Here is a 203,893-nt window from a genome sequence, read left to right as displayed (position 1 = left end):
GTGCCTTTATCTGTGTAGACTTGGATCCCCCTTGGAACCAACAGTATCATAACGGGCAGCTTAAAAAGTGATGGAATATGAGACCCAGGGTTGCACCTCATTGGGGGGGGGTCCTGGTTTGCAAATATGGCCAGCGAATGGCTTTCTTCTGTTAGCAATGGTGGAGCGGAGGACTTGAATTGAAATCAAGAGCAAACACGCTGCCAAAAACAAAACAAAGCAAGGTTAGAAATGGACCACCAGTTCTGGAGCATGATGGAGGCAGGGACCCAATTAGGTAAACTGGAGTTTCGCTGTTGTTGGTCAGTCTCCTTGCTGGGCTTCCTGCAAAAGTCTTGGAAAGGAAGGAAGAGGATCACCCAGCTTCTTGGGGAAGATACTTGGCGAGCTCAGGAGGGGGTACTGAAGTTCCCACCAAGCAATCCAGAGAAAATGGTGAAGGAAATTGTGTTTTGTTCAATGGCACTCTGAGAACAGGGATGGGGAACCTGTCTCATTCCACCTGTAGTTGGACTCCATCTCCCATCAGTGCCAGACAGCATGGCCAATGTCACGGGTGCTTCCCAGCCAACGAATGCGCATGGTAGAGAGCTATCTCTTTATCATCAGAGATAACAGTTACAGTCGCTTCCACAGCTCTGGAGACCATCACACACTAATCTGGCATCTAGGCATCTATTCCCAGGTCTGCACTCTATAGAGCAGTTGCAACAACTGGGGACCACTCCCCCTCCACCAGCTTATGTACCTTCCCCCGACGGGTTGTCCAAACATAGCTGGGGACTGCACCTGTATGAAAGATGCTGTTTCTGCTCTACCTGCTTCAATTCTGTCCTGGTTCTGGGAGTGGTGTGGGAGAGGTGGGGAAGCACCCAGTCCATTTGCCTGGGCTGCCTTGTCATCCTCTTCTTCCAGCTCTAAAGCTCCCCCCCTGCCTCTGATTCTTGCCTCCTGGCTGGTACAGGTCCCCACAGGCCACTGCCCTCCTCTCCTGAGCCAATAGTCAGGGATGATGGGAGTTGTGGTCCATCAACAACTAGAGGGCCACACATTCCCCAACCTTGCCTTAGAAGAACCTGGAAAATGATGGAGAAGTTCCAGAAACAGTTCCTATAATGGTGCAAAACACCTTCCATCTTTCTAAAGAAACATCCAGTTGTTAATCTGAAAAAACGGATAGGAAACTTCCTAAGAAAATAGGGAACAAGCACCATTATCTGATCACAACAAGTGATGAATTTTGGCACTCTGGAAAATTGTTCTGCATTAAGTGCACCAGGTTAATTCTTTTTCTATTCCCCTGTGCAACAACCATCAGACCTGACCAATTTAAAACCTGTTTGTTGTATCTAGGTTTGGAGTTGGTTGTGTTCAGTGATTTGGTTTGAAATCAATTTGTTGGATTATGGTTTTTTTAAATATAAAATAATCCTTAAGCTAATGTGGGGAGGATTGAACCAGAAAACACACACACACACACACACACACACACACACACACATGTGTGTCTCAGTCTGCTAGTTCTGTGAGGATTTATTAGAAACACTTCTCATTCAAATTGGTGCCACCACTGTTTATGGTGTGAGGAGAGGAGGGGCAGCACCTGAAGCAGTCTAATGCAAAATGCCAATGCAGAGATGAAGAATGATGCTTGCAAATTTGCAAGTCAAATTAGAGGGTTTCTTGCCTTGGACAAAGACTCATATTTGACTTTGTATCTTTCTCATCCCTGTGCACTTTGGCTGTACACACAGAAGAGCTTCTCTGCTGTGAGGCATGCTAATGGCACGCATGCACGTACGCATGTGCGCACGCATGCACATGTCATCTCCGCAGTCCCTCAAAATCAACAGAAGGAAAGAAGCATCCATTAGTCCTCCTCTGGACAAAAGCACTCCAACCCTACTACCTCGTCTGAAGTATCAACTAGGTTGCAGCAGCAAAGGCCCCAGACTCACATGCAACCTGGAGAGGGAAGCCAAATGAGCCAAAGACTTTACCATGCACCTTATGTTCCTTGAAAATAAGTAATTCTTTCTCATATATAGAGATATATAGGCAGTCCACATACAGATGTTTAAAAATAAATACAGCCGTGAACTGACTCACTGTGGAGCAGCAAGCAGCAGGTGCAAGCTATCTGAGCAGTGAGCACTTGAGATTGCAGCAGCAGCAGCAGCACAATTCATTAGCTGGGACCCAGTTCTGCCTCCCCTTTGGAGCTTCATCCCAGTGCATATCAGACAAGTATCTTCTCTCTTGCCATTTGAGCCAAAGACGTCGCTTTTTCAGCAAGCCTTCAGAAAACTTTATCACAGTTTGTGTCTATTCTACGATGGATTCTAATTTTTTTCATGGATGTTCTGCTTTTGTTTTAAACTGTTTTTTATATTTATGACTTTTACAATTATATATATATATATATATATATATATATATATATATATATATATATATATTTACAATTATATATATATATACAATGCATATATATATATATGCAGTTGTTTTTATTGTTTTTTTTTGACATATGTACCTGTTTACTATGTGAGGAAGTGAGGTCAGGGAAAGAAAGTCAGCACAGGTCAGCACAAGGGCAGGAGGTTTGGTGGTCCTTCTCTCTAGATTGCCTTTCTTTCTTAAATAGATTTTATTAAAGATTTCCTTGGTTTACAAAAGTATGTGCATTGCCTCTTTTTTCAGGTTGTAAAGTCTTTTCTACTGATCGGTTGCATTTGAAATGAGACATTAGTGTTGTATACAGTGGTACCTTGGGTTACATACGCTTCAGGTTACAGACTCCACTAACCCAGAAATATTACCTCGGCTTAAGAACTTTGCTTCAGGATGAGAACAGAAATCGTGCTCCAGCGGTGCAGCGGCAGCGGAAGGCCCCATTAGCTAAAGTGGTGCTTCAGGTTAAGAACAGTTTCAGGTTAAGAACGGACCTCTGGAACGAATTAAGTACTTAACCCGAGGTACCACTGTACAGTATAAGGGTGGGGAAGAAGAGGGGGGGAAGGTGGTGTTGGTGAGACTCATATTCTCTTATGTAGTGTACATGTGGGGTTTTGCATCAGTGCCTACTTGTTAGGTCCTCTTCCTATTCACTTATTTCATTTCCTTGGTAGGGAGAGGGATTGGGGGGACAGTGTGTAGTTGGTTGTCTGTTGTTGGCTGCAGTGTGGTTTGTTTGCATTTGGGGGGGGGAGGGATTGTTGGGGCAGCTTTAGGCACAGTGGCTTATCCAACTCTGTAGCCTCCCACTCTATATCTGGAAAGCTGTTGGATTCAGGGCTTGTCACAGTTTGAGACCTGAAAGAGCACCCATTACCATCTTAGTCTCAGACCCATGAGGTTCTTCTTCAGGTGCTCCCCCCCCGCCCCCCACCACCCGAGTGAAATAGCATCATCATCATCATCATCATCATCATCATCATCATTATTATTATTATTAAATTTGTACCACCCTATTGCCATAGGTCTCAGGGGGCTACCCAACATAAAATTACACTATAAAATATGAATGGGGAGAGCAGGGCCAGATTTAGATGAAGAGAGGCCCTAGGCTACCCCCACCCTCACGTCTAGAAGAAAATGGAAGAGTGTTATAAACAAAACTGAGTGAAGCCAAAGATGATGACGGGTATTTAAAATTCTACAATTCACAATTTCTCCTCTAAAGGACCTAAGATGTTATTGTTAAATACCTGGTGATTTTTAAAAATGCGTAAAATTAACACTGAGAAACCTTTGCAATAACTGAACTTTGTAAACCTTTTGTGGAATAAGCGTTATTTTTTAGGAAAATAAAGTTGTAATGTTATTATTAAAAAAACCACCTTGAGTTTACAATTTATATTGCCTGGGAAGTGTAAACAATATGATCATGATCACCTGACAGTGTGGCACTTTTAGAATCTACTTCATGTTGCCATTAAAATAATAATTAAAATAAAATGTCAGTTTTAAAATACGGTACATATTAAGAAGTAAACTACAACCATCAAATACAGTAAGGCTAAAATGTATATTTTCTAGCCTTCCTCATAGCAAAATCATCCAAAACTTCATCAAAACTTGTTTGTCTAAGTTTGTCACTTTCAAAGTACAGACACAGGACTACTACTCCTTTCACAGATATTTTGTGGCCATTTGCAACTGTAGCTGCTTCTGATGAGTTATCATTTAACTCTTTGGGGGGGAAATTAGCATCACACATCATGTGCATGGAAGTTGCCGAATCAATTAATCAACTAGTAGGTTTGCTCAAGTGTGTTGCAGGTAGAAATACTGTTTGTAATGAAGTGAGAGCAGTAGTTTACTTGCTCGAATTAACAGATAAGAAAGTTTTGAGAATTTACATGCTAGATTAAAATTGATTAATTCATTGAGAAGGGGCTTGTAAGAAAAACACTGGGGCCTAATTTGAATAGTAGAGTGTCTGGTATCTGGTGGGCCAAATCACTCATCAGGAGAGCTATGAGATTCAGGTGAGGGTCAGATGCCTTGCCAATCCCAGCAGGTATATAACAGGAAGACTGCCTGGCCAGCCCTGGCCGCCAGAAGGGATACAATTTACGAGCTTTCTCCGTTATCTGCACAGCAGAGCATGTTCAGTCAACAGTGCAAAGGCTGAGCTGAAGTGTTCCCTGCTGGTTACCTGTTTCAGCAATAGGGGTTGCTATTTGGTAGTACCCAATTGGTTAGCTGTCAGATTCTAGAGTTCCCTATTGGTGGCTCTCAGGTTATTCACAAAATACAGAGTCTATTCATAAAACACAGTGTTCATTCATAAAGCAGTAACATAAATCTCCATTGGTACATATTGAGTGTATATTTCAGCGGTCGAACGTACAGGTTTATGGCCATGCTGTAGTGAAGAAGAAGAGTTTGGATTTGATATCCCACTATATCACTACCCTAAGGAGTCTCAAAGCGGCTAACAATTTCCTTTCCCTTCCTCCCCACAACAAACGCACTGTGAGGTGACTGAGGCTGAGACTTCAAAGAAGTGTGACTAGCCCAAGGTCACCCAGCAGCTGCATGTGGAGGAGCAGGGACGTGAACCCGGTTCACCAGATTACGAGTCCACTGCTCTTAACCACTACACTACAGTGGTTATGTGACTGTGAATAAAAGGTGACTGGGCTCATCGTCTTGGGGTTTGGGGGGGGGAGGTGACAAAACTGATTTCCAATAAGTGACATCCCCCTTTATTTCCATAACAAGTCATTGAGTCTGTACTCTGAATAGTGACACCAGGGACCTAGAAGATGCAGGGCTTGTCAGTCCAACCCCAGCACAGTCTCATCAGGGCTGACCTTAAGGCAATTGGAGCAATTTGGCCAAATTGGACCCCGTGGGCCACTCCTAATGGGGCCCCTGCACCAGGGCAATCTAGATGGATTTTATTTATATCTATAAGGTTTTGCAGACTTTGGCTGTGAACTGGGGCCCTACACACACACACACACACACACAAAATCAGGTTGGGCCCCACTGCTTCCAGTTGGGCCCCACTGGCTAACCTGAGTCTCATAGTTGCTGTGCCCGAGTTGCCCTGCCCTTGCATGAAGTCTTGAGTTTGCAATTTTGGGAGAGAGGAGATTGCCTGCTGGGGAATGGGCAGGCTGACGAGGCCCACAAGATTTAGAGGCCCAAGTTGCCCTTCTCTTTCATGAAGTCTTGGGTTTGCAGTTTTGGGAGAGGGGAGACTGCCCACTAGGGAGCGGGTGGGCTGGCAAAGCCCCCTAGATTTACAGTCCCTAAGCTTTTGCCTATACATAAATCCAGCACTTGGGGAGAGAGCCTTTGTGGCGTTGCGCCCTGCCCTGTTTTTATGGAATTCCATCCCAAGAGAGGCTGGCCTGGGCACCTGCAGTGCTATCCCTTCAGCCTCGGGCAACAATATTTGGATTCTCCCAGACTTTTGAGTTTTAACTCTGCTGTCTTTAATTTCTTGCTTATTTGGTGGCTGATGTTATTTCTTTATTGTGTTATGCACTGCCTTGGGAATCATTGGCTGAAGGGTAGTTTACAAATATATAAAAACAAACCAAAATTAAAATTTACATGCACATAGCAAATTATTGGCATTGCTACACTGGTGCAAATAGCTGAATAACATGGGATGCTCGCTGGATATTGAATTATGAACCACGGATATCAGTAAATGTCTGGGGGGGGGGAAATATATTCTTTTTCAGTTCTTTGTGAAATTACATCTCTCTGGAATTCTCCTATTTGAATCCAGATTTTCATCAATTTAGTCAGCTTCCTTCAGCGTTGGGAATTTCAGTTTGGGTTACAAAACCATAGCATTTGTAGACACCCAAAATCATAGCCTTGGAAAGATTATTGTCCAGTTGTCCCTTCCTTAGTATCAGGTATCATTATCCACCATGCTACCCCAGAACAACGTATGCAGTTCAGATCACAGCCTGTCATAAGCAGAGAGCAGATGCTTGTGCCGCCCATAAGGTGCCTGCAGAGCAAAGGTGTCATGAACTGGCAGGATGATGGGGGTGAGGAGGAAGAGGTTTGTGGCAAGGGGCGTGGCCAGGACTGGGACAAGGAGTACAGGGTGACAGAGGGTGGCAAAGGGATGGGGGTCAGTGCACAGGAACCAGAGCAACAGGACCCATCACCAGAGCCAGAGGAACCCCTGTCCCCATGAACACGGTGGGCTCTGAGGTGTAGGGAGCAATTCCAGGAGGCAGAGGCAGGCAAGGGCCCACAGCCCAGCTCCCTGGGTGGCCAGGTGGGACTCATTAGCTCTGAGTTGTGATTCCTCAACTGGAGTAGGCTTGGAGCAGGTGAGGGTCACCTGCCTCGTCAAGCCCGGATGCTGCAATCAGCAGGCAAAGTACAAAAGGGAAGCAGAGCTGAGGTGCTGTGTCTGCTCAGCTGCCCATGATTGGGCCATGGCTGGGATCCTGCAGGATCTCTGTGGGACTGGTCTTTGGTTTTTGACTCTGGACGTGTGGATTGGCCCTGGACTGGGAACTTGGCATACTGACTTGCCGCCAGGTAGGCCAGGGGTTCAGGGCATTGTGTGTGTGTTTGCAAAGAGGGCTGCAAAATAAAGGAGGGGGAAGATATAGAAATAGGGATGATTCATGTGCAACAGAGAGTTGAGAAAAGTAAGGAGAAGGGGGAAAGAAAAAGGGATTGAAGGTTGTCCACAAAAGAATGTGAGTCTTGCGCTGAAAAAGGTTATCTATCCCTGATGTATTTATGGGATTGTGCTGCATGGCACCAGTCCACAAATGATTTCCTCTGTCACCTTGCTGTTATGTCAGGGGCACTGACTATAGGGACTCAGCCAGACTGGTAAAGAAAAAGCGATTTATATGTGTTGTATATGCAATATAACATTGTGCCACCAGATGGCAATATGGAGTCCCATTTTTCTCTACAATGGTACCTCAGGTTAAGAACTTAATTTGTTCCAGAGGTCCGTTCTTAACCTGAAACTGTTCTTAACCTGAGGTACCACTTTAGCTAATGGGGTCTCCTGCTGCCGCTGCGCCTCCAGAGCACGATTTCTGTTCTCATCCTGAAGCAAAGTTCTTAACCCGAGGTACTATTTCTGGGTTAGCAGAGTCTGTAACCTGAAACATCTGTAACCTGAAGTGTCTGTAACCCGAGGTACCACTGTGCTTGTTTTCCCTGTTTAAATTTACAATGCTTTAAACTGAAACACTTCTTTGTGTTTAGATCCAGCCTTGGAAAATATTTTTCAGCTGAGGGCCACATTGTCTCATGAGCAACCTTCCAGGGGTTGCTTGTCAGTGGTGGGCGGGGAAAGAGGCAAAAGTGGGAGGAGCAACAGGTGTGATGCTTTCCTGTCTACAATAGGCAACATTCCAGCCACACAAAGCTGTACATTCCTCTCTCTATCCATGCAAACAAGGGACATTGTTACAGTTTGGGAACACTTCCAGTAGGCCAAGGCACTCAAGGGTGCATGGAGCAGAACCAGGGAGCTCTGGAGCCTGGGAAGAAGGGCTGTGGCTTGGGAAAAGTCCAGAGAGGCCTTCAGAGCCGTATTTGGCCCTCTGGCTGAGGTACCCCACCCCTATGAGATAGTACAAGTGGCTGAGGTGCTGCAGATGCAACACCTGTTAATCATCCCATAAACAGTACATCTGAATAACTGTTCATGCGCATTTGCTGAAGGTGTCCTGTATTGACATTCAGCAGGTCACCCTTGGTGACCTCAGGGGTGGAGAACCTGTGGACCTCCACAAATATGGTTGGATTACTACTGAGCCCAACCCAAAGCATTTTGCTCCAAAAGGTGGAATGTCCCCCGCTTCATGTACAGAAGATGGCTAGACAGCACTTGACTCCTATTTCAATACTGGCAGTGAGAATCTTCCACTGCAATTGAGGGCAGCAGGCTCATTCAGGGAGGGACATAAAGCAGGCTGCAGGGCACAAAACAGCTCTGTCTACTCTGCACCCCTCAGCGTTTGCTGCCTGAGGCAGCTGCCTCATGGTAGGGCTGTCTCGGGCTCCTCTCCCCAAGTTGAGGTTTATAGCACCCAAAGCCTGTTGAGGTTTTTTTCCCCCAGCAGCTCAGGTATAATATCCCACATGCCTATTTTCGCTCCCTGACATTAAAAAAAATCAGTAACAAAACATTAAATGCCCAAACATTTGGTGCCTACTGTGGCGCTGTGGGTTAAACCACAGAGCCTAGGACTTGCCAATCAGAAGATTGGTGGTTCGAATCCCCGCAACAGGGTGAGCTCCCGTTGCTCGGTCCCTGCTCCTGCCAACCTAGCAGTTTGAAAGCACATCAAAGTGCAAGTAGATAAATAGGTACCACTCTGGCGGGAAGGTAAACGGTGTTTCTGTGCACTGCTCTGGTTCGCCAGAAGCGGCTTAGTCATGCTGGCCACATAACTCGGAAGCTGTACGCCGGCTCCCTCGGCCAATAAAGCGAGATGAGCGCCGCAACCCCAGAGTCTGCCACGACTGGACCTAATGGTCAGGGGTCCCTTTACCTTTACCTACCCCAGGATCAACTTCCTGAGGCTGTTGCTTCATGAGAGAGCTAACCCAAGACTCAACTCCCATCACTTAAGATTACTGGCCATGCTGGCTGGGGCTGATAGTAGAGTCCAACGACATTTGGAAAGTCACAGGCTCTCCACCCCAGCTCTAGAAGCACCTCAGTGGGAACTGCTGCACAGAAGATGTGAAATTTATCCAATGCAGAGAGACAATCGTATCCACAAGTTAAGTTTAGGTAGAAGATCAGTGGCAAGATCAACCCATTCATACAGAAATGATCATTAATCAAAAGAGAAGTGGCCTATTTGTTTCCAATGTAACCAATGGAGAGAGAGGTGAGATATGCAAAGCTCCCCTTTTTGTCTCAGTTGCTTGCCACAAGCTGAAACAATGTGGTTTGCCTCCAAAAAGCGGGTTTAAAATATGTCCTTTCCTTACCCGACTCTTTCTCTCTCCATCTCCCACTTTGTGTACACACACACACACACACACACACACACACAGTTAGAAAGATCTATGGTGTTTTTAAAAAGGGAAATAATTAATTACTCAGCTAACTTGAAAATGCTTTGGAATAATCAGTCACTAATTCACTGAATAGGAAAAGCTGCAAAGGATTGTTATAAAAACGCCGCCAGTTGCATTCTGGCACAGTAAATCTTCGACCCTTTTTTAAGAGTGCCCTTTGTGTGTACAGCCCAAAGAAAGCGTAGGAGAAAACAGTGCCGTCTACAGAGAGAAAGGTCTCTGGGGTCTTCCTGGGCAACCCACACACATGCCTGGGGGTTAGCTAGCAACTGGGCCTGCACATAACCACCCTGTAATAAAGCATCAACAGAATAAATGCTCAAAAAAAAAGACCGGCCGTAGCCCGACTAGCATGCAACTTTTGTGCAAGCAAATCAGGATGGATGTTGAACAAACAGGTCATTTGGAGTCTGTCTAAAGTAGGAGTAAGGGACCTGTAGCACAGATTTTGCTGGACTGCAACTCGAATCATCCCTGACCATTGGCTATGCTGTCTGGTGCTGATAGGAGTCGCAGTGCAAAAACATCTGGAGTGTACAGATTCCCTATCCGTGGTCTAAAGGAAGAAGAAAAGAACAGGATGTGCAAAGTGACCTGGGGAAAGTGGGGATCTAGAAGGAACTGTAGATGAAACTGTGATAATGCAGACGGAAGACAGTATCAGCATGTGGTTTGTAGAGAGGATAGGATGGATTGTAGAGACCTGTGCAGTAGGCAAATGGGAAATAAGTGCCGTGACTGAAGAGTGTCAAATAGCCCGGCGGTGGTACAGAGAAAGATAGTGCCACAGAGTGCAGGGGGTGAAAAAGTTACTAAATTACTACTGCCTGTAAAGGTAAAGGTAAAGGGACCCCTGACCATGAGGTCCAGTCGTAGCCGACTCTGGGGTTGCGGAGCTCATTTCGCTTTATTGGCCGAGGGAGCCGGTGTACAGCTTCCGGGTCATGTGGCCAGCAAGACTAAGCCGTTTCTGGCAAATCAGAGCAGCATATGAAAACACTGTTTATCTTCCCGCCAGAGCAGTACCTATTTATCTACTTGCACTTTGACATGCTTTCGAACTGCTAGGTTGGCAGGAGCTGGGACCGAGCAGCGGGAGCTCACCCCATGGCGGGGATTCCGATCGGCAAGTCCTAGGCTCTGTGGTTTAACCCACAGCGCCACCCGCATCCCTACTACTGCCCATGAGCAAGTGTAAATCAGCTACTTTGTAGGCCAGCTAGTGGTTTTGTTGGTGTCCAGAAGTCATAAACACGTCTAGGGATTTTGGTTTCTACATTTCTCAAGTGACAAAAATGGATATGAACAGGCTGATAATGGAAATCTCCAGTGATTTGGAAAGATGGGCACTACCCAGACTTGGTATTCGGGGGTAAGGTTAGTGCACTTAAAATGAATATTCTGCCATGAATAATATGTGTGCTGCATGATAATTTCCTACCTGTTCCTTAAGCATATCTTCAAAAGATCAGTGTGCTATTTCATGACTTGTTTATATGATAGAGTTTAAGGCACAGAATGCGGCCTGTGAGGGAATGGACCATGTAGCAAGACATTGGAATGGCGATGCAGTCAGGGAGCACAATACAGAAAGGCAACTATGCTACATAGACTATTACCCCCACCAGTTGCATCATTGGTGCTTCACTGGTCCATATTGGATAGGCTAGTGCTGCAATTGCATTTAAGTCAGGGGTGGGGAGAGAGAGAGAGATAAAGATGGGTAAGCAACTTGGAATAATAATATCATGTTGTTGTTGTTGTTGTTGTTTATACCCCGCCCATCTGGCTGGGTTTCCCCTGCCACTTCTAGGCGGCTCCCAACAGAATATTAAAAACACAATAAAACATCAAACATTAAAAACTTCCTTAAACAGGGCTGCCTTCAGATGTCTTCTAAAAGTCAGATAGTTGTTTATTTCCTTGACATCTTGTGGGAGGATGTTCCACAGGGCGGGCACCAGTACCGAGAAGGCCCTCTGCCTGGTTCCCTGTAACCTCACTTCTCGCAGCGAGGGAACCACCAGAAGGCCCCCGGAGCTGGACCTCAATGTCCGGGCTGAATGATGGGGGTGGAGATGCTCCTTCAGGAAGACAGGTGCATGCAGCAGTTTGGCAGTGATGTGCTCTGGATTTTCCAGAATAAAAGAGACATGAGTCCTGTTCAGTTATTTGGTATGCATGAGTACTAAATGTTTCAAGGAGCTTCTGAGAATGCTCCTGGCTTGACCCAGCCCCTAGATACAGACATGCATTCACTCACACTCCTGGATAATGCATCACTAGTCTTGGCCTAAAAAGTGAACATGAAGCTCCCTCCAAGGAGTTGCAAACAAAGGTTGACTGCGGTTTGCATCCCTGCAAAGGGACCGTATGTAGCCCCACCCCACCCCCTGAGAAAAATATGCCACTGCAAGGAAGGAGTTTTATGCTGCAGTTCTCCCAGATCACCACACGAGGCAGCTGAACATAACACTTGTTCACAAACAACTCCTGGGGAGGATTAATTCACTTCATGCGACAGATGTTGGCTCACATGAGTACCCAAAAAATCCCTGTACACAGAAGATTGGGAGTCAAGCGGAAAGGCTCTAATGTACTCTTCTCCCTGACTGGTAGGCTAGTTCTCTAAGTGGATGGATTTTATTTTACTCTTATCATGCAAACTCCCACTTGCAGTCAGAAGAGTAGCAGCTCAGACACAAGTTTATCCCCTCATCTGCTGTTTAAGAGAGCAAGGCCTAATAGATGAGAGGGGTTTCCAGTGAAATTAAGGGACTTGCATAGCTCTAGCTCGGGGGTCGGCAAAGTTTACCGGCCATGGGCCGGATCATTCTCACGGAGATCGTCTGTGGGCCAGACTGGTGCAGCGCAATGCCGGAAATTGTGTCTACACATGTCCGCAGCACTGGAAATCGCTTATGCACATGCCCAGACGCTGAAAATCATGCCTGTGCAGAAGCAATTTTTGGCGTCTGGACATGCGCAGATGCAATTTCTGGTATCTGCACGTGCACGGATGCCATTTGTGGCGCCACTCGGTGAGGGCACACGCCACGCTGGTTTAGCGCAGCATGCAGGCGTCTCAGTTTGGGGGTGGTTCGTGGGCCAGTAAGACGGTCTTCATGGGCCGCACGTTGCCGACCCCTGCTCTAGCTTAACAGTCTTGGAATTTGAATGGTCTTCCAGTGTGCATATCCTAGAATACAGGTGTTCAGGTGCTCTTTGCGACTCAACCCTCTGTAACGGATTTTTAAAAAAATATTCTGTACTAGCTGCATGTTTCAGAGGTTCCACACTGAAGGTGTTAGAGAATATTAGGCAAGATACCTGTGCTTGTGCCACACCATAAGCAACATAGCTTTGTGGCACGTTAAAGGCAGATTTATTAAGGCATAAGATTTCATGGTTTCGTTTCAGCTGGAAGAAGAGCATTCTAGTTCACAAAAGCTTATGTCATAGTAAGTCTGCTATTCTTTAAGGTGCCACAAGATTCTTGGTTGTTCTTATCGATCAAAGCTCTAAATTGGTCTGCTGCTTGTCAGAGCTTGCACAGCTGAAGTTTCGGAACTGTTTTCAGAGGCAGCCCCACATATAACCCATTGCAGTAATCTTACCCTAAGACTCAGCTATAGAGCTGCAAATATGTTTTAAGTGCATTATACAAGTGTGACACTAGATGGCGATGGTGAGCTCATGGCAAATTCAATATATATTTCAAAACGCTAAAAAAACAAACAAAAAAACATTTTCACAGCGTTTTTGTGTGTGTCTAGAATAGATCATGGGTAGGCAAACTAAGGCCCGGGGGCTGGATCCGGCTCAATTGCCTTCTAAATCCGGCCTGCAGATGGTCCGGAAATCAGCTTGTTTTTACATGAGTAGAATGTGTCCTTTTATTTAAAACGCATCTCTGGGGTATTTGTGGGGCATAGGAATTCGTTCACCCCCCCCAAAAAAAAAAATATAGTCCGCCCCCCCCCAAGGTCTGAGGGACAGTGGACCAGCCCCCTGCTGAAAAAGTTTGCTGACCCCTGGTCTAGATTCCACCCCAGAGGTTACCAGAGCATAGATGGCAGAAGTTAGGCTATCCCTGTTTCCCTGTCCAGAGAGGGGCGCCACTGAGTCCACCTGAGCCTCAAGCGACAGCAAAAAGGATCCAAAAGTACCCCAAAAGTTGCGTACCTGCTCCTTCAGGGGGACTGCAACCCCATCCAGAGCAGGCAACCTCCCATATTGTTAGAGCTTACCGGGGCCTTTTTCAGGCTGGGAAAACATGCTTTAAATATTATAAGTAAAACATTAAAGTTTGCTTAGCACAAATCACAAGAGACCAAAGGCTCGACTAGTCCAGCATCCTGTCCCGCACTTGCAAAGTCTTTGCTCCGTTTTGCAAGTTTTTTTGTAGCCTATAACTTTGGCCCAGTGCAGTCATGAGGCAGAGATAACCCAAGTGCTGGCGGGATCTTTTTCGGCATTTGTTTCACATGCGTCCTCTTCCGCAGCTGCTATTCCGAGCCTTTCACGAGGCCTCTACGCAACCCAGACGCTTCGCCCCTCTATTATAGATCGGCGTCCGGTGTCAACAACCCGAAAGCGGACACGTGAGGGGAAACCAAGTCGTGTGGTAGGAGAGGGCGGGTTGCAAGAGCTCGTATTACAGCCGAGGGGAGGAAAGGCTTCTTTCCCGCGAAGCCAGGGGCTTGGGGCGGAGCAGGTGGGCCCGTCGAGACAGGAACCCGGGAAGCGAGAGGAGCCGCAGCCCAGCCGGGAGAGGCGTCTTTCAGGCCCGAGGGGAGCTCGGCCGCGCCCCGGACCCGCCTGGCCATGGACCCCGAGCGCGGTGAGTCACGTCGAAACCCTCCGCGGCGAGCTGCCTTCCCCTCTCCCCGCCCGACGTGCGCGCACCCCAGGCCTGAGCTGCTTTCAGGCTGCAGTCCTAGCGAGGGCGCACCGCTGAAGACCGGGGAGCTTGCTTAGGAGAGGAAACGAGTTCCACTTCAAGGCTTCCTTTCTGCATTGTCTTATGCTACATGGGAATCTGCCCCCGTGTTTCATCCCCACTGTTAAAATTAGGTGCAGTCTGGGGGCGCAGGTGTTGCTGGATTGCAGCACCCCTGAGCACTGGTTAGGTTGGAGGGGAGTTGCAGTCCAATTGGAACTGCAGAACCACAGGTTCCCCACTTCCTAAAATGTGATCTCCCCACTGTCCTTTTCTCTTTCCCCAATTCTCTTCCCCTTCCTTAACTCACCTGCATAAGAGCATCTTCATAAAATCATAGGATTGTATGGTTGGAAGGGGCCAGCAGGGTCATCGAGTTCTTCTTCTTTGGCGATCACTCGTAGCCGAGTAAGATTGTCTTCCATGAACCCGGTCTTAGCAGTGAGTCCGTAAGTGACTGTGGAGGCCAGTTCTGTATCCACATGTCCTTCAACAGTGGGGACATAGGTTTCTGGGTGAGAGTTGATCACGGTGAGGGTTTGCCAAAGGTTCTTTCCTCTTAGCATGTTTCTCCCTTTCGTCCTGAGTTTGAGCATCTTCAAAGTCCATGACACCTTTGGTAAAGGCTGTTCCCCAGTTGGAGCCCTCACAGGTTCCCCAATTGTCTGTGTTTATACTACATTTTTTTAGATTTGTCTGGGGAGAGTCTTTAACCCTCTTTAAACCAGCATTACTTTCCATTTTTAAGTTCGGAATAGAGTAGTTGCTTTGATAGACAACAATCAGGCATCCAAACAACATGACCAGTCCAACAAAGTTGATGTTAAAGAATCATTGCTTTGACACTGGAGATCTTTGTTTCTTCCAGTACACTGGCACCAGTTCACCTATCTTCCCAAGTGATATGTAAATTTTTTGGAGACACCATTGATGGAATCTTTTGAGGAGCTGGAGATGGTGTTTATAAGTGGTCCATGTTTCACAAGCATACAGTAAAGTTGGTAGTACAATAGCTTTGTAAACAAGCATTTTGGTGTCCCTGAGAATGTCCCGGTCCTCAAACACTCTGAACTTCAATTGGGAGAAAGCTGCACTCACAGAACTCGTGCGATGCTGGATGTTGGCATCAGTGTCGGCCCTTGTGGAAAGATAACTTCCCAGGTAGGAGAAGTGATTGACATTTTCCAACGTTACACCATTGAGTTGGATTTGTGGTGCTGCAGAGGGGTTGTTTTGTGCTTGTTAGTGCAGCACTTGTGTTTTTTGGATGTTGAACAATAGGCCAAGCTTTCTGTAAGCTTCTGTGAAGATATTTAGGATGGTTTGGTCATCCTCTGAGTGTGCACACACCACGTCGTCATCAGCACACTGAAGCTCTGACGGAAGTTATGGTAACCTTGCTCTTTGCTTTCAGCCGACTCAAGTTAAAGAGCTTTCCATCTGTTTGATAATTATTTCTACTCCAGTGGGGAGTTTCCCTTCAACAAAGTGTAGGATCATGGTGATGAAAATAATAGATTCGGGGTGATAACAAAACCCTGTTTAACACCTGATGCCACTGTGAATGGTTCATTTTGAGAGCCATTGTTATTTGCAATTGTTGCTCTCATGTTATGGAAGAGCCGAGGGATGTTCACAAATTTATCTGGGCAGCCAGTTTTCAGAAGGACAGTCCACAGGGCATTATGATTTCATGTCAAAGGCCTTAGTCAGGTCAATACAGGGGTTGGTTTTGCTCTCTGCATTTTTCTTGAAGCTGTCGAGCAGCGAAAATCATGTCCACTGTCCCCCTAGAAGGTCGAAAACCATTTTGGGATTCAGGAACAGTAGCCTCAGATACTGTTAGGAGATGGTTTGCTAAGATCCTTGCAAGAATTTTGCCAGCCGCAGCTAATAGAGATGCCATGAAAGTTTTTGCAATCCATTCTATCACCTTTTTTTAAAGAGTGGTAATTTTGGCATCCCTAAAGTCTGCTGGGATCTCCACTCTCGCTGAGATTTTTTTGATGAGATTGTGAAGTTGTTGTGTAAGTTCAATTCTGCCTACTTTGAAGACCTTGGCAGGTATCCCATTAGGTCCGCTGGCTTGGTTGTTTTTCATTTGGTTAATAGCTGTACACAACTCTCCCAGATTTGGAGATACTGCAAGCTCATCTTGCACCAGCATAAGAGCATCTTCGTGGAATCATAGGATTGTATGGTTGGAAGGGATCTGCAGGGTCATCTAGTCCAACCCCCTGCAAGACAGGAATCTTTTGCCCAACGTGTGACTCTACCGACTGAGCTATGAAGAACACCATAGTTTTTGCCTGTTGTCAAACCCAGTAAATGATTTAGTTTATTGTGTGTAACCTCTAAGATTTAAGCCATTAAAAAACACCCTACACTAAAAGATGTAACATGTAAATATGAAATTGTCTTTGCAGTTACACAAATATCCTAACCCAGTGGTTCCCAGACCTTTCACCCACACAGCAACTTCTTGAAAATTGCATAACAAATTTTCTGCCTGCTGTTGCAACTGTATTGCTCTGTACTAGATGCTGTCTGGTTTCTAATTGTATTTTTATTGCTTCTTTTGTTTCAATTATTCGTACTTTATCATATTACCATTTGGATTCTACAGAATACGATACAAAATACAACAATAATAAAGATGCAATATAAGGAATAAAAGAAGCAATAAAAACAGTTAAAATCAATATGAACATCTAATGCTCTGTGGCCACTGTTCTTCACAGACCACCTGAATAAATGGTGGTCTGTGCACCATAGTTTGGAAACTCCAATCCTAACCCTTTTGGTGATACTCTTTCAATTGATTGCAGCAGGACTGGGAAACATGCGCCTCTCTAGATATCACTGGACCACAATGCTCAGCATCCTTGGCCATTGACCATGCTGCCTGGGGATGAGGGAAGTCCAACAACTGGAAAGGCCAGAGTCTCCCTACCCTGTGCTAAGTTACAGCCACACACATGAGGCATGGGGGCATATCAGAAGTGTGCATGGCGTGGTTCTCCTGTTACAGCAGCCTAACCTGGGACCCTGCAGTTGCTTTGGGTTGCAATTCACAGCAGCAGCAATCGACCTGCAGTGTCACAGCAGTTGTTTGTGGGTGCAATGAATCCATGTAGAAATATGGGGGTCATCCACACATGTGTGCCACAGCAGTGCATGAGGGGCTGCTACTGGAACCGAAAGGTCAACCTCTCCCAAGGTGCATGCAGGCAGATTTTGCATGCCTGCAGATGCCTCTCTTGACCCAGTTCCCAGCCTGTGCAGAGTAGTGAGGTAATTTGGAACAAGCAGCTGACAGAGATGATGGTTGTTTGGAAGCCACCTTTGATATCAGCAGATGTGTGCGAAGCCTCAAGCAGGCACAAGTATTGGGATGTCAGATGCACATCCGTAAAACAAGTACCTTTTTATGTGCCGAGGCTCTGAATGAGCCACTGTGCCTCTGGCTCCATTGGTTTCCTGCATTCCATTAGCTGTCCAAAGTCATTTTGCCCCACAGCAGGTTGAGGAGGAGACTAGTGGAAGTACACGAGCTGCGTACACCCCATACATTCAAAGCACATGTAAAGCCCATGACTTCCCCCCAAAGAATCCTGGGAACTATAGTTTGCCCTCCTCACAGAACTGCAGTTCCCAGCACCCTTAACAAACTACCGTTCCTGGGATTCTTTGTGGAACTCGGGTGCTTTAAATGCATGGGGTGCATGCAGCCCTTATTTAAGTGGTGAAATATTTTGCTTCTGAATATAATACAGACATAGACTAGAGCATGACTTAGGCATTAATGTGTGTGCATTTATATTTGGTAGGTGGAACTGCTTGGTGCTGATAGACCATTCTGCTGAGGTCCTGGGAGAAGCACAGTTTTGAAAGAGGCTGTACATGGGGCTAACTCTTCAGGTAAGAGCATGCATCGGGCTACTTCAGGTGGTGGCTTGTGTGTCTTCCATTAGAGGCAGGCTTTGAAAAAACACTTCAATAGAATCTCGTAGAATTGTAGAGTTGGAAGGGACCCGGGGGTCATCTAGTCCAACCCCCTGCAATGCAGGAATCTCAACTAAAGCCTCTATGACAGGTGGCCATGCTAGGTCTACAGAGCTTGCCTGGCCTGAGAGTCAGCCCCCGTGTGCCCCCTTCCGAGGCAGCCGTGGAGGGTTTTAACCCAAGAACAGACTCCTCGGGGGTGACTCCCCACTTGCGGAATGCTCTCCCCAGGGAGGCATGCCTGGCAAAGGCATTTTTATTCGCTCAAGCCTTTTGGACCTTAATTTTCTGCTTCTCTTTTAATGGGGTGGTGTTGAATTGGATCTGCTCTTTTATGCGTATAATTGGTGAGGATTTTAGGCTTGGCTTTTGCCGGGTAATCTCATTTACATTAGGTCTTATTTGATACAAACGAACTCTCATATCCTAGTCAACATAAAGAAGCCTTTCTCTTTCCTGATTTTTCCTATTGGACACGGTTGAGAATCCTTGTTCACCACACCATGTTGTGGAGAGCTGTAGAAGAGTAGTTCATGCTCTTGAAGAGAGGCATGGATACTGTTTCTGCTTTTATATATAAAAACTATTTTGATACTATCTTATACTACACTGAAATGTTTAAATGTTTCTTTAATTGTCCCTGAATCTTCCTGCCACACTTGCCATCGTCTCCTGCCACCCCAGTGTGGCGCACCACACCCTTTGAGAACCACTGGCTCAGAGGAACGACCTCATTTTTCTCCCTCTCTTCCCCCACCCTCAGGAAACCAGTCACACTCGTTCAGACCAATCCTGTGTGAGCTTATTAGGAAGCAAGCCCCTCTTTGTTCAGCGGGGTGTAAAGGTAAAGGGACCCCTGACGTTTAAGTCCAGTCGCGAATGACTCTGGGGCTGCAGCGCTCATCTTGCTTTACAGGCTGAGGGAGCCGGCGTTTGTCCGCAGACAGTTTTTCTGGGTCATGTGGCCAGCATGACTAAGCTGCTTCTGGCGCAACGGAACACCAAAACCAGAGCAGCGCACGGAAATGCCATTTACCTTCCCGCCATAGCGGTACATATTTATCTGCTTGCACTTTTTGGCATGCTTTTGAACTGCTAGGTTGGCAGGAGCAGGGACCGAGCAACGGGAGCTCACCCCGTCGTGGGGATTCAAACTGCTGACCTTCTGATTGACAAGCCCAAGAGGCTCAGTGGTTTAGACCACAGTGCCACCTCAGCAGGGCTTACTACCCAGTAAACGTGCATAGAATTCTAGCCTCAATATATTTGGGACAGGAGGGACAAAAACTTCCAAACAGACTTTAGCTCGATTGTGGCATTTCCTTTTCTTAAAATCAGCTGTTCCAGGCGACAGACATGCAAATAAATTTGTTGGGCTACTGCTATGTTCTTTTTTGGTTCCCTCATGTAGTTTCCCCTCCCCCCTAGTTTTTGAGTGACTATTGGTGCTGGAGGAAGAAGAAATGGCTAAGGTGTTGCAGTTACTGTTCCTTCTCACCACCCACTAGCATCTGCTGCCTGAGGCAGATGCCTCATATTGCCTAACAGTAGAGCCAGTCCTGTGCGCAGAAGATGATAGCCTTTTTCTCCATGTTGTGAAAACCTTCACCCATTGACTTCTGCAGCTGAAGCCGCTGTGGAACGCACAAAACTAGCCAGTTTTTTTTCTGGCCTACGCTGCATCCCCATGAGGAACAATCCAAAGGCATTGCATCATTTCACCTCTGCCCCTTCTCATGTGTTTGCAGACAGAACGAAGCAGAAATGGAGTTGCATGCTCCTCTAAAAAACATTAAGTCTTGCGTCACCTTAAAGACAACAGATTTATTAGTTGTTATGGTGTCACGATACACTTTGCCTCCTGCAACAGGCGGAAACACCTGTAGAAGTTGTTACACTGGAATTCCTGAATACTCTCTGTGAGGAGGTCTGCCACTCCTTTGCTCCTCCTTCATATGAACTCTGCCAAAGATGAAGTGTGCCGAACTTATTTTAATCTTAGCAGAACCAAACAGTTTGAGCATGAGTGCTGGCTTAAACAAATGGTGGGGTTCCACTGTCTGAAATTCCAACCTGTTCCATGGCTTGGCCTGGCTCCTCATTTGTTCACCTCATGCCAGTATAGCTATTTGGAGTAGAAGCACCAGTGTACTCCATAAGCAAAAACACAGCAGAAATGGAGGGTTCTGTTCACAGGTCCACCTGGGAGCTGCTCCTGTCATTGCTTCAAAAGGTCTGGCTGCGAGGACAGGACATTCCCCCAGAAGTGACCTGCTTAGGAAGCAAGCAAGCGAATCCGGTCATGTGCGGTGGGAGCAACGCCTTCAAAACAAACCCTAGCCCAGCTGATTCGTGCGGTACTTGCATCCTGAGCGTGCCGCCTCCCCCTTCACAATCCCTTTAAAGCAATTTCGACTATTTTCCCAACATCATTTAAGTTTCTAAAGTATTTTTGTTTTCTTTCTTAAGCAAACCATCTACCATATGTTCCACCCTGAAAGGAGTAATTGTTGACTGATAATTAAGACACTGCAGTTCGCACTCGGGGATTCCTTGCCTGAGCCAGGCACACATTATCCTGCCTTGCTTTCAATGTTGCTTTGAGGACTCTGCTTTTCTAACTTCCTTCTCAGTGGGAGGGGGTGGCAGTGAAAGAGCTTCTAAAATGACCTCTTCACAACTCTCCCTCTTTCTTTCCATTTATTCTCGCCAACACCTAACAACAATCGTGACTTGGTCCTGGCCTGCTGTTCTCTTCTGTTGCTTCAGATGGGGCGGGGGAGAAGGGACAGGAAAGAGGAAGAGCAGGGACATTGCAGTTTTTCAGATGACTTGAATGGTAAGGGCCCATTCACCATTATGTTTCAGGGGGTTTCACACGCCTAAAAAGCGTAATGTGACATCATGTTTGCAAACATCTGCAATCATGTGGATATACTTGTCAGGGCAGAGGATTGGCCACAACTCCTTGATAAGTAAGCCCTCGATGGCAAAGCTGGGTTTGCTTCTGTGTAATGTGCCGTAAGATGGGGTGAGGGCTAATTGGTGCTGATGTTGGTGAATGATGAGATGAGTTCGCTGAGCTGAAATGCAGCCCAATACCTAGACAATTTGTCTTGGGGAAACTTAATAATTCTAAGGGGGCATTAGACACTGGGACACCTGGAAAGAGTACTGATCTCCAACGTGCCAGATGTTATACTACTTGTGATCCATTGCTTTCTAGCTTCATTAGAATCCCTAAATCATACTGGGCTACGGTGATGGTGATGGGCTTTTATGGCTATATTTGATGTTTGGAAGACAATGCAAGTCAACTTTTCCAGGTTGCCCCAAGTCCAGAGACTGAAAATTAATATATGTATGCTGAAAAAGGGGAAGTTGAACCATTTTAAGTGAAACTGAACCGTTTTGGAACACATACACACCTATAAGAGATTCAGCATTTTTCTTAAATCGTGATTAGAACATGCATTGAAAATCAGAAGATGTCAGACTATGGCTGCATACACGCTATCGTACGTTTAAAGCACCTAACCCCTGCAACAAGAATCTTGGAAACTGTAGTTACCCCTTCACAGAGCTATGATTCCCAGCACCCATAAGAAACTACATGTCCTGTGATTTGGGGGGGGGGAGGGGAATGCATTCACTTTAAAGGCATGTTGTGTAAGCAGCTTATTTGACAGTGCAGTAGATGGCAGCAGTTTCCCAGGGTCTTGAGCAGAGTGTTTTTCACCCGACCTGCTGTTTGAGCCATCCCTGAGGACTGGAGAAGCCTGTGACTCAGCAGGAAACCTTTTGCAAGCAAATCATGCTCTCTGCCACGAGAAATGGCTCCTTTCTGATTTGCAAGGAGCTTCTACGTAGGCTCAATATACACATGTACATTATTTATCGCATTTGTAAACCATTAAATTTTTATTTTAGATCTCAAAACAGATTAAAAACATGAAAACAGTCTTCACTATTATTGAAACAAAAGGTAAAAGCAATAAAGCAGTAGTATGAAAGCAGGAATTCAGGAAATCCATACAAATAAAATCAAGAGTCCAATCCTATGGATCAGGGAACACCTGGACAAAAAGACAAGTCTTTACAAGATGTCCCAAAGCAACTGATGATTGCTGCTTCACCTATGGCAAGAGGGTAGGGCATTCCATCACATAGGGACCCATTGCAGGATCACCCTTGTACGGTATTCTGTAGGGTGCAATACCATGAATAGTATTTCCCAAGATGATGTCAGTCATTATTCACCACCCTGGAAACCTCCAGATGTTTAGAACCACAACTTTCATCATCCCTGATGACTGGCAGCGCTGGCTGATAGGAGACAGCAGGTTCTCAGAGGCTGATCCAAGTGATCTTAGAGTAGTGCAGGGGCAGGTGGTCTTTCAGGTAACATTTGTGAGCACTGAGCCATTCACGAGGCAGCTTCTACACATTCAGAGCGCTGAATAAAGTCTGCCTTTGAAAGAAGTGGACATTTGTGGTCACTCTGCGAACTACGAGTTGTTCTAGTTAGGAAGCAGTTAAACCTCTGGGGAAAGCAGCTGCACAGAGTAATTGAAGAACCAGGATCCGGGTGACAGCTGAAACTAATTAATGCGGGCTCAAAGAAAGGTGTCTTCCCTCCCCCCAAAAATAGTAGCACTAGAAGGCTTAATGAGAAAAAATAGTCAAAGGGAAAAGTAGCAACAGAGGCTTGAAAAGGCACCCAAGACACTCTGCCCTCACAGTCAAGTCAGCTTGCAGAAGAGACGGTCACTCCAGGCACACCTCTGTCCAAGTCAGAAACTGGTAGCCAGCAGAGTGTAGTGGCAAGAATGTTAGATTGGGGCCCTGGAAAACCAGGGTTCACTTGGCCATGACACTCGCTGGGAGATCTTGGGCCAGTTAGTCTCTCAGCCTAACTACAGGGTTGTGGTAAAGGTAAAGTGGAAGGGTGGGGTGGGGAATCCATTCATGCCACCTTGGAGAAGTGGGATGTACAGAAGAAAGAAAAAAGTAATCCTGCAGGGGAAAGCGAGTGGGAGGACTCCTCCCTAATCTCCATCCCTGGTGGAATAAGACATTGTTCTGGGTCTGATCAGAACCCCTTAATGTAACTCCCCACTCCCCATGTGCCACAGTTCCAATGAAAATGGGGGCCACTATTGACTTTTCTTTTTCAACTGAAGTGGAACAGAATGGAGTCTCCTGGACATGGCTGGCTGGCTTGGAATTTGAGAATGTGGGAGCACTTAGTCACTGCAGCATTTTGCCACAGCTCCCACTTATGCCTTCCGTTACTCATCCCCTCAAGAGAAGGAGAATTGCTTTGCTAGAAAGTGGTAGATGTAGATTTGTGCTGGTTTGCTGTCTTTTCTCTCCTGCCATGGTAGTAAGAAATGGCAACTTCTGCAGCTGCTTTTCACCTGTTGAATTTATACACTTGGGCGCCCACATCTCTGACGCCTGGCCTGGCCAGGTTTCTCAGACTTGTACACGCAGGTGTTTAAACAGACGCACACTGCTTGCAGACTGGACAGATTTGCTGCAAAAGACATCAACGTCCCGTCCCCCATTGTTATAACTGCATGTGAGTTATAACAACTTAGGGCAAAGCAAGCCATGGTGTTCATGTGGTGCAGGGATGGTTAAACTGTGGTTCTCCAGGTGTTGCTGGAAACTCCAGCTTCCATTGGCCATGCTAGTAAGTTCTCCATCCCTGCTTTAGAGTTTTGTAAGTGTAAAGAAAAAAACGAATCTCTGCTTACTGTCCTGGAGGAGTGGGGAAAGCAAAAGCTAGAGGGGAAGAAGAGAACAGAGAAGCAAGGGACAAACATGAACAAATGTGTGTATGTTTGAGCTTGCCTCCAGCTGGAAATAATGATGGGAGAAGGTCCCTCCCTCTGCAGAGGGATATGGAGTTCCCTTCCTTCCAACCAGGTACCTTGTTTTTTCACCTCTACCCTTAATGCCACCTTTGTGCTAACCCTCCCTTCTCCTAGGCTGGAGGGAAGCACATGGCCTCCAAAACCACAAGTATCTTATTTGGATGGTAGAATACCAGCTTTGGTACCTTAAGGTTTGAAATTCAGAAAACTATTTTTAAATGTATTCCTTTCCTGCTCCGACTATGTAAGATGCTTTTCTCCAAAGCTGACTGCTGATTTGAGAAGTTTCCTGTAGAATGGTAATTGTGAACAAACACCGCCACCTGCTGTCCAAGTATAATAATGGCATACCTTCGTTTTCTTCTGGAGATTTAGGGTTGTTGTTGTTTAGTCGTTTAGTCGTGTCCGACTCTTCGTGACCCCATGGACCAGAGCACGCCAGGCACTTCTGTCTTCCACTGCCTCCCGCAGTTTGATCAAACTCATGCTGGTAGCTTCAAGAACATCATCCAACCATCTCATCCTCTGACATCCCCTTCTCCTTGTGCCCTCCATCTTTCCCAACATCAGGGTCTTTTCCAGGGAGTCTTCTCTTCTCATGAGGTGGCCAAAGTATTGGACAGCTTCAGGATCTGTCCTTCCAGTGAGTGCTCAGGGCTGATTTCCTTAAGAATGGATACGTTTGATCTTCTTGCCGTCCATGGGACTCTCAAGAGTCTGCTCCAGCACCAAAATTCAAAAGCATCAATTCTTCAGCCATCAGCCTTCTTTATGGCCCAGCTCTCACTTCCATACATCACTACTGGGAAAACCATAGCTTTTACTATACGGACCTTTGTTGGCAAGGTGATGTCTCTGCTTTTTAAGATGTTGTCTAGGTTTGCCATCGCCTTTCTCCCAAGGAGCAGGTGTCTTTTAATTTCGTGACTGCTGTCACCATCTGCAGTGATCATGGAGCCCAAGAAAGTAAAATCTCTTACTGCCTCCATTTCTTCCCCTTCTATTTGCCAGGAGGTGATGGGACCAGTGGCCATGATCTTTGTTTTTTTTTATGTTGAGCTTCAGACCATATTTTGCGCTCTCCTCTTTCACCCTCAATAAAAGGTTCTTTAATTCCTCCTCACTTTCTGCCATCAAGGTTGTGTCATCTGCATATCTGAGGTTATTGATATTTCTTCCGGCTTAATTCCGGCTTCGGATTCATCCAGCCTATCCTTTTCGCATGATTTAGGGTTACTAACCCCTAAAAAAACCCAAAAAAACTACATGGGCAGTAAGCTGCATTGAACATGTTGAGAACTGAGTAAAATGCCTAATATTGTGCTGCAAGGCACTTTGGCTCAGGAAATGAAGCATCCAATTTTGAACGGGAAGTTCAAATCCCAAGTTTAATTTTTTATTTATTCCCCACTGAAACCCAAAGTTTTAGTTGCTTCCTATTTCCTGAATCTGCTGTGATATTAAAGGCACTGTTTTGTGATTCTTATAGGATTTTTGATTTGAGTTTCTACTTATTGCTGTCATTTTAATGTACCATTATTTTAACGCGATATTTACAACAGCAGCTAGAATACTCATTGCGAAGTACTGGAAGACGCAAGACTTACCCACACTGGAAGAATGGCAGATGAAGGTGATAGACTACATGGGCTTGGCAGAAATGACGAGCAGAATCCGAAAACAGGGAAGAGAAGCAGCGCAAGAAGATTGGAAAAAGTTCAAGGACTATTTAAAGAAATACTACAAAATTAATGAGAGTTAGAATGATGTTGGATTGGAAAGTAAATGGTTACTATTAGTAATGGTTAAGACAAGGAGAATAAGGAAGATTAGTTTGAATTTTTATTAAAATAAGGGAAGATTTGCTGAGTAATTGATAAGAACTGGGAATACAGAGAAGGAAGGCATGAGGAAGTCGGGGAAGAAAGGTGTAAGAAACTAAGATATGAAATGGTACATGTTTTTTGTTTTGATTGTGTTTTTTGTTTGTTTATGTATTTGTTATATGTTTGTGTTGTTATAAAAATTTGTAATAAAAAATTATTATAAAAATATATATATATATATTTTAACGCGATATTTTGCTTTTTATTGTTAGCTGCTTCGAGTATTTTATCAAGTTGCAACTTTAAATAGTATTGGAAAAGAAAAATAAGGAATTAAAGTTCAGCAATAGATCATCTCATTGCAGATGGCCACTCAAAAATCTTTAATGCAGGAGTTGGGAACCTGCATAATAACTTTTTTAAAGACCCTTCATGAAAATCCACCAACACTTGAGTGCATTTTTTCTCTAATGCACACATTTCTGCAAAGTAATTTTTCATAACAATGCATTTTCATATGTTCACTAACACGTGTACTTTTAGGTCCGTTGCCCCCTAATATATGTGTTATTTGATCAGAGAAGTGTTTGCGTTCATATAGTGTTTGGGGAGGTGTGAATTACGTAGGTTTTCATTTGGACAGGGGCTGAAATGAATTTCTCCTACACTCCTAACGTATACAGAGATCTTGGGCTCATCTTGCTGGCTGCCATTAGAGCCATACTCATGTTGAATGTTTCACATGAAAGGGAAAAGTGAGTTGGGAGTCACTCCACAGGTGACTTTTGCTCCAGGACCACATCTTCTGCGATACCTGCAGTGGAAAGACCCAGCATTCCATGTAGATTCCCATCGTTGCTGGGGTTTTTAAAAAAATAGCAACATGTCAAAGAGTAAACGTTTCTGCATGACTCACTTCCTGATGTCATTTCACTATTTGCATAATGATATCCACACTTCAGGAAAAGCGACCTGCAGGTGTCTAATAGCCATGAAAGTGCACCTCTAGTGCTCAAATATAGTGCAAATCTAGGTCGCAGATGCAAAGGACTCAGAACAGGAAGTGGATCTGCTGCCTTCATACCCTAGGCAAGAGATAGACTGCTGAGTTGTATGGCTCATTGATCAGCTATGGCATGTTCTATTATTGTTCCTTCATGAATGTACGTTTCCTCAAGGGGCAACAGAGATCTATTTTATCTGGAGCTTTTTCCCCAGCCGGAACTCAGTTCTGGCACCTCTCAGGTGGGTGCCAGCGCCATTACGAGAGAACAAGGAAGACGTTCATGGTGAGTTCCAGCGCCTCCTTTTCTAGGAAAAATAGCACTGGATCATTATTCATAAAACTCTGCTTGCACAAGGCCTGAGTGAGAAGGACTTTGTCTGAATTATGACTTTCGAGCCTGTGTAATAGATAAAAGTAAGATTGCTTTTGAGATAGCAAAGGTGCGTGAGCTGAGGCAAAGCGAGACAGTGAAAAGAGTAAAGCATTGCATGTCCTGTTCCCTTCAGGTGACTGACTAAAAGGGAAGCCTTTGGGTCTTCTCCCAGCATTCTGACGCGAAGGGGCTGCCTGGAATGGAGCTTGCAAATATTCAGGATGCTGTTACTCAGCTGAATATCCATGGCCCAACATTGGCTTTCCAGAACATTAGTTACTTGGTCACCACATGCTGGACCTTACCTTTCAAAGGAAAAGAAGAAAAGGAAGTTCTCAGGGATGTCAGGTGAGTCAGTTGCCATTTCAAACAGCAGTTACATGTGTACTTGGACACTGGGGTTAGATCTGGACTAAATTGGTTGCATTCAGTTCCCTTGGAAATCAACGGGAACTGCTTTCCCAGCCTCGGTGCCACATCTGCAATATGGGGATAGCATTGGCCTACCTTGTAAAGTTGTTTTAAGACAGACTGAGATAAGGGGGAGGGGGCTACCCGTGAGGTTGGTCTGGAAGCTGCAGCTGGTGTCTCCTGACTTGAGCAGCCTATCACTGGCCTAGAGCCCTGTGGCTGGAAAAAAATTGCATTGGCTGCCAGCATGCTACAAGACCAGGCCTTGGGAATTGTATGTAAACTCTAATTAGAATGAAGCCAGCCTATTTGAAGAGCCACTGCCAGGTCCCTGCAGTCCACAGGAGACGCGCTTTTGACCCTGCTCCAACACACACTCCATGACCACCCGGAGCAGAACTTTTAGCACTGCTTCATGTATTTTGGAAGTCCAACAAGTGGAGCTACGCTTATACCGGGGCAGGGGGAGAGAGCCTGTGACCCTCCAGACATTGCTGAACTAGAAGTCTCATCCTCCTTGACCATTGGCCATGCTGTCTAGGGCTGATGGGAGATGGAGTCCAGAAACATTTGAAGGACCAGAGGTTCCCCATCATTGCGCCAAGGATAACACCGTACATATTTGTTGGGTGTCCTGTTCTGGGTCGTCATGGTGCTTAGATACTGAGTTAAAACTTCGTTATCCACACAGGCTTTCCCTGTAGTGTGACCCAGTCATGTCGATACTACTGAAGATGCTTTACTGTTTATCCTTATTTTGTTTTGTATATTCTTTTCAAGTTTTAAAATGCACACCCCTCTGGTATTTTTTATATCTTGAGTCGTTTATAACGTCTTACAAGGAAGACATAAATGAATAAAGTTATGTGGAATGCTTTTAACACTCTAAAGCCCTATATAAATGCTGAATATTCATAGAATTATAGAGGTAGAAGGGACCCTGAGAGTCATCTAGTCCAACCCCCTGCAATGCAAGAATCTCAATTAAAGCACCCATGACAGATGACCATCCAACCACTGCTGAAAATCCCCCAAGAACGGAGAATCTACCACAAGCATCCCCAACCCGCGGCCCTCCAGATGTTTTGGCCTACAACTCCCATGATCCCTAGCTAACAGGACCAGTGGTCAGGGATGATGGGACTTGTAGTCCAAAACATCTGGAGGGCCGAAGGTTGGGGATGCCTGGTCTACCACCTTCCAAGGAAGACTGTTCCACTGTCAAACAGCTCTTACTGTCAGAAAGTTCTTCCTAGTGTTTAGTCGGAATCTCCTTTCTTGTATCTTGAATCCATTGCTTCAGGTCCTAGTCTCCAGAGCAGGAGAAAACAGGCTGGCTCCATCCTCTATGTGATAGCTCTTTAGATATTTGAATAGGGTTATCATATCTCCTCTTAGTCTGCTCTTATCCATGCTAAACATCCCCAGCTCCCTCGACTGTTCCTCATAGGCTTGGTTTATTGGGAATCTGAGTGAAATATAAAAGGGCACTTATCCACAATCAAAATATTGTGGATGTACCACAGATTGGATGCTGCACCTTTCACATGCAGGCGGGACTGGTTGTTGGGTTTCTGTTTATTTCTTTCCCCTCTCCACCACTGTTTTGTGAGCATGCAATAGCACAACTCTTGTCAGCAATCTGATAAAATGATAGTAAAAGTTGATTGCAGGATGGGGCTGGAGACCGGGCCTCAAGCCAGTCAAAGAGGTGAAACAGGCAACTGGAGACAGAAATTCAATAAGCAAATTTGTACCAGCAAATTAATCTTGTACCACTTTGTTACAGTGCAATGTATCGACAAACGTTTTTGCACATACAATAAGCAAAATTGGCTTCTGGGATGTTTCTTTTTCGAATAACATTATGCACTTTTCTTAATAACAAAAACAAGAAAACGGACTGATGTTTTTCACTTGCTGCAGAAGATAACGTAGCCTCCTCAGAGAGCACAAATCCCATGCTACTTTGCTGTGCTAGAAATCATGCAACTATGCAAACATAATTTGCCAACAGCAACCAAGATGACCTTTGGTAGTGACAAACTGTCCTTTTCACAAATGATTAGGCTGCATATCCACCATACATTTAAAGCACACACACACACCAAAGAATTTTGGAAGTTGTAGTTTAAGGTTGCTTGGAATTGTACGGGTTAAACTACATTCCCAGGATTCTTTAGAAGGAGGGATGAATTTTAAATATATGGTGTATACGCAGCCTCAGGGACATTGGGTGATATCCAGTATTAAAGAGCAGGCTCATTAAAATCAGTGATCCATTAGTTTCAATGGGTTTACTCCATGGAATCATAGATAATAGAATCATAGATCTGTAGAGTTGGAAGGGACCCTGAGGGTCATCTAGTCCAACCCCCCTGCAATGCAGGAATATGCAACTGTCCCATACAGGAATCAAACCTGGAACCTTGGTGTTATCAGACCATGTTCTAATCAACTGAGCTATCCAGCCATGTATGACTTTGTCGGATATCACCCACTGTTTCTATCTAATTCAAGTTAAGATCCTTTCCACATTTACCTGGGAGAAAGTGCCATTGGACTCAGCGAGACTATGCATGTCTGCTCAGAAAGAATTGTGCTATTGCTGGCCTATTGCAAGGATGGGGAAAGTGTGGCCTGCCAGATGTTGTTGGACGGCAACCCCCACCCCCAGTCACTGGCCACTCTGATCAGGGCTGAAGGGAATTATAGTCCAGCATCATCAGGCGTTCCACAAGTTTCCCAGCACTGGGCTTTTAGATGCGTTCAGTGGTGATTAGGGGTTAGTGGGAGCGGGCAAACTAGTGCCCAAATCATCCTTGCTGATTTATCTTTCCAGCCACTAATTGTAAGATGAAATCGATTGTGTGTATATCACAAAAGCTGGAAGGATAGGTCTTCTGAGGGGAAAGGTAATATTGGCATGGCAGTAAAATAAAAACTGCCACAACAACATGGTACTTTTCACACTGTTGCTGACACATGGCAGATCTTCAGTGCTTAAAAAAAAAATCCCATGGCAATTTGTAACTTTAGAAAATAATAATAATAATAATAATAATAATAATAATAATAATAATAATAATATATTTGGTATAAATAAATAAAATTATTTATTTATACCCCGTCCATCTGGCTGGGTTTCCCCAGCCACTCTGGGCGGCTTCCAACAAAGGATTAAAAATACATTAAAACATCAGTCATTAAAAACTTCCCTAAACATGGCTGCCTTCACATGTCTTCTAAACATCAAATAGTTGTTTTTTCCCTTGACATCTGATGGGAGGGCATTCCACAGGGCGGGCGCCACTACCGAGAAGGCCCTCTGCCTGGTTCCCTGTAACTTTGCTTCTTGCAGTGAGGGAACCAGCAGAAGGACCTTGACGCTGAACCTCAGTGTATGGGCTGAACGATGGGGGTGGAGACGCTCCTTCCATGCAAAATACAGTTCAGAAATGTCTGGTCTGGGAACTGGCACCAACCCATTTCTATTTCTGCAGTGGTATTATGAAGCCTGGGATGAATGCCATCTTGGGGCCAACCGGAAGTGGGAAAACTTCGTAAGTTTTGTCCTTCATACCTGTGTTTTGCATGTCCTGGGGGTGACTCATTCCCCAGTTGCACTTTTCCCTCTGTATGCAATAGTTTCCTGCCTCCAGCCCACCTACTCTTCTCTCTTGGCAGCTCTTCCACCCACAGACAATGGTGCTTGCACATTCCCAGTGGAAGGTGCTCAGCCATCCACTTCTGCAACCAGCCACAGTTCTTGCTGGTCGCTGTTTGCATTTGGGTGCAGCCGATGCGTTTTCTGCAACTGGGTGGGACGCTTATTAAAATGGAGGCTCCACACTGCGGGATCATGTGTGTTGAGTGCAGTTCCCCACATTGAACTCAGTGGGACTTGCATCTCTACATAGACATGTAGTCTTACACTAGACCACTGTAGTCTCTTCATTCCATTGTCTTTCTTTCCTTGGATGTTATAAGAATGGGAAGTTTGAATATTAATTCTGGGGAGGGGGTTGTAAGAGAAAGCAGCCAGATAAGCAGAACATGGATAAACAAGTCCTTCAAAATTTACTCTTCTCTGTGATTTGTCTTGTTTTTCTTCTGCTGCTTCTCTATATATTTTTAAACATTTATTCACATCATGCCCTGCTCTTCCTCCTTTTATTTCCATTTCAACTCTTCAATCAGGATTGCAATACCTTTACTTGGCATCATTTTTCTACAGTATCTTTCCCCTTATCTCCTCTACAATTCTTTTTTTTGGGGGGGTCCTTCTTTTTATTTTTAGACCCAAACCCTTCTTTTCCCCTTGTCTTCCTTTATTCTCGACTTTTCCCATTCAAAACCTTCTTCCCTGTTTTTTCCTTCTCCTCCTTTATTTTGTCGGCTTTTCACACCCTCCTTTTCTTTTTTATTCTCCTTCCTCTTTATTCCAAGAGCCCCTGGGAACAGAGTGATGAGCTGCCCGTGACTTGTTTCCTTCCCCTCCACCCCATCTCTAGGCTCCTCGATGTCCTAGCAGGATGGAAAGACCCCAAAGGGCTTACAGGTGGGCAGATCTTTATGGATGGAAAGTTGGTAGACTCCAATTTTCATCAGTGTTCTGCCTATGTAGTCCAGGTAAACTCTTCTTTATGTGCAACTTTTTTGGTATCTGTTCACATATTTTATAGTTAATTGAAGTTAACCAATAATCTGAACAAGTGTACTCTGGATATGGATATACTAACCCCTTGGATTTACTGGAACATAATTTCAGGAAACTGAAAAAGAAATGAGTTGCAGCCTCATGAAATCACAGTGGTATTATTGCCCACCTCAGGCATCCCCTTTATATACAGAAATGTCTTTAAGGAGTTTGCATGGAAAGACCATGCAGAAGAAGCTAGACACTCACTTTCTTCTGACCAGCCACTTTTCCATTTGAAATCTCTGCTTTCAGAGCAGAGAAGCAGAGGTCAAGGAAGAGTCAATTCCCTTCTTGTTGCTTCCCTAGAGCAAGCCCCACCCCCCACCCCCACCCCGCTCCTTCTTTGGAGGGGGGAGGAGAAAAGGAGATGGTGTCAGGGCCATGTTATATGTATGTAATGTCCAGTTAACATCTCAATGATGGTCAGGGACAGAATTTATATTCTAGATGCATCTTGGTACAGTAAAAATGCCTCTAGGGATACTGGCGCAATTCACACTAAACCATATGGGGGATAAGCCACAGGAAGATTCAGGATCCTGCACTTCTTCCCCCTTCCTAATGCATGTCTGCAAGGCAGATTTTAGAAGCTTTTATTTCTGCTTTTGCATAGGCACAGCTGGTTGTGTCATCAGAACCCAATAAACGAAGCTTAGTATTCACTACGGCTTGTCTGAAACCAGTCAACTTCAGGGTTATGAAGCTGGCTTGTTTAAACCAACAATGCTTAACATCAGCCACAGTTTAGGGGTCAAGCATAATGCTAAACCAGGGATTAATGGAAATTGAATCTCCTGCACAGCTGCATCAAAGAAAAGGAAGGGGGCAGAGGAAGCAGACAACATTGGTTATTGTAGCTCGTTGGTTATTTTATTTTGCAATTGGTTATTGTAATTGAATTAAATGTTAATCAATTTGCATATATTATGTTGCATTTCAGTGTATAGTAATGTGAACACTGCTTATTGCAGTGCAGTGCAGTGCAACTTATTGCACAGTATGGTTCACAATCTTTGCTCCCTTATGTCAACCAGCTCAAACAAAGAGGCTCTGCTTGAATCCTATTGGCCAGTGGTTGTAAGCATGTTAGAAGGGTGGGATTTGGTGCCTTGGTTCTGTTACACTGAAGAGATCCACCATGCAAACAAAGGCATTGGATGTGTAATCCTGCCTGATACCCAGCAAGTGCTTGCCCCAAGAAAAGCTGCTGTTGCTCAGCATGGTGTCAGTGCTCTTATCCAATGTGTCCTCCTTCCCCTGTGGGAATCCTTTCGCTTCCTAAGGCATCTAAATTTCCCTGGCCTGCAGGAGGACATTCTGACAGGAACCCTCAGCATCCGGGAGAACCTCCAGTTCTCCGCCAACCTGCGGCTGCCACAGAACAGGAACAGCAACACAGAGAAGAAGGTCAAGGTTGATGCTGTGATACAGGAGCTGGGCCTACAGGACTGTGCAGACACCAAGGTAAGCCACAGAGCTACTTGTGGCCCTCCAGATCTGGTTGGAGTTCAGTTACCATCAGCCGCAGCCATCATGGTCCTTGTTCAGCGATTACGGGACATCTGGAGTTGTACATCTTAGAGAAGGCCTAGTTCTTACGAACATTCAGGAAAGCCTGTTTGGGGGCTCCAGGCTGCAGGTGGGAGTTTGCATGATAAAACACTCTCCTGTATATGGAAGACTGGCGCATTGGAGAGAAGGGTCCCAGCCTATTCTTCTCCTTAACTTGCTACATTTTTTTGTGCCAGAGTCTCCCTCTTTGGAGGCTATTCAGCCCCATGAGCCCCTGCTCCACACTTACCTTGTGAAGAGGAGACGCTACATATTCCCTGACACAGGTTGACTTCCTCCTCTGCTCTTGCATAAGGGCTGTGCTTGTATGAGGACCCTTTACATAGGAAGGTAATAGAAGAAGCCCATCCCCTTGTCTTGTCCCTGATTTCCATAGAGAACCAAGCTTCTCAGCATCTACTTTAGAATGGTGAATGTTAATGAAACAGGAAATGGTAGAATGGCTGGGTTACGGTTTGTCTTTGGTGGAAAGTAAATTCAATGGATTTTTTTTAAGCCTTTGTATCCTTTTATCTTCCCATGCTCCCTGCTTCTTTCCGTGGCGTCAGATTGGGACTGAATTCCTGCGTGGCGTTTCAGGGGGTGAGAAGAAACGCTGCAGCATTGGTATGGAACTGATTACTTCACCTTCCCTGATCTTTCTGGATGAGCCAACCACAGGGCTGGATGCCAACACAGCTAACGCCATCATGCAGCTTTTGCACCAGTGAGTTTCTGTGCATTCTGTCTCTGCTAAAAATAAAAACGCCTTAACCCAAATAGGTCTTCAGAGATCTCTCACACACTCACTCAACCCCCCCCCCAAAAATGCTAATGAGGCAACAGAGTGATACGCATGAATGGGAAACTAGTGTTCATACAGCCAGAGCTTAACATGCAGCTTCTACTGCAGTCGTCCCCATTGCTAAAGAGACAAGCCACCATCTAGTTTAAGAAGCAGCTTGCCTCTATGGCAGAGAAATCTGCTGCAGGTGAAGCAACATCTGCATACGATTTTTTCTTTTATGAATGCACATTATTTATTTGCATTTAACACACCACCAGAAATAATACCTATCTGCATAGCAGCAGTCGCACATCATCCTCGGAACACACTGCCAGGGCTAGAACTCAGCAATTGCTGAGCGCTTTCTGGTGGCAGCCATGTGCTAAGGACCTCTTTCACTCCAACAACTAAGCATTATCTGCTTTGCAGACTTTCCAGGAAAGGGAGAACGGTGATCTTCTCAATTCATCAGCCGCGCTACTCCATCTTCAGGCTGTTTGACCATCTGACCTTGATGAGCAAGGGAGAAATAATATTTGCAGGAGCAGCAGATGAAGCCACAACTTATTTCAGTAGCATTGGTAAGGAAGAAAAGTGTCTCTCCCAGAAAAGAAACAAAAAGCACCTATGACTTCTGGAGGAAGACAGGGTGGAACTTCTAAAGCCAGCACGTAAAAATATTCTGATTTCTTCTCTGTGTCCAGTAAATCATCATGAACTGTGGCAGGAAATGCCCTGAACTGAAGCTGATGTTAGGCCTCTCTTTGTGTGTCTCCCTCTCACATGAATTTCAATTTCAGGCTATCAGTGTGAGCAGTTTAACAATCCCTTGGACTTCTTTCTGGATGTAATCAGTGGGGAGGTGATACAGTCCCAGCCTCAACAACACTTGGGTGAGTGCTTTCCCCCCTCCAGTAATTGATTTAGTTTGAGAAACTGAGTCGGGGGGTGGTAATAATCTTCCCAAACTATAATGGTTGTAGTTGTGGTTATGGAAGCCTGACTTTCAGACAGCAGGGCCTGCCTTCCCAAGGACAGAGACCATCCATTAGATATGGCAATATTTAAATTCTCACAAGTACCTCTGCTGCTCTACCTTTGCTTGGAGGTAAGCCTGAGAACAACAGTAGGAGAGGGACTGAAAGAGTAAGCTGTGAATCTGATTCAAATCAAATCTCCCCTCATTTTGAAAGGTACTTGTTGGCTGCAGACTAGCCACATGCTCTTGGCCTCAGGCCTCCATCTGCAATATGGATATATTAATACTGACCTGCCATACAGGAGTGGTGTAACAATTAATGAGATAAATGAAACTATTTGAGCACCCTTGTTGAGAATTATAATTATCCCACCATTAACAGAATGGTGGGATTAGTAGACTCTACATATTATCAGGGACAAGAACAGAAAACGCCCATCGCTGAGCCCAGGAACCAGCCACCCAACAAATATTTAACAGTGCCAAATTATCATCAGCTCCCATCCCTTCTGTGTACTCTGTCCTGTGCCTTTTATGTTCAGCCTTTAATAAATGGAGACGGAAGCAATGCAGCCCACAGTGAAACTAATGTGTCTGCATCAGGCTTGAAGTAGGAGATGGCATACAGCCATTCGGGAAATTTAATTTTCCACTAACACCATAATAGCACTGAGATCAGCCTTTGCTGGTCTCCCGCAAGCCAGAACTATACAGGCGCATGAAAACGAGCCATAATGAGAGCTTTGTACACTGAAATGATGGGTAATTCTGAAGATCATTGGATACTCCTTCCCAGTGTATAATGAAGATTAGACTAGCCCTATACAATGCTATTTTTAGGGCACCCTGGTCAAATTGCCCTGAGTCTGGCTGCAGTCATGTCTTGTCAAAAACAAAAAGTTTCGGGCCAAAGCAATTGTAATTTGCCATTGCCGCCGCTGAGGTTCTGAAGAGCAGTGGATTTTCTGCCACACCTGCAGTCTAGCTAGCCACAGTGGCACCCGTGAAAAGTGGTGGTTCAGAAGCAAATTTGGCCCAATCCCTGTGTCCGTTTCAGGCTGATGCAGCATTTGGGCCTGACTCAGACCCTTTGCCAGCCAGCGCTGACTTAAGAATAGCTTGGGATCCAGACCTGCTTTGCCCTTGGAACAATTGGAAGCCTTCTGCAAGGTTCCACCAAGAGACGTCCTGCTGGTGAACCTGCCACCTGCATGCTTGGCGGGTGGGTGAGGGGGGTCTGCACTGGCAGAGTGTTGCAAGTGTCGCTCTGTTGGTAGCTGGCATGGGTGGCTGATGTGTCCAAACGGATTGCGACCTGATGCCAGGATAGCTAAGAGAAATCACATTCATTTTTAGCTGGGATTGATCAGGCAAAGTGCCACCATTAGACAAATTGAGATGGCCACCTCAAACAGCAGATATCTGGGGCTGGGTGAGGAGGAAGCAGTCTGCCAGAAATGTCCCTTACTAAGCGAGCAGGCCGGAGGTGGTGGTTATCCCACCTGGCCATGCCCTCCAGCTGGCATTACACATGCGCTTATGTTGCTCAGCTCATGGGATGCATGCTGGCACCATGGCTGACTAGGTGCCAAGTGGACCGGTGTGCAAGTGGTGGCAAGGTATCGAAGGGCCGAAGGTATGATGTGGCCTGGTCTGCACCCCACCCCCAGGGCCTTGTGCAGAGTGGGGTGCTGCCCCATCACTGTTGTTGCAGGAAGATTCCACTGCCAGTCCAGTCCTTTTTTTGCATGTAGAATGTGGAGCTGCCATCTTGTCCTTCGCCTCAGGCAACATATAATGCCTTGGGCTGGTAGGAACTGGGTCATACCGCTTGTATCTTAAGATGAATAAACTGTCTATTTTTTAAAAAAATCTACCTTTTGTTTGAAGCATGCAACAAGAAGGATGGCCTTTTCTCCAGCAATTGTTCCCTTGACAAGAACGCGCTTTCCAGTTATTACCATCAGTCCTCCTACTATGAGCAGCTGCAAGAAGATCTGAAAAACCTACAGTCATTCCCGAACCAAGGCTGCGATGCTACCACATCAAAAGCCACTTATGCCACCTCATTCGCCCAGCAGGTGAAGGGGAAAGGGCTGGGAACAGGGGCAGGAACAGAGAAAGGGTGACGGATCCGCAAATAAGCACAACATTTGCCTTGATCCATTCAAATAAACCTGTAATAAAACTGGGCTACAATCTGCATAGATCAGTTTTGTTTTCTCTACCTATTTAACCAAATGTGGGGACATTAAAAATCTTTTTTCTTCTTAAGATGGCCATTTCTCAGTTGAGATTCCTGCATTGCAGGGGGCTGGACTGCAGGACCCTTCCCACTCCGTGATTCTGTACAGTAATCTCCATACAACTACCAAGGAAGGGCTATCCTCCTTTTCCTAAATCATTGACCAAAACACCCCCAACTCTCGTTAGCTGGAGCTCTGTGTCCAATATTGTATTTAGAACTCACATCAGCATCAACAGCTACTATAGTTTTGCCTTCTGCTGCTTGCAACCAACTCTGTGACTGTACGTATTGCCATATGGGCAGCGGCAGTGCTTCTGATTTGCGTTCTACTGCTAAGAGTGATGTCTGCCACTTTGAATGAAGAATGTGATACATCATTAAGCTCGTTGTAGGTGGTGACACGCCTGCCCTGAGCAACGAGGCTGTGTGTGCAGCACAATCACAGGATGGTACCCGACAAAGTCCTCCTTGGGGCAGACCCATAACAATTAATGGACTGAACTAACTAATGTCTGTCCATTTCAGTGGATCTAGTATGTTTATGACTTAAAAGGTTTCTTTTTGTTTTGGTTTGGTTTTTCCAGATAATTGTCCCAAACATGGGACGCCACTTTGCTGGGAAGGTGGACATTTTCACAATAGCAACATCTTTAGGGGGGGAATTGTCAAGAAGTAGGGAGAGAGATCCCTCATGTCAAGCTATTAATGCCACACTGTTCTCTAGTTGTATGTTGTGAGCTGCCGTAATGTGAAGCATCTGCTGAGGAATCCTCAGACCTCCATTGGCCAGATCCTTTTGGGCATGGTCTTCTCCTTGTTGGTGGGGCTCATTTACTACCAAATCCCGGACACTCTGCCGGAAGCCCTACAGAACAGGTAAGGTGCTCATTCCTACTCAGGTGGCCCTAGAGCACAGCATTTCACCATCTTTCTTTCTCCCATGTTCCCATGTTCTAGCATGTCCAATGGGAATGTTTTTGAGCATCCCGATGGGCCTCCTCAGCAATTGTAGCTTGGGTGAATCCAGAAGCTATTTATGGTTCCAGACTGACTCCTGGCAGTTTCCTCTGGATGCAATCCTCTGAGAATAGAGTATCTCATCAGGATTAGAGATGGGGGCAAAATCAGGGTCAGTTTGCATTTTGATGTACAACTGCATAATTTGCACTTCTCGGAACAATTTGCAAACCAAAACACAGCTATCCTTTGACATTCACATCTGCAGTGATGTGTACATAAATGTGTGTATATTGGGGGACAGTTGTATGTAAAAATGCAAATATTAGTGAAAATAACATGCAAGATGTATTATAATAAAGAAAATGCATGCAAAAATGTTGGAAGAATGTGAATTAAAATGCTGACAAATTCTTATGAGCATTTGAGTGAGGGGTGGGGAGTAATCACAAACTGATGTGGAAATGTGCAGGATTGCAGACTGGAAAAATGAGATACAGAGAGAACCCAAAGTAGACACCCCCTAATTGATATAAAATCCATACAGTATGTGAGTGCAGTAAATGAAGGGAGGGAATTGAAATGAAATGGCATAATTTTTATTAATGAAGAAGAATTATGCTGTTACTGCTAATTTGCACAGTTGCAGTTTTAACTTGACTTGTGGAAAGGGACCCTTCTAACCACTGGACGTCTTACTCAACTGCCTCTCTGACATTTCCAGTATCAGTAGGCATTTCTCATGCATTTTCAAGCTGTTACTTTCATACTGGCTAGAAACCTGCCCTTTTAAAATGAAAGCCAAGTGTGTAAGTGGGTGGGTGTCTGGCAGTGGAATTCTGCACTAAATACCGCAGTCTGCACTCCTGCATAATTGCAGCATGCAGAGTTATATGTAATTCCTCTTTCGTACATCTGTTCTTTTTTTGCTGCAGGCTAGGAGCTTTCTTTTTCATGGTTCTCACTCAGATCTTTGGGAACTTGTCAGCTGTGGAGCTCTTCATCTACGACAGAAAGCTCTTCATGTGAGCAGCAGTCCTGCTTCCGAGAAAACTCATTCTGTAATAGACATGCCCAGTGCCATGGCCTTTCCAGAAAACTGTGCCTGCAGAGTCTCAAATTGAATTAGATGTGTAATGGTGTAATTATAGCATCAAGGAGCTAGCCAATGCAGGTTTTCCTCTCCAAACTTTGCTTGCAGGATTAGAAGGGGGAGCAAGGTTGAAATCATCAGCTGTAAAAACAACTCCCCCTCTTTTTTCCTTCCATGCCCCAGCCTTGCACCTCGAGATAGGATTGTAGAACTGGAAAGGCCATCCGTCCAACCACTGGCCCCGAGAATATTTGGACCCTGAATATGTATGTCTCCAAGAGAGATGATTCCACTTTCTTGCTTCAGGGGGAACTTTGGTTCCATTGTGAAACTGTTCTTTATAGGTGGGAATGGAAATCCATCCAGTGGTGGACTTGGGGCTCTCAAATTTCAGCACCTCTCCCATTCCATTCTTCAGCAATGTTTTGGCTCCCCCGGCAGCATGGCACACTACCCTAAAACAGTCTCTGATCCACCTTCCTAAAAACCTTGTTCACCTGTTGAATCCCGTGTTGGTGGCACAGCTTTTTAAATACATTAATGTAGAGGTGTTGTATCTTTGTGTCCCTCTGCTGATCGAAGGCTCTGATGGGTTCCAGGAAAGTGGATGGTGTTGAAAAATATTATCCATTTTTTTACCTCTTGCGGCCCTCCCTCCCTGCATTTTTCCTCCCATGCTGTCCTAGAGGGTTCTCTGCAGATTTTTCATGCAGCTGCATGAAAGAGGGAAGGTGGAATTGGCTAGAATAGCCTCTCCCTGCTTTCAACGTCAACTGGACCAAAAAGCTTTCTGTCAGTATGGAGACACAACCAGATACAACCCTGAGTTTCCTCCTCCTCCTTTTTCTAGCCATGAGAGTGCCAGAGGTTACTATAGGACATCTGCATACTTTCTAGCCAAAGTGTTTGCTGATCTCGTTCCCAATCGAATCCTGCCTGTCCTGCTGTTCTCTTCCATTTCCTATTTCATGATGGGTGAGTAAAGTGTTACGTTATTTGATCTGATCCATCAACTGGTGGCAGCAGTTGTGACATAAGGGGTGGGGAGTGTGACATTTCTTCCAGTCCAAATCTTTTTGGGGGGTGGAAATAAGACACAAATTAAGGATTTTTAAACACACACACACAGACACACTTAATTTAAAAGGTCAGCAAACATATCAAGGACAGTGTGAGCAGAGAGTAGGCCATGTTTCACTGTTAGACCAATTTCCAATAGGTCATCTAGGAGTGGACTGTGATTTGCTGGTTGCTGGGATTCTTGCAGAGAATGATGGACTTCATGAATCCAGCCGGCTACTGTTCTCTTTCTTCCTTTGTGAGCCTTTTGTTCTTTGCCAAACATGAACAAAGCTTGGAAATCTCTCTTCAGCAGGAGTCTCTGTACACAAATATGTCTCTGATCTGTTCCCCACCCCCTCACAACCTTGAATAGCCCATCATCAGCTATGCTTTTTTGTTCTCTTAGGAGTGTCAGCCCTGCAGTCAGTAACACATAAATATTTGCCCAAAGTAAGACACAAATCCATTTCCTCAAGCAGGAAACTTACGAAGGGAAACAACCAACCAAAGGCCACTTAGGAGAACCCGAATGGATGCAGGGATAGAAGCACTAAATGAGCTAGGACAGTGATGGTGAACTTGTGGCCCACCCAATGCTCTTGGACTCCCAACTCCCATCAACCCTAGCCAAAGTGACCAGGAATGATGGGAGCTGGAGTCCCAGCAGTTTCTGGAGGACCAAGGGTTCCCCATCCCTAAGCTAAGGGTTTGAAGGGTGCCATGCAACTTTTTCTCTTTCTGCCCACCTCCAGGTCTCAAAAACGATGCAGAATCTTTCTTCCTGCACGTTTTGTCTCTTAGCCTGACTAACCTTGCAGCAGTGAGCATGGCTTTCCTAGTGAGCGCCAGTGTCAATGCATTTGCCATTGCCAACCTCTTGATTGCCCTTCCATACGTCTTCATGATGGTAAGCTGTTCTGTTTTTCAGTTCTTCAAAACATTCATACGGATGGTGCACCCTTTTTTAATAACGTGCATGGCTACTTAGAAAACAGTTTCTGCTGGAGTTTAAGCTCTGCATATGAAATTTCTAGGGTACAGTTAGACGTTACAGCAAAAGACAAAACTAAGATACTGAAATCAGATACAAACAGTAGCCCCAAAAGCACCAAGTATTTGTCTCTCATTGCTTTGCTCGCTTCTGTGACTTCGAGCCAAACTATAGATCGAAATGTCACATCAAACTATGGTTAACCGAGATGTGAATGAGCCGAGTCCCCTAAAGAGCTCTTTTGCTCCCCACTCCCTCCTAAGGAGGAGTTTGGAAGCTTTAGCTTACACTAATTGCAGCATACCATACAGTCTGGAGCTGTGGTTAATGTTGGTCATGGTTAGTCAAGCCAATTTCAGAAACCGTGGTTTGAAGTTCGGCTTGTTGAAAATTAATCCATTTGTTACTCCTAATGTCACCACAATTGGTGGCTAACCAAAAGTGAAAGCTAATGCTTCCAAACTTGGAGCATGACTCAAAGTGCCTGTCACTGTTTAATGAACCCCTTGGGACTTGTTAAGTTCTTACTGTGGTCTTTAATTATTTGCTTGTTTGTTTGGGCATCCTATATCCTGCAGGTCTTTGGTGGATTTCTTGTCAACCTCAATTCCATGTTGAGCTGGCTGTCCTGGATCAAATGGATTAGTATCTACAGATATGGCATGAATGTGAGTCACAGGGACTGACTTTTTTCCAACTGCAGCTCCCTCCCCAAGATGTTTTAAAGGTTATTTCCCCAGCTGGCCTACAAGTGTGGAAAGAAGTCTGCTGGGAAGGGGTTGGTGAGAGTCTCACAGGAGGGGAATCAGTGGGTAGGTTAATGATAAAATCAGTGTTTATCAAACTGGGGTTTTCAGCTTCTGCTGAACCACAGCATCATCATCCCTACCTAGCAGGACCACTGGTCAGGGATGATGGAGTCCAACAACAGCTGGAGACCCAAGTTTGAGAAACACTGGGTTAAATGCTCAGACACTTCCCATCTGCCAACAAACACTGGTTTGTACACCTAGCTCCAGTTATCTTTTCTTTCCCTTTTGCAAATAGTAACAATGACAAAAATGCACTTGGGGAGAAAAGTGTCACAAATGGGTGATTCTGGAACTGGTTCAGATGCTCATGCAAGTTTATTGTACCATCCACTCTAGCCTGAGCTGTGGCATCAGCATCAAAATGTCTAACCCACCCCAATTTAAACCAGATTTACTTTCTGCAGAAAATCTACCCAAATTTAAAAAAAAAAAAACATGATGCAAACAAACTGATACCTGAACTTGTTTGCAATATGAAAGCACCCAGAAACTGGGTGACCTGACAGTCAAAAATGTCTCCCCCACCCCAATAATTTGCGTTTGTAAAATGCATGTTTCAATTTCAGGCTCTGACCATCAATGAACTTAAAGGAAGAGTCTTCTACTTGAACTCTACCAGGTAAAAACCATCCTGTTGGGGAGAGCACTCTAATGGGGGATGGGAAACAGAGAACCCTTGCAGAAAAGCTGGCAAATCCAGAGCTCTGCTGGTCTCACACCAGCCAGGACCAAAAGTTGGGGCTGGGGCAGCTGGATGGGAAAGTAAGTGTTCCACTTCCAGGGCTTGCATTTCCCCTCCCTTGTCAGTGGTGTGTTGGAGAAACATGAGGCCATGAGATACTGCGGAGCCCAAGGGGCTTTCCATCCACCCTGGCATTCCCCTCTCCGTTCTGCCATTGGAAGGGTAGAGAAGGAGGGATGGCTCCAAGAGAAATCCAATGGCCCTGGCCACATCCATTGCACTCATTAAGAACCACAAGCATCCCATGGCTGAGAGCAAGAAATAGTGAATCAACACTGATACCAACCTCTCTTCCTGCAGTTGAGTGGGAAGGTGAATTCTGCCTCTGAAGTTGCGCCTATCACAGCTGATAGGTCTCATTACAAGCTATTTTCCATTAATTTAATTTTTATAAAAAGACAATTCAGTGGGTTTTTTGTTGTTGGTTTTTTTTTTGAAAAATGACATGCAGGTTTGCAAAGTAAGAGTTACGGTATATTCTGGAATATTCCAGAAGCTTTTCTCAACAATGTTTGCCTGCTTGTTAGCGATGGGTGTACTGTGCAATGCTCAGAAGGTCTGGGGCTTTTACCAGCAGCCTGCTTCCCATATTCTTCCTTCAGGGTCCCTGGAGAGCATTACATGAAGGACCAAGAAATTGACTACAGCACGTGGGGTTTCTGGGAGAATGAGCTGGCCCTCTTCTGCTTGACATGCACCTTCCTCTTTTTGGCTTACATGCAGCTCTTGAGAGTAAACCGTTGGAAATAGACTACCGCATTAATGAGCCATTAGGAGCACAGCTACCCTGCTGGAGTCTCTCCTCTATCTTATGAAATTAGAACTTGTTTTTTTTTAAATTGGTGATAGCCTGCCAAATTAAGATGTTTTTATGGATGAACAATTGGGATTGTGAAATAGGTGCTGTCACGCTCCTCTTGAAGAGTAAGAGAGCAGGAATATACCTCCTCTTTGTACATTTTTTTAAAATAAAATTTGAAAGTGCCACGCTGCCTGTTGATTGAAAAACCATTCAGTGGTACTAAAAAATGCATGTCTTGGTTTGCATTTGGTTCCTCACCTTAGCAGCAATGATTATGAAAATAACTTATTTTGTTCAGTTATGAGGTGAAAAAAAGTTTTCCTTTTTCTTTTTTTACAAAATCATTAAATTTATTTTCTATATAAAGAATTGCATCTCTGTACACACCAGAATTCCAGTCAATAGGCAGGAAAAATACAGTACATCACAATACATACAGGATTCAAATTAATCAGGGATACCAAATATCATACAAAAATATATAAATTAGGAAATTAAATTGGCATCAAAGCAAGCTGCCATTATCTGACTTAATCCAGATAGTGGTTTATAGTAGAAAGGCACAAAAGATTAATCAAGGCCTCCAGAGTGCTTTCCCTAACCCATAAGAAGCAGCATCAAAACATGATTGCACAGTATTTTAAACGACACAATTTGGACAGGTAAGTATTACTTACACAGGCTTCCACCCAAAACTGAACATGCCCACAAAATAGTATGATCTGCAGTTGGCGTGAATAAATCTGCCTAGTGGTAGGACCCAAGTCTTGAAAATAAAAAGAACCTACGCGAAATTTTCAAGTTTTTAAAAAGCCTGAATTCAGTCAGCTAATAAAAAACAAAGTAGCAAATATCCTTTGGAAAAAATTAGGAAATGGCTACTTCAAGCTAACCATCGTTCTGAGGTGGGAAAGTCACCAAAATATCCTTTTAGAGTGAACTTGAGATTGTGCCCCCTGCATTGGTAATCTTACCATGTTCTGAAAATGACTAGAAAAATAGAAAGAAGAAAAGATGATTTTATGTTGTTAGTGACATCCTTGCATAGGGAATGTGGACAGCCCTTGTACATAGTCAGTTTGGCTACAATAATTATTGTATTAATTTTCACAACCATTTCCCTCCCAGATTAGCTATACTGTTTACTGTAAAGCAGGAAACTGGCTAGATTTTTAGATGCCACAAGAGACAACACATTTCAAGCTCAAAGCCAGTGAAACTGTAAAGAACGCTCAGAGCAAAACATTAATTAATCAAGGTCTGGAAAGAATTGGGAGGTTTGTTTCCTAAGGACTATTGTTTGCAAATCACATTAAGTTCTGACTACAGTCAAGGCACAATGCAAAGGGATGTTAGTCATTTGTCTTAAAGGAATACCTGGGGATCACTCAGGATAACACATACAGCACCCAGCGCTAGTAAATTCAATGTCCACCTTCCGTCTCCCTCCATCAAGCAGAGTCTCGTTAAGCTTGTGTTCTGCAATTATATCTTCTACTCGGGTGATGTAAAGCAAAGACAGCAAAACCCCAAGGAACTGCAAAATAAAGTGACGAGGATGATCAGAATAGCACCATTCACTAACAGTTTACAATTCCTGCTCATTTGGGGGAAACAATTCTCATTTTAAAGTTTGTACTCAGATAGATATCAAAGGACACAAGTTGAGATTCCTGCACTGCAGGGGGTTGGACTAGTTGGCCCTCAAGGTCCCTTCTGATTCTATAACAACTTTGCTTCTATAATGTGCACCTAGCAACAAGTGTGGATAACTCAGGCATATTGAAATTTGGCACTTGTCCTCTTAAAAACCTTCAGAAAAGGCAGGTGTGGACCCATACCTCTGAATGTGCAGAAATTTGCACTTTGGTGCACTTCACACATGATTTGCACAGTGCCCAAAGTACTAAAAACATGAGAAATGGATCTCAGACTATTGCTGCTTGAGCTAAGGAATTTCACACAGAAAAACAAAGTGTTTTCGGAAAAGCAAGACTTGACAGCAATGAATCGCTACACCATCCAAAGGATGGATGCTTGAATATAATTCCCCAGGAAGTCAATCACTGAGATTCTTGACAAAGGTTAGACAAGAGCAAGCCTTCCCCAAACCAAAATGGAACGGCTTTGAAGTAAGCCAAGGCATTTCCCAAAAGGTCAAAAACAGCCTGACATTTTCCAAGCTCCTTTGAGAAATCTCCCTCCCTCCTAGCCACTCCGATCCTCAAAACATTATTGGTGCCAGGATCACAATCCTCCTAAGCCCTCCTCCCCTCCTCTTTAATTTAGACTTCTTCGATGGCACAGAGGAAGTGGGAGTGGTGCTCCAAATGCCACAAGAAGAGAAAGATTGGGGTTGCTTCCAGAAGACATTATGCCAAAGCAAGCATTACTTTATACTTCCCAGTGCATCTTCTCATCACTTTAAAAGTCTGGTTCTGGGGGAAATGAGTTTGTTGCACAAAACCTCCCAATCAACTGCAGTTGTACAACCCAAATTACTCGTTTGAGTATTTTCAGGTGGGATTCAATCGCAGTCTGGAATCACCCTAGATTTCTCCCTTCCCTCTCTGGTGTGCTGCAAGCATGCCATGGGGAAAACCCCAGAAATCTCATGGGAGTTATACTTTCTCAGAGGACATATGCAATAGCATTTTAATAAGGAAGGAGAGGAAAACAGAAGGGCTTGTAAACCCTTTCCCTCCCAATTTGTTTAAATGAGGTAATGTTTGTGTAACATATGTAGTTTGATGTGCAATGTTTGCCATTTCTACAAATATTTTATTCAGAAACACTAATTCAACAGGACACGATCACCCTTGCCAACTGCAATCTTTCAACATATTGTACCATTGATATTAGTTATTCTTGCCAGGGCTACTTATTTCCAAGACCAGCAGCATAGGAATCATCCAGGCAGTCATCAGAATCATTAACACCAAGGCTGGTCAACAGACAGCCTGATTATCCAATCTGGTTCATGAAGCAATTTAGTCAGTTGTAAAAATGTTTTCCACGGTATCATTCATAAAGGATTTTCAAAAGTTGTAAGAGCAATATATAATTTTATATTATATATATATATATATATATATATATATATATATATATATATATATATATATGTCTTTTAAATATTTGCCCAAGCACTTAAGTTTCACAGGTCTTACTGCCTGTCTTTACGGACCACACTGAAAGGGATCCAGCTCTACTGCAAACTGACCGATGAATAACAGAGAAGTTTGCCACCCTCTCTGACAGCCCAAAACACATATAGGAAACAACTGACCCCCATGTCACGCATCAAAGCTACAAACTGTGGCTCACAAACCAACAAGGAAGGAAGGAGCCAAGGCCTTGTCCTGAATATTTCCTTTTACAGTCTTGCCAGCCTTACCTGTGGCAGCAATATACCAAGCAGAATGCCAGCCATGATGGCATAGTTGTCCAAAAACCAAATCAGTACAGCGCTTGTGCATCCTCTCACATATATCACGTGTTGAACACTTAAGCGCTGTAAAGTAACAACAGAGATTTTTAAGTAAACAGCCTGATTTGTCTTACTGAGACAATATGTGCCCTGTATTCAATGCTAACAGCCCCACTGAAATTCACACACAGATTTTACTGCTGGGATCTCAGTGGGTTTTATGTGGCAGGTTGAAAATGTCTACTTCATATACTACGCCTCCCCAGATACTAGGACTGAGATCGTCTGAGTGGGTGTTGCTTCCAATTCCCTCTTTGTCAAAGTCCAGACTAATGCCAAAGAGCAGGGATTTTTCTGCAGCGCCTCTCAAAAGAGACTGCCCCTCCAGCCAGGGCAGTTTACTGCCGATGATTTGTTTATAAGATGACACTGGTTGCGTTATGATTTAATTGGATTTTTAAAATGATTTTTTATATAATGTTAGGTGCCCTGAGAGATCCCTAGAGCCTTGTTTGAAAGAGTACATATTTTTTAATAAATTACTTTCGAGTTCAAGCTGCCATTCCAGTTCCATTTGTTACATCTTATTCCCAATCTTAAGCTGCAAAGGGATGGGAGAGATGGCAAGCAATTCATTCCTATTTTCAGGCCAACATTACCAGACCAACCACATGAGACACAGGTCTGCGTTTAAGTCAGTTGTTTGCACTAGTGGGAGCCAACACAACTAGTCTTCCTAGCCCAATGGCACTGTCCCCTGAGTGATCCCTACAGCATCCTCAGATTTGCTTGGGTCAAGAGAACCCCCAAAACAGGGGAGGAAAGGGGGGCGGGAACAATTTCATCTGGCAAGCAGAAATGCACACTGCAAATGCAACAGCCGCCTTAGCGGAACATTTAATTCCGCCTAAAATGCTTTCTTGCATTGCAAGAAACTTCAACAACAGACTGGTATTTCTGTGCCAGCTGTTACTCACATGCTAGGTCTAAAGAACAGCCAATTCATCTTGCTCCCCGCATCCATGTTTTGTTCCAGTGAAGTCAGCACAATATACAATACAATTACCCACAATATACAAAAATCACAGAAAATGTGTTTATTAAAAAGAACACAACCCTTTTGCTTGGGCATTTACTCAGAAGTAGATCTGTTTACCTCAGCCTTAAACAGCAGATTGTGGTGTGCCCACAAACAGATCTATTTGAGATTAAGATAACTGCAGCCTTACAAATCATACACATGCTCTTCTTGGCATGTGTGGGTTGCAAAGGCATAAAAAACAGCACAGGAACAAATAAGACATGGAGAGTTTTCCTTTTCTGGTCTGCAACAGAAATGCTTGATGGTGCAGACACAAGACTGCAAATTGTAACCTCAAAACAGTAGATCATTTCAAATGGCTTAAAGCTAACTGTATATGGGGGAAAATATATGTTCCTACCTCTTCATTCATAGTTTTATATCCACACATGGTATTGATAACTGCTGTCTGGGGGGAAAACATATTTCACAATATGAGTACAGTGCAACATGAATATATTTATATAGCTTATTTTCGATTTTTGGATAATGCAAACTATGAAATAATCAGTATATATTTGGATGTCTTCATTTTATCAGGCCTGAAACAGTACAGTGAGTAAACTGGAAAACAACAGTGACTGTAAGCATTAAGAGCCCCTGCTACGCTTCTTGTGAAAGTATTTTCAATGCTATTTGGAAGGTACTTTCACATAAAAGTGTGAAGTTGGCACAAATGAGTTGCCTACCGCCACAATTATTACTACAATCTCCCAAATTTCAAAAGCTCAAAGACTTACACCAAGCTTCACAATTCAGTTTGCAGTTACACAGCCCTTGATAATATCCCAATTTATTCAGCGTTCACATTTCACAAGGCCACAGTTTCTCTTGTGAACAAGAATGGTCAACCTTGAGGGCTGTTAAGGCGCTTGAGCTTTGAATCTTGCCCATGAATGCCACTTATAAATCATTACTCTCCTTACTATGAAACCAAGGCATGAACAAGGATATCCACACGATACTGCTGCTACTGTCGACCAAGTCCACTGGGAACATCTCTTGCACAAATGAATAAATCACTTAAGAACAAATTTGTGCGACTGCTGCTTTTTTAAACAATTTTTAATTGAGTTTTATAAACAATGATCATTTGGATATTTAATGATACAAATAAATAAGCCAAGTCTTCTCATGTCAAAAAAATAGCACAATAATTTTGCAGCAATATCTGCAATATATGGTTCATTATTAGTGGTCAATATATAAGTTCTTGGTTTGTGAATTGGTTTAAATACAAAGGGGAAACAGAATAGAACACAACAAATCTGTGCTTCTTTTCAATTAATTTCCAGTCATCTCTGCTGAACAACATCCTATATTCTCCTGTAGGAAGTTTCATATGCACAGCAATTGTACTTTCCAAGTGCCTATACTTGCAACAAAATGTGTGTGTGTGCAGTTGTCAAGTTTAGCTCTCTAAACACAGTTTGCGTGGAATTCACTTCTTCCATTGAAAAGGTGGTATCTGAATAGAAATTAGTCACATGTGAGGCATATTTCAGTGTGGCTTACAGAGAAGTTCCCAGCACCTTGTGCCCTTAGTTACTATTCACAATACATAACACATAAATGCACTGACTACTTGTGAGGTGTGTCCTGGGATGCTCCAGAAATCTGCAAAGGGTCAACAAGCAAGATGAAGGACCTCCGGTAAAGAGAGAAAGTCATCGGAAGCTATGACAGGAATCGTTAAATTGTTTTTTAATTTCTATCATCTAAACCAACTGGCAATGCCAAAGTTGAAAACCTTTGAATAAAACTGTCATGATTTAAGTTATAGGTAGTTTTATTTTTTTTAAAGATCTCCAGCTTTGCCAAGCCACTTCAGAGTGCAAACAGTTTACATTTGCATGTTACTGAGCATACTGGGGGGGAAAGCACCTTTTGTTTTATAGGTAGTGCCAAACCGAAGGTCTCACCTCAGGTAGCAAATATGAGGTGCATTTTAAGGGCAACAAAATAGGCTGCCTCAGATGCTTCATTGATGGCAGGAGTGGCAGCGGAGAAAGTGCTTTCTCAGCAACAAAGATGGCAGCTCAGTGATGGAGTTTGTGCTTTGTCCCAGAAGGTCCCAGCCTTAATCCCCAAGATCTTCAGGAAGGGCAAGGAAAGACTTCTGTCAGAAACCCTGGAAACATTGCATTTAGCTAGATGAACATATATATGGCCTGACTCGGTAGAAGGTGGCTTCCTAGGTACTATGTCCTAAAACTGGGAATGATGCTGCATACAGGCTTCCTTCAGCATTGGCTCTTGGTGGCTGTCATCTTTCTAAAGATGGTGCTGCCCTAGGGCCACTGCTCTAAAGCATCCTCCAGGCGTGAGACTGAGCGTCGTGACGGATGTTCCACGCAAACAGCAGTGTCTGTTCTTCAACTGCAGCTGAGCCCAGCTCATGCCCAGCCAGTACAATTTCCACAAGTATGCAAATGTACACAGAACACAGCTGAATACTGTGTACCACCAATTCTTGTCTTTCCCATCATGAGTCAAGTGGGTTGCCACCTTTTGGGGGTTTGTTCAAAGTGGCAACACACACACACACACACACACATGTATAAAGTATATTTAACTTGCCTCCTAAAGCAAAAAAATAATAATCACAAATTGCAAAGGAAGCCATAAAACTGCTCTAGAGTTTGGACATCAAAGCTGCCAGCCAGCTAGGATCTTCCACAGGCAGATCTTCTCCTTTCAGGATCTACCACACTGAAGAACTAGGCAAAAGGGTTGGAGGGAAAGTTATGCATGTTCATTCGCAGAGCAGCAAAACAGCCACCGCCATTCTGGCAATGGTAAGACTGTGTGCTCTTTAATCAGGGTCAGTCTGTCTGCAGAATCACTCTAAGCTATTACAGGATATGGGAGTAGCACATAGGGCTGCCAACTTTTCATTTTAAGATCCTTGGCTCTGTTCTGCTAAGATGTGGGAGGAGGCCACTGGACTGAGTCAGGTCATTCCTAATTCTGCCTTCCCATCAGGTGGGAGTTAGTCCTGTCAAGCTCTGATAGCCTGTGGAAGGAGAAATTACGCAGACTCTGCCCAGGCATCCCCTCCTAGGCTCTATGAGCAGTGCCATGCCAGAGGTGGCAGAACATAAACACGCTTGGGCCCAAAAAGTTCCTTGGCAAGCACATTTGTGGGCTACCCCCAAGCTTAGCTGTGATAGGAAGCTGCTTACACCTAGGTATCAGTATCTGAATCTTACGTACTGCATGAAATTTGTCCAAAGATAGAGACGCTGCCCTCACATATTAACAGTACTTTTCCATGACCAGAGAGTAAATGACTAATTACTGCTCACATCTGTACATTTCCAGTGCAAAAGCCAAGTTGGTTTTGGAAACATGTCAAGCGGCTAAGATTTATTCATCTTGATTTATTTTTTAAAGACTGCCGGTGTGGCATCCTCCAGACAAATGAGTGTTAACAAGACGGTGCTGCAAGATTTCAAGGACTGTTCTGTGATATACGTGGTAACATGTTCTCTTATAACCTAAAAAGGGCAATACTATTTATAGCAACATTACTGGTTTCATTTGGTAATAATGAAAAAAGAGATGCAAAAATATTTTGCTAAACAACGTTCTATTATCACCCTCTCTGTCACAAACTCTCAATGGAGCGTCCATTTTTAATTTACCCAAATGTGGTTGAGCTTTGTATTCTATCATACTGATATGATGTTATTACTAGGCTTTCTTTGGAAACATTTCTTAATGGTTATTTTTGATTGGTCAGGAAAAGGTAACATGGTATAATTAATCTTTCATTCCATAAACAGCCTAGAAGAAAATGGATATAATTCTTCATTTGCTTCAAAAAATATTAGGGGGGGAGGGGAATCCAGCACTTAAAATATCTGTAGAAAACCAGCACAAATAAACCAATTTATTTTAAAAAGGATTCCTAGAACTTTTCCTTTTAGGAAATTGTACTGAAAGAGCCTGTTATCCTTACCAAGGTTGTTTCTGGGTGATCTGCTTTTGTGTGGAAAATGTACACTTGCTTACCATTTGTTACACATAGTCTAAGTGTGCACAGATCATATCAAGCAAGATGAATCACATAACGAACCCTTCCGTGTACAGATCTCCATTCTTGGTGGCAATTTTAGCTTGCCAGACTGATTTTCTTTCATGGAAAAAAAAATCATTTGGTGAACTGTGCGGAACAAACAGGTAACTGCAAAATTAATCCAGAATAATAACTAACGTTTACCTTGTTTGTGACACAACAAGAGTAAGGAACTCCACAAGCTAGTGGTCCTGGGGCACTGCAGTCATGGTACTGGTTTTCTGACCAGTCTTTAAAATCTTCACCGCCACAGCACTTGAACTTTGAAGAGGGGGGAAAAGGTGTTACACAAAGACAAATCCTTGCTGCAGAAATTTAGAACCTTATTATCAGTAAGAAAGAAAAAAACCTCGTGATTATTATAGAGGCTTCATGTCCTAATTTCTCATTATTATTATTATAGGCATGTGTGGAGGTGCCTAACATTATTTACAAATCACAAATTTAAATGTATGGAACACAAAACCACAAAAATGTATACTGCTTGCAGCTCTATTCAGGGGCAGGAAGAGCCTGTAAAGAACTCTGTGAGGAAGTCTCAAGGCTTGATCCTACCAGATTCCAAAGCAATCCCTATTCACTTTAGAACCCCAAATTATAGGTATAAGGGAGCCTTCCCCAACCTGGTGCTCCCTGATGTGAGTTAATAGTCCAAAACATCCAGAAGACACCAAGTTGGGAAAGGCTGACCTAAGCAATATGTTAATTTAAATTTATGCTATATGATGTCTAGTCTGACTGCAAAAAAGGAAAGAAAAACACTAAAGCAAAGAATGTGTAGGGTTGCAATAGGAACAAAAAGGGCAGCAGCTATCTAGCCAAAGATCTGAATACTGTGTAATTTATTTGTGTGTGTGTGTGTGTGTGTGTGTGTGTGTGTGTTTAATTTAATGGCTAAAATATCATGAAATCCCCATACATTTTGAACGTAGCATCTTCCTTCAAGCAAAACAGCCAAAGCCAAAAGCGGAGATCTGCTGATGACTACACTCCTGAAGGTCAAACTCAAAAAACATTTGGATTTTGATGAGCTATTTACAATAAGCATCATAAAATGATTGATTAAACTTTCCTTTGCATCATTTGTGACCTTCAGCTTCTATTTGCTGCATCTAAATTTTCTCAGCTTTGACTACGCACCACAGAATCGTCCCAGGTTTTATGAGTATCATTACAGAGTAAAAGAGAATAGCTAATGTAATTTCATTTATAAAACAAGAACTAGAAAACTAAACACTGTTAATCAATCATTAACTCATTAACTAAACATCTCATTGGCAGGGACCTAAACAAGGATAAACCAGATACTTACGAGAACTCTAAAAACTTTGTGTATACATTTAACAAAAGGGCGACTTGGAAAGCTATGAATTAGTACACGCCTAAAACAATTTGTTCCTGACCTTTTTTTAAAAGAAGGCTGTCCCCTTTAAAAAATATCTTATAAGGAACACAATTCACCACCATGGTCTTCTGAGCAAGCCTCATTGAAATGAGCATTAATGTTTATGCACACCTCCCTTCATTTCAATTTAGTTTGCCCAAAAGAACCTCTCTTCTGGGTTGTGTCCAAAATCTTCACCATAAAGTCAAAGTTGTCTTTTAAATGATGGGAGTTTTCATCTATATATCTATACACATGCTGTTCTCTGTATGTTAAAAAATATCCAACTTTTCCGTTTCATTTAACATCTCTGTAGCTCAAGGCAAAAGCAACCCAGTAAGTATTTCAACACAAACCAATGAGTCAATTAAGCATGCTATGGAATAACACACAGCCGTGGTTCAAAACAATTTCTAACTCTCAATGGCCTATTACCCTCAGAAAGGGTTTCAAGTTCCGACAAACACCTTAGTGCCTGAAAAATGTTTGCATGGAAACTAAATCATCAAATTTGTAAGCAATTAACAGAGCCATCCAAACCCCCAACTCACCATGCTGGAAAGGGTCTGAATGGAGCAGAGATGCCCCTGCCCAGCTCTGCCAGCCTCCACCAGTGGGCAGGGGTCCACTGTCAGCAAGGAAGCCACCCCAGCACTGAGCACCCCAACACATCCACCTGAACAGCAAATAGCTGGAAGCTACTGCTATATTGTAGCACATGGGATCAATGAATAGCTTACTACTGTTTGATTAATTTGACATCCAAAAACCAACCTCCTTTTGAACAAAATCCATTATGTTTTTGAAGTCCAAGTCATCGTAGTAATTCACAATACCTCTTCGGATGTTCTCATTTACAAAGTCAATTGTCTAAAGGGAAAAAAGACTAATGAAATCAAGCACACATAATTTGAAAAGAAAAAAGTATAAGCATGCACTCATACCATCCATAACTGGCAACAAGTTTTAACAAGTCTATTCAGCAGTGGAACTGAGAATGATTGTAATGCTTTTTAGACTCTTAGTTCTGATAAGCTGCTACAAAAGCAAATGAAAGAGAAAATTTTAACATGCTGCAAGTTCTCACACTTCCTTTGGTATCTTAGAAAGATGATGATGATATCTACAATTTAATGTAAGAATCAAAAGCAGATTATGGGTCAAGAATGTGTAACTGATTGACAGCCCTAAAAATAAGCAATATGCAAGAACTAGTCTGGTATTAGGCCCTGTCAATATATAAAATTGTAGGAAAACAAGAACCTACTCCTGCAAATGTTTGCTTATGGTTTGATAGTTGTTTTCATGCAATAAATGTCAAACATCTTACTTAGACCATTATGTAGGATCCACAGAACTAACTTAATGAAAAAGTGGCTTTGTTACAGGATTTTTGCATTTTCCCAGCATACCAACTGGAGTATTTTGTAAATGGGAAAATGTGATTTTTCCTCTCATTCACATTGCTGCGTGGAATACGGTTATTAACTGTTGGACAATGCCTGCGATGTATCATAAGTAACAAATAATACATCCTTCCAATGTCCATTTTGTAGCATTGGGGGTTTTTTCTTTATTTTTACTGCTTTAGAAGTTAAAAACTCTCCCACTATACCATTCCAATCTGGAGTGTAATCTCTCCCTTCAACAAATGGTGGGTACCAGCAAGCTCTTCTCTCCTCCAATTTGTCCACACACAGAAAATTATTTGAAGATTGCCTACGCCCCTACCATAGGCACTATCTCCCCGGGGCCCTGCGTGCCCAAGCACCCAGATAATTTCCCATATAGGGGCTGGGCACCAGCAAAATGCAGGAGCTGGCACGCAGGCTCCATACCGCATGGAAAGAGCACCGAGTTCAGGCGGGGGGTGGGAGAGAGAGTGTGGAGTTCAGGCAGGAGGGGAAGAGAGTGTGTGGAGTTAGGGGATGAAAGAGTGTAGAGTTGGGGTGGAAGAGAGCACAGAGTGTGGGCGGGGTGGGAGAAAGAGCAAGGAGATCAAGCATGGGGTGGAAGAGAGAGCGTGGAATTGGAGAGAGAGAGAGAGCGCTGGAGGGAGGAGTCCTGTCACTGTGCTGCTGGAGCTTGTGTCCCGCCCCACGCTATGACATCATGACACCACAGCATGCATCATGATGTCATGGCATGTGCATCATAATGTCACAGTGTGGGCAGGGGGCAAGTCGTGCTGGGCACCCACAGTGTGGGGCCCAAATCAGCACTGTTGTCCCCAACATCTAATGCTGGAGTATAAAATGGTTCTTTAAAACAAACAAACCAACCAGAAAATACCTATCTCCCACATGAGTATCATTCTAATAGCAGGATACACCCCGTAATGGCTAAGTTCTTCCAAAAAAAATCAACTTGCGAGGCCCAAGATCTCTATCTGCTCAGGCCGAATCCTGTCTCCATTGGTGCACCATTCCTTTTCACATAGATACAATATTCAGTTTGAATGGTGGGAAAATGCAACATTCACACTACAGAAATACTACTTTGAGGCAAAGCATCTGAAGGTACAACATCATAACTGAAAATTTATTATGTGTGTGAGGGGGTCCCTATTATCTCAAACTTTTATTCACTTCACTATTATTAGCAAGCAATCAGTTTCCCTGAGTTAGACATTCAAGGTAGACAAGCGTTTGCAAATCAGAGGACTGGTACGTCAACTTTAGAGACAAAACAGGCTTGTCAGGCCAGCTTGTGCTGCAAGAGGAAACACCAAGCTCCACGTTTCTCCAAAACACTAATGGCTCAGAATTGCTTACTAGCACTTGGAACAGGCTGACTGAAACCTACCTGTAAAATGAGAAGCTTGGGGGAAGGAAGTAATTTACATCTCCACCCTTTGGGCCTAGCCAGAATGAGTGTATGCCTCATTATTTCAAGTTAAGAAGGGACATTACAGTGCTGCGGGTAGGAATTTCTATGCCTGGGCAGGCTCTCAAGTCTTTATCCATGCCTTGTGGAACTGATGCTCAAGAAAGTTAAAAATAGTTGTGGACTTTTAAGGATGCTGCTGCTGAAATTCCAAGTTCTCACTACGCAGAATGAATTGCTCTTGCTCTTCGCAAAAAACCTGCTGTCCAATTAACAAGTCTGCTCTATCCCTCTCACTTTGGAAGTTGGGTTCTCCCACGTGGTCAAGCAGTTTCTCTTGGGTTTTTTGGGGGGGCTATATTCCACACCCCAGAATCAGTTATGATATTCCTGCCCCTCACTGGGTCAATGGGGTCCATCTGCCAGTGCCGAGAGCTATTTTCAAGCTGTTGTGTGCGAGTGGGTGGACGCAAACAAGCAGAAACCGATCGCCTCTGAAGCATTCTGTGCAGGCTGATGAAGGAAATTAAAACAACAGTTGGCTGGTACCATGAGGCATTTTTAGGCAGGGAACAACCACAAGTTATCACCCAAATAAAGATGCTTTAGGGGTGCTGCTGAGTGCTCTCTGGACTAGAGATGCATGCCTGGATGAAAGCTTCTGAACACTGGGGCTTGAGGCACATCTACAGCTCATGATTCACCTAGCAAGGAGGGGTGGATATTCCAATCTTTGGCTGGGGAGCCACATAATGTGAGAAGGGAGGTTGCCCTCCAACACCCGAGCTAACTTCCTCTGCTCACATTTGTTTGATTTGGCTATTATTCCGCAGTTCTTCTGATTGTTATATTTTAACATATACAACCTTTTCACCAACTTACTGTGTTTGAAGTCTTTTCCCAAGGCATGGGAGCAATGTGATACATGTCTTCTAAGAAGAAAGTAGGCCCTCCTGACTTACTCCCAGGTGAGTGTGTGCAGGATTACAGCCTAAATGTCCTGTATCGCGTTAGGCCACAGGCAGAGAGCCAGTGTGAAGCTGCGGTGGTACCACACTGCCTGATTTGAAAATCTCCGAACAAGGTAATCTGACATCTTGAAAATGTTATTGCATTTCTCCATACTGAAAAGTAACTTCACATAACATAATCTAAGCAATAATGTATTGAGTGATATTTGATGCCTATATATTGTGCTCGTATCCAGGCTGCACAGAGGCAAGTTGTCTCATTCTATCGTATTTATGCTACTGCACACATGCAAGGCCAGCAGGCAGGTTGGAAGCTTCAGAGGGGTAGCGGACTGCCAAAGACAACTTGTCAATCCTTATCTTCCTAAAGCACTATGAAGTTATATTCTGGCAACACTCAAAGCTATTCCCAGTTTATGACAAAATGTTAGAACAGTTACAACCATACAGTTACAGAATCTTTAGTTTATTAGCTACCAGGCTTTTAGCCTCAGTTAATGTTCATTTTGCCAATACTCAATTATGGGTGTCTTTTGAAAATACTGAAGGAAGTGCAAGGCATCATATACGTATTTCCTTCTTTTTGGAAATAAAGACCATCTTTCTTTCTTTCTTTCTCTCTTTTTTTCATTTCCTACTACAGTAACACACAAGATTCTTTAAAGCCTGAAAAATCCAACAAATTGGCCCTTAACAGGAACTTCCCTTTTGCTGCTGTCAAAGTCTCCTCTGGAAGACAGAAAGGGGAGGCCATTGTGAACCATCTAGCCTGGTGATGAGCAGCCCCCAACCCCCTCTGAAATGTATTTAGACCAGTGTGGGCTCTTGGAGTGCTGTAAGAGCAGCACTTGAAGTGTGTTATTAGCTTCATTCATACATATTAAGTCTAACTGTTGTAGTCTAATTCTTTCTTTGTAATACTGAATTTATCCTATTCTGGTTGAAAAGTTTTTGCCTTACTTGAATTCACTGACATTGATATTTGGTTACAAACTGGATTTTCCCCAAATGTTGTATTTTTGATAACTTAATGAGTTGCTTTGGGCACAGCTGACTACGGAAAAACAACATACATACAAATAAGCTAAACTCACAGCCTACTGAACATATAGTGTGGTATTAGGCACTGAATCTAAGTTCCTAAGAATCTCATATTTCATTTTTTTAAATGGTAATAGTTTTAGCCTTTAAGGTAAAAACATACACTTTGAACTGTGGAAAACACCTGCTGAAAAGCCAGAAGGATAAAAAGAGTTTCTATGAATATTGCAGAATAAATTACACAAAGTAAGAAATTATGAAAATTTGCTTGATTTCTGTAAGTTACATAGTTGTTTAGGGCACAGAATCAGGAGTGCCAGAATGCAATTTTAATTTTACAGTAGTGTTTGCAAGCCCTGACTTTGTTGCAATCTTGCTACTCAAATACATGATCTTCTGTGACTCTTCCATAATAGTCAGTAATTTTGCTTTGAGATAAGTGAGTACTGGTTCCATTTTTCCATAACAAATAGGGAGAAGTTTTTTTAAAGGTACCTTTTCTTGAATATTTCAGTTTTCTTACCTGATTCCTGAACATTAAGGCCATAACTCCACCAATTAATTCAATGAGCAAACAAATACCCAAGATGTACATGAACTGCAAAAGAAGTTCAAAAATATTACGTAAACATACAAAATCTAAAATCTTCAGCACTGAAATCATGACTCATGACTTCCAGTGAAATTAAGCAACTTTTAGAACTGCTGTAGATGAGGCAGTGCCACTGGAGCACTTGCCACTGCTACTCTGCAAAGACCCATGTGCCTCGGGGGGTGATCTTGCCTCTCAACTACTGAGGATGAGCAGCAGACGGCGGCAGCAGCACAGGAGATGAAGGCAGACCTGTGGCAACAGTCAGATTCCCAAGCCACCTTCATCCTCCTCTCTTGTGTTCTGTGCAGCACTCATGTTTTAGACTCTATTATACAATGGACCGAAGACCTTAATGCCCTTGCTACATTCGAACATACTTTTTTTTCTTTCTTTTTTCTTTCTTTTTCTTTCTTCCCCCTTTTTTCTTTATAAATTTACACGGCTTTGAAATCGAAACATGCAGCACTGGCTGGTGAGGGCAACTCACTAGAAGGGAAACACAAATCATCGCAATCTGGCAAACGGAAAGGGGAGGGGCCTTCTCCCTGTTACATTTGGTCATCAAGGAGACACTTGTGGCATGGGGACGCTGCAGCAAGCACCATGCAAGCACATACAGTGGAACCTTGGGTAACATACACTTCAGGTTACATACGCTTCAGGTTACAGACTCTACTAACCCAGAAATAGTACCTCAGGTTAAGAACTTTGCTTCAGGATGAGAACAGAAATTGTGCGGCGGCAGCGGGAGGCCCCATTAGCGAAAGTGGTGCTTCAGGCTAAGAACAGTTTCAGGTTAAGAACGGACTCCCGGAACAAATTAAGTACGTAACCAGAGGTACCACTGTAGTTGCTAGGTGCCAAAGTACAGAACAGCTATTTGATTTGCCCATCTTAATGTTTCACTTCAAAACTTAGTTCCCTTTAGTTAGGCAGATGCTTTCTGTATGACCTCTCAGAGGTCAAAAGGGTCAGTTCTTTTTCTGTCGTTTTATCAGAAGATTGCACACAATATATTCACTTACGAAACAGTTTCCTAACTGATCTTCAGAGAACTTTCCCAGTTTCTTCCTTGAGGGGATCAATACGTTTATTATTAAGCAGGTGGCAAGACTTCCGAATGTTGTAATGTTTCATAGGCCTGCTATGATTCTTAGTTCTGAGCTTGTCATTTTAAAATCATTGGTTTCATGGAGGCTGTGGTTTTGTATTTTATACTTTGCATTTCGTCTCCTTGGTCAGCTTACTCTAATAAACATCTGACTGAGTGTTGCAGAGCGAGTGGGCTGCTCTAATATTGTAATAATCAATTCACGTGCATACATGAGATTGGCAGTGGAACACCCCACCAGAGGCCAATACCTCAGGTTACATACGCTTCAAGTTATATACGCTTCAGGTTACACACTCCGTTAACCCAGAAATATTACCTCAGGTTAATAACTTTGCTTCAGGGTGAAAAAAGAAATTGTGCAGCAGCAGCATGGCGGCAGCGGGAGGCTTCAGGTTAAGAACAGACCTCCAGGACGAATTAAGTTCTTAACCCGAGGTACCACTGTAGTGTTAATGAATTCTTGCTGTTTACTTTTCATTCTCAACATTGCTCTAAATTTAATTTGCATATTGTTTTACGCATATTGATTGTTTTATTGTTGATGTGAAAATGTCGATCACTGGTTCTACCCCAAAAGGAATCATGGTGCTACTTTAGATCAAAGGGCTCTTTTCATTAATAAATACGTTATATAAAAATATGACACATTAAAAAAAACCATATAGATGGATAAAGTTCAAGCATACATGCTGTGAAAGAAACCTGCTCTGCTAACCTGGAGGCAGTAAATCAATGGACTTCAGTTTAAATAATAAGTAAATACATTTTGTGAATGAAAATATTTTATCCTGATTCCACTTTTAACATCAAGCTACGGTATGTAAACACGTTAAATATTTGTTAAATATAAAAACATTTTATATGCCTGAATTTACATTGCATTTTTCTTACATAAATCTTACTTTTGTTTAAGCAGGCTTTTTCAGTTACACCCACATTTTCTCTAAAACCATGATTAAGTGCCACTAAAGTAAAGCATTTGCCTTTGACAACTTCATTTATGCTGGTTAAATTAGAATCCATCTTGCACTTTCCTTTCTCTCTGCTGTTTATCCAAAAAAGGAAGCTATTAGCTAAGCTGTCTTAAAGCTGTTTACAGAATAGAGATCAAAGTAAGTTTTCATAAACATCAAGTTCAGGTTACAAGTAGACTCCTACTTATATAAAAGTACTTACAGCTTGAAGAAGGTGTAAGTTGTCCCTTAAGGAAGCCAACACACCCACGAAGGAAACGAGGAACATTATAATACCTAGGAGTATTAGAAGAATGGCTGGAGCTAAAAAGGCACTTTCAAGGGTTTTATATTTCTGTCTTTCAACTTCTGCATAAATGCCAACTGCTAAGACAAACCCTCCTAGCAACTGTAACAGAAAGAAAGAGAAAGTGTTTGTTATTGTTGTTTTCCAAACAAAACCAATGGCTGTATTTTAAACTGACTTATTAAAAAGAGAAAATCAAATTACTGCTTATTTCAAAAAAGTACAAACTAGCAGAAATCTTGAAAGGTGGAATTGATTTAAAAAACAAACAACCCAAAAACCCTTAAACCAGGTACAGCAAACTGGAAGCATCAAGGACACAGCATTATTTTGTCTGGTCCCTAAATCAGGGGCAGATTGTATTTCCAACAGGCCATGTCACAACCAAAACATTATTGAACTGTTCTGTAACCGAACTGATAACATGTTTAGTCTTCTGGAAATGTATCGGTGGTAAGTCCACTTCAGCCAAGAGTCTTGTGCCACTTTCATAAAAGATTCATACTAATAAAACAATATCATTTTATTTAAAGGATAATTGTGTTAATCTTTAAAGTGCCACAATACTCAATGTTTGTTTTTATTGATAATAGTGGTGCACAAGGTAGTCTTACACTCTGGTCTTAATGGCCTTATAGGGACACCCAAGCATACAGTAAAGTTGGTAGTACAATAGCTTTGTAAACAAGCATTTTGGTTTCCCTGTGAATGTCCCAGTCCTCAAACACTCTGCGCTTCAATCGGGATCAGGTGAACTAATGCCAGTGTACTAGAAGAAGCAAAGATCACCAGTGTCTAAGCAATGATTCTTCAACATCAACTTCGTTGGAGTGATCATGTTGTTTGGAAGCCTGATGATCGTCTTCCAAAGCAACTACTCTATTCTGAACTTAAAAATGGAAAGTGTAATGCTGCTGGTCAACAAAAGAGGTTTAAAGACTATTTAGATGCAGTGGTTTGGTCCAGGGTAATATTTCTTCTGTTCTTGTTCTACCTGAATCAAGCTAACGAAAATAATCTTTAAAACCGTGTGTCTACTTATTTTCAGCAGCCTTCTTATCCAACATTTTAGAAGAGAGAAAATCAGTTTATCCTGCTACATGATCATCCAACGCAAAATGAATATGACTTAATAAATATTAATACAGTATCTAAATTTGTCACATGGGGATGTTTAAGCCTTCCCTCCCCTCAACCATGATCGTGGTGGAAATATTCCCTACAGTGCTATTAGCTCTGGGGTGAAAGGTCCTGTCTCCATATGGCCCGAGTGACCAATCCTGAATTGTATTTTTAGAGCTCCCATACCTCAACACACTCACAGCTTCAAAATTTCTCCCATCAATAACCAAGAGAGCCAGGGAACTAAGGGGAAATCCTTTTTATATATATATAAAAGCAGTGCCAAAATATACTTCTAAGAAATATAAACCATTTCATTTATCAAAGTTAAAAATAAGCATAGCTTTAAAAAGGTCTCTTTTCCCCTCAATAAAAATTCCTCTGAGGAAGAAAAACTGCCAAAGAAGGCAGTTTAAAATAAACTGAGAAAGGAGTGATCCTCTCACCAATCTTTTATGACAAAAGTGTATTGGCTGGAGAGGCCTCTCCATTTGAGGTTCTTAAGTCGCTTCTTTCTAGAAAAGTCTGACTTTTGGTTGTAGGAATGTGTGCATCATTATACAAAGAAGTGCCAGCCTTCCTGGGCATATGTGAGCTGGTTAGAACATAAGGCTTGACACTGTGACACTGAATGACCAGGGTGGAATCGTGTGTTGTGCAAAAGCAAAGCTTTTGATGGAGAGAATAAGGAGGCATGTTTGTACATTTCTCAGAATATGCAAACGCTGTATCTGTGGATGGGAGGCGGGGTGCACAAACAAGACCCACTTCAAAAGCCTCATGCATGTCATCCTGAGAAGCATCAGGGGTTCAAACATTTGTCCCTGCCCCCACCCACACTTAGGTATTTGCACGTTCAGGGAAATGCCCCTACATGTCTCTGCTGTATCTTGAAGGAAACAGCCTCCCAGTCATGGAGATGTAAGGTATGTAAAGGTAAAGGTACCCCTGCCCGTACAGGCCAGTCGTGACCGACTCTAGGGTTGCACACTCATCTCGCTCAAGAGGCCAGGAGTCGGCGCCGTCCGAAGACACTTCCGGGTCACGTGGCCAGCGTGACGAAGCTGCTCTGGCGAGCCAGCACCAGTGCCGCACACGGAAACGCCGTTTACCTTCCCGCTATAAAGCGGTACCTATTTATCTACTTGCACTTAGGGGTGCTTTCGAACTGCTAGGTGGGCAGGAGCTGGGACCGAACGACGGGAGCTCACCCCGCCGCAGGGATTCGAACCGCCGACCTTGCAATCAGCAAGTCCTAGGCACTGAGGTTTTACCCACAGCGCCACCCACATCCCGTAAGGTATGAGGTAGCCCCAAATCTCATTTTGGGGTGCCAAGATGTTATGAAATTCAGTTCCTCGTTTAGGCTGCTCATGCAGCTCTCTGTTGAACTAGGAACTAATAATAAGGAACTGGGAACTGGGAACCTACATCCTAGCCGCCTGGAATACAGATAACTTTAACTGTAAATAGGAAATTTAGCTAGCGTCACACGAAAGTAAGGAATTTCCCCATAAGGATAAAGAACAGCATGAACCTTCAGTGGTATTTCAGTCAAGGATCTATTAGCTGTGATCCCTAAATAGAGTGAAGAAAGTGAGTAATCCTTCAGATGATATCAGCCCGGGATCTGAAGATCCAAACAGTTCCAGCTAAACTTGAGCCATAAAAAAAATAGCCAAAATATTTCTAAAATGATTTTTGGCATTATTAATAAAACAGATCGGCAAGTTCCGTTCCCCAATGTAGGTAGAATTATGCTAATGAAAACTGAATTATCTGGCAGTAATTTCTAGAACTAATACACAGAAAGCTACAATGCAAGCACAAACACAATTATAAGGCCTCTACATTCACACTTTTAACTGGATCTTAAGTTTAGTTCCATGACCCCAATGACCTCTTCAACTCACTTCAGTGAAACAGAACAATATTTTGACAGAGCAACTGCTACCTAACCTTTCATCTCATTCAGCTTACTCACTGTTGAGGCAGCCATTATTGCCCAATGAAAGACTCTAACGATACCCACAAGACATATCTTGTTTTATTTTTCTTAAGAAGCCCAGGGGTCCACCAAAATATTTCATATTTACAAAGCAAGAGATCATATCCAGAATGCAAGTCCTCTAAACAATGAAAGCACAACAAACAGGTGTTAACCGATTCAAAATGTGCACTCTTTTCTTAAGAGATCAAGATGCATTTAGTCAAGCATTTTTTGCAAGAAACCCAACAACACAACTTAAAGGAGGTAAGATCAGGGGTTGCTAACCTCTGAGCTACCACATGTGGTTGAACTCCAATGGCAAGCATGATGGGAATGGAGTGCAGCAACACCTGCAGGGACAAATGTTACCCACACCTGAACTAGGTTGTTCACCCAAAATTGGCCAATAGTTCACCAACAGACCACAATCTACCCTCTTCCATCTACTTCCTGATGTTTACTAACCATAGTTTGCCATGATGTTAAACAGAATTTGAAACGTTGGTTTGAAGATGGTTTGCAAACCATGACTCAGAGGTTAGCACAAATCATAAGGTGCCAATTTGGACACCACAGCAATGTGAGCTAGAAAAACTCAGGAAGTAGAGGAGGGGAGGGAATAAGAGCATGTGCAAACTCGCAAAGGTACTCCCAGCCACAAAATCATGGTTGGGCATTGTGTGTTAACTGAGCTACATGTTAGTTAAGTGGTGTTGTGTATTGATTGAGCGATAGTCACAGATCTGAAGATACAATAATGAACAAAGTAAGGGTCAGTTCAGACTTAATTATTCCTAGCTTCATAAACCATGAAGCAAAGAACGAGTGTCAAAACCTTTTGCTCCTCTTTTGCCCCTCCCATTGCAAGTCCTCTTCAGTGCAGATATCTTGGTTTGTTTAAACTAAAGCCCCTCTTTTCATCTTTAGCTTTAGGTTAATTCCTGGCCCTGGAATAATGTACTGATTAGTACGCAAACATTAAGCCACAGTCTCTTATTTCATCTAAACAGGGAACTCTAGTTTAAACAAACCAGGCTCTCCAGACCAAAGCAAGGCAGAAGAAGAGAGAAGTGTGTGTGGATCTAACACTCCGCATAAACTATTATTCATAGTAACAGGGAACATTATGTCCAGTCCAGATCCTCATGTGTTAATGGTTAATTAATCCAATATAAGTATGAATACAATCCAAAGTGACAGCTGAACTGTCTTTCAAATAGCATGAAAGCTTGGGGCTTTTACTGGAATCAGTCTTATTGGGAGCAATATTCTTCAGTCAGTCAGTCAGTCATATTACACTGTCACTGTGTAATAAGTATTTTACAAAGAACAAGCACACACAGATCCCTGTCACAAGGTGTTTAGTCTATATTCAACACAGCAGAGAGAGAAAAGGGAAGGGATGGAAATGGTGGCGATTGTAAACAAAACAGGCTGTTTGAATTAAACCTGCAAGCTCTTATCAATTCATCCACGTGACTAATTCATTAAATATTTCCTTATAGGTTAAAATTTGCCTCCCTACTAATGTGGGGTGTGCCACAAGCAAAAATTGAGACTTTGAACTCAGAACTATGCAGGCCACATAAATGCATGGTTTTTATCTTCTTCTGCACTTCTTAACAAACCTGTGTGTTTGCAATGTTGGTTGCAGAATGATGGGTGCATGACAACACAAAAAAATTAAGCATATGTACAATTTTCAGAGACTATTTCTATTTAAACAATGTTTGCTGCAAAAATGAATTATTTTATTAGTTTGACAGAACCAGAAGAAAATTTCAGAGCAGGAGGAGATGGCAAGGAAATATGACCCTGCCTTTTCTAATAGTCACTGCTAGCATATGATCGCTTTAGAGAAAGGCAGCAGGTGTCACAACCACTTTAATGCATTTTTTTTTTCTTCCTCGACTGAGTCAGGGCACTAGTTTGCCAAGTTAAAAGCCTACAGCTAAATTCACCGCACAAGTCAAGCTACAGCTATTCTGACCGCACCCCTGAAGGGTCTCCTCCGTTACATACTTTGAAATCGGCGTTATTTTAAACCACGGAATAGCCTCCCACTGACAAAAAAATAAATAAATAAAAGCACGTGCTTATCGAGCGAGCTGTTTGCTTTCCCGACACTGGGTGGGATTGGAAACCTTTGCAACTGGACGGACCGCCCCGGCGTGTTAGGAGGAGGCGGCGGCATGTGTGTGTGTGTGGTTTCTGTGCGCAACTCCCTGAACAACAACAACAAAACCCCCCTCAGATTCCCAAACGCTGCGGCCGGCCGGCGCGTTTCCTGGTGCTTCTTTCCAGCAGCCTTACCCACATCGCACCACACCTGTTGCTAACAGGTCGCCCCGGTTCTGTGAGAAAAAGCACAAAAGGCAGCAGGAGGGCATCCCCGGGGCAACCCCGCGCGGGCGCGGAGGGACATTTCTCCTCTCCCCACCCCCCATGGCAGCTCCTCGCTCGTCGCCCCGCTTTCCTTCTTTCTTGCCTGCCCCAGCTCGGCGACTACACCCTACTACAGGGGAGCTGCTGCCGCCTGACGGAGGTCCGGCCCGCCCGCCCCTCGCACTCACCCAAAACACCGTGGAGTAGGTGATGAGCGTGAACTTGAGGCACAGGTAGTTGAAGCGCGCGCAGTAGCGGACCTGCTCCGAGTCTCCCGTCGACCGCGCCATCCTCCTCCCTCGGCCTGCTTCTGCCGCGGCCCCGGCACCTCCCCTCCGCCAATAATCCCTCCGCCGCCGCCGCGCTTCCTGCTCCTCCCGCCCGCCAGCCACCTGCGGAGCCCCAGGCCGCTAGCTACGCCGGCGGCGGCGCCTGCTCTGCTCTTCCCTGGAAGCGGCTCGCCTGCGCCAGACGGCGGGAGGAGCCTGCCTGTGTCCCCGAGGGCAGCCGGGAAGGGAGAGGCGAGAAAGCGACGGCGCCCCGGCTTCCTGGAGCGGCAGCTAGTCGGAGACTGCGCCGCTTTCGCACCTCAAAACGAGTCGCAGCCCCGGGGATTTTTCGCGCCCTCGGAGGGGCTCCCGCTGCGCTTGTTTAAGCTCTGATTGAATCGCCGCAGGCTGCGCGTTCTCATCGAGCTCCAGCGTCTACACGTGTGTGTGTGTTTCTGACACTTGATTACTATGCTCCATTGCATCGGATGAAGCAGACGTTTAATTCACAAGCGCTGATGTCATAATAAATTTGTCTTTCACGTGCGGTGGCAGCCTTAACACAACAAGTAGCCTTCTAGATATCATATTAGATGAAGGATGCAATCGTGCCCCCACTTACTTGGGAATAAGCCTCATTTCAACTAATGAAGGCAGCCCTGTTTAGGGAAGTTTTTAATGTTTGATGTTTTACCGTGCTATTAATATTCTTTTGGGAGCTGCTCAGAGTGACTGGGGAAACCCAGTGAAATGGGTGGGATATAAAATAATTATAATTATTATTATAATTATTATTATTATTATTATTATTATTATTATTATTATTATTATTATTATTTCCGAATAAGCATGTGTGGAAATGTGCTGTAAAAGCCCCACCCCACTTGTCTTGTTGTTTTTTAAATAATATTTTATTAAAGTTTTCTTGGTTTACAAAGGTATGTGCAATGTCTCTTTTTTCAAGTTACATTTTCCATAGGTCTGTTTCATTTGTTGAGACATTAGGGTTACATTAGGAAGAAAAAAGAGGAGAACAGGTGGAGGGGCCCCCACTTGTCTTGTTTACTGGAGAATTGGTGTGACTGTGATCAGTGGGTGTTCCTTCAAAGGTGCCACTCTTTCTCTTGACAAACGCAATGGACGATTGTCAAGAGTCAAATAAGCTGAAAACCATTCACACCAACAACAGAAAAAATATTCCATTGTAGTACAGTGGTACCTCAGTTTAAGAACAGCCCTGTTTACAAACGATTCAGTTTACAAACTCCGCAAAACCAGAAGTAGTGTCCCAGTTTGCAAACTTTACCTCGGTCTAAGAATGGAAGCCAGAACAGTGGAAGTGCACCGGCTGCGGAAGGCCTCACTAGGGAAAGCGTGTCTCAGTTTAAGAACTGTTTCAGTTTAAGAACAGACTTCCAGAACGGATTAAGTTCGTAAACCGAGGTACCACTGTATACAGATGTCCCGGTTTTGTACCTAGCATTGTGAATCTAACATTGGCATATTAGATTAAGATGCTATAGGACTCACAAAGTGAGTTCAAGCACTCTCCCAATGGCAACTAGCAAGAAAAAAAAATGTGAATTGTTTTGCTGTATTATTGAGCAAACATGAAGAGAATATGTGATTGATATTAAGCTAGCTGAGAAAAAGAAAGAAATGCCTCACTCTAAGCCCTGCACAAGAAAGCTATTTTCTTGAGGAAGAATAGCTCATTGACACTGCTAACAACTGCTGAATTTGTTCTTGCCCACTTGCCAACAAGCAAGCGAATGAATGAAGGAATTGAGGAGAAATGATTTGCATTATAGAAGCTGTGAAATCTGAAAGTGTCTGATATGAAAACATTTCAATGGTTTTTCAGGTTTTCTTGCTTTCTGCAACAAGCATTCAATGTAATCTTACGCTTGGTCTTCGATAAAGCCCTATGTTTTCTAATAAAAAAAATAGGTTTTGCTCTTTGTTATATCTCTCTTATGAAGAGTATCTTAAAACTGTTAAGATCACTAGCTAAATTATGCTGTGTTTTCCACTGTGTAAAGTCATAGTGATTTCCCTGGAAGTCTATTGGGCTTTCTACAAGTGACCTTTCAGCATTTTTTTCTTTTGGAACCGAACAGAACCTTTCCGCTAGCCAGAGAGAAGTATATCCCCTTATAAGGATCTAACAGTAAAATGGAACAGATCTCTTTCATATATATACTCGGTGTAAATATTTATTCATCTTCTAGAGAATCAAACTCCCATTGTGAAACTAACACAGAAAGAATGTAATTGCACATATTCAGCGAATGTAATTGCACATATTCAGCTTGTCAGAGTACTCTTGGAAATGCTATATGGTTGTTTTATACAAAACAATAATTTAAATAAAGTACAGTATAACATTAAATTGACTGGTCACTGGTAATGTTGGGTCTAATGAAGTACTGTCCTTGTCCACATAGACAATGTCCAATAGTTTCAGCCTTCTCCTTTTTCATGTGCTGGAATTTTAATGCAACTATGCAGGAATATGTGAGGATACATTAAAAAGTTCAAAGATGGCTTACATGCTTATTTTCCACATGAATATTCCAGGCATTAACATTTAAATACTGCATTCTTAAAATGATTTATCCATTAAGGACTTGTTTACACATGTCAGTTCTGAGTTGATGCTCTTTTAAACCTCTTCAATTTAAATGTGTTTTGCAAGCTATCCAAGGTTTAAAGCGCATCTTCAATAAAGCTGGGACATCTCAAATAGTCCGGTACTTTTTTCACCTCATCCCAGAGTAACGGTATATAATGTCCCTGTTAATAATTGCACATTTGGCAGACAGGACATTTTGTAGAGAGCACTAACTAAATTGCCTCTGTTCTACAATATACAGAGTGGCCCTTTTTCTATAAGTAGCGTCTAGAGAGATGTTCAAGTGTCTCTAGCAGAAAGTATTTGATGATAAGAAACATGAGAACAGAACTTGAATCAAATCCAGCCTTGTATTTAACCATTTGCCTGGTTGCCATAGGCCACCAGGAATTCCATGCAGCTGAGTGAACAAACTATTAGAACAAACTATTCTGTACCTACGCAAGACCCCTTGGTAGAAGGCAATTGACTGTTGTGGTTGGTTGGTTGGTTCTAGCCTACATGGCTTAGTAGTAGCCTACATTTCCATACTGGTTGAAGAAGAACTTTCCTTTCCTCTGTGGCCAGCATAGAAACTAAGGCTACGTAACGTCTTCATGTGCTAGTAAAATGTTTGCAGGCCAGGAATTTTTATAGGTACACTTGCACAGGTGAACTGATATATGGAAATGTACCGATATGAATAAGTAGCTGGGGAAGTTGGGGTGAAACAATGTTGACTCAAGGTTGGACACTGTTTGGTTTAAAACAAAGTCTTGTGCTACAGGTTACATTAGACGTAGTCTTCTGGCAATGGTGCACACTAGTCAGAGCTTGGATTCATAACTTTGGCTTTCAAGTAGTAGACTACATGATTTTAGATGCTGAACAAAACATTCTTGAAATAGTGCTTATACACCTATGGCATGCTAGCTATTTCATTACCGGAGGTTTTCCCTGTGTTGCTTTTTTTTAAAAATGGGATAAGCTACTGTTCTGCAGAAATTTCTCAACAGACTTGAATAATCCAGTTTATAGTGGAAATCTAACTACATTTTAAGGGTAGTCTCAGAGCAATGGGATAATCTCAAAATTTCCACTGAAGATTTAAATACACAGTAAAAGAGATGGTTCTCTGTGTGGTGCAATTACTTAAAAGTTTGAAAAACATAAATGGGCACATCTCAGGAAACTGTTTTAGACTATACAGGCCTAGTAATAAGAATAAATAGTAGTCATAGATAAGTTAGGCATATTTTAAGACACTTTGAAGGCAACTCACTGCATCAATAAAATACTATTTTATTAGGAGAAAATAATGTATGGGATCCAAGCAACCAACTCCTGGGCATAGGCAGAAAGCCCTTATGCTTACATGGGTGGGGGGGAACAGTATTTCCTTCCTGTGACATTCCCTTGTGCTTCACAGAGCCTTCTCAGGAAGGCTGTTCTTGAGATTGGGATCTTTTCATAGGATGAAAATGACTACCTCTGAGCAGAATATGGTTCACAGCAGTTGAGCTCCCAGCCACTGTTCACAGTCCAATGTGTAAGCTTCTGTGAAGCTCTCACAGCAGTCAGGAGGAGATGGATTTCACAATCCTGAATACATTTTTACTGTCTTCTGTATAGTTGCTTTGGAACTGTTCTCGCAAACCCTTCTACTAATATTTATGGCACACTGCAGGCCAAGTTCTTAGTGAAACTCTCACCAAATTAAATGTGAGTTGTGGATATGCAAAGGATAAATGTATTGGCCCTAATAGGGTAAAATCTCTGACGTTCTTCGCTTTAAACCTGAGAGGAACAGAGCTATGAAGATTACTACAAAAACGTGGGGCAAGGGGTGGAACTCCAGCCTCACGAAATTGGATTTCGTTAGCTATTGTATATTCTAGCCTCTCCGCCTCTTTTCAATTCTCGTTAAGCCTGTAGAATTTTTTTTGCCTGTTTGACTGCTTCCAAAATGTTTCAGTGTTACAAAGGAAGGGAGAATTAAAGTCCAGCAACTCCATGCTGCGATATCTTTTGAACTCTTCTTTTTTAAAAAACAACACATTCTAATAGAGTTACCATAACCTGACACTTTGATTCTTAAGAAGATTCTTCTTATCACAGATCTTCTGCATATTTCTGTTGGCCATTAACACCAGCAGATATTCAAATGGATTTGTGGTGGATATGAGCGTAGAAGAGCTGTAATCGCTTCCTGTGGAAAACCATTGTGTGGTGCATGGAAGATCTCTAAACTGAATGTGGGATGCACATAAAAGTCAGTGTGTTCTGAAGATCTCCAAACTGCGAGTTCACAGCAACAATGCTAGGACTGCTGTAAGAAAGTAATCCCATTTCACACAGTTTTCAACAGTGAACTGAAGAAAGTTATGAAGACAATTTCCTCCTCAAACATAAGCAACATTTCAGTGGATGACATTTCCATAGACCATGTCAACCAGACCGCGTTTTCTCAGCCTGGCTGGCAAATAGCACTTTGGGCTATCACCTATTTATTCATAGTCATCGTATCGGTTGTGGGCAATGGCACTGTCATTTGGATTATCTTGTCTCACCAACGGATGAGGACTGTTACCAACTATTTTATTGTTAACTTGGCTTTTTCTGACCTGCTAATGACTGCCTTGAACACAGTGTTCAATTTTATTTATGCCAGCCACAACGTCTGGTATTTCGGTGAGGGATTCTGTCGGTTTCTTAACTTTATTCCTGTTACGGCAATGTTTGTGAGCATTTATTCTATGACTGCTCTTGCTGCTGAGAGGTAAGAGTTTTGAAGTTGAACTAAATTTTGTTATCCTATTTTATTTGTTTTTAAAGGGTTAACTTGTAAAAGCTGGGTTGAAAGAAGTTATACTAACCAAACTGGAAAAGCAGCTCAATTTTTACAAATCTAGGCATATTTACTTAAAAGTAGATCTCACTGAGTTCTACAGCACAATCCTATGCATGTTTACTCAAAAGTAGGCCCCTTTGTGTTCACGGTGGCTTATTCCCAAGTAAGCGTGCATAGAATTGCATCCTTACTCTCTAGTAAGTATGTTTAAGATTGTAGTGAAGGGGAACAGTCGTATACCTGGGAACGAACACACACACACACACACACACACACAGCACTTCTAAATAAGCCAGAATCAAGTTGCCATACTATGACTTGGAACTTGCATTTGGAACATGGGATAATGAACAAAGGGGACATTATATTCTGATCCTGAATTATTATTTTGCACTGAAAGATGTAATATTTAAAGGGTTCACTGGTAAAACACTTCCCTTTCCTTGCTCATATGCACACCACCAGCTCCCAAACAGCTCCATCTGGTTCCTTTAAGATGCCTACATCAGGGGCTACACTCTGAAGCTGCTGAAATCTGCACAGCCTGGTACCCAGTAGACCCAGGTACCGCCCCTTCTTGCTATCAAAGAGCTTATATAACAGAGTAAAAGCAGATCCCTAAGTCAAAGGTTAAATGTGGTTTTCAACCATAGCAGAGTCTGGCTGAGTCTTATAATTCAGCAGGGAAGCACTCTGCAGGACACAAAAAGGCCGTCCATTCCTATTACGGTAAATTAAACTTTATGGAAATTGTTTATCACTACCAAATCAAAAAGGTGATATTACAGAAGTTTCAGCGGGCTGCTACATAGCTTCTACTATCTTGATCATTTTCTGAAAGTCCCATTCTGTTCCCTAGGTTTTTTTTAGTCTCCAGCAAGACTTACAAATATACTTGATCTTCTTATTTATCTGTTTTTGTTTTAGTGTTTAGTGTTACACTGAGTCCTTGTTCACACATCATTTACAGACAGTGACTCATAACCTACAATACAGGAAATATCTGAATGCCTTATTTCTAAGGAGGACAATGCAAATTAGGTTCCGTTTCCTCTTGTCAAAAAGAGGACAAGTTAACAAGATCCTGCCAGTTCAGAAACATCTTTCACTTAGAGTCAACAGGACAAAAGTCACCTCTGGGAAACACCCAACGTACTAGTCATCAAATATTTATTTAATAATAAAATACAAATAATACAAAATTATGTCAGTGTAGCTCCTGTGTTCAAATTAATTTAGAATTCATAAACTCCCAAGTTTTAACCAGATGTAAAACACTGTATTTCCCCATTATGTTCAGTGTCTACGTGGTTCCTATATTCCTAGTAACAATAAAGTCTAAGGGTGTGAGACAATTCTCATATTGTCGATATGGCATACAGTGGTACCTCGGGTTACAGACGCTTCAGGTTACAGACTCCGCTAACCCAGAAATAGTACCTCGGGTTAAGAATTTTGCTTCAGGATGAGAACAGAAATCGCGTGGCGGCAGCAGGAGGCCCCATTAGCTAAAGTGGTACCTTAGGTTAAGAACAGTTTCAGGTTAAGAACAGACCTCCAGAACAAATTAAGTTCTTAACCCGAGGTACCACTGTATAAGGAGGTCTCTGTGTGCTTTGGTGAACCCTTGGATTTGCACAAGTGGAAAGAAATGGAGGGAAGGACCAATACAAGGGTGCCAGCCTGTATAGACTTACTTGGGAGTACCGTAAGTCCCACTAAACTCAACTGGGGCTTACTTCAGAGTGGGTATATATTCATAGGGCTGCACTGTCAGCCACAGAAAGAAAAACCCAAACAGGAAGGAAATAGAACTGTGCAGACATTTCCTTTCAGGAGGCAGAGGTGAGTGAGGAATAAGCAAATATCAAATGTGGAATCAGCCAGGCATAGCATTGTTCAGAAAGCAAGCCAAACTGCTCATGGGGCAAAATGCAGGCTTGTAGGGGTTCCCTTTTCACAAACCTGAATCAGCCAGTACAACGCAAATATAGCCACACTTGCAGAATGCAAGCAATATGTGGCATTAAGCAGATAAGCCCACTCCTCGGTGGGGTAGACAGTAGTAGTCGATCATGAAAACAGAAATAAATCAGTTTCTGGGAAAGATTAATGACTTTAATAGAAGTAGCTTTTTCCGGCTCAAAGTCAAGGGCTGCTGGTAACAGATACATTGTGTAATCTGGAGCTTACCAAAAATTTATTTTAAAAAACACTCCTCCAGATCAGTTTATTTTCTCTACATCTCCCACTTCGGGATTCTTGGGAAGAACTTATAAAACTAATGCCTTTTTTATTTTTAATTAGTTATGTGGGAAAAGTTGAACTTCCATTTTTATAAAGCACAAGGTTTGTGCCATAACTATACTGCACCACTCTTTAGGGAGCTACCCTAAGTGCAAGAAGCTAGTGTAAAGAAAGCCAGTCGAAATAAAGCTGGCATAAAGTTACACCTGATCCAAATCCCATTCAGCAGCTAGGCGGATGCTGCTGCCCTGCCTAAGTCTGGCAGAGGAAAAACAAGTCTTTAAAACAGTGTTCTGTGCTGGGTTGCCAAGTCACGTGTAACTAGGCTGAATCTACTTAGGATCTAGCCTAAGGCCCACTCTCCCAGTCCTGCCCCACCATGCCCCAGAATGCTCCCTTTCGGAGACTTACACCAGCCTTGGCTCAGCCTTTTTGGACTGCCACCTTTTCCTGCCTTGGAGGGTGCCTCTTCTGTTTTTCTTCCCTTCACACTACTGCTAGTCATAAAAGATTTCTCAGGAAAACAGGTAGGCTGCATTTATCTTCCTTGGAAAAGTTTACAAAAACAAGCCATCATTTCTTGCTGTTTGGATTAGGGGTGCCAGATTTTCCTGCGCCATGTGTGACAAATGGATGAAGTTATCTTCCTCCCCACACGGCTAAGATGTGGGGAAGCTTTGCCTGCTAAACTTCTGCTTGTCATGTGGCTTTTTAAGACACAGGAGCCATGCCAGAAAAAGTTGGCACCCCTAAAATTAATTTTATACATTCTGCAAAAGCTCCGGACAGATCTTCCAAGCAAAGAGGCTGTCGTAACTTGGCAGTAAGTAATTGGAAGCTAATATTTTTTGTTTGGGTTTTGATTTACTCAAAAGTGCAAAAGTTAAGGATCGACAAGACAATATATCAATTGAACAGGACAAGTACTGTTGCACAAGTTGTATTAGGAACATAGGAAGCTGCATTGTACCAAATCAGATTGTTGGTCTATCTCACACACTACTGACCCAGTACGATAGTGGGGCACAAAGAAGAAAGTACATAAATGTAATGATGGTCACCAGCTTAAGGTAAAGGTAAAGGGACCCCTGACCATTAGGTTCAGTCGTGACCGACTCTGAGGTTGTGGCACTGATCTCACTTTATTGGCCATTGGAGCCGGCGTACAGCTTCTGGGTCATGTGGCCAGCATGACTAAGCCGCTTGTGGCGAACCAGAGCAGCGCACAGAAACGCCGTTTACCTTCCTGCCGGAGCAGTACCTATTTATCTACTTGCACTTTGACGTGCTTTCAAACTGCTAGGTTGGCAGGAGCAGGGACTGAACAACGGGAGCTCACCCCGTCACAGGGACTCGAACCGCTGACCTTCTGATTGGCAAGTCCTAGGCTCTGTGGTTTAACCCACAGCGCCACCCGCATCCCGGTCACCAGCTTGGATGGCCCCAAAAGAGTGTTAGGAAAATGGAGGCTAGCGATGGCTACTAACCACAGCAGCCATGTTCTCCCTCAGCTGTTGGAGGCAGTATGTCTCTGAATACCAATTGCCAGGAAAAGCTCTGTTGCACTCACGCCCTGCTTGCAGGCTTCCCATAGGCATCTGGTTGGCCATTGTGAGAACAGGATCCTGGGTTAGATGGGCCTGGGGCCTGATCCAGCAGGACTGCTCTTGTGTTCTATTGTCTATACGTACTGACTAGCAGTTGCTCTCTTCCCTTGCACTGTCTGAAGTTGTCAGGCATTGAACCTGGAACCTTCAAGTGAGTGGCTGGGGCAATCCAGTCAGATGGGTGGGGTACAAAAAATTAAATTCTTATTAATATTCAAAGCAGGTGCCCTATCACTAAGCTATGGGGGAGAAAGTTTGTTTGCTTTTTAATGAGAAACATTATTGAACCAATACGTAAACTGAAGCACTTCAAAAGCAGCACTTGACTGAATTTTGCAATGCTATTCTCCAAGCAGCGTGTTCAAAAATGGGTATATTAGGGGGAAAGTGTGCATTAAAGTGCTTGTTAGTGAAAATAACATACAAAATGCATTATACTGGGGAGGTATATTTTTAAAATGTGGATATTGGTTAAGACAACATGGACAAAGGTGTATATTAGGAGAAATTTGCACCAAAGTTCTGACAAATTTGCATGAGGTATTAAAAAGATTAAATCACAAATTGCTGTGGAAATATGGAGAGATGAATTTAAGAATGGGGGAAAAATAGAAACCTGGAGAAACCAAAACTGAGACATTAATTCATCCATAGCTATGGCACTTCCATGGAACAACTTGCCCTGAATTACTGTACTTCCTGCAATCTCAGAGTAAACAAACTACAAGAAGGAGGCAGGAATTAATCATTGTACAAATAACTCTTCCCAGCAGAGCCACTTACTTAGGTATACAAAACCCTGGGATCATAAATCCTATCCTTGGCATTAGAAAAAGCTACCAATTTTGGAAAAACTCAGCCACACTGGCCATGCAACATCAATTATTGTTGAAAATGTCGTTTTCTGTGTGTCCTACAGTACATGTGTACTACAATCACAGAGCACATTTATCAAGCAGGCCACGCTGGCTTCCTGGTCATGTGTCAGTCAGCAACCCGAGATGAGTGTTCAGAACAGGTGTGAGATAAAATGCACAACATGTCATTTACACTGGAAGGCGCAAGGGTTGGAGAGAGGCTGAGGGGAAAACATTTCCACTGCTCAGTGAACAAATCAGGCCTGTGGCAGCAGGATGACTTTTTCTTATAAAAATAAATGATTGCCCCTCACAAAGCTCATACAAATCACTAAGTCTGGCCTTATTTACACCAATCTATGCATACGTGTATGCATTCTTCAACTAGAGAACTCCATTATAAAATTTGGAGGCATGCAAATATTGAAATAGAGCTGTATATTCCCCTCGCCACAGCTTTTTATTAGAGGTCACTCCAGAAGTTCCCCAAGTTTCAGAATCGGCTTTGGAGTGAATGCTCAGAAGACTCATTTGTACACACCAAGCATTTCCCAGAGTCCTTTGGATCTGTAGATTTCTTTCCACATAAATGTACACAGTAGAGTAGGGTGGAGGGGATAATGCTTTGCCTCTTCTACAATATTTGACTTGTTTATTGTGAATATGGCTGTGTACACACTATACCTTCAAAGCACAGAGCACAGTCTTCCCCTCAAAGAATTCTGGGTGCTGCTGTTTGCAAATGGTTGCTAGGAATTGCAATTTTGTGCAGGGTGAACTGCGGCCTAATTCTCTCTCTCTTCCTTTCAGGTATATGGCTATAGTTTACCCTTTCAGGCAAAAGCTCTCTGCTGGGTACACCAAAGTGGTCATAGGAATAATCTGGTTGGTGGCTTTTGGACTTGCTTTCCCACAGTTCTTTTATGCACAAATTCGTGTCGACTACGGAATGACCAAATGTGTTGTTGCCTGGCCAGATGATGTTCATCGTAAAAATCTCATCACGTAAGAACACCCCAAATCTTGAACCCCAAAATACATGTTGGCAGTTGAGAACTCTTGATTTAAGGGGAAAAGAGAGAACGCGAATGATGTTGCTGAAAATCTTGCCTTAACCATCTGTTTTCAGCCAGAATCTATGTTACTACTATGTCTTCTTTACACTTGATGGAGGAGAGTGGAGGCAAACAGGTGACCACGTTAATATTCATGCAGTAATCAGGGATACTGCCAATTTAGGGTGTTTCATCCACAGATTTCAATGAAGTTGCAGTTTTCTAAAGTGAAAGAAGGCTGTGACATTCTGTGATGGGGGAACGAGGGTTGGAACCAGGAACTCTAGACCAAGGTGATCAAATTTAATTCAAACAGGGCTTCATACGTCAATTAAAAATCCTTCAGACTTATCCGAGTTAACTGAATGGCAGGACCATCCCAAAACTTTTAAATCCTTGGGGGAAAAGGGATGCCAGTATTCCTTCCATACTAGTAATTTAGTCTGGGATCCCATCTATCAGTTTAGATGCCTTTGCTGGACAACTCTGGCAATGTCATAGCATTGGAGTGCTATGGGATGGCTGTGTTACCCTCTCATCTTGTCTTTAAAAGTCAATTGCAACATTAGCTTTCATGAATTTTCTAGCCAAATATTCCTGAGGCTTTTCAGAACTACTGTATCTTTACCTAAAAGCTTCCTCTTTGCAGCTGCCAACTTTAATTGCTTTAGCCTGTAATTGTCCTTTAATTAGTCCTTCCTGCTCTACACTTTCATTACTAGATTTCTTTTTTCTTTTAACTGAAAAATAGCATAGTGTCACAAATATGGGGCAATTCATTCCTAATGAAACATCATATTGAACAGAAAATGCTTAGCGGAAGGGATCACAGGGAGCAAGCTTCTAATTAAAGTTGCAGGTGGGTTGCCTTTGTCCCAGCACAAAAAGTGAAGAACTTACCTCAGCGGCAGCACTCTCCCTGTTGCAAGAAATTGATGAGAAAGGCACAAGTATGTAATCTTCAACCCCAATTGAGATTCACACAGAAACAAGGATCAACAAGAAACGTCTGTTTGAACAATTGCCATGCTTCCTGTTTGAGAAATATCAAAACAAAATCTGGCACTGAATGGGATGCCCTCACTGTGATATGAAGCAACACTTCTATAGAGTAAAAGTCCCATTAAATCTGTCAGAGAAATTTTGACAGTTGATTATCGGTAGTGAAAAAAATGTTTAGTCAAAACATGGCAATGTGGTGGACGCAAAAAGAAGGGGGAAGCAGTGTGACCTCAAAAAGCAGGCCTTGGGTCCAGTAGATAAAAGGACTGAGGGGAAAATGGAGAGATATCTTGAGACCTTGCAGTGATCAGCCTTGCAGTGATTAGTCCTGCTATTTGTGGCAAAGGGAAGGATTTCCCCCATGTGTTCTTATCTCTTCCTCTGTCTGGCTCACCTCTTCCCCTTTTAGTCCGGGGAAAACCACACTCAAGGCTAAAACATAGAGTCCTTTGTTCTGTTTATGAGGTTCTGGAGGCCAAACATTTATGGAGCTTTGGGCACAATTCTCATCTCCCTCCAGAAAGGAGGCATGGTTATTTAAGCATTGCGTTAACATCACTCCTTGAACGTTTATCATCAGCCATCTTCTACAAATAGTAGCCTTCTGACAAGCTGTCTTCATGCCACTGGTTTACTGTGGCCACTGTCACATCACCAAAAAAAGTGGGGGGGGGGCACACAAAATTTTACACAAATTCACACTGTATACATGATATGCTAATTTATACGTATGGTTGCAAATTTAGAAACAATCACTATAATTCAAATATAAATTAACTATCATTTTGTCATAGTGGAGAAGACTGTGACCAGGTGATCTGTAGGTTTGCTCGGTCTGTTGTCCCCATGTTAACTGTTGATGGGCAACTTCAAGGCTTTTACTCTCCCTTCATAAGTATCTGGTCAGGCCTTCTGACAGAGGTCACTTTCAAAACAGCGGAAATTATAGAACCTTAAGAGTTAGAAGGGACCCCAAGGGTCATCTAGTCCAACCCCATGCAAGTCCTTGGTAAAGTAGGGCAGATGGTCACCCTAAACAGCAGTTTATAATTTTGAGAGTATCACTTTTGAAAGACCATTAATGGTACATTGTGTTTTGATAGCTTCCCCTCACCGGCCTTGCTTCACATCCTCCTTGAGTGTTTTTGCCTGATTGGAACATGACATTGAACTCTGAAAATGACTTGTTGCTTGCCTGGATGGAGAATAGAGAGGGTGTGTGTGTGTGTGTGTTTGTGTAGAAACTACCCCAGTGTACAAAGATACCATTTACATTCACTGCTCTGGCCACTCTTGCCCTGGAAACCACTGGCCCCGGAAAGTTTTGGAAACTCAGGCAGAAAAGCATTTATTGATCTTCCCAATACAGAGGTTCTTTTTGGACTGGGAAACAAGCTCTATCCATGCTCAGCTCTTTCTCTCTCTTTTTCAGGTACCACATTACAGTCATTGTTTTGGTGTACCTCCTGCCTCTCCTAGTGATGTTTATCACATACAGTGCAATAGGAAAGGCTCTGTGGAATAATGCTGTTCCTGGAGATCACACTAATGTGCTCAGCTACCAGCATATGATTACAGCCAAAAAAAAGGTTAGTTGTCATGAGCTAATAATTGATGCTTATAGCGCAGTGGTAACATGAACCCAGGGGTAAATCTCACTGCTGCATAGTTTCGTTATCAGCAAGAACAACAGACCAGACAAACCTCCGGCTAAGACTCGGACTGTGTATGCAATATTTCTTAAAAAACAACAGAATAGGTACAGATCATGACAAATACCTGTTCCCAAACCAATGGTAGGAGCGCATTAGGTGCAGAGTTTGTGGGAATGTGTACAGTCTCGATTTTTCAAATTGCCACGTAAGTTTCAGCAAATGCCCTCTGCTGTCCTGGATAGGTACTACAGCATGATGCCTCTAACCAGCATTATAAAAGGTAAAGGTAAAGGACCCCTGAACGGTTAAGTCCAGTCAAAAGTGACTATGGGCCACAGTGCTCATCTCGCTTCAGGTTGAGGGAGCCGATGTTTATCCCCAGACAGCTTTCTGTGTCATGCGGCCAACATGACTAAACCGCTTCTGGTGCAACAGAGCACCATGACGAAAGCCAGAGCACACAGAAATGCCATTTACCTTCCCACCACAGCGGTACCTATTTATCTACTTGCACTGGCGTGCTTTCAAACTGCTAGGTTGGCAGAAGCTGGGACAGAGCAATGGAAGCTCACCACAGTCACACGGATTCAAACAGCTGACCTTCCGATCAGCAAGCCCAAGAGGCTCAGTGGTTTAGACCACAGTGCCACCTGCGTTCCAGTAACCAACATTATATACATTGGCAGCAAACAAGTAGGGCAAGATACTGCTAGCTAAGGGGGTTCAACTTGAATAGTCACCACCTGTCACTTCCCAATCCTAATAAGTGCATGTTTCTGGGATTTGCGGCAACATTATCACAGCAGCATTCTGCACAGCCACAGTTGCCTTTATAAACAAGTTACTACTATATATTGCAGGGATGAGGAAACTGTCATTAATACAACTATGCATTTAACATATTGTCTGGTTTGGTTCATAAGAAACTCCAGGCACAAATTGCTGCACAGCCATGCATCACAGACTTTCTGAGTACCCACCCTAAGCCTGTATTTCACGAGAAATGGGTAGCAGCCTCTTTGACACCACAGGCACAAATCTAGGACCAGAAGAATGACAAAGCATTCAAAGAGTTCTCTTTCCTTTTTCTAGTTCGTCAGGACAATGGTTGCAGTCGTGATCACATTTGCCATCTGCTGGTTCCCTTATCATCTCTACTTCGTCTTGGGGAACATCCGGAAAGACATTTACAGGCAGAAGTACATTCAACAAGTATACCTGGCGGTGTTTTTGCTTGCCATGAGCTCTGCGATGTATAGTCCAATTATTTATTGCTGCCTTAATCAAAAGTGAGTAGTCCATGTGTTAAGTGGATGCAAGCAACTTGGGAGTATCACTGAAGTGTAGGATAAAAATGCTCATATATAAATATAGGAACCTAGGAAGCTGTCTTATACCAGTTCAGATCACTGGCCCATTTTGCTCAGTGTGGCCTACGCTCAGGGCTTATCCTTATATCATATTTAGCTTGACCTCTAACATTTACAATGCAATCATTTACATTCCCGCTCTGAAGCAAATACCACCGAGTTCAATGGTGCTTACTCTCAGGCACAGTATTAACAAATTCCACAAAAAACAGCGGTTTTCTCTAAATGTGCATCACATTCCTTTGATAGCCTCTGTATTCCATCAGGGAAACAGTCCATTTTTCTTTGGAGAGAAAATTTCCTTTGGGGGTTCAATACAGAGGCTCACACAAAATTCCTCATTCATCAGACTTTATTCAATAATGTGTTACGGGACAGAGTACAAAAGCGTTTGTGAGAGCACACACCCTATATAAGGAAATATACGTCATCTTGACCATTCATTCTCTAGCCAACCACCTTCTGCCACCTCAGCACCTCACCTTCTCTCATCCAACCATAGTCCTTGGAAGCACTTACTCAACCCAAGTTTTTTGCTGTACATGAGACTTCCTTGTGCCTTTGTCAAGCAATCGGCCATTAGGTTCCTCCTAAACTGATTCTTACCAGTTTGGGGGCGAGGCTGCACTCTTGCATACGTGATGCAAGATCCTCGTGAATAATGGGTTTTGTAGAATTTCTACCTTCTCAGTCTGTACAAGGGATGGGAAGCTTTTTCTGACTACATTCTGGGGCGGTCACATGCTTGTGGTTGCTGGGTCAGAGGCAAAAGTAGACAGAACAGCCAATATGACTTATGCTTTGGTATCGGGGTCACACACAAGTCAGGTTTTTCTATACAGATTTATCTCTCCACCCTGTCAGGTAAGAGCTGTGATCACCCTACAAATACACAGTCCACCCAGACAAAACACTTGAGGAATCCCTCAAGTCTGAGGTTCTCCATCCCTCATCTATACCATGTAACACTTGGCTTGTGTTTGCACCCATTTACAGGTTCCGCTCTGGTTTCAAGATAGCTTTCCAGTGCTGCCCTTGCATCAAAGCAACGGAAAGAGACAGACTTAACCTTACTCCCCGATTGCCTTTAAAGAAGACCTGGAGAGATCACGCATCTAACAACCTGACAAGCACAGGAACACAGACAACCAATACAGACAATGTACCATTAAGTACTATGTATTTGGTCGTTTGACTGTTATGCCAATAGCTTGATTAACGGCTTCTTGTCATGTTTCTTCATTGCAGATTAAAAATATTACCACAGAGGCTTGTGACAGATTTGGGAGTATTCTTTGCAGTGTTTCACACCAGCAACACAACCAATCAATTCCTCCATCAGTGTTATTGCTTGAATGTCTTAGTGTCTGAAAATAATCTCAATGCCATACGCTCATACTATTATGGAAAGCCACAGGGCCGACCCAAGACATTTTACTGCCTGAGGCAAAGGACAAGGTAGCTCACCTCCCTATTCCATGTACAGAAGCCAACTGGACTAGCTGTTGAATCTTATTTCAATGCTGGCAATGGGACAGCATCCATCATGGTACCTGATAGCAGCAGACTAGTTTAGGGGTCCAGGATGGACTGTGGCACACACAGAGCAGATTGCATACTTCAGAACAAATAGAAAAAAGGCATTTTTTTCCCCAGTCCATCAGCTGGCATTAAAAATTCAAATACAGTGGTACTTGGGTTCACAAATGTAACCCGTTCCGGAAGTCTGTTCCAAAACCAAGACACACTTTTCCATAGAAATACAAAATGGATTAATCCGTTCCAGACTTTTAAAAAACAATACCTAAAACAGCAATTTAACATGAATTTTACTATCTAACGAGACCATTGACTCATAAAATGAAAGCAAAATCAATGTACTGTACTATAAAATAAACAAGACAGTATTGTAGATGATAAAAATTAAAATTATTATTTTTCCCTTACCTGCACTGATACTGTTTGGATGGGGGGCTTTTATCCATTTCCTCAGTCACACCATCAATCAATCAGTGGCTGAACTGGGTTCCAGTGTTACAAAAACAAATAAACCGAAAAAGCCTCAAAAACAAAAAGGCAAAATAAATAGCAAAAAAGAAGTACCAAACAATCTGCTCCAGAAGTCTGTTTGACTTCTGTAATGTTCAAAAACCAAGGCACAGTTTCTGATTGGTGCAGGCGCCCTGGAAACAATAGCTGACAGCTGCATTGGATGATCTGCTTCCGAAAAACGATCGAAAACCGGAACACTTACTTCCAGCATTTGGGAACCAAAGCGTTTGAGAACCAAGGTACCACTGTACCAAAATCTGTAGTGTATACTTTAACAGTAGTAGCAGTTTTTAGAGTATCACTTGGATTGCCTTTTAGAACACAGGAAACTACGTTCTCCCATTAAGCTCTACATTGTCTATATAATGACTGACAGCTGCCCTCCAGGATTTGAGTGGAGTCTTTGAAACCTAGAACTCTTCCATGCAACACATGTGCTCTACCCATTCAATGCTGAAGGGAAAAGCTACACAAACACCATCAGATTATACATTATGCTATAACTGGTGAACCTGCAAGGGGGTGGGGTGGAAGTAAAGCCTGGTCCTAGAATATTAACCATCAGCCAGCACTGATTCAACTCAAGGACACAACACGTAGCAGTTCTTGTGTCAAAGAGGTGTGCAAGTGTGTTCAACCCAAGGCTGAAATCTGGTGGGACATTTTAACACTGTTTTGTAAAGATACATTTGCAAGAGGCACACATTTCTCAGGAAATATCTGGAATCTAGAATTGAATAAAGGAGTTTTTATTTTAAATATTCCCAGTTTCCATTGCTTTTAAAACACACAGGGATCTTCCCCACCCTTCTCCAAAGCATCAATCATTCCTTTGCCAGAAAGAATCACCAAACACCAACACACGTCAAAAAAAGTTTAATATTGTCACAAATATTCACTTTGCACTAGTAAGTACTGCTGCTACTAGTGGTGCAATGTAAAAAGACTTTCTAGCATTGCAAATCCAGGGAATCATGCAGATCTTCAGGAAGACACACACGCACACACGCACACATAAAGCTGAGCTTACTGCTTGTGACTCGTGTTACCACACAACATTCGATCACAGTGCACCAAAATGCATACTGAAATGTTTATTAGCATGGGGAATCCAAATCTTGAGGAGCAGAGAAGAAAAATAAGTCTGCAAATCTCTTTTCTTCTGGCCAATGGTGGTATTTAGTTGAACAAACAACAATTCATACTTCGGAGAACAAAAAGATCTAAAATGGTAGTGGGTCGCTTCTGCGGCAGCTGTTCAGAAAACTAACTGCAGGCTAACCAAACTTAAAAGACAAGCTAGCTAATTTTGTATTTGTGCAATTCCAAATAGGAAGGGAAAGGTGATGTGGGTGGTCTGCGTGCGACAGCGAATTTTTTCTGTGCAAATTAGGCAAGTTTGCATAAATTAATTTGCACCAGAAAGCGACACGTTATAATCTGGCATGCTTATTTTACTTGCTTTTTTTAAAAAAAAAGCTAAAAGATTTGAATCTGCTAAGCTTGGCTGATTTACAATGGGCAAATGCTTTGCTACTAAGAATCTTAACAAACCAGGGAGGTGGGGATCCATGGAAAGGTAAATAACCGGGGACTGGGGGGGCAGGATGCATCCCACATCACTATTTGCCAGCCCTTTCTATTTGCTGAGTGGCAGGCTGGCTTGACTTGCAAGTCTAGCTGAATCTAGTCCCAATGCTGGAAATTTCCTTGCTTTAGGCACCTTTGGAGCAGGCTGGTTTGGTGTTACTTGCCTGCAATGCTTTCCCAAGCACCCTGGAATTCCTTGCCCCACACCCTATGTGGATTGACACAAGAACAGTTCCTTGAAACTTTACTCATCTAATTGTTAGATGCTGCTGCTATCTATATATCTAAAAGCAGGGCTTTTGGGGCGCCATTGCTATTCCAAGAGAACAAGGGACACGTTCATGGTGAGTTCCAGCACCTCTTTTTCTAGAAAAACAACACTGTTTAAAAGCCTGGTTCTGAAGTTAATGTCACTTTTAAAACCACATGGAAAGGTATATACTTCCAAACATCAGGGGGCTTTATTCAGCTCCATTAAAAATCAGTGTGATTTTGGCCTCCATAGGACCCACTGTTAATGGCGATTAGGATGCATTTCATTCCACCCCTTCCCCTACTATTTATCTAGACTCAGATTGTAATTTTTTTAAGCACTCGTGTGAGTGCTGCCATGTGGGAACTAGCTGTTAATGCAGATTAGAGGGCTCCCTAGCAAAGCACCCAAACACCACTTTGCTCACTCAGGTCTGGTCATCCATTCGCTCCCATACATATGGACACACCAGGAGGCAGCGGCTGTGTCTGGGAAGCTGCCTGCTATTTTAATTTGTCCACCACTTTCCGGGGCAATGTTACATTGGGTGCACAAGGGCATTGTGGGGAAATTAAAATGGCAGCTTCCCAGTGACAGCTGCCAAAGGCTCACAGCCAAAGGCCTGGGCAGGCAAAAAAGCCAGGTTAACTCCAGCTTTGGCAGGTGGACAAAGATGTTGGGAATGGTGTTGGCCTTGCAGTGCGGCACAACGTTTCCAGAAGCGAATACATGCCGTGGACTTGCCAGAACTCCCCTAGATAACCTGCAGCCATGTCACTCCCACATTGCAAGCACTCATACAATTGCTACACAAAGGCAGACCGTAAACTCGGCTCATTGCACTGGAAGTGGCTCTCAGAGCAGGAAGGGAGACCAAGATGCCCCTTTTAAAAATTAACATCCTCAACTCACCAGAATCTAGCCAAACCACAGGAAGGGTACATGGAAAGCTATGGATATCTCTACAGTCAGAGGGATGGATTATCTCTGGGGTCAATCCTTCTCTTGATTTTTTTTTACTACCACAGACTTGCCTTTTGGAACAGCACAAATCTTACTTGGAAACACGACATCATTCACCAGAGCAGTGGGAAAAGCCAGTGATATTAAGACATGTCAGGAGAGCCCCTTATTTCTTTCCTAGTGACTGAATACAGTGAGCAGAAGACAATTCTGGCCGCTAAAGGAGACCTTGCTACAGGAGCACAGAGTGCAGCTCAGCAGATGTGAAAACTTCCAAGTTGTCTGAAAGGAAAAGGGTGCGGGGAATCAAACATTTGGCTAGAAATTCGGAAAAGAACTGCTAAGCCCTCTTAGCATAAGCATTTGTCTCCTACTCAGCACTGTTGATGGTATATGTATTTAACATGGATGTAGTAGCAGCTGGAAATAATACACTTGACACACAGAACCACCTGCTCTTATCCTTGGACATCGTTTGGCTGTAATTTTAGACCTCGAATAATAAACCTATTTTTGACATTTGTTTAAATTATAGATTCTCCTTTTTTCCTCCTTTGAATGATTTACACACGGGGAATGTGCCAAATAGGGCAGAAAAAGACACATGCAGACAAGGGCTTCAGAGGAGGGAAATATTATCAGCAACAGCAGCACACGCTATTCAGTATCCTATTTTTATTTTTTAACTCCAACGCTTCCATAAAGCAGCAGTGGGACTCTGGGCTTCCCCTCTTGCCAGTTCAGACTACGGAACCGCTGCTTTTCGCAAGGAAGTGCTCGGAAGGCAGAATGAGCCAGTGGTGCAGAGTTCAGTTATGCTCAGCCTCACGCAGTCTACATCCCACAGCAGTGATGAGGGCAGCCCCTTTGCCACTGCCATCTTCCGAGAGAAGGAATGTCACATCGCACTTGGGGGCCAGGTCCTTTACAGTTTGGTGCATGACCCTCGAAAAACTGTGGAAAAAACAAACAAAAAGAGGGAAATGTGAGGGAGGGCTTCTCTCTGCCAGTCCATAATCACGATAAGGTCTCAAGATTACCAAGCAGGTTTCATTCTCTTTTCAGCAGCTACGCTTCTGAATACCAGTTGCTGGAAAACGGATAGCTCAGTTGGTTAGAAAGTGGTGCTGATAACGCCAAGGTTGCAGGTTCAATCCCCGTGCATCTTCCTGCGTTACAGGGGGTTGGACTAGATGATCCTCAGGGTCCCTTCCAACTCTACGATTCTATGAAATTGCAGGAAAGGAGAGAGCTTGTGTGCTCATGTCCTGCCTGCAGGCTTCCCACAGGCATCTGGTTGGACACTGTGAGAACAGGATGCTGAACCAAATAGGCCACTGGCCTGATCCAGCAGGCTCTTCTAATGCTCCTCCATGTTAAACCGGAAGCCTTCCTTATGTCAGTGAATGGAGCCAGACACTCAACATGCAGACTTTACAGAAGAAACTGGCAGGAGATCACAGAAGGAAGCAAGGAGCAGCTGTGGTATAAAGGGAATTCCTTCTCACTGTTTTCACACACCCATTCGCAGTGATTTCTATAAGGCATGCACCTGAAATATGCATCCGAGTCCATTCATTTTTATGGAAATGAGAATTAGAAACCCCTTATCCTTAACCTATGCCTATGGAGTCTGCAGTGAAACATAAGCTCAAGCCCAAAAGAGTGGTGGAGTACACAGTGACTACTCATTAAGCAAGCACACAGTAAGCCACAAAACATGCAGGCTAGAAGAAAAGGCTCCCTTGGCTATTTCGTCAGAGCATCCCCAATCTCTCACAAGCCAAGCACTGCTTTTCACAAAGCTTTAAGACACTTCCCGGAGCACAGACAGCAAAAGCACATAATTTCCCAGTACTTACTGTGGGTGAAGCTTATATAGTGTACCATCAACGCCCACCGTTACATCCAGGTGGTCCAAGCCTCTGTTCTCCCTTATTTTGTCTACGACGGCAGCCATCCCGGCTCCACACAGCTGAGCCGCCCTCCTTGATACTGCGCCACACACCGTCTTGACGATGATACTGTCATCACAGGTGCTGTTCAGACCAAGCTGCTGGAGGATTGTACGGACCTGAAGCAGCGCTAACCTGTCACTGTTGAGAAGACCCAAGGGGAGAAGGGAGAAGAGAGAGAAAACAGAGGCTTGAACTCGTTTCCAAAATCCTCTGCTTCGGTGGACACCAGGGATAGGGGCATCAGATGTTGTTGGACTGCAACTCCCATCAGCCCAGCAAACATTGCCAATGGAATGTGGCTAACAACATCTGGAGGGCCACAGGTGTATGTATGCAGTCAAAGACTCCCGTTGGCCTGGGTACCATGTGCATCACTGAGTGTAAAACTGAAGCCCTATTCTGGCATTTAGGCTAAAGATACATTGGCTGTAAATGGAGGAGCAGGCACCCAACATCCCCCTCCCTGCTGGAATGCCAGCTCAACCTCAAACCAGTCCACATTAAGTGCAAAGGTCCTCCCCACAGAAAAACCCTCTTTGATGCTGTATGCAGGAAAGTCTCAAATGGAGCCAAGGAAACTTTCCTGTGCACTCCTGCCCTTTCCCTATTTAAGACCACTTATGTCATCTCCAGACACCTAAATACAACACTGGTATTGAAATCCACATGGCTAAAAATGCCTCCCATCACACTCTGAGCAGCCCCTTTTCACTGCATTCAAACAATCCTCACTTTCTCAGGGTTTGTAATAGGTTTTTGTCCCAGAGAACAGGAGAGAGTTGTCCAGCTGCACTAGAAATAATTAATGAACCATCAGCTGTTCTGGAAGCCATTCTTTGCCCAGTTGATCTGTCTCTGCTCTTCGCAGTGGTATGCCGCTCTAGGGCCATTTCTGTCTCCATCTATACCGATGCAAAAAAACAGCACTATAGCGGCAGCTGGTGTCAGACTGTGGTATTACAGCACCGTTACAGTATTACAGCAACGTTAGGAGGCAGACCCCATGATGAAGCACCAAGGAGAACCATCCACACATCCAGGAGGGAATGCAGAAAGTCAGATTTGGAAAAATGTTAAATTTGTTCAGATTTGGGAAAATGTTGATTTGTTTTAATTTAATTTAATTTGCTTTAATTAGTGACCAATTTGGGGAAAACAAATGAAAATCAATAAAAATAAGATTTGCCCAAGTCTGCTACTCAAAAAATGCAGAAGTAAAAACCAAACCAAACCATGAAAAAGAGCCACAAATATGGACTCAGTAAAAACTCACAGTAGATTGTAGAGCATTATTGTAATGCTGATATCATTACCTAAGATTTCTGAGAAAAAGTAATTGTTAGCAATAGCTTGACAATGACATATACATCTAAGCTCACTTACCTCTCTATCTGTGAAAGGAACTTTGTTTCAAAAATGCCCCTCGTTTTCAGTGTCTCTGAAATTTGACCTCTGAAGAGGAATCCTCTTTTCGTGAAGTCAATCAAAATGTTCCGGACGATTTCCCCCAAGTACATTCCACTGATCATCTTCTCATACCTGCAAATCATAGACAGATGAGGGGTTCAGAATGAAATGTGTGTGTGTTAAGGTCAACTGAGAAAAGTTTTGCTGGTGATTAATCCTTAATCAGGAAAAGCATGATTACGTTATTCCACCCCATTCATTTCAATGCAAAGGGAACATAATGCATATTTGGGGTGGGGCAGGGATACAAATACATTTTATTTGCAGGCTGAAAGCAACAGCAGGTGCTAATACGCAGCTATGTTTGCTGAATTGATTTCTGTTCTGGGCACAGCAGAAACACACAATTTCCTCTCTTGTTTATGTTGGGAGTTTTCAGACACCCACCAGCCTTGCTGCCTCTGTGCACCCAGGCTCCCAGAAGAAAGCATGCCCAAAGGCTGTGTGTTTGTCTTGAAGTCCAATCAGGTGATCACAGTAGTGCATGTGACGAAAACCATCTCTGCTGAGTCACCGCAGCACAAGCCTTCACCCAACAACATTTCACCCGGAAATACCTTTGCTTGCCGCTGTTTAATGAGTAGTCATCAACAGCTTTGTCATAGATTGTCCTGATGTCATCTAGGCATCCGTTGTCTCCAAACGCGCCCCATTCCATGTTCACACACATTCTTCCTTGTTCTCCTTCTACCATCTCTATGTTTCTTGTTTCTTCCATGTAACATGCATTGCTGCCAGTTCCTGGAACAGTGAAAGAATCAGATTCAATACCAGAATAGACCAAAAAAAGGATACACAAAATCATCCGGTAGTTATAGGACCTGCTGCAATGGGTCTTAGAATAACGAGGCACCCAATGAACCAAACTAAATAGCAAGTCCCATTCTTACCCACAATGAGTCCAATTTCACAATTGGGATCTTCATAGGCACAAGTCATCATAGTCCCGACTGTATCATTCACCACGGCCACAACATCCAAGTCAAATTCCTTGGAAGAAGTAACAAAATTATATACTACAATTGCTTCTCTTGAAACACGGCGGAGTAGTATTCACCAATGGTTACAAGTTCAGGGAAACAAGCCCATGCCTGTCATTTGCAAATTTTTTAATAATCAGGAAAACACAGGTCTGTTTTAAATAATAGCAATTTAATTTTCATTCCGATGTCCGGAGGGCTGGATTCAACTAAGTTGTTGCACTGGCAGAAGCCAGAGCAACGAGTTCTGCCAGCAGAACGTGAAAACCACCCTTTCCTTCCCCAACACCACACCCTCCACAGATCTGCTCAGGAAGGTTAGGAGAACCCCGAGAACAGGGGATCTTAAGCAGTCCAGAGGACGAATAAGAACACACAACAGTGACTCATAAAACAAACAATACATGATTTTTAAGAAGATCAACACCATCTGCTAATTTTAAGAAATCACAGGGGGGGGGGGACTCACTTCTCTTCTTTTTATTCCTTCCCGTAGCAAATTAACAACATCCTCCCCTTCGCAGTCAGTAGCCTTAAAGCCCTTGGTCCAGTTCAGAAGGATGCCCTAAGAAAAGGAACAAGAAATTCAGTTCATTGCAATATCAGAACAAACCAGAAATAATCACCACCTGGGCATCCAGGTGCAGTAGCAGACCCAACCACCTAATGAACCCATGATGGCATCAAGAGCTCCTCATATGAATACATATGCAGCTGTTGTTCCAAACTGTGGGGTGGTATTTACCACTTGTCCACATTATCCAAGTAACATCTTCTGAAAGATGATGCACGGTGTGATGTCATTGGGTTCAGTTTCCAGCCGAGCACAAATGGCAGCCAATGAAGTGGAGCAGGGGGAATATCCAAACTACAAGTGAGATGACACCATGCATCTCCTTTCATTAGCTGTTACCATGGGAACATGGGTTAACAACAAAGATTGATAGCAACCAGCCATGCCCCTGCAGTATCTTGTTCGGCATCACTTTTAAAGGCATGCTGCAGTTAAGTCTAGAATCTGCAGGTACGGTGGGGCTTAACTCAGTGATAACAGCCCATGCCTTGCAGGCAAGAACTCCCAGGTTCAACCCTCAACATCTCCATTAAGGCCTTGGAGAGACTGGAGAGGTGGCTCCCATTCTGTGTAGATTATCCTGAGCCAGATGGACCACTGGTCTTAACTCAGTATAAGGAATACTGACTGTGTCAATATTATTTGCATGTGCAAAGCTCACACTCATGCTTGTCTGCCTGCATACCTCTTCTCAACCGCTAAACTGCAGCTGAAAATCCACTCTTAAAAAACACATATGGAAAAGTTTCATTACAGAAATAAGAACAATAACTTACAGCATCTAAGCTTGTCTGTTTGCAAGGGAAAGAAAACGTAAAGCCCAGGGGGAGTCGTGCACCTTTTATTCCCATGTAGTCCAGGAAATCCGAGATGCAGGAAACAATGTGATCAAACAGCTGGAAAAAGCAAAATAAAGTAGTGTGTATCACAAGCACTGTGCAGTCTCTGAAAGATAGCAACAACACAACATCCTCTGCACTACATGCTCACCTCCTCTCCAGTACCTTGCATGACCTCTATAGGAATGGCATAGATTTTATTGTGCATCTCCACCATTCGCCTTTTACCGCTTCGGATCTTCACAAGCAAAACTCGGAAGTTTGTTCCTCCAAGATCCAGGGCCAGGAAGTCTCCGTTCTCTGCAATGAAATAATTTTGAACAAGTAGGAAGTGAGGAACAACGCCTCTAAATTTTCCGAACTTTTAGTCCCCAGCACTTTTACAGGAGGAAAAGGCTCTGTCATCTACTGTGAACTCATTGTGTTTCCAGTGCTGGGTTTTTAATCAAGAGTTTACACAACTTTATCCAAAATGCATATGCATCCTGTACAAATGTGTGCGTATATACATATCCATGTGGTACATTGTTCCTCACCCCAGCTTCACATCAATAGGAGTCCCTAAGCGAGAGCTTTCCCAACTTTTTATGTTGGTGACACACTTTTTATACAGTGGTACCTCGGGTTAAGTACTTAATTTGTTCTGGAGGTCCGTTCTTAACCTGAATCTGTTCTTAACCTGAAGCACCACTTTAGCTAATGGGGCCTCCTGCTGCTGCCGCGCCACCGGAGCATAATTTCTGTTCTCATCCTGAAGCAAAGTTCTTAACCTGAAGCACTGTTTTTGGGTTAGCGGAGTCTGTAACTTGAAGCGTATGTAACCTGAAGTGTATGTAACCCAATGTACCACTGTACTTAACCCGAGGTACCACTGTACGTGCATCATTTTGCAACACAGTAATTCAAGGTTTGCATCATTTTGCAACACAGTAATTCAGTTTTACTAGCAAACAGGAAGTTAAACCTTTCCAGCCCCGGGAGGAGCGCGGGCGGAGCGTTCGTGTGACACGCCAACACACTAACGTGCACCTTTGCATAGTGTAAACACATCCCTGCCTCGGCAGTACCCTCTGGTGTGTACACAAACAGAAACCCACCTGACACTAATGAAGCCATGCCGAAGGCAATGTGAAACTGGTGGGTGGGGCTTCAGGGCACTCTGAGGCGGCAACGAGAACGCATCCTTACACTGAGCTCAAGTTATTCATGCATTTAAACAAACACGCATAACCTGGCTACTTTTATTTTGGTGAAAAAGCGGCCTAATGCAATTTAATGCCCAATGCTGGTTTACTGCTGAAAACCGCCCCATATTCTACTTACCCCCAAAGGGGCACTTTCAGAATCAAGCAACAAAAAACAGGACGGGACTCTAATCTGGACACACAAACATGAATGTTTTTACTACAAAATAGAAGCAGCCAGGTGAGAACATACTTCTTCAAAATACATGACTTCTAGCATATGTGGTTAACTGAAGGAGAGCAGAAAGGAGGCCTGAAAGAGGAGTCTTCCCCCTTTTTGGCTCATTTTTAAATGGCTTGCTGCTCAGGATTCTGAGAACCGTCTTACTGAGGGGAGAAGTCCCGTTTAATTAGTCCATCTTGCCTGATGCAAGATCACATCAAGGTTGCAATGACTGTGCAAAAATCCTCTTGACTCGCTACATGGTCTTTCAGCATATACACCCCCTGGTGCTGGGCAAAGATGCTCCTAGGCCCTGATTGGTTAATGGAAAAAGCTACCCTTCTGCCTTTCTGATAAAAACTGGTCTTTGGCCTGGGTCTAATAGCCCCCATTCGGATGTTGATTGTGAATCACAACAACCACATATGCCTGGGTTCAGCTTGTTGGTGGGGTCTGCGACCCTAACAGAGGATGAGACAAGCTAGCTTCGTTATTTTTTATCTGTACTTGAATTCCCAATGGTATCTTTACATTCTAAGTCTTTTATTAACCACCTTCTATGGTATTGGGTTCTCGTGTTTATTTTTACAAACATTTGTGCATTTAACCTTGGGTGGCTTCTTAGAGTAAGCTCGGCTCGGGATCTTGTACCTGGCTGAGTGATTTGTAAGTTGGAGGCTCAAAAGACAGTGAATAAACTGTTTGGCTCTTGTCTGTGTGAATCCCAAGGACACCCAGAAAAAAATTGAATTTCCCTTGGCTAAGGATGGGGGCGAGGAAGCAACAGGGGTGGTGGCAGTACTAGTGGGCAGGCTTTGTTTTTTCACTAGTCTCTCTCTCACGCTGACAACTTGGAATAACAAAACATTACATGATGGCAGAAGAAGAAGAAGAGTTTGTATTTGCTATCCCCCTTTATCACTACCCGAAGGAGTCTCAAAGTGGCTAACATTCTCCTTTCCCTTCCTCCCCCACAACAAACACTCTGTGAGGTGAGTGGGGCTGAGAGTCTTCAAAGAAGTGTGACTGGCCCAAGGTCACCCAGCAGCAGGGAAGCGAACCCGGTTCATCAGATTACGAGTCTACCGCTCTTAACCACCACACCACAAAGGAAAGCCCTATACATAGGAAACTTATTTATATGGTGACAGTGTTGGGGGAAACCCTTGGTTGAACAAGTAGGATTTCTCTACAGGGTGGAGACACACTGCAATGCAATTATTCTATTCAAAAAAGCGAGAGAAGTTGGCTCGCTGGGAATGGATGAATTACTATACATACATGGAACATTAGCCAGCAGATGGCGATGTTTCTCCATCTTCATTTAAAAGGTGTGCTCTTTCAAAGAAACGCAAGCTTTTGTTTTACAGAGCCATCAGGAAGAGAGACAAGGAAATGCAAGAACCAATTGAGTGCCACATCAAAAAACCACTGGAAGTCTAAAGGACCACTCAGTTAATGAGTAAGTGACAAAGCAAGGACTCCTGTCCGTTGCTAATGGCATTTTTTATGTGGTGAAATGAGGCTGAACTGATTTCATCTCGATTCTGGAATACTGAACCTGACCAGAACCTGTATGTGATGTGATGGGTTTCAAACTGTAATTCTCCACATCCTAAGAAACCTTCCGAAAGCACATCTACAATCTGAGCAAAGACGGGTCTTGAACATTCACTGGACTTACTTGACATACCAAAAATCAAATCAGGCAGGTGTCCGCAAACTAAGAAAAAATTGGTCCCTAGGAATTGTGAATCTTAGCTCATCATGGAGCAGGGATATCTTTTTATTGCCATCCTTGTAGAAGAAAGGCATGGGAAATTTTAGTTGGACCACAATTGTGATATTCTGTTTCTGATGAATCGAGATGACTAGAGCATATGAATACCTCATCAGCTGAAAAGTGGTACATTAAGGCTAAAATCCTAAATACACTTACTGGGGAGTAAGCCCAATTGAGCACAGTAGGCGTTACTTCCAAGTAAACATGCATAAGACTGCACTGTAAACATACTAAATAAATCTGCAGGACTGATATTAAGGATCAATATGGCATGGCACATCTTTATTAGATCTAATGCATTCAAAATCTGTTCAACTTTTAGATACAGGCCAAGATCTAAACAGGCATCTACACCCTCTGCACCCCACTGCCTCCTCAGAAAATGCTTCCACCAGGTTCTCCAAACTGCTCTTCAACATCAACTGGTTCTACAAAGCAGTTTGGAGCTTTCCAAAGTGGGGAGGGAGACATCAGTCTAAGGACATAATCTATTTTATTTCCATTTCCCCAATGAAAAGTGATAGCACCCTGAAACTGCCTTTTGTGTTCAGTTTGCTGAACACAAAATTCTACAAGAACTAAGGGGGGGGGAGGCAGTTATGGAGGAATGTCTCCTTAGCTGCATTTGGGGGTAGGGCTGTAAAACGTTCCTTTTTTCATTTGAAATGTCCCCCTAGCACAACTTTTCTCACTGGTCCATATGCTTTTATTGCATTCCACTCTTTAATTCTGTGAACTTGATATGTTTGTACCTCTATTTTTCTCTCTGTGTTCTTAAGTCACTTTGAACTGATGCTGGGAAAGCAGCACCTCAGTATTTTAAAAACAAGCAAACCAGAAATGCATGGAAAGAATGCACCCCCTCTATCTGGGGACTCCCAGCCTTAGATTATTAGCTGCCTCACTCTGCAATGAGGAAACTAGGCTGCCTCTTCCAAAGGTCCCTTCCCAAGAACTAAAGACCTACCTGTCCCATCAGGTGTGCTGCGGACAAAGGTGGGCAGCATTTTGACTTTGGCATGATCGTGTGATTTCTTCTTGAGGCCTGCTTCTATTTCCATCCGCATCCTCTTCTTCACCTGCAGCAGCTGCTCGTGAGTGAGCTTGAATTCAGCCAGGGTCTCGTCTATCAGGCGGTGCTGCTCTGACAGCCGGTATGCTACCGCTGTCACCATCGCAGCACCCTTGCCGCTGCCACTCTCAGACAGCAAAAAGCGCACGTCTGAGTCGGGCACTAAGCGGCGCACGGTTTTGTGCAGCCGTCGGGAATACCTGCAGGGGGGGGGGGGAACAGTAGGTTCAGCAATAGGATTTTTTCCTCAATTAAAGGGGGGGGGAGAATCACTGGGTCAGGCCAAGGAGCTATCTAGACAGTGGATAAATAGGAAACATGTGTCCCTCCTAAGTTTGTTGGACTACAACTCCCATCAGACCCAGCCAGTGGTCAGGATGATGGCAGCTGTAGTCCAGCAACATCAGGAAGGCTACAGGTTCCCCATCCTGATCTAGTGTAATAGCAGTTTGCCCAACACTTTCTTCCAGCTTATATTTTTCTAACGCCCTTCTCTTCTCCTGCAGAGCACCTAATGACACACAAAAACAGCACATATAACCGCAATCCAGACACTAACTGAGAGTCAATGCCATTTGAGAGATGCAAGGAACTTTCCCGTGTCATAGTCCCACACCTGGCCAGAAATATCCATACAGGAGAATGCTGTGGGAAGACTGAAGGACATGGTTCTTTCTAAAACTGGCAATGCCACCACCAGGAGAGTGACAAAGCCAGCATGGGAAGGAGCCACATCATTCAGCTCTTGCACACGGTTCCTCTCTGCAGACGTCACAGGAGCAGAGTAAGAAATAATCGCAGGAAGTAGTTACCACTCTGCTCCAGCACTGCAGGCCTAATGGACAGGGCACTGGGAATGGTGTGCCTGCCTTGGGCACAGATACTGATCCACACCCACTCTGCTTATTTGCATGCACACACTGCCAACACCAGAGGTGGGTAGGAGAAATGGCCATTGGGGGCTACTGGCAAATCTCAGGGTGATTTCGTAGAATCATGGAATTGTAGAGTTGGAAGGGTCCACAAGGGTCATCTAGTCCAACCCCCCTTGAGATTAAGAGCCTCATACTCTACCAACTGAGCTAGGCAACGAAAAATTGCTTAAATCAGCCTGCTGAAGAAAAGCTAGCTATGAGCGACTTTTGTGAAAAAGAGATGGTGAGCTCAGCTCAGTTCTGCTACTGAAAACAAACTCCTAGGCTCAGAATGTGCTTTGAAACATATAGAGAGGCTTGGAGGGCCACATTTTGCCCCTGGGAGCCACAGGTTCCCCAGCCCCAGCAATATAAACCTTTGTTGCTCTGTTTCTCCAAGACAAGTTATCTTCCACATACAGGCAGATATGTTAAGAGTAATATCCAGGCAACACCAAAAAAAACAAAACCCCCGAGCCTCCACAGCTGCTTTTCCAATGGTGTGGCATCACTTGTTTATTTTCTTTATTAAATTTCTATACCACCCAAGGATCACAGGGTGGTTTGGAGTGTGTAACTGCAAAGTACTCCCTTGCATCTGTACAAGTTAACATGGGGGGGGGGGAATAAACTACAGGCTATTGCATGTTATGGGCACATCACTGCAATGTGCAGAAAACTAGTTGCAAAGATTGTCTGCTGCAAGCAGCTACCTGGTATTAGCCCTGAGGGATGGTAGAGCTGGTAGAGCCTGAGACTCTCAATCTCAGCGCTGTGGGTTCAAGCCCACGTTGGGTGAGATTCCTGCATTGCAGGGGGTTGGACTACATGATCCCTGTGGTCCCTTCCAACTTCTATTATTCCATGTGCATTGTAAGTACTGCCTCCTGCCTAACTTACTGAGCTGCCTTTGGACTGTGATATTTACAGCCCACTTTCACCTCCTTTGAGAGCTCTGTTTACTTAGCCCAAGTCCAGAGCACACAGCCAAATGTCAGCTGGATGTGCTACATCTCTGACCTTTTGCAAGAGACAGTCCCTAACAGGTGCCAAGATGTAATTATGGAAACCTGGCAGGCTCTTACTGCGGATGCATCTTGTAAAGGGAGCCATCAACCCCCACGGTGGTGCGCAGGCGGCCCACTCCCTTGTTGTCCCGCAGCTGGTTAAGGATGGCACCCAGAGTGGCAGCCACCAGGTTGGCAGAGCGGAAGGAGACGATTGTGCACACGTGGTGGACGGCGACGCAGTCTTCGTGGGAGGGCTCAACCCCAAGACGGGTAAGTATCTCCTTGGCCTTTTGCAAACCTTCCTTGCTCCTAAAAACAGAAGCCGCAAAAAAGTTACGATAAGGTAACGAGAGTCTGAGAATGGGTGCAGCAGAGTCCCATGGAAATCTTGCGAGGAAAGGAAGGGGAAGGGAGGCTGAGATTAAAATCTGCAATATTAAGAGCCTACAGAGCACAAAGAGGTTTTCAGTTCCACTGTGCTGGATTTGGGTGGTGGGTTCTCTATATTGTGCACCATTTGCAATCAGCGGGACCAGTTAAGGGAAAAATTCTGGAAGCCATTGTTTTAAAATAGGCCACATGGTGCAAAGCCAGAAAATGTCAGATCAAAAGGCTGCAGCTTCAGAAGACATGCATACACTGTTGTCATTTGAAAGCTGGAAAGTGCTGCCTATTAAGCTAATGACAAAACTCTATTTTCAAAAGCCCATCCAGGAGTTGCTCTTAGAATCCAATTGCATATATTCCACTACATTTCATTACACAAGTATTCTAGGTTGCAAGCGTAGGAGGAAAGCTTCAAAAGTTACTTACTTCTCCATGGCAGAAACGTGCTTTGTTTCTAGCTTCCCTTTGGTTAAAAGTTCGGGAGTGATTCTCCCCTCGAAAAGAAGACCTTCTTTGGCCATTTTGACAAGGATCAGCCTGACAAGCTCACCCATGTACATGCCACTGACCATCTTCTCAAACCTGGAAAGATATTACGGCAGAAACACAAATCAGGCACACTCACGAGTAGTTTATAGGCGTGTGGCCTGCTCCTGCATATAGTTACCCAAGATCAATTCCCAGTAGGTGCCGATGGGAGGCATCCTTAGGGTTCAAATCCTTCTTTAGCCATCATGCTTACAGTGTGGAAATCCTGAGCAAATCACTCTCCCTCTCAGCTGAACTCAACCAAGACCACCCACGCTAACACACACACACACACTTGCCACCAGAATAAAATTAGGAAAGAATGATGGGTGGCAAAAATGAAGGGAACTTCCACTCACTCAAGGGGGGGGTTCCCCAATTTCTGACAATTATTCACCCAGCTGCAAGAACCCCTCTGCCATGCTAGTTCCCCAGGTCATTCTAGAAAGTCCTGAAACCATCCACAAGTCTTCTTGGAGAATGTTGAGCAAAAGGGAAGGAGGCAAGAATGGAAGGAGGCTCTGCTCATGGATCTTTGGATCCAAGCCTTAAGGTGTAACTCCCCACCACAAACCTTTGGGACAGGCATGAAAGTCTAAAACAAGAACAGTAGAAGAAAGGAAGCTCAATTACAATTGCTTCCCAGGGTTAACGGAACCCCGATCAATCTCCCTGTCAAATTCAGTCCGGATGTCTTCTAACAAGCCATCGTCTCCAAACGCTCCCCATTCGGTATTGATGCACATCCGCCCTTCGTCGCCTTCCACCAGATCAATGTGTCTCATTTCTTCCATATAGCAGGCGTTAGTGCCAGTACCTTAAAAGAAGGCAATGGGATTAGTCAACAGGCTATATATATATATATATATATATATATATATATGTAAAAGAGCAAACCAAAAATGTCAACATGCATTATGTTTGGCAAAGGAATCAAATGTCAATACCAATGATCAAGCCAACTTCGCAACGCTGGTCATCAAATCCACAGGTCATCATGGTCCCTACGGTGTCATTGACAACTGCCATGATGTCTGCATCGTAGTCCTTCAAAATGAAAGGGATTATTTCTCATATGCAATTTTACCAACACTTTTTGATAGGCATATTCTACTTGCTACTGTGACTGAGAATCTCGGTAAATGTTATTTTCTGGGCACACTGTTTAGGTCTGCAGGCTGTTCGTGGTCTTATATTTTGTCCCCTTATTACTACTGACCCAGGGTCTCAAGATCCTTTTCTTCTCAAAAACTCCATCAGCCAAAAAAAAGACTCATTGACTTCTGGACCACTGAAAGACCTATCCTATCCATGTCAAATGCAGCTACATACACAGAACTTTCCACTACTTGAAACTATATTAGGTTTCTCTTCTAGGTCCATTGACTTGGCTGCAAGTCCCATTCAATGGGGGATTCATCTGGACGAACTTCCAAGTTAACATGCATAAAACTTCACTGTGATATTGAGAGGGGATTGTTTGAATCTAAGGCCGTTGAGTCTATGGAAGTTTGTTTGGTATAATATTATCTAGAACAAGAAATGCTATATAGCCCCCTCCCCAAGAAATTGGTTTCTTAGTCTGAACATCTTCTTGGCTCAATACTTTTACTAGGAGTTAAAAGCACCGTGAAATTAGCGACCATCTAATCATTCTACAATGACACTGAAAAAGATTGACACAATTCCTGACACCTGCAAGCAACAAAAGGTGTTCCATTATCAGCCAAGTTCATGTATCAATGCTAGCTATACATGTATATAAAAAGATAATCTTACCCCACGCTTCTTGATGGCTTTGTTTAGCAACTTCACTACATCTGCTCCCTCGACACCACTGGCTTTGAAACGTTTTGTCCAGGTTATTAGAACACCCTAATGAAATGAAAAATAAAATAAAATAAAATTATGGCCTAAAGATATTAGGACCAATTAGGACTCACTTTTTCAGTTGAAGATCAGTTTTCATATGTGGTGACACTGCTGAATTTCCTATGCATCAATTTGCTCACGTTCTCATGGAGGACATAATACAGGTGAACCAATCTACTCACATACTCCATTACCCACCCTTGCTACAATTATACATCTCCATTTTGGAGGTACCACAATCAGGGAATCATGCTTAACAGTATGCATATACAGTTCACATGCTAAATTCTTCCATACGATGGATTTATATGGGGCTCTCAGTGGTCTTCTTCATAACATTAAACAGGTCCATACTTCCAAAATCCAAAAACACTGCATGCTTCCTGGCCATGTGCTGGGAGTGATGAAGTTCTAATTCAAGTGTCTTCCAACGGTTTCCACACACAATATTGCAACAAGAACAATATTCCAAGCACGTTCAGTCGAACCAAGTCATATCAGCTAAAGGGCACTTTAGTACCATCTAGCTGGGGGAAATTCACAGTACATGTTCTTTCTGCCTGCCAGAAGTCCCTGGTTCAATCTCTGCCACCTCCACATGCTCCACATGGGGCTGGGGAAGTTGAAACCATGGAGCACTGCTTCCAGTCAGCATAGACAGAGTACTGAGCTAAATGGTCTAGCATTCTGCTTTGGGGTAAGGCAGGTTCCTATGTTTCTTCTGCACAGTAATAAAGTTGTGCAGTGCTGTTTGTGTATTTATGGATCACTTCCCATGAAGCATCCCAAAGTCATTCCACAATACTGTAAAAACACATATATATATATATATATATACATATATATACATATACATACATACATATATATATATATATATATATAAAACAAGTGCATTTATAAAAACAATTTAAAACCGTTACATATATAAAAACAGATTCAGACAATTACATATCTAAAAGCAATTTCAGATGCAACACAGATGCCGCCTGCATTCTTACCTCATCTAACTTGGTTTGCCTACATGGAAAAGAAAATGTGAACCCAACAGGCAACTTCTTGTTCTTGATTTCCTGCTTCTCCATGAAATCGCCTAAACATTCAGCAACGTGGTCAAAGAGCTGAGGAGAAAGGAAGGACAATAAGACAACATTTTAAAACTCAGATAAAAATAATAATTGCATCTTCATCCCCATAACCACTACTGGAAAAATCATTAGGTGATCCCATACCAATAAATACTATTTTGGTGGTAGCCCTATAAAACTGGAACATTTGAAAAGTAAGGCTTTGGGGTGGAATTCAACGTAGTGTTAAGCAGATCACTCAGTCAGTGCAAGCATTTTTGCTTGCCTGAAGGAATGATCTGCTCTCTCCTCCCACTTGGGGAGGTTCTGGGGGTTTTCTGAACCTCCCCAGGCCAATTTCAGGGTGTGCAGGGGGACCAGAGAGAACCCCTGCTGCACCAGCAGAACACCTTGTGCAAGCATCCTCTGGCAGGACTACACTGTTGAATCCGGTCCTTTGGTATGCATTTCATACATGAGGGCAGAATTCTCCGTTGAAGCCATAATGCTCAGCAGACTTCTCTGCGAACAACTCTCACTGGTTGTCACTGCAACTGTAAACACACTTCCTTAGAAGCAGGTCAGAGTGAAATCCATGGTACGGAAAATGTTGTCACACTAGGAAGGCATACATCTTCCTGATCTTCTAGTCACTGCTAGGTCATTGTCAGGGACTGGGCAGATGAAGAGGAGTGGTGGAGACCACCTCCCCAGGAGCATCCCAGAGGAGGAAAGGGCAGATAGCATAGATCTACAGGACTGGTTTGACACAGGGCACACCCCAGAGGAAGAAGAGGGAAGAAGTTGAGAAATAATGGGAGATGAAGAGCTAAGTAGTACTGAGCAGACAGGGCCCAAGCAGCAGCTGACTGATATGCTGTCGCTGGAGAGTCTCCCAGAACCCGTCCTGTGCCCCAAAACCAGGTGTTCACTGAGAATAGCAGAGCAAAGGGCTCAAAGGCGGGGGACCCTTAACAGCCACCGTAGAAGAGGGGATGAGTCTGATGAATAGGGAAGTACGGAGGAGGGGAGGCGTGGAGCTTCACTCACAGCAATGTTAGATACTGAAAGGTGCTTGGCTGACTTGCCTTGGCATCTGGAATAATAATAAAAAGGACTACAGTGGTGCCTCGCAAGACGAAAATAATCCGTTCCGCGAGTCTCTTCATCTAGCGGTTTTTTCGTCTTGCGAAGCAACCCTATTAGCGGCTTAGCGGATTAGCGCTATTAGCGGTTTAGCGGCTATTAAAGGCTTAGCGGCTAAAAGGCTATTAGCGGCTTAGCGGCTTAGAAAAGGGGGTGGGGAAGCAAAAAAAATCGCAAGACTCACAAGACGTTTTCGTCTTGCGAAGCAAGCCCATAGGGAAATTCGTCTTGCGAAGCGCATTGAAAAACGGAAAACCCTTTCGTCTAGCGGGTTTTTCGTCTTGCGAGGCATTCGTCTTGCGGGGCACCACTGTATAAAGCCTGTGTCTTCTCTGTCTCTCTGCTTTCCTGGGCAATCAGCCAGGAGCCATCGACAGCACCCTGACAGTTATGGCTTATGCCATAATAATAATAAAAAACCCAATAGCCTGTTCCATAAAGCTCTCTTTCCCCAATTCTTTGTCATTTTAACTCTGTGAAACACCCTGATAGCTACGATGTGCATGTTCTGCCTCCACTGTCAGAGTCAGTATTCCTCTCAATGGCAGTTACTGGGGAAAACAAGCGGGAAGAGCACGGTTGGGTTCAAGTCTCTTGCGGGTTCCCCATAGGCTTCTGGTTGGCCACTGTGAAGACAGGATACTGGACCAGATGGGCCACTGACCTGATCCAGAAGTGCTCTTTTGATGGCCTTAGTGTTAACTTCACTTGTGCTTATAACACAATCTGGTTTGAATTAACCAAGGTTTGCTACACATTATACTAACCATGGTCAACTCTGAAAAGGGAAGGCAGGGAGGAACTCATGCAGGGAGAGGGAAGGACGAAACATGAGCCTGCAGCACATTTCTGATCTCCTAACCATAGTTACAAAATTAGAAATATTACCTCTGCACTGGGTAATAAAGTTTAGACTGGCACTCTCGACAGACATTATCCAATGCATTTCATGTCACAGTTTAGCAACTGGGTTTAGAGTAGGAATGCCCATTTGGCAGGTTAAAAACCTCTACGAGCAAGTATATTATTATTTACAAGGCTAAACAACACTCATACACCACAAATAAAAATAATGATCTAAATCAAATATTCCTGATTTAAATCTGGGGTGATTTTGTAATGCTAGAAGAATCTTCCTCCTTAATTCCCCACCCCCCGAGGAGCCCAACACCCAACTGCCCCTTTTTAAACAATTGCTTTTAAAAGTTACAGAACTACGGGTGTCACAGACCTACTGAGTTGTATTCAATGGTGTCATTCAGCTAACTTTAAAGAAAAATCACCCGCCCCATTCCACTGATGGACATTTTACCATCAGTTGAGTGGCAAATCTGAATATAGCCCATTGCTTTCTGGAACGAAATGTTTGCAACACTGGAAAATAACTTTCGGTTTGGGGCTAGTCACGATTTGCCTCTTCCACTCAGTCCTCCTTCCCCAGCTGAACTATCCCAAGCAAGCATTTTCAATTGGCAGCTCCTAAATGCATTGATGAATCATAACCAGAATGCCGATTCCATGCAGAGCGAAAATGTCTTCTCTCATTCTTTAAAAGCATATGCCTGGAACTGGTTTCATATTTAATTTATGTAGAGCTTTTTATTTTTATTTTTTTAACGTAGCACTATGCAGGCAAACGATGCAGAACTCGTGAGCTCCAATTACAGTTTCGGTGCTGCAGCTCTTTCCATGCCATGGAACAGGTGTGACAAGTGCTGCAATGGGGAAGCTGGAAATGGTGGCACAGCACAAATACGGCTAGATACAGAACAAGAGAATTGGCTCCTCTGATGCTTGAGCCTTTACTTCAAGTAAAATCCCAAAATCTTCCATGTTGTTGTTTTTTAACATAAAGCCATTTGCTTTTACATTATACCCTCCCCATTTATCTTCCTTGCAAAGTCACAGAAAATGCCCTATCATTTATCTCCAAAATCTTTTGGGGGCAAGCCTAAAGCTTGGTGAGCCTTAAAGCTGTTGTTGGCATCCATTTGACTTTTACAGCCTGGCAACAACATGCATGTTCCAAAACTGAACAGGCCAATGCATCCCTTCCTGCACTGCAGGGGGGTGGGCCAGATGATCCTCGGGATCCCTTCTAGGAAGAGGCGTAGGGCTCAAATCACCAAGCTGCCAGTGAATAGTGACAAAAGCACTGCAGCTTTAGGGCCCAACCTCTACGCTTTATTTTACTTGTTGCGGTGGAAACAGCAGCTTGTGTTATCTTTTTAAGCCAGAGGAAGTTCCTAAGCTCTTCAGATGCTGGACTACAACTCCCAGCATCCCTAGCCATTTGATATGCTGGCTGGGGCTCATGGGAGTTGGAGTCCAATAACAAGTTACTTAACATGCCATCAGAAATCCAAACACCTGACAAAATTATGTAAGGTTTGCCCCCATCCCTGGCACCTTAGCATTTTGATACTGGTTCATTAAAAAAAATCGATTCTAGTGCCTAAGAAACTGAAATGTCATGGAGCTGGGATATTGGAAGGATCCTAAAAAACATACAAATACATTTTAAATAACTATGAAAGAGTATTTGCACTGTCATCGTTATTGAACCACAGGCAGAATAAGGTGTCGGCTGCAGAAACGCAACAGACTTTCCCCAAAACATAAAACGGAAGAAATTTGGTTCTTTGACTACTGTATGACTGATGCTGACCTCTCTCATTCAGTAATGACCAACAAGACCATTTGGGACATTTAGGAGAGCCACTTTCGCATGCTGATGTGACTGCGCAGATGTTTTCAAGAGCCAAATAGCAAGAACAGCACAGGCGAGCCTGGAATCTACTGGCTCAAAGTGGGAATTTCTGCAACAGCAAGAAGATGCCCAGAGTGCCTCTGCCTAACCGGCCAAATTACTGACATTCAGGCTTAACGGCCATGCTGCCAGCATACAGGAAATCAGGCATTAAGGCTCATCCTAGGGGAAGCAAGATAAATAAATGGCAATGGATTGGGTAAGGTAGGCTTTTTAAAAAATGGCAGCATTGGTGACAGCAGATTCCAATACCTGTAACTTACACAGGAGCTTTTTCTGGGGGAAATAGGAGAAACTCCTCCAGCCTTTCTTGGTCTCACCAACCATCCATGTAGCTTCTACAGCCTGAGTTGCTGGCTGCAAAATGTATACTTGGACCAATTTGCATATGCAAGGGCAAGAGAAAGAAAGATAACAGCAAGTTGTTTGTGACTGTAGCTGAACTGCTGTATTATGAATCTTGGGTCACAAAGTTAGAGGGGTATAATAAGTGTACAAATAAACCAAAAAAACAGCAATACATGTTTTAGCTCACAACTGGGTCATCATTTTCATGCCTATGGATCAGGATTCTAAGCTGCCTTCCAATTTAACAAGTCATCATTGTATAGGAAACACTGGTTTGCAATGAATAAACTGGAAGAAATTATCACAAGAATCCAATTTCCTAATATTACAAAAACCTAGCATTTTGCATCATTCTCAACAGAGAAGTTGGCCTCAAAATAAACATCCTAACTTTCCACCAAATGATTTTGAAGGTAAGTCTTTTACTTCCTTTAAAAATTAAAATTACAAGGTAGTAGTTTTTATTTTATCCTTCAAGACTATCAGAAAATCCAAACAATACCATGTGGAAGCTTTTTCAAAAAATGTTTTACAACCCTCATATATTGCAAGAACATTCCTAGGAAGCAATCTTACCCGTGTTCCACTGCCATGCATAATATCCTCGGGAGTGTTATAAATCTCCGTTTCCATTTGCACCGTCTGCTTTTTCTCATGAGACACTTTCACTCGCAAAATACGAAAGTAAGATCCACCAAGATCCAGGGCAATGAAATCTCCTTTCTCTGTTTTGGATGAAACAGAACATCAACACCTAAGCATCAAGTCACTCTGGGTGCACAACGAATCTTTGCCATCTATTACATAAAATAATGCATTGGGTACTGAAAGTTAAACTATCAGCATTCACCTTTTAACACTGCAAATATATCTGATCAACCCAAGAGATTAGCCTCATCCTATCTAATCAGACAAGCAAAGACCACAATCCTTTATTTGTTTGGCGACTAAGATTACCAATTAAAACAACCTATGGAACGAGATTAAAGAAAAACCCAGTGTGTGTAAACAGAGCACAGGCAAACACTGAAGTTCAGGTACATGGATGCAGATGCAAATCCACACACTCACACACACCCTCTACTCTATTTTAAAAGGATGTTCAAACCCTCAAAACAGGCTCTGCATCAGCCTACAAGAGACTTGGAGTTGCCCTCAGAATAGCAAACTGATTATTTCCTGGCCTAATTTCAATTCTTCATTGATTTCTGAATTTTCATTAAGCTTTAAAAGTGGCAAAAAGCAGGAAGGGTAATAAGCAAAATGCAATGTTGGATCATTTATGACACTGGCTGGCTTACCATTCACTTTCAGTTTGAGACTCACTAAATACATCATTCTTACCAACGCATTCTTGGCCACCTGGACACAATCAATTTCGCCCATAGAAATAAGCCTTGGACATCATACCCATCCAACAATCTTGCAACACAGCTGTAACTTCCCACTAAAGCAGCCTTGTTTCCGTCTTCAGCACTAACATCACACCCACATAAAATGTCAAGCATGGATTTTCCCTTTTTAGGTGTTCTATTACTCTTTCCAAAGAAGGTATTCTTCCAACAATGTTCTCATCTCAGCAAAAATAGCAACAAATTCCTTACTCTCACCTGCCTCTCTTTGGGCCTGTCCACTCATGTGGGTAAGAAATCAATGAACAACTGAAATTAGGCCAGGAGGTAAATCAGTTTGCTATACTTAGGACAACTCTGAGTCTCTTGCAAGCTGATGTTACAGCAGTGTTTTTGCCCAAAGTTATGCAAATCGTAACGGGTATACAAATTGACTCATCTTGTTTGCCACCAAAAAAGGGAGACCCAAATCTGTCAGTTTGGGAAAACACATTTCTAAATAGCAGAGTAAACTACACAAGCATCCAAGAGGCAATAATTTCAGGGCTGCCAATGAAGAAGCGTGAGATCTGGGAGCTGCATCCCAGAATCCCTTGCACCGCCATGGCTCTTTGATTATGCTCCATTGTGCATCATTACCAGCACCCATGATACTCTGTTTGCAGCAAAGCTCTCCAAATTGTGTATTATAATTTTATTTATTTAGCAAGCAGCTCTGCACTCCATTTTTCATTAAATATATATATAATCTCAATGACTTAGGGCAACATAATATCCAGGACCGCGGCATCATTTTGAAGCTAATGTAATTTTTAAACCATTCTGTCGATAAAACCAATTAAATATCACTGTTCTGTACAAGTACTGAGCATTAAGCAAAATGTGCAAACAGACTTTTATCACTGTAGTCCATCACTAGTTTAGACTGAGCCCCATTAGCTTTTTAAAAAAAAAGGAAAAAGGAAAAACACACACTAGAACAGATGGCCTTTTCTCCCTAAAGTAATTGAACGATGGAATACACTTCAGACAAATGCAGCACTTCAGAAACGTCCACCCTGGGATATGTTGCAAATTAACACCCTGTCTGCACACTCATATCCAAGTCAACAACTGTAAAACTGTAACTTGTATGATCAGTTTTACACTATTATGCAAACCTGCTTAATATTTGACTGAATACTTTATACCGCATATGTATGGAATGTTTTGGCAGCTGGGGGTATACAGGAATTCTTTGTTCTAAGCTTTTCAGAAACTGAATTTAAGATTAACCACAGTTTAGGGTTTGGATAGCTAACTAAACTGTGTTTAATCAAAGGCAGAAGCAGAAGCTTCTTAGCTCCTCAGGGCAGCACCAAAGAAGGAAGGGCCTGTGTTATATCTGAATGCAGCCACTGTGTCTAGGTATTGAGCATAGACTGCAACTTGTTGTTTGATTTGGGTTTCAAACACACTGTCTTCTTCTTAAGTTTGTACAAGCAACACACCCTGACCCCAAGACAACAGGAGCCAAAGCTACTGGCCATAGGGAAATAGGCTGAGGTTTGTTTCTTTTTAAAAACACTGTTTCTCTTTGGTATAAACATTGCTGAGAGTTTCTTTTAGTTTTACATACTTGGACCACTTTATGCATACATGTGTAGCTAAAGGCTCTCATTGCGCTCGTAATAGTCACAAAAGATTGTTCTGGTTTTGTTTCAGAAAACTGTTTGTTAAAGAAGCACAACTGCACATAATCCTTACCTGAGCCATCAGGAATAGACCGTACAAATGTAGGAAGCATCTTTACAGAGGCTGTTGGGTTAAAGTCCCTGGAAAGTCCATTCTGCATCTCTCTCCTGAAGCGTCCCATAATATCCAGCAGAGTTTCATCAGAGAGCCGCATGGCGTACAGATATTTATCGATCTGGAGGGGACATAAGAGAAAAGCTCACAACATTCAGACCTTGCACCATTTTGTGTTAACTACATTCTTAATTTGTGTCATTTGATTTCCATCTGGCTCCATCCCAAGTGCTTAGGGCAGGTAACAATATTTTAGCTGCAAAGCTCCCAATTACAAAATAATTAACCACCATCTTTCCCTGCCCCCAACCCTATCCCTGGCACCAAAAGCCAATTAAAAGGTCTTACACTGCTTCCAAAAGACCCCTAGGCTTCGGCCTCCGTGGAAGACAATTCTCGAGTCGAGAGGCAGCAACCAAAAAGTATTTGTGGTCCTGGTGGTGCATAAATGGCAAGGTTAAGAGGTGTTTCCAGCTGATCTTAAAGGTCATGATGAAACACAGGGATGGAAGCCATTACTGAGATAGAATGACTCCAAGTCTCTTAGGGTTCGGTGAACCAGCACCTTGAATGGAGCCCAGAAAGCAATAGGCAGAAATTGTGCACAAAGAAATTATTTTGTCATCAACGTTATCATCATCCTCTTGTCCTTCTCTATTTAAAAGCCCACTTAGCATTTGATTCAGTTAGCATTAAAAGGTGAACCTATCTAGTCTACACTTTCCAACACAACAGGTGAACTAAAATATAGCCATCTTCTGAAATTCATGCTTCTCCAAATTTTGAAATCATGTTCTCCAGCCAAGTTATGTGTACAAAAATGCATACACATGGCTAAGGTTTGCATAAAATGCATGCATTTGTGAAAACAACATAGAAAAATGCATTAGATTAGGGAAAATATAACACAGGGAAAAATGCATAGGGAAAATACACTGTCCTCGGGGTTCTGCTGACCCTCCAGAGTGGATCTGGGAGAGGCACAGGGGGCATGCAGGGGAGGGAGGAGAAAACCCCATTGTGCTAGCTAGGGTCTTTGTGCTGGCTTCTGCTAACGCAACAATGGATTGATTTCTGGTGGGTCACAGTTGGGGATATACTCTACCAATAGAGCAGTAGATTGTGACATTCTGTGCGGCTCAGCTGCTGAAGGCGATGAGAGACAGGGCTCTCCAAGTGGGTATTATTAAATGCTATTTGCGACCAGCAGCAGAGCTGCAAATGGAGAAGTCATGGGTTCCGTTTCAAGTTTTGGAAAAGAATGTTCTCCGACAGGCACAGGCTCTCCTGCCTGAAGCACAGACAGCTTGTTCAGATTGCTTTCTGCTATGCCTAGCCTCTTCACTACAGTGGTACCTCGGGTTACATACTATTCAGGTTACAGACGCTTCAGGTTACAGACTCCGCTAACCCAGAAATAGTACCTCGGGTTAAGAACTTTGCTTCAGGATGAGAACAGAAATTGTGCTCTGGCGGCGCGGCGGCAGAAGGCCCCATTAGCTAAAGTGGTGCTTCAGGTTAAGAACAGTTTCAGGTTATGAGCGGACCTCCGGAACGAATTAAATACTCAACCTGCGGTACCACTGTATTCTGCTCTAGCAAAAGCTATCCATGGCCTTGATCCAAAGGAGCGCAGGTGGTCCTCAAATGGTGTGACCAACACAGCATCCCCCAAAGCTTCATCCCAACCCACTCTGGGAACTGCCCTATATGTGTGTGGACAGACATGCTCACAACCACAAAACTACAAACATAGATCCCAAAATGCCCTATTGCCTAGTCCCCCCGCCCCCCACCTATCATTCATCCAATGGAGGAGGGAAGGGACTCCAAGAATAGCTCTGGAAATGGATCTTTCCTTTTTTTTCTTTTTGACAAAGTAATAATAATAAATAAATAAAAATGTGCATTCCATTTGTATTGTATTGCACCATTCCATTGTAACTATCCAACCTCCCAAAAACCTCTTGTAATGGTTTGGCCCCTTTCTGTTTTAACAGGACAAATTCTGCAAATACCTTCCATATCTCCTCAAAATCATTTCTCCTGCATATTCCCCATTTTACCTTAATAGCGCTTTGGAAATGGATCTAAATGCATAGGCAGGCTTATATGAGAGAAGCCGGTCCTTGATATATTTGAATCATAAGTTATTTAGGGCTTTTAAAGATTAACGGCAACCCCTTGAATTGTGCTCGGAAGTAGACAAGGAGCCAATGAAACCATTTAAAAAATGAGGATATGCATTCCATTTGCTTCCATTTGAGAAGTAAAGAGGAGAAACATTCTCAATCTTAAAACCTGAAGAGTTGCTAGATGGACCAATGGTTTGATCTAGGATGTAGCAGCTTCCTATGGTCCTCAAAAAGGGAAACATTTTTTACATTTTAAATTTTGCAGCATCTTTAGAAAGTGCAGAAACTGTTATGGCTGTTATCTGCATTGCAAGCAACTTCTAGTCTCCCCATGTCATTAATTCAACTCCATGTCATTAATTCAACTTCTAGTCTCTCCATATCAATAAACATTTTTGGAGATGGAAAACCACTCTGCCTAAAGCATAACTTTCCACGACTGTCCCTTTTGATATGATATGAGGTACAGCTTAATCTTCTGATATGATAAAACACAGCATAATCCTAATAAACCAAGGCTCATGGCCTCCTACTGCTTTCTGCAGTACACATGACCATCAGTCCCAGACTCTGTAGCTGTATATCAGGGGTCACCAACACAGTGCCCATGAGTGTCTATGCACCCACAAGGCCTTTCCTGGCACCCACAGGGTCACCTCCACTTGTTGGAATTAAGAGTTGAAAGAAGCATTCTATTGTGGTGTATATGTACTACCAACAACAGTTTATCTGATATGCAAATGTGCCCATTGGCGACCCCTGCAAAGTTCATGTCCCCAATCCTCAACATTTGGCATCATGAAACATTCCAACAAATTCGAAAGGATGTGGTTTGTTACTGCCTTGCATGCAATACACACATTATGATCTTACTAAATATTACATTCAGCAAGAGTTGTAAAGCAAACAAATAGAAGTTGCCGGTGGGGGGGGGGCAATATTCTACTAAAAGTGCAGCCATGTTTTATTACCAAAGGCCTGACATGGTCACAGTGACATCCTTCCAACATGATAAAAGATAATCTTTCTTTCCTCCTTCTAACCACCTACTCCTAGTGCTATAAAACTTTATAGAAGAAAATTGGAAAGCTACTCAAGCACAGATTAGAAGAGTTTTCAGGCAAATTACTGATCATTACAAGAAACCACTCCGTACATTAGCACTCTAAGGACTTTTACAATGCACTGATTGCAGTGTCCTAATATCACATAAAAGCAGGTAACCTCCCAAGGATAATATATAGCAGGTGGAATCCAAATGTGCATCTCAATCATATCCACGGGTTTAGCCCAGGCTTGTGCCACAATACTCAAATCAAATCAAATCAGGCATGTCCTGCAAAAGACATACAAGGACTATTTGCAACCTGACATAAAGAGAGAAATATCCTTGCTACTGTTTCAGACTCACCCAGGCATTAGGAGATTGGGATCTGGGCTTTTAGAATGGAACACAGAAGACAGGTTGTTGCCCTAGCTCTCTCCAGCACAAACACACACAAAAGCTGCACAGGCTTTTCATCTTTGCTCTGGCTTCTAGTCATTAAGGCCCAAGCACATGCACACATGGATGTAAGGCAAATGTAAAGGACCCCTGGACAATTAAATCCAGTCAAAGGCGACTATGGGGTGCGACGCTCATCTCGCTTCAGGTCAAGGGATCTGGCGTTTGTCCACAGACAGCTTTCTGGGTCATGTGGAAAGCATGATTAAACTGCTACTGGCACACAGAGGACCGTGATGAGTGCCAGAATGCATGGAAACGCCATTTACCTTCCCACTACAGTGGTACCTATTTGTCTACTTGCACTGGTGTGCTTTCGAACTGCTAAGTTGGCAGGAGCAACACATGGATGTACACAAGCTACAGCAAAACTTGGGCTCGTGTGCTCCTTCCACACCCTGCATGACTAGGAAAACAACTCCAGAAGGTTTTATGTCCACTTTCACTAACTGAATCAGAAGTCATAACTTAGCACTAACTCTGCTTAGTTGAAACAAGCCAGCATCATAACCCATAGTTTGGAGTTGGCTTATTTTGAAGCTGACCATCGCTAGCATGAACCACAACCCCCAGTTCAGACTGACTGAGAAGCCGCAGTTAACTAAATGTTTTGAGGATAAAAATTACAGAAGCTAACTCTCTATTTTCCTTCCTTATTTTGACAAAACAACATCCCTGGGCTTGCCCCTAGACTCAGATACCACAGGCCAGATAAAGCAATACTTTGGCAGCTTCTATGCATGAGGATTGCTGACAGCTTGAAGGGTATAATGTTACCAACTGTGTCTCTGTCATGTGATGCTAAGCAGCCTGAATGCAAGGAGAAATCTAACACTAGGCAAGTTGCAACTGGGTGCATACAGCAGAGCAAGCATAAGCAGCCAACTACAACTTTTGGCATCATAAATTCACATGGAATCAAGCTTTTTCAGTTCCCAAAAAGGGACAAGTCCCCCAATTTGAAAAGGTTCACCCACAAGGCAGAAATTGCACAAAAGCACTAGGGGAAAGGGGACGCGGGTGGCACTGTGGGTTAAACCACAGAGCCTAGGACTTGCTGATCAGGTCGGCGGTTCGAATCCCCGCGACAAGGTGAGCTCCCGTTGCTCGATCCCTGCTCCTGCCAACCTAGCAGTTCAAAAGCACGTCAAAGTGCAAGTAGATAAATAGGCACCGCTCTGGCGGGAAGGTAAACGGCGTTTCCGTGCGCTGCTCTGGTCCGCCAGAAGCGGCTTAGTCATGCTGGCCACATGACCCGGAAGCTGTACGCCGGCTCCCTCGGCCAATAAAGCGAGATGAGCGCCGCAACCCCAGAGTCGGCCACGACTGGACCTAATGGTCAGGGGTCCCTTTACCTTTACCTTTACCTTTACTAGGGGAAAGGAGAAGTAGTGCTGGAATTCTGCGCTTGCAATCTCAAGCATATGTCTCCTGGAGTAAGTCCACTGAACACCTTGAAATTTACTTCTGAGTAAACACACATATAGCTGTTGTACACAGCAACCACCCTGAATGGACTAGGCTGCCTAAGTATGAACTGAGAAGTTCTCCACTTTTAAGAACTCAAATTCACCAAGCAGTTCCAGGCAAGCTACCATCTTCCTACTTTGGCCCCCACCTGCAATAAGGACAACAACACTGGCCTACCGCACGGGGCTGTTGTAAAAATCTATGAGATAATGCAAAGCACTCAGAAGTGCTGTGTATTCTTGAAGTTCCAAATGAACAGGATGCTGCTCTGTTTTGAGGTGTTTTTAAACCAAAGCTCAGACTCAGCTTCCTTGCTCAAGTCCTCTAGAACCATTTTGTCCTGTGTCATCTCATTTCTGCTTTGGTCTGGGATGTCTATACAGTAATCACCTCTAGGAGCTATGGGGAATGGGTGAGCTCAGAAGGGGATGAATTAGATGGCCTTCCCATGCTGTGATTCTATTATTATTTACAGCCATTTCTGAAACACGCCCTGCAACATTCTTCCCTAGCATTCCCCTGACAAATAATCCAAAAATGATAAACTTTGCCTTTGACAAATTCAAATAATTTAGAAATCAAACAGGCTTTAAAAATGTAGTTTAACAAGCATTGAAGGATACAACATCCTTGAGCTTGTAACATCCTCCTTGTGTGATGTTAGGTCAAGAACAAGTTTGTAGAAGAAGCAGCCATTTTGCATGGACACCCACCTTTCCCACAGTCTGAGACAGCGCATCAACAAAACGAAAATGAAGATATTACACAGACAAATGGTGTGGGAAGAGCTTAATGCCTTAAATGCCTACGAGCCAGCTTCACCCCTGAACTACAACACTTTGTGCAATCCCTACTCAGCCATGAAACTCCTTGAGAGAGTCACAGTCTCTCAGCCTAACCTACCTCACAGAGTTGTTCTGAGGATAAAAGGAAGACAGGGTGGGGGGTGGGAAACTATGTATCCCACTTTCAGTTCTTCAGAGGAAAGGTGGAATATAAATGTAATAATTTAATAATCTCACAGATCAACATGTGGAGGGCTAATACCACCAGACCTGCTCTCCACAGCAGCAACCCATGCACTAGGAATGGCTCATGTCAGTCACAATCATACTGTTTCCCACAGCAGAGCTGGTAACGCCAAGGTTGCAAGTTCAACCCCCGTACGGCACAGTTGCATATTCCTGCATCACAGGGGGCTGGACCAGATGATCCTCAGGGTCCCTTCCATAGAGTTGTACTCTATGATTCTATGACGTTGGCACACATGCTCCTTGTGGGCTGGCTGGGATCATTGGCCTATCAAAACTTAAAACTTTCAGCAGGCAAGCTAACACAATTGTTTCTCTTTCTGGAGAAATCTAAAGGTTTTACACAAAAAGGTGCCTTATAAATGGGTTGTGTCTTTCAGTTTCTTAGTTAAATATGCCCTTATCATGCTCGGTTGGTACAGCAAGAGACTCTTAATCTCACGGTTGTAGGTTCGAGTCCCACGCTGCGCAAAAGATTCCTGCATTGCAGGGCATAATAATAATAATAATAATAATAATAATAATAATAAATCATTTATTATTTATACCCCGCCCATCTGGCTGAGTTTCCCAAGCCACTCTGGGTGGCTCCCAATCAACTGTTAAAAACAATACAGCATTAAATATTAAAAACTCCCCTAAACAGGGCTGCCTTCAGATGTCTTTTAAAAATAGGATAGCTGCTTATTTCCTTGACATCTGATGGGAGGGCGTTCCACAGGGCAGGTGCCACTACTGAGAAAGCCCTCTGTCAGCTTCCCTGTAACCTCACTTCTCGCTATGAGGGAAACAGCCAGAGGGCCCTCGGCGCTGGATCTGTGTCTGGACTGAACGATGGGGGTGGAGAATAGATGAGTCTTCGTTGTGCCTTCCAACTCTGCAATTCTAAGATTCTATGATCTAAGGAGTTTGTGGGTGCCAGACTCCCATGTGTTACGAGTTTCTGGAGAAGGCCACCTTGGCTACAACTGAGCTACACCATGCTGGATCTCTTTAATGTACCAGTGGAATGTTGTGAGACCACACCCCCGTGCCTAGAATAATACCATACGAGATGTTCACAAGGTGAGTGATCACATCATATCACATACCAAGATGCAAAACATGCCTTGCAGGGTTTTATTTTACCCAAGGGAATCACAAAGCCATTCTAGATGTAGCACCTTGAAATCTGTACCAGTTAGGTGAACATACCACTAGCTGCTACAAGAATTGAGGAATAAAGCCAGACATTAACAATATGTATTGGTCTTTACATAATTTCCATTATTTCCCAGCAGCACTCATTTGACCCACACATGTCAATCGTTTTATTTTAGTTCCCTTCTCTAAATCTTGTAAGAATTCCTAAACCTTAAGTATCTAAGCGGTGTACAAAAAAGGTAAGCAACAACAGACAACTTTTAAAAAAATATTACAAAAAGACAAGCTACATATAAAAATGCTACATCCATACAAAGTTACTGAGACAAAGAAAGAAAAGTTTTCAGGCTAATCAAAAACAAAAATGTATGGTTTTAAAGTGGCAGGTAACATTTTTTGACCTTCGAATCCCTACGACTGGGTGAGCTCCCATTGCTCGGTCCCTGCTCCTGCCAACCTAGCAGTTCGAAAGCACATCAAAGTGCAAGTAGATAAATAGGCCTTCAGCGGGAAGGTAAACAGCGTTTCCGTGCGCTGCTCTGGTTCGCCAGAAGTGGCTTAGTCATGCTGGCCACATGACCCGGAAAGCTGTACGCCAACTCCCTCGGCCAATAAAGCGAGATGAGCGCCGCAACCCCAGAGTCGGTCATGACTGGACCTAATGGTCAGGGGTCCCTTTACCTTTACCTTAACATTTTTTGAAGTTAGCATTTACTTATTGGCAGGGGTGGGAAAATTCCAAACCCCCAAAACTAAGCCATAGCTAACAGTTCTTGTGCCTTACTCAAACCCAAACTTTTTCCTATAAACTTTTTCCTATAAACTGTTTCCTATAATCATTTGAAGTGGGCAGTGCCCCAGTCCCATCTTGCCTGGCACTCTGCATGGCTGTAAGAGTCCATACTGGCACACCCTAATTGTGCTACTGACCCCAAGTGGCTTATCTAAGAAGCTAGGAGTCATTTGTTTGCTGAACACACCAGAGTACATATTTTTTATGTTTCTGTAAGGCGGATGAATGTAGATGCCTATCCGTAAGATTCTGAATACAAGGAGAAACATATAAGGGTGGCTTGAACAGCAACTCTCACCAAGACTGCTGGAGCATTAAAGGCAGTGCTTCAGCATCACCATCCAAGATAAGCAAGAGGCCTCCAGGGCTATCCTCACTCCACTAAATTGGCTTCCTTCCTTCTCTCTCTCTTTATACACACCACACCCAAAACAATGAGTGAGCCACTTCCTTCAGGTATGCAAGTCTACACTATTGGGGAATATGTGTATCACAATCAAGAGATTAGGGCTAATCACATGGCCCTTCCCCATCTGCTAGTATTCTCCTTTCCAGTACAGGGTGGCAAAAGATCACTGGGATCTAATGAATGAACATCCTACCCAGAAAACCCCAATAGCCTTTTCTGCACAATAAGCTTGATACTAGTAGATATGTTCGTTTTTGCACAAAATAAAATCCCGAATAACTCAGTGAAACAAAGATTTGTCCACATACTACTTCCTATTTTGAATGGTTAGTTTTAGCCCCTTTGGACTGTTTTGCAAAATTTTAGTTTTTGACAGGTTGTAAGTGATTGCAGATGCAAAAGAGAAGAGGAATAGAGACCATGAAGCGGATTCATACAGGCCATAGTAGCTCCACAGTCTGGCTATAATATATCTTAGCTATTATTATTATTTTACTGCTTTTGCAAAAAATGACCAGCATATTTTCAAGTGTGCCTTCAGTACTATGAGCTTGATGATGATATCTGCATTATTTTTAAAACCTCATCAATCTAAACAGGCCAAATATCAGTTTCCCAGAAAAATTCCACATGCTGCAAAAGTGATAAAATACCAACACATGGAAAGGTGATGGTAAGTAATGAAGCTTGTTTTGAGTTCACAGTTTTGTTTAACATGCAAGCAACAATAGAGTCATCATGGCAGGCCTCCATAGGAAAACACCGATGATAGGATAGAAAACTACATTTCTGAAGCAAAGTAGAAAATGTCTATGATGATTTCTTTCTTGTAATTTTATATTGGATTATTTATTATTTCCTCTCCATGATAATCAGATCCCTCCCTTATCAGCAACGCATTTCTGAAACACAGAAACACTAACATCTGCCTAATAAAATATTATTGCTGCAAAACATGCTCATTAGCTCAACTTACAGCACTGGGCAAGTTAACAGGTTAAAATATTGGCCCAGTGCCCAGGTAGAGGCCTACTATACATCTCTCCTGAAAAGGAGATATTTCCCCCATATTTCTGGGATAGTGTCCTTAAGAGACCTCCTGGGCAATATGGGACCAAAGTGAATATAATAAATCCAGCTCAGCAAAATGCCCAATTTTACTTTTTTACCTATCAAACCATTTACATCTTTGGAATCTAATTAACAAGCTTAGCCTCATCAGTCCCTTTTGTGGGGTCCTGCTATCTCCTTATGATTGCTACCAATCCCAGAAGAGCAACCTACAGGTAAATCCAGCACCTGTCTTGGTAACAAATTCCAGAGGGAAGATTCAAGACGCAGATTATGCTCTAGTCCACAAAAAACCCCTGCCACAAAAGAAACCTGTTAGTCATTCAGGTAACCCAAGGCTCTCTTTTGTGTCTAGAGGCTTATCATTGCGAGTTACAAAGAATGCACCTGTTTTTACCCGGCCCTAAACACGCATCTGTATACACGATTTCAGTAGGCCCTGAATGCTCACATTCATAAAAGACCTAGTCCACAATTCCCCCAGTCACTTAGCGGATGACCAGCCGTTTTTAGTAATAAACTCATGATAGACGGATCCAACTCAGACGGGGGGGGGGGAGAGAGAAGGGGAGTAAACCATGATTGTTGCGTTAGTCATCGCTGCTCTGACATCTACATCCTGCTTCAAGGACACTGCAGCCCGTTCGGAAACCTTGCAATGGGCCGGATCTTTCAAGCTTTTTAAAAAAAACAACAACCCAAAAAACCTATATGATCAAGGCAGAGGTTAAAAGATAAAATAAATGATGCCAGTTTAATATTCTGGATGCTAAGAAACGCATGTACATGCGTATATATAAACACAAATTATGCACCCCGTAGGTTTTTTAATAAATAAATAAATATCCCTCCCACCCCCATCAAGACTGAAGAACTTGAACCTGCAGGTTTTTAAGGACGTTCGCTTTGTACCTTACCTTTTTGACCTGATCATCCTTTAATTCTGTGAAGTAATAGGCCAGAAGCTGAGCAGCTATCATTCTGTCTGGTTAAATAAGAGCTTTTTCCCAGGGTGGTTTTGCTAACCAGCACAATTGGGGCGGGGGAGGGCAGCTGAAATTTGCAAGGATGCAAAGCGATCCGTTTCTCTCCTCCCCTTTCTTCTTACAAGCGAAAGATTCTAGAGGTCCTTGGTTCAGCCTCACAGGGTAAAATATATAAATATAAAATGCAACGCTCTCTCTCTTTTTCCCTCCTCCTTTCCCTCCACGCGATAGCGACCGACTATAAACCTGCCCACTTCCTGCCTTGCGATTGGCTGTTCAAGGAGCGGTCGCGAAAGAAGCGATTTCCACACCCTCCTCCTCCCGCCGCTGCCGGTTTGATGGACAACCTCCGCTGCCTTCTATGTGCAGGAAGGGGAGGATGCATGGCCATGGTCACCCCGGACGGGCATGCATCCGTGCACGTTCCTCACGTCCCTACACATCCTCAAGACGTGTTTTAATGGCCTATACCCGCTCTCAACACCTTCCGGGAGAAAGAGATCCAGACCACCGCCAGGCTCGGGTCAGCTCCCTATAGATGGGCCATGCATTTTCATTGCTTTCCTAAGGCAGAACATCTCTGCGCCGAAAAGCGCAACTCCTTGAGCACGCAAGGGCGGAACTGTGAAAGCACGCAGCAAACAGGCTTTAAATAAATTATACCCCCCAAAAAGACAGCGGAACTGCTGTGTCACTGCAAAAGAAATGCATGTATTTTGAAAGCAGCGCGCAATATTTGACCCAAGAGCTTGCTAAGGCTCTGGCTGGTGCATTTTGCCTTCTGCTATTATTAGCGAAAGGAAAACAGGCAGCGGAACGGATAAGACAGACACGCGCACGCTACTTCTAGACACTCCACCGTCTGCTGAGCAATGTGGGCGTTGCCCAAGTCGCTGTCATGTGACCTGCTGACGAGGACGCCGATGATGCTGCATCCTCTCGGCTTTTTCTTTCTCGGCTCTCTCCCACCCTTCGGAATAGTATTTGCAACAAGGGCTGTTCGACCTGCTTTGTTTGCAAGCTGGTAAATCAAAGAGCGTTATGTGTCCTGACCTTGCTGCATTAGGCAAGCATAATGTGTCTGAGATATAATAAGCACCTTTAAAACAAAACAAACAAAAAAAGACTTTTTACGATAATATATTACTGTAAGCGTAAGATTTACCCTACCAGCAGATTTTACAGCGGTACCCAAAGGATTAGAACTATATGCATTTTTTAAGTCACGTATAGGATCCGGCTGTAAGAGTGGGATAGGTAATTGGGAGCTGTACATTTCTATATACTCTCGTTATAAAATCCTGACTCCAAATCTGCAAGATCATGGAAGCAAGTCCCAAGAATATGCCAGTTTTTCCAAGGAGCAGCAGGTCTTGGCAGGTTTGTAGGACATTTTTACTAGTTAATGCTAAATAGTTGCCTGGCCACATTCCTTTGCTGTCCCTCATATATCAAGGGCACGCTAGCTGCCAGTTCCTCCATAGCCTCAGCATCAGAGAACAGGCTAGTTGTCATATTTGTCCTGTAAAGCAAGGCATAAAGCCTAGGAACTATAGTTTACCTCTCACAGAGCTACCATCTCCAGTGCTCTCAACAAACTACAGTTCCCAGGAGGATTTGGGGGGAATCATGTGCTTTAAATGTGCATTGGATGTACTCTAAACATGGGTTTGTGGTTCTGCCAGTACCCCTTCATATTACAAGACAAAGCTCAAGCGATGGAATGTTACTCCATCCCAAAATAGAAAAACATCATTCCACCTCAAAGACTTGATGTCAGAGGGCATGCTAAAAGGCTTTTCCTGGACCTCTGGTTTTATGTGTGTACAAGCCAGGATTCTTCTCCGTCCCTCCATTCATTCTTTCATGTGATCCCTCATCTGAAGTTTGACAGGGTACATCCCAGACACAGGATTATGACCTTAGGAAGGGCCCATGGCATCAGAAATCTTCTGATCCAACGATAATATGACTTGGAAAGATAGAGGGGGAAATCAACTCAGGACCATAGTATTGGAGGATGGAGAGATCAATCCTTCCCCCTGCACTATTTTCCGGATACAGTAGAACCTCAGTTTTCGAACGTAATCTATTCCAGAAGACCGTTCAACTTTCGAAGCATTTGAAAACTCAGGATCAACGGGCTGGCTGCAAAATCACCTTCAAAAGGCACCTTCGAAAACGGAAGCAATTACTTCCAGGTTTTCAGCATTTCGGTTCCAAATTGTTCAGCTTCCGTGGTTCCACTGTAATTTTAAATCCCACCTCCCAAGCTGTTTCTTGCCTTATGGAAAGAAACATACAGGTATATATAACATATTACTGGTTACTTTTTAACTAATATTACGAGGAACTTTAATTGGCAAGAGCCCAATTCACCAGGTACATGAAATAAACAGAGAAGATGGTCATTTTAATGTTGATTATATTTAAATGTCTTTCTTGCTATGTCCTGTCCTGGTTCATTTCCCAAATGTTAAAGGAACCAAGCTACACTTGGCCTGGCCAAACCCATGAAATTAACAGGATTTCCTGAGCAGATAAACAAGGGGCTGGGGAAAATGCATGCCTGTATTTGCAGCTGCAGTTTTCAGTGTAGTTGAGATAAGTGTACGCTGTGTAGAAGTGAGGACACCACAGAGCAATTAAGTACCGTATTTTTCGCCCTATAGGGCACACCGGCCCATAGGGCGCACTTATTTGAGGGGGGGAAATAAAGGGGGGAATCCCCCCCCGAGCCCCAAAGAGCAAAGAAGCCACGACAGCGTGCGGGATGGATCCCGCTAGCTGTCCTGGCTTCGTTTTTAGCCTGGGGCTGGGGGTCCGGGAGCGATGGCGAGATTGCGCAACCTCGCCATCGCTCCCAGAGCTTGCTTGCGGGGCTGGGGGCGGGGGAAGCCCGAGCTGCCCCCGACCACAGCCCCCAGAACGGGTCCGGGAGCGATGGCGAGGTTGCGCAACCTCACCATCGCTCCCGGAGCTTGCGGGGCTGGGGGCAGTCCTTTACAGCATACTTTGCAGTCCTGTGCCAAACAAAGCTCTTTGATGCTTCATCAGTGTTCACATCGAAATTTCCACTAAAGTGCTCACCTTGAATTGCTCCTCTTTGCCTGCAGGCCTTACCCTGCATCCTGAGTACAGTGTGCAGAAACCAATGCACACACACATACAATTTATGATCAACATAGCTTTGCCTTAGCACTGTTCTTCAGGTATATCTGCCAAAAAGGTTATCTGGTCAATCTATAATAAATTCTGAAAATCTATAGGTGGTATGCAGAAAGTTTTGTACTCTCTTCTTATCCAAATTCACTGGAAATTTAAGAATTCCCCTTTTCTATCTGTAGCTCTTTATGTGGCTCTTTTAGATCCCAGTCTTGGTTGGGAAGGCCGAGACATACAGTACATTTTGAGTACAAACTACATGTGACATCAAAGATCCTTGATCAGATCAAACTCAACTGTTGTTGTTATTTAAAAGTAGCTGCAGAGTGCTCTCAGTTGAATTGGGAGCAGTGGCACAGGGCAAGGGTTTCTTTTTTATTTCATTGCCTTTTTGGTCCATTTCCTTCCCATGTTGGCTTCACAATCTAAACCCACCCTCCTGAAACTTCTATTGGCCTACACATATACCTATTCTGCTGCCACTCTAGGGTTAATGAGCTTTGTGGAGCAATTTAGATCAGAGAAAGGGTTAAAAGAAATCCTCTCCCAGTGCTAATGCTTCAACCCTTTAAAAATATCCCCATTATATTGCTTTTTAAAAAATAAAATGGTTGTGAGAAAGGGAGTTGGGACTGAAGCTCAAAAAATCCAAAAAACACTGGCTTAAGCCATTCTCAATTTCTTGGTTCACCAGACCTCACAAGCTACGTGCACATTCACACATATACACTTAAGTGGATGACAAAAGGTCTTACTAAATATGGGAATACACTGCAAGCTTAAATATAGCTTGGGCAGTGATGCTGATATCTTACTTGAAGTATCTTGCTAAGCGTGAGGGGGTGGGGGAATCTACAACCAACACCTCAGCTAACTTCCCTTTACATTAGACAAACTGATACACCTAGGCCGTGATACAGTACCCACTTACTTGGTAGTAAGTTCCTTTGACCTCAGTAGGAATTACTTCTGAGTAGACCTGCACAGGATTGCACTGCCCACATTATTTTCCAGAAAATCTTGAGACAGGAATACAAGGCCATAACCACACCATACATTTAACACACTTTAACAGTCATGGCTACCCCCAAAGAATTCTGGGAACTGTCGTTTGTTAAGGGTGGTTTGTTAAGTTATTAAGGAACTCCTATTCCTCTCAGAGAGTTACAATTCCCAAAGTGCTTTAACAACCAATCCCTCTTCCTAGAGAATCCAGTCCGAATTTTATTTGGGACCACCTAGACCCATGTGAACCTGACAGGCAATAGAAACAGGCCTTTTTCAGTAGCGGCCCTAAAATTTGGAGCTCCCTCTCATGAAATATCTCCTGCCAACCTAGCAGTTCGAAAGCACGTCAAAGTGCAAGTAGATTAATAGGTACCGCTCCGGCAGGAAGGTAAACGGCGTTTCCGTGCGCTGCTCTGGTTCGCCAGAAGCGGCTTAGTCACGCTGGCCACATGACCCGGAAGCTGTATGCCAGCTCCCTCGGCCAATAAAGCGAGATGAGCGCCGCAACCCCAGAATCGGTCACAACTGGACCTAATGGTCAGGGGTCCCTTTACCTTAACCTCATGAAATATACACATGGCCCATTCTTATTATCCTTTAAACTGGCTTGGAATCTTTTCTATTGCAATCCACTTTTAATTAACATGCTCAGCTGGGTTTTTACTCGCTTACAGTACTGCTGGTTTTATCTTAATTTAGTTTTGCTTTTTTAATTAAAGTGTTGCTAAGTTTTATTTTTAACTGCTGCTGCTTGGCTTCTGTAATTATAGTTAGACTACTTTTACTAAATTGTTTTTTAATGGTTGTTATTTTTAAAACAGTATTCATTACAGTACTGTAAGCCATTTTGTGAACTCACCTTAAAAAGCTGGGTATAAATGTGTAAATAGCCTGCAGTTCCAAATGTGGAAAGCTAGTGAAATAAAACACGATTATATAATAAAGCACATCATCATAGTGTGTGGTGTTAAAAAATATTAATGTTCCATTGTAATGAAGAAGGAGAAGCTTAAGTTTAGGAAAACCTCATTCTTCTAATAATAGTAGTGAGTAAAAAAAACAAAAAACATTCTTGGAAAGGATGAACAGGCCTATTGAGAGAACCTTTCATTTTGTCAAAGGCTAACTCTGCCTTGTCATGTGTGCCTTGCTCCCGTTGAATCAGAAGACAGAATGATGACAGGTTGCAATTATGGCAGCCAAAAGCCAGCAATGAACAGAAGAAGCAGAAGGGAAATCCTTATAATTGATGCTACAGGACAGATTAGTTTTAAAATGTGAGACTCAAGTTATAACTCACTGCAACATCATTTTTTAAAATATGTTACAGTGGTACCTTGGGTTACAGACGCTTCAGGTTACGCGATTTCAGGTTGCACACCGTGCTGAACCTAGAAGTACCGGAATGGGTTACTTCCGGGTTAACGGCGCTTGCGCATGCGCGGAAGCATCGAATCACAACCCACGCGTGCGCACAGGCGGCACTGCAGATTGTGAACGTGCCTCCCGCCCGGATCACGTTTGCAACCAGAGGTTCCACTGTATTTCATGTTGCTTAAGTGCTATTTTTCTAAACAAAGTGGCGCTGGAACTCACCATGAATGCCTTCCTTGTTCTCTTAGAGTGGCAATGGCGCCCACCTGAGAGGTCCTGCCAGAACAGAGTTCTAGAAAGTTCCGGCTGAAAAAAAGCCCTGACTACAACATATGTATTCCCCTTGATTCCATTCCACACATCTTGAATTCTAGAATAAGAAAACTATCCTCTGCACCATACACACAGCCATATTCTTTACTCAGTTCTGGCCTAAATATGTCAGAAAGCAGAGAAAAGATGGGTATATAGTATCAGTGGAACGTTTGAATAAATAGCTCCAGATGATGACCCAAATCACAACAATACGATGAATGGTCCTAGATAATGCCAAACGTAAGGGTAAAATAGGGTTGCTACATTACCAGAGAGACTATACAGCTACAAAAGAGGCAGATCTCAACAGATTTTCTTATTACTTGTTCACTATGCCATCAAAAAAACACGGGTGGCGCAGGGACGCGGGTGGCACTGTGGTCTAAACCACAGAGCCTAGGGCTTGCCGATCAGAAGGTCGGCAGTTTGAATTCCTGCAACGGGATGAGCGCCTGTTGTTAGGTCCCAGCTCCTGCCCACCTAGCAATTTGAAAGCACGTCAAGTGCAAGTAGATAAATAGGTACCGCTCCAGTGGGAAGGTAAACGGTGTCGCCAGAAGCGGCTTAGTCATGCTGGCCACATGACCCAGAAGCTGTGTGCAGACAAACGCCAGCTCCCTTGGCCTATAGAGTGAGATGAGTGTGCAACCCCAAAGTCGTCCGCGACTGGACCTAACAATGGTCAGGGATACCTTTACCTTTATGCCATCAAAAGCTCTACTACCCAAGAGCTACTAAGATACCATCATAGAGGATTAGTGCAAATTAGGTAGTTCCTCAGTAGCCTGCAAACAATATAACATTTATCTCCCCACCCTACACTCTGTTTGCCATAACATTAATCTTTGAGCAACAAAGTGAGTGATTTCTTATTTTCCACCATCAAATTACAGAAAGGTCTTTGTGGGCTACCCACAAAAGGCTCCGAAGGGTCAACAGGTTTAAGGCTTATCAGTACATAATTATACAATCATAATATTGGTAGGATTCCTCTTCGGAGTCACTGTGTATTCCTTGCTTGGCGTGTTTAATCATTCCCTCTGCCATGAAGCTCACTGGGTGACTTAACTCTCAGCCGAACCTACCTCAGAGGGTTGTTCTAAGGATAACATGGGGAGGAGGAAAGCTATGTACACCACCTTGGACTCCTTGAAGGAAAGGTGGGATATAAGCCCAATAAACAAATAAATAAAAATAAAAACTAAATTGTTGGTTAATCCTTTCTTTTGGGGGGGGGGTTCTGTCTTTGCTTTTCACCCTGCTTCGGTATCTTTAGCAGCGGCATGGCCAGCAGAAAGATTACACTGATGAATTTTCTCCTAGTGTGAAGGAAAGCTGTGGTAAATTTATTTGCATCGGGCTACTAGTAAAGCCCAAGGACTGAGGCAGTCAGATGCTAAGAGCCAGATTTATGACTCTCTCTCGCCTTTACCTCTTTGTAATATATGTCAATGAACTCAGAACAACTCAGGAAATGGCAGGAAAATACTGGTTTGAATTTAGACAAAATTTTCACCTTACTGAAGGGCAGAGGGGAGAAAAAACAGACACCACTGTGCGGCAAGACCTTGGTGCCTATACTCATATTCCCTACTAGGAGATTTTATCAGGGGTAAATGCCCTGAGGGGATTCTCTGAACGCATACAAAGGTCACACACTAGCCAGTTTAAAACAGCGCTCGCTGGAGGAACTATTTTTGTGGCATATAACACACCAGGAGTGTGCATTTGTGAAGGGCAAGTAGGTCTCCTGAGAAACGTGACACCAGCAAAGATGGAGAGGATCGTGCCAGCTGGTGGTCACGCAAGAGCTTTTAAGGTAAAAGTGAACAGCAAACTGAGGAAATAATATTAAGGAGAGGCCAACAGACATGTCGCTAAAACATCAAGCTGATCTAAAAATAAATAAAGCTTAATTTTCAAAAACAAACTAGGGGCTAAGATGGGTTAGTTGGGTGCTGTAGACGCAGAGAGATTGCACTCGGGCTTTACTCTAGAAGCAGACTGGATTTATGAAGGCAACACACAGTCGACATCAGACATCGCAGTGTCAGCTGCAGAACCCACTGCTGCCTAATATTGAAGCAGCACCTGCATCACCACTTGAGGGAATGAGGCTGATGCATGTCAGGATGAAAAAAATGACTGCACTAAAATGGCCTAGATACCACGATTATCGCTAAAGCAGGCTGCAGTGTATTCTGCTCAGTCTCCCCAAATATACAACTCTCAATTTTACTGCTGTGCTTGAAAACTAGAAGCAAATAAATGTTAACAGTTCGCACCATACTTTCTGCTATAAATCACTTTCTTATTATTTACTTTACCTCAGAAAATTATCAGAAAGTTTAAGAGCATGTCTATACAGTAATGAAGCAGTGCATATTTACCGGCCACCCCCAACTCTAGTAACTGCTCCCCAGTGGTGTGGCATGGGTTCCCAGCACCCAGGACCGCATGGAGGGGTAGGTGGGAGGGAAAGAAGGAAATAGATGGAATACGCATGTGCATTCAACTGCCTAATGGTGACCGAGTCACCCAGGAGACTGCAGCTGCAAAAGAAAGAAAGTAAGAGTCATTCAATTGTCTGGAGAGGTCACGTCCTGGTTTACATGGAGAAACCGTTTTCAACAGAGTCCAGTGACAGAAGCACGCAGCTGTATTGAGGCCGCACCAGGTGTTGAAATTTTGCGACCTTAACAATTTTGTACCCAGGGCAACTGCCCCTTTGCCCCCCGCCCCATGCTACACCACTGCTTCTCCCCCAAAAACTGTACAACTCCCTGTTAGGAAAAAAACATTGAAAAACCCTCCAGAAAACAATTCCTAAAATTCTGTGAAAGGAAGGTGTGACCATTAAAAGTTCATAGGAAAGACAAACACTGAGAGCCTTTTGCACACATTACACTTAAAACAACTTTGAGTGTTCTGTGCATGGTTACCTAGAGGCAAGCCTCATTCAATAGAATATATCTCTGAATTTGCATGGTATTTACCTGGGATGTGTTTGCATTTATGTATGCATGTGAGAGATAGCGCAGTATAATCACACAGAAGGTTGGGCTTGGATTGGGAACACTTGGTTTCAAATTTTGACTCAGCTAGAAAGTGTGCCAGGTAATTCTGGGTCATTCATTATATTTCAACAATCCTGTGAGGTACCATATTGTATTCCTGGCCTCCTTGAAAGAACGAATACATGTGTAATAAAATGCACATTCTTCCATATGTTTGCATTACAGATTAAGGAAACTATTTAAAATTCAAATTAGCAGCACCCTGAATTTTAAACGCAGGTGACCCCTTCTTAGAAGGAGACCCCTGCTGGTGAAGTTTAGTATAAATAAATAAAAATAGCTTTAGCCTTAGCTTGTTAATTACATGAATTTTAATTGATTGATTGATCAATGAATTTATTCCATCTGAATAAATCTGCATGTAAGAATTATAGTTCTGAAGCTAAAAGTATAACTTTATTTGTGCATGATGCACAGATGTTTCGTGGTTGGCTCCATCTTACAAGAGGCATTTGTTCCTGTGCTACAAAGTGAGAGGAAGCTGGATAGCTTTTCTGTGGGGGTTTTTAAGTACATACTCTTTTTTATTTTTTTAATGCTTCCCAATTAATCGAGGGCACATTTTAATCAATTAAAAGTGTCTTAACTGATTACTTTATTCATCAGTGAAATGTTGCATCCATAAAAAATAGCCTTTGAACTTGGTGTCAGCACATCTGTCATTAGTAAAATACAATTAAAAGTACCCCACAGTGTAATCCTATGGGTGCCTACTCAGAAGAAAGGAGATTAAGTTTATGGATCGTGCTCCCACACAGGTATGTATGGGAAGGATTGTAGGCAGGTCTGTATTGGCTTTGTTCTGTGGTTAAGAGTTTTTCTGGTTACCATAAGTAAATAAGAGAACTTCTGTGTTGGTTAGTGTAACAGCAGGAAAGGAAAAGCAGAAGAACTATCAGTGTGAAATGCAGGTAAAATGGTCAGAACTCTTTGCTTTGTCTGACCTTGGCCAAACCACTTTCTCATTCTAGCTTAATGTATCAGTAAGACACTCCCTTCTTATCTTTCAGGGTGTGAAGTTTGCATTTGTATATAGGCCACAGTTTAAGCCCTTCATATGAAAGTATTACATTACTAAGTAAGCCATGGAAAAGAGGTAGGAGACTGAGAGAAGAAAAAAAAAGTATATTCATGAAAGCTTAAAGACAAGTAGGTACTATACAGTGGAACTGCCAAGCTGTTTTTTGCCCACTTGTAGTGAAGAATCCAACAGCTGTATTTATGCACTAGCACCCTCTAGTGATCATGGGGGAATATCATTAGGTCACACTTCATAATTTTAAGACAGAATACATTGGAGGAAAACTTGAAGAAAATACAAATTTGTTTTGCAGAAAAAGGGACCATGAAGTGTACACCCCCCCATCCCAATAGCTTCTGCATCCAATTTTCTTAAAAGCCAATCTTAAAACTTTCACTGGTTTGAGCCAATTGTTCTTCCAAATAAGTGGATTCTGAATTACCGTCTGTCCCAGCCTCCTGTGACGCACTGCGAGGCCCCACCTCTTCCGTACCGGCACAGCGCATGTTCATTGGCCACCGCATGCATTCTGGGCAGAGCATCCCCACAGGTGAGGGTGGCGGAGGCCGAGGCAGCCGTTCAGGGCCTTTTCCCGGAGGAAGGGAGGGAGCTGGGCCTGGCCTCCCTCCCTCCGGGTGGTAGGTTTCGGTTTCGTTCCCCCCACCAAATGCTGATTCTGCCGCAGCTTCAAAGACTTTTAAATGACCACAGTCCTTGCATATGATGTGTCCCAGACTTGAAACCAAACTGAAAAAAAAAAACCCTTGGGAAGTCAGCTGGGCCACCCACAGCTGGGCCACCCTGCAGCCAGAACTACCAGCCGGTGAGCGCAGCCCGCCACTTTGCTGGACGACTGATCGGGGCTCGCTCACCTTGCCTCGGGCTGCTGTGGCAGCGGCGGCGGCAGAGGGGTGCACACTCTGCCCCTGGCAGCGCTTGCTGCAGGCGGGGGTAGTCTTATACGGCCAGTATATCCCAAACTCTATATTTTAACAGGAAAAGTTGGAGGTCGTCTTATACGCCCAGTCATCTTATACGCCGGAAAATACGGTATATGCTGTTCTGTGGGTTCATAAAAATTATGTGTGTGAATTACCACACACTTCCTGTAGAAAGCTAATCTCTTAAGGAGAAAGCCAAGCACATGCCACAGAAATCCTCCAAAGAGGGAGATTCTTTTCTCCATTTGCACTTTCATACAAGCCTACCTAATTTGCAGTTCCCAAACCAATATTTGAACTAAAACACAGCGTCTCCAAATTTTGTGAAGCACTTCCTCAACCAAAAATGCATACAAAAAGAGAAGGATAAATTAGGGCAGCCTTCCTTTGTATTATATAAACATGGTTCCAAACATGGTTGGCAAGCCCTAATAAAAGCAGAAGCACCATGGTCAACTTGTGCATTTGGCAACGTAGTAAATTAATTGGTGCTTGTTGTTGTTGTTTAGTCCTTTAGTCATGTCTGACTCTTTGTGACCCCATGGACCAGAGCACGCCAGGCTTTATATTATATTATATTATATTATATTATATTATATTATATTATATTATATTAATTATATGATGATGATGATGATGATGATTGGTGCTTATTATATGTTAATTCTTTATTACACATAAGGCTTTAAAAATATCTCTCATTCCTCTTAATTCAACCCTTGTCCTTTCATTTTAAAGTTAAGCGTCTATAACCCTGACAGACTGGAAACTTGGCATAAATGAAGCTTTGCATTGTTCTAGCAGTAATCTTGATACCAAGCCAGAATGTCTTTAGCAACTGCTTAGCGACCACATAGCAGAAAGGTTACATTTGTGTGAATGGTTTTATTCTTACAGAGGCTGAGCACAAAGGGGCAGGGCGGGTTTAGCGGATGTGAAGTGTGAAGATCAAGCTGAACCTGAGACTGGACTTTGCTATTCTGGGCCTGCCTAATGGATGCTCCCAAGTACTGTATGAGAAGAGGAGAAATGGAGACATTTCTCGATTCCTAGAATATAGTTTTTGGCAGAGTTTTGCAACTCTAGCATTCTGGAGCACAGGACTTTGCTCTCCATTCCATGTCTCTATAAAAGCAGTGCTGGTATGTAGCAAACCCCACAAAGAGGCAACATGTGTCTGCATGATGCACCTCTTTAGCTCATGTCTCACCATGCTCCTATTTTTTGCTTGATACAAAGGATCCCTGGCCAGGATCCTTTGTATGTATATCGTCCCATTGTTGGCATGGGTGTGGATTAGGGTTGGTCTGTTTAGGTGGGATCATTCCTTCTACAGTGGTACCTTGGGTTACATACGCTTCAGGTTACAGACTCCACTAACCCAGAAATAGTGCTTCAGGTTAAGAACTTTGCTTCAGGATAAGAAGAGAAATTGTGCTCTGGGGGCGCGGCGGCAGCAGGAGGCCCCATTAGCTAAAGTGGTGCTTCAGGTTGAGAACAGTTTCAGGTTAAGAACAGATCTCCGGAACGAATTAACTACTTAACCCGAGGTACCACTGTATCTGATTTCTATTTCCCTTTTTCCAAGGTAACTTCGCATAAGGAAAAGGGTGCCCTAGACGTAAAGGTTTGATAAGGAAATAAGGAGTTATCAAAACATTTCTGAAAGTCCAAATACATGATGTCTTCTAGGCCTTCACAACTTCGAACCACTGACTCCACCACAATATTTTATGCTAAGGAAAATGCTATACTGCTCCCACCTAAATCACTCTGTTTTTGTGGTTACTTTGTGGAGTATGGTTGAACTAGTGTCACAAGCAGCTATTGGATTTTAAAAAAAAATGTGACTAGTGACAAGTAGGACAACTCTCCAATTGTCCAAGACTTTTAAAAGTTAATATTTGCAAAAATTTGTTGTACTCCCAAATTCTACACCTGTAATGTGGGAGCACATATTGAGACAGATTACTTTTAAGCAAATAAACACAGCAATCTCTCTCGTGTCCTCCAGTAATGTCTATGACATAAACATTTTGTTTTAGTTTGCATTCATTTTTATTATCTGAACTCATCACCCCTATATTACTCTTACAGGTGAATGCAAATACCGTATATTCTGCTTTTTAAAAAGGTGGTAAAGAGTAGCATAGGTATCGTGTTCCCTTCCCTTGTGCACAATCTACATGGATAAGGGGCATTTAAAAAGACACACACTAGATTCTTACACAGTAACCAAAAGAGTCTTTGACATGCTTTTAGTGATCGTGGAGAAAAGCCCCCACACAAAATGACATGCCTCCTTTCAGTTTCTAGTGAGTGAGGTTGATGCTTTTATTTATCTAAATTAAGTCACCTACTTTGTATTCTGAAGAACCATAGTCTGATCCGTCAGGCTCCTCATCTGTGGCCATCACTGGAGCATCTCTTCCTGGTTCACATTATAATTCCAAAGGTCTGTAAAAGTAAAGAATGGATAAAGTCAAATTTCATTTAAAAACTTTCCACTCAATAAAGCATATTAATTGGTAAGATCATTGGCCATGTCTATAATACTACTAGCACATATACATAAAATAAGCAAATAAGCAATTATGCATTTAATTAATCTGTTTTAATTTAATTTAATCAACAGGCCACGTAGCAACAGTTATCAGCCTCTTGTCTATTGCAGATTTTGCCAACCTTTTTTGCCAACACCTTCCAGATGTTTTAGACTACAATTCCCATCAGCCTCCAGCCAGGTTGGTGAAGGCTGGGCTAATGCAACTTCCTGTCAATGAAGGAAAACCAATCCTGTAAAACGAAGTAACAACAGTGAAGTACCTACTTTACTGTACGCCAACGTGTCAACCTCAAGCATCCTTGACAAAGGCATTGTCACACAAACCTAGGATTTAGTTGTATCTGCAAGAGAGACAGCTGATACAGTGTGGAGCAAGAACATGCCTTCTTGAAGAATGCTAGACGTAAATAATCCTCATTTGTGTCACGACACTCAAGATGATATGGTATCACCTTCTAGAATGGCATAGTGCAGCCTTGACTAAGCAAAATATCTAGCTGTAAATTGTTCCTGGCTTCTCTGTCACATGCATGCCACAATGAAAGAGGCTAAACATTTGTCTGGGGTGAGGTGGGGGATGTTACTTACTGCACACTCCCATCTGCTTTGCTGAATTAAAAGTTCTTCGTCCAAAAACAAATTCTTCTTACTCTTCCAGGGACAAAAATCATAACAATAACTGTGATTTATGTTCTCCAACAATGTAGCTTTGCCGCAATGAATGAAGGCTTTGCTATTGCTCTCATCATGATAACATAGCAGCTGGTTTTAGAGTCAATTCCTTTTTTGTATAAAATTTAATGACCGTGCAGTTATTTAAATTTCAGAGTAACTGCCCGGGCTTTGGAAGCACAATGCTGCTCTGAAAACACAAACTTGAAAGCAACAGGAAAGTTTCTGAAATGCCAGTAGGGAATAAACTTGATAAAGATATCCTGTGTCCTGCCCACAAATGCCTAAAAGTCTATGATTCTATATACAGGGTGAGTATTTTAAAAGAGGCCCCGTGGAACATGTGTACTCACGGGGCCTCTCTTAAAGGACTCAACCTGCATCTAACGATGGAGGGGTTCCATCACTTCAAGCATAATCACCCCAAGAGAATCTTGCTTCTCCTCTAGCTGCAGCCTTTAATTCAGGTATCAACCATTGTGCTCTGGCCCTCTCTCCAACCTTTACCAACCTGCAAACTTTCCCCACCTCTAGGTCATATAACTCCTAACTCTTAACTATTCTAACTGAAGCTGTGCCCTTATCTGTTGAGGAAGAGGGGCCCCAACCATTTGCCGTGTTACAGGAGTCCCTTTGATGCTTTGTTCTCTTAATGGTCCATCACCCGGGCTATAACTTTGTGGGAAACCAGCCTGGGTTAATTAGCTTTTAACACTTGCTGATTCCACAGGATTAGAAGTGTCTAGCACACAGCACCCTAAACCTCAGTTACCGTATTTTTCGCTCTATAACACGCACCCGACCATAACACGCACGTAGTTTTTAGAGGAGGAAAATCCGTAGGCATGCCACCCGTAGGCATTCCCTCCATAACACGCACAGACATTTCCCCTTACTTTCTAGGAGGAAAAAAGTGAGTGTTATGGTGCAAAAAATACGGTAAATTCTGACACTTGCTTCATCCAGAGATTATAGTGGTCTGGAACCCACAAACTCATAAGAGTATGTTATAAAATCCTACATCTTCCCCTTTATGGTTTTGGAAAGCATGTACCCTTGCTAGTTTCTCTTATTCACTGGCAATTGTTTGATCTTAAGTGTATGATGGCTTGTAGCACTTCAAGGCTGCGATTGGAAGTCAGTTCCAATGAATGGGGGGGGGTTAATTTTGAGTAGCCATGTGTAAGATTGCACTGTAAATATGGCTCAGAAAGCCAGTTAAGCAAAACTGCATGCTGCAGCTGGCATGTGGCATGTGGCAGGCCCTTCCATTGTTCTGCGGCTGTGCTTTGGCATGCAGTAGCGAGGCTGGTGACCACACAGTGTGAATTGCAAAAGAGTCGGCCTGAAAGCACAAGTGAAGTTTGATCTTAAAGGGAAGCCACAGAGTTTAAAACAAGAAACACGTCTCCAATCTCAGATAAAGCATATTGAAAGCATATATTGACAATCCAATTTACTTTGCACCAGCTATGTGCTTTTTTATTTCTTATAAATAATATGTACAGAACAGGATCTGTACAGAACAGAATATCTTTAAAGTCCACTCGTTCCTTTCTTTGCTTTAGGTATTTGGTAATGTATACACCTCCTCCAAAGCTTAATCCAACAACGTATTTCCATAAATTGAACCAAAATATGTTTGAAAGTAGCTTGTTGCAGCATCTTCTAAAGTGTTAAAGGAATTACGTGTCATTAACAATTATACAAGGTCCTCCTTTTATTCCATATTTATTATATGAAATCAGATCCCCACATACAAAAAGGCAATGCTATTTGCAAACCCTCACGCCAGTTGCCAGAGAGGTGTTTCCCTAAGCACATTCTCATTCATAAAAAAAATGGAAATAGTTCTTGTTGGATTGACAGCAGCAGGAAACAGGGCCCCTTTAAACAAATACTTCAGGTTGCCTCTTGACAGGCTGAACACCCATCAAGCAGTTCCATTAAGAATATTTGCAATGTTTTAAGTAGCAACATTTCCGACACATTTCAAGAAGGAATCTGCTGTAACCCAAGTTGCCTGAGGTGACTGGCGGAGGCAGTGATGATACCCTTTGCAACTCAGGAGCCTGAGTTCAAGCCCCATATTGGGCAAAAGACTCCTGCATTGCAGGGGGTTGGACTAGATGATCCTTGTGGTCCCTTACAACTCCTACAATTCTGTATGAAACAAAAATATCATGAACAAAAAATAGTGGTGCATTTTAGACTCTGGGCATAGTCTAAGTATGTTTATGTTGCTTTAGGTGGTATTGTGTCTTGTTTCACTCACAACTTTCAGCGACTCTTACTAAAACACAAAGTATTGGTTGGAGAACTGCATCTCAAAATTCAGATAGGTGTGAATTTTGAAGGATATCTGTGTGCCAGTACTCATATTTTTTTGGTAAGTGCAGATTTGATAAGAGTCTCTTTTAAATGAAAACTGAATCAAATCTCTCCCCCATCCCTACCCACAGGCTAATTTTTAAAGTGCACAGACCATAAGATTATGCTCCAAAGCTAGTCACGAAGCCCAACACCTTAGCTTGATTTTTAAAGTGTAAAGTGGGGTCATAAAAAGTCTTTGAGCCTCTTCATATTGCTGTGGGCAGTCAGTAGATTATTATTTTCAGATTACCAAGTGGAATGGTGCAGACCGACCATCTCTCCTCTCTCCTTCTACAAAGGCCTGGATTTCCATCCCAAGCAGCGCCAACTGCGAGCAACTCATTCAACACAACAATTTGTGTGAAAAAGAACATGGATTGATTATCTTTTGCACATCAGCCTTTTTAATTTCCTTTTCTAAAAGAAATAATAAAAAGTAAAACAACAGTGCCGGCTCTCAGCACATGCCTATCCAAGGATACTTATACAAGGACATAATATCTACTTCCAAATTATGAGTTGTACATTACAAAGGATATTTAGACATGAATGCGAAAGGACAAGGATGGGAAAGGGGAAAGGGAGCAGTAGAACATATAAATATGTTTAAAATAGTTGACAAAATAGTTACATTTATATGGCCTGGCTGTTTTATATTATGAGCATAACACAGAAATGTCAAGTATATTGTTGTATCTCTAAACATAAGACAACTTATGGAAACCTATGTTCAGATGCGCCAACACCTACCTCAGCTTTGGCAAGAAAAACTGCTTTCTGTTTGCACAGCTGCCCAACCATCAGGATACAAACAGGAGTGGCCAAACTTGGTGCCTTCCAGAGACTGTTGAATGACAAGTCCCAACAGCCAGGGACGATGGGAGTTTTACTCCAACAGCATCTCAAGGCCACAACATTGGCCAACCCTGGGCCACAGATGTGTGCACCACTTTTGAACTACTGCTTCGGTTGGTTTCACCAAAAAATTTTAAAAAAAAAAAAAAATCACTGCTACACACAGATGCCTGCATGACCACTTAATTTTCAGCAACATTATGCACTCGTTTTGCAACAGCAGTAATTAAGGCAGCTCCCTTTCCACTCCCGTCTTCAGACAGCATGAATGTCACATCACACTGAGGCGCCAGTTCTTTTACCGTTTCTTGCAAGATTCTAGAAAAGCTAAAGAGAGGAAAAACAAAGCAAAAAGAAAAAGAAATTGCAATGATCGCACACTGCTGTTTCATTTCTTAACTGGCAAAATGCCTGTCATTATGATGGGTAGGGACAGGAGAATACAGAGGGAGGGCTTTTACATTGTGAGGATTGACAGTAATCCAGTCTCTCTCTCTCTCTCTCTCTCTCTCTCTCTCTCTCTCTCTCTCTCTCTCTCTGTGTGTGTGTGTGTGTGTGTGTGTGTGTATGCTTTGCACTCACAAAACACCTTGTACCCCCTGGCAGATCCCACTCCCTGCAACAGGTAAGTCAACCAGCATCAGGGGCAAGAGGGCAGGTTCTTCCCTCACTTCAACTGTATCTGCAAGTACAGCTCTTTAGCCTTCTCCATGGAAAGTTTTCACTAATATAAGTGGGAGGGGAAGTAGAGGGGTGCCCTGGGGTGCAGCATTGAGGAAGAAGCGCAGAGCAGCTAATAAAGCACAATGTGGTGTGGATGGTCCAGTATAAATCCACCACTAATGCGTCCATATTGCACAGGAACATACGAAGGTGCCTTATACCAAGTCAGACCATTGGTCTATCTAGCTCAGTATTATCTGCACTAGCTGGTGGTGGCTCTCTAGGATTTCAGGCAGGATTCTCTCCCAACCTTACCAGACATGCTGGGGATTGAACCTAAGACCTTCTGCATGCAAGACAAAAGCTCTACCACTGAGCTATGGCCCTTCCCATCAATGACATGTTGCGGAAGACCTTCAGAAAATCACCCATCTCTCTGGAGGGGACTGTAGCCCATTAAAAGCAGAACTTTTCCCAGCTCTTTATTACAATCTTATTCAAGCAAGTGTAATAGGGCTAATGGATATTGTGGCCATTTCTCTTTTCCCCAAACTTTTTAATCCCCATCAACGAAGCAGAATATTATCTTTTAAAAATCGGTCAATTCTGCAAGGCAAAACAACAACAGTGATGCTGTGTACTCACTGTGGGTGTAGTTTGTATAAGGTGCCATCCACACCTACAGTGGTTTTTAAGTGCTCGAGATTTCTGTTGTCCCGTATCTTCTCCACTATAGCGGCCAGCCCGGCCCCACACAGCTGGGCTGCTCTCTTGGAAACAGAGCCACAAACTTCCTTTACAATGATACTGTCATCACAAGTGCTGTCAAGCCCAAGTTGCTGCAAGATTCTTCTTACTTGAAGTAGGACAAGCCGGTCACTGCACTCAGACAAAACACAACAGGCACTTCTGGTTAGGACGCAGAGCTAGGGCCAAATGTACTAAATAAGTCAATAGATGAACAGGTTTTTCCCCCCTCTACTCCTCCTACTGCCTGAGCCTAAATCACAAAGGGCACTTCTACTTTCTGCTGCATTTCCCTATCACTTCCTCTGGTTACAAACGCTTCTGGTTACAAATGCTTCAGGTTACGAGCTCCACTAACCCGGAAGTAGCTGCTCCTGGTTGCAAACTTTGCCCCAGGATGCGAACAGAAATTGCATGCCAGAGGTGCGTGCGCACAGCAGGAAACCCCATTAGCAAAAGCGCGCCTCAGGATAAGAACAGTTTCAGCTTAAGAACGGACCTCCAGAACGAATTAAGTTCGTAACCAGAGGTACCACTGTATTGCAAAAAGTCTGACCTTTTGTGGAAATGTGTTTGCTCCACGGTTTAATATCCTGTCATGTCAGGGCCGGCCTAGGACATTTTGGTGCCTGAGGCGAACCACAAAATGGCACCCCTCCTCCCTGCTAGGGAAGAAGCAGTGAGTGAAGATCTGCGACAGGAACAAGGTGGGGGAATAAAGATCTATTTCAGGATCTGCTGCCCCTGTGGACACAGCCACCAGAGGCAGTCGCCTCATTTTGCCTCATGGGCCCTGTGTCATGTTATGAAGTAGCAACCATCATTATCCTGTTCAGACTAAACAGGGAATTATGATAAATAACTAAAGGCTTTCCTTGTTTCCTTGCTAGCACCTCAAAGGGAAGAGAGAGAAGGCTGAGTGCATGGGGAAAACATTTCTTGATACTTTGGCTTATTCAGTCAAGATTTAATTGTCTGAATGCAGACACTAGTTTAAAAGCAGGATGCTACTATTTTAGCTCTCCTGGGTGAAATGTACTTTTCAAAATTAGCATCATCCATGCTCACTCAATCCAAGGGCATAGGGAAGAGCTGCTCATTTCCACCCCCTCCAATCTGAGGACAAAGCAGAAACGATCACTTAAAGTTTATGAAGCAACAGTGCAAACAGTACAGACTCGAAGTATTTTACTGCTGAAAGCAGTGTGATACTGATGTTTGAAATACACTGGGTTCATTCACACCCAATAAAACCCAAGTAAAGTTGTTCATTATAGAACTGCAGATGGCCCTGAGTAACAGGGTTCAGCATCTCAGTCAACCAACACTTCTTTTTCCCAACTGTATTATTTTCTGATGATGTATAAAATATTTACAAAGCTGCAATCATTCAGCTGCTTCTCACTAGTCTGATATGTGTGAAAGTGGCAAGCAGTGAGGAAAATACTCTGTTAGTACAACACATTGTTTTACCTTTCAATCTGGGACAGGAATTTGGTTTCAAATATTCCTCTTGTTCTCAGCCGCTCTGAAATCTGACCCCGGAAGAGAAGTCCTTGCTTGGTCAAGTCTATCAAGATCTGTCTCACTATTTCACCCAGATACATTCCACTGGTCATTTTCTCATACCTTATACAGAAAAAAGAAAAAGGATTTGGACAGCATTTAACACATTTCCAGTTACGTATGCAAAAATGGGGCCTGGGATATAGTCTGTGCATACCACATGCCTTTTCTGAACATGTGCGTTGACTCTTAGGATGGAAATAAACATGACAGCAACAGACTCATGCTTTGTAAGGTGTTTTAAAGTGGGATAGCGGGGGTGTTCTTAAGTGGAAAGATATGCCTAGGAATGGAAGAAACTGTGATTTCCATTCCAGCCTGTGCTCATCACAATCAACACTATGTCCGTTGCACTGTACTTTGGTTTCCACTAAATGTAATAACATTCACCTCATTGTCTGCTACTTAACATACTTTACGTAACTTACATTCGTTTCAATGTCAAGGAAACATCAAAACAATGTAAAAAAATAATTACTGTTGTACTGTTTGTGGGCATAAAAGCAGCTGTGATGATGATGTGAACAAACACCAACTGTGTTCACTTGAGTGATTTCTATTCCTGACTACACATGAACATGCAACCTACTATTTCCACCTCCTTTTCTAATAGAATTACCTGCCATTCCTACATACATCCTGAAGACATTGCAATAGCAATAAAACGCCGACTGTTACCTCTGTTCCCCAGGATTCAATGACCCCTCATCCACTTCTTTGTCGTATTTTGTCCTGAGATTATCTATGCAGCCATTGTCGCCAAATCCTCCCCATTCTGTATTGATGCACATTTTGCCCTCCTCTCCTTCTACAATTTCTATATTACGCATGTCTTCCATGTAGCAAACATTACTGCCTGTCCCTGGAAGGAAGGAAGAGGCATGTATATTTTATTCCTTTAAAGCAACCACCAGGAGAAGCACAAAGACCTGGAAAATGAAAAAAAACCCAACATTTCCTGGAAGAAGTTTACTTTTTCTCTCTAAGTGGGAGATAAAATTTAGGGGCTAAAAGTAGGGGCAGGCAAATCTGTCAACTTCTGTTTTACTCACTCAGTTTCTCATGTTTCTAGTCCTAAATTCAATTCCCCACTTTAAAAAAAAACACTAAGCGCTCATGAAAATTCAGCAGCATTTTACTGTGAATTTCTCATAACAGACATATCTTTGTAAGCAATGTTAATATACACAATTTTGCAAAGCAGTTTTCCATTATGTTTTGCATGTTGGTATTTTCTTTTCAATAATATATGCAGGTAAACACACACTTTACTGCAATATTTACATTTCTGTACACATTACCTGGCTTTGCAAAATTCAAAGTTGTGCGAATTTCAAACAACGGCTATGTTTCAGTTTGTATATTGTTTCAAAAAGTGTGACTTGGGTAGGGTTACCTTTAAATGCGAACTAAATCAATTTTATGCCCTATATTTAGGTAACTAAGGTTCATATTATAGCTTGGGATGCAGTGTATACCTCATACCACTAGGTGGCATGCAACACTTTGTCTCCCTTTCTCTCCTCATCTGTATTGCTCATAACATTATTAGTTTCCATCATTCCCGTCAAGGCTCACTGTAATTCCCATCATCTATAATTTCCACCATCCCTGACTATTGGCCATGCTGACTGGGGCCAATAGCAATTAGAGTCCAATGTCATCCGGAGGACCAAAGGTTCTCCCCTCCTTGCCCACAAGAATCCATCCCCAAAAACAGCAAGTTGACCAAGATTCCATCTCCCAAAAGATTTTAGCATATCATTTCACTGTTGGTTACAAATCTTATTCTGCCACATCCTGGAACATCCATACACAAGTGTTACAGGATTGCTTTTTACCTGCAATGAGGCCGATTTCGCAATTTGGGTCTTCATAGCCACAGGTCATCATTGTCCCAACTGTATCATTTACCACAGCTACAATATCCAGATCAAATTCCTGAAATAAAAAACTGATTTTATGAATGTGCAAAGAGTGAAAAACAAATAAACACATACACACCCTTTGATGTATTGTGCACTAAGCACTAGCTTTATACTATCTATCATCATGAAAGCACAATAAAAAGGATATCCGAAGGAGCCCACAAAATGAAACCAACACCTCTGAAAGCATTTAGAGTATTTGCAGCACCTAGAGCTACATTTGGATAACTGAGATTCAGTTCTATACTACTGTCATAGCAAGGGATTGGTGCTTGAACCTTTGGGAGATTTTCCCACAATGGTACTTACATTCCTTCGTTTGATAGCTTCCCTGAGCATATCAACAACATCCTCTCCTTCGCAGTCTGTTGCCTTGAACCCTTTTGTCCACCCAACAAGAGTTCCCTAAAGTGGGGAAGTCATACAATCAATAAATGAAAGATGCTTACACCAAGAGGAGAAAAACAGGTAGAACACTTAAAAGTTGGATTACACTTTCAAGAGGAGCTTGGTTCAACATATTGCATTTTGGGGAAATATTAAAAAACCAAAATGCTCCCTTTCTGATAGAGGGGGATGCTTCAGGGAACAGAGCAGGAGGGCTATACACTCTGTCGTTGTGGGTTTCCTGCATCAAGCAAGAGTCCAGACAAGATTATCTCTAAGATCCCTTCCAAATGTACACTCTCTAGCAAAAGAGAGCTTGCCAACTCCCAAGGCAGCCTGTTACATACTTAGCGTTGGGAAGTTTAAACCAGTGGTACTTCACGGTATGCCAGGTGCCATAAGTAACTGGCTGGCCATGGCTGAAACAGAAAGCTGGATGGTTTGATTACTTCCTGTATCAGCATCCCTGACAGAGATGCAACACCGGTATCAGAAGTGGTCATGCAATTCAAACTGACTGCCACTTCTGTTATTGTTGTAACACAAAGCCTCTGACAATATAGAAGTGGTTTTTCAGTGCAGAAAAAACATATACATTGGGCCCAATCTGAATTGTTTTTTATTCCACACATCCTTAATAATTTGCTTTAACTCTCCATGAGCTGCTCTATACATCAGCAGCCTTGTGTCAAGCATGCCTTGTCCAAAGTAAATCTGCCTAAGTGCGTGTAAGAATGAGATTGTTTTTTGTTTAACACAAATGAGATTGTTTTTTGTTTAACATTTAATTCAATTTTATACACTCTCTGGTAAAACCTGTGATAAAACTCTTGTCAGTCCACAGGGAAGGGAATAAAAAAAAACAATAAAGAAATGTTTCTATGGAAAATTCTGCAAAGATTAACCCAAATTAAAAGAGGAAACGAAACAGCATGTCAAATCTCAGCTCCCCTCCTTACCTTATCAATACATGCTTGTCTGCAGGGGAAGGAAAAAGTAAAGCCAAGAGGAAGTCGGGCACCCTTAATGCCCATGTACTCCAAAAAGTCTGCAATGCACTGGACAATGTGATCAAACAGCTAGAAGGGAAGAAAGAGAATATTACTGGAGTTCTTTATGTTTGTGGAGTCGAGTCAGAAGAAGGTAGTGGAGGACAAGTACTGGGGAATGTCAAAGGAAGGTCTGAGTGGCAGGTGGAATGACTTGGAGCCCAAAGGCTTGCTGGGGATAGCTTAATTGTTTGGCTTCGGCTGAAGGGGCAATGGAAGACCCAATCTGCACTGGGGGGCGGGGAGAAGTGAGGAGCAGCTTGGGATGTTGGTCGCTGGTGACTGGCAGGATCACCAGAGGGAAGATTTCAATAGCAACACAGCAAGACACACCTGCACTTCAGTAAATCAGTAAAGGGGTTTTGGGGGGGGGGAGTCCTCTGTTATAGCATTAATGGGACTTAACTGGGATGGAGAGAATAAAAGGGCAGTTTTGCTAAACGCTTTCATAAGGTAACTAACTGCTTCCTTAAAACTATCTTAATTTAACATTAATAGCTGGATACTGTTGTTGGCATCTATCTGTCTCAGGAGACAATGCAGGAGTGTGCCTTTGGGGTGAGGTCAAACTCAAAGTAGCTGGGGATAAGCTGTTGGTATTTAAAGTGACAAGAAAGTGTATACATTTAAATATACAATACTATCTTAAAGTAACCAGATAAGCTTGTGCACTTAATAATCTTGTTGCGAATAAACGTAAATACTTTACGTATAATATCTATATCTGATTGGCTTTGTATCATGCCTGTACCCCATAGTCACTGGTTTATTGGTAAGTTAAGGGTTCAGAAGGAATAAGTGAGACTGAATGCTGTCAGTGGCGAGGGTTGAGAACCACTGGAGTGGGAATTGGGTTCTGTTATTACAGAGTAAGCAAGTAAATACCCCATTCCCTCCACAGGTTCAATAAAAATAAATAAGTGGCTTGTTTTACTTTACCTCTTCACCTGTTCCCTGCATAATTTCCAAAGGAATGGCAAAGATTTTATTGTACATTCGGACTGATTTGCTTCTTCCACTTCTGATTTTTACAAGCAAAACTCTGAAATTTGTTCCCCCAAGATCAAGGGCCAGAAATTTTCCATTTTCTGCAACAGAAAAATCAGCATTTTAATCTGACTGAAGTCTTCCTTCCTAACTGTTGGACAGAAAGGCTTCTGGAATTTACAAATCAAACTTATAATCAAAATTATAAATCACTTTTCAAACATGCTCACTGCTTTCTGGGGTTCCTGTGACCTTATCTGTTGTTTTTATTACCTTCTCTCTCTCTTTCTCTTTTTAAAAGCTTTTTATTTATTTTTTTGTTACATACAAGAACATGTAAACACCAGAAAAACCAGGTCAGTAACAGAGAAAAATACAGAGTTGTGAAATAAAATAACAGCAAACCAGTGTACCAAACTACAATCTTGTTTCTGGAATATCAGATGGTATAACCATAACAAAGAATGACAAGCTGGATGGATATGGGAAGATCCCTCCCTGTTAATATAGTCAAATAAGCGAAACCAGTCTGCATCAACATTTCCCTTCATTTTAGATATGCTTTTCTGGGTCCTTACCTGTTCCATCTGGTGTTCCATAAACGAATGTGGGCAGCATTTTCACAGTGGCTGTAGGATGCGTTTCTTTCTTCAAGCCATACTCCAGTTCTGCCCTCATTCTGTTTTTCACACCTATGAGGTTCTCTTTGGTTATTTTGAAGAGGCTCAAGACCTCGTTGATCTGTTTGCGCTGAGATAAGAGTCTGCACGCAACAGCAGTTACCATCGCAGCCCCCTTCCCACTGCCACTCTCGGACAGCAGAAATCGAACGTCACAGTTGGGCACCAGCCTTCTGACTACTTTATGGAGACGCTTAGCATACCTAAAGCCAAAAAGGTCTTTTAAATGCTTACAAATATTGTGTGCACAATAAAATACAAGGGAGCACACACCATTGCGCTAAATTGCTTTCTCCCTTAAGCCGCTTAGCACTTTAACAGATCAAGGAAATCCTTTTGATTCAAGTCCACACAGTTCATGAGCACAAAACAAAAGACATCTGATGAATCAAGTCAAAGGCCTACCTACTCCCTCCTCTCAGCATCCTGTTTCCCTCATTGGCCAACCAGATGCCAATGGAAAGCCCATAAGCAGGGGCAGACTTCCATAATTTTTCAGAAAATTGTGCCCTGTGTGAGGCCAGAATATGGCACCATCAGTGGTTCTTCTCACTTATGGATCATCTCAATTTTGCACCCCCTCAGCTTGGTGGAACCACCTAAACCGCCCTAAATCCATGCCAAAAGCAGGACGTGTGAGGGAAACAGAATCACGGAGAACTGTCCACAGACTTCCCTGGCAATAACCACTGCCGGACCATTCTTCTGAAGTTCCATAAGATCTTATTTAGGCTAGTTTTTTGCTGACCAAGCAGTGCCTTTGAGGGCAGTTTTAATCAAGAACAAAGTAGAGATCTTTGATAGATCAGAATATCAAACAGTGGCTAGCCATCTGTGGAACGCTCATCAGTTAGGCATTAATAGCAATAGCCATTTGCTCAAGTTTGGCTACAGCATCTGGTAACCAGAGAAATACTGTATCAAGTTGTATCCTTTCTACTGGTGCCCTTCTACTGACAGAAGGTTCTTTGATCCAGCAGATGCTTATGTCACTATAATGGCAAAGGAGGCACATTTTTACCAATTCCTCACTGCAGCCTCCACACCATCTTCCATGTTGCTTCTGAAGGGAGAGGAAAATCAACAAAAAAATTGCCCCTCTAACTCCATTCTGCCAATGGAAGCCTGCACCAGATCAAAGAGTCGTCGATCAGTGGACAAACTTTATGGGATACATTAAAGTCATGTATAGCTATCACAGCCAGTAAGTGTTGACAGCTCATCAATTTTTCTGACCCTTTTTCTTGGCTCATGGTCATCATGATTGCTAGATGTCTGCATATCCTTATGCAGATGAGCAATGATAATTTCCCCAGGCATGACAACCCTACCTACTTCGCTGTGTGACTTACTGAGGGTGTGTCTTATACAGCGTCCCATCAACTCCCACGGTTGTTCGGAGCCTTGCAACCTTTTTATTTTCACGGAGGCGTGTGAGTATCGCTGCCAAAGCTGCAGCACAGAGATTTGCTGAGCGAAATGAAACAACAGTGCAGACGTGCTGAACGGCAATGCAGTCATCCTCCGATGGAGCCAGGCCCAGTTCCGCCAGAATTTCTTTAGTATTGCTCAGGCCTTCTTTGTACCTAACTCGAAACAAAGGAATCAGAAACATGCCTGAGGAAACCACTTCAGCTTTTAGTAGTGAGAGGGAGACAGCGGTGAACCACTTTCTGTATGGAACCAGTAAGCAGGCCAGAAATTTCTGAAAGCAGGTGGTCATGTGTCCTACTTTGCAGAGGACAGTCCTCTATTTGAAGGCATCTTCTATCAGAAGAGCTATCTGGTCCAAATCGAATTAAAGATAAAGACTGCATATACACTATACATTTAAAGTGCGTTGCTTCCCCCAAAGAATCCTGGGAGCTGTAGCTTACCCCACATAGAGTTACAGTTCTCAGCACCCTTGACAGACTACAGCTCCCAGAATTCTCTGGAGGAAGTCATGTGCTTTAAATGTACACAGCCAAGAAACCATAAGAAAAGAGAGCAGAGGCCTTGCAGTTGCCCACCAGCAGTTTCTACCTGGTCAACAGACTGTTGGCTACCATCTTCCCTACGGTCCTGAGATGTACTATGTTTCTATTTAAATCATGGTAATTTCTAAAGGTGCATCTATGCATGTCAATTAGTACATGCAGATTATATGCAAAGCTGTGTCCTATTTTTTGCATGTTCTGCTTTTGTGTGATTGACTGTCCACCCTACCTGAAATCTCATCGTACCTGGTCTGATCTATGGAGCAAGAAGGAGTAAGAGGATCCCTAAATAACATCTGCAAGCGTTTGGCCTCACCAAAGCAGAGTAGCTGCCCAAAATCAATGCTTGCACAAATTGTAGAACGGAAGCTGCACTTACAGAAAACTCTCTGGTGGACAGATTAAAGCCTCTTACTTTTCCATGGCAGCAATGTGTTTTGTCTCAATCTTGCCCTTGGTGCAGAGAGCTGTTGACAACTTCCCGTTGAAAAGCAAACCTTCCCTTGTCATTTTCAGAAGGATAATTCTTACGAGTTCTCCTAAATACAAACCGCTAATCATCTTCTCAAACCTGCAATTCAACAGAAAGCTGTTGTCAGAAAGCATCAAGGGCATTTCATACTTTCTAATAAAGAATTAGATTTACATTTCTTGGGAGAAATCCAGTAAATCCCCCCCCCAAAAAAAAGGAGATCTCTCAGTGTTCCCAATGACTCATTTGTAATATTAATCCTCTGTCTGGAAGCACTCCCTATTACAATCATTATTGTTATCATGATTACCTATTGCTACTACTGCTGCTAGAGATCCACAAAGGATTGTGGAAAGAAAGATGGCAGCAAAGGACTCTTTATTCTTTTAGCCGCCCCCTCCTCTTCTTTGCAGTTAAGTTACTGCTGGAATGGGGGAAGGACTAAGAAAAAACTCCCAACTCAGAACACACACACTGCACCACACACAATTTATTTAACATGGGCCATTCAGCACGTGTTATGTACTGAAGTTCTCACCCTGGGCCAGCAGGGGGATACTGTAGATAGTTATGCAAATGAAGGATCGAAAGTGACGTTCAGTGATTGGATAGTTTGTATGCAAATGAAGGATCGAAAGTGACGTTCAGTGATTGGATAGTTTTAGAAAATGGCAACAGTTACATTGTTCTGGAGCTCTATATAAGCAGGCTGACTGAGCTCCTCAGTTCAGTTCTGTTCCAGATTACAAATAAAGAGCTGCTTTGGAAGAATCGCTGTGTCGTCTGATATGTTCGCCCACAACTTAACAGCACCCTTCTGTGAAAGTACAGTTAGGAATGTGTTTGGGGTCAGAGAGAAAGGCACTTCCTTTGGGCCCAGTTTCTCACTGTCCCCCCGCCTCCCCCAAACAATCACTGGAAGGATACTAAACCCCTGGGGATTTAGGATTTAACCAGATTCTTGGCCAAAACACTCCTCCTAAATAGTATCAACGGCGCTTCACGGTACTTGCCTGCCACTTAATATATTCAATGCTACTTCTGTCCCAATGTTATTTCATGGTTGTTTTGAGTTTGTGCACATGCCTAAATATCTACAATACTAGAAAGATGCCTTATCCCAAGCTGATGACTAAACTTACAATTGTTTTCCAGGATTGAAAGAGCCCAAATCAATCTCCTTGTCAAACTCTGTCCTGATGTCATCCAGTGATGCGTCATCTCCAAAGGCTCCCCATTCGGTATTAATGCACATCCTTCCTTCATCACCTTCCACTAAGTCAATATTGCTCATTTCTTCCATGTAGCAAGCATTTGTGCCTGTTCCTGAGTCCAGCGGATTCATTTTGGAGGTTGTTGGGGGAAGGGAAGGGGGGAAGAAACACATAAGTAATTAAGAAGAAACACATAATCATAATTAATAAATAAAAAAAATAAAATAAAATTTTTCTAAGAAAAAATTATTTTCTGTGCCTTGTGCAATGCCACATGGGCTCAACTGTTCTATATTCCCAGAATACTCACTTTATCTTAAGCCAGATTGGCCCTGCCTCTGGTAAAAAATAGATATAGAATTACCAATAATGACACCAACTTCACATCGCTGATCATCGTATCCACAGGTCATCATCGTTCCAACTGTGTCATTTACCAAAGCCAAGATATCTACGTCAATGTCCTAATGAGGCAAATGCAACATACCAGTAAAGTCAAAATAATACATATTCAGATTCTTACAGTCAATAAGAACCACAGTGTTTTCAAAAACAAAATCAGCTACATACATACGGTATGTGCCAATGTCCCAGCTTGTACATCAGAACTGCTAGGAAATGTCAGCTTTTTTTTAATGCAATCAGATTATTAAAAACAAATCTTAAATCTCAACTTGCCTGGTGTTTTCTGAGGGCTTTCTGGAGAGATTTCACCACATCTGTCTGCTGAACTCCTCTGGCTTTAAAATGCTTTGTCCAAGAAATCAGTATACCCTTGAAATAAAAGAAGAAGCAATTATCCATTAACAATGTGTGCAGCATGGCTTAAAGAGTGGCATATAAAGCAGAAAGAGAGAGTCTATTTGTGTGTGTGTGTGTGTGTGTGTGTGTGTGTGTGTGTGTGTTATTTTTTCTTTCTCTAGTTTATGTATGGACTGGTGTAACATATTTACTATAATTTACCGGTAGTTCGTGATGTAATGTATTGTTTTGCTCTAATTTTAAATATTAATAAAAAATTAACAGTGTATAAAACCTTAAAACATTTTTAAAGCATCAAGTATTTGATCGGACAGATATGCCAAGAGGCAGAAGTAGTATAAAATCCATATATTTTGGGGGAAATACAGAAATTGATTATCTTTGGAGAAATTGCTTGAAAAATGTGTCTATTATTATTATTTGTATACAGCCCTTCATCCAAAGATCTCAGGGTGGCTCACAGCATAAAAATACAGGATACAAGCACAAAATACACAATAAAAACTGGAACACATTGAAAAAGGATATAGGGTGTTAATCAGCCAAAGGCCTAGTTGAAGAGGAATGCTTTCGCCTGGCACCTAAAGATGTATAATGAAGGCACCAGGCGAGCCTCCCTTCATCAAAACATTAATCAAAACTGCATACAAAAAAATTGTACATCGGGAGGTATATAATGCTGGTGAATTTTCGAAAGAATTTAAAAAATGGAAATGAGGAGAACTGACTCGGAAAACAAAAAGCTGAAGGAAACTGAAATTGACAAATTTGCCTATCTTTATGCACTTTCAGGTTTTCCCAAGGCAGCAGGACTCATATTTCCTGCTTTCCGAGTCCCATGCAGTGACTTGTCCTAGTATTCTTGTCTCTGCACAACTGCTATTCCCATCCCATCACACTCTCAGCCCCTGAGTTTTAGAAGCAAAAATTGTACACCTATTTTATATACTTAGTGTCACAACCAGCAGATATAATGCACACTTTTGCAAAGCTATATTCTCTGCACTATACTTTCCTAGCATGGGCAAAGTGGCATTTCATGAGAGCCCCTGCTGCTTGCTAATGGCAGCCTCTCAGCTCTGGAGCTCTTGGTTAATAATTTGGGAGAAGATTCATCCTGGTTACAAAGCCATAAAGAGCATTGGTCTTACCTCCTCTAATTTTCTCTGTATATAAGGAAAAGATAGGGTAAAGCCAAGAGGAAATTTCTTATGCTTGATATTCTTTGTCTCCATGAAGTCTGCAAGACAGTCAGCTACATACTGAAACAGCTGCATCAAAATAGGAGGGAAGTGTGAGTTATTATATATTACCTACTAGAATACAATGCAGGCTCTGCACGGCTCAAATGGAATAGGAGATAAAGCAATGCCTATAATTAACAATGGTTATATTTTCTATGCAATATGATAACAAAAAAGCCTAAGGTACATTATCACAAGGTCAGCATAAACGAGGCTGCATTCAGAGTAGGGTTGTCATATGTCCAGATTTTCTTGGATTATTGCTCTTGGAAGCAGTGCCTGGGCTGAAATCAGCAGAAATGTCATAGGGCACTGCATGTCAGCAGTGCCATTTTTGGCAATTTTACTGAAAAAAACGGCTCAAAAACATCCATTTTGTTGTTGTTCCAATTTTGCCCAAAAAGCTCAATAACCTTTGCTTCCAGATTTTCACTTATTGAAATATGGCAACCCTAATTCAGAGGGTACTTTATCTCATCTTCCCAACAGTTCCTTACCTGTCAGTTTTCATGTTTTGTGTAATCTTTCACACAATGTAAAACCCACTTTTGGAAATCTAGTGGAATCTAGCAGAAGTTTAGCACTCAATTCCCTCTTAATTTTCTCCAGAAAAATAAAATCTGTTTGCATATAAACTAGGAGAACCTAGGGAAATTTGTGCTCTGTAGCTTCCCTGTTGTTTTCACTGATACCCATGTGATGAAATTTGGGACAGTATCCTGGCATACTGTTATTTCCTGCCATTTAAAATTTAGTACATCATGGCAGTATAGTGATCAAAACACAACAGGGTATTGTGGTGTGAAAGGAATGTTAGAATTTGGGGCAGAAGTGCTAGCGCTATAACTCATAAAACTAACACAATAATGTGTCTGAATGCAGCCATAGCCTCTGTATCCTATATCTATTATCCCATGCATCTATCATCCCAAAATTGTCACTGGTTTGCTAAAGATTAATGCATATTCTCAGCATGTGGCAGCCATGGTTTGGTTGACTTTTAGTAAGCCATGCTCATTTCCAGATGCAGCTGTTGAGGTACTCTGAATAACTATTCCTGCAGAAAGTTGTATGCCTTGGGAGCTTGCAAATATTAAAACTAATATTGGCTAATATGATCTTTTTATGTCTTAGTATACATTCTTCACAGAGAGCATGTTTCAGAGGAAGATACGCTACTTACATCTGTCCCACTCCCATGGATGATTTCTTTAGGTGTTGGATAGATTTGACTCTCCATTTGAACATTTTGCTTCCCATTTTCAGACACTTTGACCTTTAGGACTCTGAATCGGGAGCCCCCAAGGTCTAAAGCAAGAAATTCGCCCTTTTCTGTAACACAAACAACAGGTAGAAATGGTTGGGTGTTCCAAACTTCAGGTAACTCTGCATCAGAGCCCAATCAGGGTCTCACTAGAGAGATCAGACATGGGCATTGGTGCCATTCTTACTATATTTTTAAAAAGCCAAATATTCTAGAAATTCAGTTGCACATATGAGGCATGTAGGCTTCTTAAAAGATTTCTCCAGAAGCATCTCCACCAGGCATCTCTCATTATGCTACGTAGCATACCATGTGTCACAGTATCGAAATGGTTCCCCCAAAGTCCCAATTCTCTAAGTCTGGCATTCAGAGATATAATGCCTCTGACAGTCCAAAATGCACACAGGCAAAAGATTATCAGAGACATAGAATCATAGAATTGTAGAGTTGGAAGGGACCCTGGGGGTCATCTAGTCCAACCCCCTGCAATGCAGGAATCTCAACGTAGAAAACAATTGTGTGTTGTCTGGTTGTTACAGATCGTCCAATGTATTTGTACTATATGGTTGATATTAGAGCAGAGATGGGGAACCAGTGACTCTTCAGATGTTGCTGGACTCCCATCTCCAGGTTGGCATGCAGCAACCAAAGGCAAGTACCTGTTCCAACACTGGTGCATTGCAATTTCTGCCCAAAATTAGAGGACACAGGATCTTGGTTTTCCTTCATTGTGCCTACTTATACAGTCCTGCAATTCATTTCATCTCTTTGAGGGGAGATGGGGAAGATAAGCAGCTTCATTCTCCCCTCACACTGCCTCCTTGCTCTCTGCTTTTGGCTTGGGGAATCTCAGTGCCTTTATTATGAACCATCCTCTTAAAATTAACAAAATAAGAAGAGCCCTGCTGGATCAGGCCCAAGGTCCATCTGGTCCAACATCCTCCAACTAGATGCCCATGAGATGCCTTCAAGCAAGACATGAGTCTCCCCACTTGTGATTAACAGCAACAGGCATCCAGAGGCGTTTTGCCTTCTGACGCTGGAGACAAATCATAGCCATTGTGGCTAGTAGCCATCCATAGCCTCATTGCTATCGTTGATAATGGCAGGAGGAATGCAGAACGGCTGCTTACCTGTGCCATCAGGAATGGACCGCACAAAAGTTGGCAGCATTTTTAGTGTGGCTGTTGGATTGGTGTCTCTTGCCAGGCCTTTCACCATCTCTGCCTGGAAACGGGCCATCAAATCAAGGAGAACGTCATCAGAGAGACGCATGTGGTACAAGTACCGATCAACCTGGGGCAAGAGGTTCAAGATATTTTTTACTAATTGTTATTATGAATAAATATGTGTTTATTTCATAAAATTTATACACAGCTTGGTTGTGTGTGTGTGTGTGTGTGTGTGTTTAAAAAAACACACCTTAAAGCAGTTTTCCCTTGCAGAAGTGTAGCCTTTTTTTTTTTGCACTGACTAGTAACGACACACATGCACACATCCTATGTACACAGACCTGCGCTTGCAATCTCATTGGTGTACACTCCATCAACAACCCATATCTGCCCAAAGAAACTTCAAAATGCAAGTTGCTACTAGGAACAGAAAGGGCAAGAAATTCCTCGTGTTAGTTGCCCTTGCTTTTGAAAAGAATAACCATGCGCCAAGCAAGCTGTGTAAACCAATATTTTTGTTCAATATAGTGTTACTAGACATTCTTCAAAGTCCATGTTCCCTGACTTTGCTACCATCCCGCACTGTAACAGTGATGCTTATAAGCTGTTTTTGCCTGCTTTTAACCCACCCACCAACCATGTAAGGCTGCAAAGATACCCTAGATTTCAAACACATTTTCGTTCCAAAGAGCCAAGCAGCAGCTTAGCAACTATTTAAAAGTGCCATCACTAAAACATGTCTGGGGGCTAAGCAGGGAGAGGGGAGGCTTGGTAGCAGTGGCAAACAACAGCAGCAGTGTCCCCAAGATGGGATCACACTGAAGTTTGGCACTGGCCCTGCACCTCCTTGACAATATATTTTCCTTTCTCTATTCCTCCCTCTTATTTTTGTTATGCATCACATTTTTTATTATCTTGGAACCTTACTTCTTCATGACCGTTCAGTTGGTCTGAATGGAGGTTATTGCCCTCATATCGTTCCCCCCATTTATGGATTGACTGAGCTATCTTGTCGCTTTTATCTGTGTCAACAGTAATCCTGCTTCCCACTTTACTGAATTGTTGACATCCAAACCCTTGGGTAAATAACCAGGCCAATCCAATGAACAGAGGTCAGATCAGGGAGAATGCTTTGTCTTCTCTTCCTCCCTTCAGCCAACCTCCCAAATTCATTTCCAAATATTTATTCAGAAAATCCAGTTCTTATTGGGAGGCATGGCAGTGGGGAGGGACATCCAATGAAGGATCTTAGAAACATTTTCCTCTTAGCAGCAGAGGATTAGCACTGACAAAACGGCTATGCTAACCATGGAAATTACAGAGACCGTTGCTGGCATCCATCTGCCTCAGGAGACAATGGAGAAGTGTACCTTTGGGAGTGAAGTCAAACTGTTGGAAGGTTGCACCTCTAGAAAAAGAGGTGCCAGAACCCACCATGAACTTCTCCCTTGTTCTCTTATAATGGCAATAGCGCCCACCTGAGAGGCACAGGAACTGAGTTCTGGACAGTTCCAGCTGGCAAAAAGTCCTGGGGAATTAAAATGGGAACATGTGATAAACCCAGAAGACCAAGGGACTGCCTACACAACAGGGATGGTGAGGTGCTATGGTAGCAAAGTGAAAATAAGCCACTGAGACATGATTTAGCCAAATTTAAGGACGTTGTTGATGTTGTCTGATTCAAGAGAGATTGGCACAGACTTGTGGGTTTCCTTTGGTCCAAAGGTAAGCACAGCTGCTTTGTTAGGACTTGAAAGAGGCCCATTTTGTGAATTCCTTTGCACTAGGAACGTGTAGTATCCAACATACCATGTCAGAGCAAAAAGCTAGCTTTATAATCCTTATCAACAATCTATTCTAAATTAAATTATATTTTAACGGCTACAAGTACCATTGAGGTAGACTGGATGTGAGAGACGGTAGTCTGGTGCATGAGTAAAACTAGCCATGTGAGTGACCTAATGGGAAGGGAATTCTATTTACAAGGGTGTTGAACAAATAGGTCTGTTCCGCACTCAGCCAGCCAGCAACTACTGCTGGGGCACATTTGAGGACATATTGCCCCTTCCTCGTTCCCTTTGGAAATCAAATGAGCAGAAATGATTCCCTGGCTCCCATGTCAACACAGGAAACCTATCTGACACTGCCAAGAGTCGGGAGGACCCTGGATAAGGCAGTGATGTTGTCACTGAAGTATTGGGGAGAAGAGATGTATTGCCTCTGTGCACAGCTGCAAGCTATGGGAGCTTCCAGATAGGCTGTTTCTTGAGCATTAATCCTGATTTGTTTGACAGCACTGGCTATCTAACGAGTGTTTCTTCTGATTTGTTTGTGAGGCAATTAAATGATGTTGTGTCAAGGCAAGTATTGTTGCGCACTTTCCGGTACATTTCCCAATCACTTTCCTTCTTGCAAAAAGTCTGATATTTTGGGGAAGGGGGTTTGTTGCACAAGGTCTCCCAAACAAATGCAATTCCGCAACCTCAGATTGCTGGTATGGGGTTGAATCCCACCCAAAAATGGCATTGATGAGCCCAGAAGGGGGCCATCTCAATGGGGTTCACTTTCTGTGTTATACTTCAGAGCTATGTTTGAGATGCCTGAAAGTGGTCTGTATCCAGATCCCAGTTTATTCACTATGTAGGGATGGGAAAGGAATTTGGTTCAGCTAGGATTTTAACATGAACCTTTCTAATTGACCCTTTCCAAAACCACATGTGAACCTAAACACGGTTATTCTTTGAATTTAGTGCTTCTCCAACTAAATAGTGTGGACATAGATTACATACAAAAATGTGTAAATTGGCAGAAATTTACAATAAAATGCTGATGAGTTTTAACACATTGTTAACAAGGGGGGGGGGGCAAACTGAACTTACAACTAGAAAAATGAGAAACTGAGCGAAACCAAGAGAAACCAAAATTGATATTCTGTGCTAGGCATGAGTTTGGGTATCATTCAGAAGATATTACATGGAAATGGGAGATTTAATCATAGTCACACTTAACCTTTGTAAAGTATTTTGTGTTCAAAGTAACTCACATGCATTGTGTAGCTGTAAAAGTCAGCACATTTACCACATACTGCAGATGGAGCAACTGAGGACAGGTGGTTTGCTTAAAGCTACATAGTGAGTTTATGGACGAAGCAATATTTTTAATATTTGATGGTTTACTGTGGTTTCATAATTTGTTGGAAGCTGCCCAGAGTGGATGGCAGCACTAATAATAATAATAATAATATCACCATCACCATCACAATGGGGGTTTTCTATATCCACTTAGTAAGCCCCACTGTGATAGTTTTATGGTCTTAGATATATGGTAATGTTCATAACCGCACATACATAGGTCAGCACAGGAAGACCAACCTGGAACCATTTTGATTCCTAAACTGACCAAATGTTTTCTCTGCAAGGTCAAACTGGAAAAGTCTCCCCATTGTCTCTTTCCTCACAAATCCTGTCTTAAGGACACATTTAAGATATGAATAGGGTGTGAGCCTGTGACCTGGCCCAGGAAATAAGTATTTTACCACTACAAAAGAATGGCCAGGCTCCCCAGGAAATCCAATCAAGTAACTTGCCAGACAGGAGATAAACTGCGACAGGAGAAAAACAACATGCAAATGTTCTGTTTTAGACCGCCTTTTCTGGGATGTATCTGAGGGGTGGTCTTAGGTTACACCCCTTCTGTGATGTATGCATAATGTTTCTGGGGGTGGTCTTGATCTAGAGGATGGGAATTTCAAAAGTCTTTATAAGCCCTTGCACAGCATTTTTGTGGGTCCTCCTCCTTTCCTGCGAGTGAGGGGAGCACCCTGTTGCAACAGATCAATAAAGATCAAGCTTACTAGCTGTCAGTGTCAGTGTGGTGTAGTGGTTAAGAGCGATAGTCACGTAATCTGGGGAACCGGGTTCGCATCTCTGCTCCTCCACATGCAGCTGCTGGGTGACCTTGGGCCAGTCACACTTCTCTGAAGTCTCTCAGCCCCACTCACCTCACAGAGCGTTTGTTGTGGGGGAGGAAGGGAAAGGAGAATGTTAGCCACTTTGAGACTCCTGAAGGGGAGTGAAAGGCGGGATATCAAATCCAAACTCTTCTTCTTCTTCAATATTCTCTGGTTGGCCTCTGTTATTCTCTCCTACCAATAGGGAACCTATGTAAGGACTCTATGTGGGCTCTTGGATACCCCATAAGGGAAAAGGGCATATTTTTATTTACAACACCACTGAACTCAACAGGGCTTCTGTGTAAATATGTATAGGACTGCACTGCCGTTTTTGCTACACTAGACCAACGGTCTCTAAATATAAAAATCCCACAAGATCTTTTAAGTTGGTCTGAGCTAATGCACCACAGAAAGTGAAAGAAAGAAAAAAAATATAGAACATTTTAGCAGTGTTACTTGACAACCTTTAAGCTTAGGAAATGTTTAAGGCCTACTCCAGCAACAGACTGGGGTTTCTCAGCAGGCTTTATTTATTGATGGCAGCAGGGCCCAAAGCTGGTAATAATTAATATATTACAAGATATATCTGGGATTACAAATTAGCCATGTTCCCATTAACTATTTTGTTCTGCTATCTAGAAGGAAAAGTTGGGACGTGTGTTCTTGAAGGTAGCACTAATCTCCAGTGTGGTGCTGTAAGTTTAGCAAGCAACTGCTCCTAAAGACCAAACAACACATGGCAGCAACAGAGCTGGGCCTTCTCCCAAGTGCATATCAAGCAGGGGGAAATGTCTAATGTTTACCACATGAAGAGGGTATGAAGGTTGCAGGGGCTGCACCCTCCTCACTGCCTCTTCCCCACAAGATTATCTTTCTGCCGAGCCAAGGATCAGAGTTCAGCTGAGGAGAAAAAGCAACTGAAAGAGCAGACTGTGGTCAAGCAGGGAGGTATAGCAGATACACATGCTCCCCCTTTTTTTCTCTAAATCATATTCACTTCAGACCACACATTATGCACAATTGGGTCAGACCTAAATGTCATCTACAGCAACCATCCCATCAGGTGATAGACAATGCCAAGGAGGAAGATGGGACCACAGAGCCTCTCCATCAGCTCTGCTGACAGACCCACAATTTTTGGCTCCTCCTCTCCTTGAAATATTTACATTCTAGCTGGTCATTACAAATTTAGACCAAATGCCTAGATTTGCTTTTTCCCCTCCTCCCTTCCAATCCCTTTTCCGTTTGTGTCGTTTCTTTTTAAGATTGTAGGTCTGAGGGCAAGGGGCTGCCTTTATCAATTACATTTTTTTAAGTCGTTCAGGTAGCTTTCTGGCTGGAAAAAGGGATACAAAGGCCCACCCAAATACATTTTGCTGTCTGAGGCAAAGGACAAAGTGAAGCTTTCTCCATTTCAATGCAGAAGCTGCTTAGACTAGTAGCTGAAACTTTTTTTGACACCAGTGATGGGACAGCCTCCTTCGCAGGGCAGGGGACACAGGCAGTCAATGTGTGTAATAGAAATGTAATAAAAGAAACTATCAATGTTAAAAAAAATTTTGCAGGGCTGATCAAGGCTGCATCTTGCTTTTTAAAAAGTGTATTTTATGTTAAGGTACACATTTTCTCTTAACAAATCCATTGACTCATGTTTACAAGACAGGGAAATTACTTCACTTAGACATCGTCTGAAGAGATTAGGGCACATGTTGTGTGACAACCTACACGTATTTCTAGGAATTCTTTTATGATGGTGGAAGAATGACTAAAAGGCATTCTTCCACCATAGAGGGAAGGTGGACAGGAGAGAAGAGCAGAGGTCTCAGAGAATGATGGAAGGCTCATAACACGACCTTAGAAAGACATATCACAGAACTAGATCTAAAAGCCTTTCCCAGATTGATAACTAATGCCATGTTTAACTAAACCTCTAGGTTTAAGTTATAGCCCATTTGATTATTAAAAGAATTATTGTAGTAGCAGTAATTTTCCTGGGTGTGTTTTCTAAAAAGAAGATCTATTTATTTATTGCTGCCTGTTTAGCCATGGGAAGAAAACTGCAGCTTTGTCCTCATATAAAATGTTAGTATTAAAATGTGACTGCAAATCCTGATTAGCAGCTCTAGCCTTGCACAGTTCCATAATAGGGACAGTCTGTTGTTGTTAAATCTAAAAATTACCATTCTAGCTTAGGTGTACTTGTCACAGATTCTGAACTTTGCTTGCACCAAGATTCCTTTCCTTAGATATTTTTTCCACCTCTAAGAGTGCAATTAAATTAAAAATAGCTGAACAAACTCATCCTCTGCCAATTTTTGCTAAGTGTATGTTGTAACTACATACACAAAACTTTATTCTTTTTTTAATGACAACCCACAAGTCAAAAAACAATTCTCTTATTTAAAGTAGCTGATGTCAAAACAGCGAGCCCAGCCAACTCTTACCTTTTTGATCTGGTCCTCTTTTAGTTTTGTGAAATAAAACGACACTAAGTGTACAGCAAACATTTCTCTCTAATGCCTCAGTATTGATGGAACGGCTGTGAGCAACTAACTCCAGATCTCATTCATATACTATGAGGCCAGCAAAACTCACTTGCCGGGGCCATTTGCCAGCAGAGATGTTAATAAGAAACCCCAGAGCAGCCAGTCCTAAACAAGTCCATTCAGTGTAGTTGGTTCAATGATTAATCTCCAGCCTCTTGCTCTCTCCTCCTTCCCCTCTCCCCCCACCTCTGTCACACACAGAGTCCCTCCCACCACTTGGTATAGTCTAATACTGAACAGGTGGCTAACTGCCAAGAGCAGAGAAAAGGAAATAATTAGCTACTGGCCCAATTTGAAAATGTTTTACCCCTGAACAAACCAGTTGCTATGGATGCTTCTTTGCTTAACTGAAACCCAGCACAATCTTCCACAGCATGGCACACTTCCAGTAGGGAAAAAGTAGTAAAAACAAGCCACTTCAATGGGCATTGTATCACTCAGAAACATTGCTGGGAACGGCATGGGAATAGAGGACACTTTCCTTCCCAGCCACCCAATCGCTTGGCATTCTGCAGCATTGCAAAGTGCATTTTCCCAGTCTGCTACATTTTCGTCTCGTCTAGGCAAGTCTTCATAATAATTTGCCTGTGGGCTCTCAAGTGCCAGTCTGCCACACAACCCCCAGATCTCAAAGAGTTTGAGAAAGGAAGAGCTGTGCAAAAATATATATATGTATTTTTCAACCATGCACTGATGCTTAGGAGCTGCCATAGCAGAGTGAAGAAACATGGCTGTTAAGATCTTGGACAGCAACAGATGCAAAAGGAGCCTTGCTTATTGCTGGAAATCGTCCACTAAACACAAAGAGCTGAGCTGTGTAGTACTTTGACAGAGGCATAATGGACATCACAAACACTCGACTTTAGGTCCAACCTATCCTGTGGCTTATAATGCTGAATGTTCATAACCAAGGAAGTTGATCTATCCAGAGAGCGGCAGCCTCAGTTACATCTTCCAACATGAGTGATTCCCAGCCTCCTATAGCTGGTGAAGTTTCCAAAGCTGAAATAACTTCACAACAAATTGAAGAGCCCCAAAAGCATGGCGCCAGTACAGCTTGTGAGTTTTGTTTACCGGAATTTGCCGCTAGCTGAACTAGATCTGTGTCTAGCGGGTGGCTGCTAGACAAGGTGTACCCAAGAGAAAGCTTTCCTAGCCCTAGATTAGCTCTGCTTAGTAAGTGAAACGCCATCCCCTCAGGCTGATGCTTAGCATATGCAATGGTATAGAACATTATAACATAAGAAGAGAGCTGCTGGATCAGGCCAGAGGTCCAGCTAATGCAGAATCCTGTTCATACAATCATAGAGTTGGAAGGGACCACGAGGGTCACGTAGTCCAACCCCCTGCAAGGCAGGAATCTTTTTGTCCAGTGTGGAGCTTGAACCCACGATCCTGAGATTAAGAGTCTCATGCTCTACCGACTGAGCTACCAATGTGGTTTTCACAGTAGCCTACCAGATACCTCTGGGAAGCCTGCAAGGGGAGCACAGCACTTTCTGCACTTGTGATTTCCAGCAACTGACACCCGGAGACTCCACTGCAACTGCTCTCAGCCTCTTCACAATTGCACACAGAAAGAAAGAACAATGGATTCATTGTCCATCAGTGGCATCATTATCCTCCGTTCCCCTGTACCCTCAATTAAAAGGCCAGCAGCTACAGAGTGCTGAACAATGGCAGCACAGCGATGTCATCCTTGTTCGGATGACCTCCTGGAAAACGGCTGATGGGGAAACGGCAGTGGGGGAGACGAATGCAAGAAAAGTTTCTCAAACATGCTGGTCTTCAACGGACGAGTTGGCACCCACTACTGCCTGACCAAAGGTGGATATGATAGCAGTCAAAAATTAAGACCTGGGTCCCCTAATGTATATTTACATTACAGGAGAATTCTCAGTCTGTAAAAGTTAAGACTGCAAAAAATATGTTCCTCCCGAGTTTTCTTTCATAGCTTGCCACCATCTCAAGGTTGCTGTTTCCCACCTGACACATCACTTTACGAACCTATCAAAGGTTTGTACATAAAAGTTCAGGCCCTGCTCCTCTCTTTCCACTGCACCAGGCAGGTTCCTTGGCACTTCTCTTGCCACTTCTCCAATCACCTTCTGTGCCCAATCTCTTATTCTGTGGTCCCAAAGTCTTTTGAAGACAGGGAGAACTTGGATGGGGAGCCAACAATAACATTCAACAGCATGCTAATACACTATCTTAAACACAGCCTCCAGACCTCAGGAACATAATAAGGAGACTGTGCATGACACTCCCATTTACCTCCTGTATAACCTCAAAGAGGCCACAGGAGTGCTTTAAAGCAAAAAGAGAGGATGGTGATTCATATGGTCACCTGGTGGCAATTCTTACTCACCACAGGGGTCAGACTAGTTAAATGCAAGCCTTCTGTATTAGCACTACAAACAGGAGATCATTTCAAGAGGGAGTTGTTGTGTTTCTTACACAGTCAACCTTGGAGATGAGCTTAGTCTTTACTACTTGTCCCCTTTCCACAAAATACTTGGCATTCATTCATCTCCCCCACAGCAAAATCAAGGTTCCAAAATTTGCCTACTGTGCCAGTCTACACACCCCAATTCTATTAAATCCTAAAATGCCATTCAGGTTAATAACATGTGGAGAATTCTGTCCCGAGCTAACTAGCTCCAGAACTTGTTAGCAGAGGATTAGTGCAGTAGTACACCCTATTCATTTAGAAGATCATGTGAACCCAGTTAACTCTTCATCGAGTCTAATTGTATCCACATCATTAGTGTGGAAGTAAACTTTCATCCAAATCAGCCTTAGAAACGCTTGAGCAAACTTCAGAGTGATTATAACAGTTACTATGGAGACACTATGGGAACACACAGCAAATTAAAGGAAGTGCTAATCTCAGCAAAATTCAAAAGAATGTCCCACTTAGTGCTCTGCTCCTTAAAGGCTCACTACTCAAAACCCAAGATTTCGTTTTGTACTTGCTAGCGCACAGCTCCAGCGCTTTCTTGTCTACGGGATGTTCCGAGTCATTCAAATGTCATTCAAATGTCACACAACCACAATCTCAAGGTCACATGGAAGGGAGCCACAGCCAACTCTGACTGCCGCAATCAACAAAGTTTATTCTTGAAATATATACTACAGCAATAAATGATAAGCCTACGGTATCAGCTTCAGGTAGCCACTGTGCCCTTCCATGGAGCAAAGTTCTCCCTTCCCAAGTCTGCTTCTGTGCAAGTATTACAACATGGGCAGCATCAACCCCTCTTAACTGCTAGGGTGCGAGTGTTCAGAGATGAAAGGCTCAATTCTAAGGGCACTTTCCACTAAATATATTTTGCCCTTTCAGAGAAATATTGTATAGATTTTCTTCGTACTTCATTCGAGAGTACAGTGGTACCTCGGGTTAAGTTCTTAACCTGAAACTGTTCTTAACCTGAAGCACCACTTTAGCTAATGGGGCCTCCTGCTGCCACCGCGCCACTGGAGCACGATTTCTGTTCTCATCCTGAAGCAAAGTTCTTAACCCGAGGTACTATTTCTGGGTTAGCGGAGTCTGTAACCTGAAGCGTATGTAACCTGAAGTGTATGTAACCCGAGGTACCACTGTACTGGAAAATTACTTTCAAAAAGAGACACCGTGAGATAGAATCATGACCTTTCCTCCAAAGCACTCTTCCAAAGAATGCAACCTATTTCCTTCCTGTGAAGGACAATTAAAAAGTGTGGGTTGGGTGTCCTATCTGAGGGTGTTACGAGTCAAAAGACCTTTCTACTAATCTGTTTATCTGCTGAACTATGTACCTCGTCGAATGAGATGGATGACCAACTGCAGAGGTAGGTTGCGTTATTAGAAAAATACGCATGAACTTTGTGATGTGACTCATTGGCATTAAGCTATCTGAGGTTCAGTGTTTAAACAAAGATGTGTGGTCCCTTTGGATTGTTATGGTTTGGGGTAGCACAACATTCACAGAATATGCTTGCTGCAAACTTTACACTTATAATGATGCCTACAACTTCAGCTCCAAGCCCAATAAAGTTCATGTAGCTGCATTTACTCACATTCCTCTCTTGTGGTATTATGTTTTCCTCTCCTCCTGTTCTCACCCACCTGCCCCAATCAGGAATGGTGTGCTGTACTGCAGTTCTCTCAGTCCATGACCATTAAGTTCGCTGAGGCTGATGGGAGATGCAGTTCACAATCACTGGAAGTCAAGACTCTAAGTGCCCCATTTTGTTTCTTGCTTCTGGCGTAAAGCACCGTTTAAGGCAATGTACAACTGGAAAATTCTTTTACTGTTTATAATATGAATTTTAAAAATCTATGCCTACATCAGGATGGAAAACATGTGCCACTCAGGATACTGTTAAGACTACAACTTCTGTCCTCTCTAACCACTGGCCATGCTGGCTGGGGCTGACTGTAGTCCAAAAACATCTGCAGGGAAACAAGTTCCCCACTTCCTAACCTATACCATCAAAAGACCAAAGCTTATTAAATATAATTTTTATTTTGCAAAGACACAGCATCCTATTTCCTCTTCTTCCCTTTGTTTGGGCCTGTGTTTTCATCTGTGGCACCGCCCTTGCGACGAGCCAGCCACTCATGTTCCAACTGTTTCAGCATATCTTGGGTGAGGAGTCCCTGCTGTATTAGTCTGGCAGCCAGAGCGCCCTGAGCTCGGCCCTGTGCTTCAACAGGCCTATAGTTCATCGCTTTGGATCCCCTTGCTCGTCGGTGCCCTTGGGTCTTCACGTCACTTGGGGAAAGCTCTCCGTTAGCCTCTAGGAGGTCTTCCGCATTCAACATCCCATTGCCAATGCTAGCCCTCTGGAGAGGAAAGTCGTCTGGTAAAGTGACAGACCCAGAAGCGGCCTGCGATACTCGGATCAGCCTCGTAATGTTAAGCACCCCGACTTGTATAATGTCGTCCAGCTCCTTCTGTATGTCCCTGACGAGAGCAGCATCCGGGAACATGTCCATAAACCGGTAGCTACAAGGAAACATGCATGTATGATAAGTTCAGACCAAGAATTCTTGAAAGGTTAACAACCCCCAGCCCCTTCAACAGGCACTTTGGGACCTCTTCAATAAAATGCTGAATCCAGCTACTTGTGTGAGCAGAACTTCTGCACATGAAACAGAACTTCCTCTCCTTTTTCTCCCATCACCTGCATGCTCTCTGGATCTGCTCTGGAGCTCCCCCCTACCCCATTTTGGGGTGCTGGCGAAGGGGGTGAAGAAAAAAAAGCAAGTTCTGTTATGCAAGTAGAAGTTGTTCCACTCATGCAATAACTTGGCTAGATTCAACCCAAACGTCTTTGGACATCTGTAGTCCTGGGCATTAACTGATCAGCACATTATCTGTTATGCACTTCAAGTTTCTGGGGTTAAGATATAAATGAAACTATGCAGCAATTTAGAGCAAACCACTGATCAAGTTGTTATACCTCAAAAACACATGTAATCTGGGGTGTGGGTGTGGGTGTGTTTAAGTGTAATACGCAATACCATTAAGCCAAAAGGCTTACAATAAAAAGCTAATATCACACACAGTTTATGCATAGCCTAGTAGACAAGATAGAATATTTTAAATGAAAGGAGGGCAGTGTCTGGCTCTCCAAGTGTCACTGAACTACAAATCCCATCAGCCTTAGCCAGTTTACCCCAAGGATGATGGGAGTTGCAGTTCAGAAGCATTTGGAGAGCAACCCGTTAGCCACTCTGGTTTGAAACCATCTATAAAATAGCTGTGTTTTATTCCACAGTTCTCCAAGAAGTTCGTGGCAGCAGCATGCAGTGGGTTACCCATTTTATACTTGCATCAGTCATGTGCAACAGCTTAGGCTGAGCATGGATTTAAGTATCCCTAATCTATGTCCAGAGCTCTACACCCCACCCCCACCCCTCACCTGTCCCTCATCTGTTCTCCACCTCCAAAAAAGCTCTTTTTCCTCTTCTGCATTAACTGAATAGGTCAAAAGAACCGGTTGTTCAGCTTCTGTCTTAGCAGAGCTGACAGTAAACGACTCCTCTCCGGTCCCAACTTAATGACACTTCAAATATGCAGTTTCTGATATGGTACAGTTCTCTCCCAGGACTGCTCCTTCCCCAGAGCCATGCAGGAAATCGCTTGCTTCAAAGTGCCTCTATTTCAAAATCTCCCTGAACATGGAAAGCAAACCCATCTTGGAAGAGGCTGCATTAGACGCCGTCTCCCTGTTGGGTGTTTTCCACATGCAGAGAAATTTTGACAAGGAGGAGCTTTAAGACCAATAGTTCCCCACCAACATTCTGCATTGGTGTCATCTCACATGAGCACTGAACCATGCTTTTACCCAAAGCGGAGGACTCCTTATGCCCCAAAGCTGCCCACATTAAGGAAGAGGAAGAAGGAACCAAGCCTCCAGTACCTCAGCCACAGATACAGATCGAGGACATCATGAACAGCTTCAAGGTGTACAAGGTCCTTTATATTCTGGGGCGGGACTAGAGGCCAATTAATATGCCTGCACAGCCAGTCAAATGTCAGAGGTTCATTTCTGCTAAACTGCCGTGCAAACTAGAAAATGAAAAAGAAGCAGCATTAAGCAATGAATATTTCCTCAAGAACAATACCGCCATAAATCTCTCACACTGCCAAATGCCCTTTGCAGCAGCCTACTTTCTTCCTGCCAAACCCAGCCATGACAGGAGTTTATGATATAAACTTTCTACAATGCTTTGGCTGCAACCTCCCCCCCCCCCCCAGAATTTCCCCCCTAGTGTTTCAGAGCAGGCACTGGAAAAGGAGAGGCTGAAGGTTGCAATGCTTCTGTAATCATGAATAAGATACAGTTTTGCTGGCCTGTGAAATGTCCAGTAACTCCTCATGCTTTATGGAACAGGAGTAAAGGCTGGGGCAGTTCAGGTACACCAGCAGAAGCAATCGGGTGCACCCACCACTGAGCCCAAGCCAACCCAAATTTACCAGCATCTTCCTCCAACCCCTCACTGTCCCAGGATGTAAGTGTGGCACCACTGCTGGGAGACCAGACAAATATCCATACAGCATTCTGATCACCACCATCTCAACTTGTCATTTGGGTCACCTAATTTTTATCATGCCCACAAATGGATGAAGAGACTGACACCAACTAAGTACAACATGGACTACTCCCACAAATATGCACTCTGATGCACACACGCAGGAGAGGCAAGTCACTTACCTTCAACAGCGAAGTGCAGACGTAAGGCTGCTTCTTGTTGATGGGTGCTGTGCAGAACACGTATCTGGCTCTCAAGTTCAGTGGAATGTGCTGAATCATGTCAGCTAGAAATTTGAAGTCATCAACATTGCACACAAAGTAGAGGCCATCAACTTGAGAGAGGCTCACAAAAATATCCTGTTTTAAATAAAGATAAACATGCTCTTAGTTAGATGAAGCCCTGACTATCCCCATGGAAATCTATCAATATTCACACAAGGAAACTAGCAATTTCCTGCAGCAGCTCTGCAACCCATGAGGCAAGTCCCTCTTAAGACTTGAAAAGGAAAAGTGAAACCTATCAACTGCAGAAGCAAACACTGCAAAGATAGCCTGGCTGTGCAGATTAGACGCTGGTAAACAGCTCCACAAAATCCTAACTAGCATTCTCTAGCTAGGATAATGAAGCTTAAACTGCTGTACACAGAAACGTTAAAACTTAACAGGTTTCCTGATTCTTACAAGTAGATTTGATAGAGTGGCATCTGGAAGATGATATGCAAACATCTCAATCTGGTCAGCAGTAGGATGCAAGCCAGCAGTCTGGGTGAAAAAAAGAGGGGGGAGAAAAGGGTCTCATTGTTACAAGAATTAAACTTTCCTAAATTTATTTTATCTGACTATCAGAACAAGCATCTAAACAACAAGGTGGCCCAGTCAGCTTATGCCCTATGCAACATTTACTGCACTAATATTAATGTAACTGAGCTACTTAGATAAAAAGTTCCAGAGAACCAGCTCATACATTATCATCTTCATTTGATTAAACAGCAGTAAGTCCCATGAGCAGGGATTTCCTCATTTCCAAAGAAGAAGAAGAAGAAGAAGGAGGAGGAGGAGGAGGAGTTTGGATTTGATATCCCGCTTTATCACTACCCGAAGGAGTCTCAAAGCGGCTAACATTCTCCTTTCCCTTCCTCCCCTACAACAAACACTCTGTGAGGTGAGTTAGGCTGAGAGACTTCAAAGAAGTGTGACTAGCCCAAGGTCACCCAGCAGTTGCATGTGGAGGAGCGGAGACACAAACCCGGTTCACCAGATTATGAGTCTACTGCTCTTAACCACTACACCACACTGGCTGAAAGTGTTCTGCTAGTAAATGTTGCTAATGATCACCACCAAAAGTGATGAAAATTTATTTTCTTTTTCTGTATGGTGTGTTAATGTGAACAGTAACAATAAAATTTAATTTTTTTAAGAAAGTTGCTAATGCTCATACAAGTACTTATATTCCAGGTCATGTCAATTGCTTGAATTGCTACTTGCACAAATAAGTTGGCGGGGGGGGGGGGGGGGAATGGCTCAGTGGTAAAAGGCCCCCGATTCACTCCCCAGTTAAAAGCTGTATGCAACACATGATGGGAAGATCCCTCTCAGAGGTTCTGGAGAATAGCTGCAAGTCAGATTAATACGATACTGAGCTAGAAAAACAAAACATTTTGACCCAGTAGAAGCTTCCTATGACTGATCAACTCATTTTAAGATGCTCCAATGCTGCTCTACTATCAGACAGCTGAAAAATGCACCAACAATATGTTGTTGATAACAATATCCTACCACTATGGGATCCACTGATTTATTCAAGATTTCCTTTAACAAAGGAAGGTCATCTCGATGCATGGTGGTGACTTCCCCTTCTCCAAATACAGTGCTAAATCTTCCCGCTCTGCCTGAGATTTGTAGAGCTTGAGATGTTGTAATTGTATCCATTTCCTTCTCACCCTTCTCATTGATAGTAGGCTTAATGAGGGAGTTAAAAATGATTCTTTTTATGCTCCTAGAACAAAAGCATAGATAGTGGATTAACACTGACGTCGGAACAAAGAGCTATGATTTGTAATTCTCAAAACATGAACCTTATCAATACAATGCAGAATTTCACCACAAATCCAAAGGTTTGTCAGGAAAAGGTGTCAGACAGATGACTCCGAACACAGATATCTCCACAGTCTCAGGTTTGCCACATAGTAGTGGGTGACTGCTAGATGTGCAATGTCCATTCTGGAACAAACATTCTACCCCTATAGATCTAAGCTCACTAGGCCCAGTGCAATGCAACTCCCAGTGAATGCACCAACCCTATCCAACTTTTGATGGTGTTCCATCTTCCACACTGCTGGAAAGGTACAAGAGATATGATGAGGCTCAGTGCCACACAGACAGGCTCTTATGAACAGCTTAGTTATCTAGATCATCATCTAATGTCTCTGCACTGGAAGCAGCACTCTATTGAGAAATGGGACAAAAATGGTTAGAAATCCTGCTCCAGTCAGGTTAAATTAAGAAACCAGTACTTGCCTATACACAAGGGCCACAGGGGATATGTAGCACTGAGATATGGTTTTGGAAAAAGCCAAGAACTACCACCAACACATTTAACTCATTCTGATAGAATCTGCAATCCACCCAGGATACTTACAAATTGAGTCCCATTCCAATTGCATCTGTAGCAACCATGATTTTACACGGATCATCGGGATCGTTGAATTTCCTTGCCTGTGTAAGTTTTGTCCCTGAAACAATGACAAGTGTAGACTATGTTGCAATTTACATTTATGGTTTTCAGTTTGGTTTGAAATAAACCAAATATTGTAAATACTTTAAAATTACCATTCCACAATGGTGTTTTGCAGGTGACAGTGAAAAATGTTAATATTCTGAACTACTTAGCGGCAGTTCAGATACGTCAGTGGCCCACTGAGATTACCTTGGAAGCAGGCATGGGCTCACATGAAAGCACTATTTGCATGAGCTGGTATCTCCATGTGGAGCAGCGTATATGTGGCCATATATGCTTCTGGTGACATCAGAACCTTAAGTTGCCAGTATTGCCCAAGCTTCTGGTGCCATGCACATTCCATCCCACCCTGGCAACTCTGCCTACTTCCAAGATGACTGTGTAGGCCCCTCTGACATGACTGAACCAGCTCCTAAGACAGTATCATCACTGCTTTCCCCTCTTCCTGTGTGTCAGGCAACTTGCAAGTTTTCACTTATGCTGCCCACACCCAACGTGAAGTGTCTGTACACTGCTAGGAATCTGTCAGGATAAAGGGCTGTTTAGAAATTCTTGAAATAAAGAAATAATAAGTGGCCATGGAGAAGAAGGGAGACTTCAGGAAATGCAAACCGTACATGGAAATGCAGGCAGTACAGAACTAAAAACTAGATTGAGCTGCGTATTATTAAAGACGTATGGGCAGATCTATCCCCTGTATAGTTTATGGTAATCAAGGCCATCCCTGCTAAGAATATGTGAACCAGACAAGTACTAGATGAACAAGTTAACATTTTCCAAGACAAGGTGCCAAAGAAAGAAATGCACATTTAAAAACACAGCATACTATAAATTCTGGACAGCTGCTTGTTCACTATGCATTTGGACCCTTCTTAAAATATCATAACCAAATTTTGCATGATGGTTCCCAAGATGAAGGAACAGGTTTTTCCTTTGTTTGGATACAACTGGGTGCCATTTTGAATCAAGGTAAGAGGACTGAACCTGCACTGATTTTCACTACTGATTCCAAAACTGCACTGTTTCTTGGGGTTTCTCAGAATTCTTGGGTATGATTTTGCTAGTACTTCAATATTCAAATATTGAACAGAAATTTCCTAATTATTCACATAGCATTCACCCCTCCCAACGCCCCCAACATATATCAAAGAGTAATTACCAGGTGGCAGACTTCCATATATGACAGCACATTCTAGGCCCCGGGTTTCAATTTGCCGGCTCACTGAATAAATATCATTCTTACTGAAACAGACAATACAGTCTCCAGGGCGAAGGTTATCTAGAGATTCAAGGGCCTGATCCAGGACTTTTAGAGGGGTGAGTCTTTTGTAGTTTCTCACCTGGAGAGAAAAAGCATCATTTACCCTTGCAACCATCACAGAATTGCAGTCAATAAGAGACATGGGTAGCAATCAGGTAAACTACACTGGCACACACAAGGGGTTGGTTGCAGTAGAAGTATAATATATAACCACCAGCTGGCATAGAAGCAGTTCATCAGTAGGTGGTGTCTGATGGAGGTGGGTTTTTTGGCAAACTGATGGAATGCGCCCTGCTTCTCATTTCTCCCACTGAGACACTTAAGGGAAAAGAGGCCTGGTGAATAATCTTGCTAATGCCAGAAACATATTAACAGCTTCACAACTGATGCACTGATTTTAATGCACAGGCTCTAGTGAGTATTTTTAAGAAAGGGAGCTTTAAAAATCGGAGTATGTAGCTATAGAGATAGATATGGACAATGCCTACCTCAACCTCCTCCCCTGTAGTATACATGAGCTCTGTCACCAAGTTAATAGCAGCAGCCTCACCACAAACATGGATTTCTTCTGCACAGAGTCCTAAATAAAAAATGTACACAAGAAAGGAGGACTGTAAAAGCAGTTTACATAGATCACACATACTGAAAACAGACATATGGTTTGCATTGCTACTATAAGGCTATCATAATCAAATGTTTTGCTTGCAGATGTTTGTAGCTAGCAAAGCCCAGTAAGACTTGCCCAGTTCATGAATCTAAATAACCACCTCATTCAATTGTTATGCAGGTTCTGTGGAGCCACTTGTTCAAAACTATAATATCAAGGAGAATAACTTACCCCACCCTAATATCCATCTCAAGTTACACACTTTGCTGGGAAGGCAGTGGAATTTACTTCCAAGTAAACCATGCCAAAATTTGGACAGTATTTCATTGTCTGACAACTACCCAAGATGGAAGCAAGTGCTAGGATCAAAACAATTGCAACTGGTTCTGCACACCCTGTTTTTCAACCCCTCAAGTCACATAGTGAACTGATTTTGAAACAGAGGGGACTTGGCTTTGTATGATGGTCTGCTAAGGGTGTGCCTTAAGTGGTTCTTTGGATCCCGGCCATCACTATCCCACCACGAAGGATGGAAATAAAGCTATTCGAAATGCACATTACAAATTTAGTAGACTGGCTATTTTTATTTTAAATCTAAATAAAATTGGATACAGTTCAATGTGTCAGTACACCATACTCATACATAGGACAGGTTCAACTAACATTCCTGAGCAGACTTCCTCACCAAGTACTCTGGAGATATTATTGGAGTACAACTTCCACTAGCTCCAGCCAACATGGCAAATGGTCAGAGAAACAGTTCAGAACTGGAGGGCACCAGCTTGGGGAAGGAAGGCTGTTCTGGAGCCCTGCACTACACTGTCCATATGAAAGAGAAGTCGCATATCAGTAGCTAAAGGTTTTACTAACATGAAACCTGCAGAAAACATACCCAAGAGCGCTCGCGTCCAGGCCCAACCTCTGGAAGGATCTTTAATCATCTGGATTTCATCAATCACAGCTACTTCATCTTAAAAATACAAAAAATGGTGGTATGTGGTAAAAGGGACCAGAAAAACAAACTTCAAAAGGTAAAAGACAGAAGGAAAACAATAATTTCAATTATGAATTCTTTAAACAGTTTTTACAAACAGTTTTAAGAACGGTTTCTACATTGTCATTTATCTGGCCTGTTAATCTGTTATAACAGAGAAAAAATTCTACATTGAAATATATCAGAACACTACAGAGGCAAATTTATAAAACTAGAACATGATATGCTTCAATACCCTTGAAGAACACACAAAAAAGAAAGAAGTTTACATACAGGGTGTAGTGACGCTGCACATCTCAATAGTGCAAGCAACATGGGCAGCCTGCCTGCCTTCAGGATCAACACAAACACGTTCTTCTCCGGTTACCAAGTCACATGGCACGTTCTATAAGGTTTAAAGAGAGAGAAGATACAGGTGGTTTTTCTAGGAAGAGAAATCCAACCTAAGCTCCCAAAGGATACTACTGTACACTGAAATATGTAAACAGACAACATACAGCCCAATAAAGCATCTTGTGCAGAAATCAAAATCTTAGAAAACAAATCCCGAGCACCCCCATTTTAAACAAGAGCTACTAAAAAATGGATGCAAATAGAGGAAGAGGGTTGATGGGAAGAGCATCCCTCCAAAGCAAGGAAGGAGGAACCAAGCAGAAGTTCTTGAAGGAGGCCTCTAGCAGCCAAAGTTAACCACCCCTCCCACACTGTCACTCTCCAGCCAGTGCCCCGCCATCTTAACATTCCCAGGTTTGCTTCAGAGAAAGGCAAACTGTGCACAGGCAGCTTGGAATAGACATACTTTTCAGGAGAGTATATTCTAAGATAGTCCCTGTGGCTTTAACAGACACATTTAATTTGTTTAAGTTCTAGAAGCTCAGAACTGCCTACAGCAATTGGCAGCAAGTCACGAGGGTGGCAGACGGCAGCCTTTCCCAGCCCTCCCTTGAGATGCCAGGGGTCAAACCTGGGGTATTCCGAAAGCAAGCCTTGTGCTTGACCAAAGAGTTATAGCCCTTTCAGTCTCAGAAAATACGACGATACCAAAAAAAAAGTTTCCTATCTAGCCATCATGGATAAAGACATAAATATGATGGCAAATAAATCTATATGGGTGGAGAAGGCTGCAATGGTCGTGAACCTGTAATGTTAACTGGTGCGGCAGTGTGACTGAATGCTGCTGCCTTCAATGCATTTGGTTTAGGGTGTGCTGAGCTTTACAATACAGGCTTTGAACAGCTCATAACTGTTTTGGCTTCCTTTAACTGAGATTGTTGCAGAAAGCACATACTCAAATATGACAGAGGTACTCATTTAGCAGCCGCAAGATCTGGATTCTGCTGTCTCGGCTACAGATATTCTGTTTACTCATTTGACAGCTACAGAACTCCAGAAGTTACTAATGTCCCAAGCAAAAAAAGGTAGTCAATGCAGCATAACAAAAATGATCACTAGATAGCTACTTTTACTAATATAACTGTATTTGCACTTATTCTTTCTTTTACCTCTTCCTTCTTCTCTCCCCTTCCACTATTGTGCACACCCACTGTCAAAATATAATTATGCGCTTATTGGTGTACTTGTTTTGTTTTTTTGCTTATGTGACTGTGAAAAATATTGTGTACACTGACAATACTTTATCATGAATCATCATCACAGACTGTAATGGTCACAGAAGCAGGGAAACACATTTAACATACTGACAGCATCGTTACTCTTCTGGAAGATCTCATGTGCCAGAAGCTTCAAAGGGCCACAGTATATTCCTGATTTTGCTGCTAAATATCTCTGGATTGCATGGTAGGTTTTTCCACTGTTTGTAGGACCAGCATGAAATACAATTTTTCTTTGGATAGCTCTGGCGTCCTGATACCTATAACGATACATAGAGAAATGCATAGTTGAGCCTGGCAGTCTGTTTGTTTAAACACCACCTCACTTCGTAGTATATACATAAGCTGAAAACTAAATACACCTTTAGATATGTTGATTTCAAACCAACATATCTCACACCTCAATTTCTGTGATTTTTGATAACATTTTTTCAATTAAAGAAAAACACTCAAAAGTAACACAAGACACTGATGGCAACTTCAGTGAGAATAACTGACATGATAGGAACATAAAATGCACATTGTCCCAGCACTGACATTGTTATTATCATAAGGAAGACATATAAGTGATTTTAAAAAGCTAACCAGTTGGGTGGCAATCTCAAATCACTGATTTTACGCAGATCATCCATACACTCCAGCATAGGAAAAATCTGCTTAGCATGTCTCATGAAAAATGGAAACAGATCATCAACGTGCCCTAGAAGGAGAAAGGTATATTAAAATCAACAAGGAGTAAACCATCACCCAGTGATGTATTCAGAATAATTATAATATTGCTAAGTCTGGTGATATAAATAATGTCAGTGGACAATTCTTAAAACCCTATTAGCTGTGAATAACCTTCTAAATTACAAGAAAACCCAAGTACTCAGAATTAAACTTAAGACATTTAGCATCATTTCACAATATCATTTTTTTAATCGTCTTTTGGGGACTAAATAATTTCTAATATACTTTGAGAATTTACACATTCTTTTCTGTATTACAGGCCCATTTGCAGCAGCTCTTCTCTAGTACTGCACTAAACAAACAACTTCAATCATGGCCTCAAGAATCAAAAGCTCATATGCCTTGTTTTAAATTAAGAAACCCCATCAAAAGGTTTCCATGAGATTTGGGTTGGAGTCCTGCTCTCCCCATGCAGAGGGATTCCATGTCCCATGTGGACATGGAAGAGAGCCAGGAGGGAAGAAGGAAGGAGCAGCCTGGAGCAGCCTTCTCTGCCTCCCTTCTCAGTGCTCTCTGGGTGCCCAGTTTCCTAGTCTCTGTTCCTTTGCAAGAAGCAGGGAGACTCCAAGGTGTTCCCATTAGCATGTTGTACTCTGCTCCTTGTACAGGACCTGCAAATCTGAATGTCCTAAAGGGCCCCTGGGTTGCTTTGCCATGGCCTGTGAAACAGCTGAATGCAGGCTAATCAGGAGCATCCACACCTTGCCCTCTGTGTAAAGGGGAGGATTATACTCTTGGCATTTCCATTTGCTGTATTTTAGGTTAGAGTCAATTCTAATGAACTCAGTGTAGTGAACTGGTACCAGAAATAAGAGCAAATACGAAGTATAATTTTCACTCTTTGTTGTCCCTACTATAATCTTCTAACATTCTCATTACAGTATTAACTTATTAAGGTTGTTGATGTGCACAGCAGACACAAGTACACACTTGTGCCCATTCATTTAAGTAGAGATATAAGCTCTAAAACAGAAACAAGCTGAATAAATGGATACAAACCAGATGTTAAAATGTCAACAGTCAGAAGCCAGCAAGGAAAATCTAAGATGACATACTTCAAGGAAAAGGGTTCAAAATGAGGCTTCAGCATGAAGTTGCTCAGTTGGAATTTATTTGAAGATTTAATGCATACTCTTTATTTTGCTTTGTTGATTCATCATTACCTGGGAACTGGGCACACCCACTCTTGGATCTTTCACTTGTTTGTATCTGTGTTCTACACAGTAATGCAGTCACACTTCTGTCTTGGTGATGTACCAGTATCTGATGTTTAAACAACAGCACTTAACACCTCTGTCACATATTCAACAAAGGGTTGCCTAAGGCCATTTACTGGTTCACAGCACTCACTCCTATCTCTCACTCCTAGCCATTATGATACACTGGCAAATATTATAATCTAACCCATTAAGTTCCTTATTTATAAGGGTAAAGCAAATTTTATTTACCCATAAGGTTATCACCCATAACATTTAAGCGTCTTTTTTAAGAAGAATGATTGGGGAGGGGAGGGGGAAATAATGTTCAATATACTTACCAGCACCACAGCATATATCATTTAGGAGAATGTGCACATCAGGACCCAAGAAACTTGATTCCATTATGTATTTCCTAAAGCTTATAAATGCTTGATGAAACAGACGAGCTATAAAGGGGAGGGGAAAATACACACAAGCAAGTTCAGTATTGCACACAAAACTCCACTTCCTACAAACTGGACCAGAGATCTAATGACAAAACAAGATTTTTAGCTTGAAAACTACAGAGTGCTTTGTTTTCAGTAGGATTATACCAAGGCATGTGGTCAGTGAAACACTCAAGACATTTCAAATCATGTTAAGATCCCTGACAATCCCCATGTAACCCTGCAATGCTTCCCACACTATTCTAGAATGTCTCCAACTTTCAGAAGCTGTTCAATGGGACAAGGGAAAGGGGTGATCAGCTAAAATCTGCCTATTCTACTTCCATGAACTCTTGGATGAACTAAAGTTTTTAACTGTAACTGTTTCTAAAATGTTTTAATTGTAACTGTATTTATAAACCTGTTTTGGGGTGCTTTACAAAAAGTGAATGTGTTTGCTGCCCGGGCTCTTTTGGGAGGATATAAATTCAAAAAAAATCATAATACCAACACACTATTTTATTAAGCACTGACTTAAGCAGTAAGTTTTAGAAGTAGAATTAGAAAAACTTAAGAGTCAAAAAAAGATTAAGTCCAGATAGGAGCTTCTCGTAAAGCATGCAGAAACATCCAATATTCTATCATCCCTAGAACCACATATTGCATACCATCTAGTCCATTTTCTGCCCCCAGTCTCTGTACTTCTTTTCTCTTGTAAAATTTATTTAATACTTTCAGGACTTCGCCTAGAAGACAAAATACAGATACTGTAAAGCTCACTGGAATGGCAAATTACTTGTGCAAAAAAATACTTTATACACTTCAAGCATTTAATCAAGAAAGGGTTATACACCAAAAGAAAAAGTAGTCACCAAAAACATATTGTGAAATCCACCTTCTATAAATCTGCTATGGAGACTGACAATCTTAACAACAGTTACCTTTATGGTAACTTTACAATTGCCATCTGCTCAGGGATGGTCAATTTCTGTTCTCCAAACAGTGATGGGCGAGTGAGGGGAGGGCCTGATACCTCATGGATGGTCAGGTTGTACAATAAATTCTGCATGATCTAAAGTGCATCACAGATTATAAGAGGTTGTTCACAGACATAGGGGTGGAATAAACGTGTGTCTTGAACGATCCCCTCAAGAGATCTGTGGCCCATTCATTTCCCAGAAACTAGTGGAGGCCATAATATGACAAAATGCACATGGTTCTCCAATATTGCTTCTTTTCTACACAGTACACTCACAATATATGCCCATTTAACTTGTGCACGCTCAGCTTTACATGCTTGGCAAAAAAATTTTTTTAATGGCGGGTGTCGGGGGGGGACCTTTGGCAATCCCCCAACAACACCACAAGTGCACCCCAATCTGTTTGGACTACTGTACAGTGGTACCTCGGGTTAAGTACTTCATTCTTCCGGAGGTCCGTTCGTAACCTGAAACTGTTCTTAACCTGAAGCACCACTTTAGCTAATGGGGCCTCCTGCTGCCACCGCGCCACCGGAGCACGATTTCTGTTCTTATCCTGAAGCAAAGTTCTTAACGTGAGGTACTATTTCTGGGTTAGCAGAGTCTGTAACCTGAAGCGTATTCAACCTGAAGCGTATGTAACCTGAGGTACCATTGTATATGCAATTTTGGCTTTAGGCACTATCCTCGGAACGTAACTCTCACGGGCTTACTATGCAAGTTGAAGCTTCCCTCTCACGCGCTACCTCAATGTATATTTTGAAGGGCTACTAAAACTGCCCTTGTGGGACAGGTGGGACTCGCAAGTTGCCCGCTGCCCACCCCTGTTTGGATGACAGAGAAATCCAAGAAACGGGCAAGGAAAGGGCACTCCCGTTGCCCCCTAACCGAACGCGCACGGTTGGCCCGCCTGTCCTTCCGCCCCACCCCCGGCGCCGCCGCTTACTCTTGTTGAGCGGGCGCGTGAGCTCGGCTCCAACGTCCCCCTCGGGGCCAGGCGACGAAGGGGACACGGGCAGAGGCACGAACAAGGAAGTGTCCGGGGCTTTGGCGCCCGCGCCGTTGCCGCCCCCGTCGGAGAAGAAACCCGCTGCTGGGGCTGGCCGGCTGGGCCCACCGCGCCGGCTCCGGAGAGCAAACAGGCCGCCATAGCGGAGCGGGGCAGCCGGCAGCCGAGAGAGCAGCCTCGCGCACCGGCTCACGGACATCGGAGCAAGAGGGAGCCTTGAGCTCGCCGGCGCGCGCCTGTTTCGTCATCGCGACAGCGGCCCAGGTCTTCAGGGAAGTCTTGCGTAGTGCCTGAAAAGTAGTGCGGAGGAAAGCTGCCTAAAGACGGCATTGGTTGGCTAGGTGAATTTAGGAGGAGTTTTATTAGAAGGCGAAAGGACTCGGAGTGCCGTCCGCACCGCCACATTCTTCGCAAAGCCATGGGCCCCTAAGAGAAGCCTCGCAGGCAGTACGAAGGGCAGCCAAGCGAGCACCCTGGCGGCCACGTGCGTTTAGGCGGAGGTGTGTCTGTGAGGCGCATTGGCTTGGGTTGCTAGGATCGTGGGCGAATTGACGTTACACGGGAATGCAAGTGCAGTAAGCACGTGAGGGGATGGTGGTGATAATGCTGCGCCAATGCGGGTAGCGCCTTATGCTCGAAGCTCGCCACGCCAAGCTCAAAATTTTATCAGCTGCTCTGTATAATGCCTGTCCTGCTCTCTAGTCTCCACCCCATCTCATTATTAAGCTCCACCTCAAGAATTAGAAGTTCTTCCAGACCTTCGCTTAAGGGCAGACGCTGCCTTTTGAGCCTTCTCCGTTGGATAAACGTTCCCCACAGCCTTGGGAAACCCCAGATCACCAGCATTTATAATCAAAGCTGTCTGCATAAATAGATGTCGGTCATAAAGAAATCTGCACATGAATAAAGCTGCAGTAATTAGGTTATTATTGTCTATTGGCACTGTCATCCAAGCCTCAAGAGTAGATGCATTTGAGGTGTTTTTAAAGTATATTTTCAGAAAAGGCCAGAAGGTTTTCATTTATTTCTTAAATTAGTATGCCATATTCTAATTTTAAGGAGTGGGTGGGACAAAGTACTACCTTAAACTAGCCTTAAGATAACAACAAAATGAAGGAGACTGGGCTTTGCACTTCAAAACATTTTATAAATCCATATACAAAAGAAAAGCCCTTATCAATTTCAAGAAGCTGGAACAAAAAAAAAATGGTGTTAGAGAGCAGGACTTCAAACATATTCTTAAGTGTAGTCAAATTAGATTAAAAACCACATAATTCTGCCACTTATTTTTAATGCATCAACCACATCCTAAGGCAGCATATTCCTTTATGGGGTTGCAAACTATAATGGCTTGGTTTTAGATATGAAAATTGTCTCTATCTAGATAATTAGTCACCATGGCACTAAATGCTGATCTCCAAAAATACACGTCTAACTGAAAGAAATGGATTGGTCCTATGCTGAAATTAATAGGCATGACTAACTGAGGTCCCTTAATTTCAGTACTTCTACCCAGAGTACCACTTAGCTGCCTACAATGCTCTGATCTGTTCAATTCACTTCAACCAAATTTGTTGTGCCAGTGTAAGAAATATATCTAAATGAACAGGTTCAAAGGGAAAGTATGCCACCCATCGAGAATCCCAGTTTTGTTTTGGTAGTCCGTGATCACTAAAACTTGAGATGAACTAGAATTTCTTCCACCCCAACAATGCATTAAATTTAAGAACATCCCAAGTCTAACTTTAAGATATTCAATAATTCTATAAGTGAAACTCACTACAGCACAATGTAAAATTGAAGACACAATCTAGATATTTTAGTGAGAATACAGCTATTTTTAATAATTCAAAGAGCAGTTTATTATGTCTATAATACATAGTTGCACAATTTGAGGCTGGTTAAATACAATCAGTTTTCAAAAATTTATTGGAATAGTTTCCAGATTACAACATGCAAGTGTCCATGAAAATATTTGGCATTTTTTGTTTGAAATTCTGAATAGGCACTTACATGAGGGAGTTAAGTTCTCTCAGTCATAGGCATCCATACTAAAGAGAAATATCCCAGCACGCAGCATCTTTGACTGCTTTATCAAAGTGCCATGGTAGTAAAACAGTTCTTACAGAAGTATAATTTGAGAATTTCACTTACTCATAAAGTAAGGTAACCAATAACACTTGCAGTGAAGTTTAGAAACATTCTTGGTAGATAGGCCAAGTGAACTACAAATATGAGTAGCCATCTAATTCAGCAGGTTCCATATTGTGACCGTAGTTAAACTCCGTTTCTGAAAACTACATGCTTAATTGTGGATAGATGGAGGCTAACAAGGGTTGTCCAAAGACTAAATTCACTAAAGTTAAAAATGACTGGGTGTTTTGCTAGACAGAATTCCAAAGCCTACTTAGAATTCAATTTGGTTTACATACACAGACCTTCCTACAAGCCAATGTTTGAGGTGGTAAGATGAAGTGTGCATTTTAATGCAAAGTGATCTGAATTTTGTGCCTATGACCCGAATTCCAAAAGTGTAATCAGTAAAAGCTACATTTTCACACACCTTTGCCACTGAAACACAGCTTAATGGGATAATTCTGTATTTTCGCTTAGGGCATATAAGCCTTCAAGGGCTTTGCAATTTGATAATAGAATCATTAAGATGGAGGTGCCAAGAAAAGAATTAGAAGAGTCATCACCCCTCTTATAAAGCTAGTATGAGAAAGAAGCTTGTTTTATTATGTACATTCCTCAGAAAGAGACAAAGTCTGAAAACTCTGGCATGAGAACTATTCCAAGTGTATGGACAAAATCCCATTATAAACCCTGAATTTGTCATTTTAGAACAATATATTTATTAGTTTCGAAGGATACAGGCAGTAGACGATGAGGAAGGATGTATGATATGACTGTGGTATAGGAAGAGGAAATGCTTTAGTCTACCATCGATGATAAGCAAAACTTAAATGCACCAGCCTACATGCATGGGAAAACGTAACTTTTTTAAGCTTTATGCATATATCTGAGTGCATCACACCAGACAAAAAGTAAAATGTGCAGTATAAAATAGCTTAAGAAAGTTCCAGTGTTTGAGAAAGCTATTATTTTAAATGTATGTACACACTTGAATGTTTACTTAAAGAATGTTTTAGTAGTGTGGGAAATGCAGCACTGTAAGATGAGGAAGACTGTTGAAATGGGTGGCCTTCTTCCCTACAGGCTGTTGCCACCTTTAACCTGCTGATCTATCAACAGTTCTTTCACTCCCAACACCCAGTTCACATTTCAGGCTGCTCTGCTGATGCCTGTGGTTCTGGACTTTCAAACCGCTGGTGGAAGTTGGTTCGTTGTTTCCTCAGTTTCTCAGGAGCTTTTCTCCAAAGAATGATCTCCTGTTTAAGGTGAAAGAAAATGTACAGTTTAGAGGCTTCATATTTTAAACATACTGATGTCACAGATAGAAGCATCTCTCCTAGAACACTCGCGCACGTCCCTTAGCATTTCCATATAAACTTCTGAAAAAACCTAGATACTGAAAGCCACAATCCTTTTCAGAAAGTTATGCTGAAGCATGGAGTGGTGCCCATGTTGTACAGTTCTCTTCATGAGGTCTCCTTTGCTCCCACTCTAGACAGTTTGGCAGCACATAAAAACATTGTTTCATAAAGTCTTCCCTTAAGCAGGTAATGGGAGATAAGATTTTTATTAGCATTGTTCTGCTTTTATTACTGATGTTTTAATGGACTGCATTTTTTCTGCTTAAGTATCCCAATTATTGTTTTATTGGGTGCTGGCTTTAGTACTTTGAAAGTTGCCCTGAATATTTTTTAACAGAAAAGGCAACACAAATAAATAATAATCCACCTCATTGCAATACTTCAGTGCACAATCTGTCATACCTGTTGCTTGAAGTACCTTCTGTCCTCTTCATCAACTAATACTAGGTTCAAGAAGTATCTTACTGAAAACTTTTTATTCACATCCCTCATTGTAGGAGTAGGATCATAGCCCGCCAAGAAGAGTCTTATAGGAATAGATTCACCTTAGATAAAAAGAAGTTGTGATTAGTTTTGCTTCTTTCCTCAACATTTAAAGGATTAGAATAGTTCCTGACAGTGAATAATCTGGAGTCACAGGGAATGGCATGACATCAATTTAAAAAGAAGGGGACTGGGAATTTCTTCTTAAGTAAGTCACACCAAATCCCAACATGCCTTTTAATCTGGGCGGGAGTAGCCTCTAAAAAGGAAAACAGCTATATATTTAAATGTGAGCATGGCTCTGCATCCATTTCTGTCATCCAATCAAGCTGGGGAGCACAATTCAGGACAGACAAAGCGCAAAGCTGAAATATGAATTTGTTATCACAACATGCAGGGTGATTAATAGATGGCTTTAAAGGGACAAGCCAATTGCTACTGAATACCAATTGCTGCGGAACAGCAGCAGAAGATAAGCATCTGGTTGACTACTGTGGGAGAGAGGATGCTACACTAAACTAGTCCAATCCAATAGAGCTCTTCTTATGTTCAGGGGTAGCACATTTGTCCATGTTTTCCCTACTCTTTTTCTTGACTCTTAAGAACACAAGAAAAAGTAATGATAGACCTGGCACAAACCAGAAATCAGTTTTCTAATTTATGAAAGCAACTAATACTATCCAATTGGTATTAAGGAGTGAAGGCCCCAGATTAGGAGCCCCTTATTCATTTAAGGCACTTAAATGATGCATAAGGCAAAATTGGTATTTAGTGCTTTAGATTTTCTTTTTGTACCAGTCTAGGCTTCAAGATAATTTTTATGTACTCCATAATAGGATTAACACTCAATTTAGAGAAACAACCTATATTTTAACATAAAAATGCTTTGACAATGTTAACAAATACCAACTCACCTTTAACTGGTGCACCATCCATTATTTCATACTTTGCAATGGTCTCGGTCTCTGTCGTGGTACTAGGTCCTAGTTAAACAATTGTATTTTTTTTAAGTCCTTTAATTCAATTTTGCATATTTAGTTGAATACATTTATTTATTTCTATGGACTAAAGCCCCTTAGCAGTTATACCTTATCAGATCATGAATAGGTATTGAATTACACGGGTAATCAGAAAATATCACTACTTCTCAGCTCTTCAAGACACAGCTCCTCTTAGTAATATCCAATATTTGTACTTCCCCAGCTCAGTCCAATACAACAGAACCTCAGAGGAATTATGAGCCCTGATTACAGCTGTTAATCAGGACCAACAACATGATTAGTTAGTCAAAGTAAACAACTGTCACCCAAGTCTTAAATCTGAACAGGTTACCCCAGTTTAATGTGAATCATATCTGCCACTTGGAGCCTACCCACCACGCCAATTATGAAATATTACTACATTTAGAAGTGCAAAGCAATTGTACAAGAAGGTCTTTCAAGTTGAAAAGTAGCTGAACAGAATACTGATTTCCATGTATATTGCTAAATACACAGTTGAAGGCAGAGGTTTCAGGAACCTATTCACTGTGAAGCATAAACTAGTTACCTGCAAACCAGTATTGGTCACTATATACAGCTAAAAGAAGCTAACTAGCTACACATACATATGCAAAATAGAACAGCCTATTATAAATTGGAAATATCAGAAAAGATAGTTCTAGAACACATCAAATTAAAAGTAAAAATATTAATGACAGTTTCAAAATTCATCTTACCAATTCCAGTAATCTCTTTTTTGATCAGCTGTAATTCCATATGCTGAATTTTTATTCTTACTAAGAGAAAGTAAATTTTTCCAACAATCACATCCTTTAGATGATACCTTACAGAAACAAAGGAAGGGGGCTTGTAAACTGCAGAATTTAACATTTTTAAACTAGTTTACAGCATTTTACAATGGTCTTGTGTATTCATATTGCTGAAAAAGGATAAGAAAACAGAACTATCTATATTGAACAGGGTTACTCGTTTTACCAAAGAGCAGAGCCACACTCAAGTTTATAGCTGCTACTCAGTTTTATTCCTCAATCAGGCAGTATGTTTTCAGAAGCCACTTTAAAGCCCAATGAACAGAAAGTGCTAGTAGTAGTAGAGACTGTTACAAGTTATCACAATATGCACTGAAGGTAAGTTGAGATTTCAAAATGTTGATGCCATAACAAATAAAAAAAATTGTATCCTACTTTTGCATCATGTAGAATTGGATCCAGACTAAGCTATTTGCACTTAGGTCCACTGCAATCAATGTGAAAAGTCAGTAATGTCTAACTTTTAGATAAGTACAACTAACTTAGTTTGAATCCCACTCATAGTAACAGAACACTCAATTGGCATACAATGAGCACATTTTTTTAAAAAAATAGCAAAATTAAAAGAAACACAGAAAAACAGCCACCAGCAAAACAGTTTTAAAGGAGGCAAGACTAAGAAATCGTCATAAGCCACCAAAGCAGAATAGTTTTCACCTGCTTTCTAAATGTCATCAAGGAGGCACCAGTTGGACTCCCAGAGAAAGGAGTTCCAAAGTTTGGGTAGAGTTCTCAAAAAGGACCTTTTATGTATACCCAGCAACTCAATCTTAAACACTGATGGGACATAGAGCAGCGTCTCCTCCAACTACCTGAGCTCACAAACAGACTGGGTGTCAGTGGAGCCAATATAGTACAGTAATCAAAATCACAGTACAGTACCAGTAGCTGGTATAGTAATCATAATTCTAGCTGCAGCATTTTGTATCAGATGAAGTTTCCATGTGGGCAGTTGGTTCAAGAACAGAGTAATATAATACTCTTGAAGTGTAACAACTTTGGAAGGTCAGCTTCACCCACCTATACCTATACATGGTCCATTAGCAACCAGTTAATTACTGCTATGTGTTCCACACTTTTAACCTGAAGGAGTTTCCCTGGTTACCCATTTCAAGGTCACACATTCCCTTATTCATAATACATACTTGGATTTGTTGTATTCAAATTCTATATGCAGACAATCTTCAATGCCGACTTCCATTTTAATAGAGTTGTTAACATCTGGGTATGTCGCAAGCTGGTGAACGATAAGGTCATACTCTTTTACCAAGTCTGACAATCTTCTTACTATCGTAACTTTAAGGAAATACCTACAAAACAGGAAATTAGCACAGATTGTATACACAGAATATTTTACATACATGAAGTGGCCAACTTTATCAAATTAGCTAACATCAGAAATAGACTATATTGAGATTCATAAACTGCATTAGCAGTTAAATCTGAATTAAAACAATCTGCTCACAATTCTAATTCCTTTTGTTGCAAGGCCAAAATAAGAATTTAATAAGAGCGTTCCCTAAAGCAAGAGAAGGTGATTCCAACTTTTATTAGCACAATGGGTTGGAACCAGACATGCCTGCAGCAGAACTCTAAAGCTTCAGCAGGTAGAAGAGAAAAAGCAATTCATTCCCACTCCCCTGCAGCTCTCCATGAAGATTGGCTTGAGAGGATTGAAGGTCCTTCTGGTACAGCATGGGAGATGTGGTGGGATGCTGCAGAGGAAATCTATTCCTTCAATCTAGCATGAGTCTCTGCTGAACCAGAATCCCTTCTGCAAACTGAAAGGATTCAATCCAGTATTTCTTTACAGCCCTATAAACAGGATGGAATGTATTTTGAGGACCCACTTACATTTAAATCTAAGGTTTACATATTATTTTTAAGGCAGGCACATCCAAATTCGTGTTTCAGATTGCTTGCTAAAGCTTTTTTTACCGTTTCCATATAGTTTCCTGTTATCATTATTATAATCATATTTATTATATGGCTAATTACTTTTACTATGTAGAATTTTTTATTTCTTTCATTTTATTGCAACTTGTTTTCATTTATGTATTTCTTAAAATTAACAATGCTGTAATCAAGTATTTTAATAATGACTAAAGAACAGAAATTCAGAGTCTTCCATCACTGCATGCCTTTTGGCTCAAATACCTTCCAATTATCTCTCAAAAGCTGCATATTAATCTATGTAACTAAGGGCAACATCCAACATAACATTAGTGGAATAAGTCTGAGAATTAACATTGTTCTGCAATCAGTAGTGCAAAAGCTTAGTTGTCACTGAGAAGTTCTGCAACTTGTTTCACAAGCACAATTCTCTCACTGGATTCAGCTGCTGTGCTACACTCAAAACAAGGCTCTGGCTAGCAAAACAGCTGTTGTAAAAGTGGCCTGCCACAATCAGATATTACTCTAAACAACTTAAAATGATTTGAGCAAAATGATTTTGTTATAAGAAATTATTCTAAGCAAGTGATACAAGTTTCTTAGTATAGAGTGACGTTTGATACACAAGACTGCTCACTTTGTCTTTGGAGCACAGGTTGCATAAAATCTCAGCTTTGGAGACTACTCAGATGAATAGCCTACCAGCCTGCAGGAGCATATAGGGAGTTTGATTCATAAGATATTTTATCTAGATTCTGAAGGCCAAAAAAGAAAAAAATTCCATCAAAGCCATCAGATCAGAGAGAAAAAGGATCCATATGGGTTAGATTCAAAAGTACGCTTCCATTAATGGAAACAGTTCTTTCAGCAATGTAACAGCTTTCAATTCAGCAAAGGTTCCTACACATGGAAACGAGGGGAGGTGACTTTCTCAGATACCATTTTCCCCTTATAACCCTCATACCACCTTCCTTCAATTTAAGGGGTGAGAGAGGCTGCAAGGGGGATTTGGCAAAAGAACCCCTTCCCTCTTTGTGGATGTCTCTGCTAGATCAAAATTCCTTCCACAAACAGATACAACCAATTTATAATATATAATATATTTTTACACATACCTATATAATGCTATAAGTTTAAAACTATTATAACCATAACTGCAGAAATAGTACTTTTCAGTTTCCATACCTCAATCTGACATTGGCACCGATGTAGGATTCATATGGCTTCTCAACTTGCATAAACTCAAAGTCATAACTTCTACTTTGTGTTAATTCACCAGGTAAGGCCAGTTCTTTCACTAGGTTTACAAATTCATGAGTATTGCTCTTGTCACTGAAAAGCTCTAAGAAAGCAATGAATAGAATCAGAGAGGAAATGTAACAGAAGCTTTCCTTAAGGAGTATACAATGGCTTGACACTTGGGACTGCTGCAAGTGTCAAAGAAGAAAAGAAGAAAAGAAATAGAAAGATATTAAAATATTGGCATTATTTCTATCTCCATTTAATCATGTGAATTCAAAAATTTTTTTTTTTATTTTACAGTGTGGTCTAATTCAGAACTTCAGTATGTCAGTTGTATTGCAAAGATCCTCCATACAAGTACAAAATACAACTGTTTTGTTAATTATACTGCAGAACAGCCCACCATTGTTTAATATCAACAGTCAGTTTGACAAACAAGCAAATGACTTGTTGGAGTAAATTCAATAACTTAAAGGTAGGTTAGTAGAATGTTTTCCAAAATGTGTCATTTTATTTTATATTCTCATATTATAAGCAGAGAGAGAGAATTTACTGAACAAATGTTACTGAACAATTTTACTGAGAATTTACTGAACAAATTTTGGTTTATGAAACAGAATATACAAACTTTAAGAAAAAGCTCTTCAAGAAAAAACAAAAGCAAAGATGTGGCCTCAATAAATTACATCATCTTTACTTGTTGCATCTTAATCTTCAAGATCCACATTTGATCTAGCTAGAATATAGTTACTATTTTTAAGATGCATGCTGTTTGTGTAACTGCTGCTTGGCAACATATCACAGATACAATTTATTTGAATCACAGACAGCAAACATTATTTACTTCAAAACAAACATCTTCGGGATACTTGTTAGACAACCAGTGTTGGAAACTCAGATATATAAGCTAGGCACCAAATGGCTCCTTAACCAATATTATAGTCGCCAAAACAGAATGGTTGCCATTTTGGGGCAAGATGGCTCTTAAGTCTTATTCTTCAAATGATGGACTGACTGTGATTGATTCTCAGTTAAACATCTGCCTAGTTCAGATGACAACCTTGAGCTAGGTTAAGAGCTTTGAGAACTTAAAGAAGAAATGTCACTTGACCCAGGGACAGTCCACATATATATACTGGCCTATTCTGAGCTCTTTTTCTTAATGGTGACATGGACCATTCATAACATAACCATATTCTTTACAACTGTGAGCAGGGCAGTGGGATGGGGTAAGTGAAGACAAGCAACAATTCACTATAATGTTGTTCACCACTCCTGCTCAGACTGCATAGAAATAAAATTTTGGCTCCTGGTTGTGCAGATAAAAATTAACTGATAGAATTCTACAGGATGTGGTAATAGTGTGTGAAAACAGTTCAGATACAATGATCCCCAGAATGTGCCTCCTGATGGTGGAGATGTCATGTGACATCCTGGTGCCCAGGTCAAAAGCCTGGTGCAAAATGAGCCTGGCTAATTTTGAACACTGTATTCAACTACCAAGAGACCAGTCCAGATTACGATTCCTATATCAGGGTTATGAGCACTCAAAGCTATCCATACCAAATGGTAATTCTAAGAGACTCACCAATTTGTCCTACAAATTCAATTCTAATTCCTTGATGCTCTAGCCTCTTTCCAAGTTGTTTAAAGACTATGTTTACCTGAAAAAGTCAAAACAGCAATGAAAAGGTGTAAGTGTAATGATCCATTTGTACAAAAACTTATTTTAGATCATTTAAACTATATATATATATATATATTCATTCCACCTTTCCACTGCATTTGCAACGCTAATGCAATGTAGAACAATAAAAAATAATCAGCAACAAAATAAAACAACGGTTAAAAACAGATAGGTGCAATTGATAAAACCAGTATTTTTCAAAAGGAAGTGTGGTTCTGGTTCATTGCCCCTTTTCCAGCCCTGTGTTACAATGCTGGACTACATGGCATTTTCATTCCTTCTTCCAACTCTTATTTACTGAATTTTCACAGCAAAAATGGTTAAAACTTGCTAGATGCCACCAGCACTCCCTGCGCCCTGCCAGTTCCTCCTTATGCAATTATTTACAACACTAAAAAAAATGGGACTGTGGGAAGAGAAACTGGTGAAGCAGCTGTTTAGCAATGGGTGAAAGTAGTTCATTAAATGACAGAAGCAGGAAAAGACAAGTTTTAAAAGACTTGAAAAGACAAGAATGGAGATAGATATGGCACCATTCCAGCATTCTAAAGGGGCAATGAATAGCAGAAGGTTGGAAGAACAGAGGCGCTGGATCTGGCCATGTGCAATGTGCACAGACACTGCCCTTTTCCATTTTATAAGTAAGAGAATTCCAATAGAATATTCTATGTAGAAGATAGGGCAGGTTCAGGCTTTACAAATACTTCTTCTGCACATCAGAACCCCTACTGTGGGTCTGGATTGCACCAGAACTCCCTTCTAATCATTTGCCAGAATTGAAGGCATTGTGTTAAAGGCAAATTCAAAACCATCACAACAGGGGTAGTATTTTTGGACTCAATATATTGTTATAAAGGGTTTAAGAAAAATTGTAGAAGATAAAACTATCCTTGGCAACTTTAAAGGTAAAGGGACCCGACAGTTAGGTCCCGTTGTGGACGACTCTGGGGTTGCAGCGCTCATCTCGCTTTACTGCCCAAGGGAGCCGGTGTTTGTCTGCAGATAGCTTCCAGGTCATGTGGCCAGCATGACTAAGCCGCTTCTGGCGAACCAGAGCAGCGCAAGGAAACGCCGTTTACCTTCTTGCCAGAGCGGTACCTATTTATCTACTTGCACTTGACGTGCTTTTGAACTGCTAGGTTGGCAGGAGCAGGGACCAAGCAGTGGCAGATCACCCCGTCGCGGGGATTCAAACCGCTGACCTTCTGATCAGCAGGCCCTAGGCTCTGTGGTTTAGACCACAGCACCACCTGCGTCCCATCCTTGGCAACTTTATGTGATGGTTATATATGACCTCTAGCATAAGAGTCTTTGGGTTGTATCCAGTGTTAGACTAGACAAGACCAACTTATGTCCATTAATTTCAGTGAGTCTACTCTGAATAAAACAGTTCAATACAACCATGCCACAGAATGCTGGACTAGACAGGCCTTTGGTCTAATCCTAGAAGGCTCTTCTTAGAACATTAGGCAGAGATAACAGGAGTTGTAGTCCAGCAACATCTGGAGAACTATCAGTTCCCCTGTATAACATTTGTAAAAACAGAACACCTTAAATATGACCCAGGTGCAGCAACATTTGGTTGTATTATTACTTAAACCATTAGAATATATTATTTTCTTCCATTCTTTCAATATCAAATTGAGAAGCAAAAAAGTAGTGTTGAAACCAAGCTCCACAGAAGACAAGCTTGTGAACTAGAAGATGTAGATACAGAGTAGTTTTAGGCATTGGGGGGCGGGGAGAATTTGTATGAAGAGAAACCACTTATAAAAATGAGAATGTCAACAACTTAAATATTTTGATAGTTAATCTAACATATTTTAAATTTGCATAAAACCCACAAATTATCAGTTAACACCATAGATCATTAATATGACATTATCAAACATTTGTGTAATAAAAATTAATGAGGATGACTTATTATCTCCTGTGCCAACACTGAAAGAGGTTCCTCCACAACAATATAAATGTGTTGGTCCTTCTTTGACATATACATATTGACTTGATAACATCAACAATAACAATTTATTATACACTAGAATCTAGATTCTATTATGAGATTATCTGGAACAGTTATATCATTAATACCGTTTCTGCCCTATATCTTACATAAAGTACAAACTTCTTTTTTTAAAAAAAAAATTACCTTTCCTGAAACCGATTCTCCATCATAGAAAAGATAATGTTTTTCTATTTTACCATCTTCTGTTTTTATTTCAGCTGTTTTTCGTGATTCTGCGTCATTAAGAACAACATCAATCTCACAAATGGGACCAAACAAGCCTCCCAGAAAACTCTGCAATAAAAACCAAATTCACTTAGTCTTAGATAAAATAAACAGCAACTTTATCAAGTTCAATATAGCGGCCACAAAGTGTAGCTAAATAATGAAGAAAAGGTTCGATTGGCCCTTGTTTTAATTGCTCCTTTAAACATATATAAAAAAATTAATTCTACCAAAAATTTCAGATGTAGAAACTGAACTGGTGTGAGATAGCAACAGAACACGGTTATGAATTGTCACATTTGGGGAAAAGCAAGCATCATACTAGAACAGAAATACTGGTTCACCATGTCTTATGTGCCAGTGTAGCCCCCCCACCACACATGCTACCCCATAACAATTATAAAACTTTACTTCTTAAAGAATAAATTTAAATCAAAATATTTTAAGGGTGAAGCGACAGATAACTAATTTAAGCAACTTAAAACAATTCTTACATATATGTTTCTGCATTGATGGAAGGGAAAAATACTACAAAATACATTAAAACTACATTACAGAAATCTAATCAGCAACTAGTTTTGTCTGAGGGCCACTTGAACAAAATGGGGAAATGACAGGCTAAGGCCCCATGCCCTAAACCCCCAAATAGTTTGCATCCTAGTCCCATTGCTGCAGATGCTGCTCATCTATCTTTTGTGCCTCATCTAAGAAAAGCACCACTACTCAGGGAAAGATTAGACCAAGCACGACCAACTTCCATCGATCAGGAACCCATGATCGACCATGATCGCCCACCCCGCAAGCGACCAGTTGGACATGCCTGGATTAGACTATTAGAAATAGTGGTTTCGGGTATCCAAAGAACATTTAAAAAGTGCTTAATGCATTTCAGTTGCTAATGAATTGTCCGGAGACTATGGGTGGCGTTCAACCAAGTTTTACTCAAAGCAGGCCCACTGAAATTAATGGATCACATATTTCTTAACTTCAATGGGCCTACTCTGAGTAGACGTTAGCTACTCTCTGCCTACCAGGTGCGGGAAACCTTCGGCCTGTCAGATGTTGCTGAACTACAACTTCCAGCATCCCTAGCCATCAACATGCTTGTTGAATCTGATGGGAACTTAAGTACAGCAAGGGCAAAAGGTTCCCAGTCCCCACACCTGGGCTATACTTGAAGTACTTAAAAGGCCTGATTCAGCTGAAGGCCCTCTGTCCCATTCCTTAACTGATCCCTTTTGTCCTATTTCCTTCTTTCAGGAATCAGCAGGACTCTTTAATTTGGCCCCAAAGCAAACAGGGAAGGAGAGTGGGCCAGGAGACTTGTGGAGGAACAGAAGCAAAACAGACCACCTGTATCCTGTCTCAGTGCCTCAAAGCATTGTAAAAAAAGAAAACCTAGATGGCATTCAATTCTTGCTGATAAGCAAACACCAAGCTAGCCAAACAATATGCACAATGGAAGTCCAGACTTCAAAGGAGCCCTACAAGAATTTAATAAGCCACCATTAAAGGCAAAACAAACTGAACTTTCTGACTGAACTGGAAAACATTGTTGAGTGCCTTAACACACTACATAACTGATCTACAATAAAATGAATTAATTTAGGGGGGGACACCTTCAAATCCTAAAATGAGTGTGTTTGCCACACACAGTTGTTATATTTGCACACACACGCATACTTTAAGTCTAACTACAATTTGTCTATCCTGTCTTGCTTTGGAACGCAGAGGCCATTCAGCTTGTACAGCAGTGTTCAAAATTAGCCAGGCACTGAACATGATGCGGTCAATCACAAAGCATAGTTTGTCACTTTAGACAAGATGGCAAATTTGTCATATACTAAGAGGAAGGGGATCACAGCATGTGCTGGGAGGAAGAAACATGTAAGACCAAGGGTCCTAGGAGGCTCATTCCCGTTAATAGCAAACCTTAGCATTAAATCTGAGCCATCTCAATGACTGTCAGCTGAATATGCGCAAGGCCCCCAGAGTAAAGGCTGTATTTGAAGAGTTATTTATGTATGGGCTCTTGGCACACTCGTAAGCGTGCAAAACACATTATTGATGTTGCAGTCATCAAGTGATGAGCATATATGGCAAATGTCTCCTCAGTATTTCAACATCTAGAGGTACTGGTAGTATCTGCCACCCATCCAAGAATTAATTTATTAATTAATAAGTAGGCTAGTAAATTCCTTTTAAGTAGGCTAGTAAAGCAAAGGCAAATTAGCACTGTCAACCTTTGGGTCTGGCAGACTTCATTTGCCTTTAACAGCTGCATGAAAAGCAGAAGTTCAGCATGTGGGGCCGGGAGGGAGGGAGTTACATTGGTTTGGCATGTCATGGGGTTTAAATTCACAGCAGCTCGACCAGACCAAGTGTTACTAATGGTAGCCAGCCATGCCTGAAAGTTATTTTATGACCTACAAACTACACCAAAGATTTCTACAGCTTATGAAGACTGAGGAAATCCCTGTATATAATTCTTGTAGGCACTGTCACACCACCTTAAAATATCAAAGTAAATGACTCAGGGTGCTTCCAGACTGGAGTTTATTCTGGAGTAGGTGTTGTTCATGGATGCAAGATTTGACAGCATCCACAAGACATCTGTATCATAATACAAGACTTTTTAATCTGTTTAATCTGAATTTCACCTTACTATACAAAGAAAAGAAAGTAAAAACAACCTATTTATACAGCTACAGGCACGCCTGGTGCAGACGCTTATTACCATGTTGTTTTTTTAGTAAGCAGTTTAGTCATATGTGTTGTGACGTTTTGATGAGTGGTCTCTACTGCCACCCCTACTTCCATTTTTTCTGAACTGCACACAGCCTAGTCACTTTGTTTCTGGCGACCCAAACCATCTCAGCCTATTTACCTATTTCCACCAACTGCCATACACTGAACACCTTCAAATTTCAGCCAACCAGTTCAGAGAAGGTAGACATCTTCACACAGTATATGTAGGGTATATCTCAGAGACAAACTGTAGTACATGCATTGAGACTTTAAAAAAATAGAGGTCTTATGCAATACCTTTCTTGCACAAGACCTTCCCACTTTCCTCTGTGGTCTTGCACAAGACTTATTATATTTAAAAAAAATATGGAAATGAGTCACCCTGTAGAACCAAAAGTCTCCATTTTACACGTCATAAAACATGATAACTAAGGGTTTTTAAGTTTGCTTTTGTGAATTTACAAGTGGGGGGATTAAAGGTGTGTACCCAGGTACAGAAATACTTGTGCACCTATTTAAAACTGGAAAAGGTAGAAGAGCAAAGCAGTACTAATACAGCAGAGGAACAAGAAAACACAGCAGGGAAATATTCTGGCACCAACACCCACTAGTACTGATGGGGAAAAACATAATGCCTATGAAAATATGTGTCAACACTCATACCAATCATGCTCACAGAAAAACCAGATCTGAATGACCCATTTGCAATATTAAGCCACTGCCTGAAAGCTCACTAATACCCCCATAGGCTTTTTACAGACACAAGTCACTTCTAATCAATTGACCTTAAGGATTCATATAAATATTATTTTGCTAGTGACTCAAGAGTATATTGCCTGAACAATTTACATTTTATTACATGAGTGTAAGACCACATGCAGATTCTTTAAGGCATTGTTATGGATGGATATGTAATAAAGAAGGTCTTAAACCAGTTCTAGAATTCCTAAGGATTCTATATAGTATACCCAACCTGTTCCATTAAGCTACCTATCTATCAGTATACACCTGGATGGAATCACTGAACAAAGTGCACCCTGCCAAAATTTAAAAAAATGTTAGAATGAAATGACTAGCTAGAATGAAATGACTAGCAATTTGGAAAGTACCCTTGAGGTAATCTAATCCAACCCCCTCTCTGTCCAGTGCAAGGAGTAACTACAGGATTTCTACCTCTGGCAAAGGAGGGCCCATCATCACCTCCTCAGGTGGTCTATTCCACTGTGAAATGGTACTTAGTATTAGGAATGTTCTCCTTAAACCTAGCTGAAATCTGCTTCCCTACACTTTCCACCTACTGGTTCTAGTCCTGCCCTTTGGAGAAACAAAAAACAAGCCTGCTCCATCTTCTTCATTAAACCTGCCAGAAATCTGAAGACCACTCTCATGTCTCCCTTTAATCTTTGGCGAGCCAAACATAGGCTCGCTGTGGTCTAAACCACTGAGCCTCTTGGTCTTGGCGATCGGAAGGTTCGAATCCTCGCGACGGAGTGAGCTCCCGTTGCTCTGTCCCAGCTCCTGCCAACCTAGCAGTTCAAAAGCACGCCAGTGCAAGTAGATAAATAGGTACTGCTGTGGCAGGAAGGTAAACAGAGTTTCCATGCGTTCTGGCTTCTGTCATGGTGTTCCGCTGCACCAGAAGCTGTTTAGTCATGCTAGTCACATGACCTGGAAACCTATTTGAGGACAAATACAGGCTCCCCCGAACTGAAAGCAAGATGAGCACTGCAACCCCATAGTCGCCTTTTACTGGACTGAACCGTCCGGGGGTCCTTTACATTTTCATTCAACTATTCCTCAGATAACTTTGTTTCAACAACTCTCACCATCTCAGATGCCCTCCTCCTCTGGACATGCTTATTTGTCAGTGCCCTTCTTCAAAGTGTGATGCCTAGAGTACTGCAGACTCCAGGTTCAGCCTGACCACTTGCAACCAGTTGTGCAGGCAAAGTCTTCATACCACCCAGTTCTTCATAGAACCATCAGCGGCCTGAGACATTTGGGATAGTGCCTGCTACACCTTTCCTAGGGTTGCTTCAGGAATACCTGTGTGTCCTGAGGGAGGGTAGGTGGCCAGGGATCTTGCGCCACCAACTCCCAGTCGGCCTGAAAGGGCTCTATCAACTCTTCATTTTATATTATAGTATTTTAAATTTGTAAACCACTTCAAGTGTCTTGGCAGAAATGCAGGACATAAAGCCAATAAAAAAAACAATCAGCAAAGAAGCATTCACAGTCCAATCCTTACAACCTGCTCCCAGTTCTCCTTCTTGGGTTCCCTATACACCTTTCATCCCTACTGGTAATTACTAACAGCATTCTTCAAATTAAACCTTACAACTACAACAACCCAATTAGGCTGGTTAGGTTTTGCATGCCAGTGCTGCTGGGCAACACGTGAAGTAACAGCGCACTGTAAGTAACTGTGTGGTTAGGGTCTCCTCTCCCTACGCGAAAAGGTGCATAAATCCCCCGAGAATATAAACCCGCAGACAGGTTTACGCCCCCACCCCACATTTCCTCCTCTTAGAAGCCAAACCCGGGACTGCCACCAGAGACAGCCCAGGTGACTCTGACGTGTCCCGCACTCCACGAAAATCCCAGGCACTTCCCTCCCTCCCTCCACCCCGCCCTGCTCGCTTAGCCCGCCGTGAGAAACCTAGACCCTGATCTTCCCGGGGCACCGGCGGTAAGAGCGCCCCTCCCCGCGTACTTTGCCTTCTCCTCAAGAAGCAGCGGAACACACGCCGCCCGCGTCACCCAGAAAGGCGGGGTGGAGCGCGTGGTGGAAGCGGGGCGGCGGCATCGAATGGAAGCCCCTCGCGCCGAGAGTGCCGTATCCATGGGAACGGCCAACGGCTCGCCCGGCCTCCCTCGCCTCAAAAGCCCCCCAAGGCCCAACCCGCCTCACAAGGAGAAGGAAGGAGGAAGCCGCCGCCTCCGCCGCCGCTGCTCATACTACAACGGTCCTGCAGGCCTCGGACAGGCGAGGCGACGCACCGCCATGAACAGTCCCGCTTCTCTCCTCCCCGCACCTCGCCGCCGCCGCCTTAAGCCCGGCAGCCGCTCACTTACCATGGTCAGTCGGACTCCGGGCCCCCTCCCCAAGCAACAGTAGCAACCCCGGCCCGCGCCCCTGTCATGTGACCCTTAGAGGCCGCCGTTCGGACCACGCCCCCAGCACGTGACCAGCCCTCCCTCGGGCGGCGACGGAGAAAGCCGGGCTAGGCGAACGGCGCCGGCAGGCAGGGAGGCAATGGTCGCTAGGGGGCGCTACTTCTCGCAACGAGGCTGAAAACACACACGGAAGCAGAAAGTTTGGTCTCTCCTGACGTCTTCCGTTCTTGCAAATGAGCTAACCATGCCGCCCAATCCGAGGCATGTTTATTTGGGAGTGAAAGGCCCGCCGAGTTCAATGGCGGTTTTTCCCAACTACTTTTATAAAGGGTTGTAGCCGCGGGCGTTTTCCCCGTTGCCTGCTTTTTTGGCTGGTACCCGTTGTAGACAGTTTAACAACATAAATAAAATATGTATACCATTAAATATATTTTGGTAGGTGGAAACAATATTATGGGACATGTCGAAAACATAAAGTGCACCTCAATTGTAGCCAAAAGGAGGGCACTGAGAAATATTACTTACTATGCTTGGGGGAACTTGTGTTTCTTGTTCCTGATCAGAAGGATGCAGCAGATGAGGCCTGGCTGCAATATCCCCGCAGAACATATAAAGAAAATTTAAAACACATGGGTTCCCCCCAAATAATCCTGGGAAATGGTAGTTTACAGAGCTGCAATTTCCAGCACTCTTAACAAACTACAGTTCCCAAGATTATTTCAGGGAAGCCAGGAGTCCCCGCCTCTGCTCTGCCTCCCCTCCATTTTTCCTTTCTCCTCTCTACTGAGGCCCTCCATACAGAAATGTTTGGGATGGGGAGAAACTGGGCCAAGAGCTATAATGATTCAACTGAGAATGCTAAATAAACCATGGAATATATATTGGCACTTGGTGTGTGTGTGTGTGTGTTTGTGTGTAATGCACTTGGAGGGAATAGCTGGCTGGAACCCTAAACAGAAGCAGCAGAATGCACTGCAACATTTGGCTGCAGGCCCCATTTGTGATTTACCACAGATGAAGTCCCCACTTTGAAGCACTTGCCATATAGAAATCCTCCTCCTCCTTTTGGGCTCACAATTGTAAAAGCTGAGACAAAAGGAGCTGAAAGGAAAGAGGACACTGCACAATCTGGAAGAGAGTGAAAGAAGGAAAGAGTGGTAAAGGAATTTTAAAAGCCTGAGAATAGGTGTGGGGGGAGAAGAAGGGCAGGCCTATGGCCTGGTCATCCTCTTTTATACCTGCTGCTGGGATTGACAAAGCTGCCTCTGACTGGTTGACAAGGCATTCTGGGATTGACAAGGCACCTGCCCCTCCTCTTCATCTCATAGCTCACCAATTAACCAATTATCCAACTCCTAGCCAAACCAATCAACCAACCAACCAACCAGAAGGATGACTGTCAATCTCTTTTCCTTAGGGTCTCCCTATTTTCAATAGAGAAATGTTGGGGGGTATGGAGTTAGCCGTCTGAAGGCAATCCTGTACAGTGAAGGGTTGCTTTAAATGTTTCATGTTTTCTTATGTTTTTATATATGTTGGATGCCGCCCAGAGTGGCTGGGGCAACCCAGTCAGATATGTGGAGTATAAAGAATATAATTATCATTATGGAATGGGGCGTCCCTATTTTCATCAGAGAAACGTTGGGGGGCATGCTGCATATATTTCAAAAAGGAAAGAGTATGAAAAAATCTGGATTGGGAGAAGGTAAAGTGTGGGAACGCACTGATTTGGAGGAGAAGGGGGAAAAGAGCTTGCTATCCACATTACATAACAATACAGAGGAGTTCTGGACATCTGGGTGACCTTGGGCCAGAAACCCAATCTCATCTACCCTATCCATGTTATTGCTCCTCCTAACCGTGAACTCAAGATGGTGGGTGCACCTCAACTGTAGCCAAAAGGAGGGCACTGAGAAATATTACTTACTATGCTTGGGGGAACTTGTGTTTCTTGTTCCTAATCAGAAGGATGCAGCAGATGAGGCCTGGCTGCAATATCCACACCAAACATATACAGAAAATTATACACATATACACATGAGTTCCCCCCAAATAATCCTGGGAAATGGTAGTTTACAGAGCTGCAATTTCCAGCACTCTTAAAAAACTACAGTTCCCAAGATTATTTCAGGGAAGCCATGAGTCCCTGCCTCTGCCCTGCCTCCCCTCCATTTTTCCTTTCTCCTCTTACTCTTCTCTAAACTAAAGCATTTCTCACCTGTTTTCTCCACTGCATGATGGAAGCTCTACCCGGATCGCCCATTAATTTTTTTGCAATATGGAAGCTGCCTTGTGCTGGGTCACACCATTTGCGCATCTAACTCAGTATTTTCTACATTGACTGGCAGTAGCTCTCCAGAGATTCAAAAAGGCAGTTTGGAGATGCCAGAAATCAAACCTGGGACCTTGTACAGCCAGAGCAGACACTGTGCCACTTTCCCTAGTTATCATGAGTGCAGGAAGCTCCTGCAGCCAATCGGAAGCCGTGCCTTGGTTTTCAAATGGTTTCGGGAGTAAAACGGACTCCCAGAATGGTTTAATTCGAGAACCAAGGTACCACTGTACAGTCTTACCTTGGATCCCGAACGCCTTGGTACTCAGATGTTTTGGCTCCTGAACGTTGCAAACCTGGAAGTGACTGTTCCTGTTTGCAAATGTTATTTGGAACCCAAATGTCTGATGCGGCTTCCTGCAGCCAATCAGAAGCCACGCTTTGGTTTCCGAACATTTTGGAAGTAAAACAGACTTCCGGAATGGATTCTGTTCGACTTCCAAGGTATGACTGTACAGTGGTACCTCGGGTTAAGTACTTAATTCGTTCCGGAGGTCCGTTCTTAACCTGAAACTGTTCTTAACCTGAAGCATCACTTTAGCTAATGGGGCCTCCTGCTGCTGCCATGCTGCCGGAGCCCGATTTCTGTTCTTATCCTGAAGCAAAGTTCTTAACCTGAAGCACTATTTCTGGGTTAGCGGAGTGTGTAACCTGAAGCGTATGTAACCTGAGGTACCACTGTACAATGATATGGAAAAGAGTATATACCTCCTGCTGCACGCACAGTGGGCATCCCTATTCTTCAGTAAAAAGCCATCAGTTCTGGGCATCTACTGAATGGGTGGAAGTGGGGATAGTGTGTGTGTGTACTGGGAGTCATGCAGGCTGAAAGTCTCGCCTCAGGCAGCACTTCTGCAACACGACAAGGTTCCAAAATATACTGTCCTACTTACAGTCAAGTGGCTGGAGGAGGGACCCACAGTCACTAAATTGGCACTAGATTGTATGTACATGCGGCAGCTCCTTATAACAGTTCTAGGTTAGCACAAGTGTTAGTGCTTCTCAGCCACTACCATTGAAGGGGGAGGCAGACCAGATCAGAGAGGTCTTGGATAGCAAAAATATTCAAACTAAGCCAGTATCACTCTTCACTTCTGCAGCAGCCATATTTATTAGGCCAACCAGAACATCAAAAAATGGTGTGCAAGCTTTTAGGTTCTCCATACGCCTATGGGAAACAGAGCAAATGGTAATCAGAGCAATGGGCAGTGGTGGGTGGTAACACTGTCCAGAGAACATTATATCATATAATAATCTAACAACCTAACCTTCCCCTCTCTCGTGTAAAGCATTGCTGAAATATGCATTTTATATGTATATTCTCCAACTTGTGGATTTTCTTGTGTCTTTTACTTTAACATTTTCACAAGTCTTGTAGCTTAGATAACATTAGCACCATATTTATGGCAGTATAACCAAGAATATTTAGATTATTACTGAAGAAATAAAAGAGTCTTTCATTGCATCTAGATTTTAATAGAATAATAGTTGAATAAATGCAAGTATCAGGGCAAAGTTAGAAAGCAGTTTAAAGTATACTATAAAAGAAGTTCTGTAGCTGCTTTTAAGATGAATAAAAGATTCAGGATGTGCAGATTTGCAAACACAAGGCCACATTATGATGATATAACTGAAACAGGACAAGAACACTTGGGTGATTAGAGCAGTATAGTTTCTCAGATTGCAAATAACAAATTCCAGAAGGGATAGAAAATAAGAATAATTATTTTGTGGTCTGGCATTAGGGATGGGGAAGAAATCTGGTTTGGTTTGCATTTGAATGTGAACCGACCTAATTTGTATTTCCTGAAACAATACGCAAAGACACAGCTATCCTTCACTTCCTATCCACTTCTCCAAATGTTTCAATGCAGTTCTCCAACTCGAAAGTACGTTTAAAATGTGTATATCCAGGGAAGGTGTACCCCAAAATATATACATTTTATTAGTGAAAATAGCATACAAAATGCATTATATTAGGTGAAATTGCTTGCAAAAATGTGTATATTAGAAAAAGCGTTTACACCACATTAGGGCAAATGCATACAAATTTTTGTAACAGTGTTTTTTCCCTTTTTTAATGCAAACTGATGCAGAATT

At 42.7% G+C, this 203,893-nt stretch overlaps 7 protein-coding genes across 15 annotated transcripts; 2 read left to right on the top strand and 5 right to left on the bottom strand.

Moving 5' to 3' along the window:
• The first annotated feature begins 14,093 nt into the window (after positions 1-14,093).
• Positions 14,094-44,747, top strand: LOC128413927 (broad substrate specificity ATP-binding cassette transporter ABCG2-like). 6 transcript variants are annotated; one of them, XM_053388469.1, is made up of 16 exons: positions 14,094-14,398; positions 18,328-18,418; positions 27,723-27,937; positions 31,504-31,563; positions 32,515-32,632; positions 34,011-34,166; positions 34,823-34,980; positions 35,470-35,621; positions 35,841-35,933; positions 37,910-38,100; positions 38,992-39,143; positions 41,168-41,292; positions 42,132-42,286; positions 42,949-43,038; positions 43,749-43,801; positions 44,527-44,747. In XM_053388469.1, the coding sequence occupies exons 3-16, from the start codon at positions 27,789-27,791 to the stop codon at positions 44,672-44,674; spliced, it is 1,800 nt and encodes a 599-aa protein (XP_053244444.1). In that variant the 5' UTR covers positions 14,094-14,398; positions 18,328-18,418; positions 27,723-27,788; the 3' UTR covers positions 44,675-44,747. The 6 variants fall into 6 exon arrangements, with proteins under 6 accessions (XP_053244444.1, XP_053244443.1, XP_053244447.1 ...); XM_053388468.1 differs by lacking the exon at positions 18,328-18,418 and adding an exon at positions 40,160-40,249 and having other exon boundaries at positions 14,097-14,398; XM_053388467.1 differs by lacking the exon at positions 14,094-14,398 and adding an exon at positions 40,160-40,249.
• A 319-nt stretch (positions 44,748-45,066) lies between these two features.
• On the bottom strand, positions 45,067-68,757 carry TSPAN15 (tetraspanin 15). The gene is made up of 8 exons (XM_053388474.1): positions 68,195-68,757; positions 62,426-62,611; positions 60,064-60,138; positions 55,477-55,572; positions 53,463-53,579; positions 49,599-49,646; positions 48,124-48,240; positions 45,067-46,263 (listed from the first exon to the last, which is right to left on the bottom strand). The coding sequence occupies exons 1-8, from the start codon at positions 68,294-68,296 to the stop codon at positions 46,111-46,113; spliced, it is 894 nt and encodes a 297-aa protein (XP_053244449.1). The 5' UTR covers positions 68,297-68,757; the 3' UTR covers positions 45,067-46,110.
• Positions 68,758-72,869: 4,112 nt separating this feature from the next.
• On the top strand, positions 72,870-84,792 carry TACR2 (tachykinin receptor 2). Its single transcript, XM_053388466.1, has 5 exons — positions 72,870-73,668; positions 79,262-79,456; positions 81,941-82,097; positions 83,256-83,452; positions 84,530-84,792. The coding sequence occupies exons 1-5, from the start codon at positions 73,274-73,276 to the stop codon at positions 84,726-84,728; spliced, it is 1,143 nt and encodes a 380-aa protein (XP_053244441.1). The 5' UTR covers positions 72,870-73,273; the 3' UTR covers positions 84,729-84,792.
• Positions 84,793-89,051: 4,259 nt separating this feature from the next.
• HK1 (hexokinase 1) lies at positions 89,052-135,558 on the bottom strand. 3 transcript variants are annotated; one of them, XM_053388459.1, is made up of 18 exons: positions 135,457-135,558; positions 111,612-111,774; positions 109,090-109,238; positions 104,184-104,303; positions 103,090-103,185; positions 102,258-102,357; positions 101,944-102,127; positions 101,209-101,364; positions 100,471-100,704; positions 98,367-98,671; positions 94,361-94,509; positions 94,147-94,266; positions 93,266-93,361; positions 92,707-92,806; positions 92,374-92,557; positions 91,733-91,888; positions 90,254-90,487; positions 89,052-89,345 (listed from the first exon to the last, which is right to left on the bottom strand). In XM_053388459.1, exons 1-18 carry the CDS (start codon positions 135,508-135,510, stop codon positions 89,201-89,203), a joined length of 2,745 nt encoding a protein of 914 aa, XP_053244434.1. In that variant the 5' UTR covers positions 135,511-135,558; the 3' UTR covers positions 89,052-89,200. The 3 variants fall into 3 exon arrangements, with proteins under 3 accessions (XP_053244434.1, XP_053244433.1, XP_053244435.1); XM_053388458.1 differs by lacking the exon at positions 135,457-135,558 and adding an exon at positions 122,127-122,767; XM_053388460.1 differs by lacking the exon at positions 135,457-135,558 and adding an exon at positions 112,002-112,103.
• Positions 135,559-139,709: 4,151 nt separating this feature from the next.
• LOC128413925 (hexokinase HKDC1) lies at positions 139,710-162,932 on the bottom strand. Its single transcript, XM_053388465.1, has 18 exons — positions 162,073-162,932; positions 155,638-155,800; positions 154,424-154,572; positions 153,148-153,267; positions 151,913-152,008; positions 151,599-151,698; positions 151,163-151,346; positions 149,964-150,119; positions 148,922-149,155; positions 147,468-147,772; positions 146,842-146,990; positions 145,813-145,932; positions 144,776-144,871; positions 144,380-144,479; positions 143,217-143,400; positions 142,446-142,601; positions 140,871-141,104; positions 139,710-139,889 (listed from the first exon to the last, which is right to left on the bottom strand). Exons 1-18 carry the CDS (start codon positions 162,133-162,135, stop codon positions 139,745-139,747), a joined length of 2,754 nt encoding a protein of 917 aa, XP_053244440.1. The 5' UTR covers positions 162,136-162,932; the 3' UTR covers positions 139,710-139,744.
• A 3,731-nt stretch (positions 162,933-166,663) lies between these two features.
• Positions 166,664-181,216, bottom strand: SUPV3L1 (Suv3 like RNA helicase). The gene is made up of 15 exons (XM_053388461.1): positions 180,692-181,216; positions 179,434-179,511; positions 178,679-178,786; positions 176,995-177,109; positions 176,501-176,669; positions 175,073-175,184; positions 174,698-174,775; positions 173,687-173,778; positions 173,097-173,277; positions 171,839-171,932; positions 170,977-171,196; positions 169,882-169,962; positions 169,381-169,557; positions 168,586-168,734; positions 166,664-167,165 (listed from the first exon to the last, which is right to left on the bottom strand). The coding sequence occupies exons 1-15, from the start codon at positions 180,951-180,953 to the stop codon at positions 166,703-166,705; spliced, it is 2,379 nt and encodes a 792-aa protein (XP_053244436.1). The 5' UTR covers positions 180,954-181,216; the 3' UTR covers positions 166,664-166,702.
• Positions 181,217-182,571: 1,355 nt separating this feature from the next.
• Positions 182,572-199,530, bottom strand: VPS26A (VPS26 retromer complex component A). Of its 2 annotated transcripts, none has more exons than XM_053388462.1 (9): positions 199,420-199,530; positions 193,516-193,665; positions 191,268-191,343; positions 189,623-189,779; positions 187,690-187,854; positions 186,452-186,558; positions 185,649-185,717; positions 184,654-184,796; positions 182,572-184,146 (listed from the first exon to the last, which is right to left on the bottom strand). In XM_053388462.1, exons 1-9 carry the CDS (start codon positions 199,420-199,422, stop codon positions 184,033-184,035), a joined length of 984 nt encoding a protein of 327 aa, XP_053244437.1. In that variant the 5' UTR covers positions 199,423-199,530; the 3' UTR covers positions 182,572-184,032. The 2 variants fall into 2 exon arrangements, with proteins under 2 accessions (XP_053244437.1, XP_053244439.1); XM_053388464.1 differs by lacking the exon at positions 199,420-199,530 and adding an exon at positions 198,171-198,302.
• Positions 199,531-203,893: the final 4,363 nt, after the last annotated feature.

The sequence above is a fragment of the Podarcis raffonei genome, chromosome 5, assembly GCF_027172205.1.
Source record: "Podarcis raffonei isolate rPodRaf1 chromosome 5, rPodRaf1.pri, whole genome shotgun sequence".
Classification (NCBI taxonomy): Eukaryota; Metazoa; Chordata; class Lepidosauria; order Squamata; family Lacertidae; genus Podarcis; species Podarcis raffonei.
The sequence above is the reverse complement of the archived record's forward strand: the minus strand, read 5'-3'. Positions and strand labels throughout refer to the sequence as shown.

What these genes read in the sequence shown, in the direction of transcription:
- LOC128413927 (XM_053388468.1), top strand. Translation starts at nt 27,789, where the DNA reads ATGGAGCTTGCAAATATTCAGGATGCTGTTACTCAGCTGAATATCCAT. An exon ending in AGGACTGTGCAGACACCAAG is followed by an intron (nt 34,167 to 34,822) that starts GTAAGCCACAGA and finishes CCGTGGCGTCAG; the next exon opens with ATTGGGACTGAATTCCTGCG. An exon ending in ATCATGCAGCTTTTGCACCA is followed by an intron (nt 34,981 to 35,469) that starts GTGAGTTTCTGT and finishes TCTGCTTTGCAG; the next exon opens with ACTTTCCAGGAAAGGGAGAA.
- TSPAN15 (XM_053388474.1), bottom strand. Translation starts at nt 68,296, where the DNA reads ATGGCGCGGTCGACGGGAGACTCGGAGCAGGTCCGCTACTGCGCGCGC. An exon ending in CCTTAATGTTCAGGAATCAG is followed by an intron (nt 55,573 to 60,063) that starts GTAAGAAAACTG and finishes TTTTCCCTTTAG; the next exon opens with ACAATTGACTTTGTAAATGA. An exon ending in CTTGTTGTGTCACAAACAAG is followed by an intron (nt 49,647 to 53,462) that starts GTAAACGTTAGT and finishes TTTTCCCCCCAG; the next exon opens with ACAGCAGTTATCAATACCAT.
- TACR2 (XM_053388466.1), top strand. Translation starts at nt 73,274, where the DNA reads ATGAAGACAATTTCCTCCTCAAACATAAGCAACATTTCAGTGGATGAC. An exon ending in ACTGCTCTTGCTGCTGAGAG is followed by an intron (nt 73,669 to 79,261) that starts GTAAGAGTTTTG and finishes TCTTCCTTTCAG; the next exon opens with GTATATGGCTATAGTTTACC. An exon ending in CATCGTAAAAATCTCATCAC is followed by an intron (nt 79,457 to 81,940) that starts GTAAGAACACCC and finishes TCTCTTTTTCAG; the next exon opens with GTACCACATTACAGTCATTG.
- HK1 (XM_053388458.1), bottom strand. Translation starts at nt 122,189, where the DNA reads ATGATAGCTGCTCAGCTTCTGGCCTATTACTTCACAGAATTAAAGGAT. An exon ending in TGCAAGGTACTGGAGAGGAG is followed by an intron (nt 94,267 to 94,360) that starts GTGAGCATGTAG and finishes TGCTTTTTCCAG; the next exon opens with CTGTTTGATCACATTGTTTC. An exon ending in CTATATAAGCTTCACCCACA is followed by an intron (nt 89,346 to 90,253) that starts GTAAGTACTGGG and finishes TTTTTTCCACAG; the next exon opens with TTTTTCGAGGGTCATGCACC.
- LOC128413925 (XM_053388465.1), bottom strand. Translation starts at nt 162,135, where the DNA reads ATGTTTGCTGTACACTTAGTGTCGTTTTATTTCACAAAACTAAAAGAG. An exon ending in TTCAATCCTGGAAAACAATT is followed by an intron (nt 150,120 to 151,162) that starts GTAAGTTTAGTC and finishes GTTGAATTGCAG; the next exon opens with GTTTGAGAAGATGATTAGCG. An exon ending in CACATTGCTGCCATGGAAAA is followed by an intron (nt 149,156 to 149,963) that starts GTAAGAGGCTTT and finishes GTTTCGAGTTAG; the next exon opens with GTACAAAGAAGGCCTGAGCA.
- SUPV3L1 (XM_053388461.1), bottom strand. Translation starts at nt 180,953, where the DNA reads ATGTCCGTGAGCCGGTGCGCGAGGCTGCTCTCTCGGCTGCCGGCTGCC. An exon ending in AATCAGTGGATCCCATAGTG is followed by an intron (nt 169,963 to 170,976) that starts GTAGGATATTGT and finishes TTTTTCACCCAG; the next exon opens with ACTGCTGGCTTGCATCCTAC. An exon ending in TCTGCACTTCGCTGTTGAAG is followed by an intron (nt 168,735 to 169,380) that starts GTAAGTGACTTG and finishes TTCATTTTCTAG; the next exon opens with TTTGCACGGCAGTTTAGCAG.
- VPS26A (XM_053388462.1), bottom strand. An exon ending in GGTGCCAATGTCAGATTGAG is followed by an intron (nt 187,855 to 189,622) that starts GTATGGAAACTG and finishes CCTGTTTTGTAG; the next exon opens with GTATTTCCTTAAAGTTACGA. An exon ending in GAAGGTACTTCAAGCAACAG is followed by an intron (nt 184,147 to 184,653) that starts GTATGACAGATT and finishes CACCTTAAACAG; the next exon opens with GAGATCATTCTTTGGAGAAA.